Genomic DNA, 288,358 nt, shown 5'->3' with positions numbered 1-288,358 from the left:
AACAAATTAACAATACATATCAATAAAATGTCAACACTTTGAAACTTGCAATGCCAAGTAACTGTTATAGCCCACAAGTACCTTATCAGGTGGGAACAATGAACTTCCCCATGAACCTTGAAGAATAGGAGCTCCCACGTTAAGGGGGAGGTGGGGGGGGGGGGGGGGGGGGGGGGGGGGGGGGGGGGGGGGGGGCGGCGGGGAGTGACCTCTAAACAAGGTATAGTTGTATGGTATATAAATCCGGCGAGTTAGGCCCCGGCAAGGCAGATCCTTCATGTGATGGGAGCACTTCATGGGATCAATCATGTATTGTATATAATAGTTATTGTAAATAAACAAAGTTTCTTTCAACTACTTGGTGTAGACTCCTTCATGGCCTTATAAACGTAACCCACCCGTGAACCTCTGTTCAGTTGATCTGAAATATTTTATTTTATTTCCTCACGTTGGAAGCAAAGGAATTAACAGAGAGCAAATTTATAGTCGAATATTTTAGTGTTGCGACAGCTTGACTTGTCGCTGATTAAATCAGTTCAATGATAATTCAAGCCAAGCCAAACAGGCATTCCAATTCTGAAAGAAGGGGAATCCTGCCAGCAGCAGTAGTTGTGCTGCTAGTGCAACGTTTTCTGGTGCTATCCCGCTCTTTGAGAGATGGAGCCATCAGCTTCAATCATCCTTCCAGAAATGTTACATGGAGTCTGGCTCTGTTATGCTGGTGGCCTCCATGAACAGCAGGCAGCAGATGGCCCCTAATGAATGCCTTAAATCTGGATATTGGCTGGGCAGTTGATCCGCGTGCTAGCCTGTCCTTCGCTGGCGGGAATGTGGCGGGGTATCATCTTGATGTGCCTCAATGCTATTTTCCCCGACCCCAACCTCATCCATTCCTGCCACATCAGGGCTCAGAAAATGCTACCCTCAGTGCCGAATGGAATAGGGGAACAGAGGAATCTGGAGATACAGATACAAACATCAGTAAAATTAATAACAAGGATTAATAAAGCCATTTAAAGGCAAGAAATATATAGGGTTTTTGACAAATGGGATTGAAAAACAGAGAAATTTCATAAAACTTGCATAACAAGTGAGCAAATCACAAGTGATTCCACAGTTCCCATGTATTCATTCCCTCTTCCCATTATAATGGAGTCATCTATGGAACATAATTTTCAGAACTTTTTCTGGAAGCGGTTGCACTTTGGAAATACCCAGGAAAGTACAACTTTGAGATACGGTCCCGATTTCAAATCAAAGGCCTTCTCAATGAGCTCTCAGAAGTCCATTAGGGCTTTTAACTCCAATTTTCTTGGGCTTTTTGACCTCCGTTGCCAGTCTGAAAATCGGTCAGAGCCTAGTCCGGCAGTAACCCTGATAAACCAATGGGCTGGATTGTCCAATTTTGCGGCTATGTCCGCAGGATCCGTCTGGTTTACGACCAAAAAGTCGGCGGTGCCCCCAAACCGATGCTCCGCCTGGAGGGGGCCTAGCAGCCGCCCCACCTAAAGCCCCTGCTTTATCTACCAATAAGGACCCAGAATGGCCGGATCCGTGGCTGCGCATGTGCACGTCGGCAGCCTGCAGCTGCCGCGCCGTACAACATGGCGCCAGCTCCACGCGGACCTGGCCTGCACCCCTCCACCCCCTCTCCCACCCCCCCCCACACCTCCCCCCCACCCCCGACTGTGACACCACTGGACACAGTCTGCAGCCGCCACACGTGGTCCCTGGAAAGTGAGAGGACACGCGGCCCACACCTTTGGGGTCTCGGTCCACCGGAGGTAGGGCATCGGGGGAGGGCCTCAGGCCATGTCCTGTGGCCGTCCCAAAGGCATGTGGCGTACTTCTCAAGTACTCCGTTTCTGAGGGGGTGGAGCATCGGGAAAACAGTGCCGTCCCCGATTCTGGCATGAAAATGGATTCTGTGGCCGATCACCGAACGCGATTCCGGCGTCAGCGATCAGAGAATTCAGCACAATGTGTTTTGGTGGGCAAGAAAAACACATTAAATAGACAAAGTGTTTCAGTGGGGAGAGAAATACAAAACAAACAAAATATTTTACTGGCAAGAAAACAGGATAAATAAATCCTAATAATGAAAGCAGGCTGCATTTTCTTTACACATTCTACAATATTCATTAGATGTTTTATTTTTACTGTATTGCTGCATGGTAAAAATGTACAAAAACTATTGCAATTGCTAATTTCTTCTGGGGGCATTGTAATTTAAATGTCTTTAGATTGAAGTTTAAAAAGTGAGTAACCCGAGATGGAATTTTCCTTTTTTTCTTCTAAGTGCGGGACCAGGCGAGAAAAGCAACGCATAGCTCAGTGACAGCCAGTCGGCTTTTCTCACCATATTGTTCAGCACTTGGAAGAAATAAATCCTGGAGGCTTGTCCCACAATGTCACACTGGCAGGTTTGGCCTGGAAAAGCTGGCAATGTTGTTTGTTTAGACATCAGGTCGCCGTTTTTAAAGGGGGCCCTGATGTCCGGTTAAAATAAAGGAGGAACCCACTCCACGCACACGGAAAACCCCCTGCCCACGCACACGCATGGGCAACCCCACCTGCCCACTCTCCACCTCCCCCCCCCCCCCCCCCCCCCCCCCCCCGATACAGAAACGGACACACATTTATGCATATGGGCTATCCCCATCCCCCAATGGATATAGGGAACCTCCTCCCCCCACAAGGACCCCCACCCCGGCACTGCCCCCTGGCACTGCTGCAATACCGGCAGCGGGAACTGCCAGTGTGCAAGGAACCAGTGCCAAGGTACTGCCTGGGCATGCCCCCCCCCCCCCCCCCCCCCCCCCCCTCCCGGGCCACAATTACCCCGGTGGGTTCTATGCACCTTCCCTGTACATCCTGTTGTACACCTCGCCGAGTGACATCAGCAAGGGGGTAAATCACAATGTGGGGTGAGGATACATCGGGGAAGCCCACTTATAACATTTCAATGAGGTTCCCAATTTCCTGGCCAGAACCATGTAACGCAAATGGCGGGAGCATTTGCCTTGAATGCAAAATCCCCACCCTCCTTTCTATAATGGTGTTAAAACTGCATTCTTTGTGCCACCTTTTCCCAATGATTTAATTTCATTCTTTCTGCTGCAATATCATATACATTGAATGGAAGTTGCTGCAGCTGTCTAATATAATACACAATTAAACTTACATGTAATGAAGGAGAACATTAAAAAAAAGTCTCACCACTAGTAAACCTGAAAATTGGATTCCATTAATTAAAAAAACTATGATGTACAACAAATCAAATACAAAAAGATGAGCATGGAGAAGTGCCTAAATTGCAATTTTAAAGGGATTGGTATAGAACACTCCAGAAAAAATTGATTTTCCACTACTAGTGGTACATTTTGGTTGGAAGAGTAAGAAGGACGCATATTACTTTGGAAAATCTGGCTACAAAATTTGCAAAGCTGGCATCTCTAAATAGATATCGGCTGGAAAGCTTCCAGCCACTTCTGATATCACCTGCACAGCATACCTGGCCTGCTAGCTGAAAGAACACAGAGTGGGCGGATTGTGAAGCTAAACATTATCTAACACTGATTTTTGTGCCTGATTTTCCATTTTGGACCGTGCAGGTTCTGTTAGCACTCCCTTAATCAATCCCACGGTCTGAGGCAGGCCCTTCCATTGCTCTCTGAAGGGGTCACTATTCAATCAAGTGAGGTGCTTCCGATTTTCTTTTGCTGCTGCAAAGTCTGTGGAAATATGTTCAGCATTGTTTGAGAATTCATGGCAGAAAGGTGTGCACACCATTTTAGAACCCAAACTGCACCTTTGGTGCTTTAGCACTGGTTACTATCATGCCCAATTTTGTGTTTTCTCCAGAGTATTAAAAAAAAGTGTATAAGAATTGGATGAGATGCAAAAATGGAATTACTAAAATTATACCTGACGTCATGCCAAACAAGAAACTTTAAACTTGCAGAGGCACTTTTCTCCAGGAAAGTGAAGACTCGAAGGAGACCTGACAGATTTGTTTGAGATTATGTAAGTGTTTGACAGCGTATGTGGAGAGAAATAAGAAATAGGAGCAGGCAAAAGACCTGACAGACCATTGATGCTGCTCCACCATTCAATATGATCCTGGCTGATCTCGAGGGTCAATTCCACTGCCCCACCAGCTCCCCATATCCCTGGATTCCCAAAGGGATCACACATTTGTCTGGCTCAACCTTAAATATATTCAATGATGGAATATCCACAATCTTCTGAAGTAGAGAATGTGTGAATATCTTTAAGGCGGAGATGGATGGATTCTTGGTAAGTTAGGAGATGATAGGATATCAGGGGTAGGCAAGATGCCCATTTGAGGTCACTATCAGATCATCCATGATCTTAGCAAATAGTGCAGCAGGCTCAAGGGGACAAATGGTTTACACATGTTCCTTGTTTGTATGTTGTATGTTGTTTTGTACTCTTGCAATAGAGGCCAATAGGTCATATGCTTTCCTAATTGCTTGGTGTACCTGCATGCCAATTTTTGGTGTTCCTTGTTGTTCTGAACATCAACATTTACGAGCTTTCTTCCTTTAAAAAAATTCAGCTTTTCTATTATTATTAACAAAGTAAATAACCTCGCATTTTCCCACATTATACTCCATCTGCCACCTCTTGTCCACTCACTTAACCTGTCTATATCTCTTTGTGTCTTCCTCACAGCTTGCATTCGCACCGAGCTTTGTATCATCAACAAACTTTGACACATTGCTCTGTTTTGTTATGGTGCTACCGTTGAACACTATGTTGCTTTATGGATTTGTTTGGTGTCTCAAGAAGGAGATCTTGAGACTTTGTATATTTAAAAATGAATTGTTTATTGTTAACCTTTAACCATGTACAGATCTCAGGTAGCGTCATGCATAGTGCTGCTGACTCCATGCAGGCTTCTTCTTTCTGGACTCTTCTCTCAGTCTAATACCGTGTGACACTTGACTTCAGGATGCGGGTGGTGCTATTGTCCAGTCCCACTTTAATCCTTGCTCTGCTGAGCACCTTTACATTACAATGGCATGCAGGCATATACAACATCACGCAACATTCTGTCTCTATATCTGTTATTATTATTGATGGCAAATAGCTGACGCCCAAGCACAGATCCTTGTTCTGCCTCACTAGTCAGAGCCTGTCAACTTTAAAATGCCTCTTTTATCTGACTCTCTACATCCTGTCCATTAACCAATCTTTTACCCGTGCTAATATAACACCACAAATCCCATGAGCCCTTAACTTATGTATTGACCTTTTGAGTGGTGCATTATCAAATGCTTTTTGGAACTTCAGGTATTCTATTTCTACTGGTAAATGTTGCCCGTTATCTATAAAGACAGCAAGGTAGCACAGTGGTTAGCACAGTTGCTTCACAGCTCCAGGGTCCTCGGTTCGATTCCCAGCTTGGGTCACTGTCTGTGTGGAGTCTGCACATTCTCCCTGTGTCTGCGTGGGTTTCCTCCGAGTGCTCTGGTTTCCTCCCACAGCCCAAAGATGTGCGGGTTAGGTGGATTGGCCATGCTAAATTGTCCTTAGTGTCCAAAGAGGTTAATTGGGGTTACTGGGTAACGAGGATAGGGTGGAGGGCTTGTGTGGGGTTCTCTTTCCAGGGACCGGTGCAGATTCGATGGGCCAAATGGCCTCCTTCTGCACTGTAAATTCTATGGTTCTATGATCTATCCTACACATTTCATCCTCAAAAAAGTTTAATAAATTTGTCAAACGGGATTTTACTTTTGTAAAACCAAGTTAACTTTTTCTAATCCTACTGTGCTTTTCCGCATGTATTAAGAGTTCCTGAATAATAGATTCCAACACTTTCCTGGTGACTGATGTCAGATTAACTGACTCTATTTCCTATCTCCCTCCTTTCTTCAATAATAACGTTGCATTTTCTAACTTTCAATCTGCTGGGACTGTTCAAAATCTAGGGAATTTTGTAAAATCATGGCCATCACATCCACTATCTGTACAGCTATCTCTTTTACAGCCGTAGGATGTGGGCCATCAGGTCATGGGAATTTGCCAGGTTTTAATCCTTGGTGTTGCTCGAGTACTTGTTCACTGCTGATGTTAATTATATTAATTGTCTTACTGTTATTAGCATTGAGTGTTAGGATACCAGACAAGACCCCAACATTTGTTAGAATACCAGACAAGGACCCCAAACATTTTTTTAAAATTTGTAAACCTGTGAGGAAAGATACTTCACCCCGGGAGTGATGAAACTGACCAATAGGTATCCTTTATGTCAAAATAACCTTTAATTTAAACACAGAATTAACCACATTAACATCAAGGAGATAGCTTTACAATTATCAGTTAAACAGCTCTTAAACAAAAGGCCACTAATTCCAATTAAGCAACCAAATACGGTTCAAATACCACTTAAAAATAAAGTTAATTTGCTGTCTTCTGTGTAGATACTTTCAGAGACAGCTCTTTCAAGGGCAGTTCTAGACTACTTCAGTCTTGTCTGACTCAAATCCAATGACAAATTGCTCAACCTAGCAGCATTTGGTAAAACTGCTGTTCAACTTAAAAACTTCTAGCAGACTGCCAAACTACAAACAGACCTGACTCCTCCCATTAATTACATCATCTGTACCCCACACGTTTCCATGATCTGCTTGACAAGGACTAGATACAATCCCTCATAAATTATCTACACTCCAGGGAATCTCCAGAAATCAAAACATAATTCAATTAGCTCTTTCTCTGTAACCAAGTTAATGATTAACTCGTATTTCACGACTCTTTAATTACTGTTTTAGCAAACACACAATCTATGTGCTTCAACCTAGGTTCTTTAATAATATTGTTGCAACAAATGTATATCTTAATACAGGCTTTAAAAAATTTTACTACAACAGATATACAATACAATATATACACCAATTTCTTACATTCATCACTCCAGATTACCCTCTATTTCTGGATTACTTGTGCCTTCTTCTGTGAAGATAGATTCAAAATATTTGTTCAATGTCTGTCATTTCCCATGATTTCTCCCCGCTCTGCTTCTGAGGAGTCAATATTTACTTTAGTTACTCACTTCCTTTTTATATACTTGTAAATGCTTTTATAATCGGTCATTATATTCCTGGTTATTTTTTCCATGTTTCTTTTTTTGTCAATATTTGGCGGCCCTTTGCTAGTTTCTAAAACATTGGCAGTCCTTAGATTAATGCTTAGGGTTTGCAACATTAAATTCTCTTTTAATCTAATACTACCCTTAACCCTTCGTAAGCCTTGAATGGATATTTCCTGCTGAATTTTTGTTCTTCAATCCAATGTAGTTTCGTTGAACATTTGATTAAATGTTTTGCTCTGTTTATTGCCATACATGTTTGTCTATTTATCCTATCAACCTTAGCCAGCTTTCCCTCACACCTAGCTAATTAGTTTTGTTTAAGTTTAGTATTTGTGTTTGGGGCTGGAGTATGTTGCTTTCAAACATAGTGTGGATTTCAATTGTATTATAATCACTATTTCTCAGTGTATCTTTTACTTTCACATTAGTAATTAACCCTGCCTCATTACACAATACTAGATCTAAAATAAATTTCTCCCTATTTGGTTCCACAAAATATTTCACCAGTAGTTATAAAAGCATTGTACAAACTTGTCTTCTAGACCACCTTTGCTAATTTGATTGATCCTGTTTATATGAAGATTAAAGTCACCCACATTGCATTGCCTTTTTTCCCAGTTCCGATAAGTTTTGATACAATAAATATTCTTTCCAGTGGTACAACTATTGTTCGGGGGCCTAGAACCCTCACCATTCCAGGTTGTACTCTCTGGTCTTCTGAGCTAAGATCCTTTCTCACGCATGCCCTTATGTTATCATTTAATATCGGAACCAACCCTCCTCCTTTTCCAGTCACTCTGTCTTTTTGAAATGTCATGTACCTGGGAATATTTACTTGCAAATGTTGATGCCTTGTAACCATGTTGGAATTTCTACCTCCTGGCGAACCATTGAAATCTCTGTTTACATCGGTGATAGAAGATGATCCCACCAGCAAGAAAGGTTCGAAAATTCTGGCCACTTCTCTGTGATGGCAGTTTGATCTAAACCATTGATTTCTCTTTGTGCCACTGATCTATTAATCCTGTTGCGGATGCCCCATTCTTTCTGATAACACGATTTCAATATTATTTTTTACTTCTATTCCCTGCATGGAACATACTTCCTTGCATGGGCCTTAACAAAACTGAACTCGGGGCCTTAAATACAAGATAATCACCAAGAATTCCTTTGGGAATTGAGGTGAAATTTCTTTACTCGGAGTGGTTAGCATGTGGAACTTGTTATCATGTGGATCAGTTGAAGCGACTAACATTTAAGGGAAAGCTAGATTAATCCATGAGAGTCAAAGTAGTATGATATGCTGATTGTGTTAGCTCTAAGGTAGAAAGCTCTTGTCAATCCCAAGTTCTGGCATGGACCTATTGGCCTCAGTGAACTGTTTCTGTGCTAGAAATACCATTTTATACCATGGTTTACTTTCCCCCCAAATTCCAGTGAGACCAGCTATTAATTTTTCGAAAGATTAAAGCAGAAATGTAACTTTACAAATCAAACTTAATCAAATTCATTTTATCATTGCCTTCTTTGAAAGCAAGTGGTATGATAGTTGGTGATACCACTGGACGGGATGGTCCCAGAATGGAACCCTGACTCAGAAAACTACAACTTTTGACATTTTTAGAATACATGGAGGAACAGTCACTGGACTGCTAATTAGCTTTTAACAACAAAAATAAACATTTATTAAACATGGAAAGTTTGACTATAATACAATGCTCCTTCACTCACACTTATCTTTACAAATGTACACAGATTTAAGGATAATGCCCATTCTGAAAACCAGTGGCAGATGGCACTCAGAATATTGAACTTGATGATCAGCCATGATCATAATGAATGGTGGAGCAGGTTTGAAGGGCTGAATGGCCTCCTCCTGCTTCTATTTTCTATGTGTGTTTCTATCGATGAATCTAACTAGAGTTTTACCCTTTCATACGTGGAAACACTTAATTAAACACATTTAAATCTACACCGTATTCCTAATATTTAACAATACAATTATAGATTCAAAAGTACATCTGCTTCTTAACCATGTATGTGCTAACTTTTGTGTCAAGTATAGCACAAGTGAAAGTAGCAGAAGAACACAAGAAATAAGAGCACCATAACTCGCAAATCTGTTTCCTCCTGTCTCTGAGGAACTAGAAGAAAGCCTTCTGTATGCCACCAACATGATGTATTCTAACTGATCCTGTTATTGGGATTGGTGGTGTGCAGTCACTCAAATTACTATTCAGTATTCAACTTCCATTTCATAAACACAATGTTTGGAGAGTGAATTCTCACACTGATCTCCCTGAACTTGAGCTGAAACTGTATTGCAGACTTGGAAATAAATACTTGTTAGGGTTTGAATTTATTTTGTTGTGCAATAAGGCACAGTCATTATGCCCGAGGAGGAAGTGCAGGAACACAGCTGCACATCCTTTTCATTGCACATTTGGACCATCCATAAGCTCTACAATATCTTGCCAACTTGGCTCAGCTAAAAATGTGTGTTTACCTCATACTCAAAAAAAATTGAATGTTCAATATCCACTCGAAGATGTGCACACATAACTTAGTTTAATGCTTCAGTACAATAAAGCAATGGTGCCACATTGTTGGAGGTTCCACCTTTTCAAAAAAAATATTAAATCACTACCCTTCATTTTAGACCTGGAAGTTCTCAGGGCAATATTTAAAGACAGGTGGGTTGTTTTATTGCACACACGGCAGCACACCCAGTGAGGGAAGTGCCACCAGACGGTGGCCCTGTAGGGGGGACGGCCGACAGGTGTCAGGACACCGAGGGGGCAGGGGTGGGGCGCGTGTTGGCAACCGGGCTGGCCATGTAGTCCATGTCACCTGGTTGTGGAGGGGGGTATACCAATGCTAAAACCCGGTCTACTCCCACGCCCTACACCCCCTTTAGCCATCTCCCAGCGTTGTTGGCCGCTGTGGCGGGGGCTGCTGCCCTGCAGGAGGCCCAGTGGGAACTGGAGCACAGGCGTGACAGGGAGGTGGCGGAGCCTGCTGTAGAGCAGCGGGCTGCAGTGGAGCACGTGCAAGGCACCCAGGCGGCAGTGCCACACATGCGAGAGGTGCAGGAGGAGCACCACGCCGTACGATAGCCACAGCAAGGGGATAACGAGGAAGGGGAGGAGGAGGGTGTGCCACGGCCACGGAGGCGTCTTGTGCGCCAACATGAGTACCGGCCCCACATGTCCTTCGAGGACCTCCCAGACAGAGCGTGCAGGAGGAGACTCAGGATGAGCCGGGAGACCGTCGCCCACATCTGCCACCTGGTGGCACACCTGGCACCACGTGGGACCGGGGGTGGACATGCCCTCCCGGTGGCCATCAAGGTGACGGTCGCCCTCAACTTCTTCATGACGGGTTCGTTCCAGTCACCGAGTGGGGACCTGTCCGGCATCTCCCAGCCATCGGTGCACAGGTGCATCCGGGCCGTCATCGACGCCCGGTACGACATTGCGGACCAGTACATGCAGTTCCCTGTGGACCGCGCCCACCAGGATGCCCACGCAGCGGGGTTCGCCGCTGTTGCCCGGGTACCCATGGTGCAGGGGGCAGTCGATGGAGTGCACATCGCCATGCGGCCCACCTTGGATGAAAGGGCCATGTGCTTGAACAGGAAGGGTACATATTCAATGAATGTGCAGGTGGTCTGTGACCACAGGATGATGATCCTGCACGTCTGCGCCAGGTACCCTGGCAGTGTGCATGACTCCTTTATACTTTCCCAATCGTTCATCCCCACCATGTTTGAGGGACACCCCCTCTGGCTGTGGGGCTGATTGCTGGGCAAACAAGTTTATCCGTTGTGTTTGTGGCTGATGATGCCTATACGGAGGCCACAGACCGACGCGGAGCGCCGCTACAATGATGCCCATGCAGCGGCCAGGAGTGTGGTTGAGAGGTGCTTTGGGCTGCTGAAGATGCGCTCCAGGTGCCTGGACTGCTCTGGGGGGCCCTCCAGTACCCATTGGAGAGGGTTCGCTGCATCATCATGGTCTGCTGCGACCTGCCCAACATAGCCCAGCAGAGGGGCGATGTGCTAGAGGAGGAGGAGGACGGTCAGGATGCAGCCATGGAGCTCAGGGAGTTCGCCATCCCTCTCTGGCTCTGTACAATGCCTTGCATCACGCGGGCAATGGTGCTGATGCTCTCAGCGATGGCCTGCTGGGACTGGGCCATGGCCGGCTGATACCGCGTCAGGTTGTTGAGCACCTCTGCAATGTTCAGCTGGCCCTGGCTCATGGCTGCCTGTGTGACGGCAGCCCTGTCCTGAGCCGCGGAGTCCACGTGTGCAGATAGCCCTAGGCCTTGCAAACTCAGTCCCATGCCTTACACCGTCACCACCATTGTTCCCACAGCGGATGCCACCCGTGCGGTGTTGGCCTGTGTGGCACTCATGACCGGCACTATTTCCTGCTCCTGGGCGCGGATGCACTGGAAACCGGCCGTCACCTTCTCATGCCACTGGGTCCCTGACTGCATCGGGTCGATGTGTGTGCGGGGTAAACCCAGGACCCATCTGGGCGGCAGGTGTTTGCCCTCCCACTGTCCAGCCCCTCGGCTGTCCCTACCTACCACCTGCTGTACCGGAGCGGCAGTGTGGTGCGCACGAGTTAGTGTCCCAGAAGCCTCACAACTAAAATGGCCAACCAAGGTGAGAGTATCTGCGGTGGCGGAGCGGGCAGGGGACAGCTATGACGCAACCTCAGTGTCTTCATCGGACCTGCGGTCAGGGGTACCCTGGGGTGCCATGTCCTGTCAGTCCGTCCCCTCCATGGTAGTGTCGTGTTGTGTTCTTTCATGTCTGTCTGTCCCCTGTTTGCCAGTGTCCTGTGTCTGTGGTAATATGCATCACTGTAGATACACAAGGGGTTAATGTAAGTACACGTAGACTAGCTAGATACTAGAGGGAGCACTAGAGACATGACACACAGAAACTCAACCAATAGGTCAGTAAGATAGGACACGACCAATGGGCATTCACGATACACACAGAGGTGACACTACCACAGGGGGGCATTACACCAACCCATATATAAAGGGCACAGCACACATGATCTTTCTCTTTCCAGTGGAGACACTCAGTGAGTACAGACACAGGGCTGATTCAATATCACACCCACCGCGTGGATTGTAGCAGACTGGTTCGTCAGTCTGAGTAGCTATAAAAGGATTAACAGTAGTGGCGAATCCGAGTAGGAGAATTGTTAATAGTTTAATAAACGTGTTGAAGTTATCTCCACGTCTGAACCTTCCTTTGTCAGAGTGAACTTCAAGGAAGCAGCTTATGCTACGCCGTGAGCATAATAAGACATGGCGTCGTGTCGTGACTGTCTGTCCCCTGTGTGCTAGTGCCCTGTATCATCCTGCGGTGTAAGCCTAATTCGCCTGGTTGATCTGCGTCGTCTGGCCGTCCAGGAGTTGGATGCGGGTGTGGGTTGCAGTACGGGGTGAAGGGAGAGTGCTGAGGGGAAAGGGCTGAGGCGAGAGTGCCGAGCGGAATGGGCTGAGGGGAGAGTGCTGAGGGGAAAGGGCTGAGGGGAGAGTGCTGAGGGGAGAGGGCTGAGGGGAGAGTGCTGAGGGGAAAGGGGCCAGGCAGGGGGAGGGGGGGTGATATCACTTGGTGGACGCCCCCGATCTCAGCATGGGCAATCTCCCGGTCCTCGGGTGCTCCGGTTATGTCCAGTGCCCTCTGCTCATGCACGGTGAGGTGACGCAGGTCAGGTTCACCCCCTCCGGTTCGGGCACGCTCTCGCTGGTTATGGGCGCTCTTCTCCTGCCGGGGGGTGGGGGGGGGGGGGGGGAATGACAGCATTGTTAGGTGGTCCGATGCATGCTGTTGGACCTATGTTGGCATGGGTGCACAGGGTACACAGCCAACGCGGCTAAGCATGGGTGGCTGCAGCCATGTGGGTCACGGCTGTGGTTGTACCGTCCCCCTGGGGATGACGTGGGTGTCACACATGTGGGTGTAAGGGGGTTGGTGCCATGGGCACATTGCTGGGTACTCACCCTGGCTGCCCTCAGGTCATTGAGATTTTTGCGACACTGCTCGCCAGTCCTGGGTGTCAACACGATGGCACTGACGGCCGCGCCCACCTCCCTCCACAGATGCCGGGCCACATTGGGTGGGACCCTCTGGCCGGGTCCAGGTACAGATGCCCTCTCCTCTCCTCGAGGGCATCCAGGAGCGTCTTCATGTCGTGGTCTGTGAACCGGGGCACTGTTCGGCGTGGCGCCATGTGGCTCCATCGGCGGCCTGTGCGCTCGCGTCGCCTTATGTGCGATGCGGCGGTGCGTCGATTGCATGGCACCGGGTCTCCGACGCTGCTTTGAGGCTGCGCCCCGTGCTTCCCGCCACGCCCCTGCTAGCCCCCTTGTACTTCAGAGAATGGGGTCCCAGAACGGGAGTCGACCGCGGAGTGAAACTCTGACACTCTACCGTCGGAGCAGAGAATCGCAGCCATCATCCTTTTCTCAGTTGTCACGAATCATTTAACTGTTCATTAATTTTGTTCATTGTTTGTGGGATCTTTCTAAGCACAAATTAGCTGCTGATGTTGCGCAGTCATTCCAAACTTCCTCAATTTAAAATAGTTTTTTTTAATTTCCAGAAAGGAATCTTGTAGAAACTAGTTAAGGAAGCACTGTGGGTTGTTCACATGAGTATATGGATCAGGTGAAATTGGAATTACAGCTTACTGCAATGGATCAGATTCTCTGCACTGCTTTCTGACCACGTGCCTGTTTGGATAAATGGGAACTTATATTACCACTTGAGGCAGCCAGTTTTATCCAAGGGCTACATTTTCATTATGGGTCTCTGGCTTAGCCAAAATGGCACTAGATCCCTGATTTGGTAAGTCACCCAGCACCCACAACTGTTACTGGACAGGGGAGGGAATGGGGAAGGAAACAGGAGGACCCAGTCATTCTTTGGACAGCCGCCATTCAGTTCATGAAGGCAACTGGACATTTAAAGCTGCAGCCCAAGGCAATATTTGTCACCTGGAGATCTGAAATATGACTCGTAGGCTTTAAGCATTTCAGAAGAAGGGGCGGAATTCTCCGACCCCCCCGCAGGGTCGGGGAATCGCCCGGGGCCTTCATAAATCCCGCCCCTGCCGTGGCCGGAATTCTCCGCCACCTGGGAATCGGCGGGGGCGGGAATAGCGCCCCGCCGGTCGGCGGGCCACTCCACACCTTTGGGGAATTCTGCACCTTTGGGGAGGCCCGACGCCGGAGTGGTTGGCGCCACTCTGCTACGCCAGGACCCCCCGCCCCGCCGGGTAGGGGAGAATACCGCCCAAGATCTTTACTTGCCTGAATTCTTCGGAAGCTCAGGTCACCTTTGCATATTGCATCAACAACCACAAAAATTTAATCACAGGTGTGTGGCTGAAGCTCAGCAGAGTTGGATATTCTCTTTTCAGGGCAAAAGTGTTTTTGCCCCTAGTGACTTGGGAATCCAGGTGGCAGGATGACGAGTGAGTCAGAGAAAGCAGCAGTGTGCATTATGCCAAGGAAGTGGCAAAATTGGGATGACATGTGAATATGGGCCCCATAGAGGCAAATGAGTATAACCGACGTGAGGGCAGAGAGAGAGCACCTTTCCAACAGGTAGAAGCAGCACAATGTGCATCAGTGAGCAGGAGGAGGACGTTAACAACGTTTTACTCGAAAGGAACTGGCCGCAGAGATCATATATTGATATTACAGAGAACAAATGAAAAAGACGGCTCAGGTTCAAGCTGAAATTTGACACCAACATATATGGCATGGTCCAACAACATCTGGAACCATAGCTTTTTGATCCCCATGCCCTACCAGTGATTCTTAAGGTTATTATTGCTCTGAATGTTTATGGAACTGGTTCTTTCCAGGGCTCAGCAAGCACCTCTACAGAATTTCACAGTCATCCGCCACTGATGCCCTCTATCATTGGAGGCGGGGGAGAACCTCTCTAAGGATGTAGTGCCTCCAACACAAAGAACCACAAGACTTTGTACTATTACAGGCTATTATAGGCTTCACTCAGATGCAGGCTGCATGCACATCACCATAAGGGCACCAATCCACATCAATCTGACATCTTTGTGAACAGGAAATTCTTCCACTCTCTGAATATGTGACTATCATGATTTTACTACATATCTGTGCATGGTACCCTGGAACCTGCCATGACTCATTCACCCTGAATAATTCCCAATGATCTCAGCTGTTTTAAACACCAACACAGGTCTGTGGTAGGCTTCCAGCCCTTAGGAGGTATTCCCCATTAGGCAGCCACAAATGAAGACCAAACGGCAGCCATGTGGTGACTCTGAGTGCAGGCTATAACATTCTCAAAACGCACGTCAGGTGCCTTGACCATTCTGTAGGAGCTCTACTGTATTCACCAGCAAGAGCCTCCTGAAGATTGGTGGTTTGCTGCATGCTGCACAATATGGCTCGGCTGAGAAGCCTACTGGCACAAGGAGGCACCTTGTGCCTACTGGCACCTGAGGAGGAGGATGATGAGGAACAGGACATCCCTTTTCAGTCTCCTGGATCATACAAGGAAGACGAGAAAGAGATGAACAATGGCACACCAGCTGAGTGGCAGGCCCCATGTAGCCATAACTGATACTTTGTAAATCTCTATGACTATGATAATAGTAATTGCTTATTGTCACAAGTAGGCTTCAGTGAAGTTACTGTGAAAAGCCCCTAGTCGCCACATTCCGGCGCCTGTTCGGGGAGGCTGGAACGGGAATTGAACTCGCTCTGCTGCCTTGTTCTGCATTACAAGCCAGCTGTTTAGCCCACTGTGCTAAACCAGCCCCGATTGAGAGATTGTTGATGTGTGAAGGATAGAAGAGATTAATCAGATGACGTTGTCTTGGATGAGTCATTGTAAGAGGTCTGTTAGCTGGAGGGAACTGTTGTCATTCTTGCTTCTGCTCTGTTCCTCTTTTGGGAAAAGTTATTTTTTCTCCTCCAGTTACTTAAATTTTAAGTGTCCTGGTGAAGGTTAGACTGCTCCCTCAGTGCAGCAAAACTAGGCCATAATCAACCTGGAAACACAAGTTGGACCAGGCAGTGAAAGCATTGCTTGAGTATGTTGATGATTTACCCAATTATATTTCTGGCGGCCACAAGGTTTTTGTAGTAGGCCAACTCTGTAGCAGGGCCCTTGTTCTGGACAGTTGTCCTGTGCCTTGTCCAGAAACATAATGGCCGTGATTCTCCCGAAAGCGAACAAAGTCCCCTAGCAAGCGCATTTAACTGCGTGTTTCCCAGCACTAGCAGGGCCGAGTAACACATGGCTATTCAACGTGACTCATGTTGAATAAGGGGTCTGAACGGGGAACATACGGCTGTAGCTGCACATTTTGTACAGAGGGGAGCTCCGCTCGCCTGAACTCCCCATTGTAGCGAGAGATCAGGACGCCATTTTAAATGGTTTCCCGATCTCCGAGGCCCCCAAAACAATCCACAACCTTCCCCCAACCTCGAACGCAATATGGGAGTGTCCCCCTCCCCATGGCAGTGCCAGGCTGGTTTTCCAGGTGGTACTGCCAAGATATCCAGCTGCAAGATATGCAGCTGGGGCCTCCAATCCCCTGGGAGATCCCCACTAGTGCCGTTTTGTCTGTTCCCCTTTTGTGGGGACCAGTACCAAACGGTGCTTGCCCGAGGTCTCTGAGATGAAGGGATTGAATTCCAAAGTCTTGGGTAACACAGGAATCTGCACACTAGAGTAAAGCTTACTGCCTCGCTCTGATATGCAGGTTTGTAAAAAATTTTTGTAAAAACGTTTGTAAAAATTCCCGCCCACTGTGGACAGGAATTCACATCACAAAGTGTCGCAAGATTGCGTTGAATCTCGCAAGGCATTACGAGCCGGGTAGACACTGGGAGTGCGGCCTCCCAGCTGTCAACGCTCACGCTGCGCCGCGGCGAGTTGCTTTTCTGGCGCAGCGTGGCCGTAGGATCGTGCCCAGGATCCCTTGCAACCAAATAGCAAACTTGTGGTCTGATGGCATGGTTGGACTAATGCGACAAAGAGGACGCCCCAGGATAAATGAATCATGGCTTCTACCAGGAAATTCGACACAAATATGCACAATGTCAAGCCTGCAATGACTGCATCCAGGCAGCGGTACCCCTTTCCACTGACAAAGATGTCAGACTGATAATAATGAAAATGCAGGTTACTGTGGGTGTAGTACATATAGTAATGTGGACCAGAAAGAAGCTTGCAATGCTGTTAACACCCAGGGTTATTTTGTCCTGTTTCATATGTGTATAGGGAAGTAATGTAACTTCTCCCTGATATCCAAAAGCTCACCACCATCTCACTGTAGTGGTAAAACCAATCAGGGAGATTTCACTGATGTCACCTCTGTGGTGTTCTGTGATGTAATTGTTGTAATGATGTACACAGAACATATAGTTGTTTAACTGTAAAGATGATTGATGTGTTGGGTATGCTGGGTCTGTGATGACTGCGTTTACCAGAGTAGCAGAAGAGACAGGCTACCAACACTTGTAGAAGTACAACTCTATTTTATTTAACTATAAGCTATTAAACATACTTGCACTGTGGGTCGACACTATGTTAGGTTGACTGAAGACCTATGGCTAACCTGACAAGACTATACTGCTAGCACATGGTAGATGTTTGTGGTACTGACTGCGGGCTCTGTCTGTCTCAGAGGCTGCATCCCAAATGAGCGGGAAAACTAGTGCCCTCTGGCTTTATAGTGACCGTGCCCTGTCTGGTGATTGGCTGCTGTGTTCAGTGTGTCAGTCAGTGTGTGTCTATGCACCATCATATACTTGTGTGTATATTATGACAATGATTTGTTAACAAACACGTGGAAAGATAACTAATGAACGATAACACAGATGATGGCTATTAAATTAATTGAGTGAATTCTCCTGGAGCTTCTCTAAGTGCGACCATCTTCTTGTACGACTTGCTACCAACTGGTGGGTGTCTTGAGTCACATGATAGCTGGTTGGAGGACACTTTGCTAACTATATACAGAACTGTGCACAGGCACTTCACCACAACCTCCACAGCTGGAACCACCTTGTGGTATATAAGGAAAATGTCTCCAAAGGCAGTGGTATCCATTTTCTGTTTTGAAGCTACAGTTTTGGCTGCAGAAGGTGATAATGGTGAAGTGAGAGAATGATGCCATAATGGGCGGGATTTTCCATTTCAGAAACTTTTGTTGACGCCGGGCTTGAATTGGTGGACTTTTTCAACCACTAAATTGCACCAGTCCCAGATCAATTCATAATTTGTTAATGGGCTAGCACAGGCACCATGTGGAACTTGATCGATTCCAATGAAAAACGGTGTCCGATTCGTCGGGGTTGGGATTGCCAGTCAAGAGGCTGACAAGCTGCAGCCGCACAATAGCACTCCAGTCCCCATACACACTTAACACAGCCACCAAGATGACAGCACGTAGAGTGGCACCCCGGTTCATGGACACAGAGCTCAAAACACTGCTGGATGCCGTGGAGGAGAGACGGGCCACCCTGATCCCTGGCGTGGGAAGGCAATTGCCACCCACCATCATACACCAGGCCTGAGCGCAGGTGGCAGAGGCCGTGAGTGTCATGGGCCCCACCGCGAGGACCAGACAGTAGTGCAAGTAGGAGGCACACGGCTTCCTCAGGGTAGAGGGTGACTAGAGAGTACCATGTCCTTGGCACCAACCTCTGTCCAACACCCCTATCCACCCAGAGAGCAACAGAACTCAACCCGCCAGCAGTGTGTGCGCACCCCACCCTGCACGACATGCCCGCACCCATACCGCCCACGATGGCTGGGTGCCCTGTTCACAAAGGCCACCAGCTCTCCATCCACTGTGCTGCACATGTCCGACTGCTGAACACTGTGCGTTTTTTGTTTCCAAGCAGGCCCCCCCGCCTTCCCCTCCCCGGCCAGGAGAAGACGGTGCATAACTGCAGAGAGAGAGAATACCGGAGGGGGACTGCAGACCTGCGGCCCCTCACCATCGTGGAGCAACGGGCATTGGACTTGGTCAATGAGAGAGAGAGAGAGAGCATGGAGAGAGGGCGCTGCAAAGGCGGAAGTTGGCATAGGGCAACCAAGTGATCCCCCGCTGAGTTGCGGTGTCCCTATGGCAAACATGGCACAACCCCCACACCAACCTCAGATCACCCCCCAGACCATCTCCTCACCACTACCTCACCACTCCCACACCACCGACCCACCACTGTATCTCCCCCCGCACCACCTCCACACCACCCATCCACCACCAATCCGATCAATACTGGCAATGCAGACAAGAGCCGGGGAGCTATTTGAGGGGCTGGCAGCAACCATCCAGTGCCTAGAGCTGCAGTTGGAGGAGTCCAGCCGCCTGCAAGGGAAAGAGGCAGTGCCGACCATGGGCAACACTGCATGTGTGGCGTCCGTGGTGGAGGCCTTGGGGGCGGAGGCATCGGCCATGGGTCAGGGTGTCCAAAGCCGGAGGAGGGGGGAGAAGGAGGGGTGTGGGGGGGGGGGAGGAGGGGGAGAGCAGGAGGAGGAGAGGGGAGGGGGGTCATCCACCCCACCCCCATCCCACACCCAACCCACACCCAACCCCAAACCCACATCCAACCCCAAACCCACATCCATCTCCTGGTCCCCCCCCCCAGACCTGGCAGTGCCCACCACACCCCCTCCCCCCATCCAACCAGCGGCAGGACTGGCAGCTCACAGCCATGCCTCTGGGAACATGTCCTTCCTCCTCTCTCCCGAGCAGCCATGACGCTTGTTTTCCAATTTTTAAAACTTGCCGTCGGTAATTCCTCCTGGCAGAGGCGGAGCATCGCAGAAGCCCCAGGGAATACCGGATCAGGCCGTTAATGATATGCCAACGCCATTTACTGTAAGTGCAGAGAATGCACTGACGCTGCTGTCACAGCATCAGAGCATGGCATTCTGTCGGGCACCGGGCACCGACCACGATTATCGGATCACGCTCGATTCTTTGCCGAATCGCATCTCGCGATTCCGGCGTCGCTGGACGGAGAATCAGTCCAATATCCTTCGGTGAATTCAGTGTTGGGGAATTCTTCCCTGAAGATTTACTCACCTGCACATTGCCTTCCACCTCCCTTTTCTCCCAGCTGCTCTTGTCTTCTTTCCTGCAGCCTCTCAAAGGCCAACTGACTCGATTTTGTCCTTTCAAGGTAAAGTGACCATGATCGTCATCTGGGGTCTTTGGTATCAGTCTGGTGGATATATCAGGGACTGGCAAAGCTGATCCACACTCCAGTTCTGCTGCAAATAGGGCAGGATACTGCCGGACATATTTTGGATGGGTTGCTGGTTCGGGGTTTTCTATCTGTACGGTAATTTGGACATTCTGAATTCTCCCTCTGTGTACCGAACATGTGCCAGAATGTGGCAACTAGGGGCTTTTCACAGTAACTTCATTACAGTATTAACGTAAGCCTACTTGTGACAATAATGATTATTACTATTATTATCCTTGTGCTTTCTCTCTGCTTCTGCTAGGCATTCACTTCTGAGGGAAACTGCACAATCTTTTATTTGGTTGTACCAGGCCCACTGATCCTGGGACAAAAGGGACAATGCTGGAAAATCTCAGCAAGTCTGGCAGCATCCGTAGGGAGAGAAAAGAGCTAACGTTTCGAGTCCGATGACTCTTTGTCAAAGCTAACAGACAGAGAGAGTGGGAAATATTTATACTGTGGAGTGAGAATGAAAGATGAGTCATATTCCCCACTGATCCTGGGGAAGCTTCTCCCAGGACTTGACGTTGGTCTCGAAACTCCTAATTGAAGCCTTCCGAGTGCCCTGTCAGGACTGCAATAAACTCGTCCCAAAGCAGACAAAAGCGGCTATTCCCAGAAGTCTGATTTCCTTTTTTAAAAAATAATTTTTATTGGAATTTTTTGAAAAATATATAGCAACAGAACAATAATAATAATAACATTAATAAACACCCCCCCGGCACCTGTAACAACGCATGTAACGAACCCCCCACCCCCCCAAACCCAATAAACAACAAAATAAATTAACAATAAGCAAATTAACTTAAACAATACCCCCCTGAGACCCTCCCCCACTCCCCCCCGGGTTGCTGCTGCTGCTGACCTAGTTCCTTATCGTTGAGCCAGAAAGTCGAGGAAAGGCTGCCACCTCCTAAAGAACCCTTGTACGGACCCCCTCAGGGCAAATTTGACCCTCTCCAGCTTAATGAATCCTGCAATGTCATTGATCCAGGTCTCCATGCTTGGCGGTCTCGCATCCTTCCACTGCAGCTTGATAAGTATGTACCTGTCAGGCAGGGAGGAAGTTGTCGAGCAAGGGAGCCGTGGTTTACTAAGGAAGTTGAAGCACTTGTCAAGAGGAAGAAGAAGGCTTATGTTAGGATGAGACATGAAGGCTCAGTTAGGGCACTTGAGAGTTACAAGTTAGCCAGGAAGGACCTAAAGGGAGAGTTAAGAAGAGCGAGGAGAGGACACGAAAAGTCGTTGGCGGATAGGATCAAGGAAAACCCTAAGGCTTTCTATAGGTATATCAGGAACAAAAGAATGACTCGAGTAAGATTAGGGCCAATCAAGGATAGTAGTGGAAAGTTGTGTGTGGAATCAGAGGAGATAGGGGAAGCATTAAATGGATATTTTTCGTCAGTGTTTACACTGGAGAAAGACAATGTTGTCGAGGAGAACACTCAGGTTCAGTCGACCAGGCTAGATAGAATTGAGGTTCAAAAGGAGGAGGTGTTAGCAATTTTAGAAAATGTCAAAATAGACAAGTCCCCTGGGCCAGATGGGATTTATCCTAGGATTCTCTGGGAAGCCAGGGAGGAGATTGCTGAGCCTTTGTCCTTGATCTTTATGTCGTCTTTGTTGACAGGAATAGTGCCGGAAGACTGGAGGATAGCAAATGTTGTCCCCTTGTTCAAGAAGGGGAGTAGAGACAACCCTGGTAATTATAGACCTGTGAGCCTTACTTCGGTTGTGGGTAAAATGTTGGAAAAGGTTATAAGAGATAGGGTTTATAATCATCTTGAAAAGAACAAGTTGATTAGCGATACTCAACACGGTTTTGTGAAGGGTAGGTCATGTCTCACAAACCTTATTGAGTTTTTTGAGAAGGTGACCAAACAGGTGGATCAGGGTAAAGCTGTTGATGTGGTGTATATGGATTTCAGTAAGGCGTTTGATAAGGTTCCCCACGGTAGGCTATTGCAGAAAATAAGGAAGTATGGAATTGAAGGTGATTTAGTGGTTTGGATCAGTAATTGGCTAGCTGAAAGAAGACAGAGGGTGGTGGTTGATGGCAAATGTTCATCCTGGAGTTCAGTTACTAGTGGTGTACCGCAAGGATCTGTTTTGGGGCCACTGCTGTTTGTCATTTTTATAAATGACCTGGAAGAGGGTGTAGAAGGATGGGTTAGTAAATTTGCAGATGACACGAAGGTCGGTGGAGTTGTGGATAGTGCTGAAGGATGTTATAGGATACAGAGGGACATAGATAAGCTGCAGAGCTGGGCTGAGAGGTGGCAGATGGAGTTTAATGCGGAAAAGTGTGAGGTGGTTCACTTTGGAAGGAGTAACAGGAATGCAGAGTACTGGGCTAATGGCAAGATTCTTGGTAGTGTAGATGAACAGAGAGATCTCGGCATCCAGGTACATAAATCCCTGAAAGTTGGCACCCAGGTTAATAGGGCTGTTAAGAAGGCATATGGTGTGCTAGCCTTTATAAGCAGGGGGATTGAGTTTCGGAACCACAAGGTCATGCTGCAGCTGTACATAACTCTGGTGCGGCCACACCTGGAGTACTGCGTGCAGTTCTGGTCACCATATTATAGGAAGGATGTGGAAGCTTTGGAAAGGGTTCAGAGGAGATTTACTAGGATGTTGCCTGGCATGGAGGGAAGGTCTTACGAGGAAAGGCTCAGGGAATTGAGGTTGTTTTCGTTAGAGAGGAGAAGGCTGAGAGGTGACTTAATAGAGACATATAAGATAGTCAGAGGGTTAGATAGGGTGGACAGTGAGAGTCTTTTTCCTCGGATGGTGATGACCAACACGAGGGGACATAGCTTTAAATTGAGGGGTGAGAGATATAGGACAGATGTCAGAGGCAGTTTCTTTACTCAGAGAGTAGTAGGGGTGTGGAACGCCCTGCCTGCAATAGTAGTAGACTCGCCAACTTTAAGGGTTTTTAAGTGGTCACTGGATAGACATATGGATGAAAATGGAATAGTGTAGGTCAGATAGGCTTCAGATGGTTTCACAGGTCGGCGCAACATCGAGGGCCGAAGGGCCCGTACTGCGCTGTAGTGTTCTATGTTCTATGTTCTATCCTCCGCCGGGCTACTAGGGACGCAAAGGACAAAACATCGGCCTCTTTCGCCTCCTGCACTCCCGGCTCCACCCCAGCCCCAAATATCGCGAGTCCCCAGCCTGGCTTGACCCTGGACCCTACCACCCTTGACACCGTCCTCGCCACCCCCTGCCAGAATTCCCCCAGTGCCGGGCATGGCCAAAACATATGGCCATGGTTCGCTGGGCTCCCCGAACACCTAATGCACCTGTTCTCACTCCCAAAAAACCTGCTCATCCTCGTCCCGGTCATATGAGCCCTGTGCAGTACCTTGAACTGGATGAGGCTAAGTCTCGCACATGAAGAGGAGGAGTTCACCCTCTCCAGGGCGTCCGCCCATGTCACCTCCTCAATCTGCTCCCCCAGCTCCACTTCCCACTTAGCCTTCAGCTCCTCTACCAACGCCTCCTCCACCTCCTGCAGCACCTGGTAGATGTCAGACACCTTCCCATCCCCGACCCACACCCCTGAAAGCACCCTATCCCTTACCCCCCGCGGGGGCAGCGAAGGGAATCCCTCCACCTGCCGCCTAGCAAACGCCTTGACCTGAAGGTACCTGAACATATTCCCCAGGGGGAGCTCAAACTTCTCCTCCAGTTCACCCAAGCTCGCAAACCTCCCGTCAATGAACAGGTCTCTCAATTTCCTAATGCCTGCCCTCTGCCACCCCAGGAACCCGCCATCAATGTTCCCTGGGACAAACCGGTGGTTCCCCCGCAGCGGGGCCCCCACCGAGCCCCCCACTTCCCCCCTGTGTCACCTCCACTGCCCCCAAATCTTGAGGGTAGCCACCACCACCGGGCTCGTAGTGTACCTCATTGGAGGGAGCGGCAATGGCGCCGTTACCAGTGCCTTCAGGCTCATGCCTCCACAGGACGCCATCTCCATCCGTTTCCATGCTACCCCCTCCCTATCCATTACCCACTTGCGTACCATTGAGACATTAGCCGCCCAATAGTACCCAGAGAGGTTGGGCAGCGCCAGTCCCCCTCTATCCCTGCCCCGCTCCAAAAAGAACCTCGAACCTCCTCACCCTCGGAGTCTCGTGCCCCGAAGCAAACCCCAGAATGCTGCTGTTCACCCTCCTAAAAAAGGCCCTCGGAACGAAAATGGGGAGGCACTGAAACAAAAACAAAAACCTCGGGAGCACCATCATTTTAACGGACTGTACTCTACCCGCCAACGACAGCGGCAGCATGTCCCACCTTTTAAACTCCTCCTCCATCTTCTCCACCAACCTAGTAAAATTAAGCTTGTGCAGAGTCCCCCAGCTCCTAGCCACCTGAACCCCCAGGTACCTAAAACTCCTCACTGCCCTCTTTAGCGGGAGCCTACCAATCCCCTCCTCCTGATCTCCCGGGTGTACAACAAACAGATCACTCTTGCCCAGGTTCAATTTATAGCCCGAGAAACTCCCAAACTCAGCAAGAATCTCCATCATCTCCGGCATTCCCCCCACCGGGTCTGCTACATACAGCAGCAAGTCATCTGCATACAGCGACACTCGGTGCTCATCCCCACCCCACACCAGACCCCTCCACCTCCCCGACTCCCTGAGAGCCATGGCAAGAGGCTCAATTGCCAACGCAAAAAGCAAGGGGGACAGGGGGCACCCCTGCCTCGTCCCACGGTGGAGCCTGAAGTCTCGGACCTCCTCCCATTTGTCGCTACACTCGCCATCGGGGCCTCGTACAGCAACCTCACCCATTTAATAAACCCCACCCCAAACCCGAACCTCTCCAGCCCCTCCCACAAGTACCCCCACTCAACCCTATCAAAGGCCTTCTCCGCATCCAATGCCAACACAATCTCCACCTCTCCTTCTGCCGCCAGCATCATTATCACATTTAGCAGACTTCACACGTTAGTGTTCAGCAGCCTCCCCTTCACAAAACCCGTCTGATCTTCATGTATCACCCCCGGCACACAGTCCTCTATTCTAGTGGCCAAGATCTTCGCCAGCAACTTGGCGTCCACATTCAGCAGTGAAATAGGCCTGTATGATCCACACTGCAAGGGGTCTTTATCTCACTTCAGGATCAGGGAAATCAGCGCCCGTGACATCGTCGGGGGCAAAACACCCCCCTCCCATTCCTCGTGAAAGGTCCGAACCAACAGGGGCCCAACAGGTCCGCGTATTTCTTATAAAATTCAACCGGGAACCCATCCGGTCCCGGCGCTTTCCCCGACTGCATGTGGCCAATCCCTCTGACCAGCTCCTCCAACTCAATCGGCGCCCCCATCCCCTCCACCTGCTCCTCCTGCACCCTTGGAAATCGCAGCCTGTCCAAAAAGCTCTCCACTCCCCCTCCCACCACCGGCGGCTCCGACCGGTACAGTTCCCTGTAGAAGTCCCTAAAGACCCCATTGACCTCTGCCCCCTGCTGCACCACATTCCCACCCCTACTCCTCACTCCACCAATCTCCCTAGACGCGTCCCGCTTGCGAAGCTGATGCGCCAGCATCCTGCTCGCCTTCTCTCCATACTCGTAGACCGCTCCCTGCACCTTCCTCCACTGTGTCTCCGCCTTTCTGGTGGTCAATAAATCAAACTTGGCCTGCAGGCTACGCCGCTCCCCCAGCAATCCCTCCTCCGGGGCCTCCTAATACCTCCTATCTACACTCAACAGCTCCCCCACCAGTCTCTCCCTCTCCCTCCTCTCCCCCCTCTCCCTATGGGCTCGGATGGAGATCAGCTCCCCCCTAATCACTGCCTTCAGAGCCTCCCACACCATCCCCACCCGGACCTCCCCAGTATCATTGATCTCGAGGTACCTCTCGATACATCCCCGGACCCTCCTACACACCTCCCCCTCAGCCAACAACCTCACGTCCAGATGCCAAAGCGGGCGCTGGTCCCGCACCTCCCGCATCTCCAGATCCACCCAATGCGGAGCATGGTCCGAAATCGCTATAGCCGAGTATTTGGCCTCCTCCACCCTCGGGACCAGTCCCCTACTCAGGACAAAGAAATCAATACGGGAATAAACCCTGTGCACATGGGAGAAAAAAGAGTACTCACGAGCCCTCGGTCTCCCAAACCTCCAGGGATCCACTCCTCCCATCTGGTCCATAAACCCCCTCAACACCTTGGCCGCCGCCGGCCTCCTGCTTGTCCTTGAACTAGAACGATCCAGTAGGGGATCCAACACCATATTGAAGTCCCCCCCCATGATCAGGCCCCCCACCTCCAGGTCAGGAATGCGGCCCAACATACGCCTCATGAAACCAGCATCATCCAAATTTGGGGCGTACACATTTACCAACACCACCCTCTCCCCCTGCAGCTTACCGCTCACCATCACATATCTGCCGCCACTATCAGCCACCACCTCAGACACCTCAAACGCCACCCTCTTCCCCACCAGGATCGCCACCCCCCGGTTCTTCGCGTCGAGCCCTGAATGGAAAACCTGCCCCACCCACCCCTTCCTCAGATGGACCTGGTCTTCCACCTTCAGGCGAGCCTCCTGGAGCATGGCCCACATCCGCCTTCAGCCCCTTCAGATGCGAAAACACCCGGGCCCGCTTAACCGGCCCATTCAACCCCCTCACGTTAGAAGTCTGATTTCCATTCTGAAATGCAGCACGGACCCTAAAAGAGCTCCAAATATTAATTAGCAGCAGAAGAGGACGAGCCAACATTGGCCTGCATTGAAGGATGAGCCTTTCAAAGTGTGAGTGCCAAGTATTATAGAGTAAATTGGGGCAGACCAATTTGACAAAAGGGTCTGACAACCAACCTGAGGGGGTTTTAGTTCAGTGGGATAACGAGTTTTGTGAGGCATTCTGGCATGCCCTTGGGCACGAGTGAAGCAGCCCAGCTTTTATGTGCCCATTTAATGTCTGTTAAATGAGTACAGCGCAATTAAGTTACTAGGCTAGTGCCCTTTTAAGAATGAAATCTTGTCTGCGAGGATAAAATACCATTACCCAGCTGATTAAGCATTGGTGACAGCTTGATAAAGTGGAGAAAGCGCAATGCCGCAGTTCAACTGACAGCACACCAGCACTGAGAGCGTTTCACAAGGAGCTTGTGATCCTGTGACCATTTTGTGAACTGTAATTGAACTTGCATTTACTTCACTCACTGCTTTTTTTAGTTGTGATACTGACATGAAATTGAGTGCAGGTATTTGACGGAAAGTGTGAGCTTCAGACAGCCAGGTTTCTCAGGTTGGGGTTGAGGGTTAAGTGTAGGGCATGGGGCACGTGGGAATGAAAGTTGGTAAAGCTTTCATTCTACTTTTTATTTGGCTCCGGAATTAAAAACTTCGATTGGAGCCACTGACCTCTGTTGATCTATAAAGTGCATTTTGTTGTGTTATTCCTTATGATCTAGAAATGAAAGTTTAACGCTCAGTTTTACAATCAAAACATTTTTCCAGATTTTTTGTACATTGTGTGAATTGGGACATGGGCAGCAGGAGTATCATTTAAGTTCAAATGCAAGTTCGCTATAAATGGCTTTTATCTCGATCAGTTTATAAAATGTTTCTGAAATATATTTTCTGTAAACTATTCATTGCAAAAATGGTGCCCTCTTCCTCATCCTGCAGAATTAGGAAGACTTCAAGCCAAGAGGAAGGTGATTAAAAAATAATAAGAAAGCAAGGGAGAACTGGGACCGGATTCTCCCATTTTCAGGCTATGTCCTGAAGCCGGCGTGGCAACGATGGCGTTTTACGGCCGAACATTCGGTGCAAAACAGCCACCGATCCTTGGTTTGGTGGGGGGCTAGCAGGCAGGTAGCGTGGAGCACCTGGCTCTTGTTGCCAATATGGCTGGAGAAATGACTAGTCCGTGGCCGCGCATGCGCACGGTGGCAGCTTGCAATGGCCGAGCCATGCAACATGGCGCCGGCCACACGCGGACCCAGCCTGCCAAATAGTGTTCCCACCTTTGGCCGGCTCGCGATGCCTGGACCACCCCCCAATTGTGCCCCCAGTCCCTGCCAAGTCCCCCCTGCCCGCAGATTGGCTCTGCCCGACTGTGGCAGCGCTGGACTGAGTCCACAACTGCCACACCGAATTTCCGACAAATAATAGCATGAGAGACATATGCCGTCAAGAACTCGGCCGGTCGGGGGCGGAGAATTGACGGGAGGGCCTCAAGCAACGTATGCTTGTGGCGTACTCCTAGAGAATGCTGCTTTGGAGGGGGCAGAGCATTGCGAAAGTTCTGTAGGAGTTCTCCCATTGTACCAAAGTAAATCTAATGATCAATACAGAATCTGAAAATGAAAAATGAAATGGAAATCGCTTATTGTCACAAGTAGGCTTCAAATGAAATTACTGTGGAAAATCCCCTAGTCGCCACATTCCGACTCCTCTTCGGGGAGCCTAGTCCGGGAATTTCACCGTGCTGCTGGCCTGCCTTGGTCTGCTTTCAAAACCAGAGATTTAGCCCTGTGCTAAACCAGCCTCCTCACGAGGAGGCCCAGGAGGGGCTATAATGACTTCAGTTAATTGTCCCTTGCAGGTATAACAGGAGGCATAGTTCATGATACAAAACTGCATCAACATGGAGCAACATAATTTTCAAGCACTTAATTTCATAAAAACTCCAGTATGTTTTGTTTGAAAACTTTTAATTTGGAACATTACAAACAAATCAACTGTCTTATAAGGTTTCCCATTGCAAAGTAAATAAACATCGCAGCAAAGAATGTTCCATTTTTATAACCAATTCCGTTCAAGTCTACTGTTTCTGGCTGTTCATTGACTAACATCCTGACAGCTGATATCGGAATCTCACCTATCACGTTTTCCACCAGGGCATCACTTTGGAAGGTTGTTAGAAAGCATTAATTTACAGGCAACACAAAACATTAATCCTCGTTCTCCGTTCCATGTACATATATCTGTCAAGGCAGAGGTCTGGCCATTTTCCAATTTCACTCAAGGAGTGTGAGCTATGATAAGTTGGCAGGAGAAGGCAGCTCCGTGACTGCAATACTTCTTCCCTGACAGCCGAGGCAGATATTGAAGGGGTAGGCAGCCACATAAAAATGCCACACTTGTTTAACATATGTGCAGCTCAAGCATTATCCATGCTTAAATGCATAATGAACACAGTCTACAATCTTGGAACAAATTCACTTATGTTATGGAGTTTGCCTTGCTTTATGTAGCATGATGCTAGTGTAGCCACCGAATTTGGCCACTTCCCGACCCAAATGGTGATTTATAAAGCACGCAGGGAAAATTGGACACTTTAAGAAAGACAAGCAGGTTGCAGAATCTCCCTGAGTATTCTGCCTGCAAAGAAAGCAGACAGCACCGAAACCAGCAGTTTGCATATTAATGAGCGATCCTCGGGAACAATGGATACAACGATTAGCTACATTTGGGATATTCTGTAGCAGGACAGACTTCCCGGCGCCAACGGGAGTCTGAAACAAAGAAGACAAACAAGCCAGGAAGAACCGCCCCGTGATCGAGGGACAGCCTCAGTATTGGGGGGATTCATACCAATCGATTGGTATGAGATCCAATCGATTGACAGTAAGCTCGGGGTCCGCCCGAAAGGGCGCGAAGCCCCTGGGACCTATAAAAGTCAGGTCCCAAGTTCAGTTCACTCTCTTAGCCGGCCCTCCCAGCAGAACACCTTAGCAGCTCTCGAAGAACTTGACCGTAAGGAGGAGAGGCCTGGCCAATTGCTGCACCACCAAGTAAGTGTCATACAACGCATACTACGAGATAGACACTCCTGACCCCTTAGTCCATACCAGCTGGAAGCCTGCATATCCAGTACAGAGCAAGAGGCCATTGTTCCCTGATCCGGCGGGTTCCCTTATCCAGATAAGTATTGGCCTATTAGTGGTAGGAATAGATTAGTCTTTTAGTATTATATGCATGAGTAGCGAATAACTGTGTATTAATAAATGTGTCTTGTTTTGAATCTTACTAATTGTGTATTGAGTCATTGATCCAAACTTGAACTTGAACCTCGTGGTGGTATCATAAAGATACCTGTCGACTCTAGAGCTAAGGAATAAAACAGAGCCAATTTAGTGTAAAGCACACTCATCAGAACGAACAACATTTAGTGGCGACCTCTGATGGGACTCGACTAGAAGTGGCCCCCCCACTCCGAGAGAACCCAGCAATTTGAATCAGAAAGCCAATTGGGAAAAGGAAAAACCACAAGTGTGCAAGTAGTTCACATCAATCCTCATAATTCAGAAGTGTGTTGATGCATTCGTAACTAACAGGGTTATAAGGTAAAACCGAGAGATTTTGTTGCGACAAACTGTCGGGAGTTTATACTTCGGAAATTAGCGAAGGCCGTATCTGTATTTATAGCACCGCCTTTGTACCCCTCGTTCTAAATTTAAGAGAGAGCATTGAGATCGGAGAGGTGGCCATACAGGCAATGGAACGCCTCATGCACCCCCAGGAATTCGTGGTCGCAGCGACCAGCAGCAGAGTAGGACAGTGTCCCGTTTGGGAACTGGAGATCCGAAAATACCCCAAAGGGAAAGGATGGCCCCTTTGGAGCGAATTCTGTTCGAATGAGGAAACAGGTCCCGGGAGTATAGGACATACTTGGTGGGAGAACCTGTGTGAGATACATAAAAAGAGTTTGAGTAAAGCACATAAGCCGATGGCAATCATGTCCTGTTTGGCACAATTGCGAGGCACAGAGGAGGTTGTTCGGACGCTCCGCCCAGATTTAGAAGAGAGAAATAGAATGAGTAAGGTTGACGTCAGTGATGTTGAAAGAGAGAATATAGAGTTGAAACGGAGGCTTGCAGCAAAAGATGTAGAGGTGGATGATGCCAAGAGGGCACACCAGTCTTGTCTGAAGCACTTAAACAGCTCCCAAACACAGTATGAAAAGGCCTATCAGGATAAGAGATGCAGCGACTGAAGGCAGCTTTAAGAGCACTCCATGCTGCCACCACTGAGCAAAGGCAAAGCTCCGTGGACCACGCTAAATGTCGGAAGCAGATTGCGGAACTGCAATCTTTGCTTTCTGTTCAAAATAGGTTCCAAACCACATTTGGGACACAATTAGATGAAGAAAATGGCCCAGATTGGCAGGAATTGAACGAGACAGCACAGCGATATGTTCAGGGAACATGTGCGCTAGAACAGCAGCAGAAGAGGAAAGCACCCCAACCCCCCACAGAGCAGTTAGCACCAGCACCCATGAATCCAGTCACCATCCAACGCAAAGCATCCGCAGATGGCGCACCAGATTTCACTTATACCACCCCCTTAACCGTGACCCAATTACAGGACGCGTGTGCCAAAATCACACCGTTCCTCCCCACCGCAGACCCCCACCAATTCTTCGCGAGAGTAAAGCAACAGGCGAACATGCACGGCCTGGATGAGCGTGAGCAGGTGAAGCTCACTGTTTTATGTCTAGACCCCTCAGTGGTAGCAGCCCTTCCAGACCCACACAACGTTGGAGGAGGCAACCTAGAAGAGATGCACACATCGATCCTCGATGCGATAGGATATAACAGAGGTGACACCGTAGAAGGCCTAAACAAGTGTAAGCAAAAGATGACCGAGCACCCCACAGCGTTTGCAGGAAGGCTGTGGATACATTTCACGGCAGTATTTGGGAACTTAGATCGCGCCCATCTCACCCCAGACAACATGGCTAAATGGACCCACACCCTTATCTCCCATGCCACAGAGGCAGGACAGAAAACGTGCGCGAATTATGACCCATCAGAAGACGTTCATAATGAGAAATGGGCGCTAAAAAGGTTGTCCCGCGCTTGGGAGCAATCTGTCCATAGTAAACCCGCAGTTAGGTAACCCGAAGATCAGCAGGCAGAGGCTGATATTCAGGCAGTCAGAGCGCACCAAAACCCCGCCTGGGTGAATGAAGGCAGGAACAACTCCCCGCAGAAGCCACAGGAATGTTTCAACTGTGGTCAGTTAGGACATTTTGCAAGAGAGTACAACGCCCCGCAGAAATCACAGAGAGGCAAACAGACAGGCACTCTGAACAGAAATAGAGCAAAGCCCATTCATAGTATAGGGACTCATTCAGGACAGACAAATGTGGATGGAACGGACTGACGGTGTTCGGGCTCTCCCACCTGGGTCTGTGACACCCTTTGGGACAGGTCCGGACGACCGGTAGTCACAGCAAAGATCCGGGGGCAGCCCATAGAATTACTTTGGGACACAGGAGGGTCCCGCACGACCATAAATTCCTCCAATATGTATCAAAAGGACATGTGGCCCACTACAGCCACAATCATACTCAGCGGCTTTACAGGCCACTCACAGCAGGGACACATTACAGCCCCTGTACCCATTCAGCTAGGGACCATTACCACCAGACACCCCATTGTTTTAGTAGATTTGCCCCACACAGCAGAACACATACTAGGCATATATTTCATGAATACACACAGCCTGTCGTTCGACCCAGTCAGTGTGTCTGGCGAATGGCAAGATCAGAAAGAGCCCCCGAAATGCTCACAGTAGGTGAGTACGAAAACAGGATTAGCGCAGTCGGAGAGTATTGTTTTGATCCGACCATGCTCAGCACGGACAAACAGGTTAGGGCAGTTTTGCAAAAGAACAGATCAGCATTTGCCAGTCACAGGCACGACTGCGGCAGAATGCCTGGATCGGTTCAAATTACAGGATCTGACCCTAGACCCCAACGGCAATATGGATTTCCCCAGGAGGCAGAGGGTGAAATCACAAAAGTCATAGACAGCTTATTAGAGCAGAGCATACTCCGATCAGTAGCCTCAATTAATAATGCCCCGATTTGGCCAGTGAGAAAGCCCGATGGATCACGGTGACTGACCATCGATTATCGGGAACTCAATAAAATCACCCCCGCAGTAGCCCCCACGTTAGCAACAAGTCCCGAGACCATGCTCAAGCAGGGACTCAATTCACGATTCTTTACGGTTTTGGACATTAGCAACGGCTTCTGGTCCACCCCATTGGCGAAGGCGTGCCAGTACAAATTTGCCTTCACATTTAAAGGACAGCAGTACACGTGGACATGCCTTCCACAAGGATTCCACAACTCCCCCTCCATTTTCCACCGACAGCTGGCAAATGGATTGTTTAAATTCTCTCGCCCCGATTATCTGGTACAGTATGTGGATGACCTATTACTGCAGACAGACACCAAGGCAGAGCACATCACGCTTTCTGTCCAAACTCCTGGAACTACTACAAACAATTGGCTGTAAAGTGAACCCCAAAAAGGCCCAAATATTGGAGAGTAAAGTGATGTATTTGGGTACGATCATCACGCACGGCAAATGCGAGATCGAGTACAAAAGGATTGACTCGATCGTCAAATTGCCCCTTCCCCGAAATGTTTCAGCCCTCCGGGCATTTTTAGGACTGGTTGGCTACTGTCGGAACCATATTGACGGTTTCGCGACAAAGGCAGCCCCCCCTCTCAGACCTCCTAAAGAAAGGAGCCACCTGGGAATGGCTTCCGCAGCATACGGATGCTGTGGACACACTTAAGAAAGCCCTTATCGCAGCCCCCGCACTCCAAGTTCCAGACCCACTTTCCCCCTATGCAATTGAGGTAGCAAGTACAGATCTGACCCTCTCGGCCGTGCTCCTTCAGGAACGGCACGAGCAGCTAAGACCAGTGGCTTATGCCTCGAGAATTTTAGGTCCAGTAGAGCAAGGATTTGCAGCCTGCGAAAGGCACCTGCTCGCAGTATTCTGGGCAGTGCAGTATTTCTCTTACATTACCAGACTGAACCCCATCACGATTCTGACCGAACACACACCCACACAGCTTCTATTAGGCGGACAACTAAAGGACGGAACAATTAGTCAAATCAGAGCAGCTAGATGGACCTTTCTATTGCAAGGACGGGACATCACTGTGAAATGGACAAAGACACACACTTTTTTAGCAGATAACCTCCAGTACCCAGGAACACCCCATGAATGTGAGATAATATCCCCGCTTCACAATACAGGACCCTTTATTGCGAAGACACCCCCCAGGAAGATAGGAAGTTCACCCCAGTGCCCTCAGCACACAGACACGTGCGCACCTTTGAGGATTTATGTGGATGGTTCATCCACCGTTTTAGATGGCAAACATATTACTGGATGAGGTATATACGTGGAGGACGCGCAGAGCCGCGCCCTTGAGGAGATCACTTTGAAATTGCCAGGTCACTTAGGCGCGTAGGCAGCAGAACTAGTTGCAATCGCATACATAGTGGACCACCCAGATTTGTTCCCCAGCCCGGCAGATATATATTCGGATAGTCTATATGTCTGCAACAGTTTAACTGAGTTCCTACCCCTGTGGAAGACAAGAGGTTTTGTTTCCGCAGACGGTAAGCCCCTCCCATCAGCCCCATTACTCCGACATATTTTAGAGAAGGCAAAGGACAGGACTTTCGGTATAATAAAGGTTAGAAGTCACCACCGTTCTTCCCCACCCGAGAACGTGAAAGCAGACGCATTGGCGAAAGCAGGTTCCAGACGTGGTTACTTTTGGAACCCCCCCCGAATGTGCCCCAGAAAGCGCACCAGTTAGTGCAGTACAGATATCACAGACTAATATTGAGGATTTAGTCACAGCCCAAAAACAGGATAGCAACCTCAGGGAGATTGTTAAAGGAAAGTACCCAGCCCCGTTCGAAAGATTTAAAAGATCACTGAGCACCCATGAGGGTGTTGTTTTAAAAGACACTTTGTATGTGGTTCCTGAACAGGACAGGTATCAGCTAATTTGTTTATTCCATGATGGTCATGGATACCAGGGACTAGACCCCACCACAGCCCACCTGAGACAGCTCTGGTGGTGGCCAAATTTAAAAGACGATGTAACACATTACATTGAGAATTGCCTTATCTGTGCACAGAATAACCCAGAGAGATATTCAAGGAAAGCACAGCTTAGTCACACTCACCCCGTTAATGACCCCTGGACTAACCTCCAGATCGATTTTATAGATCCATTGCCCCCGTGCAGGAATGGCTATAAATACGTTTTGGTAGTGATTGACACATTCACTAAATGGGTAGAAACATTCCCATCTCGAACCAATACAGCAAAAACAAAGGCAAAGATTTTGACACACCACACCTTTACAAGATGGGGACTCCCCAGAAGTATTGAATCGGACCAAGGTTCTCATTTCACAGGACAGGTCATGAAGAATGTCCTGACTATATTTGGCATTTCACAAAAATTCCACATCGCATACCACCTCAGTCGAGTGGTATCGTGGAGCGCATGAATCGAACTCTAAAATCAACCCTTAGAAAGATGGTCCAGGAGAATAACACGACTTGGGATTCGGTCCTCCCATTCGCGCTAATGTTTTTGAGAAACACTGTTTCGACTTCAACAGGTTTCACCCCACACACGCTCATGACCGGACGCCCCATGAAAGGCACTGAGTATTTATTGTGAATAGATTTGACCAGCCCAGAAGTGACGACCCTCACCCACGAGACAGCAGTCACACAATTGGTAGAAAATGTAAGATCGGCTCAGCTCGCAGCCGCGGTAAAGTTAGGGACAAGAAAGAAACAGAGCAAGGCCTGTTTCGACAAAATGGTACACGCCACTTAGTTTGCAATAGGGCAGCAGGTCATGCTCTCTGTCTACAACCCCAGTACATTCCTTTCACCCAAATATTCTGGCCCCTATTCCATGGCAGATAAAGTTAGCCCTTCCATTTACAAAATAAAGTACCCCAACGGGAAGACTGCCTGGTTCCAAATCAACCAGTTAAAGGCATATGGATCACAGTCCAACCACTCTCATCATGTTATGCTTGACGCAGCAGACCTCCATGCCATGCCCCCAAGAGACGTTTTTCCGCCCTCCCCCTCACAGACCAGCACCTCCAAGGACTCGACCTCGACTTCGCCCATTGACATTAGACTCCGCCCCAACACGGCCAAAACCCCTTGAAATGTAATAAAGGATTTTTTTCGTTGTTGTTGTACTGTAAATTAAGAAATGTGCTTTTGAATGCTTATGTACCTCTGAGCTCGACTGCCGAGCCAGAGAAACGAACCATGAATGCTGCCATTATTGTTGTACTGATAGGAAGTTAGAATGATTGAATGTAAGTTGAGTATAGTTTATTAAGGATAGTTAGAGGTTCCGTTGTGATTTGGTAATGCATGTCCCTTTATGACATAGAGCCACTTAGGAATTGTTAGGTAAGATTTTTCTGCATAGTTGAGGAAAGTGGCCATGGAACTCACTGAGGTCAGGGGACGGAGACGACATAGTTGAGTGATCCTTCACGCTTTGCATTAGGATCACAAGGAGGGAGTGCAGCCACCGAAGTTGGCCACTTCCCGACCCAAATGGCGATTTATAAAGCACGCAGGGAAAATTGGACACTTTAAGAAAGACAAGCAGGTTGCAGAATCTCCCTGTGTATTCTGTCTGCAAAGAAAGCAGACAGCACCGAAACCAGCAGTTTGCATATTAATGAGCGATCCCCGGGAACAATGGATACAACGTTTAGCTACATTTGGGACATTCTATAGCAGGTCAGACTTCCCGGCGCCAACAGGAGTCTGAAACAAAGGAGACAAACAAGCCAGGAAGAACCACCCTGTGATCGAGGGACAGCCTCAGTATTAGGGCGATTCATACCAATCGATTGGTATGAGATCCAATCGATTGACAGTAAGCTCGGGGTCCGCCCAAAAGGGCGCGAAGCCCCTGGGACCTATAAAAGACAGGTCCCAAGTTCAGTTCACTTTCTTAGCCGGTCCTCCCAGCAGAACACCTCAGCAGCTCTCGAAAAACTTGACCGTAAGGAGGAGAGGCCTGGTCAATTGCTGCACCACCAAGTAAGTGTCATACAACGCACGCTATGAGATAGACACTCCTGACCCCTTAGTCCATACCAGCTGGAAGCCTGCAGATCCAGTACAGAGCAAGAGGCCATTGTTCCCTGATCCGGCGGGTTCCCTTATCCAAATAAGTATTGGCCTATTAGTGGTAGGAATAGTTTAGTCTTTTAGTATTATATGCATGAGTAGCGAATAACTGTGTATTAATAAACAGGTCTTGTTTTGAACCTTACTAATTGGTGTATTGAGTCATTGATCTGAACTTGAACTTGAACCTCGTGGTGGTATCATAAAGATACCTGTCGACTCTAGAGCTAAGGAATAAAACAGAGACAATTGAGTGTAAAGCACACTCATCAGAACGAGCAACACTAGTGGGTCAGTTAGCTCAGTTGGCTGAACGGATGGTTCGTGACACAGAGTGAAGCCAACAGCGCAGAATCAATTCCCATACTGGCTGAGGTTATTCATGAAAACCCCAACTTCTCAACTTTGCCCTTTGCCTGAGGAAACCTGAGGTGACCCTTGGGTTAAATCTCCACCAGTCAGCTCTCTCTCAAAAGGGGAGAGCAGCCTCGGAGACAATGGTCATTTCATTTCATAGTACGGTGCACTGGGGATGATGGAAGACAGATTTACTTGAAGAATACCAAAAATAAGAGTGTAAACCTAACAGGAAAGAATGAACAGGCTTGTGCTCTTTTCTCTGGATAAGATTGGTGGATGACCTGACAGAGGTCTTTAAGATTAAGAAGGAATTTGATAGGTTCAACATAGAGTAGATGTTTCCACTTATAGATGTGATCCAAACTTGGCATCATAAATAGAATATTGTCACCAATAGATCCAATAAGGAATTCAGGATAAACGTCTTTACTTGGGCAGTGTGGACCTTTGGAGATGAAGAGTCTTGACCTAACCATTGCTGCTCTGTGCCTGTATGTAGTTGCCGACTCTTAATAAAACCCCTTTGTTGTTTCTGGAAGTCTCCAGTGTATTGTCTCGAACCACCACATAGTGTTTTGGCAGTACTTTGCTTTTGTGTTAGAGTGTGGAACTTGTTTCGACAAGGAGCAGTTGAAACAAATAGCCCAGAGGCACTCAAGGGGAAACTAGATAAACAGATGAGAAAGAAAGGAATAGCAGGATATGGTATGGAGTAAATGAAGAGGGATGGGAGGAGCATTAACCCCGGTATGAAGCTCTTGGTCATATAGTCTGATACCATGCTCTGAATACCAGGGCATGATCCATGGGCGGCCCGGTAGCACAGTGATTAGCACTGTTGCTTCACAGCACCAGGGACCCGGGTTCAATATCCTGCTTGAATCACTGCCTGTATGGAGTCTGCACATTCTCCCTGTGTCTGCGCGAGTTTCCTCCGTGTGCTCCGGTTTCCTCCCACAAGTCCCGAAAGACGTGCTGTTAGGTAATTTGTACATTCTGAATTCTCCCTCTATGTTAGGTGGATTGGCCATGCTAAATTGCCCGTAGTGTCCTAATAAGTAAGGTTAAGGGGGCTGTTGTTGGGTTACGGGTATAGGGTGGATACGTGGGTTTGAGTAGGGTGATCATTGCTCGGCACAACATCGAGGGCCGAAGGGCCTGTTCTGTGCTGTACTGTTCTATGTTTTATGTATCCGAACAGGTGCCGGAATGTGGCGACTAGGGGTTTTTCACAGTAACTTCATTTCAGTGTTAATGTAAGCCGACTTGTGACAATGAAGATTATTAATTAATGTTAATAGTTGTGCACCAGGTTTAGTCTCAAGTAATTTTAGATTACAATCTTGTTCAATCCTGTTTCTGTGGCTTACGGACTTGTATTCTGGACTACAATTCTTACTGCTGGAGATATTTGGAGGAGGATCTGGTGCTCAGATGTCATCAGCTTATCAGCGTCATTCCTATATAAATGCTTTGTTTCTCTGTTGTGAGACTATTTTTATTGCACAATTTTCTAAGTTTGATGTGTTTGAATCGAGAGGATACCTTGCTGTTTGTCACAATGACACAGTAACCGTCCTTTAGTATAGTGGTGACGCAAATTCCCATTTCAGTTAAAGTTCTATTTTCTGCCTCCAGTCATGTGTCAGGTTTATCTTCTCACTTGGTTGTTGCTCAGCTACTCCTGTGGCAAATAATAGCACAAATAGTGTAGATCACGTTTGAATCCCTGTGTGCCATGTTTCATCTAATCTCTCGGTTGGGACTCTTGTTTATCACAGTGGATTCCTTGCCACCCAATGTCAGTATTAATTACAGACCAGCACTGACAGTTAAATCAAGAAATGGTGATTTTGCAAACCTGTCGCAGAATATCCTTCCAGCAGAGCCTGTGCAAGGGCAAGATAATCTGAAAACAGTGGATTAATTATCTTAAAATTACATTAATATGAGGGGAAAATGGATTATCCTCACATCAACTATATTTTCCTGTAAAAACTATTATGCAAGGATAAGCTAGCAAGGCAAAAATACTGAATTGTCCTTCTGCCAACTATATTTTCCTGTAAACATGTTTCACAGGAACATGCCAAAAATACTGGGAATATTCAGTAGGTCAGGCAGCAAACTGTAGAGAGAAAACCAGCATTAGCAGAAGAATTTTCCCAGTCCGATAGAGATGGGTTCCAATGGATATCAGTTGAGAAAGTCCCAGAAACTGGCATCAACTTGGGATTCTGGCATCATATTGTGGGCCAAAATTGAAGGAACATGGGGTATGTCAGGTAAATTATTGAGAAGTGGAAGGTAGTTAGGAAGGAAATTAAGGCCTGTTTTAACCCTGTTCCCTAGATTTCCCAGTCAGTGGACTTGTTTCCCAATTTGTCAGCCACTTGGGGCATCAACGTGAGTGAGTGGCTTGAAGGGCTTCTTTTGTGCAACTTACAAGCTGTGAACATTTTGACCAGTTACACTGAAGAGCTCCAGCCATGGCCAGGTGAGAGGCTGCTACTCAAAGCATGTCTTCATTCAGAGAATGCATTCACTGTTGACAGGTGATTGGTAACTTCTTGAACGTCACTTAACTTCACACAGTTTCAGTTACACTTTCCCCCTGCCGGCCTTCAGCATGGCCTGGAAGCACTTTATGCAGCCCCACCCCCTGCCCATTCCATTGCTGCAGAGGATTAAGAGCAGAGGCCACATCACCACCAACATCTCCAGCAGCAATAGGAGCAACAGCAGCATCAGCTGCTTTCTCCACTTCACAGGGAAGCTGGCTTGGACCAGAGATACAAATGGAAGGCGGGGAGAACCTTAACAGGCATGGCTGAGTACCAGTGCCTCATGGGGCTCAAGCTCTCCTGTCTGGTCACTGCAGACTTCTGGAACAAGACCTCTTTTTCCAGTGCAGCAGGTGGGCACATGTTGCAAATGGCAACAAGGTGCCAGTGACTGGAAGGCCTGCACCTCCCGACCAGGCCTCTCAATAAGTTGTGTGCACTCTTCTGCAAGGAGAGAAAGCAAAGACGTATTTGTGCTCATAATGGTTTATAGGGAGAGGAAGAAAGGACACAATTCATGGAGAGTGACTGTGAGGAATGGATGTGAGAGGGCAACTGGGTAAGGGGGGTGTTGTTGCTAGGTTAGGGTGAGAGATGTCTGCAGTGAGAGAAATGAGTGGAGCTGCAAGATATGTTGACCTGAGGCATGCCATGCAAGAGAATTATTAGCAAGTAGGACTGTGGGGCTTGGCAGCGTTATGCCATTCACCCGTCAAGCCAAGCTGAGGTCCAAGGCCCTCTTTGGTGCACAATCTCCAGGTTGGAAACTCCTCACTCCTGCTGTTGACTTCCTTGGCCACTTCCATCTAAACCTGCTGGAGATGTTGTCCTCTTCCGTCCTTTTTTGGAAAAGATCACCTCACTGCAGCCCCTCAGATCTTGCAGCAGGACATCCAGTTAAGAGTGAGAGAGGTGGGAACCAGCTTTCTCGGGTCTCTTCTCCATTCCTCTGACTGCTGCTGCTTCAAGGAACCACTGTAAGTGCCGGTGAGGTTTTCTGACGCATGCCATGGTCCCTTGAGTTAGAAATCCTTCCATTGACAGAATGAACATGTTAGCCCATCGGTCTCCTTGTCTACATTTGTTGGGGAGTCACATTCACAATTAGTTAGCTCTGGTAAATAGCGATGGTCCAGGTGCGCAATTTAGTAAATGATGTCCCAAATCCAAAATGGTTCCGCCAGTGAGAGGATTCCTCCCAACATTTCAGGCCAATGTGTTTTTTTTTAATTGGAGTTGGACTGTTAGAGATCTAACAGTTTATAAGTAATTGCAGGAGCAGGAAAAAGAAGGTGTGGATGAGAGAACAAATGAGAGGGCAGAAGTGATGACAGAACAAAATGAATAATAATGGGGTAAGTAATGAAGCAAATGCTAGATCCAGAGGAGGTGAAAATGGTTCCAACAGAATCATTACCAGCATCTGCTGTCCAAGGAAATGGGAACAGTGGTGGTAATGTAAAGTTGTTAACGTGTTGAGGCCAGAAGTTTGCAGAATGCCTGATCTTTTTTTTTTATAAATTGAGTACCCAGTTATTTTCTTTTTCCAATTAAGGGGCAATTTAGCATGGCCAATCCACCTAACCTACACATCTTTGGGTTGTGGGAATGAAACCCACGCAGACACGCGCAGAATGTGCAAACTCCACATGGACAGTGACCCGGGCCGGGATTTGAACCCAGGTCCTCTGCGCCGCAGACCCAGTGCTAACCACTGCAACCCCATGCTGCCCTCAGAATGCCTAATCAATGATGTGCAGTTCCTGGTGTTTTCGCGTTGAGCTTCATTTGAATAAAATGTAGGAGGCTGAAGACAGAGAGAGAATTCAGAGTGGGACAGAGAATTATTTGAATAGTTTTCAGTTTCTCCGAATTATTTTTAACTTACCATTAAATCATTCCTTGCATTTTGAATGACTTATTTCTGCCTCCTTTGACAAAACATATCAGTCAGATGTGCAGCTTATTGAACTTGCTCGTCATTTTATCACTGTCAACACCGCATGATTTGCTGCTTATAATAAAGGTGATCAGAATAAACTGGAAAGGACAGGAAGTTATTTTTTCTCTATAAGCACTTGGCAATAATATAAGAATCATTTTTTTAAAGTACGTACAAAATACAAATGCCAATTATTGCATTTTGTTGACAATCAGTTCTTGGGTATTCAACAAGGGCCTTTTGGTTTGATTATTCACATGATACATTAGCCATTCATTTTGCAATTTGCATTCATTTAGTATATTTAATGTAGAAGAAGGTGCTATAAAATAGACGCTCAGCCAAAGGAGATGTTGGGATATTTTCACACTAACTTTGTGGGCCAGAGATGGGTTCCGCGTATAAGCTAAAGAGGAGAAAAGGATGATGGAGAGACAGGCACAGTTTTAGGGAGGGACTTCCAGATTATGGGGCTTACATAATGGGGGATTATGGGGGTTACATAAACAACTGAAGACATGTCCACTAATGATGGAGTGAAAGGAGAGGGAGAGAACACAAAGGTTTGTTGTGGGGGTTTTGGGTCATAGCTATAAGCCGTCAATTAAATTTAACAACCTATCTGAGAAATGATGTTTCCTTAGAAGAATTATAATTTTAAACCTTAATTTTCAGACAAAACAATAATAAGTGAAAATCAAAAATAAAACGGGAACATGGACTAGCCATTCAGCTTCTCCAAGTTCTCTGATAATTCTAATTCCATATTTTGAACCCCAACCTGGCCATTTCCATCACTTTCCAGCTTTCAGAAGAAGCCTGTATGTCTTTATTCCTTGATGAACTCGTAGTTAGTTTGGCAGGCTTCTTGAATGCTGCGTAAAGCATTACTGACCTTTAAGTATTGACTCATCACAGGGATATGCATATCATGTTGGACAGAAAGAAAACAAACAGTGCTCGTTGTCTTTTCTCACAAAGCAGCATAATTTATGAGCCAGTACAGAAATCTAAGTGTTTATAAAATGCCCGCAGATCATAAGCATTGAGGTGTAAGCCAGTTTAAGGTTGGTGTTTTTGCAAGCAAGAAATGGCAGATGTTTGTTCTGAATTATTCTATGGAGCCCAGTTATGGTAAACTAATGTATAAAGCAGTAAAACAAATAAAAGTGAATCATGTTTATGGTGCAATGATCTCTATATAAAATATGCATCATCACAAGTTGATCATGGCTTAATTAAATAACAGTATACCGATATTGCGGCAATCAACCCAGCAATCTAATGGCACTGTATCTTTTTTTTAATGGCCCAGGGAGGAACGCCCCCCTAAGGCCACACTCAGTTGTATTTCCTGCACTGAGGAATTCTGCTCACGAGAACTCCTCAGTGCAGGAGGAGACCGGGACACCATTTTTAAATGGCATCCCAATCTCTTGACCCCCACAATGCTCCAACTCACCTATAAGGGGGGAGCCCTCCACCATGGGCAGGGCGCACCCAAGCATGATCCAGCAATGCCAGGGTGCCACACTGCCAGTGGTCAACCACCCGGGGGCCTCCGATCATTGTTTGATCATAATTTTGGATTCAATAGCAGTCCAAAGCAAAATCCTCAACCTTTTTACTTCTGGGCACTCATCCTCCCCATGCCCCATGTGGAGGGGGAAACAGTGGTGAGGGAAAAACAGATCAATGGAAGAAATGAAAATAAATAGATGGAAATAAAAATGGGGAGAAGGTGGACGAGAGAGTTGTTGAACTCAATGTTAAGTCCGGCAGGCTGTAACGTGCCTAATCGGAAGATGAGGTGCTGTTCCTCCAGTTTACGCAGGGCTTCACTGGAACATTGCAGCAGGCCAAGGTTGGACATGTGGATGTGAGAGCAGGCTGGTGAGTTGAAATGGCAGCGACAGGAAGGTCTGAGTCCTACTTGTGGACGGACTGGAGGCGTTCTGAAAAGTGGTCACCCAGTCTGCGTTTAGTCCCTCCAATGTAGCGTAGACCGCACTGGGAGCAGCAAACACAATAGACCAGATTGAAGGAGGTGAACGTGAAGTGCTGCCTCACTTGAAAAGAGTGTTTAGGCCCTGGGATGGTGAGCAGGGAGAAGGTAAAGCGGCAGGTGTTATACCGTCCGTGACTCTATGGGGAGGTGCCATGGGAAGAGGGTGAGGGAGAAAGCACAAGTAGGTCATGTTCCCAGAGGTGCAAATGTGGGTTTCTGCTCACCCTCATCTTGCAGCGATTCTACGCTGGGATTTTCAAAGCCTCAGACTGGTCATCCATCGTTGACCCAGTTGAAGCCTGCAAATTACCAATTTTTGACTACTTTCGAGCCATTTTCCACCTGTCCCCCAACTTAAATTCTTAGGCTGGCAGGGGGAGTTTTCTGGCGTAGGCGAAACCCATAAATGGTCAGGTTTGGGTCTCGGGCAGGATGGGGCAGGGGCGGTGCATACATCAGAAGCCCCCTTCTAACTTTCCTTCATGTTTGGTGGCTGGCGGACCTCCCACCCCCACAGGCCTCTCCCCAACACCCAATTACTCACTTTCAACCCACTCTAGCCTTCCCTACCCTCCCCATCATGGGACCCAGCAAACCTACGCTTCCAACCAGTTCCGGTACCTAGGCTCCGTCATCTTCATGCACTCCCTCGCCTGTCCACTGCAGCTCCTGTTGCTGCAGGGACTAGAGAGCTGCTAGCCAATCAGATTGTCCGACAGATCTCTAAAGCAGGATACCCTCCCGTGTGATTGGCCGAAGTCTTGCCTGGAGCCAATTGATGCTCATTCGAAAAGGGAAATCCCGCCATCCAAAATATCCTGGTCCATATACCGAGAGAGTTAACTGATAGATATGGGTGGGATTCTCCATTTCTGAGATTGGGGCACGACCTAGATGTATCATTAGGGCCCGTAAGACCAGGAAGTTAGACACAGTTAGGTTGGCACGGATGCAGGGCACAGTTTAGTTATTGGGCTAGGACACAAACCTTTGAATTTTTTTTCACATTAAACACCTGTTACCGCTGTTACACCCTGTCTCAATGCTCTGTCAGATGGTGTGATGGGTGGGCTGGTATGGGATGGTCAGTGGAGGGGGTGATGGTTGAATGGACGTGTGTGGTCCGCCCCCCCCCCCCCCCCCCACCCCCCACCCCACCCCACCCCCCGACCGTCTCCACTACTTTCACCCAGGGAATCAATGGGATTGTGTGATGGAATGGCCAGCTCGCTTATAGAGATATCCCAGGTGGACGGTGTAAAGTAGTATAGTGCGCAGGAGTCAGACGTTGTCAGATGATGTGGAGCTCTAGAGCTCATCGCAGAGCGGGTTGTCATCATTCTCCATCCCAGGGACCAGACCCGCTGTCACTGCCAACCCAGGGCCCCCAGCCGTAGTGCGGCATGTATGTATCATGGTGGGGGTTGCAGGTGGGGGGAGGGGGGGGGGGAAGTGAGGGGGGTTGGGATGTGGTGTCCATGCCTCTGGCCAGTTCCCCCCTTGTTGGTAAATCTGGGACTGTTATATTACCTTGTGTAATATAGTACATGACTCTTTGACCCAGCCTAGTTGATGAAATGAACAATAGGCTTCTGGTAAAGATGAACTAATTTATTGAGTAATATAAATAATATTTCTGAGTCCTTTGTACTTAATACTCAACTAGTAAAATAAAAAAAATACAGTAAAGATAACTAACTAACTATACAATGAAATAATAAAATAACTTAGAACTTATCTCTCTCTAGCTATTCTATGTCTTGTCTGTTCACTCTCCTGAAGCACACTCTCTCAGAAAGAGCGGGAAAGTCTTTCTTATACCATCTGACATCTGGTGTTGAATTGACTGTACTAGTTTTACATACACTGATCATGTATATTGATATAGAGAGATCACTAGATCCCCCTTTTTTAACATTTTCTTGCAAATATTAAAATAAATTTTTTACCTCTGAAATGCAGTGTATACAATGTACAGCAATCACTAGAATAATGAAAATGTTCACAAATTCAGACAATTGGATCTTCTTCTCCTTGTCGATCTTCTTAATGTCAAAGGTGATGAAGAAATTTTAATATCTTTGTTGATCATCAAATTTGAATGCAATTGCTGTTCAAACTGCTTTGAAATTGTTTGATTCAAGTCAAGATTAGGAAAAATCTGCAGTATCTGTGACTTGAAGTAGATCTCTACGATTTATTTTTACCAGATATGGGCTGGGATTCTCCCAGGGCCCGACGTAGCAGAGTGGCACCAACCACTCCGGCGTCGGGCCTCCCCAAAGGTGCAGAATTCTCCGCACCTTTGGGGGCTAGGCCCGCGCTGGAGTGGTTGGTGCCACGCCGACTGGCGGCAAAACCGGCACCAACGACCTTTGACGTCCGCTGGCCGGCGTTGGGGCTGGCCGATAGGCCTTCGCCGGTTCGCACATGCGCACATGTGAACATGGTGGTGGTACGTCACCACCAGCGCATGCGCGGTAAGGGGTTCTCTTCTGCCTCCGCCATGGTGGAGGCCGTGGCGGCGGCGGAAGAAAAACAGTGCCCCCACGGCACTGGCCCGCCTGCCGATCGGTGGGCCCTGATCACGGGCCTGGCCACCGTGGGGGCACCCCCGAGGTCCGATCACCCTGCGCCCCCCCCCCAGAACCCCGGGAGCCCACTCGCATCACCGATCCCGCCACCACCAGAGGTGGTTGAAACCACAGCGGCGGGAGAAACCTCTCAGTGGCGGGACTTCGGCCCATCGCGGGCCGGAGAATCGCCGCAGTGGGCTCGCCGATTGGCGCGGAGGGCACGCTGATCGGCGGGGCGTGATTCCCGCCCCCACCAATTCCCGGGTGGCGGAGAATTCCGGCCACGGCGGGGGCGTGATTTTTGCCGGTCCCGGGCAATTCTCCGACCCTGCGGGGGTCGGAGAATTTCGCCCATGATCTTGGAGAGAATTGCCTAATTATGCGAGCAATGCCAGACCAACCTCCTTCAGGAAATCTTAATCTAACAGTATCATTCTCAGATCGAGTAAACAGTTCTTTTGAATGTTGATCAAAATATTGCTTTTATTTCATTTTCTATTGTTGAATTTCCTTCACAGTGCAATGTCGTTCAGGATCAGGAAAATGTAACTGAGCTAGAGTCGTTCTTAAATTCCTGTTGTATAACATTTGAGATGGAGATAATCCTGTTGCTAAAGGTGATGTCCAGTAATTGAGTAAAGCTAGATAAAAATCAGATTGTGAATCTTTTGATTTGCTAAGTAACTGTTTCATAATGTGGACATCTGTCTCTGCTTTTCAATTGGACTGTGGAAAATGAGAGCTTGAAGTTACATGTTCAAAATTGTAATTCAATTCGAATTCCTGCCATTCATGACTTGAAAAACATGGACCATTGTCAGACATGACGATACGAGGAATATCATTTCTGGCAAATATTTCCTTGCATGCCTTTACGACAGTACTGGGTGTGATGTAATTCAATTTCACTAGTTCAGGAAAATTGGAAAAACAGTCAATGACAATGAGATAGTCCTTGCCAAACAAGTGAAAGAGATCACCATGAACCTTGATCCATGGTGATGTAACGAGTTCATGTGGTTGCATTGGTTCTTTGCATTGATGGTTTTGATGTGACTAACATGTTGAATATGATGATATCATGTCCGAGATATCATTGTTGATACCTGGCCAATAGGTCGATTGTCTGGCACGACATTTACATTTTTCAATGCCTAAATGACCCTCATGAAGTCTAGAAAGCATTTCAGACCTCATGCTGTGTGGATTCACAATGCGATCTTGTCTCATCAAAATACCATCCACAGTAGTCCATTCTGACTGAATGCTTTGGTATTGCGGACAATTACCTTTAGGCCATGCTTGTTGAAGATGATGTATGACTTTCATCAAAGTAGCATTTTTCATTTTTTCAATGCAAATTTGTTGTAACTTGGAATCAGAGGCTGGAAATAACTCTCTGAATAATTGGAGTTGAGAATCAACATAATTAATCGATTCTTCTTGAAGAATTTCAGTGTTGACTGATCTAGATAAAGTGTCAGCAATTACTAACTCTTTACCTGGTGTGTATTTTAGAGTGAAATCATGGGCGCGATTCTCCGCTCCCCACGCCGGGTGGGAGAATCGCAGGAGGCCCGCTCTGGCACCCCCCGCGATTCTCCCACCCCTCCCAAAATTGCGTGTCGCATTTTGCGACACGCCGCTTGGAGAATCGGCGCTCGCCGTTTTTCCCAGTGACTGGCGATTCTCCAGCCCGGATGGGCCGAGCGGGCTGACGACCCGACGGGTTCACGCCGGCGGCAACCACACCTGGTTGCTGCCGACGTGAACAGCGCGCAACAGGTAAGTGTGGAGCCTGTGGGGGGCGGAGAGGGGATCGAGCACCATGGGCGTGCTCAGGAGGTGACTGGCCCGCGACCGGTGCCCATCGATCGTCGGGCCGGCGTCTGTAAATGACGCACTCTTTCCCCTCCGCCTCCCCGCAAGATCAAGCCGCCACGTCTTGCGGGGCAGCGGAGGGGAAGACGGGAACCACGCATGCACGGGTTGGAGCCGGCCAACCTGCGCATGAGTGGCTGACGTCACTTAGGCGCCGCCGGCCGCGTCATTCTCGGCACGCCGCTTTGACGCAGGCGTCATGGCCCGGCGGCCGAGTTTCCCGCAACGCCGCTCCTAGCCCCCCGGGGGGGGGGGGGGGGGGGGGGGGGGGGGGGGGGGGAATAGGGGGCGAGGAGCGGCCTCCGATGCCAGAGTGAAAGAGTGAAACACTCCGGCGTCGGCTGTTGCGGAGAATTTCGCCCCATATCTTCTCAATTTCATCATCAGACGCTGAAGTCTGGGAATCATATAATTTAGGTTTTGTTCAATGTTGGGTACAAGTGGGCAATGGTCAGTTTCTACTGTGAACTTGAGTAGACCATAAATAAAGTCGTAGAATTTGGATATCCCAGTATCCCAAGACACTCCTTTTCAATTTGGATGTACCTACACTCATGGATTGTGATGCGTAGGCAATAGGAACCCAATTATTGAAATGGTCTTTTTGAAGTAAAACAGCACCTATGTCATTTTTACCAGCATCCGTTGAGATTTTAGTAGGTCTTGTGAGATCAAAAAATGATAAGCACGGAGCTTGTATCATTGTTGTTTTAAATCTGTCCATTCTTCGGTATGTTTTTCAGTCCAGATGAAATCTGTATTCTTTCTCATCAGTTGACGTAGTGCAGTTTTTCTGTTAGATTTGAAATGAACTTTCCAAGAAGGTTCATAAATGCTAGAAAGCGTATGATGGCCTTATTGTCTTTAGAAATTTGCATTGCCGTGATGGCTTGCACTTTATCTTCATCTGGCTTTATTCCTTCAGCTGTGATTTTTGTCACCTAAGAATTTCAAAGAGGCGGCAAACATGCATTTGGCTTTGTTTAGTTTCAAACCATATTCATGTATCCTTTTGAATACTTCCCGAAGATATTTCATATGCTCTTCAGGTGTTGTTGACCAGACGATTATGTCATCAACATAAACACAAACACCTTCTATGTTCTCGGTCATTTGTTCCATTGTGCGATGAAAAATCTCCGAAGCTGATATAATTCCAAAGGGCATTCTGTTGAAACAGTTCCTTCTGAAAGGTGTATTAAAAGTACAGAGGAGTTTACTGGAGTCCTCTACTTGCATCTGCCAAAAACCTTGAGACGCATCAAGTTTGGTAAAAATTCTGGCATTGGCCATTTCTGCAGTAATATCTTCCTTCTTTGGTGTTGGATAATGTTTTCTTCTAATATTGCGATTGAGATCTTTGGGATCCATACATGATTCTTATTTCACCTGTAAGTTTTTTTACGCAGACTATGGAGCTAACCCAGTCATTAGGTTGAATAATTTTTGATATGATGCCTTGAACTTGCAATCTGGATAGTTCAGCCTTTAATCTGACTTTGAGAGGAGCAGGTACACGTCTAATTGGATGGATTACCAATTCGCCATCCTTCTTCAATTGTACCTTGTACTGAAAAGATAATGTACCCATACCTTGAAGTATCATTTGCTATCTCGAATCCTACTTGTTTATGAATGTCCCTGTTTGTGACATTCAGGTAACACGAACCATGTGAGAAAATGGAATTGCCATTATAATCTTTTGATGAGCACTCTGGAGGTATCATCTCACAATGACCTTTTTATCTTGTACAAGTCCTTGGAATTTAGAAGATTTGCCGAGGCACCTGTGTCCAGTTTGAAAGAAATGGAATTGTGTTAATATGCACAGTAGTCATCCATTCGTTGCTAACAACATCGACTCTTTGATCTTTTGTTGCTTGATGATCCTTTCCATTTTCATGATGAGCTGGCGTTGTTGCTTGAAGATTATTCTTGCTTGCTTGTAGATCATTCTTCATGGACAATTCAACCATACCAACGAAGAAAGCATTTTCGAACGAGAAAATATCATCTCCCATGAAATATTTTTGTGTGTTGATTTCTTCTTTATTGTCCACAGCTCTCACTTTGTAATATTTTTTCTGTGCAGGAGGAATGTAACTTGTGGATGATTGACACTGAAAAGCATAATGGTTTAATTTCTGACATCTCAAACAGCGTTTACCAAAAGCAGGGCAGTTTCCCTTCAAGTGGGCGTTGCTACACCTATGACTCATAATCACGTTGTCATCATAACATATAAGTGACGTATGCGCATGCGCAGACTTCTTCTTTAACGTCTCGCATTTCTGTGCGTGGTGCGCATGTGCAGAGCCCGAAAATGCCTGCGAAGGATAGCTTCTATTCCTCACAGTCTTCTGCTTTGCCTGCGACACCATTTTCGTTTTCTCTGCCTTGTGATAGAGATTTGCGCTTTTTTCCCCAGGATAAAATGCTAAATACTGACTTTTGGTCTGTTCCTCGGAGATGCACTTATCTATCGCGATTTGCAACTTTAAATCATTTTGCCGAATTAAAACGTCTCTGACAGTATCATCACGTATGCCATAAACAATTTGGTCTCTCACAAGTGAATCATGGAGATCGGCATAGTTACACGTTTTGGCTAAGTTTGAGATCTGTGATGAAATTATTCACCGGTTCACCAACGTTTTGAACACTTGTGAAATTTCAATCTTTCCAAAATGTCATGGCCGCGATTCTCCACAACCACGATGGGTGGGAAAATAGCGGGAGGTCCGCTCCCGCACCTCCCGCTATTCTCCCACACCCCCCAAAATGGCGTGTCCGGTTCTCCGACACGCTGCTCGGATCGGCCTGCCATTCCCGATCTGTTCACGACGGCGGCAACCACACCTGGTCGATGCCGTCGTGAACATAGCGCGCCAGGTAAGTGTGGGGCCTAGGGGGGCGGATCGGGGATTGAGCACCATGACCGTGCTCGGGAGGGGAGTGGCTCGCGATCGGTGCCCACCGATCATCGGGCCGGTATCTCAAGGGTACGCACTCTTTCCTCTCCGCCGCCCCGCAAGATCAAGCCGCCGCGTCTTGCGGGGCAGCTGAGGAGAAAGACGTCAACAGCGCATGCGCGGGTTTGAGCTGTCCAACCCGCGCATGCGCGGCTGACATCATTAGGCGCAGCCGCAGTGTCATTCTTGGCACGCCGGGCCTTGAAGCCAGGGACAAGGCCCAGCCGCTGAGTTTCCCGGTACGGCCCGCCTATCCCCCCGGGGAGGGGAAAATAGGGGCCAGGAGAGGCTTCCGACGCCGTCGTGAACCTCTCCAGATTTCACGACAGCATCGGGCCTTGCGGAGAATTCCGCCCCATTGGTTGGCATCTTGCAATGTTCATCGAACTTCACTCTAACTTGATCAAACTTTGTTTTATCTTCATCAGTATTAAAATTAAACAAATTGACAAATTGAAGATTTTGATTTCTTGCTGTCTTGCCAGGGACAGAAGTAAAGCAATTCTTCAAGCTTCTGTTGCAGCACTTAAATCATTAGCTTCTAAATAGAGTTGAAACTGTTTGAGCAATTTACAATTCAAATTTAAATTACCAGTGATCTTTAGATGTCTTGGTGCTTGAACTTGGTCCATTGAAAAGTTGTTTTTGTCGAAGATTTCAATCTTGCGATGACTTCTATAGTCGAATAGTTGATTCTAATTTTTTTTTCTTTCTTTTATTCTGAATCTTCACTAGTCTTTCTTAAAAGCTTAAAGCACCCTGGTACCATGTTATAATACCTTGTGTAATATAGTATAATAATTCTTTGAACCAGCCGAGTTGATGAAATGAACAATAGTCTTCTTGTAAAGGTGAACTAATTTATTGAGTAATATAAATAATATTCTGTGAGTCCTTTGTACATAATACTCAACTAGTAAAAGAAATAAAATACAGTAAAGATAACTAACTAACTATACAATGTAAGCATGAAATAACTTGTAACTTCTCTCTCTCTAGCTATTCTATGTCTTGTCTGTTCACTCTCCCATTGCAAATTGTTAATCGGTGCATTCAGTTTGGAAATATTTTAGCAATATGTCAAAAAGCTCTTGAGAAATCATTTTACTCTGACGTGGTGCAAATTTTCCATTACATTGATTAAGAAATTGTTATCTGGAGACTTTCTGCATCTACGGCTTATTTTCCCAATTAATTTTATAATTTTAGCAACTGCATTTGTATAAGTCCATTATGCAAAAATACACAACTTCTCAATAAAAGATTAGTCACATTAATAATCCACATGGAGCTAGATTTACTCACCTGTCAAAAAGTGCGTCACACTGCTCCTTAAGGACCAACAACACGTTTTATGATTAGCATTTGCATCAAACATAGAGAGACGAGTTAGATCAGTTGGCTGGATGGCTGTTTCATGATGCAGAGTAACACCAACAGCGTGGGTTCAATCCTCTAATGCCTTTCACCCCACCACCACTGCCAGAGAGAACAGAGAACTTGGAGCTCAGCCATGTCTTCATTCACTGCAGTGGGACTGGAAATTCCCGGCCCCAGGAGAGCTTGGGGAATTCCGTTGAACCTGAAATTTCGAATCAAAATTGCGAAAGCATGGCAGCCAACTCTCAAAATCGATTGGGAGCTCACATCCACCACTCCTCACAAGAGACTGGCCGCACAAACACTCCTTGTCTAGCCCCTACTTCCCGAATTGATTAGGACAGATGACACACCATGCGGCAAGATTTCCAAAGACTAAAGGCGAGCCCTCACTGGGAAAACTGCTCCATGAAATAACTGGATTCTCTTCTCTGCTTCCACCTTTTTCTCAAGGTTATTTCACAGTTCATCAAACTGAACACTAAAAGCCTGCACCAGGGAGCTGAGATCATCATCCAGAACATCATTCACAGTGACAGCCATTATCCTATTGCCAACAGCACCGCCGAGGTGTCAACCCGTTCACCAGCAAAACCACCACTGCAAGCTGGATCAACACCAGCAGCCTCCAACCAACTCAATCAAACGAGGATTTATGATTTACCTCACCTCCTCATGGCTAAAATCTAGCCAGGATCATTCATGGACATAATGCAAGACATAAAGCCCAAAAACAAGTAATTATGGGATGTGCATTCGGATAAAATAAAGAATTCAAAGACAAGTAGAGCCCGAGCTTGTGAACACACAACAGCTCCTGCGTTTACATCATGTGACCCCAAGAAATAATTTTTAAACACTGCATACAGCTTTTTCAAAGAGTTATAGGGCAGGAGTTTTACATGCCTTGACATTTTGTTTGGAAAATCTTTTTATTGGCTTTTCTCATATTTATAAACAGTTGTTACTTATTTACATTACATTTTTCTTGCCCATGCTAATTTGCTTTATTTTACAGAGAGGGTTCTGGATCGGGCTATGATATCCCCCCTTCCTCCTCCCCCCCCCCCCCCCCATTGGTTTCAGCACCCTTCCTCTTCTCTTGTGCTTTCCCTATTCCCCCCCCCCCCACCCACCCACCCCCCACCCACCCCCGCCCGGGTTGCGCAGTCCTTTGGTTCTTCATCTTTTTTTTCCCCTGGCTTACTCCTCGTTGCTGGCCTCGAACAGGTTTTGGAACAGGCCGATGAACTGTCCCCAAGTATCCAGGAAACCTTCCTCTGACCCTCGGATGGTGTACCTAATCTTCTCCAGGTGGAGAAATTCCGAGACGTCAGCGAGCCAGTCTGCAGCTGTAGGTGGTGCTGCCGATCACCACCCAAGCAGGATTCTCCGGCGTGCAATCTGGGAAGCGAAAGCAAGGCCGTTGGCCCCCTTCCCCATGTGTAACTCTGGCTGCTCCGATACCCCGAAGATTGCCACTATCAGGCATGGCTTCACCCTCACCCCTACAACCTTGGACATTGCCTCGGAGAAGGCTGTCCAGAACCCAGCAAGCTTGGGGCATGCCCAAAACATGTGGGTGTGGTTGGCCGGCCCCTCTGGCATTGTTCACATTTGTCCTCCACCTCCTGTGCATTCGGTATCTGGTCAGGTGCGCTCTGTGCACCACTTGGACTTGCATTAGGCTGAGCCTTGCGCAGGAGGAGGTGGAGCTCACCCTGCTCAGTGCTTCGCTACAGAGTCCCCATTCTACCTCTGTCTCCAGTTCGTCCTCCCATTTCTGTCTGGTCCCGTCCAGTAGTGTCCAGGGTCCGTATATTTTCCCACATAGCCCCCCCTTCTCGCTGCTTGTGCCTATCAGGTCCTTTCGTAGTGTGCTTTCTGGGGACCCGGGGTACCCTACTGTCTCTTTGCAGAGGAAGTGTTTTATTTGGAGGTGTCTCAATTCCACTTTCTCATCAGTTCGTCCAGTGTCGCCAGTATGCACCCTACGTAGAAGTACCCAACCGTCAGTGTGCCCCCTTCCCGCCTCCATCTTTTGAAGGTGGTATCTAGCATGGCTGGGGGGGGGGGGGGGGGAATCTGTGATTGCCACAGATGGGGGCCATAAGGGACATTTTGGTTATCCCAAAGTGCTGTCTCACCTGGGTCCATGTTCTCAGGGTGGCCGCTACCACTGGGCCCGTTGTGTATCTTGTTGAGGAAGATGGGAGTGCTGCTGTGGCCAGGGCCCAGAGAGTTGTTCCTTTACAGGATGCCTCCTCTATATGTACCCAATCTGTGTCGAGTTCTTGTACCCATCCTCTCACTTTTTCTGCCGTTGCTGCCCAATGGTAGTATTGTAGGTTCTGTGGAGCTAGGCCCCCTGACTTTCCCTCTTTGCAGTGTTGGTTTGGGAATTCTCGGGTTCTTGCCCCCGCCACACAAACGCCATGATTAGCCTGTCTATGTTTTGGAAAAGGCCTTGGGGATGAAGATCGGGATGGATCTAAACAGGAAGAGGAACCTTGGCAGTACGTTCATCTTGATCGTCTGCACTCTTCCCGCCAGGGAGAATGGGAGTGAAGGTCTTTTCTTACTTCCTCTACCAGGCTGGTCAGGTTCCACTTGTGGATCTGTGTCCAGTCTCTGGCTATTTGGATCCCCAGGTAATGGAATCTGTTCTGGGCCTTTTTGAACGGGAGCCCCTTCAGCCCTGTCCCTCACCCTTTTGGGTTCACTGGGAATGTCTCGCTTTTTGCCAGGTTACGTTTGTAGCCCGAGAAGGCTCCAAACTCATTCAGTATTTGCAGTATTGCCTGCAGTCCCTCCTGTGGCTTCGAGACATAGAGGAGCAGGTCATCTGCAAAGAGTGAGACTCTGTGCACTCTGTCACCTCTCCGGATTCCCTTCCAGCTTTTTGCGTCCCGCAGGGCTATCACCAGGGGTTCGATCGCTAGTGCAAACAAGAGTGGGGACAGGGGGCAGCCCTGTCTTGTTCCTCTCTGTAGCTGGAAGTATTCAGAGCTGGTGGTGTTAGTTCGGACACTCGCTTTGGTAGCGTTGTAGAGGAGCCTCAGCCAGGCAGTGAATCCCGCCACGCCTTGATAGTTTGACAGTTCCCTCTAACAGTTCACCTTGACACTTTTGACCATTGTTTTTGACAGTTCCAAAGAACTTAACACTCACAATGAGTTTTTGCACTTTTCCCACTCATTCATGCCCAATTTTGGACATTTATCCCCAATTTTAGAAATTCCAAAGGGTACATTACCTCTCCCAAAGTGCGCCTGACCTCCCCCAAGGATCTCTCGGGGATCATTTCCAAAGCCATGATGTGGAGATGCCGGCGTTGGACTGGAGTGGACACATTAATAAGTCTTACAACACCAGGTAAAGTCCAAGAGATTTGTTTCGAATCACTGGCTTCATGAGGAGTTGTGCTCTGAAAGCTAGTGATTTGAAACAAACCTATTGGACTTTAACCTGGTGTTGTAAGACTTCTTACCATTTTCAAAGCGGTAACTTGCCTCTCCAAAAGGGTATCCTGGCTATCTAAACGAACCTACTCAATACACGCCTGCATCGTATCTTATTAATTCATTCATGGAATGTGGGCATCGCTGGCTGGGTCAGCATTTATTGCCCACCCTTATTTGACCTTGAGGTGAGTGAATTGTTAGGTCATTTTACCGTGTTTAATCTGCTCACGGCGGGTTTCAGACACCTCTTAGCCCAAAATCACACAAGTGGAGGCAACTGTTGATTTCTATGGGCAGCTGCCTCTGCAAAATGCACATATGCAAATCTCAACCTGGGCCTGTTCCCACTGTCACAAAATGGTACGATCTTTGGAAGTGGGACTTTGAGATTCGGGCCTCTTCCACCATTTTCATCACAATGCAGAGATTCTCCATCATGCTGAAAATCTAGAACCAACATATTCAGAACACCGATATGTGAGAGACTACCATAATCTGGCAATTTTTAAAAGAACAGGTTACTTTTATACTGGCTGTTTTATATGTTCAAACAGATCAAACTGAAAGAGAAAATACTTTTGGAAAAAATGTGCAACAGTTCTTTATTTTTAAATTACTGATATAAAATATAAACCGGCTCTCTGGACATTCAGTTACTGAGAGTGCAAATGCTGCAACTTCACAATTTTACTGCATAGCAGCTTTAAATGAAATGAAAAATGAAAATCGCTTATTGTCACGAGTAGGCTTCAATGAAGTTACTGTGAAAAGCCCCTAGTCGCCACATTCCGGCGCCTGTCCGGGGAGGCTGGTACGGGAATCGAACCGTGCTGCTGGCCTGTTTGGTCTGCTTTAAAAGCCAGTGATTTAGCCCAGTGAGCTAAACCAGCCCCTAAATGCCAAACATATCGTTTGAGTTCAATGGTATGCGAGCTGTGGAGTCAGCACATTTGTTGCAGTGAAGAAGAGATTTGGAATACTTTAACCCAGGCTCTGATTTAATTACCATTGGCTGACGTCCCATCCATTGCTGACGGGACAGAATAGTAGACGTTTGTGCATTCCTGTGAGACCAGGTATAAGACAGGTTCAGCTGCCGATGCTCCATGAAAATCAGGAGAAGGAAGAAGATAGTTTCATAGAATTTACAATGCAGAAGGAGGCCATTTCGGCACATCGAGTCTGCACCGGCTCCTGGAAAGAGCACCCTACCCAAGCCCACACCTCCACCCTGTCCCCATAACCCAGTAGCGCCATGGAACACAAAGGGCAATTTTGGACACTAAGGGCAATTTAGCATGGCTAATCCATCTAACCTGCACATCTTTGGACTGTGGGAGGAAACCGGAGTACCCGGAGGAAACCCACGCACACACGGGAAGAACGTGCAGACTCCGCACAGACAGTGACCCAAGCCGGGAATCAAACCTGGGACCCTGGAGTGTGAAGCAATTGTGCCAACTACTATGCTACCGTGCTGCCCTAGATGATGCTTATTCTTTTTTTGCAATGCCTCAGTGAGTTTGTTGCTTCTTGACCTGGACCCCAAAACTTCTTTACCCCGTTTTGTGTTTTTTGAGTCATTTCATGGAACCTTTAATGCTACCGAAGTCGAAAGGCATGCAGGGAAGTGGACTGGCCATGCTAAATTGTCCCTTAGTGTCCAAGGATGTGCAGGTTAGGCGGGATTACGAGGTTACAGGAATAGGGTGGGGAAGTCGGCCTAGGTAGGGTGCAGACTCGGTGGGCCGAATGGCCTTCTTCTGCACTGTAAGAATTCTTTGATACCACTTGAATTAGCAATTGGGCCTCAGTTTAATGTCTTGGCTGAACAACATTGAGTACAAGGCTAGATTATGTATGCCAGACCTGATATAAAGTTCAAATCCACAACCTTCTAATTTAGAGGCAAGTATGTCATCAACTGTGTTAGGCTGGCATATTTACCATGAAGTTTCTGATTATACCCAGTTTTTGACAAAAGATTTGAATTGCATTTTGCAGATGTTTCCATGGTCTGCAATAGGAATTTAGGACAATTATTTGGCTAGGTGATAGGATTTTGATCAAGATTACATACAAATTAAAGTATTGTCTCCAATGGCAAGGACGATAAATAAATAATTCAGTGTGACTTGTCACCACTGATTAGATGAGAATTGTTATCTTGTCAACCATTGAGCTGTGTGCAGTAAGTTCTAAAAATACTGCCTGTTGTAGTGATAACAATTAGGGATTTATAAGAATGGTGTGCAGTAAAGTCTATCGATGCTGTAAGTTAATTGATGTTGTGCACCAAACCGCACACCAACACCTGAGGACACAATAGTGCTGCATTGGAAGAGATCTGCATCACCGAACACACTGGCTGGCAAAAATACTAACTTGTCTCTAGTTACCAGTTCTTGCGACTCAGGGAGTCATCAAAAATCAAGGAGAAAAAAAAGTGAGTTCTCCTGGATAGGCTAGGTGTCATTCATCTCAATCAAGATCAGTAAAAACAGACTTGCTTAACCTTTGACTCAAAAGAGAGTGGCAAATGCTCAAAATCTGAAATTACTGCCGGAAGTACTTCTGGATAGCTCAAACAGCACCTGTGGAGAGAGAAACCGTTACGTTTTCAGGTCGATCAATGAAGTTAGAACTCAATGGAGTATTGTTTTGTTTTTAATCAACCATTTATCTCATTACTATGAGCAACAGGACTGCCACATTTATTTATTGCAACAGTGACAGGATTTCAAAAGTACTTTATTTTACATGGGAGGTCCTGCGGTGGCGCTGTACGTAGCATCTTTGCCTCTAATCTGGGTTTGAGTCCCACTCCAAGACCTCCCAGTAGGGGCAGTGTATCTCAATTAACTAATGTATATAAAGTCAGTCAGTAAGGCACTGAAGAGAGGAACCCAGTGGGGATCAATGGGTAGTGCCCGTATCCTTATTAAATTGCAGGATTAGTGTATCAATCTGCAAACTCTTCCAACATACCAAAGGTGGGTGGTAAAGACTCCAAAAATTTCAGGGATGTGCAGGTTAGGTGGGTTGGCCATGATGAATGCATGGAGATGTGGGTCTAGGGGGTAGGAGTAGGCCTAGGTGGGGTGCTCTTTCGGAGGGTCGATGCAGATTTGATGGGCTGAATGGCCTCTTTCTGCACTGTAGGGATTCTATGATTCTATGATCCTGGTCAGCCATACTTGATGTGGAGTGCTGCCCCTGAAGCTATAAGCCTCTGGTGAGACTAGCGACCTGTCACAACAATAACTAGCTGTGGAAACGGACAAAAGTCTGCCAGACTGTACCACTAGGTGCGGGAAGAGAATTGAAATTATTCTACTTGAATGGCTTAGAGATATTTTTTCGACAAAAAACACTTTATACATGGAAGTTAAATCAAAATCAAATTACTGCAGATACTAGAAATCTCAAATAAAAACAGCAATGCTGATCAGGTAGCATCATGTGGAGGAAAAAAGAGAGTTAATGTTTCAAGCTTGTGTGCTTTCTTAGAGGCAGAGGAAGAAAATTCATATAGTGCATGACAAGTTTTGCAAGGCGGTTTCCAATATAAATGTAAGCTTAGGAATTTGGAAATTAAAAAAAAGTGAACTGGTATCAGTGAAATTCACCATGAATCCATCAAATTGTTATAAAAACAAAGTTGGTTCACTGATGTTTTTCAGGGAAGAAAATCTGCTTCTATGCACCATATGGCTTAGATGTGTCTCCAGTCTGACCCAAAATGGTTGAGTTTTCATTGTTATTTAAAGGGGCGTAGCAAGTCACTCGGTTGTATCAAAATACTGCACAAGAATGAATGCAGAGTTTCAAGTAGGCTGCCCACTACCACCTTCAAGATAACTGGGTTGAACAATAAATGCCGCCTTCACTAGCAATGCCCACATCTTGGAATCAGATTTTGTTAACTGAGATTTACATCAGAAATTGTTGCTAGATATTGAAAACAGATATAATATTGTCAATATTTTTATTTAAAACTACCTCAAGTTTACATTACCATAGCTACAGAGGATAAATGTTGTTGCTCCAATCACAGATATGTAGCAGCCCATAATACTACCAGAACAAATCTGTTCCTTTGCGGATTTTGAATGAGTGAGATGTTAATCCAGTTTAATTTACACAGGTCAAAAACCATCACAATGTAGCGGGGACTGCTGTTGAATTGCACTTAAAATATAACGGGTATGATGGGCTGGACTTTCATGGAGTTAGAAAACTCCTTGGAGGGGTGAAAAAGGGCAGCAGAAACCCAATTCTGCAATTGCCGACTCCATTCCCAAGATTTCCAATTTTCAGGAGTGCTTTTTAAGGGTGCAGACTGGTTTGGTCATGGGCCCGTAACCTGCGTTCTCAACCTGGTTGGTACCATTGCAGGAATAGGCAGATTCTAGTCCACCAGAACTTTCACGGAGTTCAGCCAGCTTTTCAAAGAGTCGTGGTTCATGGCACCTCAGAGATGTTGTGAACCATAGTCTGCATGAGGAAACCTTTTGAAAGGTAATGGTCCTCCACATGCACCCATGCCAAGATATGTCTCCCACTCTATTCAGATTTGATGGATTTCTGGGTTTGCAGCCAGGCCTCATTATGTATATTTGGCTGAGAGGCCAGACATCCATTAGAGTACTGGAACAGCTTGGCCCCAGGGAAAATATTTATTTATTTATTTATTGATAGCTCTGGCTCTCTGATCTATGATGTCAGTTGCACAATGCTTATTTACACAAGATAAAGAACTTTAATGTGCTTGCAGTTTCAGCAATTGATAGTTTAAGTGGTCTTAATGATTGACACTTTTATTGGCTTGTAGTAAAAATAAGTTGTTTTTTAAGAACATGAAAAATTATCAATGGATAGCTTTTAAAAATGTTTTCCACTTCCTGTTATAACGTTAGGCTCCTATGACAAACATGATCTGTTGAATGGAAGGTTTTCAACTGCGGGAGCAACTGTGAACCTTGCTGAATAAGTTCAGGATAAACCAAGGGCCCTGTGCAGCCAACTTCCACCACTGGATCCTTTGTAAAAACCTCTTATGCACTTGTAGAAATACACAAATAATACTGCCTATTACTGAGGAGAGTCTCCTCTACAGACTAAATGGTGGACTAATCACTTGAAGGTCAGCAAATGATGAGGTTATCACTTGACTTCAGGGATTTGCATTCACTAAATAAATTAAAAAACAATAGGGTTCACTGGTTTTGTACAGTGGGAAAATGGCCATGCAAATGCCATCGCTTGTAACAGGGAGGCATAAGGGATCATCAGGGGTTTGGTGGGGTGTGGACCTTTGCATAGGTTTATGAGCGGCAATGGTGGATGGGTAAGGGAGCATGAGGTGTCATGCATAGAACATGGGGAGTGCATGAGAGGTGAGAGGGTAGGAGGTGAGAGGGCTACAGGGCCTTACATTTTCACGGTATGGGTGGCATGGTAGCACAGTGATTAGCACAGTTGTTTCACAACTTCAGGGTCCCAGGCTCAATTCCAGTCTTGGGTCACTGTGTGTGGCGTCTGCACTTTCTCCCCGTGTCTGCATGGGTTTCCTCCGGGTGCTCCGGTTTCCTCCCACAGTCCAAAGGTGTGTGTTAGGAGAATTGGCCTTGCTAAATTGCCCTTAATGTCTAAAAAAAAAGGTTAGGTGCGGTTACTGGGTTACAGGGATAGGTTGGAGGTGTGGGCTTAGGTAGGCTGCTCTTTCCAAGGGCCGGTGCAGATTCGATGGGCCGATTCGTCTCCTTCTGCACTGTAAATTCTATGATTATAACCGGGAAGAAATCGCCAAGACATGCCTTTTAAACATCCCACCTCAGCACTCGGCAGACCCTGTGGCTACCCCCAAATACTTTGCCGGGTTGGCTGACCCAGCTGCAGCCTGCTGACCACCCCTCCACACGCCCGGCCCCTTATTTCCTGGCACTTTCCCCAAGTCAGGAATTTTCCCATCTTCTGTTATGCAAGGATGAAAATCCAGCCTGACAAACTTAAAAATAGGCATCAGGAAAGCAAGGCTGGGTTAAGTGGGGTATTTCTCAAATCTAAAAGATAAACTTTGGGCGGGATTTTCCAGTCGGGCCTGCCCCCCAAGGCCGAAAATTCCCGCCTGAGGTCAATGGACCTTTAAATGATCCATCAAATCTTCCATCCTGCCTGCGATGATTCCCATGGACTGAAAAATCTACCCCTTTATTTTTTCATAGCGCAATTTGTACAAGAATCTGCAAAACCATGCTGGGTTTTGAACTTTCTCATCAATTTAAGTAATGAGTTACTTGTCGAAGTAGAACTGAAAATAGATTGCTTCAGGACAAATGCAGCAGTGCCTGAAAATAGTGAACAAACTGTCCAGTTGAAACTGCTGCTGCTGGTGGTCTTGGAGTCCGCAGTATTTAATCAATAGAGCATTTGCTACCGTACTTTTACTTTATGTTTGTCAACTTCTTCACGGTGTTTCCATCAACTCTTGACAGATACATATTTCATTCTATGTTGATTGATTTTGTCAGCAACACTTTTCAGTTTTATCACACTGCTCAGATTCCATTCGAAAAATGAAGGGGATTTGTATATGGTGACCAGTCAATTGATATTAGACCCATTGAATAAAGAACCACCATTCTGGATTTGTACATCCATTCTCCACACTACTGCACAAGGAAAGCAACTTCTATTTTCAAATAATATGATGAAAACATCTGGGGTTGGATTGTACAGGCGGCAGATTGGCAAACTGTAAAACGTCATGGGCACTATTCACCTCCTGCTCGCCCATCCCTTCGCCACCATAATTTTACCAGTAGGCCTGTGTTTAGTTTTTGAAATATAACTAGTCTGGTTAGTACATCTGTCTTTCCTGTAGACATCTGACTATGCCATGAGGTCACCTCTGGAGGCAGACATCTTAAGGCAGTTCAATAAAGACTCTCTCTGAGACCAAACACTAATGTAGCTCTGCAATCCTAATACTTGAAATAGCCTGTCAGTCCATGAACCATTGGAGGCCCTTAAGTGGCCAATTGTTGATCACTTAAAGACCTCATGTCGCCTCCACTCACGGCAGAAAAGGTCCATGCCAAACATCCAGCTCTACATCTTTCACTGCGTTGAATAGTGGGTAGCAAGCTGGGAGCTTTCTGAATGGGTGCCATGAGCCCATTGGAGGCCCTGCCCCAAAGTCTTCTATTCCTCTGTTCCCTCTCCCCATTCGCTATCTCCCCTAACCTTCCATGCCCCTTGCAGGGGCCTGCCAGACTGACCACAGCAAGAAGACACCCCCCACACGTATCTGTAACTCAGGATCCATGGCTCATCGTCCTTGGGGACTGGGTGCAGACCCAGCAGGCGTGACCACTGCTTGGACCACAATGGTGCCAGCAGCACTTTATGGTGGCATTCCTTCTCAAATGCAGGTGAAAACCCTGCCTTAAACCATGTGAGATATCTGTGGGGCAACCTGCGAAAGCCCTCAAGCTGCCAATTGCAGCTTTGTCTCTTTGAAGTGAATACAAGCCTCACAGATCAAAGGGGATTTAAAGCCTTGTGATGTAATTTTGGCTTTATATTAAGTTATAGCTACTGCTTTCTAGACATCGTCCTGAGGTAGCATGTGTGAGGGTTAGGGGAGTGAAAAAGCACTGATTATTTTCCATTGTTTGTGTCTGGACTGCTCTTTAGCTTCCAGGCAGGGGTGACTGAGGGGGAGGGGTTCTTTGGTATGGGGGCTTCTCCATCATGTGGCAGTTCTCCATTATGGGGGGGGGGGGGGGCGATTCTCTGATAGGGGGATTTTCTGATGTGGGGGCCCTTTGGTGGGGTGTCTATTATTGGGGGCATTTGTAATGGGAGGGTCTCAGATATGGGAGTTCTCTGGTTTGGGGAGTTCTCTGGTGGCGGTCTGATGCAGGATCTGGTGGGCCGATCTGGTGGGGGGGTCTGGTGGGGTTCCCTGATGGGGCCCAGAGCGACTCCCCCTAGTGGTCGGATAATGCAACTGCACTTGCAATGGGTAGATAACGAACATAGATCTATGATCTATATATACATGGAGTGTTGGGAACTATATATAGTGTGAATCACATTCACCACACAGGTTTCCTTTTTTGAGAAGAGGGTAACATTTATTGAGCTCAAACTGTTCTCAGTAAAATAATAAAAATGCTCCAACCTTCACGCACTCATGCGCACACACAAACTCAGAATTGCACCTGCATATCAACAAACTACAGAACAGGAGGACAGAGCGAAAAAGATTTTAGGTCTGACAAAAATTAAAAGTATACAGGTCTTGTAGATTGGGATGGTTGCAGGTTGAGTTCGCTGGTTCCCTTGGATATGGTGACAAAGTGATTTAAATATGTTGACTGATGAGTTACCTTTTCTTGCTGAGCTAGAGGCTGCTGGTTGACTTTTGTTTTAATTGGTGCCTGCAGCATAGTTAAACAGCAGTTTACTATGTTAAACAAACATAGTTAAACAACAGTGGATAGTTAAACAGCAGGCAGAGCTTAAAATTGCAAGTTGGATGAGGAGAGAGAGAGGAGGCCCACACAGTATTGCCACTTAGATGTCCTTTCTGCATCTGTCTGTGACCTAGAGAAAGCTGTTTCTTACAACACAAAAGAAGGTTAGCTGGGTTATCATATGATCCTTTCTCTCCAGCTGATCAGTGATCCATATGTGGTTCTATATAGAGAATTCCAGATGTAACGTTAATTCTTCCTCCATCCAGCGTCCTTTGTCTGAAGTGACTATGTCTAATACTTGTTCCTCACCCAGATGAGTTCAAATATCCTGCTTTCCTAGTGTGAATCCCGTATTAAGCTGTTAACGTCACTGCTGCATTTCCGCAAGACACCAGTAGGAGGTGTTTTACTAGGCATTTACATCAAGAGAACAACCAAATGCTCATTTGTGCAGTTTGCCCAAAAACAAGCATATAAGCTAACAAGAAAAAGACCAATGGCTAGAGACTTAGAATTCACAGTCAACAACAGTAGCAGCAGTTAATGCTCGCCTGAAGCTCAAGTCAGAGTCTGAGTTTGCTCGAGAGCAGAATTGGAAACTGAAGGCAATTTATAATCTACCCTCAGAATTGCCATGTTGCGCCACTGTGGAGGGAAGAGGAAGGAAGTGCCGATACAAAATCCTAGAATTTCCAGAATTGAAACCAAGGAGTCAGACAACTGGCGAGTGGAGACCATGATCTCCCCGAAGACATTGCAACTTAATTTAGAAATCCATCTCACAGGACTCTCAACAGGAAAACCAAGTAACCATAAAGCAAATTAATGATGGGAGAGTAATTCATATCAGAATATGTCTTTTATCTCTCTAAAAGCTGTGCTCGCTCTGTAGATCATATAGAATCCTGTGTGCAAAATATAAATATATGTACATATTTCTTGACACCATTTTTGCACATAAATCTTTGGGCACAATTTAACTAAATGGGAACAAATTCCCATAGCCAGTGCATTTAGCCACGTGTTTCCCAGCGTTTGTAGCACTGAGAAATACAACGCTAAAAAACATAATTCAGGTTAGATAGGGGGCCTCAGCGGGGAACACGTGACCAAGACCGTACATAGCCCCGTTTTCTGCACTGAGGAGATCATCTCGCCGAAATTCCGCAGTGTGGCGAGAGATCAGGACACTGTTTTCAAATGGCCCACGACCCGACACCTCCCAAGCCCCAACTCACTATGAGGGGGCCCCAGGCTCCCACTGCATTTCCCCGACACCCACGCAGGGCATCCGCAGCCCGATCGCCACCGTGAAAAATGCTGGCACTGCCATGATGCCCAGATGGTACCAGCAGTGCCAGGGTACCACCCTTCCCAAAGGGCATGCATCTGGGGACCACCAATCCCCTGGGAGACCCCTAAGAGTGTTGTTCCGTCTGGTCCCCATTTGTGGAAACAAGTACAGAATGGCAGTCGCCCAAGTCGAAGGGGATGGATCTCAATGCCTCGGGTGCTTTGGGAAACTGCATATGCGGCTGGTTTAGCACAGTGAGCTAAATAGCTGGCTTGTAATGCAGAACAAGGCAGCAGCGCAGGTTCAATTCCAATATGGCCTCCCCGAACAGGCACCGGAATGTGACAACTAGGGGCTTTTCAGATTAACTTCACTGAAGCCTACTTGTGACAATAAGTGATTATTATTAGGGGCAGCATGGTAGCACAAGTGGATAGCACTGTGGCTTCAGAGCGCCAGGGTCCCAGGTTCAATTCCCCACTGGGTCACTGTCTGTGCGGAGCCTACACGTTCTCCCCATGTCTGCATGGGTTTCTCCAGGTGCTCCGGTTTCCTCCCACAGCCCAAAGACATGCAGGTTAGGTGAATTGGCCAGGTTAAATTGCCCTTATGTACAAAAAGGTTAGGAGGGGTTATTGGGTTATGAGGATAGGGTGGCAGTGAGGCCGAATGGCCTCCTTCTGCACTGTATGTTCAATATTCTATATTAAAGTGAGACTAGCTGTCTCGCTCTAATGTGCAGATTTGCCAAAACATGATCCCGCCCACAATGGGCAGGATTCATATCGCAACGTCTTGTCAGATCGGGTTAGATCTCACAAAGTGTTACAAGTCAAGCAGATCCTGGGAGCGGGGTCTCCCGGATTCTATCAGCCACGTTCTGCCGCGGCACGCTATATTTTGGGCGCAGCCTGGCTATTCAATCGCACCCTTTATCTTTGCAATTTGCTGAGATCCAATTATTTAAAAGTTACTTCTTTGCCTAATATAACTTGGCACCATGATATGGCGCTCCTTGATATAAAACTTTGTCACGAGTATGGAAAGTATAATGTGGGCATTTTTAAAACTTTTTAAATCTCCCCCTCAATTTTGAAGATACCTGCTTTTTACTGCCAGGAAATGCAGATTTGCTAACTGTGGAGTGTTGAATTAATAGAGCTTTTCACAGTAACTTCATTGGAGTATTGATGTGAGCCTACTTGTGACAATAAAAGATTATTATTATTAGAGGGGTACATTGAGCACCATCCTGAACAAGCATTTCAAATAAAGGATTCTGACTTCTGAAATTTGTGAGATAGACTGGAAATTAAAACATTTGTTAATGCAGTGCAGTACAAGAACAAAGGAGGCTGCAATAGTGGAGTTTAGCCCCATGAACTCTCATCAAGTTCAACATCCTTTGTGAAAGTGCTGAGCACACAGCAGATATTTCCACTCTCATAGAGGGAATCTCAGTGGAGGAAGACTTTGTGCATTTCCTTCAGATCAGTATACGTGAAGGCTTGGCACTCGGTCAACGCCCTTCCTTATTAACCCAGGGGAACATGAGCATGTTCCTCACAAAAAGCCTGTTGTAGTTATAGATGGATAACTAAAATATGAGACTCCATACAAGCCTTTTCATTTTCAGCATCATTATCTTTTTCAATTATACAAGGTTCATTTTTATTTAAACTTAATAAATTTGTGAAACTCGATGTTCTGATCCATCTATCCAAGTGTGAAAAATAAGCATATCAAAAAAGCGTTAATAGATCACAACACTTCAGTTACAAATATGCAAAACTTTCACTTTGGAAGTAATCGTAAGTGTACATTACATCAGGCTGTAAGGGTACTTCCTGTTTATTCCCTTATTTCCCTTTTCTTTTATTTTTGCCATTACATTTTGGATTCATGGATGATTAATGGGCATGTGTCTTTAAGGCAAGTGGCCTGTACCTTTAATTCAAGCAGGAGAGTTCAGCAACAGGAGAGGTCACTGTGTTAGTTTAACCTGGAGATGTACAGTGATTGACATTGATAAGAGAGATTGGTTTGGACTCAGTTTGATTGTTTTGGCTGGTGGCCAATTAGTTGGTCAAAAAGGCTGTGCTCTGCCTGGTTAGAGGTGGTGAATGGATCTGATCCCACTGAATGTTTTCAGAATCTCAAAGCTCGATTTGGTTTCAGTTTTGATCCTGGCAGCCCCAGGGAAGGACGCAATATCCTCTCGTCTTCATTTTTCCTAAGAATGGGTGTATTTCTGAGCTGGCAGAGAGCTTGAATGAATCAATGCACAGGAAGAGTCCAGAACCAACCAAATCTCTCTCCTGAAAGGCAAAGGCAGGTATGGCCAGCTGTCTCTCAAGAACAATAGAGGCCTGAATGTGAACTTCGAGCTGAGTCCCAGTTTGATGAGAAATAACAGTCGGGATTCTCCGTAGCCCAACGCCGGAATCGAGATTGGCGAAAGAATGGCTTCTGATGCCAGATTTGGGGCAGACGCCGGTTTGAGGTCTGCTGGTAATGTTCAGCCCCCAATGGGCCAAATTCCCGATGGCATGGGCCGCGTGTGGTCCCAGCGGTCGGGAACTTGGCGTGCCGGCTGTGGACAGTGTCCAGTGGCGCCACACTCAGCCAGAATCCGTGTTGCTGGCCAGAGGGCTTCTGCTAGGGCTGAGGGGAGTGGTGGGTGGTGGCCAGGGCATGGGCTGTGTGGTCAGGGTGGGCGGATACTCGGCCCAGCACAGCCGGAGCCATGTTTCCCGCCACGACCGGTGGGGGCGTAGGCATGCCCTGCGCATGCGCAGTCTGGGACTCGGCAATTTTCAGGCCATTCACTGTGGGATCCACGGGTATTCCACACGGTGAGAGTACTAGCCCCTCACTGGTACCAGAATCGGTGAGGGATCCCCGCCGGTTTTCTCTACAATGGCAGAATTTTCTCTACTTAGCTGCAGAAATGGAGAATCCAGCCCAAGGTGTCTCTCCCGAAAGCCTGCTGCCTGTGAGTACTGCATTTTCTAAACTACAGGGACCCTGAATGAATGACTCTACAAAGAGTACCATTACCCGCTGTAAACCAGAGACTTTAATCAGCAAACATGCCGTGAAGGAAGTGTGCTGAAGAGGCACCATCTGAAGTAAAGACTCTTATCTTTTGATCTTCATCCTTATTATTTCTTACCCCTTTCCACCTCTCTATGATTGTCTGTCCTGTGAGTGTGGATAGAGGGTGGGACAGTTAAAGTGAGTATTAGGTATTAGCTTGTCATTATCCAGTTGTACTGACTGTATTTTCCGTGATAGTCTTGGTTATAAATGAACAGTAATTGTGTTTAAACTTACAAACCTAGGGCGGGATTCTCCCCTACCCGGCGGGACGGGAGGCCCCGGCGTAGGGGAGTGGCACCAACCACTCCGGGGTCGGGCCTCCCCAAAGGTGCGGTATTCTCTGCACTTTTGGGGGCTAGCCCCGCGCCGGAGCGGTTGGCACCACGCCGACTGGCGCAAAAACCCGGCGCCAGCAGCTTTTCAGGCCCGCCGCCCGGCAGCGGGGCTGGCCAAAAGGCTTTCGCCGGTTCGCGCATGCACCGACGGTGCCGTCAGCGGCCAGCTGCCGCTGACGTCACCACCGCCGCATGCGCGCTGTGGGTTTCTCTTCCGCTTCCGCCATGGCGAAGGCCGTGGCGGCAGCGGAGGAGAAAGAGTGCCCCTAGGGCACTGGCTCGTTCCCTGATTGGGGGCCCCCGATCGCAGGCCTGGCCACCGTGAGGGCACCCCCCGGGGTCCGATCGCCCCATGCCCCCCCCCAGGACCCCGGGGGCCCAGTCGTGCCACCGATCCCACCGCCACCAGAGGTGGTTCAAACCTCGGCGGCGGGAGAGGCCTCCCAGTGGTGGGACTTCGGCCCATTCGGGCCGGAGAATCGCCGCAGGGGCTTCGCCGATCGGAGTGGCGTGATTCCCACCCCCACCACTTCCCGGGTGGCGGAGAATCTCTGCCACGGAGGGGGCGGGAGTTTCGGCGGCCCCAGGCGATTCTCCAACCCTGCGTGGGGTCGGAGAATTTCGCCCCAGGTAACTGGAATTATTGGGCAGCCAAGGACCAAAGACTTTGGCTATTTGTAGAAGAAATATTGCTTAATTCACTTGTGTTGTGATTCCTGGGCACCTGGGGCTGGAATTGGCCACGCACGAGTACAGGGCATCATAACAATACCTTAATTTCTACTTGCCATTGTTGTATCATCACTGAATGGTCTCCCCATGTTGCTTTGTGCATAAAAAAAAATAACTGTTGGAGATTTCAGGAGGAATAGTAAAGGATATTAAAATCCAATTGGCTGTGGGCAGAACCTTGGTGAAGTGACGGGACTCTCTGCTGCTGGTCAGAGAACTAGTGAGATGCCTTTGTCAACTATTTTCAAACAGGGTTGTTTCAAATCACTAGCGTTCAGAGCACTACTCCTTCCTCAGGTGAATGAGCTGTGCTCCGAAAGCTAGTTATTCGAAACAAACCCATTGGACTTTAACCTGGTGTTATAAGGCTTCTTACTGTGCCCACCCCAGTCCAACTGTGGCATCTCCACATCTTTTCGAGAAGATCTGGTACACACTGTGCCATTCAAGCACTTAACAGGCAAGTGGCTGGCCTTCTCCGGGATCAAGGACCCAAGCAACATAAGTTCTCCGTGCTCAGAGCTACCAGCCAATTGAGGAGAGACCGAGGAACAGGTGACTGGTGGTGGAAGGAGTCACGAGGAAGGGGGAAGGTAGGGTGTCAGCAGTTAGAGCAGGGCCTTGGCTCACCTGCCTGATGTCAGATCTCTCAATCAGGCACTCAGTGCCTTTGAACAAGGGGCCATCCCTCCTACAGGGGCCCCATAAGCAAGCATGTCAGGTTTTTCTTGTTGTGCTCTCCACATGGAGAGACACCTGCCCACCATTGGATTAATACCAGTGACAAGGAGATGAGGTGGTGGAGTTGGATGGCCATAAGTGAGCCCCACCCGGCCCCGCGCCCCACCAGCCGCTTTTCAGCTGAGGATTGGGGCACTATTGTTAAAGGATGCCCCAGCAGAAACAGAGCAAAGGAGTTTACCCTGGAAATTCCCAGCACCCCCTTGGCACTGCCCAGGCACTGCCCCTTGGCACTACCTTCACACTTTCCCCTGGCAGTGTTCCATCGATGCATGTCACTGACAGGACGGGGAGGGGGAATTATCGCGTCATGCATTTGCACCAACATAAAACACAACTTTGAAGTTCTCATGCTATTTAAGGATCCTGTTGCTGAACATCCCCCCGCTCCATGCAATCAGGACTGAAAAGTCTCGGCACTTATGTTAGTTGGTATTTTCTCCAATTATAGAATCCAAATCCAAACAGTTGTCCTTTGAAGCAGTAACTTGCACTAAAAAATGTTACATGAAACAAAAACAAAAATGCGAATTATTCATGTTTACATTCATTTTCCCCTAAATGGTATGCATTAAAAAAGGATTATATTTAAAAGCAGAACATGAATTCTTTTAACCGGAAACTGTTTGATACCCTGGTCAGGATCATGATCCACTATGCACAGTCAGCAATGAGGTGAGGTAATAGTTCAAAATGTTAGCGCATCAGGAAATTGGCTCAAACCCACCAACATGATGACTGAACAGGAGCACCATAGGCTGCTTCTGTGCAATTCCCTTGGGAGGGGCAATTTGGCCATTAACATATGTTAATTGCTCAATTAGTGTCATGTAAACTCACTTTCAAATTTAACAACGGCTCCACTGGTTCTCTGGGTTTCCTGAAACTTGTCAGGGAAAGCAAAGCAAGTAAACAGTAGCATTTGAATCAAACTCAAGCAAATGCTACAAAAAATAATTTACTTAATTAACTTGCAGCTTTCTCAGCTGAAAGCGAGGAAGGTTTTGTTCACAGGTTCATGTCGGCAGTTAGGAAGGCAAATGCAATGTTAGCATTCATGTCGAGAGGACCAGAGCACAAGATGTACTTCTGAGACTGTTATAAGGCTCTGGTCAGACCCCATTTGGAATATTGTGAGCAGTTTTGGGCCCCGTATCTAAGGAAGGATGTACTGGCCTTGGAGAGGCTCCAGAGGAGGTTCACAAGAATGACCCCTGGAATGAAGAGCTTGTCGTATGAGGAATGGTTGAGGACTCTGGGTCTGTACTCATTGGAGTTCAGAAGGATGAGGGGGGGTCTTATTGAAACTTACAGGCTACTGCGAGGCCTGAATAGAGTGGACGTGAAGAGGATGTTTCCACTTGTAGGGAAAACTAGAAGCAGTGAACACAATTTCAGACTAAAGGGTCGATCCCTTAAAACAGAGATGAGAAGGAATTTCTTCAGCCAGAGGGTGGTGAATCTGTGGAACTCTTTGCCGCAGAAGGCTCTGGAGGCCAAATCACTGAGTGTCTTTAAGACAGAGATGGATAGGTTCTTGATTAATAAGGGGATCGGGGTAATGGGGAGAAGGCAGGAAAATGGGGATGAGAAGAATATCAGCCATGATGAAATGGCGGAGCAGACGCGATGGGCGAGTGGCCTAATTCTGCTCCTATGGTCTTATAGTCGTACAGTACTTTTGTCGAGAGCTAATTTTATGCACTTGGTTATCAGGATAGATGGCACAATGATGACCTTAGGCTGGATCTTCAATGAGGACCAATACAACCAGCAGCAGTATAAGCAACAGCCACTTTTCAAAGACCTGTAACTGGATGGAAGAAGGGAGTGACAGAGAGGGGCAGTTTCCAACCATTGCCCATGAAGCAAGATCGACAGGCAGAGACTGTTTCCCTGATCTGTCTGAAGAGCAAGGTTTCAGGGAGCCCAGGCTGTCACCTCAGGTGCTGGCAGACATCTGTAGCTTCAGAGATGATGACCTAATAATCAATGCTGGAGCTGTTGGAAGGCATTGCCAGCAGCTATTAAAGTCACCATCCATCTCAAATCTTTGTCCATTGGAGGCATATCCAGGGTCTCACAGCTGGTGGTGCTCAAATATGTTGGGTTGTTTACAGAGCCAACAATTTGGTCAACATTGTCTGAGATGAGGAGCGGATGTATGATTGAATATATGCTTCTGCTGACTAGACAGGTCTGGAGGAGCCCTTCAGTGCACAGAGCCATGGGGTTGGATTCACCATTTTTGAGACTAAGTGTCAGAGAATAGGATTAAGCACCTGAAAATGTATTAAGGCACATCTGTGAGGCCTTACCTGGGGGTTCTGGAACCACTTGGTATACTGTCTCTAGTTTGCAGAGAGTATACTTGCGCTGCTGACTTCCTCAGTCACTTCCAACCATGCCTGATTGGTTGGAGAGATTCTACTCTTCCATTTTTCCTTTTGGAGAGCCCACCTTATTGCAGACCACCAGAACTGCAAGTTACATTCACACTACAAAAGTGCCAGGCATAAGCCATCTCCTACAAGAGTGGGTCTAACCACAACCCCTTGACATTCAATGGCATTACCATTGCTGAATCCCTGATAGTAATCGACTATTACCTGATAGATCTGATATGTAAAAGAAGACTATTTAGTGTAAATATTAAGACCGACTATCTACCAGGAAGACGGTGCGCCAACTGAGGCGAGCAAGGGGTGTAGTTTACGAACATTGAGATAAGGAGGGGCATGGAGATAAGTATGTTAGCAGGTCAGCTCCAGAGGGAAGCAGCGGCAAGGGAAATTGTTCAGGTGAGGGATAGGGCAGGGAAGTTGGTGGTGGCTCCGGATTTGATTGACAAGGCTTTAATATCCATTTTAAAATGAGGATTTCAGCACTCATAACCTCAGGTCATGATAAAACACATAGCTTCAACAGGGACACAAAAAGCCTGACACATGCATAAACTAATTGGAGATAAAAATAACATTTTCACTAAGCAAGATGAAAAAGCTATTGTTCTAATAAACATATTTTCAAAGACAGTTTGACATGAAGAAATGCGCTGTACCAATAATCAGATCAAGGACGAAGTAGGCACCATAGCAACATGAAGACACCATTGTTCATAATGTGGATGATGAAGCAAAGTCAGTAGAAAACCAGTAGAAACCGGTCTTGATAATGTTTGAAAAGAGCTGCCTCCCTCTCACGAACCCAGTCTGATCTTCACCTATCACCTTTGGGAGGCTCTCCTCCAGCCTACCCGCCAGTACCTTCGCCAATACTTTTGCGTCCACATTCAGAAGTAATATGGGCCTATACGACCCACGCTCCATCGGATCCTTATCTTTTTTCAGCAACAGTGAAATCGATGCCTGCCCCAAAGTTTCTGGCAACACCCCCTTCCCTATCGCCTCTTCAAACATCCCCACCATCAGGGGTGCCAGCTTATCCTTGAATTTTTTATAATATTCCACCGGAAACCCATCCGGCCCTGCCACCTTCCCCGACTACATCCTCCCAATCGCATCCTTTATCTCTTGCTCCACTATCGCTCCTTCTAATGTAGCCCTGTCCCCCTCCCCTAGCCTCGGGTACGCCAACCCATCTAGAAATTCCTGCAGCTCACGGTCTCCCCTGGGTGGCTCTGACCTGTCCAACCTCTCATAAAACTCCTCAAAAACCTTGTCAATCAGATCCGGAGCCACCAACAACTTCCCTGCCCTATCCCTCACCTGAACAATTTCCCTTGCCGCTGCTTCCTTCCGGAGTTGACCTGCTAACATACTTATCTCCATGCCCCGCCTTATCTCCATGTTCGTAAACTGCACCCCTTGCTAGCCTCAGTTGGCGCACCGCCTTCCTGGTAGATAGTCGGTCAAAGCTCGCCTGTAGTTCCTTCCTCTTTTCCAGCTTTGCTGGGTCCCCATCCTCTGGATCACTCCTATCTACCTCCAACATCTCATCTATTAACCTCTGCCGCTCCAACCTCACCTCTTTGTCCACCCTGGCCTTAAACAAAATCACCTCCCCTCTCACAATTGGCTTTAGAGCCTCCCAGACAACCGCCTTCGACACCTCACCCGTATAGTTGAAACCTACATATTCCTTAATTACCTTTTCAATTTTGTCACAGAACACTTGGTCCCCCAAAAGTCCCACATCTAATTTCCACCTCGGCCTCTGCGCCATCCCCTTCTCCAGCACCATATCCACCCAATGCAGAGCATGATTTGACACTTCAATTGCCGAGTATTGCGACCCCTTAACCCCAGCCAGCAAAGTCTTCCCCACCACGAAAAAGTCGATCCGCGAATATACCTTATGGGCTGCTGAGAAAAACGAGTACTACTGCTCCCTCGGGTGAAGAAACATCCAAGGATCTCTCTCCACCCCCCCCCCCCCCCCCCCCCCCCCATCAGTTTGTGTGTGTCCAAGTTGGGGATGGCCCCAAACACCTTCTTTGCGAATCCCACATCATCCCAATTGGGGACATATACACTTACCAACGCCACTAACCTCCCCTCCAGTGCCCCGGTCACAATCACATATCTACTGCCCTGATCTGCCACCACCGTCTCCATCTGGAAGCTCTTTTGCTAACCAACACCACTACCCCTCGAGCCATTCCATCAAATCCAGAGTAAAACACCTGACTAACCCAGCCCTTTTTAAGTCTCACCTGGTCCTTTACCCTCAAGTGAGTCTCCTGCAGCATTGCCACATCGGCTTTCAAACTTTTAAGATGCGCAAGCACCCTTGACCGGACTCCTCACCCTCTCACGTTCCACGTGACTATCCTAACTTGGGGTCTCTCACCCCCCCCCTTCTTATCCACCATCATCATATCACCGGGCCCTTCCCATGAGCCTGACCCGCCCCTACCCATTATTAACATCGAACCCCTTCTCCCCCTCCCAAAACCCCCCTACATTTCCTCTCGAAAAAACATCTTCCAGCACCAATCTCTTCCACCCCACCCTCGCTCGCCTTGTGGGCTCATCAAAACCTGCTAACCAGGCTCCAGTGTACACAGCCCTCCTCTCACCTCTGTTCACTAGCTGACTTTAGTTAGCTAGCGCGGGTGGCTCCCCCCGCCAAGGTATACCATCTTCTCCCACCCAGTCCCAGAGAAAGAAAAAACAGAAACAATCCAACCCATACAATTCACTAAACTAAGATATAACCGTCACAACACAGAATGCCAATCAACCCAACCAATAACTTGAACTCTGTAACAATGTGGGGCGGCATTCTCCCCTACCCGGCGTGACAGAGGGTCCCGGAGTAGGGGAGTGGTGCCAACCACTCAGGGGTCGCGCCTCCCCAAAGGGGGCCAGCCCCGCGCCGGAGCGGTTGCCACCAGAAGAACGGCGCAAAAAACCGGCGCCCCCGGCAGCGGGGCTGGCCGAAAGGCTTTCGCCGGTCCGCGCATGCGCCGGCAGTGATGCCAGCGGCAGCTGGCCGCTGACGTTACTGCCAGCGCATGCGCGATGTGGGGTTCTTCCGCTTCCGCCATGGTGGAGGCCGTGGCGGACGCGGAAGAACATAGTGCAGCCAGGGCACTGGCCCGGAGTCTGAGCGGGGGGCCCCGATCACGGGCCAGGCCACCGTGAAGGCACCCCCCAGGGGTTCGATCGCCCCCCCGCCCCCCCAGGACCCCGGGGACCTGCTTGCGCCGCTGAGCCCGCCGTTCCAGAGGTGGTTTAAACCTCGGTGGCGGGAGAGGCCTCCCAGCGGCAGGACTTTGGCCCACCCAGGCTGGACAAACGCCGCAGGGGCCTCTCCGATCGGAGTGGCGTGATTCCTGCCCCCGCCACTTCCCGGGTGGCGGAGAATCTCTGCCACGGCGGGGGCAGGATTTTAGGCAGCCCCAGGCGATTCTCCGACCCTGCTGGGGGTCGGAGAATTTCACCCGTGAAGTGAAGTAAATTACAACACACGTCAGTAAATTGAAAGTTATAGCATTTATGCATTTCCCAGATCCTCAATCACCGTTCACAGTCTCTCTTCCAGCTCTGCTCCTCAAGTCTGTCCCAAGCCTTCTGCCCTCACGAACGCCTCACCCGCTTCCGCTATCTCGAAATAAAAGTCTTTGGCACGATACGTCACCCTCAGCTTCACCGGGTATACCATACCAAATCGCACCCTCTCTTGTACAGTGCCGCCTTCACTCACCCGAACGTCGCTCGTATTTTTGCCAACACCACTGTCAAGTCATACTGACATTGCTTCCTTTCATTGTTTTCAACTTCTCACTCCTCTAAATCCCATCTTTAGATTGGCTCTTTAAATATTGGAGCCAATATTACACCATGTGGTTCTCATCATGCTTGTGGTGATCACAAGTTAACCAGATGCAACACAACTGAGCAACCACTAGAGGGAGCACGGGAGAGCCATATAAATAGATCAGGACAGGAAATGAGGACACACTTCACAGCAGGCGGGCTGGTAAGCAGGACACACACAGCAAGCAAAGCTGGTAGTTAGCACTGGAAGGTCGTTCTAGGTCGAGCTCTGGAAACTGAACGAACTCACAATAAAGCATCTTCTCCACACTTGAGACTACGAGCTTTATTAAGACACGAGTAGCAACACATGGTACCAGGGGTGATTTCAGACGCTTATGACAGGACAACTCAGCTGCAGATACAGAAAACAAAAAAATGGCATGGAAATCTCAACCAAGAATGGCATGGAAATCTCCTACTGGACATTCGACTTGGGAAGACATTGCTGATGAGAGGATGTGCCTTGGATACCCACTTCACCTGGACACGACTGGAAAAGTAAGAAGTGTCTGGAAAAGGTTTCAACAATGGTTCGATTTCGGTATCATAGCATATGATGCAGCAGCAGCCTCAGACGAAATTAAAATAGCAATTCTCATCGAAGGAAATGAAGCTACGAAAGTTTATAATGGATTTAAATACTCAAAAGGTGAAGACAGAAACAGCTTACAAACGGTACTAAACAAATTTGAAGAGTACTGTGAGAAATTTGAACAGCAAGACATACTCAGAGTCCAAACTGCACAGAGACTGAGTGATGCAAAACTTAAAAAATCACGTAAAGAGCAAGAAATCGCGAATGAAAAGTACAGATCAAAAAGAAGAAATAAAAAGAATTTCTCACAAAGCCAAAACGCTGAAACCCTGTCCAAATCGGGAAGAGAAGATAACTTACGAATTTTGGAAGACCGGTCCTGGTGGGACAGAAAAATTGCTGAAATCCGCGAAAAACGGCAAAAAATGGCGTTGGAGCACATTTTGCAGTCTCCGGTAAGCAAAGAACTACAAATTGTATCTGCGCATGCGCCGGAACCGGAAACCGCGCATGCGCAGTTTAAAAAAGATCGCGGTGCCGATCGTGATGCGCATGCGCAGGCCGCGCATGCGCAGTCAAAAGAAGTTTTGGTCGCGGATTGTAATGCGCATGCGCACGCCGCGCATGCGCAATGGAAACAAAACCGCACAGTGAAGGAGGAAGGCCGATTTGCGCATGCGCAATGCATTCCTGCGCGTGACGTCATGACGTCTGAGCATCCCGACCACGCCCACTTAAAAGGGAAATGCCCGAAAATTGAAAATAAGACACTTAAAGTGGTAAACACAAACTTTCTTGCCTCAGAACACAGAAAAACGCCTGAACTTACACCAACAGTAAAAAACAACTTGCACAACACCCTGAAAAAAGCAGTCTGCACCACCCAAAGTGAAGAGAACAAAAAGAATTCCGAAACAACAAAGGATGATTTGTTTTTCGAAGAATACTACTCAGACACAGCTGAGTCAGTCGGATATGCTTCTCACAGCATCAGCGACACGGTCGCAAACTTCAACACGAATCAACTCGTGGTAGAAGAAGCCAACGAAGATGAAATGGGTATCAAGGAATACTACTCAGACATGGAGGAGTTATTTGGACATGCTGATCACAGCATCAGCGACACCGTTGCAAAGCTCAACACGACTCTACTCATGGTAGATGAATCCAACACCATGAGGCCATGGCAGCTCGTCGATACATTGGATGACAGCAATACCCAAGACGAAGACGACGCCACACAGAGGGCACAGGAAGACTCCACAGAGCGAGCGATGACAGGCTCCACAGTGCGAGTAATGAAAGACTCCAAAAGGGATGCAAGCAAACACTCCCTGGCGAACACCATGCATGAACAAGACCATGCAGGTAAACCCGCAGTATCTGAGCAACCGCAAGCAGACTATGACAGTCTACCAAGCTCACAGGAACAAGAAGAAGACAACGTACATCTCACCACTGACACCATGCATGCACAAGACCATGAAGGTCAACCCGCAGTATCTGAGCAACCACAAGCAGACTATGAAAGTCTAACAAGCTCACATGAACAAGAAGAAGACAATGCACCTCTACCCACTGCATGCGAAGACAGTGACAAGATGATCACACTCGACGTACAGGATCACAGCGAGACTGACAGTTCTCAGCTTGTCTGTACCGACGCACAGAGCGAGAACAGTAACAAGGTGATCGCACTCGACGTACAGGATCACAGCGAGACTGACAGTTCTCAGCTTGTCTGTACAGAAGCACAGAGTCGGGCCACCCAACAGTCCAGAGAGACGATGCCGAAAGAAAACATGCAGATTTTGACCCCAGAGGAGGAGCACCTGGAGTCCAGAGAGACCAAGCCAAAAGAAACCATGCAGATTCTGACTCCAGACGAGGAGCACCTGGAGTCCAGAGAGACCAAGCCAGAAGAAACCATGCAGATTTTGACTCCAGAAGAGGAGCACCTGGAGTCCAGTGAGATAACATCAACGGAAATCATGAAGATTTCAACTCCAGAAGCGGAGCACCAAGAGTCCGGAGACACCACGTCAACTGAAATCATGCAGATTTGGACTCCAGAAGAGGAGCGCCAGAAGTCCACAGACATCACGTCAATTGTAATCATGGAGGTTTTGATTCCAGAAGAGGAGCGCCAAGAATCCAGAGACACCACGTCAAACGAAATCGAGAAGAATTTGACTCCGGAAGAGGAGCACAACAAAAGCAAAGATGAGGAATCCAATTCTCCACAAATGATTGAGGTCACCTGCACCGATGCAACATCAGATCATTCGCACCACTCTCGAGACGAAATGCTCAATGACTCAAATTATCCACTCGGGACACGAATAGAGTATAACAAGAACAACAATAGCAAGAAGCACAGCAGAAACGAGAACGACAACAGCAAGAACAAAAGCAACATGAAGCGCGACAAGACAAACACCAAAGTCAGGCACCAAGACAGCGACAATGACAGAAACAAAAACAGCAACAAGTACGGCAACGAAAACAACAAAAACAGGAACGACAGAAACAACAGCAATGAAACAACGACTTGTACGCAATGGTACTACTCGGCACATGAAGGACAATGCCACAGCACACTGCAAAACGATGACAAGACTACAAACATGTCATGGGATGACAACGAATCGCACAAACTCACGTCTGCTCCAGAACGAGCAAGCACACCAGCATCCAAGGCGGATGAGACAATAAATCAATACCACAAGCACAGAAAAAAGGCCATGCCAGTCAACATCAGTGAGGTGACCATGCAAACACCTCGGGATGATGCATTGGGTACTTAAAATAACAAGGAACACCAACAACATTCACAGCGGACTTGCAATATCAATATCACCACGTCATCAACAACAAAAAAAGAAAAAAAGCTCTGAACAAATTCATCAAGTTTGGACTCATAAATGTTTTTATTAAGATTGGACATATAACTACATTGGCTTTGTAAAATATGCAATAGCACCATCACCTGTATAGATACGCATATCATAAGTAACTGTTTTCTATAATTTTTCTTTAATGATGTACAGAAACTATGTAAAGAGAAAAAGGGGGATGTGGTGATCGTAGATTGACTAGATACAGAACAACAGAGCAAACACGAGCAGGAGAGCTACAAATACACCGGGACAGGATGTACAATTTTCTTTAACGATGTACAGAAAATATGTTAAGAGAAAAAGGGGGATGTGGTGATCACAAGTTAACCAGATGTAACACAACTGAGCAACCACTAGAGGGAGCACGGGAGAGCCATATAAATAGATCAGGACAGGAAGTGAGGACACACTTCACAGCAGGCGGGCTGGTAAGCAGGACACACACAGCAAGCAAAGCTGGTAGTTAGCACTGGAAGGTCGTTCTAGGTCGAGCTCTGGAAACTGAACGAACTCACAATAAAGCATCTTCTCCACACTTGAGACTACGAGCTTTATTAAGACACGAGTAGCAACACAATGCTTGTTGTCATTGATTGGACAACAGCCCTAGAATTCTAATGATAATGAGGTGGCTGCATTAAAATGCCCTGAGCGGATGCACTTAAGTTACTTGCAAGTTTCCCGAGCAATATTTGATCCCTATACTTCCAATACATCTGAGTAAATACCAGGGCTGATATCTATTTTTAAGATATGAAACAAATAAAGTACAAATTTAATCATATCCATGAAATATGGTGTTACTTTAATTTAAGATTTATATAATCTTGTTCAATCTCTGAGTAATGTGAGATTAAGGATATTAAATATTTTCATTTGCTAATTTGAAAAATACTGGGAAGAGGGAGTAATGCCACTTTAAATACAGTAGACTCTTGTGGGGGTCATCTAACAGCGTCACTGCATACAGCAGGGAGACAAGATGAAACCAAAACAGGAAAGGTATCTGGCTGGAACAGGAAGGGGCATCCTTTTTTTAAAGTGAGATCAGGGTCATTGGAAGTGCAGAGTGATAAAATTTGTGAAATAAGTACAGAGTGTAAAAGGTATGCTGAATATGCAACATGGAAAAGAGAGAGAGAGAGATACCGTGAACCATCTGGTAAATGTAGGTACACAAGTCGTGTCTTATAAGTGAAGTCGCACATGTGACCCAAATTCTAAAAGCTCACTAGATGGACAGTGAGGCATGCGTTTAACTGGGTTACTATGGTGACTAAAGGATAGTTGATCTAATGAAGATAAAGTGAAGTTCCTTGTGCGTTATTTCTGAGCCATACTTGTTATAAGCCACTGAAGCTGAGAGTGTACATATTTCAATGTCAGGAAAAACAGTGCTGAAAATCATGTCCCTCAGAAATTAATCTGCAGTTAGAACATAGAACAGTACAGCACAGAACAGGCCCTTCGGCCCTCAATGTTGTGCCGAGCCATGATCACCCTACTCAAACCCACGTATCCACCCTATACCCGTAATCCAACAACCCCCCCCCCTTAACCTTACTTTTTTTATTAGGACACTACGGGCAATTTAGCATGGCCAATCCACCTAACCCGCACATCTTTGGACTGTGGGAGGAAACCGGAGCACCCGGAGGAAACCCACGCACACAGGGGGAGGACGTGCAGACTCCACACAGACAGTGACCCAGCCGGGAATCGAACCTGGGACCCTGGAGCTGTGAAGCATTTATGCTAACCACCATGCTACCCTGCTGCCCCAATGACGGTTGTCATCTCATTTGGTTGCTGCCATCGGCAAGGTACTTTTCATGATTACTTAGTGGGCATTAAGATCTGAACAACAACATACCTACTGTTAAATAGGAACTTAATTTAACAAAACAATCTTTTGCTTATGTGGCAATGTAAGCTGTTCAATCCACGTTCTTTCAATGTCCAGGCACAAATTTTACATTTGCGTATTATACCCTGTACAAGATTCCCCGTGAACCATGATATTGTCTGATGTATACTACAAAAAACAAAAATCAAGATATAAGAATTAGTTCATCGGCTGAATCCAATAAGAATTTGCCTCTGATTGTTTTTCTATAGTTTAGAGAAGTATGAGAACATGTTTGCTTGAATCTTCTGATGTCCAGAGCCTTGACATCGCAATTTAAGTCTGTGTTGTGCTTCGGGACCCTGCGGAGGTCCTGGTGCATACCTGTATGCTGTGCTTTAAACTTCCGATGGGCTGATTTGTGTTGCCTGGGACATTAAAGCAAATGTCATTTTAGATACAGAGGGAGGGATTTTCCAGTCCTGCCTGCCCCGGGAACAGAAATTCCTGCCCGAAGTCAACGGACCTTGAAATAGTCTTTCCCACCTGCGACAATACCTGCTGAGAATGGGACCGTAAAATTTACACCAGAATGTTAGATTCGAGCCAGATACGTGGGGCAAACTTGAATACTTACCCCGAATATCTGACATCGTTTAATCTTTGGTATAACTTCAGTGATTAACCAGTGGAACTGAAATGACCAACACAAATTATGCCCCCCCCCCTTCCCCGTCACCGAACACAAAACCCTCTCTCCATTATCACCTGCCTTGCCCCGACCAATTCCTTAACACGGCTACCCACTCACCCACCCATCGAGGCCTTTTAAATACTTGCCTGAATATGGCAGCTATTGTCGTACAATGGGAGAGGGCCCTCTCTTCTTCCACTATCTTCAATGCTCTCCAGTCTTGCCCTGGAGAAACTTTAGTAGTCTATACCTGCTGCAGCCAGAGTCAGAAGTCTTAGCTGAAAATTCACAGTAGAGTCAGGGTGAAAAAAACCTCACAGGCAGCACTGATGCATCCAGCATTGAACTAACTGGAAGATTTAGGCCATTATATCTTTTTAAGATTTTTAGTTCAGGATTAAGATATTTATTTGCAACAAAATAATCCAATTCTGCTTATTGACTGCTGTTCTTATCACTCCAGTGTTGCAAAATAATGGCCCGATTCTTTAATAACAATAATAATCTTTATTAGTGTCACAAGGAGGCTTACATGAACACTGCAATGAAGTTACTGTGAAACTTTCCTAGTTGCTACACTCCGGCGCCTGTTCAGGTACTCTGAGGGAAAATTCAGAATGTTCAATTCACCTAACAAGCACGTCTTTGGGGACTAGTGGGAGGAAACGGGAGCACCCAGAAGAAACCCACGCAGACACTGGGAGGATGTTCTGACTCTGCACAGACAGTGACCCAAGTCAGGAATAGAACCCGGGTCCCTGGTGCTGCGAAGCAACAGTGTTAACTGTCTTGTTATGCTCTTGGCGCAGCATAAGCGGCTTCCTTGATGTGCACTCTGACAAAGGAAGTTTCAAACGTGGAGATAACTTCAACACGTTTATTGAACTATTTACAATTCTCCTACTCGGGTTCGCCACTACTGTTAATCCTTCTATAGCTACTCAGACTGACGAACCAGTCTGCTACAATCCACGTGGTGGGTGTGATATTAAATCAACCCTGTGTCTGAACTCACTGAGTGTCTCCACTGAAAAGTGGAAGATCATGTGTGCTGTGTCCTTTATATATGGGTTGGTGTAATGCCCCCCTATGGTAGTGTTACCTCTTGTGTGTATCGTGAATGCCCATTGATCGTGTCCTATCTTACTGACCTATTGGTTGAGTGTCTGTGTGTCATGTCTCTGGTGCTCCCTCTAGTGTCTAGCTAGTCTACGTGTATTTACATTAACCCCTTGTGTATCTACAGTGATGCACATCACCACACTAACCACTGTGCTACCGTACCGCCCATCTGGGTGAAAATCTCTGATATTGTATTTCAGTATAAGCGATTTGGGGCAGATACCTAGGACTTTACTGGATACAGACCCTGGGAATGTTCTGGTGGTTAATATCTATAACTCAATGATTAGCCAGTGTAATTAAACTGAGTACCACAAAGGATTTGCCCCCAGCCCAAATTAACCCCCTAACCTGACTCCCCCCTCATTCACTCACACACACCCACCCCTCCACTCACTCATTAAAAGACAGGAGACATTTAAATACTTACTTGAATATGGCAGCTACTGTCATAAGACGGGGATGTCCTCCCTTCACCCATCTTCTTCTGTGCTCACTAGTTCTGGAGAGTTGTGCTGACCCATGATCCATTTCTGCCCCAGCCCTGGTTGAAAGTTCCAGCTGAAAATGCGCAATATAATCAGGACTTCATGGGCTGACTGGAATATCTGGGCCTTTTGAGTTTAATGAGCAAAGTTAGCACGAACCTGGATTAAATGCCAAATTGGATTTGTAGCTTCAGCAAGAAGCTTTCTGGTTTTATTTCTTTCCAGCGGAACAAAAATGCACACACTGTTACATTTGTATAATAATTTAATAGATACAGATTACTCCAGCTTGCATCTTTCTTCCATACAAGAAGTAAGTTACTCCAAACTTATAAAAGATTTGCATTTAGACGAGATATCTTCTTGATGATTCCATGCCTTCGCTTATCTTCAGTATCCTCATAGAATCATAGAATTTACAGTGCAGAAGGAGGCCATTCTGCCCATCGTTTCTGCACCAGCCCTTGGAAAGATTGCCCTACTTAATCCCACACCCCACCCTATCCCGTAACCCAGTAACCCCACCTAACCTTTTGGACACTAAAGGACAATTTATCACGGCCAATCCACCTAACCTGCACATCTTTGGACTGGGAGGAAACCGGAGCACTCAGAGGAAACCCACGCAGACACAGGGAAAAAGTGGAAACTCCACACATTCACCCGAGGCATGAATTGAACCAGGGTCCCTGGAGCTATGAAGCAGCAGTACTAGCCACTGGACCGCCCCTAATGAAACATGTATTGCCAAATCTTTGTTTGTGCTCGGAAGAAACTTGTGCAACTTCATTGACGCAATGAGTTACACACCAGGTGGGATAGTGTTGCGCTTTCAAGTCAGTAAGATTTTCTATCAGTTTTCGCATAAAGATGTCCAGTTACTTTAGATCACTGCAGCAGTTTGCTACTTCTAACTGAACAGTTGTACTGAGTACATCCCCACCAATCCATATTTTATTTGGAAATGATAATTTAGATTGGAAGCAACCTTTCATACTTTTAAACACAGCCATCTTACCTGATTAGTTGACATTTATTTGCAGCGACGTTTGTTGAAAAAGTGCTTTAAATTTATTGTAACAATGGCCAACAGCACCATATATAGAACAATAACTTATTGCTGCCATTTTCAAGAATTGGTGGAGAGACCTCATACATTACAACCGTAACCAGATTTCAAAACATGCTTCATTTGGCTGTAAAGGATTTTGGGGAATCCTGAAGTCATGAAAGGTGCACCATAAATGTAAGTCTTGTTTTTTCCTTGAATGAAAACCTCGGCACTGGAGCAGGTATTTATTGCAAGATGGTGGGAGTTGTGCATGCAAAAAAAGCGGAAATCCAGCCACTGCACTTTCTCTAGCAGGAACCTATGCTCCACATGGTGGAAAAAAAGCAATTTCTAGTGATAAATTTAAAAATATAAAAAAGATAGTTATTTAAGGCACAGATGAAAACAAAATCAATCTGCTTTGCAGCCACTTTTTCACTTCCCAAATTTCACATCAGATTTGAGTACTGAAACTAGTCAGTTCCTTCACCCAACTGAAATAACTACTTAAATAGGAAGTAAATAAGCAAATAAATGTGAACCAAATAATAAGGAGCTTGCTTTGACTAAGTGTACTGATTTAAAGTTCTATTTATGCATTTGAAACAATGAAGGTCAATGACTGCTTTTTGTTGAATTCAAGTGCGTATGCTGGTAAAAGGGCTCTAAGATTCCTTTCTAGGTTTGGAAACAACAGTGTTCAGTGACTCTTGCATCACTTATTCTATCTGGAAAAGTTACTCCCTTCTTTGAACCATGAAATGCATCTGTGGCAATATTAACTAATCTGGGTAACCTTCATGTGGAGTACCGAAAGGAGACTATTCCATACACCTATACCTTATTCTGGACTCAATCAAATGTGATTGAGTTGGATTGCCAAAGGTTTTCTGTTCTCCAGTTATCTGTCACTCTATTTGAGTATCAGATTCATATAGTTCAATGATTTAAAGCTCAAGTGGATATCTTTATCAGCCTATGTGTGCTCCTGGAACTCCTATGTGTGCCAATTATATTTATATCATTTATTTGAACAGCCAAAAATTCTTCCAAATTAAAATCAAAGTTAGGAAGCTTCCAAATTCCATTGGACACTCAGCATTTTATTTGATAGTGTGCTATTCCGGTCAGGTATACAGTCCTCTTGCTGGTGGAGAAAAGAATAAATTCCACATCTTCAATGGCATCCCAAGATCTGCCTTTTCCTCATTTAGGGAATGGCTGGAGATATAGTAATCACTGACATATGTACCTTTAATGGTAATGGTAGGGTCAACAATACAGGCCAAATGAGGGGGGTAGCTCCCAGGCTATCTGTTTGAGTAACTTGTTTGTTGAACTTCAGCATCAGTTCAAATGTTTCCTGGAGAGGTCCCTTCACAGTTCTCACGCAGTCCATATAAAAATAGTAATTTCATTGAGATAAGTCATGAGGAAAATGCAAAAAAGTGGAAATAAATAACATTGATAGAGTGCGCTTCTGATACGAGAGTTAAGGCAGATGTCAGGGTTATGTAGAAGTGGTATGACGCCTGGGCAATGCAATGCACAATTGTGGAGGGCCACAAGACTCAAGTCTGTATGTGATAAAATATTGTCCTGTTGTCTGTATGGATGCAGCCAAAACACGACACAAGAAACTCTATTCTATCTGGGCAGGTCACTTTGCTTTCACAACAGCCCTGCCAATGGATCTAATATACATTACCTTTAGTGTGTTATTGCTGCAGACTGTAGTATCTACTGGGTACATTGCAGCAAATCACTAAGCTTACTTTGACAGCACCTTCCAGCCCATATTTTATCAGCCATGATCGAGTGGCGGAGCAGACCTGAAGGGCTGAATGGCTTAATTCTGCTCCAATATCTTATGGTCTTATATTACTGCTGTGAAGAAGCAACACAGTAGTATCATCGAAACACAGTCATCTTGCAAAACCAAAACAAAACAGTCAAGGTCTCAAAGAGGAAACCTCCCTACCAGTAGCAGGGAATCAACCAAGAATGCAGCAGCATCATGAAGATATGAAAATCAACCACTGTTGACTGTAACAGATATTGGGTGGGATTCTCCATTCCCCTGCCATGGGCATTCACTACAATGAGGCTCATACTTCAACTCAAGTGCAGGTTGAGTAGGCAATTAGATACCTGAAGATGCGATTCGGGTGCCTGGACCAATCAGGGATGTACTACAATACAGCCTCCAGAGGGTTGCCTGGTGCACTCTTGGCATTGCAGAGGGGAGACCATCTGCAGTAGGAGGAGATGGACGAGTACCACATCTCCTTGGATGAGGAGGAGGTTGAAGAGGACAGCAAGGGACAACCTGTGGAGGAGGAGGAAAGACCTCAGGCCATGGGCAGGGCTCACATGGGCCGTCGGGCTAGGGACACCCTCATGGCCTTTAGGTTTGAGAACGAGCAGGACTAGGGGTTGAGGAGATCTCCGACCATGCGGACTGTGATCTCACCATTAGTGGTGTCAGTAATGCAATAAAATGTCAGTGATGAAGGCAGAAAATACAGTAAATGAATAAAATGATAAATTATGAAAGGAAGTTAGGAGCTTTGCACATTGGATTTTAGATTAGTTACTGCACCAATGGTGTTGAACTTCCTTCTCTCACACCATATTAGCATATTGCAGGATTTAAATGCCAAGAACTTGGCGAGTGCATGTCACATCCAAAGGCCCAAATGACTTTGAAGTAAAGCAGAGTGAGACTTTTGCAAGCTGTCTCATTCCACTTTGTTCTGGTGTTTGGGTATCCCAAATTCAGAATGCACTCACACTACGTCTTCACCGTTATTGTAAAGCAAAGCAAAACTGCTCTGCGCCAAAACTGCATTAGGGTTGGGGTTAGGGTTGTGCAAATGGTCACTTAAAAGTAAATATAAAAACTGCATTAAATAGTACGAGGCATGAGAACCAGAGTTCACTGCTTCTGCACTCACAGCTCCTATGATTTTTCTGCCCATGTCGAAGTGGTAGCAATTCCGCCTGTTCAGACAGAAGGTTGTAGGTTCAAGATCCTACAAGATCCACTGGAGCACAGCACCCAGACTGACACTTCAGCACATTACTGAAGGAGAAATGTCCTGTCAGAGATCTAGGCTTTTGGCTGAGGCACTAACCCTCTCAGGTGGATGTTAAAGATCCCATGGCACTATTTGGAGAAGAGCAGATTAATTTTCCCAGTGCACTGGACTAGATTTATCCCTTAACTAACATCAGTAAAATAGAATTTATGGTCAATATCGCATTCACATTTGTAGAAATTTACTGTGTTAGAACTGACTGTTTCATTTCTCTCCATTACAGCAGTGACGACAATTCACGAGTACTGCGTTGGCTATTGCACTTTGGGGTGTGAAAGGCACCATCTTTCTTTTCTTCTTCAATTTACTATAATGGGAAGAACAACCTTGAAAATGAAAATCACTTATTGTAACAAGTAAACTTCAATGAAGTTACTGTGAAAAGTCCCTAGTCGCCACATTCCGGCGCCTGTTCGGGGAGGCTTTTACGGGAATCGAACCACGCTGCTGGCCTGCTTGGTCTGCTTTCAAAGCCAGCGATTTAGCCCAGTGTGCTAAACAGCCCCTTCAAAAAGGTTGGATCCTAGTATTGTTTACACAATGTTTTGAGAGATCTTGAGGGTCAGATAAGATGCAATGTGAAGTCCTTTGGAATACCCAGAGGCCACGATAGGTATTGCATAACTATGTTAAGGGCACAGCAATATCTCCTTAAATACGCTCTTTCCCATTGATTTCTCTATTGTCCTTTGATGAAGGAACATAGAAATGGGTTCCGATGAACAGGTTATCAACCTGAAATGGTCTAGTTTGGTTAGGAGTCAGGTCCACCAGTCTGAAGTCAGCAGTGGAGCCTCGTCAGTTCTGTGAGGAAAAGTTCTACAGAACCAAGTGCCCTTAAATCATTATTGTGGTCACAGTTGGGACTTCCTAGATATTAAGAGGAAATCTTGCCTGTTAAAAGCTGTCAGCCAATCAGAAGCCAGCGGGAGCATTGTCGGCAATGCATCCACCAGAGATTTAGGTCACTGAGGGCCCCCCAAGACAAAGGTGCCTCCCCCGCCTCCCATTTCATTATAGACGAACCCACCAGGATTTTCTCGGTGGCCTTCCAGGAGAGCAGGATGTGTGCCCAATTAAATGCCTGAGCCATATTGAATTGCAGTGGGCTCATAGATAATGGATATCAATTGGCTGATCAATCAGTCTAACAGACATTCCACTACCAGCGACCAGGAATCCTGCGTCAGTCCCTTCCACCCTCTAACTTAATTGGGGGATGTGAGCCGGAGGATTTTACCTGCTTCTGCTGGGGTGTTTTCAGTGAAGGGGTGCCTAAAATAGGGCAGGCACCAACCCCACTACCCCACTGCCAACCCCTGAGCGCATCCCCATAATACGGGAGGGTGGAGCGCTGTTGAATGAACACAAATTTGTAGATGTCCGCCATATTTAAATGAATAGTCAAGAGTCAATTAAACTGGTTAACAAGTCAATTGACCCTGATAATAGGTTGCTCAGACCATAGATTTGTTGGTGTGGGCAGTCGAGCAGGAGTGTGTAGGCTGTATTTTTAAAAAACTTAAAAAAAACTTTTTTAAAAGGTGGGAAGGAAGAGAGGCCTAGTAATACCCCCTTTCTTCCTACCTGCCTGCTTTATAATATACTCACGCCCCTCCCAAAATTGCACAAAACCTCAAACAGGCTTAGAATCCCAACCATACAGAAGGAGGCTATTCAGCACTGTAAGTCAACAATGCTAAACACTGTGCTACCATGCAGCCCAAAGCTCCAGGCCTATCTGACTCCGGGATCATGGGCCTTCTTCTTGGGTCTGCTTGCAGTCCCAAGAGCACCCACTAATGCGCTCCTGGTGGTGCCGGGTCAGCTAGAACTACTGGCCAATCTGATTGACCGTCAACTCCCAACAGCTAGATTTCCTCAGCAGTGAGGAGCAGGGATTCCACAGGTTTCCTGTTTAGCTGTCCTGCAGTGCATTATGGCTGTGGGCGGGTTATCATCCAGACAGTTAGCTCTGATGTGTTTTCTGTGCTGGTCTAACATTGACTGCAACTGGATGCAGTAAAAAAAAACAGGCTTCCGACACAGGAGATGGTCCAACACTGTTTTATTGAACCTGTTGATCGCTGTACATAATCTGCTGTGGGTTGACACTCTAGTAACCTAACTGATAACCTCCTCCTGGCTTGACCAGACCAGACCAGCTCTCTACCACATGGTGATGATATTCATTGGCCTTTGCACTGTGACTATCTTCCTAGTCCTGTGAGAGAGAGAGAGCCTTAATGCCCTGTGGGCTTTATAGTGGTGGTGTCCTGTCTGGTGATTGGTTGTTCTGTGTCGTGTGTGTTCATTGGTTATCATGTGTGTCAATCACTGCCTGCCTGCATCTCATGATATACATGAGTGGATATTATGACATCTCCCCCTTTTAAAATAAATTTTGGAACGTGCATAACTATGTACAAGTGGGGAATGAATGAACATATGTACATGGGAAGGTGTCTATCGTGCAGATACAGAGCAAACTGAACAAAATTTACAAGGTTTAAGTCTAAAGATTCAGTCTTTGTGGTGGGCGGCGAATTCTTGTCGATCGCCGCAGAGGTGGGGGGGGGGGGGGGGGGGGACGCCGGCACCTGGACAGGCGGGATGGCTGCCATTTCTGTGGCCTTGTGGACAGATGGGATCACTGCCAGATCGGTGGCCTCGTGGTGCAAGACGTCCGGAGGAGGCATGATGGCATGCGGAGAGGTGCGGCTGGTGATGGGCAGGGAACTTTACGTAGCGCCCTCTAGTTGCGCCGTAGAATGGAGCCATCAGCCATTTGGATAACGAAAGACCTGGGAGCAGCCTGTCTGACGCCAACAGCTGGGGCTGACCAACCTCCCTCAGACAGCTGAACACAAACATCGTTTGGAGCCAGCGCAGGCATATCCACGGCATGAGCATCATGCGTGATCTTTTGCTGGTCCCTGGATCGCTGCACCTTCTGCAGCACCCTTGAGGTGGTCAAGGTCGGGAACATGGATGGCTGGAACAGTCGTCCTCAGGTTGTGGTCCATGAGCAATTACGCCGGAGACAAACCAGTCGACAGAGGGGTTGCCCTGTATGCCAATAGCGCCAGGTTGAAATCTGAGGCTGAGTCTGCAGCCTTGCACAGCAGCCGCTTGACAATATGAACCCCTTTCTCGGCCTTCCCGTTTGATTGCGGGTAATGGGGACTGGATGTGATATGACTAAAGTGGTAGGATCATGCAAAGTCAGACCACTTTTGGCTGTAGAAATATGGACAGTTGTCACTCATTACCGTGAGTGGTATCCCATGCCTGGCAAACGTCTCTTTGCAGGCTTTGATGACGGGCTTGGACGTGAGGTACGACAGTTTCACCACTTCCGGGTAGCTGGAGAAGTAGTCGACCAGGAGCACGTAATCACGCCTATTGGTGTGAAAGAGGTCTATCCCCACCTTGGACGACGGAGTGGTCATGATCTCGTGCTGTTGCAGCGTTTCCTTGGGCTGAGCTGGTTGAAACTTCTGGCATGTTGTGCAGTTGAGGACCATGTTGGCAATGTCCTGGCTGATGCCAGGCCAGTAAACTGCCTGCCGAGGTCTGCGTCGACATTTCTCGACCCCCAGGTGACCCTCATGGATCTGCCTGAGCACCATATTTTGCATGCTTCGGGGAATGACGATTCTATCTAGTTTAATAAGGATCCCCTCAACAACCGTCAGCTCGTCCTTGACGTTGAAGAACTGGGGGCACTGCCCCTTTTGCCAGCCATGGGCGAGGTGCTTCATCACGCAGTAGGGGATCTTTGGCAGTTTCTTCGCGTATTTGTATAACTCGGTCATCAGTGGCTGGGACGTTGCTGGCACACAGCTGCACCTGTGCTTCAATGTGGCGAATGAAGTCACCCTGTTCACACGGCGTGGTGATGGATCGGGATAGGGCATCCACGAAGATCAGCTCCTTACCCGGTGTGTAGACAAGTTCGAAGTCATATCGGCGGAGACGAAGAAGAATTCGCTGCAGCCGAGGTGTCATGTCATTTAAATCCTTTTAGATTATGTGGACTAAAGGCCTGTAGTCTTTTTCCACAGTGAACTTTGGCAGGCCATATATATAGTCATGAAAGTTGACTATTCCTGTCAGGAGACCGAAGCAGTCCTTTTCGATCTGGGCATACCGTTGTTCGGTCGGAGTCATGGCCGTGGAGGCGTATGCCACTGGAGCCCAGGATGAGGAGTCGTCTTGCTGGAGGAGCACCGCCCTAATGTCATCCTGACTTGTGTCTGTGGATATCTTGGTATCCTTGGTTGGGTCAAAGAATGCCAGTACTGGGGCTGTGGTGAGCCTCGCCTTCAGCTCAAGCCGCTCCGCTTGATGTGCGGGAAGCCACTGGAACACTGTCGACTTTTGTACAAGATGCTGGAGGGCTGTGGTGTGGGATGCCATGTTGGGAATGAATTTCCCGAGAAAATTCCCCATCCTGAGGAAAAGGAGGACCACCTTTTTGTCCTCTAGGGTCTTCATGGCATTGATTGCCAGCACCTTATCGCCGTCAGGTTGCACACCCTGCTGTGAAATGTGGTCACCCAGAAACTTGATAGCGGACCAACCAAATGAGCATTTGGCCCTGTTGAGCTGGAGGCCGTTTTCATGTATGCTCTGGAAAACTTGTTTGAGGCGAGCGATGTGATCCTTGGGCGTCGTGGACCAAATGATCACGTCGTCCACATAGACCACGGAGTGTTAAACATGCACATCTTCCGATTGGACTCATCCAGCTGTATCTGCCAGAACCCACGGGAGGCGTCCAGCTTGGTAAAGAATTTGGCATGAGCCATCTCACAGGTTAACTCTTCACGCTTTGGGATCGGGTAGTGCTCGCGCATGATGTTGATATTCAGGTCTTTGGGATCAATGCAAATGCTGAGTTCACCAGAGGGCTTCTTAATGCAGACCATAGAGCTGACCCAGTCTGTTGGTTCCGTGACCTTTGAGATGATACCCTGGTCTTGGAGCTCTCGTAGCTGTGTTTTCAGAAGATCCTGGAGAGGAGCCGGCACCCGGCGTGGTACATGGATGACTGGGATGGCATTCGGTTTGAGCAATACCTTGTAACGATATGGGAGCGTGCCCATTCCATCAAACATGTTGTGGCGTTGTGTGAGAATGTCGTCTATCTCAGCCTGGAGATTTACATTGGGCGAGGCAGTCGCCGGTGTCGAGGACATGGCATGGACGCGCTGGACCAGATTTAGGAGTTTGCATGTGCGAGCACTGAGCAGGGATGCCTTGTCAGGCCGGACGATCTCGAATTGTAACGTCGCTTTGATTGCCTTGTGAGATGCACCGAGCTGACACGATCCACTGGCAGCTATGGCATTGCCGTTGTAGTCAAGGAGCTGACAGGCTGGTGGAAGAATGCTAGGTTGGTCTTGGATGCTGTCAAGGTCCGACTGTGATATGAGGTTTGCAGATGCACCAGTGTCTAATTTAAATCGGATGCGAGACTGGTTAACCGTGATGACGGCACACCACTCGTCATCAGGATCCACAGTGAGGATTGAAAGGCAGTTTGCAGGCATGGGGGAGACCAGCTCGCGCGTGGTGATTATGCCCACCCGGTATGGAGACTCAAGGCAGTCAGCATCGGGGTCCGTTGGGCTGTCGGGATCCGAATCCTGCATGCCTTGTTGTACGCAGCGGACACGTCTGTGCTGCAGCTGGGATCGCTGGCTGTTGGTCGGTGGAGCGAACCGGCATAATGCCGCATAATGCCCAGGCTTTCCACACTGTAGACATCGCCTTCCTTTGGCTGGACATTGCCGCTTTAAATGGGTGGAACCACAATTTGGACACGTCATGACACTGACGTCAGCGCGTTCTGTGCGCCATCGGGCATGCGCAGTGCGGTCGATCGATGTTTGCACATGCGCATCGAGGTCTTCAGCCTCGTTGTCCACCCGGTCGTGGCGCGCATGCGTAGGGACCCTGGAAAAGTGCGCAAAACGGCGACTCTCCTTGATGCCCAGGCCTTGCATTTTTATGATGGCCTGCACCCTTTCTGCCTCGTGGGAGGCTAGTTTTGCATTTTCTGCCGCCCTGATGCGGGAGTAACGATTCCTGGCATGCCCATGGACAACACACATTTCTAAGGCGAAGGAGAGGGTCAACTGTTTGATTTTGAGGAGCTGCTCCCGCAGGGAGTCGGACTGGACCCCGAAAACGATCTGATCCCGGATCATGGAATCAGCTGTCGAGTCATAAATACATGACTGCGCTAGGATGCGGAGATGGATCAAGAAGGACTGAAAAGGTTCATCCTTATCCTGAAGCCTCTGTTGGAAGATGTACCATTCAAAGCTCTCATTCACCTCAATGTCACAGTGGTTGTTGAATTTCAGCAGAACCGTCCTGAACTTCGTCTTGTCTTCGCCGTCGGCAAACGTGAGCGAGTTATAGATGTGGATGACGTGATCCGCCGCAGTCATTAGGAACAGCGCAATCTTTCAAGCATCCGACGCTGCCTCGAGGTAGGCAGCCTCGATATACAGGAGGAACTTCTGTTTGAAGACTTTCCAGTTGGCGTTGAGGTTGCCGGAGATCCGGAGTTGCGGAGGAGGTTGGATCTTTTCCATGCCGCTGGATGGCTGCGTGCTGGTCTTTGCAGATTCACTCGAGGTATGTTTGTTAGAGTTAATAGCTCCCTGGTACCATGATGTGTTATCTATGCTGGTCTAACATCGACTGCAACTGGATGCGGTAAAACGAGAAACAGGCTTCCGACACAGGAAATGGTCCAACACTGTTTAATTGAACCTGTTGATTGCTGTACATAATCTGCTGTGGGTTGACACTCTGTTAATCTAACTGATAACCTCCCACTGGCTTGACCAGACTAGCTCTCTACCACATGGTGATGATGTTCATTGGCCTGTGCACTGCGACTATCTCCCTCGCCGTGTCCTGTGAGAGAGGGAGAGCCTTAATGCCCTGTGGGCTTTATAGTGGTGGTGTCCTGTCTGGTCATTGGTTGTTCTGTGTCATGTGTGTTCATTGGTTATCCTGTGTGTCAATCACTGCCTGTCTGCATCTCATGATATACATGAGTGGATATTATGACAAGCTCTACACTGACTTTGATTCCGGGGGTAGGGGTGAGAAATAGCTGAGCCAATTAGCCCTCCTGTAAATGCTGCCCCTGTGTGTGTTGCCACCGTCTGCGCAGTTCAAACAAAAATTGAACCCGACTGAATAGGGTCTAAGGTTTTTTTAAATTCCAGACAGGAAAATAAAAATTGGAAATTGTATTACTAAAAATTGATCCATGTTTTCTGCAGCTCCAGTAGACCATTTCCATCCAGAATGTAGAACTTCGATTGGGGAAACTCTGCCCCAAGTATGGTAGTCAGCCATTTGAGATTTCTTTATCTGACTTGGAGGCAGAACGTTGCAAGCAGCTTCCGATCTGCAAACATCCTTCAAAAAAAGCAATTAAATTCTGATTGACCTCCATTTGCTTGGCTTTATGGATTTAAAATGGAGCAGTAAGTTTCAACACAGACACACCTTTAGCAGCAGTTAATGCATTGTGCATTCATAATGTTTGTGACATGGCCACCTGACTTAGTTAGGAAAGAGCTACCAGTAATAGTATAATTGATCAACAGAAGCAACCTGCAAGACACTGACATCTGGGAAATATTATTCCCCATTAACTTGTTAAAATTCTTAACAAATATTAATTTGCTTTCAGATATTCAAATTAGATTCATTAGATCACAAACAACACTTCAGGAATATTTTCATTTACTTCCTTCCATTCTTCATGCAGTTTATTATTTTGCAAGGATTAATTGTCTAACAAACCAGAGGATTGTTAATTAACCTTTAATTTTTGCAGGCTCGAACATTGTGTTGAGAGAACATTTGAACTGTGCTTCGGGGAATGTGTTAAATGAGTCATAATATTAGCATTTTTCGTACATCACATTTGCAAAACCTACAATACTAAAATGACATGCCACATGCATTTGTATTACTTTATTGAACAATTGGAGAGAAAGGCATTCTGCACAGGGAGAATGAAATGTTATGCAGGGGTTATATACAAGTAGCCAGCCTGTGGTTTGGCATTACATTTCTACAATGTATGATATTCCAGTTATCATTAGATTAAATTATCCTAATGAACCAATTTAATAACTAACAATTATGCACTAGATCTAATGAGCTTAGTTTATTTCTGCCGCAAGTTACTTACTGAAAATCACATATTTATGGAACGGTTAAAATAATTTATGCAAATATTCCCGCAGGTCTGTGAGGAAGTACTTCTAATATGACTTAATTAGCAAAAAGTACTGTCTTATGAGACCCATGATGTAGTCAGATGTCCTAAATGATGATTGAGTCATTCAGAGCAACTCAATTAATATGTCTAATATTACATGACCTTTACAGATTTGCAATAATTACTTTTGTAGCTCACCCCCAGGGTACCATTCAGCAGTAAACATGCAATAATGTTACCTCACAAAGGAAGACTGCATCGGAGCCTTTGAGCCTCTTTCAAACAAATAAAGTTGTGACTATTACATAGTACAGAGAGAACTTTGTAAAACATATTTCTTTTAAAAGGCATTGTCATCTTCTACGGTGTTGTTATCCGTGATGGTTCAGAGATTAAGCAAAGAAATGGGCAAAGGATGCCCTGTGCATGATTCCATTATGATAGCATTATGGTGCATTATAAAAATTGTTCTCCTTCATACTTAAAAATCTATTGTGCTCATCAATTTTCAGTCCTCCTTTCTTTGTTGTTCAAGTCAGGTTCTATCATTGTCAATTATCCTCCAATATCCCATTGAACAGTTATTATTCCTGAGTGAATGTCAGCAAATTAATTACATTTGCTGACATTAATTAGTCAAACCCAATCCTACGCAGTTGACAGCAGGTGTAGAAACCAACAGGTGTGCATGTGTGTATGTGTGTGCATTGGGGCGGGGGCGGTGGTATGGGAATGCAGGCTCACTGGACTGTAGCCTTGATTAGAAGTTCTGCTTTATTGAGTTAGAGATAAACTAACTCAAGAGGACAGGGATAACTTTCCACCAAACAAAAATCTTAACTCTCCAAATCTGAAAGCAAAATACACAATGCTGGGAATACTCAAAGTTCAGTCAACATTCATGGAGAGAACAGATGAGTTGACATTTCAAATACAGTTCCCACTGCGTCTAGGTGTTTCAAGCGAATATTGGCAGGGGTTGATATAGCTAATAACAGAGAGGCAGGAGAAAACCATGCCGTAAACTAAAGCTGACATCCTGACCACAATATGGTAGCATAGTGGTTAGCACTGCTGCCTCACAGCACCACGGGTTCAATTCCGGTCTTGGTGGAGTTTGCACTTTCTCCCCGTGTCTGCGTGGGTTTCCTCTGGATGCTATGGTTTCCTCCCACAGTCCAGAGATGTGCAGGTTACGTGGGATTATGGGGATGTGGTGCTCTTTCAGAGGGTCGGTGAAAATGCGATGGGCCAAATAGCCTCCTTCAGCACTGTAGGAATCCTATGATAACTCTGTGTGATACAAGTCTAGATGTGCAATGCATATTCTTTCTTTTTTATATTGAAGAGACACATTTCTAAACAATCACTTGTTTATAGGGACCGGACAGGTAATTTACAATTTTCCTGCTCTTGACTCCAATTGCACAAATGGACGGTCGAGAGTATCATGAAATTCTACTTTAATGGAGCTAGTTCACTGCATGGAGTCCACCTGTTCTTCAATCAAATGGGAAAGCATCAAAGCGGCAGAGAAAGGAAGGGAAACAACCGCAAAGCCTGAAATTGTGGCGCACTTGATGACCCGGAACTCCCTGCTCAGTAGCAAAGTCACCTCACCAGTGACCTTGAAGAAAGCTGCCTATAAGGAAGCACTCTCTCTGTGCCATGGATTTCACTCATCCTCACTTTGAGGGTAAGCTGACAAACACACTGAAGAATTCACACAGATAACAAATGAGCAAGTCAAATTATTCTCGACATTGTTTAACTTTTACAGAGAGCAAAATAAAACAATATGGAATATATACATTTGAAGCTGAAATATTGTAAACTTTTTTATAAAATTACTACCATGGAATTATCTTCATGGAAAAATTTGATATTGCCCAAATATAAACTTAATTTTCCTAAGAGGTTGTTCAGCAGATGTTTGATCCATGTGGAGGAATGGGGCTTAACTGCTTGCAAATTCCAGATTTTTCCAATTAACAGTGCACGTGGAAGATTCCAGAAGTCAATGTCATTTTCACAGAGCAATGATTGCAAACACCGACTGCCCATTACAACAATTAGATTTGGGCCAGCATTTCCAGTGATCCCTTTGTAATTGACGTCAGTTGAATTATCAAATGAACATCATTTGCCCGATAAAGGTACAGCTACAAGTGTTAAATCAGAGAAGGATTACAGTTTAATTAGTGAGAGGTAATGGTGGGAAGATAATGTAAGAAAAGCTGAAGACTGATCTTCACTACCGATCTCAGTTTGCTATGAAAATGAGAGGAATCTCTGTAAAAAAAAATAGGAGGGTGACCAAAGTGATGATGTAACATGACCATTGGCTGCACTGAAACAACAGACTTTTCTGCTCGGTTCTGCTGGACTGCGTCTTGGAGTATTGGACTAAATTTTACCAGGCTTTGTAAAATGGAGGGATCGAGCCCAACATCCTCCTGCTGCCACAGAATATTTTCAATGGCAGAAATATGAGCAGTGTGACTGCCTACGGACTGGAAGCAAGCAGGCAGTTAAACTAATTAATTGGCCAATTAACAGCAACCTCCCACCTTTGCCTGTATTTTACCAGCATTGGGACAGGCTCAGCCATATGGGGAGTGTAATGTTCTCCGTATGCACGGTTGGCGAGGTCTTTGTAGCTGAAGTGATCACACACATATGGCTTTGTAATTGTAATGCATCTTAATTAGGGGCAGCACGGTAGCACAATGGTTAGCACTGTTGCTTTGCAGCTCCAGGGCCCCAGGTCGATTCCCTGCTGGGTCACTGTCTGTGTGGATTCTGCACATTCTGCTTGTGTCTGCGGGTGCTCCGGTTTCCTTCCGCAGTCCAAAGATGTGCAGAGAAGGTGGATTGGCCATGTTAAATTGCCCTTAGTGTCCAAAAAGTTGAGGTGGGGTTACTGGGTTGTGGGGATAGGGTGGAGGCGTGGGCTTAAGTAGGGTGCTCTTTCCAAGAGCCAGTCCAGACTCAATGGGCCAAATGGCATCCTTCTGCACTGTAAATTGTATGATTCTATGAATTAACTAAAACACTAATGGGTTTCCATTATGTCTACTAAGATTACAGTTTGATATGACAGCTAAATACAAACAGGAATGATTAACTATTATTAATTACTGTTGACTTAGGAGCTGCGCAATCTGTGCCTGCTGCCCAGGTTGTATCTCTGTGCTGTCCAGGTTGTGTCTCTGCGATCTCCAGGTTGTGTCTCTGTGCTCTCCAGGTTGTGTCTCTGTGTTGTCCAGGTTGTGGCTCTGTGTTGTCCAGGTTGTGTCTCTGTGCTGCCCAGGTTGTGTCTCTGCGCTCTCCAGGTTGTGTCTCTGCGCTCTCCAGGTTGTGTCTCTGTGCTCTCCAGGTTGTGTCATGTGTTGTCCAGGTTGTGTCTCTGTGCTGCCCAGGTTGTGTCTCTGTGCTGTCCAGGTTGTGTCTCTGTGCTGCCCAGGTTGTGTCTCTGTGCTCTCCAGGTTGTGTCTCTGTGCTGTCCAGGTTGTGTCTCTGTGCTCTCCAGGTTGTGTCTCTGTGCTGCCCAGGTTGTGTCTCTGTGCTGCCCAGGTTGTGTCTCTGTGCTCTCCAGGTTGTGTCATGTGTTGTCCAGGTTGTGTCTCTGTGCTGCCCAGGTTGTGTCTCTGTGCTGTCCAGGTTGTGTCTCTGTGCTGCCCAGGTTGTGTCTCTGTGCTCTCCAGGTTGTGTCTCTGTGCTGTCCAGGTTGTGTCTCTGTGCTGCCCAGGTTGTGATATGAGGTTTGCAGATGCACCAGTGTCCAATTTAAATCGGATGCGAGACTGGTTAACCGTGATGACAGCACACCACTCGTCGTCAGGATCCACAGTGAGGATTGAAAGGCAGTTTGCAGGCATGGGGGAGACCAGCTCGCGCGTGGTGATTATGCCCATCCCAAATGGAGACTCGAGGCAGTCAGCATCGGGGTCCATTGGGCTATCGGGATCCGAATCCTGCATGCCTTGCTGTACGCAGCGGACACGTCTGTGCTGCAGCTGGGATCGCTGGCTGTTGGTCGGTGGAGCGAACCGGCATAAGGCCGCATAATGCCCAGGCTTTCCACACTGTAGACATCGCCTTCCTTTGGCTGGACATTGCCGCTTTAAATGGGTGGAACCACAATTTGGACACGTCATGACACTGACGTCAGCGCGTTCTGTGCGCCATCGCGCATGCGCAGTGCGGTCGATCGATGTTCGCACATGCGCATCGAGGTCTTCAGCCTCGTCGTCCACCCGGTCGTGGCGCGCATGCGTAGGGACCCTGGAAAAGTGCGCAAAACGGCGACTCTCCTTGATGCTCAGGCCTTGCATTTTTACGATGGCCTGCACCCTTTCTGCCTCGTGGGAGGCTAGTTTTGCATTTTCTGCCGCCCTGATGCGGGTGTAACGATTCCTGGCATGCCCATGGACAACACACATTTCTAAGGCGAAGGTGAGGGTCAACTGTTTGATTTTGAGGAGCTGCTCCCGCAGGGAGTCGGACTGGACCCCGAAAATGATCTGATCCCGGATCATGGAATCAGCCGTCGAGTCATACATGACTGCACTAGGATGCGGAGATGGATCAAGAAGGACTGAAAAGGTTCATCCTTACCCTGAAGCCTCTGTTGGAAGATGTACTGTTCAAAGCTCTCATTCACCTCAATGTCGCAGTGGTTGTCGAATTTCAGCAGAACCGTCCTGAACTTCGTCTTGTCTTCGCCGTCGGCAAACATGAGCGAGTTATAGATGTGGATGACGTGATCCGCCGCAGTCGTTAGGAATAGCGAGATCTTTCAAGCATCCGATGCTGCCTCGAGGTAGGCAGCCTCGATATACAGGAGGAACTTCTGTTTGAAGACTTTCCAGTTGGCGCCGAGGTTGCCGGAGGAAGTTGGATCTTTTCCATGCCGCTGGATGGCTGCGTGCTGGTCTTTGCAGATTCACTCGAGGTAGGTTCGTTAGAATTAATAGTTCTCTGGTACCATGATGTGTTATCTATGCTGGTCTAACATTGACTGCAACTGGATGCGGTAAAACGAGAAACAGGCTTCCGACACAGGAAATGGTCGAACACTGTTTTATTGAACCTGTTGATTGCTGTATATAATCTGCTGTGGGTTGACACTCTGTTAATCTAACTGATAACCTCCCACTGGCTTGACCAGACTAGCTCTCTACCACATGGTGATGATGTTCATTGGCCTGGGCACTGTGACTATCTCCCTCGCCGTGTCCTGTGAGAGAGAGAGAGCCTTAATGCCCTGTGGGCTTTATAGTGGTGGTGTCCTGTCTGGTCATTGGTTGTTCTGAGTCATGTGTGTTCATTGGTTATCCTGTGTGTCAATCACTGCCTGTCTGCATCTCATGATATACATGAGTGGATATTATGACAAGCTCGACACTGATTTCTTTATCTGACTTGGAGGCAGAACGTTGCAAGCAGCTTCCGATCTGCAAACATCCTTCAAAAAAAGCAATTAAATTCTGATTGACCTCCATTTGCTTGGCTTTATGGATTTAAAATGGAGCAGTAAGTTTCAACACAGACACACCTTTAGCAGCAGTTAATGCATTGTGCATTCATAATGTTTGTGACATGGCCACCTGACTTAGTTAGGAAAGAGCTACCAGTAATAGTATAATTGATCAACAGAAGCAACCTGCAAGACACTGACATCTGGGAAATATTATTCCCCATTAACTTGTTAAAATTCTTAACAAATATTAATTTGCTTTCAGATATTCAAATTAGATTCATTAGATCACAAACAACACTTCAGGAATATTTTCATTTACTTCCTTCCATTCTTCATGCAGTTTATTATTTTGCAAGGATTAATTGTCTAACAAACCAGAGGATTGTTAATTAACCTTTAATTTTTGCAGGCTCGAACATTGTGTTGAGAGAACATTTGAACTGTGCTTCGGGGAATGTGTTAAATGAGTCATAATATTAGCATTTTTCGTACATCACATTTGCAAAACCTACAATACTAAAATGACATGCCACATGCATTTGTATTACTTTATTGAACAATTGGAGAGAAAGGCATTCTGCACAGGGAGAATGAAATGTTATGCAGGGGTTATATACAAGTAGCCAGCCTGTGGTTTGGCATTACATTTCTACAATGTATGATATTCCAGTTATCATTAGATTAAATTATCCTAATGAACTAATTTAATAACTAACAATTATGCACTAGATCTAATGAGCTTAGTTTATTTCTGCCGCAAGTTACTTACTGAAAATCACATATTTATGGAACGGTTAAAATAATTTATGCAAATATTCCCGCAGGTCTGTGAGGAAGTACTTCTAATATGACTTAATTAGCAAAAAGTACTGTCTTATGAGACCCATGATGTAGTCAGATGTCCTAAATGATGATTGAGTCATTCAGAGCAACTCAATTAATATGTCTAATATTACATGACCTTTACAGATTTGCAATAATTACTTTTGTAGCTCACCCCCAGGGTACCATTCAGCAGTAAACATGCAATAATGTTACCTCACAAAGGAAGACTGCATCGGAGCCTTTGAGCCTCTTTCAAACAAATAAAGTTGTGACTATTACATAGTACAGAGAGAACTTTGTAAAACATATTTCTTTTAAAAGGCATTGTCATCTTCTACGGTGTTGTTATCCGTGATGGTTCAGAGATTAAGCAAAGAAATGGGCAAAGGATGCCCTGTGCATGATTCCATTATGATAGCATTATGGTGCATTATAAAAATTGTTCTCCTTCATACTTAAAAATCTATTGTGCTCATCAATTTTCAGTCCTCCTTTCTTTGTTGTTCAAGTCAGGTTCTATCATTGTCAATTATCCTCCAATATCCCATTGAACAGTTATTATTCCTGAGTGAATGTCAGCAAATTAATTACATTTGCTGACATTAATTAGTCAAACCCAATCCTACGCAGTTGACAGCAGGTGTAGAAACCAACAGGTGTGCATGTGTGTATGTGTGTGCATTGGGGCGGGGGCGGTGGTATGGGAATGCAGGCTCACTGGACTGTAGCCTTGATTAGAAGTTCTGCTTTATTGAGTTAGAGATAAACTAACTCAAGAGGACAGGGATAACTTTCCACCAAACAAAAATCTTAACTCTCCAAATCTGAAAGCAAAATACACAATGCTGGGAATACTCAAAGTTCAGTCAACATTCATGGAGAGAACAGATGAGTTGACATTTCAAATACAGTTCCCACTGCGTCTAGGTGTTTCAAGCGAATATTGGCAGGGGTTGATATAGCTAATAACAGAGAGGCAGGAGAAAACCATGCCGTAAACTAAAGCTGACATCCTGACCACAATATGGTAGCATAGTGGTTAGCACTGCTGCCTCACAGCACCACGGGTTCAATTCCGGTCTTGGTGGAGTTTGCACTTTCTCCCCGTGTCTGCGTGGGTTTCCTCTGGATGCTATGGTTTCCTCCCACAGTCCAGAGATGTGCAGGTTACGTGGGATTATGGGGATGTGGTGCTCTTTCAGAGGGTCGGTGAAAATGCGATGGGCCAAATAGCCTCCTTCAGCACTGTAGGAATCCTATGATAACTCTGTGTGATACAAGTCTAGATGTGCAATGCATATTCTTTCTTTTTTATATTGAAGAGACACATTTCTAAACAATCACTTGTTTATAGGGACCGGACAGGTAATTTACAATTTTCCTGCTCTTGACTCCAATTGCACAAATGGACGGTCGAGAGTATCATGAAATTCTACTTTAATGGAGCTAGTTCACTGCATGGAGTCCACCTGTTCTTCAATCAAATGGGAAAGCATCAAAGCGGCAGAGAAAGGAAGGGAAACAACCGCAAAGCCTGAAATTGTGGCGCACTTGATGACCCGGAACTCCCTGCTCAGTAGCAAAGTCACCTCACCAGTGACCTTGAAGAAAGCTGCCTATAAGGAAGCACTCTCTCTGTGCCATGGATTTCACTCATCCTCACTTTGAGGGTAAGCTGACAAACACACTGAAGAATTCACACAGATAACAAATGAGCAAGTCAAATTATTCTCGACATTGTTTAACTTTTACAGAGAGCAAAATAAAACAATATGGAATATATACATTTGAAGCTGAAATATTGTAAACTTTTTTATAAAATTACTACCATGGAATTATCTTCATGGAAAAATTTGATATTGCCCAAATATAAACTTAATTTTCCTAAGAGGTTGTTCAGCAGATGTTTGATCCATGTGGAGGAATGGGGCTTAACTGCTTGCAAATTCCAGATTTTTCCAATTAACAGTGCACGTGGAAGATTCCAGAAGTCAATGTCATTTTCACAGAGCAATGATTGCAAACACCGACTGCCCATTACAACAATTAGATTTGGGCCAGCATTTCCAGTGATCCCTTTGTAATTGACGTCAGTTGAATTATCAAATGAACATCATTTGCCCGATAAAGGTACAGCTACAAGTGTTAAATCAGAGAAGGATTACAGTTTAATTAGTGAGAGGTAATGGTGGGAAGATAATGTAAGAAAAGCTGAAGACTGATCTTCACTACCGATCTCAGTTTGCTATGAAAATGAGAGGAATCTCTGTAAAAAAAAATAGGAGGGTGACCAAAGTGATGATGTAACATGACCATTGGCTGCACTGAAACAACAGACTTTTCTGCTCGGTTCTGCTGGACTGCGTCTTGGAGTATTGGACTAAATTTTACCAGGCTTTGTAAAATGGAGGGATCGAGCCCAACATCCTCCTGCTGCCACAGAATATTTTCAATGGCAGAAATATGAGCAGTGTGACTGCCTACGGACTGGAAGCAAGCAGGCAGTTAAACTAATTAATTGGCCAATTAACAGCAACCTCCCACCTTTGCCTGTATTTTACCAGCATTGGGACAGGCTCAGCCATATGGGGAGTGTAATGTTCTCCGTATGCACGGTTGGCGAGGTCTTTGTAGCTGAAGTGATCACACACATATGGCTTTGTAATTGTAATGCATCTTAATTAGGGGCAGCACGGTAGCACAATGGTTAGCACTGTTGCTTTGCAGCTCCAGGGCCCCAGGTCGATTCCCTGCTGGGTCACTGTCTGTGTGGATTCTGCACATTCTGCTTGTGTCTGCGGGTGCTCCGGTTTCCTTCCGCAGTCCAAAGATGTGCAGAGAAGGTGGATTGGCCATGTTAAATTGCCCTTAGTGTCCAAAAAGTTGAGGTGGGGTTACTGGGTTGTGGGGATAGGGTGGAGGCGTGGGCTTAAGTAGGGTGCTCTTTCCAAGAGCCAGTCCAGACTCAATGGGCCAAATGGCATCCTTCTGCACTGTAAATTGTATGATTCTATGAATTAACTAAAACACTAATGGGTTTCCATTATGTCTACTAAGATTACAGTTTGATATGACAGCTAAATACAAACAGGAATGATTAACTATTATTAATTACTGTTGACTTAGGAGCTGCGCAATCTGTGCCTGCTGCCCAGGTTGTATCTCTGTGCTGTCCAGGTTGTGTCTCTGCGATCTCCAGGTTGTGTCTCTGTGCTCTCCAGGTTGTGTCTCTGTGTTGTCCAGGTTGTGTCTCTGCGCTCTCCAGGTTGTGTCTCTGCGCTCTCCAGGTTGTGTCTCTGTGCTCTCCAGGTTGTGTCATGTGTTGTCCAGGTTGTGTCTCTGTGCTGCCCAGGTTGTGTCTCTGTGCTGTCCAGGTTGTGTCTCTGTGCTGCCCAGGTTGTGTCTCTGTGCTCTCCAGGTTGTGTCTCTGTGCTGTCCAGGTTGTGTCTCTGTGCTCTCCAGGTTGTGTCTCTGTGCTGCCCAGGTTGTGTCTCTGTGCTGCCCAGGTTGTGTCTCTGTGTTGTCCAGGTTGTGTCTCTGTGCTGTCCAGGTTGTGTCTCTGTGCTGCCCAGGTTGTGTCTCTGTGCTCTCCAGGTTGTGTCTCTGTGCTGTCCAGGTTGTGTCTCTGTGTTGTCCAGGTTGTGTCTCTGCGCTCTCCAGGTTGTGTCTCTGCGCTCTCCAGGTTGTGTCTCTGTGCTGCCCAGGTTGTGTCTCTGTGCTGTCCAGGTTGTGTCTCTGTGCTGCCCAGGTTGTGTCTCTGTGCTCTCCAGGTTGTGTCTCTGTGCTGTCCAGGTTGTGTCTCTGTGCTGCCCAGGTTGTGTCTCTGTGCTGCCCAGGTTGTGTCTCTGTGCTGCCCAGGTTGTGTCTCTGTGCTGCTCAGGTTGTGTCTCTGCGGTCTCCAGGTTGTGTCTCTGTGCTCTCCAGGTTGTGTCATGTGTTGTCCAGGTTGTGTCTCTGTGCTGCCCAGGTTGTGTCTCTGTGTTGTCCAGGTTGTGTCTCTGTGCTGCCCAGGTTGTGTCTCTGTGTTGTCCAGGTTGTGTCTCTGTGCTGCCCAGGTTGTGTCTCTGTGCTGTCCAGGTTGTGTCTCTGTGCTGCCCAGGTTGTGTCTCTGTGTTGTCCAGGTTGTGTCTCTGTGCTGCCCAGGTTGTGTCTCTGTGCTGTCCAGGTTGTGTCTCTGTGTTGTCCAGGTTGTGTCTCTGTGCTGCCCAGGTTGTGTCTCTGTGCTGCCCAGGTTGTGTCTCTGTGCTGCCCAGGTTGTGTCTCTGTGTTGTCCAGGTTGTGTCTCTGTGCTGCCCAGGTTGTATCTCGGTGCTCTCCAGGTTGTGTCTCTGTGTTGTCCAGGTTGTGGCTCTGTGTTGTCCAGGTTGTGTCTCTGTGTTGTTCAGGTTGTGTCTCTGCGCTCTCCAGGTTATGTCTCTGCGCTCTCCAGGTTGTGTCTCTGTGCTCTCCAGGTTGTGTCATGTGTTGTCCAGGTTGTGTCTCTGTGCTGCCCAGGTTGTGTCTCTGTGCTGTCCAGGTTGTGTCTCTGTGCTGCCCAGGTTGTGTCTCTGTGCTCTCCAGGTTGTGTCTCTGTGCTGTCCAGGTTGTGTCTCTGTGCTCTCCAGGTTGTGTCTCTGTGCTGCCCAGGTTGTGTCTCTGTGTTGTCCAGGTTGTGTCTCTGTGCTGTCCAAATTTTGTCTCTGTGCTGCCCAGGTTGTGTCTCTGTGCTGCCCAGGTTGTGTCTCTGTGCTCTCCAGGTTGTGTCTCTGTGCTCTCCAGGTTGTGTCTCTGTGCTGTCCAGGTTGTGTCTCTGTGCTCTCCAGGTTGTGTCTCTGTGCTGCCCAGGTTGTGTCTCTGTGCTGCCCAGGTTGTGTCTCTGTGCTGTCCAGGTTGTGTCTCTGTGCTGTCCAGGTTGTGTCTCTGTGCTGCCCAGGTTGTGTCTCTGTGCTCTCCAGGTTGTGTCTCTGTGCTGTCCAGGTTGTGTCTCTGTGTTGTCCAGGTTGTGTCTCTGCGCTCTCCAGGTTGTGTCTCTGCGCTCTACAGGTTGTGTCTCTGTGCTCTCCAGGTTGTGTCATGTGTTGTCCAGGTTGTGTCTCTGTGCTGCCCAGGTTGTGTCTCTGTGTTGTCCAGGTTGTGTCTCTGTGCTGCCCAGGTTGTATCTCTGTGCTCTCCAGGTTGTGTCTCTGTGTTGTCCAGGTTGTGTCTCTGTGCTGCCCAGGTTGTGTCTCTGTGTTGTCCAGGTTGTGTCTCTGTGCTGTCCAGGTTGTGTCAATGTGCTGTCCAGGTTGTGTCTCTGTGTTGTCCAGGTTGTGTCTCTGTGCTGTCCAGGTTGTGTCTCTGTGCTGTCCAGGTTGTGTCTCTGTGCTGCCCAGGTTGTGTCTCTGTGCTGCCCAGGTTGTGTCTCTGTGTTGTCCAGGTTGTGTCTCTGTGCTGCCCAGGTTGTGTCTCTGTGCTGTCCAGGTTGTGTCTCTGTGCTGCCTAGGTTGTATCTCTGTGCTCTCCAGGTTGTGTCTCTGTGTTGTCCAGGTTGTGTCTCTGTGCTGCCCAGGTTGTGTCTCTGTGCTGCCCAGGTTGTGTCTCTGTGTTGTCCAGGTTGTGTCTCTGTGCTGCCCAGGTTGTGTCTCTGTGCTGCCCAGGTTGTGTCTCTGTGCTGCCCAGGTTGTGTCTCTGTGCTGCCCAGGTTGTATCTCTGTGCTCTCCAGGTTGTGTCTCTGTGTTGTCCAGGTTGTGGCTCTGTGTTGTCCAGGTTGTGTCTCTGTGCTGTCCAGGTTGTGTCTCTGTGCTCTCCAGGTTGTGTCTCTGTGCTGCCCAGGTTGTGTCTCTGTGCTGCCCAGGTTGTGTCTCTGTGTTGTCCAGGTTGTGTCTCTGTGCTGCCCAGGTTGTGTCTCTGTGCTGTCCAGGTTGTGTCTCTGTGCTGCCCAGGTTGTATCTCTGTGTTCTCCAGGTTGTGTCTCTGTGTTGTCCAGGTTGTGGCGCTGTGTTGTCCAGGTTGTGTCTCTGTGCTCTCCAGGTTGTGTCTCTGTGCTGTCCAGGTTGTGTCTCTGTGCTACCCAGGTTGTGTCTCTGTGCTGCCCAGGTTGTGTCTCTGTGCTCTCCAGGTTGTGGCTCTGTGTTGTCCAGGTTGTATCTCTGTGCTCTCCAGGTTGTGTCTCTGTGTTGTCCAGGTTGTGTCTCTGTGCTGCCCAGGTTGTGTCTCTGTGTTGTCCAGGTTGTGTCTCTGTGCTCTCCAGGTTGTGGCTCTGTGTTGTCCAGGTTGTGTCTCTGTGCTGTCCAGGTTGTGTCTCTGTGCTCTCCAGGTTGTGTCTCTGTGCTGCCCAGGTTGTGTCTCTGTGCTGTCCAGGTTGTGTCTCTGTGCTGTCCAGGTTGTGTCTCTGTGCTGCCCAGGTTGTATCTCTGTGCTCTCCAGGTTGTGTCTCTGTGTTGTCCAGGTTGTGGCTCTGTGTTGTCCAGGTTGTGTCTCTGTGTTGTCCAGGTTGTGTCTCTGCGCTCTCCAGGTTGTGTCTCTGCGCTCTCCAGGTTGTGTCTCTGTGCTGCCCAGATTGTGTCTCTGTGCTGTCCAGGTTGTGTCTCTGTGTTGTCCAGGTTGTGTCTCTGTGCTGTCCAGGTTGTGTCTCTGTGCTGTCCAGGTTGTGTCTCTGTGCTCTCCAGGTTGTGTCTCTGTGCTGCCCAGGTTGTGTCTCTGTGCTGCCCAGGTTGTGTCTCTGTGTTGTCCAGGTTGTGTCTCTGTGCTGTCCAGGTTGTGTCTCCGTGCTGCCCAGGTTGTGTCTCTGTGCTCTCCAGGTTGTGTCTCTGTGCTGTCCAGGTTGTGTCTCTGTGTTGTCCAGGTTGTGTCTCTGTGTTGTCCAGGTTGTGTCTCTGTGCTGTCCAGGTTGTGTCTCTGCGCTCTCCAGGTTGTGTCTCTGCGCTCTCCAGGTTGTGTCTCTGTGCTGCCCAGGTTGTGTCTCTGCGCTCTCCAGGTTGTGTCTCTCCTCTCCAGGTTGTGTCATGTGTTGTCCAGGTTGTGTCTCTGTGCTGCCCAGGTTGTGTCTCTGTGTTGTCCAGGTTGTGTCTCTGTACTGCCCAGGTTGTATCTCTGTTCTCTCCAGGTTGTGTCTCTGTGTTGTCCAGGTTGTGTCTCTGTGCTGCCCAGGTTGTGTCTCTGTGTTGTCCAGGTTGTGTCTCTGTGCTGTCCAGGTTGTGTCTCTGTGCTGCCCAGGTTGTGTCTCTGCGATCTCCAGGTTGTGTCTCTGTGCTGTCCAGGTTGTGTCTCTGTGCTGCCCAGGTTGTGTCTCTGCGCTCTCCAGGTTGTGTCTCTGTGCTCTCCAGGTTGTGTCTCTGTGTTGTCCAGGTTGTGTCTCTGTGCTCTCCAGGTTGTGTCTCTGTGCTGCCCAGGTTGTGTCTCTGTGCTGCCCAGGTTGTGTCTCTGTGTTGTCCAGGTTGTGTCTCTGTGCTGTCCAGGTTGTGTCTCTGTGCTGTCCAGGTTGTGTCTCTGTGCTCTCCAGGTTGTGTCTCTGTGCTGCCCAGGTTGTGTCTCTGTGCTGCCCAGGTTGTGTCTCTGTGTTATCCAGGTTGTGGCTCTGTGTTGTCCAGGTTGTGTCTCTGTGCTGTCCAGGTTGTGTCTCTGTGCTACCCAGGTTGTGTCTCTGTGCTGTCCAGGTTGTGTCTCTGTGCTGCCCAGGTTGTGTCTCTGTGCTCTCCAAGTTGTGTCTCTGTGCTGCCCAGGTTGTGTCTCTGTGCTGTCCAGGTTGTGTCTCTGTGCTGTCCAGGTTGTGTCTCTGCGATCTCCAGGTTGTGTCTCTGTGCTCTCCAGGTTGTGTCTCTGTGTTGTCCAGGTTGTGTCTCTGCGCTCTCCAGGTTGTGTCTCTGCGCTCTCCAGGTTGTGTCTCTGTGCTCTCCAGGTTGTGTCATGTGTTGTCCAGGTTGTGTCTCTGTGCTGCCCAGGTTGTGTCTCTGTGCTGTCCAGGTTGTGTCTCTGTGCTGCCCAGGTTGTGTCTCTGTGCTCTCCAGGTTGTGTCTCTGTGCTGTCCAGGTTGTGTCTCTGTGCTCTCCAGGTTGTGTCTCTGTGCTGCCCTGGTTGTGTCTCTGTGCTGCCCAGGTTGTGTCTCTGTGTTGTCCAGGTTGTGTCTCTGTGCTGTCCAGGTTGTGTCTCTGTGCTGCCCAGGTTGTGTCTCTGTGCTCTCCAGGTTGTGTCTCTGTGCTGTCCAGGTTGTGTCTCTGTGTTGTCCAGGTTGTGTCTCTGCGCTCTCCAGGTTGTGTCTCTGCGCTCTCCAGGTTGTGTCTCTGTGCTGCCCAGGTTGTGTCTCTGTGCTGTCCAGGTTGTGTCTCTGTGCTGCCCAGGTTGTGTCTCTGTGCTCTCCAGGTTGTGTCTCTGTGCTGTCCAGGTTGTGTCTCTGTGCTGCCCAGGTTGTGTCTCTGTGCTGCCCAGGTTGTGTCTCTGTGCTGCCCAGGTTGTGTCTCTGTGCTGCCCAGGTTGTGTCTCTGCGGTCTCCAGGTTGTGTCTCTGTGCTCTCCAGGTTGTGTCATGTGTTGTCCAGGTTGTGTCTCTGTGCTGCCCAGGTTGTGTCTCTGTGTTGTCCAGGTTGTGTCTCTGTGCTGCCCAGGTTGTGTCTCTGTGTTGTCCAGGTTGTGTCTCTGTGCTGCCCAGGTTGTGTCTCTGTGCTGTCCAGGTTGTGTCTCTGTGCTGCCCAGGTTGTGTCTCTGTGTTGTCCAGGTTGTGTCTCTGTGCTGTCCAGGTTGTGTCTCTGTGTTGTCCAGGTTGTGTCTCTGTGCTGCCCAGGTTGTGTCTCTGTGTTGTCCAGGTTGTGTCTCTGTGCTGCCCAGGTTGTGTCTCTGTGCTGCCCAGGTTGTGTCTCTGTGCTGTCCAGGTTGTGTCTCTCTGTTGTCCAGGTTGTGTCTCTGTGCTGCCCAGGTTGTGTCTCTGTGCTGCCCAGGTTGTGTCTCTGTGCTGCCCAGGTTGTGTCTCTGTGTTGTCCAGGTTGTGTCTCTGTGCTGCCCAGGTTGTATCTCGGTGCTCTCCAGGTTGTGTCTCTGTGTTGTCCAGGTTGTGGCTCTGTGTTGTCCAGGTTGTGTCTCTGTGTTGTTCAGGTTGTGTCTCTGCGCTCTCCAGGTTATGTCTCTGCGCTCTCCAGGTTGTGTCTCTGTGCTCTCCAGGTTGTGTCATGTGTTGTCCAGGTTGTGTCTCTGTGCTGCCCAGGTTGTGTCTCTGTGCTGTCCAGGTTGTGTCTCTGTGCTGCCCAGGTTGTGTCTCTGTGCTCTCCAGGTTGTGTCTCTGTGCTGTCCAGGTTGTGTCTCTGTGCTCTCCAGGTTGTGTCTCTGTGCTGCCCAGGTTGTGTCTCTGTGCTGCCCAGGTTGTGTCTCTGTGTTGTCCAGGTTGTGTCTCTGTGCTGTCCAGGTTGTGTCTCTGTGCTGCCCAGGTTGTGTCTCTGTGCTGCCCAGGTTGTGTCTCTGTGCTGTCCAGGTTGTGTCTCTGTGTTGTCCAGGTTGTGTCTCTGCGCTCTCCAGGTTGTGTCTCTGTGCTCTCCAGGTTGTGTCATGTGTTGTCCAGGTTGTGTCTCTGTGCTGCCCAGGTTGTGTCTCTGTGCTGTCCAGGTTGTGTCTCTGTGCTGCCCAGGTTGTGTCTCTGTGCTCTCCAGGTTGTGTCTCTGTGCTGTCCAGGTTGTGTCTCTGTGCTGCCCTGGTTGTGTCTCTGTGCTGCCCAGGTTGTGTCTCTGTGCTGCCCAGGTTGTGTCTCTGTGCTGCCCAGGTTGTGTCTCTGTGCTCTCCAGGTTGTGTCTCTGTGCTGCCCAGGTTGTGTCTCTGCGCTCTCCAGGTTGTGTCTCTGTGCTCTCCAGGTTGTGTCATGTGTTGTCCAGGTTGTGTCTCTGTGCTGCCCAGGTTGTGTCTCTGTGTTGTCCAGGTTGTGTCTCTGTGCTGCCCAGGTTGTATCTCTGTGCTCTCCAGGTTGTGTCTCTGTGTTGTCCAGGTTGTGTCTCTGTGCTGCCCAGGTTGTGTCTCTGTGTTGTCCAGGTTGTGTCTCTGTGCTGTCCAGGTTGTGTCTCTGTGTTGTCCAGGTTGTGTCTCTGTGCTGTCCAGGTTGTGTCTCTGTGCTGTCCAGGTTGTGTCTCTGTGCTGCCCAGGTTGTGTCTCTGTGCTGCCCAGGTTGTGTCTCTGTGCTGCCCAGGTTGTGTCTCTGTGTTGTCCAGGTTGTGTCTCTGTGCTGCCCAGGTTGTGTCTCTGTGCTGCCCAGGTTGTGTCTCTGTGCTGCCCAGGTTGTGTCTCTGTGCTGCCCAGGTTGTATCTCTGTGCTCTCCAGGTTGTGTCTCTGTGTTGTCCAGGTTGTGGCTCTGTGTTGTCCAGGTTGTGTCTCTGTGCTGTCCAGGTTGTGTCTCTGTGCTCTCCAGGTTGTGTCTCTGTGCTGCCCAGGTTGTGTCTCTGTGCTGCCCAGGTTGTGTCTCTGTGTTGTCCAGTTTGTGTCTCTGTGCTGCCCAGGTTGTGTCTCTGTGCTGTCCAGGTTGTGTCTCTGTGCTGCCCAGGTTGTATCTCTGTGCTCTCCAGGTTGTGTCTCTGTGTTGTCCAGGTTGTGGCGCTGTGTTGTCCAGGTTGTGTCTCTGTGCTCTCCAGGTTGTGTCTCTGTGCTGTCCAGGTTGTGTCTCTGTGCTACCCAGGTTGTGTCTCTGTGCTGCCCAGGTTGTGTCTCTGTGCTCTCCAGGTTGTGGCTCTGTGTTGTCCAGGTTGTATCTCTGTGCTCTCCAGGTTGTGTCTCTGTGTTGTCCAGGTTGTGTCTCTGTGCTGCCCAGGTTGTGTCTCTGTGTTGTCCAGGTTGTGTCTCTGTGCTGTCCAGGTTGTGTCTCTGTGCTGTCCAGGTTGTGTCTCTGTGCTCTCCAGGTTGTGTCTCTGTGCTGCCCAGGTTGTGTCTCTGTGCTGTCCAGGTTGTGTCTCTGTGCTGTCCAGGTTGTGTCTCTGTGCTGCCCAGGTTGTATCTCTGTGCTCTCCAGGTTGTGTCTCTGTGTTGTCCAGGTTGTGGCTCTGTGTTGTCCAGGTTGTGTCTCTGTGTTGTCCAGGTTGTGTCTCTGCGCTCTCCAGGTTGTGTCTCTGCGCTCTCCAGGTTGTGTCTCTGTGCTCTCCAGGTTGTGTCATGTGTTGTCCAGGTTGTGTCTCTGTGCTGCCCAGATTGTGTCTCTGTGCTGTCCAGGTTGTGTCTCTGTGTTGTCCAGGTTGTGTCTCTGTGCTGTCCAGGTTGTGTCTCTGTGCTGCCCTGGTTGTGTCTCTGTGCTCTCCAGGTGGTGTCTCTGTGCTGCCCAGGTTGTGTCTCTGTGCTGCCCAGGTTGTGTCTCTGTGTTGTCCAGGTTGTGTCTCTGTGCTGTCCAGGTTGTGTCTCCGTGCTGCCCAGGTTGTGTCTCTGTGCTCTCCAGGTTGTGTCTCTGTGCTGTCCAGGTTGTGTCTCTGTGTTGTCCAGGTTGTGTCTCTGTGTTGTCCAGGTTGTGTCTCTGTGCTGTCCAGGTTGTGTCTCTGCGCTCTCCAGGTTGTGTCTCTGCGCTCTCCAGGTTGTGTCTCTGTGCTGCCCAGGTTGTGTCTCTGCGCTCTCCAGGTTGTGTCTCTGCTCTCCAGGTTGTGTCATGTGTTGTCCAGGTTGTGTCTCTGTGCTGCCCAGGTTGTGTCTCTGTGTTGTCCAGGTTGTGTCTCTGTACTGCCCAGGTTGTATCTCTGTTCTCTCCAGGTTGTGTCTCTGTGTTGTCCAGGTTGTGTCTCTGTGCTGCCCAGGTTGTGTCTCTGTGTTGTCCAGGTTGTATCTCTGTGCTGTCCAGGTTGTGTCTCTGTGCTGCCCAGGTTGTGTCTCTGCGATCTCCAGGTTGTGTCTCTGTGCTGTCCAGGTTGTGTCTCTGTGCTGCCCAGGTTGTGTCTCTGCGCTCTCCAGGTTGTGTCTCTGTGCTCTCCAGGTTGTGTCTCTGTGTTGTCCAGGTTGTGTCTCTGTGCTCTCCAGGTTGTGTCTCTGTGCTGCCCAGGTTGTGTCTCTGTGCTGCCCAGGTTGTGTCTCTGTGTTGTCCAGGTTGTGTCTCTGTGCTGTCCAGGTTGTGTCTCTGTGCTGTCCAGTTTGTGTCTCTGTGCTCTCCAGGTTGTGTCTCTGTGCTGCCCAGGTTGTGTCTCTGTGCTGCCCAGGTTGTGTCTCTGTGTTGTCCAGGTTGTGTCTCTGTGCTGCCCAGGTTGTATCTCTGTGCTCTCCAGGTTGTGTCTCTGTGTTATCCAGGTTGTGGCTCTGTGTTGTCCAGGTTGTGTCTCTGTGCTGTCCAGGTTGTGTCTCTGTGCTACCCAGGTTGTGTCTCTGTGCTGTCCAGGTTGTGTCTCTGTGCTGCCCAGGTTGTGTCTCTGTGCTCTCCAAGTTGTGTCTCTGTGCTGCCCAGGTTGTGTCTCTGTGCTGTCCAGGTTGTGTCTCTGTGCTGTCCAGGTTGTGTCTCTGTGCTGTCCATGTTGTGTCTCTGTGCTGTCCAGGTTGTGTCTCTGTGCTCTCCAGGTTGTGTCTCTGCTGTCCAGGTTGTGTCTCTGTGCTGCCCAGGTTGTGTCTCTGTGCTGCCCTGGTTGTGTCTCTGTGCTGCCCAGGTTGTGTCTCTGTGCTGTCCAGGTTGTGTCTCTGTGCTGCCCAGGTTGTGTCTCTGTGCTGTCCAGGTTGTGTCTCTGTGTTGTCCAGGTTGTGTCTCTGTGCTGCCCAGGTTGTGTCTCTGTGCTGTCCAGGTTGTGTCTCTGTGTTGTCCAGGTTGTGTCTCTGTGCTGCCCAGGTTGTGTCTCTGTGCTGTCCAGGTTGTGTCTCTGTGTTGTCCAGGTTGTGTCTCTGTGCTGCCCAGGTTGTGTCTCTGTGTTGTCCATGTTGTGTCTCTGTGCTGCCCAGGTTGTGTCTCTGTGTTGTCCAGGTTGTGTCTCTGTGCTCTCCAGGTTGTGTCTCTGTGCTGTCCAGGTTGTGTCTCTGTGCTGTCCAGGTTGTGTCTCTGTGCTGTCCAGGTTGTGTCTCTGTGCTGCCCAGGTTGTGTCTCTGTGCTGTCCAGGTTGTGTCTCTGTGCTGTCCAGGTTGTGTCTCTGTGCTGTCCAGGTTGTGTCTCTGTGCTGCCCAGGTTGTGTCTCTGTGCTGCCCAGGTTGTGTCTCTGTGCTGCCCAGGTTGTGTCTCTGTGCTGCCCAGGTTGTGTCTCTGTGCTGTCCAGGTTGTGTCTCTGTGCTGCCCAGGTTGTGTCTCTGTGTTGTCCAGGTTGTGTCTCTGTGCTGCCCAGGTTGTGTCTCTGCGCTCTCCAGGTTGTGTCTCTGTGCTGCCCAGGTTGTGTCTCTGTGCTGCCCAGGTTGTGTCTCTGTGCTGTCCAGGTTGTGTCTCTGTGCTGCCCAGGTTGTGTCTCTGTGGTCTCCAGGTTGTGTCTCTGTGTTGACCAGGTTGTATCTCTGTGTTGTCCGGGTTTTGTTTGAGTCCACAGCCACCATGCCGAGTTTCCAACGGGTGGATTGATGAGAGAACCCGTTGGGAACTCGGCCAGCTGCACTCGGTGAATCGCCATGGGGGCCTCTTTCAATGGCCCCCGACTGGCGCAGTGTCGACAGCGTGCGCGCGATTGACGGCGAGTCTCCGGGGACCGGAGAATTGCGGAAGCAGCGTTGGACCCGATCTTGGGTTTGACGCCCATTCTCCGCTTTTGCGCCGATCGCAATTTCGGCGCAGAGGCTCGGAGAATCCTTCCCCCTGTCTCACATGTAGGTGTCTTCCAGTGACCTTCTCCTGGCAGCACGGCTCCTGTTGTCGGATGCCAGAATTGTAATCTATGCATGCAGGCCCTAATGTTTATATACAGTTTGGTTATTATGTTTTATACAACAAAATATATTCCACCTATCATGACAGGCAGAGTGCCAAATAAACCATAGCAGCCTCCCAGTGGGTACCTGGGCTGGGGTAGGGCTTCCTTGATGACTGATCCATGGTTGATGAAGGACCCAATGGCAGCAACAGCCATCCCCATGGCTCCAACTCTGCCAAGGGACCATTCAACCCTTTGATGTCAGGGCCTGCTTCCTTTGCTCCAACACAGTACAAAAAAAAGCTTACCCACCCTCCAAGGACACCCAACATGGAGCAAGCCTCTCCCTCTTCCTCTCCCTGCAGCTTCTGCAGCAGCCACATCTATCAGTATTATTGTGAAGGCTGTTGAGCTGTCCACCCTCTGATTGAGCTCTGAAAGGCTGACCACAATGCTCAATTGGACATCCACACAAGCTTAGGGTCCACTTTTGGTGGGAGCGGCAGGACTACCTTCCTTTTCGATAAATGCAGCCCATATTTCCAACAGCTCTACACTTCCTCAGTGGGAAGGGCATTTATACCTATTCAGTGCATCTGGATATTAAATTTTCATAACTCATCTTTTAAAGTTTGATACTTCAGTAGTCAATGAGATCTCAAATATTTAATATGCAGATATCTAATAAAAAAAAGTGGAAGGTTTTTAAACAAGTTAAATTCCTTTGGACAAACGGGTTATTATATTTTGCTCTTTCAGTTAAGGAATTAATTTTCTAATAACTGAAGTAATTGTGCAAACGTAAAACTTATAAAAGAATAGAGATTTTAGTGCGGTTAAAATTAGATTGCACAATACTGAGAATAAAATCAAAATGATTGAAGTGACTGGCCAATGCAATATTATTATTCCCGCTGTTCTCATCCGGAATATGCCTTTAGACAGTTTCATTATGAGCTGTGCTTGGACCAGCTGTGAAGGACAGACAATGAATCATTGCCTGAGGGTGGACAAGGTCTGTTTTGAAAATTATTCAAAAAACATGTTGTGAGGAGATGCCAATGATAAATTTGAATATTATCCGAACATTGTGCAACCAACAACATTTTAATGATACTGATAGCAGCATTAATACTTGGCTTGAGTAAAATCTTATCACAGACCATATGGCAACTTTTCTACGTACTTTTGCAAATGTTTGTGGTTGTGAGTATGATGTCCTAGTACAGTGTCTTTCTCATAATAGAAAATGATTAAGGGAGCATAGCTTCATGGTAGACAGGTACATTAATGACCATACAGGTAGATACAAGGCCAACATTGTCAATCAAAAGGCTCACCTATTCTTGGGGGTGTTGGGCGCAATATTCTGTTGATCTTCTGGCCTGCGTTAAAACTCCAGCTTGCCAAACCAAAAGGTGTCACATTGTAGCTCAAAGCCCTTCAATCATTATTTTACTTCAGCCCATCATTACATTCCATCAATGCTTAGAGCCAACAGAGTCAACAACCACAATGAACTGCTTCAAGTGAAATTCCAATATATTCTTGTTGTCAGCCGTACATTTTTGTCTCCACCACCAGGGCCGGGATTCTCCGAGCACCTATGCCACAATTGCACTCAGAGCGGGAGCGGAGAATTAGCTCCCGCAATGCTGCCAATCGCAAGCGGTCGATGCGGCGCCAGTCGGGGCCATTGAAAGAGGTCCGCGCAGCGATTCTCTAGCGGCAACTGGCCGGGTTCCCGGCGGGTGGTTCACTCATGGTTCCACCCGCAGAGCACCCGGAGTGGCAGCTGTGGACTCAGTCTGTGGCAGCCCTGGTGGGGGGGCAGGGGGATCCGTCACCGGGAGGAGGCCTCCAGGACGGCCAGGCTAGCAATCGGGGACAGCTGATCGGCGGGCATGCGGGATCTTAGAGGGGCCTATATTCTCTGGGCCAATCCGCTGTGTGGGTCCGCCATGTTGCGCAGGGCCACCTATGCAGGCCACCGTCACGCGCATGCCCGAACCTCCAACCGGAGCTGCAAGGGCCGTATCAGCCACCGGAGCTGCGAGGAGCACCCCGGGGCCCTGCTACCCCCCTGCAAAACGGAGAATCACTCTGGACTTTCTCCAGGTACGTCCAGAGTGATTCGAGCCCAACAGGAAAACTGGTGCTGAAACTGGATAGATTCTGCAATTGTGGAGGGGCTAGCACCAGCGCCATGTGGAACACAATCGATTCCAATGAAAAACGGTGGGGGATTCGCCGGATCCGTGATTGACATTCGAGAGGCTGACAAGCTGCAGCCGCACATACACATTACAATCCCCGCACACATACACATCCCAGCCAACAAGATAGCATTGGATGTTCTGGTGCCCCTAGAGCTGATGGGTCAGCTGGGGCCAGAGGGCACCTAAGGCAGTGGCCTGGGGGGACACCCATATGACCCATGGCCCTACGTTTACAGTAGGTATCAGCGGCGTGCGCAGCTGTATGAATGCCTTGCCGGCTGCAGAAATAGTGTTCTGGTCCATTCACCCCGACCCCACAGCCCACCTCCTGGTCACCCACCGCTATTCCCCCCCGGCCCGGCCAGTGGCACAGCTGTCAGCAAACTATGGTGCTGTTGGTCACTTTCCCTACCCCCAGTCTCTCCCTCGGCAGCCACGACGCCTGTTTCATGATTTTTAAAGTCACAAGTGAACTGCGCCATCGGGAACTCGGAGGCGGAGCATCGCGGAGGCCCCGAGGAATACCAGGTCAGGCACGCTAATGATATGCAAACGGTGCCCACTCTATGTGCATTGCAAACCGCATTGACGCTGTTGTCAAGGTGACGGAGAATAGAAATTTGGCATCAAATTGGCAGACACCGCAATTTTAGTGTTGGAACGTATTCTCCGCCCAATCGCATTTCTCAATTTCAGCGTCAGCCAACGGAGAATCCTGCCCCACATTTTCAGCAACCCTACATTGCTCACTGCATCATATACAGCCAAATGAACTGAGCATTGGTTATCACAGTACAGGTATTGAGGGGCTCAACATGTTCTAGTATTTCTTCGCTCGTTGCTGTGTGCTTCCACCTCATATATAGAATGGTGCAAATATGTCTGAAGTAAAAAATTTAAAGCTGTTAAATGTGCCTCCAAAAGTATCCTTGTGTCTCCTTCATGCAGGAGATTGGCAAGGATAACCATCTTACAAATTTCAGTTCAGTAGCAACCTGGATTCTGCTCTGATTCCAAGTGCACATGGACAATCTACTGAAGGCCACAGTTGATCTTCCTGCATAAACCATCAATTCCTCATCAATCCATGGACTGTCGGAAAATAGACTTAAGATGGGTGAACTCCTTGATCACATTCATTTCAGTTCCACAATAGTGGCTGATGGCCTAACACATTTGCCCTGTGTATGCATGGGTTTCCTCCGGGTCCAACGATGTGCAGGTTAGGTAGATTGGCTGCGCTAAATTACCCTTAGTGTCCAAAAAGAAGGTGGGGTTACTGGATTACGGGGATGGGGTGGAAGTGTGGGCTTCGGTGGGGTGCTCTTTCCAAGTGCCGGTGCAGACTCGATGGGCTGAATGGCCATCTGCACTGTAAAAAAAAAAATTCTATGAAACCCTTTTTGATTGTTGTAAAAACCTATCTGGTTCACTGATGTCCTTCACAGAAGGAAATCTGCTGTCCATACCTGGTCTGGCCTAAATGTGACTCCAGAAATTAAATGCCCTCTGAAATGGCCTAGCAAATCATTCAGTTGTATTCAAATGCAACAAAGAAAGCAAAAAGGCATTGACACATGGAAGCGACAACAGTAAACCCAGCCCTGTCAACCCTGCAAGGTCCTCCTGACTAAAATCTGGGGGGCCAAACTTAGGAGAGCTGTTTCACAGACTAACCAAGCAACCGCCTGCCATAGTTATACTCACAGAATCATTACCTTACAGATAACGTCCCAGGCACCACTATCATCATCCCTGGGTATGCCCTGTCCCAGGCAGGACAGACCTAGCAGAGGTAGCACGGAACAGTGGTATGCGGTCAAGAGTGGGTAGCCCTGGGCAGCACGGTGGCCTAGTGGTTAGCACAACCGCCTCACGGCGCTGAGGTCCCAGGTTCGATCCCGGCTCTGGGTCACTGTCTGTGTGGAGTTTGTACATTCTCCCCGTGTCTGCGTGGGTTTCGCCCCCACAACCCAAAAATGTGCAGAGTAGGTGGATTGGCCACGCTAAATTGCCCCTTAATTGGAAAAAATAATTGGGTAATCTAAATTTTTTTTTTTTTTTTTTTAAAGAGTGGGTAGCCCTGGGAGTCCTCAGCATTGACTCTGGACCCTATGAAGTCTCATAGCACTGCGGCTGGCACACAATGTACTCTCAGTGGAGGATTCAAAATCCATCACCAAGAGTGGCTTGGCAGCACCACTACTGACCATGCTATCCTTCTTTTTTCTTATAAATTTAGAGTACACAATTATGTTTCTCCATTTAAGGGGCAATTTAGTGTGGCCAATTCACCGAACCTGCACATCTTTGGGTTGTGGGGATGAAACTCACGCAGACACGGGGAGAATGTGCAAACCCACATGGACAGTGACCCACGGCCGGGATCGAACCTCGGTCCTTAGCGCCATAGGCAGCACTGCTAACCACTGTGCCACTGTGCCACCTTATGACCATGCTATCCTAAAGGACTAGCTGCTAGATTGAGACTGCAGCAGGCGGTGAGGGAACCAACAAGGGGGGAAAACATATTAGACCTCATCTTCACCTATCTACCTGCCACAGATGCATCTGTCCAGACAGTATTGGGAGGGGTACCCACTGCACAGTCCTTGAGGAGACATGGTCTCATCTTCAAATTGTCCATCCAGGAAAAAGCAGCCCATTTGAATTATGACCCATTTCACAAACATTCAATCCCTCCACCACCGAGAAGGGAAAAAACACTAAAATGGGGAAATAAAATACTGGTCTGATCTGTTCTTGCATACTTTAAAATAGAACACCAGTAAAACGGGAAAATAGGAATACTGGTCTGAACTGATTTTTCCTTCTGGGCTCCAATGAGCAGTTGAAGCCTTGTACACCATCTACAAGATGCACTCACCAAGATTCGTTAGCCAGCATCTTCCAAACCCATGACCATTACCATCTAGAAGGACAAGGGCAGCAGATACCTGGGACTTACCATACTGACTCAGAAATATATCGCCGTTCCTTCATTATTACTGGGTTAAAATCCTGGAATTCCCTCCCGAACAAGATTGTGGATGTATGCACACTGTGCTTCAAGATGGCAGCTCACCATCACCTTATCAAGGGCAACTAGGGATAGGCAATAAATGCTGATCTAGCTGGCGATGCTCACAACCCATAATTGAATTATTTGAAAAATATTTTCAAGGCGATGTCTACAGTGTGGAAAGCCTGGGCATTACGCGGCCTTATGCAGGTCCGCTCCACCGATCTGGCAGCAATCCCACGTGTCTACAAGGCCAACGAGATGGCAGCCACCCCACCTGTACAGGTGCCGGTTTCCCCCCCTCCACCTCTGCGGCGATCGAGAAGAATTAATCGCCCACCGCAAAGACTGAATGTATAGACTTAAATCTTGTTAATTTTGTTCAGTTTGCTGTGTATCTGCGTGATAGACACCTTCCTATGTAAATATGTTCATTCGGGCAGCACGGTGGCCTAGTGGTTAGCATAACCGCCTCACGGCGCTGAGGTCCCAGGTTCGATCCCGGCTCTGGGTCACTGTCCGTGTGGAGTTTGCACATTCTCCCCGTGTCTGCGTGGGTTTCGCCCCCACAACCCAAAAATGTGCAGAGTAGGTGGATTGGCCACGCTAAATTGCCCCTTAATAGAAAAAATAATTGGGTAATCTAAATTTAAAAAAAAAAAAAAAAAAGTAAATATGTTCATTCATTCCCTACTTGTACATAGTTATGCATGCATGTACAGCCACGTTCCAAAATTTATTTTAAATGGGGGAGATGTCATAATATCCACTCATGTATATCATGAGATGCAGACAGGCAGTGATTGACACACAGGATAACTAATGAACAAACACGACACAGAACAACCAATCACCAGACAGGACACCACCACTATAAAGCCCACAGGGCATTAAGACTCACCCTCTCTCACAGGACACGGCGAGGGAGATTGTGACAGTGCACAGGCCAATGAACATCATCACCATGTGGTAGAGAGCTAGTCTGGTCAAGCCAGTAGGAGGTTATCAGTTAGGTTAATAGAGTTTCAACCCACAGCAGATTATGTACAGCAATCAGCAGGTTCAATAAAACAGTGTTGGACCATCTCCTGTGTCGGAAGCCTGTTTCTCGTTTTACTGCATCCAGTTGCAGTTGATGTTGGACCAACACAGATAACACATCACACAGCACCATAGATCATAGAACATAGAACAGTACAGCACAGAACAGGCCCTTCGGCCCTCGATGTTGTGCCGAGCAATGATCACCCTACACAAACCCACGCATCCACCCTAACCCAACAACCCCCCCCCCCCCCCCCCCCACCTTACTTTTTAGGACACTACGGGCAATTTAGCATGGCCAATCCACCTAACCTGCACATCTTTGGACTGTGGGAGGAAACCGGAGCACCCGGAGGAAACCCACACACACACACGGGGAGGACGTGCAGACTCCGCACAGACAGTGACCCAGCCGGGAATCGAACCTGGGACCCTGGAGCTGTGAAGCATTTATACTAACCACCATGCTACCGTGCAGGAGGTGGTCCTTTCAAATGCTAATGAGACCCGGGAGTTAAAATGGGGATATGATGGATAATTTGTTAGGCAGGCAGAGGAGGAATTGCTACCACCGCCTATTCTGCCCAACCTGCACCCTGCCCAACTCGTTTCCAAGTTAAATCGAATCCCATTTTGTTTGTAACCTCCACAGATGCCACCTGACCTGTTTAGTGTTGGCCCCATTTTCTTTTTTTTTCAGATTTCCATCAAGTGTAATATTTAGCATTTTTTATACTACCCATCTAGCATAACCCGCAGCTTGGACATCATGAATAAAATAGCAATATATTCAGTCATAGAAATCATAGAATTTACAGTGCAGAAGGAGGCCATTTGACCCATCGAGTCTGCACCAGCCCTTACAAAGAGCACCCTACTCAAGCCCATCTATCTACCCTATCCCCGTTACCCAGTAACCCCACACTTAACCTTTTTTGGACACTCAGGGCAATTTAGAATAGCCAATCCACCTAACCCGCACATCCTTGGACTGTGGGAGGAAACCGGTGGCACCCGGAGGAAACCCACGCAGATAGGGGGCGAACGTGCAGACTCCACACAGGCAGTGACCCAGCCGGGAATCGAACCTGGGACGCTCGAGCTGTGAAGCAACTGTGCTAACCACTATGTTACCGTGCTGCCCACTGTAACCACTGGTCAATAACACAAACGTAATATTTTATTCAACTCAGAAAACAATTTTAAAAGTGCTGCGTCACCTACCTATCCAGCCTAATGTCAGAGACACCGATAATCAGTAGGATCCTCGAGAGGATGCTGAAGGTTTTTGCAGCAGGGACTATCTGAATCTACAGTAGCCAAAGTCAGGAGCTGGCAGAGGTGTGCCAATTAGGCACTGACTGGTGCTGGCCATACAGATGTTAAAGAAGACAGAATCAGTAACTGCATCCCCAGTGGGACAGCAGAAAGTTTCTAAACGGGAGAAGCCATGGCTAGAATGATGAGTCAGCCAGCGAAATGCTCCTTGGATGGCAGCATGAGAGTGCGATCATTCAATTCCCATCACCGCCTTCAATCGCTTCTGAAAATCTCACCTCCTCATTCATTCAACAAAATAATTTTTATTTAAACAAGCAACAATCAGGACAAACCCTAATATAGTGGGCATATAGTTTCGGAGGAAAGCACTGTTTGTTACTTTATTAATCCTATATGGTTTCATTCACAATTAAAACAAACAGGGCACAGTCACCCCTGCTACAGAATCCTCCCGCATTGAGCATATGGAGGTGAAACAATTTTCCATGGTAGCCCTAAGGCTGGTGCTCGGACAAGTGCCTGTTTCGAGGCTGTGCAGGCTAGCTCTTGCCCCTCGCCTCATAGAACAGTACAGCACAGAACAGGCCCTTCGGCCCTCGATGTTGTGCCGAGCAATGATCACCCTACTTAAACCCACGTAACCCGTATACCCGTAACCCAACAATCCCCCCATTAACCTTACACTACGGGCAATTTAGCATGGCCAATCCACCTAACCCGCACATCTTTGGACTGTGGGAGGAAACCGGAGCACCCGGAGGAAACCCACGCACACACGGGGAGGACGTGCAGACTCCACACAGTCATTCTATATGATACTGTGATTCCTACACCCTTTAATTCACTCCTGTTTGGGCATGGCCAGTTTAGCAAAGCCTTCTATGAAGGTTCAGCAATAATTAAACAATCCCAAAACTTGTTCAACCCCCTCGTACGTCTGTGGGTCTCGGCATTCATTCTGTCGCCTATTTTCGACTGCGGTGAAGTTTTCAGTTACCCTGTGATATTGTATCGCCTAAAGACAGTTTTTCCTGTTTTCTGGCTGAGCTTTCTTTGGACTGGCATTGAGCCTGGCTGCCTCCAATACATAAAGAAGTCTTACAACACCAGGTTAAAGTCCAACAGGTTTGTTTCAAACACGAGCTTTCGGAGCGCAGCTCCTTCCAGTCCAACGCCGGCATCTCCACATCCAATACATAAGGATATGCAACAGCGCCCCCATGTGTTACTTAGCGGTTTCTGAGGCAATCAGCAGATGGTCCATGTATTGGATCACCATCCTACCCCAATCCACGTCTGCTTGTGTGTGTCACACATTACCTAGTGGAATAACTATTAGAAAACTCTTACAGTAATCGTGTCCATGTGCACTACCGAATCCTACCATGAAAGCAGGTTGATTCTGTGATTCCTAATGTAACGGAATCACCCAAAACACATTTGCTATGCCGATTACTGAAATGATCGTATGGTTTGACTTGAAACTGTTAAATATAGTAGCTGAGCCAGCTACTGTCCTGTGTTCCCTCAATGTTACTTCACTTCAGCTTGTATAGTCAATCGTCATCCGGTAAATTCCATCCAGCTTGTCACCAGGCCAGATAGGCGAGTTGGTCGTGAATTGGGTCTGATAATTTTCCCATCCAACTTCAGAATTTGTATTATGTCCCACCCCACCTATGTGCCTCTGATTGGGTGTATAGTCTCCTCGGAGGATGTTGCGGTCCTGGGATGTGTACTGGTGTCATATTAACAGCCCCGCAATCTCGCTTCTGCTGTCCCCAAACCCTAGTTACTTGCTGGCACAAGGTACCTTACTGCCTGTGGTTCTTCCATGAATCTGGGTCTACTCTGTGTACCCTAGCTACCTTCCATAAGAGGATCTGGTTCATCACCTGATGAAGGAGCTGTGCTCCGAAAGCCATTGATTCCAAATAAACCTGTTGGACTTTAACTTGGTGTTGTAAGACTTCTTACTGTGCCCACCCTAGTCCAAAGTCGGCATCTCTGCATCACTGTTCTTTTTGAGTGGCCCTCGCACAGTGATCTTGCCATCCTGTGGACCAATTAAGGGCCCTAATTTATTCAGAATGTTCAGCTCCATAATATTTCCTTAATTAGTCTGACGTACCCAAATCTGTATGGGAATAACAAAGCCCGCTACATCTAATCGTCTCGCTTTGTTTTGCCCGCATATGCATCCCGCTTAGTCCTGACAGCATTGTTGTAGCATGGGTTGTGGGCAAATCCAGGTCCATAATTGTAAAGGATAACTAACTAAGGCTACTAACATACTGTACTGCCCACCCTATCAGTGCTCAATAAATAGATTGGGATCTCGAGCCCTTTGTGCTACCTGTTTTTTTATTGGCTAAATCCTGGAAAGGTTTCATGGCTTCATCCCTTGTAAGGGTTGTTTTCCCTAGGTCTACTTCCATGGATTGTCTGGGATTCTTTCCTTCCCATCCCTCTCCTTGCGCCCAGCAATCATTCCAGTGATGTCCGAGATTCCTGCAATTTGTACAGTACATCCTCGTCCATAGAGCTCTGCAGTCTCTAGACATGTGACTCCTTTCCATGGTTGAAACATCCCCTCCTTGGGGTCAGCGCCACTGCTGCTGCTGTCGTATTTCCCTGAGATTCTAATTTCATTGCCCATCACGTAATGTCCAACAAATTTCCACCGACAGAGACCCCCAACCTGGTGGTGCTCTGGATCTAACCTCTCCTTGAACAATTTCCAGAACATGTATTTGTCATGGTTCAGAGTCCATGGTCCCTAAAAACTACAGGTTGTCTCCCACTCGCTTCACGTAATCCATTAGTAATTCCCCCTTCCTTTGGGCAACTGATGGTATACATCCCAAATTTGTTTCGCCTATCCCCAGGACCACTTTGACCGTCCTCACAAATCTCTTATGCAGTTCACGTGCCATTTCTCAGCTGAGAGCCTTTGTATCAGCCCATTCCCCGTCCTTCGTCTCCCGGGTCAATCATCCCAAAACATCCTCTGGCCATTTTGCTTTAATGGTACATCTATAGGGTGCATTGCATTGAAGTCCTGCATTTCCTGTAACTTAGTCCAGAATTCTGGTTTTCTATGTCAGGGTTGAAGTCTCAGCAACTCGTTCAGCAACATTTGTTTTTCTCTGGGGCTAAAGGGCATATGAGTATCCTTTTAGGTTGCAGTTTCCTCCTTGTCATCTAGTGGTTCTCCATCTCCCCTCTTGATGTCCTCTCAGTCTTAGCTTTACACGTTTTCTAGATTTGAAGCAGCCTTAATAGTACTTGTGCTCTGTCCAGGATCCCGGAGGTAACTCCTGCTCTCCTACCGCGTGATCTTTTATGTAACCAAGTCACCACGGTCTCATGTGACCACTATATGAACAACTTTACATTTTCCTACAAGAGATTCCAACTGCCAGATTTTTGCCGGCTTGCTCAACCTAGCTATCTGCAACCTCCTTAAGTCTTCTTCACAACATACTTTCCTACCTAGGTTTTTGCCATCTGCAACTTTAGCTATTATTTCATTCACCTCATCTAAGTCATTGCAAAAGGTTGAGGCCACAGCAAAGATCCCTGCGGAAGAGTGAATAGAATAATGTGAATAAAATAGGGGCAGCACGGTAGCATGGTGGTTAGCTACCGGAGCATTGTTGGGTTACGGGTATAGGGTGGATACGTGGGTTTGAGTAGGGTGATCATGGCTCGGCACAACATCGAGGGCCGAAGGGCCTGTTCTGTGCTGTACTGTTCTATGTTCCATGTTCTAGAAGAGTGCTCAGTACTCATGCATTTGAAACAGCGAGTAAGGAAACAAGAGCCCAAATCTTCCACAAAGTGGAAAATTCCATCTTCTCTCCTTACATATGCTGCCAGTTTTGCTAAGTTTTCCAGCATTCTCTGTTCTTGTTTCAAATTCCAACACCCACAGTATTTTGCTTATTTTAAGTAATGAAGGAATTACTTTCATGTTAGATTTGTTTTATTTCTAGTACATAAATGGTCATAGAACTCTGGGAGTCAACAGTTTTCATGTCCCTTAAGAACTTATGTTTAGCAAAACTTTGCTGAACAAAGAGGATGAGTGGATTGAGCCATTCTTGTTTAGAAAATTATGTCTGGAGATGAATAACAGAATGTGCAGCTGCAGGATTCTTAAAATGTTATTATGTTTTTCCTCACAGCACAAAGTGACAAACAGAAAGATCATTTTCAAATATGCTTTAAAAAGAGAGTTTTTCAGCTACTTTAGATCAGAGCTGTCAAAATAAATCTGGTTTCCCTAAGCATGTAACAGAGGCAGAGTGTACTCTTAACATTAAGCTGGTCCTTTCAAGAAACTGGTTTGGAAAAAAAGAGGGAATGAAGTAAGTACAAGTGATTAAGTATTGAAGTATTTCTTCAGTTTCTAAATTTGACAATAGACTGCTTTCAGTACCAGTATAAACTTCACTTATTACTCATTGTTAACACCTTTCAGGTATCATCTTTGGATAGTGTTTTATGGACGTAACTTTCTGCAAGGAACAGTGCAATGTCAATTTATTCTTTAATTGTTTAGAATTATATCCCAAATCTGATTCCATCAAGGCACCTTCCTTCCCTATAATAAAAATTGTATCTTCAAAAACTAGGCTCATCGAAAGTCCTTTTCAATCAAACCATTGGCAACAATGCCTTGATTTGGGCCATGTGCTAATCTGTCCAATTATGCAAGAGTAATCTTATTTTAGATGCCTTTGTCCTTGGAATGATCTTGGAAAAGGAGAACAGGAGGAGAGCCAAATCTTTTGTATCGTGCAGATCAGGGAAAAAGGGCAAAAGATGGTCAAATGTACCTTAAAGTTGCAGATTATCCACAAGGTGCAACAGTTGGTTTTAAAGACACATTATATAGAAAAATAAATACGCATCTAACTATATATAATCACTTGTAAAAAAAATCACTTGGCTCCCGCTCTGTAAATGCAGAGCATATAAAGGCAGAAAGAAGCAAATAAAAACTTTCCCCAAAACTATTTCAAGAAGAGCAAAGTGAAGACACATGAATGTCAAACATGACTGTCCGAGTGGAGTTTGCACACTCACCCTGTGTCTGCATGGTTTCCTCTGGTTCTCCGGTTTCCCCCATAGCCCAAATATGTGCAGGTTAGGTCAATTTGCCATGCTAAATTGCCCCTTTGTGTCCAAAGGTGTGTAGGTTAGGTTACGGAATAGCGGGGATAGGGCATGGGGAGATGGCCTGGGTAGGCTGCTCTTTTGGAGGGTTGATGCAGACTCATTGAGCCGAATAGCCTCCTTCTGCACTGTCGGGATTCTATTCTATTTTTAAAAAAAATTAAAAATGGGGCACCGTGATGACACAGTGGTTAGCACTGCTGCCTCACAGTGCCTGGGACTCGGGTTCAATTCCGGCCTCGGGTGACTGTATGGAATTTGCACTTTCCCCCTTGTCTGTCTGTATTTCCTCCGGCTGCTCCGGTTTCTTCCCATACTCCAAAGATGTGCAGAATAAGTGGATTGGCTGTGCTAAATTGCCCTATAGTGTTCAAAGATGTGCAGGTTGGGTGGGGTTGTGGGGATAGGATGCTCTTTCAGATGGTCGATACAGGCTCAATTGTCCAAATGGCCTCCTCCTGCATTATAAGGATTCTATGGTTCGATGTTACAGAATTGTGTTGGTTCAATGTAAAACAAATGGTGTTACATTAACACCCTCTAGTGGTCATAACAGGGACATATCTACACAACAATGTATAAGAATTTATGCTGGAGCCCTAATCTATATAGTACAGATTGCAGTTGAGCGATAAATAAATTTGAGTTGTTTCGCATGTTCACAAATAATGTGACAATTGACCAAAATTCTAGATGCACAACAAATTCTCAGCTGCTAGCCTGGAAATAGCTTCTTTTGAGAACAACGAATTATTACATTGACAGCAAAAAACAGTTTCATTCTCTGGTGCAATAGATTCTAGCTAAATAGAAGAGGTAATGAATTGCAGATGATCAATCTTTGAGGTACGGTCCTCATCTAAGTTTTTAATGACTTTTTTGAACTAAGTACGCCAATTGATAATTGACATAGTAATGTGGTCGGTCTTCACTCAAAGCTCCTTAGAGCCTCTACAACGGTCCCACATTGCAGGCTACTTGTTCAGCAACCCAAAGCGAATGGGAGGCCCAATGACATTCAACAGGATTGGAACCCATGAATTTTATTGTAACAAAACACTGGAACTTTCAGAAGTTCAGTCACCACTGTAAACACTTAAGTCACAAATCTGAAACGTTAACTTCACTGTTCTCTTCACTTTTGCCTCCTGACCTGCAGAATGTTTCCAACATTTTCTGTCCCTAAATCAGCTATGTTTTGCTTTGGAATGTGTTCTATGCAGCAACTAAATCAGGAAAATTCTTCTCTCTTCCAAAGACAATCCAAATGATCCAACGTACAAATAATATTTCTTACGCATTGAATTGACAGCCCAGATTATTTGTTCAAGACCCAGGGGTGGAGATTCAACCTGTGAGTTTCTGACTCAACAGCTGAGACAGCTGTCATAGAACCGAAAGTGAGACTTAAATCTCATTTTTATTTATTTATTTTGCCTTGATTTAAAGTCTAAAAAGGTACAGCACCAAGAGTAGGTATTCATTGGGGCGATTTACCGAGCCCCAACGACGCCCCAACGCCGGCACGCGATTCTCCAAGGTGTGGAGAATTGGCGCCATTTGCGCCGGCACGTTTGACGCGGATACGACAGAGTCCCGCTGGCATCGTTCACCCCTGGTCGCTGCCGGCGGGAACACTGCGCAAAGGATCGGGGGGTGGTCTGTGGGATGGGGAAAAGCGATCCTTCACCGAGGGATGGGGGGGAGGGGCCACCAATCGGCAGGCCGGCCTCTCGCCCCCAGGCCTACTTTGTTGCACGGCCGACCCCTAAACACCGATGCCATGTTGAGTCAGAGCCGGCGTGCTGAAGAAGTCCCCCGCGCATGCGCAGTTTGGCGCGGCCCAACTGCGCATGCGTGGGTTAGCGCGGCGCCCATTTGGTGCCAGGAAGGGAGGCTGGAGCGACGTGAACCGCTCCAGCGCCGTGAACCGCTCCAGCGCCGTGCTGGCCCCCTGTGGGGGACAGAATCGGTCGTACCCGGGCCCGTTTCGCGCCGTGTGATTATGGAACACTTGGTCTCCATTTTGGAGAATCGCCCCCATTGTGTTTTGAAGAAATTTTTTTTAAATTCTGCTAATTTTAATACCAATTTTTAGACAATAAAACATTTCCATTAATACTCATACTAGATTCATAGGTGTTTACAGCACAGAAGGAGGCCATTCAGCCCTTTCATGTCTATGTTGGTCAACAAAGATCTGACAACACTAACCCCATATCCCAGCACGTGGCCCATAGCCCTGGAGGTTACTGCAAGTGAAAATCTAAATGTTACGAAAGTTTCCAACTCAGCCACCCTTTGAGGCAGTGAGTTCCAGACTCCCACCACCCTCTGAGTGAAAAAGTTTCCTCTCAACTCCCTTCTTTTCCTTCCACCTCTTAACTTAAATGTATGCCTGGTAGAGACCCCTCTACTAATGGAAAAAGTGCCTCCCTGTCCAATCCATCAATGCCCCTCATAATCCTATGCACATCTAAAATGTCCCCTCTCATCCATCACTGATTGGAGCATTACAGCTCTTGTATTCTGTGCTTCAGCAAATAAATGTAAGTATTCCATGTGCCTTCTTAAACACCGTGGGGCAGATTTTCTGACACCCCCCACCCCCCCCCCCCCCCCCGCCGGATCGGAAAATCGCCGGGGGACGGCGTGAATCCCACCCCTGCCAGCCCCCGAATTCTCCGGCGCTGGAGATTCGGCATGGGCAGGAATCGCGCTGCGCTGGTCGGCGGCAGCTCGCAGCGGCCCCCCCCGGCAATGGGCCGAAGTCCCGCTAGTAATATGCAGGTCCTGCCGGCGTAACTTGGACTAGATCCCTTACCGGCGGGACCTGGCGGCGCGGGCCGACTCCGGGGTCCTGGGGGCACGGGGGGATCTGGCCCCGGGGGGTTCCCCATGGTGGCCTGGCCCACAATCGGGGCCCACCGATCCGCAGGCGGGCTGCCATGGGGGCACTCTTTTCCTATGTACCGGCCGTGTCAGCCTTCGCGATGGCTGACGCATAAGTGAACCCCCCCCGCCCTGCGCATGCACGGTGATGACATCAGCAGCCGCTGACGCTCCCGCGCATGTGCGGATCCGCGCCAGTCGGCGGAGTGCATTCGGCCCCGGCTGGCACGGCACCAAAGGCCTTACACGCCGGCCAGCGGGACGCAAACCACTCCGGTGCAGGCCTAGCCCCTGAAGTTGCGGAGGATTCCACACCTTTGGGACGGCCCGACGCCGGAGTGGTTCATGCCACCCCGTCCCGCTGGGACCCCCCGTCCCGCCGGGTAAGGGAGAATCCCGCCCTTATCTACATGACTTGTCACCTTCAGGGATCTTTGGATATGTACTCCAAGGTCCCACTAATCTATAGTACTTTGCAAGATTCCACCATTCATAGTGTAATCCTTGTTTTCCCCTCCTCAAGTGCATCACCGGCGTGGGGGGTGGCCAGAGGAGAAGAGACGGCGTGGCCGCAGTCTGTGGGTGGGGTAGAGGGGGCAGGGAGGTGGGGGGGGGTTGGGTGGGGTGGTGAGAGTGAGAGTGAGAGTGAGTGCCGGGGGGTTGGGGGGGGTGGCGAGAGCGAGAGCCGGGGGGTTGGGGGGGTGGCGAGTGCGAGTGCCGGGGGGCTGGGGGGGTGGCGAGAGCGCGAGCCAGGGGGTTGGGTGGGGTGGTGAGAGTGAGAGTGAGAGTGAGAGTGAGTGCCGGGGGGTTGGGGGGGTGGCGAGAGCGAGAGCCAGGGGGTTGGGGGGGGTGGCGAGAGCGAGTGCCGGGGGGCTGGGGGGGGGGGTGGAGAGCACTAATGCCAGGGGATTGGGGGTGTGTGGCGTGAGCGAGTGCCGGGGGGTTGAGAGAGAGTGCCGGGGAGGGGGGGGGGGGGGGAGTGCGAATGCCGGGGAGGGAGGGAGGGAGTGCGAGTCCGGGGAGGGGGGAGAGAGTGCGAGTGTGCCGGGGAGGGGGGGGGGGGGGGGGGAGTGCGAATGCCGGGGAGGGGGGAGGGAGTGCGAGTCCGGGGAGGGGGGAGAGAGTGCGAGTGCTGGGGAGCGGGGGGGGGGGGGGCGAGTGCGAGGGAGGGGGGGGCAGAGAGTGCCGAAGATGGGGGGGGGGGGGGGGGGAAGAGTGCGAGTGCCAGGGAGGGAGGGGGGGTGCGGGGGCGGGGGGGGGGGGGCAGAGAGTGCGAGTGCCGGGGGTAAAGAGTGCCAAAGGGGAAAATGAAGGTAGTCCGCCTGGCCAGATGTCATCCTCCCACAGTCGCGCCCATGAAGCCCATGGCACCTGGCTGCCGGGGGCGGGGGGGGGGGGGGGGGCTGTACGGGCAATGATGACATGTTGTCGTTTCCCCCCCCCCCCCTGCAGGCAGTCATGTTTTCTGATCAGCCAGCGATGTTGGCCACTGTGGCGGCAGCCGCTATTCTACATGTTGCCCGGGAGGAGGAGCAGCGTGGCAGAGAGGCAGCGCATGCTGTCTCAGAGGAACATACCGCAGAGGGGCAGGCGCCCAGGCTGGAGGGCCACCCGCCTGACAGGATGAGGAGGAGGGGGAGCACGAAGAGGAGGAGCACGGGGAGAGGGTGGAGGACGTCGTGGTGCCACGGCGACGGAGACACCTGAGGAGGCCCCGTGTGTACCGGCCCCGTTCGTCGTACCAGGACCTCACGGATGGGAATGCAGGAGGCGGCTCCGAATGAGCCGTGAAACCGTGGCACACATCTGCCACCTGCTGGCACACCTGGCACCGCGTGGCACTGGGGGAGGACACCCTCTCCCCGAGTCATTCAAGGTTACAGTGGCCCTGAACTTTTATGCCACGGGGTAATTCCAGGCGCTGAGTGGGGATCTGTCCGGCATCTCGCAGGTATTGGTGCATCGGTGCATCCGGGCAGTGACAGATGCCCTTTATGCCATTGCAGACCACTACATCCGGTTCCCTGTGGACCAGGCCAGCCAGGATGCCCGGGCCGTGGGCTTCGCTGCCGTGGCCGGTTTTCCCGTGGTCCACCGTTCGATCGATGGGATGCACGTCGCCGTGCGGCCACCTGCGGACAACAGGGCCGTGTTCACCAATAGGAAGGGGATCTATTCCATGAATATCCAGGTGGTCTGCGACCACCGCATGATGATCCTGCACATCTGCGCCCAGTACCCGGGCAGTGTTCACGACTCACACGTGTTATCGCAGTCATACACCCCTGGCATGTTCGAGGGACGCCACCCCCGGCTGAGGGGCTGTTTGCTGGGCGACAGGGGTTACCCGTTGCGTTCGTGGCTGATGACGCGGAGGCCACAGAGTGACGCGGATAATCGCTACAACGATGCCCATGCAGCGACAAGGGGTGTGATAGAGAGGTGCTCTGGGCTGCTGAAGATGCATTTCAGGTGCCTGGACATCTCTGGGGGGGACCCTCCAGTACCCGCCAGTTACGGTCGGCCACATCGTTGTGGTCTGCTGCGTCCTGCACAACATCGCCCAGCAGAGGAGCGATGTGCCGCAGGCAGAGGAGGGGGGGAGTGGAGGAGCAGGAGGAAGAGGCGCAGACCTCCCCAGATGAGGGAGATGGGGGCAATGGTCAGGGCAGACAGGCTGGACATGGGCCGGTGGCTGCCCACCGTTACCGGCTGGGCCAGCAGGCGCGGGTCAGGCTGATAGCCACCCAGGTCACTGACTTGGGGGCGTACGAATCGGCGAGTATGGCCACATACCGCACACCATTGCAACATCCGACCACCCTCACCCCCCCCCCCCCCCCCCACCCACCCAGCACCAACACCCTCATCCCCCTCACCCACCCAGGAGAGGGCGGCCCAGGTGGAGGGGGGCACACTCACCTTGGGCCGACGTCAGACTCCCCCCACACACACAGCTTATTACAATCCAGAAACAATTCTGTCCCCATGAAAAATCTGTATTTTCTGTCAATAAGCATGGATAGATTCTAATGCCCTCACAAAAGAGCAAATATTAACTTGCCAATGTATGTAGTTCAAACGCACATGAAGAATAAAATACTAAGGAGTTGCTGTTATCTGCAGAAATACATCGCTTTAAGCAAAGTTGGTTGCCAAGTAAAAATATTTTCTCAGCTCTTTTGCCACAAATTCTTACTTGTGAAAACAACGTTGCTAATTCAAAGATCTTACTAATTCCTGTAATCTAATATCTCATTTTTAAAATTGATTCTTTCACTTAAGTCTTGGTTTTAACAAAGCAAACAAAAAAATGATGTGATCAATGCTTAGAACTAATCTTTTGAATTGCTGTGCAGCATTTTAGATAGACAAATAGCACTTTTAACATCAAGTCTTCAAAGATATTGAGTACTTAATTTTTAAAATGTAAATACATTGTGAAATCTGGGTTGGTTTCACTCTCACCTTTGTCCTATTTCATTTCCCAACTTCTGATTCTTGTTTATCTTCCCACCAGACCGTTTCCACTTCCCTTTTATCAATCTCCTCTCTCAGTCCATGAAGGGACTGAGGGCAAGACACAGAAGCCAACAAGAGAAAAAGGCTTAAAAATGGAGCATAGATTGGAAGCAATGATTATTGTGAGATGAGCAGTTCAGACAGTTGACACTACCTCAATTGGCAGTCTCAAAGCCAGTTCAGAGGAGGACCTCTCCGTGAAACTGCTCCAAACAGGTCCAAGTAGTGGGCAACTAAGGGGATTGTCTGGCCAGACTGTCTGGACCTCATCTGCGGCTATGTTCACAGTTGGGTGTTCCTGGAGAGGGAGCATGTCGTGTCCACGGGCATCATCGCGACTTTCCATGCTGAGTGGGCACCACAGGGGCAGGATTGCTTTACCGACCCTCTTAATCGCAATTTTATTTGATGGTCATCAAGTTTCCGTTGATCTTTGTTTCGCTTGGGTAGTGCCCCTATCAGAAGCGACCCTTTTTGATTTGTCCCTCAGTTTGTTCCTTTTAGTATAATTGTTTATTTGACCTCAGAAGAGTTCAACGCCAGTTCGGATTTACACTAATAACTATCCAGCGCCAGTTGTCAAACTATTTTGATATTTTATTGAATGTTAAACACGAACAGATTTTTCCATAATCTCTTTCCTCACATTACATACCTTACGGGCACCAAGAGGTGGAGAGCAGAACTCTGCCATGCTTGGTTATTTTGGGGATTATAGGTGAACAATATAACCTGGCAAAACCTTGCTGCACTGCTCAAATGATGCAAACATGTGACAATATCCTTTGAAAAGCAGGAGTTCTATAATGATCAACTCAACTGCTGTGATATCTATACAACTTGCATTTATATTTCAAGGCAATTTCCATAATGAATTAAGAGATACCAAGCCATAGTTGGAGAATTAATAATTGATCAAGAATCAGATTCAAGAGGAATTTTAAAATCCCGAGAACTTCCTGGGTTTAGGTGGGGAGCGTCCAACATTTGGACCGAGGTAGCATTGATGGTGGGGTTGAGGGACCCAGAGTTTTAAAAAGTGTAAGAGTGGTCAGGATTCTGGAGAAGATTGCAGAGTTAGAGTTACATGAAACATAGCTGTCGCTGATCAAGAAAATAATAGCGCTCATAGCCAGATAAGACAGCAGCTCATCTACATTTCCAGAAACAATGTCACAGGAGATTTGCAGTATATATTTTACCTGTCACACTTCACATATTACATATTACATATTGATGCTGATTTGGAAGTCTAAATGGATTCCTGATTGGGAGAGTAAGGACAGAGTGAGTAAAAATGCATTCACTGTTATATATTGAAACCTGAGCTTGTTCAAATCCAACCAGCCAAAACAAGGGGAAACAGGCAGCTAACTGGTTGTTTGGTTTAATTGATGCAGCCTGGAAATGACCTATTATGTGGAAGGAAGTGGTAAAGAGAGGAATTAAGTGGGAAAATTGGGGTAGAGCCCAGGGTGTAGCCCCGGACAATAAAGGCCAAGATTTTCATCCTGCAACCTGGAGGAGTAAATTAGCTCATCCTGGCTCCATGAAGGAAAATTTTACACCCTACCTCTAGTGGTCACTTCAATCTTGTGAGCTTTGACTGAGTAAGGCTGCTCGTATTGTTGCTACAAAGTCCATTCTATTGATGGAATGGGACTTCCACTTGCACATATATAGCAATCTCCCAGCTCATTTGGATGGGTAATATATGTATTTCCAAAAACAGCAGCAATCTATAATTAACTAATTTGACTTTAACTCCCTGCCCTGGATGATATTGGGTGGCAGGTGTTAATAATAATAATCCCTTATTGTCACAAGTCGACTTCAATGAAGTTACTGGGAAAAGTCCCGTGTTGCCACATTCCGGCACCTGTTCGGGGAGGTCAGTACGGGAATTGAACCCGCGCTGCTGGCCTTGTTCTGCCTTACAAGCCAACTGTTTAGCCCACTGTGCTAAACCAGCCAATGTTCCTCTTTGTGCAACAGATACTATAATAATTTCAGGAGGCATGGACTGAAAGGCCAAACTAATTTATTTAATGATTTGGAGATGCCGGCGTTGGACTGGGATGGGCACAGTAAGAAGTCTTGCAACACCAGATTAAAGTCCAACAGGTTTGTTTTGAATCACTAGATTTCGGAGCACTGCTCCTTCCTCAGGTGATTCACCTGACGAAGGAGCTGCATTCCAAAAGCTAGTGATTTGAAACAAACATGTTCAACTTTAACCAGGTAATTTATTTTAAACTGAAAATAAAGTCGCTATCACGGCACAAACAACACGCGTCCCAGCCCAGAACGATCGGGAACTGCTGGTCCAGGACTGGGAGCTACATTTAAAGGTCCTGCTCGCGAATCCCAGCTGGACATGGGAACTCATTTGAAGCCCACGGGGTGATCCATCACCGATTTCCCCAAGTCCTCATGAGGTTTATCGCATCCTTCCCCTCTCAAGTCCAAATCATCCATCTCACTCCCGCAGTGAAGAGGCCTCTTCTGCTACTTGGCACAGGGCCTCGAGTCAGCGGCTGGTGCAGGCGGATGGGGAATGTGGAGCGGGCTGGGGATCGTTGCTTACTGGTTGAGCCCTGAAGGGCCACAGATGGAAACTCATCTTCGGTGCTGACCTCTGGCGGAGGATCAATCTCCTCAGTCTCCATTTCGGATTCCGAATCTTCATCATTGGGGGACTATCTCTCGGGACCCGCATTGGCTGAGTCCTCTTGCCAGAGGCAGTCACAATGAGCGCCAAGGATGCCGTCTCTGCTGAAATTGTCTCTGCTGGAATAGGTTCCCTGCTTCTCAGGTGGTCCAGGTGTTTTATCACAGCCTCCCTCGGACTTTGGCTTTGTAAGAAACTGGACCAGTCTTTTTCAGCACAACCCCTGGGATCCATTGGGAGTCATCTCCAAAGTTCCACACATAGATGACATCTCCTGTTCTTAAGGTCCTTTCAGATCTTCTGGTGTCATAGTTCTTTTTTGGGTCCCTGTTTTGACTCTATCTTTCCAACCCCAAGTTGGAAACCAGCAGGCTGAGCCTCGTGCGCAATGATCCCATTAGCAATTCCACTGGGGCGACTTCCGTCATCATGTACAGTGTGGTTCTATAATCAAAGAGGAACTGGGCCAATTTAATATCCAGGGAACCAGCAGGCTGTTTCTTCATTCAGTATTAAACGTTTGAACCGACTGTTCAGCCAGGCCATTGGATGATTGATAATATGATGCCATTCAGATGAGTTTAATGTCGACTTCATGTATGCCTGAAATCCTCCACTGGTAAAGGGGATACCATTATTGGATACAAGAACCTCTGGCGTGTCATGGGTACAGAAATGTTGTTGAAGTTTTTCGATTATTGCATGAGAAGTCATGGAGGACATACAATGTACTTCTAACCATTTTGAATGGTCGTCAACCCTAATAAGGAGCAATAATCCCAGGAATGGGCCAGCAAAGTCCACATGCACCTGTACCAATGGCCTTCTTGGTCATTCTCGTGACTGTAAAGAGGCCAAAGGTGAGTCTCCTGATTCTCCTGGCACAAGGAGCACTGTTTCACCAGATTCTCAATGTCCCAGTCAACCCAGTGAGGATTTTCATCTTGGATACCCAGAGTGTCCATTATTAATTCCTTCAGGGTTGGGCATCAATCTGGGCAGAGGATGACTACTTGGGTTCCCCACAGAATTGTGCCACCTTTTATACTCAGCTCTCGTAGCTTAGTGTGGAAGGGCATCATGTCATAGAATCATAGAATTTACAGTGCAGAAGGAGGCCATTTGGTCCATCGAGTCTGCACCGGCTCCTGGAAAGAGCACCCTACCCAAGGTCAACACCTCCACCTTATCCCCATAACCCAGTAATCCCACCCAACACTAAGGACAATTTTGGACACTAAGGGCAATTTATCATGGCCAATCCACCTAACCTGCACATCTTTGGACCGTGAGAGGAAACCGGAGCACCCGGAGGAAACCCACGCACACATGGGGAGGATGTGCAGACTCCGCACAGACAGTGACCCAAGCCAGAATCGAACCTGGGACCCTGGAGCTGTGAAGTAATTGTGCTATCCACAATGCTACCGTGCTGCCCTGTGGGGCATCTGTGGGGCGTCCTCGGATTCCGCTGCTAAGGATCATATGGCGCAATTTATCCAGTGTTGTGTCCATCTGGGTCCATGCTTGAATTTGCTTTGTGTATACTGACAAAGTATCCAGGAAATTAAAGGTCATGATGACTTCTTACAATGCCAGCAGAGGGGTGAAGCATGTGGGCAGCGGGAGGCGACTCAGGGCAATCACATTGGCATTGGCAATGTGTGTTCCTGGGCTCTGCCCGAGAGAGTATTTGTCAGCCGCAAAAAATAATATCCAATGTTGGGTCTGAGCTGAGGCTATGGGGAAATCAATTCATCCTCTTTGAAAAGGCCCAGCAAGAGTTTATGGTCCGTTGTGGTTGTGAAATGTCAGCTGTAGACATATGGCTAGAATTTCTTCATCCCAAAAATAATAGCCAATCATTCCTTTTCGATCTGAGAGTAGCATATTTCTGCGTCTGCCAAGGTTCTGGATGCATACGCCATAGGTCTCTCTGTGCCATTGTCCCATCGATGGGAAAGGACTGCCCCTACTCTATATGGAGAGGCATCACGTTATTACCAGTTCTCTCTTGGGTTGTAATGAGTCAGCATGTTCGATGATAGTAACCGGTCCTTCACCTTTGCGAAGGCTTCATCCTGCGCCGCCTGTCACAACGACTTCTGGTGTCCAGGGGTGATAATAAAATGGACAAATTTGGGATAAATTTCCCATAGTAGTTCACAAGGCCCAGAAAAGATCTTAATTTTGTCGTTTTTCACTGTGTGAAAGGCCTCTTTGATGGCCGTAACTTTACCCTCATCCGCGATACAGCAGACTCAAGTTAAAGTTAAATGAGCATAATGGTTCATTTCAATATGCGCACCTGGATCTAGTGAGATACAGATCGGGAGTCACAATTCCGTTGAATCTCGCAAGAAATTTTGAGCATCACCAATCTCGATGCAAGCTTCTTGCGAGATTCAGCGGCCTTTCCCTAACATCAAGTTGGGTGCGATGAGGACGCTGAATCACCTTCAGGGGTAGAACGTTTTGATTAACGCAGTATCCTCGGTAGGTCACTTTGCCTGCCTGAAACACACGCTTTTCTCTTTTGAGACGGACATCTGCATCAGAAAAGCGTCTCAAAATCGCCTCCAGGTTTGCTACGTGTTCTTTTTCCATGGCTCCTGTGATTAGTACATCGTCTAGGTATTCTGCCACCTTAGGTAACCCTTGGAGAATGTTTTCCATCATGCGTAGAACAGTGTTGCATGCCGACGAGACTCCAAAGGACAGGCATGTATATTTGTATAAAGTAAACCCTTCTGAGTGTTAATTGTATGGATGACTCGCCTAGCTCTAGCTAAAGATGGGCATGACTCATATCTAGTTTGGTCAGGCAAACCCCTCAGAAATTGTGTTTCTCTTAATATTTTAAAAACGATTGATGATGAATAGCAGTTTCATTTCTGTTCTAGTCACAGCTCTAATGAAGTGAAAAACAGTACACAGCTACAACTAGACAAATGTTCACAGAACTCCCTGATAGGAATGAAGAACTCTTCACAACAATATTGCGATGAAGTTATTCACAACTTATCTATTGACACAAGATTGGTTTATATGTGTGTCAATGTGAAATAGACAGTAGTGCTCAGGACTGATTTGGCCTCCTACTTCATTACAGCAGCAGATAGGATACCAGCTCCATTAGATAGTTCTTTCACAGCTTTCTAATCTATCTGGGTAGATGCCGATTCCAATCTTGTATGAAGTGATGTATTACAAATACACATGGATTTACAAAGCCTTTAACCTCCTTATTGTTAGCAGAAAGTTCTCTTTGAATTTTTAGACCAGCCACATTGTGAACAAAGTTCTGTCTGCAAATTGTTTCTTTCTTGCTGATCTCAACACAGCCACAGATTTACCCTGGCGAGTGCTGGACAGTTATTGGTGTGAGATAGTATTTGTTGTGTAACTGAAATAAAACATTTCATGAAAATTAGAGACAAAAAATAGGTCTAAGGTATGTTAGAACATTGTTCAACTTTATTGGTTAACATTGAAAGAAGTACTTCATATTTGGCATTATGGAAATGACATGATATTACTGTGTTCTGCCATAATAGGGTTATCCATTAAAAATAATATTCCAATATTTAGCCCATTTAATAATATAAAAATATAAAAGAAAGTTTCAAATTTGTTAGATAAAATATTTTCATATAAAAATACTGTGTTCACATTCCTGTTAGGCAATGATAAATTCAACATATTGCAATTCAAACACTATAAAATGCTACACTGTTCATTGCTTGCATCATCTTAATTTGTTTGTAAAGTGTACTTTCATCGTTAACGTTCAGACGCGTACAGGTCGCTTGATGTTGACAATAACAAACAAGGAAAAGTACCTGCTTGTGGTTTCTATTGGTACCAATGTTGGTTGATGAGACAAATTAAGTACCATAACAAGAATTTGGTTAAAATGTTAACTTACGTTAAATCTTCACTCTTCAATAATCTTTACTGTAGAAAACATTGCGAGTGCTACATCTTTAAAAGTTCTGCTTATAGTTCCATTTATAACACAAGTGCAAGACTTTGATTTTTTGCCTGTTCCAGATGGTGCACACAGCACTTGGGAAACAACAATCATTTTCGAATCATGTTACATTTTAAGAACGTAATTACAGATAATATTCCTAGCCCAATATTTATCCCATATGTTTTGTAGTGTAAGGGAAGTCTGGATTCCATGGTATTTCTAAATTTTAAGAAATTATCGAATACTTTTCTTGCCTGCAGTGCATTCTTAGTGAGACACTGATTCTCCGGTTCCCTGGCTAGTGTGTTTCTCGTTGGTGGCCGTTCGCTCATGGAGCGATTCTATCTTAATAATAATAATAATAATCGCTTATTGTCACCAGCAGGCTTGAATGAAGTTACTGTGAAAAGCCCCTTCCCGCCGCTTGTCAATGAAATTTCTCAATGAAGCCACCCCATGCTGCCGGGAAACCTGTGAGCGGGAGTGTGCTGCTGGCAGGAACAGAGAATTCCAATGGCCGGAGAATTCCAGCCATTATCATTGCGCCACCTTATGCTATTCTATTAACTGGTATATATGGAGTGAGGTCATTAAAGGTCTACACCATTTTGGGGGAACACTTCAATGTACTTGACACAGAAGAAGTTCAAGAAAAGCGCAAACTTATAAAAGTTCCTTCCACAACTGTCCAAAAGCATTCACATGGTGATCTCCTCGGTCAGAAAATCTGAATGGGTGAGCAAATGAGAAAGGCAGATTAGATAGAGCACCTTGTCAAGAGGGAGGTATGGGCACCATATTATTTAAAAACTGCCTTTTGAAGACGAATTTGTGATTTAACAGTAGACTATATGAACTTTAGCTTATTTTTATACAAAGCTGTTAAATTTCACATGCGTTTTCACGTGCATTGTAAAAATATTGTGGCACCAACAATTTTTGTTGATGCAACTGTCGAGCAATATGATTTACTATTATTGGCATCGGGAACTTAGCAATTGTGCAGGCTCACTATGTAATCTAAATCTTTGTCTCTTAAATACCTTAACATTCAGAATAATTTACAAAGGTAAAATTAGCTGAGCTAAACGCATTGGGATGTGCAGCAATACTAGAATTTTTTTCTACTGCTGATGTAAAATACTGTGGGCAATTAATCCTGCTGTCTAATCCCCTGACTATCGTAAGCATTAGCAATTTTAAATCATTTTTACTATGGCAGAGCACTTTGAAGACATTAATCCTGTTGCTACTAAATTATCCTATTGTATTCATTTTTGTTATCAGAATAGAGTGAAAGAACCTGTCAATCAATCAGCGTGGGTCTAAGTATTCGCCAGAAACTCAAAACTGTTAATTCTTTACTTTTTACAATGTATCATTTCCGTTCCTTAGTATCCAAGGTTAGCATTCCCAGATACCACTTACTGACTATTTTTATTGACCATCCTTTTGATTTCAACACTGATAATAGCTCTTTGGCCTTCACCACGGTTCTCGAATGTAAAAGAAAGGTAAATATATCTGGATAGAACATTGACATCAGCAATTACACCCAAACAACAAATAGCTGTGGTAATGGAGATGTTTCAGGAGTTCATTTCATGTTTTAAATAAGTTCAACTTAGCTTGCTCATGGGCTCTTTTCACATTCATGTAGCTCAGTGCTAAGAGCCTTTGCTTGCTGAACAAATTGCAAACACAGATCTTCGTTTACGATGTAGTTCTTGTAAATGTTGGCAAGCCGAGTGCAAACATTAAACAAATCTTGCTTGTTTCCTAGTTCGGTAGCTGCAGCAAAGGCCAAATGCAAGTAGCCAGCAGCATCGTATGCATCCTGAAACCAAGGGAAAGGGAAATACATTTTTAAGAGTAGAGAAGCCATTTAAACAAAGATGTAAAGTGCTCTAATTCATAATCAGTACTTCAAAGACCAGTTCAGATTTACAACTTTTAAAAAATGCTATAAAATAATGAATTACTGTAACATTGTGGTAGTCACCACTGTTGTATTATATATTGCATACGAGGGTATTACAATAAGGTCCCTGTACTACAGGTACGGGGGTAGATCCTTGCCTGCTGCCTCCGCCGAGTAGGCGGAGTATACATGTGTGGGCTCTCCGAGCTGCAGCCATTTCGGCAGCAGCTGCGGGAGGCTCCACATCTCTGCGTAATAAAGCCTCGATTACACTCTACTCTCGTCTCGTCGGAATTGATAGTGTATCAAACATATCAGACTATCATCTACAGAACATCTTAAAAAATATACTAGGTAGGGAATTTGTTTTCAGTAAGTTCAAAAGACCATTTTATTATCAAGTCTATTTTCTTCCACAAACCCTTCACAATTAGCTCAGTGGTGCCCTCCATCCAACTTTACTCTACAGGCCCCTCACTCTAAAAGCCCTTTCCACCCCCTCCCCTCCCCGTGATGTTGAAGCTCTGGGACTCCCTCTCTCCCCCTGGTCGACCCTCCTACACCAGCATCACTCCTCCCCCCCCTTCTCCCAAGTGTCACCTCCCCTCCAGCCCCTGGAACCTCCAATCTGTTTGGCTGACAGCTCTCATTGGAGGGAATTCTTTCCACTCATTTAAGTGAGTGTTAAATGCCAGTAGAAGTTTGAGAGTCGGCATCTGCACATTCAGCCCCAACTCTTGGGATGGCGAGCGCTGATCACTCTCCATCCTTAAAATGGAGGCACGGTGGCACAGTGGTTAGCATTTCTGCCTCACAGCTCCAGGGTCCCAGATTCAATTCTGGCCTGGGGTGACTGTGTGGAGTTTGCATTTTCTCCCCTGCCTTTGTGGATTTCCTCTGGGTGCTCTGGTTTCCTCCCACGGTTCAAAGATGTTCAGATTAGGTGGATTGGCCATGCTAAATTGCCCCTTTGTGAACAAAGAACAAAGTATATTCCAGCACAGGAACAGGCCCTTCGGCCCTTCAAGCCTACACTGACCATGCTGCCCGCCTGAACTAAAAACCCCTACCCTTCTGGGGACCATATCCCCCTATTCCCATCCTATTCATGTATTTTTCAAGACTATCATATCTGCTTCCACTACCTCCCCCAGCAGTGTGTTCCAGGCTCTCGCCACCCTCTGTTCAAAATGCTTGCCTCGTACATCTCCTTTAAACCTTGGGTTACTGGGTTACAGGGATAGGGTGGAGGCATGGGCTTAAGTAGGGTGCGCTTTCCAAGGGCCGGTGCAGAACTCGATGGGCCAAATAGCCTCCTCCTGCACTGTAAATTCTACCCCAGATCTGGGCAATAACAGAGGGTGGACTTTTCCAGTCCTGCCTGAAGTCAATGGACCTATTGCTGGTTCATCAAAGTTCCTGTACCACCAGCTATGCTTCCAGCAGCAGGTGGAGCCGGAAGATCCCACACAGGGTTTTTGTGTGAATTGAGAGAGAATTGTTTTGCCAGTATTGCAAGAGTCCCAGTATTTAACCTGCAGATTATAAAGAATTAGTCAGACAATTTTTCTTCGGTCAACACAAGAACGAACAAAGTATGTTTATTGAAACTATTTCCCGAGTTTAAAAAACAAACTCGGCAAATCGAAACCACCACTCTTACATCACACACATTCCCTGGGCCCACACATACGCCAGTACAGATGGTAGAATATAAAGATAGTTTAAGGATTTTTTTACAAGATGATGATAAACAAAGGAGTATACAGTTAGCTATCCTCTGGCTGGTCTCGCTGTGTGATTCTACATTGCGGCCATATTGTTCAGTTGTCTTCCTGGGTGTAGTTGTACGGAGCAGATTTCCACGTGTTATTCCCAAAGGATCTCAGTTTGCAGTAGATTTATCTTCTTAGGGCGTTTTCTTTGCAAATCTGGCCACAATACTTTTGAAAGAGAGAGAAGCGGAGAGAGCAGACTGCCTTTTGCAATCTTCTTTCAGTTAGGCGTTCTGATCTCTGACCTCTCTTGCTAACCAAGTCCCTAAAAATACCCTGCAGGCTGCATAGTCCAAGGAAATTGTACGAATCCATCTCTGCTGCTGTCTTTTTTTTAAAAGAGCAGTAATTGCATGTTGATGTCTCATCCTAGAACCATTTGAATGTTTCAGGTTAGTGTAAAGCCAGCAGGAGGATGGGGTGTTCAGATAGTTTTGTTTCATCCCACTTGGTGGAATGCAAGTTTGCATTCTGTAGCCATCTGACAGTTCTCCATTGTTTTAAGATAATTTCACTTTTTTTAATCCAGCCAGAAAGAAAATGATATTGTATACTTTAAAAGGGTGCATCCTCATAAGACTATATAAAGTGATGGAATAGCATAGAAGACTATTTAATCTAATCCCTTGTCAGATCACTGAAGTTTCTAGTTGCCCTGTCTTTTCGCTCTGCATTCTTTCCCTTTCAAGTATTTATCTGATTCTTACAGGCAGTGCTTTCCAGATCACAACAACACACTGCATTAAAAAAACATTCCCTTAGGTCCTCTGATTCTTTTGTCAATGACCTTAGCCTATGTCCTCTGGCGACTAAATCTTCAGCTGCTGGAAGCAGTTTCCTCTTATTTCTCAAAACTGTTCAGGATTTTGAACAGTTTCATCAGACCTCCCTTTAACCTTCTGTCTCTGGGAGAGTAACCCTATTTTCTCCAGATTCTCCAAGCAAATCGAAGCTTTCGTATCTAGCGTCAGATGAGCAAACGATTGCATTCTTTCTAGGGATTGATGATTTTCCATAAGTGTGCCCAAAACACTCCAGTTAGTGCTGAATCAGTGTTTTAAAAAGGTTAGCAAAAGTTCCTTATTTTTATACTCTATTGCTCTCTTTTTTTCAAAATAAATTTAGAGTACCCAATTCATTCATTCTTTTTTAATTAAGGGGCAATTTAGCGTGGCCAATCCACCTACCCTGCACATCTTTGGATCGTTGGGGCGAAACCCACGCAAACACAGGGAGAATGTGCGAACTCCACACGGACAGTGACCCAGAGCTGGGATCGAACCTGGGACCATGGCACCATGAGGCAGCAATGCTAACCACTGCGCCACCGTGCTGCCCTTATTGCTCTCTTTTTAAAGCCAAGGGTCCCATATGCCTTTTAACAATCTTCTAAACTCATCCTGACACCTACAACAACTTGGGTACATGCACTGCCAAGTTTCTCCATTCCTACAACCCCTTTAAGATTCTACCATTTAGTTCATAATAGGTGAGATGCTCTGGTCCCCCCGCGGTTTGTTTCTCAGCACTGGGAGGCAGGATCTTCTGGTCCTGCTGCTGTCAATGGAATTTCCCATTGAATCCACGCACTGGAAACCCGTCGCTGGGGGTGCGCCATTGCGGGGGGGGGGGGGGGGGGGGGGGACAGGAAAATCCCACCAACGTGAACAGCTGTAAGATCTCACTTATTAATATCTGTCCTAACTCTTTCAACCAAAATAATTTGGCTTTCATTTCTGAATTAAATTTTGTCTGCCATGCATCAGCTCATTTCATCAATCTCTCGGTGTTCATTTGAAGGCTGTTACTATTCTCCCTACTGTTTATTAGATTTGCAAGTTTCACATCATCTGAAAACGTTGAAATTTTGGTCTGCATACTCAAGTCTAAGTTATTAATAGGAATCAAGAAAAAAATACTCAACTCCCAGGGGCACCACCACACATTTATTCCAGTCTGAAAAATCAATTCCTCGCCACTATAGTTTGCTTTCAGTTCCTTATTTTGTATCCGTACAGGTACCAGCCTTTATAATAAATTTTAGGCGCGATTTAACAACCGCGTTGTCCCCGGCATGGATCTGGGCGCGCTGCATAAATGCCAGGAAAGGCCAAAATCAAGATCCGCGCACTACCTAACTGGCCTGCTCCCGATGGCAAGTTCTGGCTCTCATCCAAAAATGGAAAGCATATTTAACTCCCAGTTGCATTCGTTTCAATCTCAGTGACGACCCAAGGTGTACATGCGTTGATGGTCTTACGATGAGATGATGGACAGCAGGTGCCGCAGGGGATTCTTCCTCAACCAAAGGACAATGCGGCACTGTGCTATGTTCTTGTGGACTTGCCACCCCCTGGAGATGGAGGACATCCGTTCCCGGTGGTCGTGAAGGTCACCGCAGCCCTCAAAGTCCATGCAACCGGCCCATTCCAGGGTTCGAGCGGGCACCTGTGTGACATTTCACAAGCTACAGCCCACAGGTGCATCTGGGTGCCCAGGCACCTAACTACATCACCTTCAACCTGCGGCAGGCCCACCAAGATGCCCTAGAGCAGGATTGTCAATGATCGCCAGGATGCCCCAGGTCCAGGGGGCAACAGATGTCACGTATGTCACCCTGCAGGCACTGGGGTATCAGGCAATGTCCTTAATAGGAAGCGATTCCACTCTCTGAAGGTTCATATTGTGTGCGACCACTGCCTCCGTATTATGCATGTGTGTGCACAATACACAGAGAGTGTGCATGACAGCTACATCCTTGGGCACTCGGAGATCCCTGGCATCTTCGAGGACGACCCCAGGATGATGGGTGAGCTCTTGAGGGACATGGGGTACCTGCTGAGGTGCTGGCTGATGACACTGGTGTGGAGGCCTGAGACAGAGGTGGAGACCAGGGCCGGTATTCTTTGAAATGCCACCAAGTGTTGATGCCAGCGTAAACACCGGAGTGGTGCATGCTGGTGTCGATGGGCCTCCTGGCCCAGCGATTCAGCGGCCTTCAGGGGGGCAGCACGGCGACAGAGTGCTGTGCGCTGCTCCGGTGCCGAAAGGCGGCCCTACACTGCCAGCGCGGGTCCACACATGTGCGCGACAGCCATCTCCATGCTGGCGTATGCGCATGGTGGCCGTTTCCATTCTGGCGAAGCCCTACGGCGGACCCGCGTGGATGGAGGTAGCCCTCGTCCAGATCACGGGTGCCCACCAATCGGTAGCCCCCGATCGCCTGGACGGCGTGGGGGCTGCCCCCAAAGTCTGATCCCCCACCACCACCCACCAGGACGGACACCACAGCTGTGGGTTAAAGTTCCCGCCGGGTGGTACCACGTTGGAACCACGCCGACGGGACTCGGCGGAACTTGGTAGTAATTCAGCCGGCCGAACGCGGAGAATCGCCGCAGGGGCCTCTTTCAGCGGTCACCAACCAGCGCCGCGATTCTCTGGTCGCCAGAGAATCGTGTCCCGGCATCGGAGCAGCATGGCGGGAATTTCCCGCGTCACCGCCAATTCTCCGACCCGGCACGGGCTGAGAGAATCCCGGCGCTGATATAATGAGGCCGATGCTGCCATCTGTGCTGTCACTGAGCAGCGTACTACTCAAACTGCGGTTCCGATGCCTGGACCACCCTGGTGGTGCACTACAGTACAGTCTCCAGAGAGTCTCACGCTTTGTGGTGGTCTGCGGTGATCTCAACAACCTGGCACAGCAGTGGACGATGTGCTGGAGGAGAGGACGAGGGACAAGCAGCCTCACCTGAGGAGGAGGAGGTGGACCAGGAGAGGATGGAGGACGAGCCTGGGGAGGACCTGCAGGAGGAGCCACAGGATGAGGGTGTGTCCGTCGGCTCACCCTTCCCCCCCCCAACTTCCCGCTTCCCTCCCATCCCCTTCCTACCCCCATATTTCCCTCGTTCTACCTACCAGCAGCTGCGTGGGGGGGTGGATGATCCCCTCGACTAAGTCACAGCGCTGTTGGAAACTTGGAAACCTCGCTGATGTGATGTCACGTTGGTGGGTTTCGGATATTCAGTAAGGGGGGAACCCTGTGGTGGTTGGGGGGGAAGCGTTGGCTGGGTAATTACATTCAAATATAATTATAAATATTAAAATGAGGTTCTTGCCCTTTGAGTTTACCATATTGTAATCAGGGAAGGCAATTTCCCTTGGTAAAATAAGAGATACCTTTGGTTATATCTATACGAAACCACAGGCTTTGTAGCTAATCCCGATATCTACTCTTTTTCATATTGAACATTTTAATGGTTAATCTTTAATACTAGAGCACAGGAATGCTTACTTGGTATTCGGCTACTAATGTCAAAACTGAATTTTCACTTGCTTATGGGTGCCTTGCAAAAACTGATGGTACACCGCCACCAGAGCAGTCTACCCATGGTTGATGAGCCACAAGGTTTTGTTATTTGGCTTCAGATCACGCCAAATCATTGAACCTAATTACGACTATTTATGGAGAACAATAACAAAGTTTGGTGGTTTTAAAAATGCTGATGCAACTTCAGTGCATGTTACTCATTGTGGATCAGTTTAGAAAATGAGAGCAGAAAAGTCAGTTAAACTTTCCCCACCTTGAGTTTGTGAAGTGTAATGTCACCTAGTCTGAAGTAAATCTTCATGTAGTACATGGCTTCTTTGGCAGACTGCAAAGGATGGGAACTGAGTGATAGTGCCTTCAGGTAATAGTTCTCAGCCATCTCATATTGTTGGTATAAGTAGTATACGGTGGCTAGTCGATAAAAAGCAACCTGTTCCTTCAGCTGGTTTCCTGATGATTGAAAAGAAAACCTTTGAATTAATAACATCATAAAATGATTATTTTTCTGTGTTATTAGTGAAAGAAAAAGGTTAAATGCTTTGGTATTAAGGGTATTAACCTGAATAATGGGACACAAGTAAGAGTCCTGGTGATCAAATATTGAAATGGAGGGTGCAATGAACCAGCCTCGCCGTGCCCGACTTGGTGATGTGGCGAGGCCGTTGAATGGGCAGCACGGTAGCATGGTGGTTAGCATAAATGCTTCACAGCTCCAGGGTCCCAGGTTCGATTCCCGGCTGGGTCACTGCCTGTGCGGAGTCTGCACATCCTCCCCGTGTGTGCGTGGGTTTCCTCCGGGTGCTCCGGTTTCCTCCCACAGTCCAAAGATGTGCGGGTTAGGTAGATTGGCCATGCTAAATTGCCCATAGTGTCCTTAAAAGTAAGGTTAAGGGGGGGTTGTTGGGTTACGGGTATAGGGTGGATACGTGGGTTTGAGTAGGGTGATCATTGCTCGGCACAACATCGAGGGCCGAAGGGCCTGTTCTGTGCTGTACTGTTCTATGTTCTATGTTCTAATGGCATAAGAGAACTCCCACAAGATTCAAAACGTCTCACGATAGTCAACGGAATCTCACGAGACGTCATGATCTGGATCTCGCCCTCAGCGGGTGATATCCAGATTAGCATATTTAAGTGAGCCATTATGCCTTTATAAGTATGTCTGCGCTGGATTCTCCAGGTACCTAGAAAGTAACAGCTGTGCCTGCACCAGGGCGCTGTTTGGCACTGGCCCACACAAATGTGGACCAGGCATAATGGCCCGGGAGGGGGCGGGGAGGGTCTCCCAGGCCATTAGAGACCCCTGGGTGTACAGGCTCTGGGCAGGGTGGTACCCTAGCACTCGCTAGCACCCGGGCACCTTGGCACTAGGTCCTGAATTTTTAAATATATACATAATGTTTGTACATATGTTTGCCATCTTTATATAAATCTGATATTTTGAATAATCACAATCTCACTTCTTGGTATGGTGAATTCATTTTGTTGCGAGTCATGTTGGAGAGTGCGTTGAAGATAAGGTGACAAAAGTCTTGACACTTCAACTCATGCTCCTTTCAAGAGCACCCACCTCCAATCTCTTCTGAATTTATCCTATGGTATGGTTACATCAGGGGTTCTAGCTTTCCCCAGCACTTGGTGACATAGGAGTTGGCTTTCTATGAGGGTCAGATCAGACCTGAAGGCTGGAATTAAGGCCTGGATACCCCAGAAAGGTACGTAACTTAAAAATATGTATAACTAAATGCAGCCCACTCCCTTCAAAACAACTGTTGGGGAATCACCGGCAGCAATTTCCTCTTATTCCAGACTAGAGCCAAGATGACCCCGAACCCATCTGGTAACTCAGGTACACTTTTGTACCTCTTCATTATTTTGAGCTTTTCAGCTGTATATTTCGTGATGCTGCCACCCATTATGTACTGTGAAGCAGGGAACTTTTCCTTGACCCAAGAGTCTATTAGAGCACAGTTCGAATAGTCCTCTGGCATTTCGTCCAGGCCACAATCTCAAAAGTATTTCTGTCACTAGAGTATAGAAATTATCAAAGTAAAAGTAGCAGAAATTTCCATTTTTAAATGTAAATTAACCTTTTAAAAAATAAGTAGATTGAAATTAACATATACTATTTTCCAGTCATACTTAAACTTAATAAATAAATGAGAAATTACTCACCAGTGATTACACTGAGTCTCACAGCTGCAATCGCATATTCTAGAGCTTGTTCTAAATGGTTCAGTGACGTATTAAGCTCAGTCAATTTATTAAAAAGTCTAAGCTCTACATCAGTATCTCCTGTCATCCTAGCCAGAGGCACTGCCCCGTCCTGAGGAATAATCCATAAAGTTTCACGTTAGACATAATCAGACCGCTAAGTAGACACCAATGTGAATTATTAAGCAATAATAATGCTTGATTTTGAATAAAGATATGATTCTTTATCAAATTTTACTAAAACAGGAACCCCAAGAACAGCAAAACTGAACTGGATGAATGAAAAATTAGCAATTATATGACATTGTGTCATGTTTTTGGAAACTTCACAACGGGTTGGATTTTATGAACCCTGGGTTTGCAGGTATTAGGCGGGGTGTAAAAATGGGAATCATGGGTGCTGTTCCTGGTACCTACCCATCCCACTCTCCCAATACACTGACTACAGAGGAGGCGTATTCGACGGCGCTTTGTCAGCTTTTTTGGCCTCGGGGAGTTTCTCCCCACTGAGGCTACACACAGAGAGATTTCTTGCTGGCAAGCTGATTTCACCAGCAGGAACGGCTGCTCGCAGATCGGGGCACTATTTTGAACGTCAGCTCCGATCTCCCCCTCCACATTTTCAGAAACCCCCTTCCTTTATTGATCAACTTTCACTCTGCAAAACTTGAAAAGCACCTGGGAACACTCACCCCCCTCCCACCCTTCACCTCGCTCCAATGGGCAAGGCCCCTACCAGGCCCGAACATATATGCACCTGACCCCAGGTCTCTTTGGACATCCACTGAACTTTGCTTCATATCATCTAGAAATTACCCTGATCTGTCCTTTTTTGGTCCAAAATTGATAACCTCACACTTGCTGACATTGGAATCCATCTGCCACAGTTTTGCCCATTCACTTTGTCTGTCAATATCCCTTTGTGATTTGATGCTGCCATCTACAGTGTCTACAATGCCACCCAATGCGAACTGCTGAGGAAAAGCATTATTGTGAGAGACGATTTTAAAGAGCGTTTTTGTGAGTGGAGTTTGGAAACTCTCATGTGACAATCATCTGGGGGGACTCGGAGGAGAAAACTACGGACACTAACTTGGGTTCAGAGTGGAGTATGTGTATTTGACCACAGCTACTCTGCACTTGGTGTTAATGACACCATTGTAGTTTAAGATGTACTTTGTAATCCGTGTTAATCTTAAAATCTGTGTGTAATTGCTGAAGAAGGAGTAAAGAAGTACTGTGTTATAATGCAAATTTTTCATGTTCAATAAATGCTTTTTTCCCTTGTTGGTAGAACTAATTAGGGGTTGTGCTACTCTGTCCCTCCATATATTATGGATAATAATAAAATCTATGCGGCTGGATTCTCCATGTCAGAGACTAAGTGCTGGCGCTAGGACTTAATCGGTGGTGTTCTATGACCACTGAGTCGGCGCTGGTCCTGTGCATCTCCGTTAATAGGTCCGTTGATAGGTTAGCACCGGCGCCATGTGGAATTAGAGCAATATTCACTGAAAAACAGTGTCCTATTTGCCAGGGTTGGGATTGGCACATGATAGGCTGACAAGCTACAGCCGCACCGCAGCGTACCTGCCTCGGCCCCATGCTCACCCCACACGCACTCATTCCAGTCAAGAAGATGGCATCCGGAGGGGGGGCACCACAGTTTGCAGATGTGGAGCTTGACACCCTGCTGGACTCCGTGGAGGATAGGCGGGCCGTCCTGTTCCCTGGGATGGGAAGGAGGCAGCCACTCATACACCACACTGGGCACAGGTGGCAGAGGGCATGGGAGCCGTGGGTCCCACCACCAGAACCAGCCAGCAGTGCCTCAAGAAGCTGCGCGGCCTCCTCTGGGCGGCCAGTGTGAGTAGCCAGCAACGTGCCCCTGGCAGCAATCCCCGTCCCACACACCCATTATCCCCCCATCCCCCCGCAACCTGGAGAGCAACCAAACCCCACCTGCTATAGTCTGCTCGCACACCACCTTGCACCACATGTCAGCACCCATACCATCTGCCATGGGTGTCAGACTGCCTAACACTGTATTTTCTGTTTCATTGCCCCCCCCCCCCCCCCACATTGGAGGGCGACATGGGCCATGGCCCCCAGGTCAGCCACCGCTCATCATCCTGGTAACTGGTTACACCCCTATCCTTCTCTATCTCAAATACCCCCCCCCCCTCCGACCCCCATCCCCACCTGTGCCACCCCAAGGGTTTGGTGGGACCGTGTGATGGAATGGCCAGCTTGCATGAATGACTCACCCAGGTGGATGGTGGACAATGCTGCTGTGGGCAGGAGACAGACATTGTCAAATGATGCGGGGCACCAGAGCTCATCACTGAGCGGATTGTCATCATCCTCCATCCCATGGACCAGACTGTTATTGCCAACCCAGGGCCTGCACCCCATGGTGAGGCAGGTATGTACAACAAAGGGAGTTGCAGATGCTGCGGGAGGGGGAGGGCAGGTCCCCAGATGATAGTGCTGCCGTCGGCAAACCTCATCGTGATTAGGGCTTCCCATGCGCATGGCCCTGGTGCACACCATTTGTGGCCTCCTGTGCCTGCCCCGGCCCCATGCCCTGCCCATCCTCGCTCTTCCCCACGTGGGATGAGGCCTGGCATAACAACTGTACAACAAGGCCTAGCGTAATATCTTGTTTCTGCCCTTGTGCGCCTGCCTGGCAACAACTGTTGATTCTAAATATTTCCACCAAAATGAGTTAAAACATCCTTTTCTTGGCCATTTATGCAATGCAACCCAATTTTCATACTAAGTTTGATTTATCAAAGGGGTATCCTTCTCACCAACAGGAACTGGTTTTGCACCTCTCACTGAAGGATGGCACCTGTAACAATGCAGCACTCACTTAGTGCTGAAGTGGAGCAACAGCCTAGATTACAGACTGAATTCCTGAAAATGTGTGACAAAAGGCATTGCTTCTTATTCTTCACTCGTTTACTCACATCTAGATGCTAAAATTCCCCATTAAGTACCATTTGTCACACTGGAAACACAGTGGGCAGGATTTTCCGACAGACTCGCAGCATATTTTCTGGCAGCGAAGGAGGTCGCTGTTGGCTGGAGCTGGGAACCTCCAATCCCACCGATAACTATGGGGATTTGCGTGTTCCCCACCCTCTGCCACCTGGGAACGTGCCGCAGGAGTTGACATCGGTGGGACCAGAAGATCCTGCCGGCGGGAAGGGCCGGAAAACAATAATGGATAAAATGTGCTTTGCAATAGCGGATGGAAATATAACACCCTGCCGGTAGATTCTGCCTTCCAGATGGTTGATTGGCAGAGGCAAGCCCAGAGGGCCAGCAGCTCTGGAGCCTTGGCAGCATCATAGGGAGAGGTAAGGTGGGCTCTCGAGGGAAGTCAGCGACCGCTAAGGCACCTCAAAATGCCCTCAAAGACATTCGGGCAATTAAAAGTTGAGGAGGTCCAAAGCCGGTACGTCCCATCGGAGTGAAGAGGAAACACTTATAGATTAGTTGGGACACAATTGTAAATTTACACACACCCAGCCCTCTCAGAGGGGTATGAAGTGCTCAGCTCCGAAGGCCCCCAGTTTGCCACAGAGAGGCTGCCTTTGAGCAGGCATCCTCTGCCCAAGGCAGGGTAGGGGACCTTTTACCGGCGGCAGCACTCAATACCATCCCTAATTGGGGCCTCAATCATCCTAATTACAGGCAGCCAATATAGTTCCTCACTCACCGCTGGGGAATATCCCCAGCTGTGGGAATATGTCAGGGAGTCATCCTGACATGGCATCTCTCTTTTCTTCATCAAATCCCACCACATCTAAGGGGTCACAAGTATCCTGCCCTTTAGCTATCATTAATTTCTGACTTGTGTGTAACAGCAGAATAATGTTATTTCAATTATAACAGCAGAGCTAGAGGCATCTATGTGGTCTGCTCTAATTAACAGTAATAAGAATAGAATCAATAGCTTTATCTCGGTATTGAGAAGATCTATTGATTTCCTTCCAAACTGAGTACATTATAAATTATAATGAACACTTACCTGAGCAATTGGAATGCAGGCCTTTAATATGTAACACATGGATTATCTGCAAGAGCAAATCTAAGCTGAAGCGATGGGATTCAAGGCAAGAAAATGGTATGATCACCAGAAAAATTCTAAATATTTTATTAAACTAATTGCGCTGATCATCCTCCTTGCTCGGGGACTGGCAGGATGATTGCCGGGAGTTGTGGGTAGGGGCCATCCTCTCCCAAGACAGAATGCAGTCATTGCTTCCTTAGGCAAGAGAGGTACTCAATATGGTCCTTACAAGGGCAGCATGGCGGCACAGTGGTTAGCACCGCCGCCTCACGGCGCTGAGGTCCCAGGTTTGATCCAGGTTCTGGGTCACTGTCCGTGTGGAGTTTGCACATTCTCCCCGTGTTTGCGTGGGTTTCACCCCTCAACCCAAAGGTGTGCAGGGTAGGTGGATTGGCCAGACTAAATTGCCCCTTAATTGGAAAAATTAATTGGGTACTCTAAATATATTTTAAAAATATGGCACTTGCATCCAGCAGTCCTGTGCTTATGAGGTGCCATCCTGCTGCCTCCCTCCAATCTCCATCAGGGATTGCAACCGATGGGCAACATCGTGTGCACTCATGACAAAATGCAAGGATTTTCAATACTTGCTATTACGATAAACTTACTCTATAAAACGATGTTGCTTTCTCTCGCTCCCTCCGTCCATTGTAAAACACATCCCCTGCTGCTTCATTAATTTTCATGGTAAAGTGTAAATCCTCCATTCTCTGAGCTGTTTGTATAGCTGCCTGAGTGATTCATGAGAATAACCAAAAAACACAACTCATTAAAACACTGCCATCTCTAAACAATTTCTGTTTTAAAACCGACGGAATCATAACTAATATTTTTCAATTGAGCAAACCAAAAGCCTGTGTATTGTTTTTCAATGGAATGTCAGTTTTTATACATCTGGGCAAACAAACAAAAATTGAAGACACCTTAGTCTTCTACCTTAATCCACCCCACATATATCAATCTAATCCCACCACAGACCTAAGACCTCTTCCTATTACCATCTCTCTAGTCCTTGTTTACTACATGGATATTTTTATCCAAATAATTCTTACATCACCAAGCTTTTCTAACTTGAGTTTGAGTTGAATTCCTAAGAGTCATATGAAACATGAAACATCAACTCTGTTTCTCGCTCCACAGATGCTGACAGACTTTTACCAGCACTTTGTTTTTATTTCAGATCTCCAGCATCCACAGTATTTTGCTTTAACTTGAGTTTTATTTGTATCCGTTTGTGTCTGTATTTTGACTGCCATGCCAGACCTGTGTCTATCACCTTATTTCCACTGATCCTTCTACCCCTCTTTTATTTTTATCTCCCCCCCCCCCCCCCCCCTAAATATGGGCAGCACAGTCGCACAGTGGGTAGCACTGTTGTTTCACAGCTCCAGGGTCCCAGGTTCGATTCCCGGCTTGAGTCACTGTCTGTGCGGAGTCTGCACGTTCTCCCTGTGGCTGCGTGGGTTTCCTCCGGGTGCTCCTGTTTCCTCCCACAAGTCCCGAAAGTCATGCTGTTAGGCAATTCTGAATTCTCCCTCTGTGTACCCAAACGGGCGCCGGAATGTGGCGAGTAGGGGCTTTTCACAGCAACTTCATTGCAGTGTTAATGTAAGCCTACTTGTGACAATAAAGATTATTATTATACCTCTCTCCTGTCATGTTTCTTTTTATTTCTCTCCTTTCGGGGAGTCTGCCCTCACGAATCCTTACCTTAACTCCAATGGTCTGTGACCTTCCTGCTCTCCTGCTGTTGTCTTAGATTTGACCCCCTCTTAGATACACCTACCACTTCCCTGTGCCACTCTTGGCTTCCTCTGAAAGACCCATTGAGGCAGTCATCGCAGCCACCTTCTGAGCAGCAACCTTAACTGCCCCATCTTATTCTCTTGCCAACCTTCCTCTCCAGCATCCCCGCTTTGGGGGGGGGGGGGGTAATTTTTATGTCCGACCTAGCCCTCACTCACCGTACTGATCCTGTGGGCTCTTATGAGTGAATTAGCTATCATTGCTCCCCTGTGTATTTCTCTCCAGCTCTCCTAAAGTCTTCGTCACCCATGAGCTATTGATGTTTCGATTGCATAAGTATTGACAGAAATCCTTTCCACTAACATTTCAAAAACAGTGCTTTGGTCTCACCTTGAGCTGACCTTGTTAGCTGGTCATTAAAAAGGGCAGTTAATAGTCAAACACATTGCTGTGGGTCTAGACTTACATACAGGCCAGATCAGGTACGGGTTGAAGATTTCCTTCCCTGAAGGAAATCAGAAATTGGGATATCTCGAGGATTCAATTCAGCGAGGTTCAACAGGAAAGCTGCTTGGTGAGGGTGGTGATGGTGGGGGGGAAGGATCTAACCAGCACACTCATCCAGTTTACGCACCCAGAAATCAGAATTGACATGGAGTAGTAACATTCTGATATTTGTAATGAATTAGTACCTGAAAGTACAACTCAACAAGTTCATCTTTTTCCATCATGTAATAGATTTTTCCAGCCAGCAGCCAAGCCTCAGCCTCCTTGGTTTGCATTCCTAGGTCAATGAAATTCTTCAGGCTCTGTTTGGTGTAGTCTAATGACAATCTGTAGGAACTGACATTTGAATTTCAGTCACTTTTAATATTTCAACAACTTCTGTGTGATGGATGGATGAAACACAAGAAAGATCTAGACATTTTCTTGTGAACTAAAGTGTGTAAAATGATATTTAATATTGCCAAAGTTAGGTGAAATATTTTCATCCCAAATGAACAGAATATTTAAATATGAAGAAAATAGTATCAACGGAAAGACTTAAAAAAAAAAATAGACATGCCACCTACCTCTCTGTGTTAAACGACAGGTGCAGATGGCTTAAAATGTTCAGCATTTCCATCTCTTGTTCTTTGTCCTTTAACTTTTGAGAAAGCATCAGCCAGTGCTCATAATATATACTACATTGCCATTTATCATGTATAATCTTCTCATAGAAACTGCAGAGTCGTTCAATGGCCTGGACTTGGTCTAAATAAAACATATAACTGAATGAGAACAAAGGATAAAACCTGAAGAGGAATTATAGACTTTAATCTAGAGAACAAACCATTGACTTCATGGCCCAGATTTCTATCTTCGCAATGTGAATTGCGATGCCGCAATCTCGCCTCCTAACCAACAGTATCTTCCCACATTATTTTCATTGTGGGGTGGCAGGAATAGGCTTGATTTGGAGCATCGCCTAAAGCAGGTTCCATGGGCACCTCCATTAAATGGGTTATCTGCCTGATTCCGCAAGAGTGTTAGGCACCCTAGCCCACGCATTTTTATCCCTGTCATATCCTCCCTTCACTCCTCTGTACTCTTTATGCCTCTTTCAAACCCCCATGCCTCCTACAATCCCCTCATGCGCTTGTAGTAGCTCATATGTTCCCTCCATATCACGTATTCATAATAGACAGAACTCATGGGCTCTATAGTTGTATCGGTAAGTCTTTGATATGTTCGTGGAACCATCAAAATAAACAAACAGCTGTTCAAAAATCTCCTTAAGAGCATTATTCCTCTTTGAAGCTCATAAAACTGTTAATAAAATAAAGCCATTCAAACTCTACTTGAAAAAATAATTCTCTTAACTGCTCATGAAATTGTCAAAATAAACCGCCCTTCAAACACCTCTTTAGAAAAAATATCAGCACTAGTTCACAAAACAGCCTTGCTGAGCTGTATCCATTAGTGGGATTTGGAGCTGAGCAAATCATTCATAATAGTTTCCATTGCACAGAACTGAACTCATTAAAACCATTTTAATAGTGGAACAGATGTCCATCTTTTGTGGTGCATCAATGGCTGAACAGATGGATGCCCCGTCAATAAAACATTTCTGTCCCTGACCTGTCCACAATTTTATGGGAGGCAGGCAAGGCCTATGGAAGCCCAATGACCCTCACTACAATTGATTACCTTAAGAGACCAATTGTTAGTTATTTGAAGCCTATTTCCCACACGGCCTTATTTTTACAGCCAGTGGGAGAAGTTATTAGTTGGGGTAATGTCCAACAAATCACACTGCTTATGCCTCAGGTGGGAAGATGGGGCAACTCCATCACTGGCCCCCTTTCCATATGAGGCACCTCCGCCAAAGTCTGCCACCCACCCCCCTTCCCCCCCACCCCACCACCCTCTGGTGTTCATAAAATCCATGGCTTGCCATCATGATTCCTCAATTCCTTTTTCCACCCCCACCATGAGACCCTGTACTCACCAGGTGAAGGGGCTTCTGACACTCTGGAAGCTCTGAAGTCCCAGCATGACCACCTTGAGCTGTGACTACAAAGCTTCCAGCCAAACAAATTGTTCAGCAGCTCTCTGGAGGTGGGACGTATACCCATGTGCATTTCGTCTTTATTAATGTAATTCCTTCATTATAACTGTGATTATACTTCAAAAATGCCTAATTTGCTGAAAAGAGCTTTTGGGCATCCAGAGCTCGTTAAAATGCTAAAAAAAATGCAAATTTGTTCTACTGTGACTTTCCAAACCTCCCAAAACTCCTCTACAGTCCTTTGACCAATTCGTCCACCTCCATACCTTAGCTAGCTCATTCCTCAACTTTTTGACCACCTGCCATAGCCCAATCTGATGTTGAAGATCTGATGTTGTTTAACCACCTGCTAGTATAGATATCATCTGAAGCCTGTAAATATTACAAACCTAACTGCATATTTCAGGGCATTTATTATTCTTGCGTGGAATACATTTGACTCCATGCATGTGATGCACTACTTACAATGGATACTATTGGCTCTCATGGCAGTAAGAAGTGCTAGCTCATAAGTCAGCCTCCCGTCTTCTCTCAATCCTCTGTCCACGTAATATTGTCCTAAACAGAGGAGGACTTGCACACAACCCAATTCTGAGCTGCAGTCCTGCAGTTCTAAATATAGATTCAGCGATTTCCTGAGGTAACGTTCGGGCAGCGTCAGAATTTTACAACACATTGTCAAAGACCCAAAGTTAGCATGAGCAATAGCTTGGTTTTGTTTAATACCAGTCTCTTCTGCAGTCTTTATTGCGCATACACAGTTTCCCAGAGCTTCCTTCAGTCTGATTTTCTTTCTCAGAGATATTGCCAGCATGTTATGAACAACTCCCCGCTGCACAGGACTGTGTGATGATTCCAGAAGGAAATTCAATATTTCAGATGCCGCCATGGACTGATTATTTAAAATGTACAGCCAAGCAAGGAAAAGAGAGATTCTGAAAGCTTCCCCATCGCTGATATGTTTTGCTCTTTTTGCAGACTTTGTCATGTAATGAATTGCCCTTTCATATGATTTATATTGCTGGTACAAATTGGCCAAGGCAAAATACAAGTCCCTCTGGATGTTTACATTGGCTGTGCTGTTTGAGAGATCTGAAGCCTCTTGAAGGTAAACGGCAGCTTGTGTAGGAATTGCACCATTACAACTTCCTTGGGTGTTCAACTTTGAGAATATTTCAATGACAAAATTAGCTTTCTGCAAAGAACCAAACCATGTGCCGCTTGAGGCAAATCGAGCAAATCTTAATGCTGCCAGTGTCAGCTCTGGTAAGCATTTTTTATTGTATACTGAGCTTAAAATCAAATGCAAATCCACAGGAGCTATTGTACTTTGTGAACTGAATTTATTTGAAAGCAACTGCAGGTGTTCAACAAATGGCAAGGCTTCTTCAGACTTTCCAATTTGTAGAAAAAGTTTTGATATCAGAAAACAGACACGTGCCTCCAGGAGGTAATCATCAGCGATCATAGCTTTCTTAAGGAAAATGTTAAGTATCTCCAACTCATTCTCCGAACTGAAGACATGACATGGGATGCACAGGAGAAGAGTTGCAGCCTTTTCCACGAGGGTTTGTGATTTCTCTTTCATTTTTAGCTTCAAGTACACAGAAGCCAGATTTACATACAAAGAGGTCAACAGGTACAAGTCAGAGAATGTCCCTTGTGCCACTGTCATTGCTTCTTCAAAGTAAACTCTGGCCTGCGAGAACCTAAGCCTTTTGGCACAAAGTCGTCCTAAAAGGAAACAGATTCTGGAATAAGCCCAATGTTTGTTACATCTTTTGGCCACTTCCCTTGCCATTTCCAAATATTGTAACACCTCTTTTTCTTCAGTTGCCCCATATAAAATAGACCCTATGAAGGAAAAGGACAAATCATAGAAAGGTTTGAAGTGTGCTACATATTCCTCTTGGTTTAGGAATATTAGTACAGGGTTAAAGACTTCAGCATTATCCAGGTCTCCAAGATTAAGGTCGATATAGAACTTCTGTTCGCCAGATTGATCCGGTTCAGGGGCAAATTCCTTAGATTTACAAGAGTTAGTCTCAGGAATGTTCTCAGATGCCAGTCCAGCTGGGCCACAAGGGAGGTGATTTTCAAATGTTGAACAAAGGAACTCTCCTGTGGAGATATTATAGAATAGAAAAATATAAATGTCTCAGAAATATTCACCAATTAATAAAAACCAATGAGCCCTGAAATTACTGTTGGTGATATTATTGAACACATGCATCATGAAAATAAATGGTTTCATACCTTCATTAAAATATTCGACAAGAGGAATGTTTTGCAAATATGGTGTTCATCCACTATTAATGCTGATAGTAATCTTTAGGTTAGAATGTTTAAATCCAGCTTGTCACATTTTAGGTATTATTAGAATGTGATTAGTTTAAGAAATAATGGGTGTGATTTAACAGAAAAATTTCTAAGTGTGATTTTGGTCCTGATTGGCAGGAGTTGTCGAGATCATGGCCCGTATTTAAAAGCACGTAGTCACAAATGAACCCCCACAAGCTTTCCACCATTATTGGCTGTCTCGCTGTCTGATTCACAAGACACCCGCTTTAATGTCTCTCTGTTAACAAGAGGGAGCTGCTTTTAAACGCTCCCACGCTATTCACTCCCAGTCAACATGCAAACATGGCTAGCGCGCAGACCTGCTCCTCGCTTTGGGGATGCCGAGCTGGGCAGGCTCCTGGACGCAGTGCATGTGAGACAGGGCATCCTGTTCCCATGGAGGTGGTGGGGGCGGAGGTCAGAGAGCCAGCAGCAAGGCCACCAATACCGCTTCGGAGGCAGTGGCAGCAGCTGTCAGTGCGGGCAGCATGACAAGAAGGACCTCCATACAATGCCAGAAGAAGGCCAATGACCTCCACAGAGCTTCAAGGGTACGTTATGACCTATCGCCTGGCATCAGTTCCGCCTGCCACCCCTTAAATTCCCAACACCTTCCCCCCCTCCAAATCACTGGTTCACACCTCGTACCCTCCCCACATCAGGTCTTCGTGCTTGTTACACATCACCCCTGGCACCCACCAGCACAATCCCTTCATGTCCAATTGCGATGCCCACATATGCCATGCCACCTGCCATAGACCCCCCCACCAATCCATCAAGCGTGTGGCTCACAGTGCCCTCTCTTGTCCCACAGGATAGATTGACCGATAATCGCTGTGAAAGTGCCAAGACGGGCAGCGGAGCATCAGAGATCAGAGTCCTCACCACCCAATGTGGAACGGACCCTGGACATCCCGGGGTTGACCAGGGAGAAAGCAGTCACCCACAGCGTGGTTGGTTTGCACCGTAGGGGTGAGGATCCACCAGCCCTCCACCTGGATAACCTGTCTCAAGTGAGTTGCTCATGTCAGACAAATTGATCCATCCCTCTCACTGACCACATGCCCATTCTCCCGCAGGATCTCCATCTGATGGTGCCGGCTAATCCAGAATTGTCCCTCCATTGTCACCCAAGAAACTATCTTGGAGGAGAGCTCAAAGGAGACCACTGGCAAGGCGTTACAGCTGTCACCCCACCTTCCATCAGCACAGAGACACACACCTCAGTGGGCGACATAAGTGGACAGGTTTCTGGGGCACAATCTGGTGGGAACAACACAGTTACTGAAGCACATCAAGTGGAGGCAGGGACATCCAAAGGAGTTCACAATCAGAGGTCTGCTGGATTCCAGGACTCAGCTAAGTCCCAGTCAGATGCCGAACCTCTGGACAAGGTTATCCCGGAGATGGTGCAGATGTTAGAACATGACCAGGTGATTCAGGAGGGGAGTCAGTGACACTCACGCAGATGCATTGCTGATTGGAAGAGTCCCAAAGGCTACAGGCGCAGGAGATGATGTTAGGTCGATGGTGGGTATGCCCCAGATGCAGGTGGACATTGTTGAGGCACTCAAAAGCATAGCTAAGTCACAGAGGAGCATTGCTGAGGGCGTCGACACCATGCTGCAGGCAATGGGGAGGTGCCAGGACCAATGGAGCCGGACAATGCAGAGGCCAATGGAGCTCACTCCAGCTGCCTTTTTTTCCCATGGTGGAGATCCCCAGGGCTGTACAGGCACTGTCAGGGAGGAGGAAGCACTGGTGGTCAACTTGTGGCCTGCCACCAGGGAGACGACGGTGGTCTCCAGTTCCTCCGATCCCGATCCCCCACAACTAACACCGGCACAACTCAAGGGCAGAACAGGGTGGCAATCCAATGCCAGTGACATCAGTAAGTTGGTCGGGGCCCTCCGGCTCCAGGCCCTCCAGAGGACGTCCACAGAGGGCATCAATGGCCACAGGGCACGATAAGCAGCAGACTGCCTCTACCTCTGAAGTGCATCCTGGGGTCAAGCATGGACATGGCAGAGGACCATGTAAGATCAAGAAAATTGAGAATCCCCGAGTGTGCACCGGTGGGAGGGGGGGGGGGGGGGGGGGGGGGGGGGTGGTTGTGGTGGGGGGGGGGGGGGGGGGGGGGGGGGGGTCCAGTATATGTAGCTAGGGGCAATGGAAATGTCCAATGTGTACTATTAAATCATATTGCTCTTGATACAAGTAAAGCCTTTGTCAGGTTAATCTTCACAGCAGGCCTGCCTGCACACTAGCCCCCCCCCCCCCCCCCTCCCATTGCCCTCCACTCCCCCCACCCCTGAGCAAAATGCTCCAAGATCAAATGCTCCTGATGCAGACCCCATTCAGAGGATGGGTGTGAACGCACTGTCAGCAGAAAGACAGGAGTCAGGCTTTGGCATTAATTGAGGAGCCCGAGAGCTTACCTCATAGCACCACTCTCCTTGTATATAATAATTATAATAAAAATATTTATTGTCACATGTATGTTTACATTAACATTGCAATTAAGTTACCATGAAAAGACCCTAGTCGCCACATTCCGGCGCCTGTTCGGACACAGTGGGAGAATTGAGAATGTCCAAATTACCTAACAACACGTCTTACGGGACTTGTGGGAGGAAACCAGAGCATCTGAGGAAATCCACGCAGACACAGGGAGAATGTGCAAACTCCGCACAGGCAGTGACCCAAGCTGGAAATCAAACCTGGCGCTGTGAAACAACAGTGCTACCCACTATGCCACCGTGCCGCTCCGCACCCTAGCGATCCGCTGACTGTGCCGACACAGGCCCATCACGAAGTAACACAGACCCCCGGAGGGTGGAACATAGTAGTTGGTGGGGGGAGCGGGGGGGCATGGTGGTGGGAGGGTCAGGGAATTGGTGGGAAGGAGGGAAATGGGGGAGAAGGAAGGGAATGGTGCAGAAGGAGGAGAAAGGGAGAAAGGGAAAGGGGAGAGCTGACAGGCAAAGCCTCATCCTATGAGAAGTGGGTGAGGATGAGGGCATCCTCAGTCTCCTGGGGATGCCGGGCCCTCGCCACTTCCTGTCCTCCATTGTCCGGCTCCTCCTACAGCTCCTCACAGGCCTCTTCCACCATTCCCTCCTCATCCGCCTCCTCACCCTCCTCAGATAAGGCCGCATATTCCTCCCTCTCCTCCTCTAGCATGTCACCCCACTGCTGTACCAGAGTGTGGAGGGAACAGCAGACCACCATAAAGCAGGAGACATCTGGGGGTGTACTGCAGTGCACCACCAGTGCGATCCAGGCATTGGAACCGCACTTTCAATAATCCAATGCACCGCTCAATGACAGCACGCTGGCAAAATAAATCTCGTTATCTCAGGTCTCCACCTCGGTCTTTGACCTCCACACTGGCATCATCAACCAGGACCTCAGCGGGCACCCCTTATCCCCCAAGAGCCAAGCTTTCATTCTAGGGCCATTGTATCTCTGGGATCTCTGTATGCCTCAGTATGTAGCTGCCATGTATGTTCCTTGGGAAGTGTGCACACATGTGAATGATCAGAGGTGGTGGTCACCCACAAGTTGAACATTCAGGAAGTGGAACCCCTTCCTGTTTATGAAAGGCACAGGAAAAGGCACAGATGCCCCAGTGCGTGCAAGCCAACTTGCGTGCCATCAATTACACCCTGGACCTGGGGCATCCCGGTGATGGGAGAGAATCCTGCTGCCTGGGCATCTTTTTGGGCTTAGTCCAGCTCAAAGTTTATATAGTCAGCTGCCCAGGCATACAGGGCATCCTTGACCTCATGGATGCACTTGTGGGCTGTAGCTTGTGATATGATACACAAGTTCTCGCTCAAGCCCTGGAATGAACCGGTGGCATAAATGTTCAGCGCTGCGGTGACCTTTGCACTCACCGAGAGCAGGTGTCCTTTTCCCAGTGTCTTGTTATGCTATTTAGGTGTAGCATTAGCGGCTTCCTTGTGGTGCACTCGACAAAGGAAGGATCAGACGTAAAGATAACTCCAACACGTTTATTAAACTATGTACACTATTATAACTTGGGTTCGACACTACTGTAAATCCTCCTATAGCTCCTCAGACTGACTAACCAGATTGCTACACTCCACGTGGTGGGAATTATATCGAATCAACCTTGTCTCTGTACTCTCTGACTGTCTCCACTGGAAAGAGGCAGATCATGTGTGTGGTGTCCTTTATATATGAGTTGGTGTAATGCCCTACTCTGGTCGTGTCACCTGTGTGTGTATCGTGAGTGCCCATTGCTCGTGTCCTATCTAACTGATGTATTGGTTGAGTGTGTGTGTATGATGTCTCTAGTGCTCCCTCCAGTGTCTAACTATTCTACATGTATGTACATTAACCCCTTGTGTATTTACAGTAATGAACATCACCACACACAACATGCCAATTCCTTGAGGACATGGCACAGGTGTCATACAGCCTCTTTTTTGAGATGGAGTCTCCTGCGGCATCTGCTGCCTGTCATCTCCTGTACACCTTGGGCCATTGTAGGCGCCCTCCTCTGGGTTCCTCCTCAGTCTGATGGGCAGCCGGGTCTTCAGGGTGTGAGGCAGCCCCCTGCACTTGGGGTGCTGCCACCAGCCTGCGCCAATGCTGCTGCCTTCTTCGGCGCCTGGCCGCCTGGGCTGTCACCAGCACCATGATGGCATCCTCTGCAGGATCAACTGCACCATCTATTCTAATTTCTTTAAGGAAATGGAGGAGAGAGACTGACAATCAGTTAGGGCTTCCACCCTGGGACCCTTAATTCCCCCAAGCCTGCCCTTATGTGTCTCACCTTCTCTCAAGAGTGTCAACCACTGAACCAGTTGTGCTGGAAAAGCTTTCTCTGCACACTCACCCTGGCCGCAACGGGAACCCCTAGACCCCATACCCCAGTCGGAATCATTAGGGAGTCTGTACTCAGGTGCCCTCCCCTGATCGACACACTCACCCTATGGTTGCGAGGATATTCCCAGTGCTGATGCCCACCTCTTGAGTGTTTGATTGTTGGCTGCTGCCTTTGTGGTGTTGCCACTGCTGGAGTTCAGGCAGTGTTCAGGCTTGAAGGTTGATTGAAATGCGATGCAATAATCGTCGTCTGAGACATGGCACATGTGGCCACGAGAATCCACTTGAGAACTGTGAAATGCTCACATAACTAACAAGGTCAATTCCTTATTAGATACAACCTTTAGTTGTGAAGCTAGAGGCTACTCGCAGTCAGAGGAAGTTAAAGTGACCATCAGCATATAACCAAGAACACGGCTCTGTCCTGGAAGTGTTTGGTAGGACAGACAGGCAGCAGCTATGGTTGCCCATTACGGGTATCCACAATATTGAAAGAAGACTTGAAAGCCTCAAGGACAAGCGGTCCCTCACCCCACTGGCCCGGGGCAACTCCCGACTTGGACCTCTTCAGCCCCGCGAGCAAGCTCAACCCCCTCTGAGGTGTCCCCCATTCCCCACGCCCCTCCCCTCCCGAGCACTGGGAGGACGTTACATTAGACTTCAATCTTGCTAATGAGATGGAAATTGGTACTAATTGAGTCAATGAAATGTACGCCATACTTGGGTGAGATCCGGAACTCCCCTTCGGGAGCGGGCCGGTTAGATGGCAAACTGATTCATGCCCGGTTTCGCGCCCGGTGCGTATCTCGAATTTGGCCTTTCCCACTATTTAACCGGCGCAGATCCACGCCAGGTGCAACGTGGTGGTTAAATCGTGTCCAATATAAATCAAAAGAATATCAACAAATCATTACCAATTACTCTGGAGTAAACTCATAAAAACTTCAATTTTTTGCTACTAGCATTCATAATTCTTTAAATTAGCCATGCACACCTGTTATGAGCAAAAATCTCAATGATTCAAAGAATTAATAACAAATGAAATGAATATTTCAGTGCAAGTCTATTTTTTTATTAAATGAATACTTTGAATTAATTGCTGACCTTGTTCACTTTCTGATAAAACCTCTTGCCATGTGCATTTATCTGCAATAGAAACAACATACATACATTCTCTTAGAAAGAGATCATTGGCTTATCTTTTTTACAAATAACCTTCCTGCAGCTCCGTAGTTGTTTAAAGCTAAACACACAATTTAGATCAAATATTCTGATAGGTTTAAGTGTAGTATGGTTCTCATCAAAAGCATAAGTCAAAAAAGCCCACAGACTAATATGCAGAAAATGGATTTGTTCAGACTGGTGTCATTTAGTTGGTATTTAGATACGTGTGGATTATAAATTGATATAATTAATTGTGAGCATTTTATATGTCAAGCATAATTTGCCATTTTAGTTTCAATGTGTTAGTTTCACTCTGCTGGGCGATTTCAGCTAACCTGGGCCTCCATAATATCATAATTATCTCATCATAGAATAAAATCCATATCTAGAAAAACAAGTGTTTTAATAATTCATTACCTGGAGTGGAACGTGTTACATCATTTAGAAATAAAAACATTGACAAGGGAACACAAACTTCAGCAATAGTAATGTAATGATGTAAAAAGTATATTAGATGTTTAGCTTTGTGCTCCAAGGCTGTGGCATCATCATTGGATGGCACGAGGGATGGAAAAACCTCAAGATTTTTGATCAACATTGGTAAAATCATTCAGTTCTTTTTAAATGTTTATATTGTTGCCAATTATCCTTCTTTGTAATCTATAACTAATTAACAAAATGCTGAGGTGAGGTACTGTCATTTTCCATTATATGTAGAGTCAAAATATTTTGTGTCCCCTTCATGCAATTAAAAAAATAATTCTTCAAGCAAAACATTGTGGTAAAACTCCGGAGCAAGCAGTGCCGCACAGCAAGATACGGATTACTTTTACAGACATTCAGCTATTCATTTCCTGACTTCAGAGCATAAATGATATCCGTCAAAACTTATTTGCAATGTGAGGACAGACAAATTAATAACAATAATTATAATTTATCATTGGGTTATTAAATCCAGCTGGCAGTCTTTAAAGCCATTGTAACAAGATTTTGTTGTAGCATTCGTATGGTCATTTGAGTGAGTTCTGAGCTTTGCTATCAGCAAGAGGCACAGAGTAGAGGTCAGGTTCCTGGAACTGAATTTGGGAACATTGCCAGTGGCCTGAAACAGGATATCTGGCCTCTCTCAGAGCTGAGAGGTTACGTGGTGTTGAAAGAAGTAAACAGAGTGTAGAATGTAACTCAAATTCCAACTGGGCTGCAATGTTGGATGTGTAACAGGCTCCAAGTCCATTGATGCAAGAAGACACAAACTAAGTACCATACCATGGGGATGGGATCATATACAGATGGAAAAACTTTACACCATTGGTAGCTGAATATTCCATTCATAACAGGAAATCAAGCTTTATAAGAAATGTACTTGCTCCTTTTTATACCTTTGTGAGATTAGAGGTTTGAAGCAACGAGGCTGATGTTCAGAGTATACACTGTTGCTTCGGGACCTGGTTGTGCATTGAGAAACACAAACAATACACCCTGAATTACACAATGTGCTAGGCCAGCAGGAAAGACCCACCACTGCACAGTTAGAAAATCAGCCATAAAATGTTAACTAATTGATTAGGTTCCTCGGCATGCCGGTTACTGCCACCAGTCCTTCAACAGCTAGTTTCAAACTTTCTGGCGAATGCATGAGTTTAGATATTACATGTATTACGACACTGCCTGTATATGAGAGGTACAAGGGGAATCCCTGCCTGCTGGCTGCCCAGTAGGCGGCGTATACATGTGTGTACTCTCCCATGCTACAGCCATTCTGGTTCCAGCTACAGGAGGCACCACATCTTGCTCAATAAAGCCTCGATTATTCCACTACTCTCGTTTTGTGGTAATTGATAGTGCATCAGAAACACACCCCTAAAATATTGCATTGGGTTTAGCTGTTATGCCTTCCCAGATAGAGAACCTGCTAACATTGACTGTCTCAGCTCATGCATGAAAAACAATCAATAGAGTTTCATAAGACAGGCAAAACCTGTGAGAACATATCTCAACGACAATCGGCACTTTCAGCAGAGAAGAAAAGATTGAAGGAATAAGCAATGGCTAATTAATCATATGAAAAATTAATGTCAATGAAAACACACCTAAACGATAAACAGTGCTGATGTCAGTTTGGCAGAGTTTGTTCAGGATGTTAACGCAATGCTGTTCATCAGCTTTTTTCAACATAATCAGTGATGATTTTTCTTCCTCACTTAAGAACAGGAGATGGGTTTCCCTGTAAATTAAATTTTAGATAGTAACTCCACTGGATAACCAACAGCAATTCAACAATGTTGCAATCTCAATGAAACAATAAGTGCCAAAGTACCCAAACAAACTAAAACAAGATTTTTAAAAAAATAGTTATAATTTATACTCTGAATAATTATCATACCTAGATGGAAAATCATGACATGCAGCTCAATTCCCCATATGTCCTTTCAACATTGCACCAGGAATGATAAAGATGTTAGTCAACCCCACCTTATCGTATCATTCAGACACGCCCTAAAGTGCATCACCTACCATTACTTTGGAATGCAAAGAAATGTTTTAAGTGCCTCCCAGGAAATGTGTCAATAATGAAGTTAAAACTGAGGTGGACCCCATTCCTACTCCTCCACTGCCATTTTAACCGGTGCCTTCCACTGGATGATCCAGCACCTATCTAAATATGGAGGGAGTTCCATTAATCCAAAAAGATTGAGATGGCACACATTTGATCCCAACTCTATTTCAATAGCCTACTGGGAGGCATCAAAGCCACATACTCCTAGCTCAGCACAGCCTAATGAACAAGAGGAAGAGACCTCAACAAATAACTGTTAATATTACTTTTGTGATGCCTGATAATGGAATATTTCTCCAGGCTCAACAATAATAAAGTTGGCTGCTGCTACCTCCTCCACTCCAATGGCAATGACTTCCTCTCTACCTTACTGCTGGTCAGGGCATTACACCAACTTGTAAATAGGTGTCTGCAGCGTGACACCCATTTGGAGGTTTAGTGGACTAAACCTAGGCACTCAGGCTCAAGGGTTCAAGTGACCAACCTGCCCTCACTGCAGCCAGCAATCCAATTGTTATACTCCACTCTAAGATATGTGTTGTTATGGAGCTGGAAGATATCTGCCACGCAGTGTGTTATTGAACATGTGGCATGGCTTTATTGTATGTATCCTTCTTAAGAAGAGGGAGAATCCATTCAAAAAAGGCTCGTGTTTAATCAATCTACAAAGCCCAATCCTTCCACAGGCTAAGTAGCTCTTACTCATGTGAATTTTCTAAAAATCCATTTGATTGCCTAAAGAAATGTTTGGGAAAGTGTTTTGATATCGCAACCTCTCCCAAATATAAATCAAGCAAAACTCTAGGTTATGTACCCTCACATCTTAGGCTTTTCATCTTTAGCTGGTCGCATTCCTTACCACTCTCCAAGACCCTGGAGCACAAGGTGCATAAAACTATGAGGGACATAGATAGAAAGGAACTTTTCCCCTTAGCGAGAGGGGTCAATAACCAGGGGCATGGATTTCAGATAACGGGCAGGAGGTTTAGAGGGGATGTGAGGAAAAACATTTTCACTCAGAGGGTGGATGGAATCTGAAACTCACTGCAAGAACCCTCACAACATTTAAGAAGTATTTCGATGAACACTTGAAATGCCAGAGCATACAAGGCTATGGACTGAAAAATGGGATTAGAATAAATGGGTGAATGATGGCTGGCGTGGACACGACAGGCCGAAGGGTCTCTTTCCGTGCTGTAAAACTCTATGGCTCTCTAGTGTATGACGCTAAAACCAACATTTGTTTCACAAAATTCAATTAAGTTGATCTGCATTTCTCAACATAACCCTCTGCTCTTACTCTCAGTTGCTAAGAAACATCATTCATTTCATTAGTTTGGAGTGTGCCCCACATTTTGGAAACGATGGCCAATTTTAAATGTAGAATAACCTGGATAAGTAACATTGTCAGGGTTTTAAGAATTTGCCTGCAAGCATTTAGATTGAGAAATTACGTTAAGCACTTCTGTTTTGATTGACACGGCCCAACAGCAGCTAATGCCATAGAGTTCAGTGAAACTAGCTGTATTACATGTTGCTGCATGCAGAGGGCAGCAGAACAAATGGTGATCACAGTTTGCACATCAACATGAGCAGCCAAGCAGAAATGGTGGCCCAGATTTTTACCACGCCTTTCCATCATGGCAAAATAGGGGAACTATCTGAAAATCACAAGTCCAACTCCCAAACACAGCACTTCCCATTTTCCCAGTGGTGGGAATGGGAGTGGGGCACATTTTACACGTGCATGTTTTATGGAGGCAGCAGACCTTTTAAATCAGCAGCTGCCTCTGCTGAAGTGGGATTTTGGTAGCCTTGAAAAGTGAAGCCTGACATGTGCAGATTGGAGCTGGGTAGTGCAAGTCTGAACTTTGTGGATTTGTTTGGAAAGCCAGGGTACCCCATTGAATTTGGGCTTGGGACACCTTTGCGGGGGAACGTAAGATATCCTTTGGTGAAGTTCAAGGTGCCCTTTGGGATAGTTAAAGGTAGGTAGCAAAGTACATAAAAAGTACAGGAGCTCATTACTGTCAAGCTCATTGTAACTGTCAACAGACCTGTCAAAATCAACTGTCAAAACTGTCAGAGGCACCGGTCTAGAGGACCTGCCAAAGCGACTTGTCAAAAGTGTGAAGAGGACCTGTTAAAAGTACCTGCGAAAAGGAGCTACCAAGCTGTCACGGTATTTTAAAGTCTTGCCCTTTAAATCTTTGAATAAAATGTTTGGAGTGTGAAAAACAAAATAAGTTGTCTCAGTCTGTCTGTTGACATAGCCTGAAGGTTTTCATTTCCTGATTAGTGCTGCATGATTGATTTCACAACCACCATTGTCATAGTTGGGTGCATACCGTTTCATAGTTTGATTGACAGCTATGAGTAGTTATGGACAGGACTGGCAGTTAAATATTCCAGGATATAGGTGTTTTAGGCGAGACGGGGTAGAAGGCAAAAGAAGTGGGGTATTTGCAACGAAACATAATACAGCTGTACAGAGGGAGGACACCATGGAAGAATCAAGTAACGAGGCACTGTGGGTAGAACTCAGAAACAGGAAAGAGCCAGTCATTATGATGGGGGTGTACTACAGGCCACCCAACAGCCCACGGATAGGAACAGATATGTAAGCAGATTCTGGATAGATGTAGAAAGAATAGGGTTGTTGTAGTGGGAGACTTTCCTCAAATTGACTGGAAATCCCTTAGGGCTAGGGATCTGCATGGTGAGGAATTTGTTAAGTGTCCCCAAGGTTTTTTGGAACAATATGTGGATAATCTGACTAGAGAGGGGGCTATACTGGACCTAATACTTTAATCTTTAGAACAGATCATATTAAAAGGGAGGAAGTGTTAGGTGTGTTAAAAAGCATTAAGGTAGACAAACCCCCAGGGCCAGATAGCATCTATCCCAGATTAATTTAGGGAGACAAGAGATGAAATCGCTGGGCTTCTAACAGAAATCTTTGTGTCCTCGACCGCCACAGGTGAGATCCCAGAGGATTGGAGGATAGCCAGTGTTGTACCGTTATTTAAGAAGGGTTGCAAGGATAACCCAGGTAATTATAGGCCAGTGAGCTTGACGTCAGTAATAGTGAAATTGTTGGAAAAGATTCTCAGAGATAGGATCTATGCACATTTGGAAGTGAATGGTCTTATTAGCGACAGACAGCATGTTTTTTTTATGAGGGAGGTCATGTCTCGCTAATTTAATTTAGTTTTTTGAGGAGGCGGCAAAAATGATTGACGAGAGAAAGGCTATGGATGTTGCTTACATGGACCTTAGTACAGCATTTGATAAGATCCCCCATGGCAGGCTGGTGCAAAATATTAGATCACATGGGGACAGGGGTGAACTAGCTGGATGGATTCAGAACTGGCTTGGCCATTGAAGACAGACAGAGGATAGCATTGGAAAGGTGTTTTTCCGAATGGAGGTCTGTAACTGCAGGGATCAGTACTGGGACCTTTGTTGTTTGTTGTATCTATAAAAATTACTTGGAAGAAAACGTAGCGGGTCTGATTAGCAAGTTTATTGATGATACTAAGATTGCAGGAGTTGCGGATAGTGATGAAGATTGTCAGAGAATACAACAGGCTATAGATAGGCTGCAAAATTGGGCGGAGAAATGGCAGGTAGAATTTAATCCGGACAAATGCGAGGTGATGCATTTTGGTAGAACCAATTCAGTTGGGAGCTATAAAATAAATGGCAGAACAATCAGGAGCATAGAGACACAGAGAGATCTGGGCGTGCTGGTCCACAGATCCTTAAAAGTGGCAGCAGGAGTTGAAATGGTAGTAAAGAAAACATATGGCATGTTTGCCTTCGTAGGACGGGATATACAGTATAAAAGCTTGAAAATTATGTTACAGTTATATAGAACATTGGTTCGGCCACATTTGGAATACTGTGTCCAATTCTTGTCACCACACTACCAGAAGGATATGGAGGCTTTGGAGAGAGTACATAAAAGGTTTACCAAGATGTTGCCAGGTATGGAGGGTATTAGCTATGAGGAGAGATTGAATAAACTGGGATTGTTCTCCCTCGAGAGACAGAGGCTGAGGGACGACCTGATAAAAGTTTATAAAATTATTAGGGTATAGATAGGTGAACAGTTGGAGGCTTTTTCCCAAGGCGGAATTGAAAATTACAAGGCGGCACAAGTTCAAGGTGAGGGAGGATAGGTTCAGTGGAGATGTGTGGGGGAAGGTTTTTACACAGAGGGTGGTGGTGGCCTGGAGTGCACTGCCAAGTGAGGTAGTTTAGGCACATTAATGACCTTTTAAGATTTATCTGGATAGGCACATGAACAGACGGGGGAAGAGAAGGATACAGGCAGTTGGTCTAGATAGGACATGTGATCGGCGCAGACTTGGAGGGCCGAAGGGCCTGTTCCTGTGCTGTATTGTTCTTTGACTCTTTGATGTGTGACTATGAATTCCAATACTTGTTATTATAAGGGATTGTGCACGAAATTCAAAGTTTATTGTTAAAAACCTTTATTTAGCTGAAGGAATGCAAATATAGTAAATGTTTTTTATAGTAAGAAGCCCGTTTTTTTACAGGCCTCACGGTAGCATGGTGGTTAGCATCAATGCTTCACAGCTCCAGGGTCCCAGGTTCGATTCCCGGTTGGGTCACTGTCTGTGTGGAGTCTGCACGTCCTCCCTGTGTGTGCGTGGGTTTCCTCCGGGTGCTCCGGTTTCCTCCCACAGTCCAAAGATGTGCGGGTTAGGTGGATTGGCAATGCTAAATTGCCCGTAGTGTAAGGTTAATGGGGGGATTGTTGGGATACGGGTTACGTGGGTTTAAGTAGGGTGATCATTGCTCGGCACAACATCGAGGGCCGAAGGGCCTGTTCTGTGCTGTACTGTTCTAAAAAAAGTCTTACAACACCAGGTTAAAGTCCAACAGGTTTGTTTCAAACACTAGCTTTCGGAGCACTGCTCCTTCCTCAGGTGAATGGAGAGGTATGTTCCAGAAACATATATATAGACAAATTCAAAGGTGCCAGACTATTGTGTCTCTATATATGTTTCTGGAATATACCTCTCCATCCACCCGAGGAAGGAGCAGTGCTCCGAAAGCTTGTTTGAAACAAACCTGCTGGACTTTGACCTGGTGTTGTGAGACTTCTTACTGTGCTCACCCCAGTCCAACGGCGGCATCTCCACATCATGGTTTTTTTATGGCCAGACCTTTCCAGTACTTCATGCCGGCGGAATATTCTGATCCTGATGAAGTGAATGGAGATTTCAGTGGCTCGCCAGCGTCACCGCGACCCCGTAGTGGGCCAATGAGCCATTTAAATGTCCATTCAAACTGTCGGGTACAAAAGATCCTGCCAGCATAAGGGATGGAAAATTCTAGCCTGTAAAAGTGTTTCTTTCAATATAGCAAAGTCTGCAATAGACACTGATAACATTAATTTTGTAGAATCTTATTTTATCTTATCTCTGCATGGGTCCTGAGGTCTGGCATGGTGGCTACTGGATAAGTTGGCATAGTAGATATAACGGCGGAGGGTGGTGGTCCGTAGTCATCGGTTGCATGGGTTGGCGCTAAGTTATTTGAAGGGCTATAAAATGCCATCAGGCTGGGTGAAGGGACATAGATTGTCATGGAGGTCATAAGGGACCATGGGGGTGGGTGGAGGAGCAGACCTTGGCAAGGAGGGTATGGGTGGGGGCCATAGTTTGGATTGGGTGGAATCAGGGGCCATTAATTGGTATGGGTGGGACGGAGTGGATGGAGGATGAAGGCTATTTTATTTTTAAGGTTTGAATACTGTGCCGGATTCCCGAGGCAAGCCTGCTGTCCAGCCCACCCCTGCATCCGGCACCCTCCTCTATCAATGCAAATTACTGCAGATGCTGGAATCTGAAACCAAAAGTGAAAATTCTGGAACATCTCAGCAGGTCTGGCAGCATCTGTAGAGAGAGAAAAGGGCTAACCTTTCAAGTTCAGACGACCCTTTGTCAAAGCTTTTTTGTCAGAGTTAACTCCGCCCATGGATGACTCACTCAACAATACAGCAGAGTCTAAGAACCGAGCAACTTGCCTGGAGTCTCAAATAAAGAGTTGTGTGGTGTGGAGCAAAAAATAAAAACATTTAGAAATAACAATGAAAGCTGAGAAAAAATACGAACAAAAATTTTAAATTTCTTACATACAGAAGGGAAATAGAAAACAGTTGGGTAGCTTTACCCACATGGATTGGGAAATCGCGAGCATGGTTATCACGATCTTCTGACCTGGGCATTCAGCAGACATGCGATATGTATTCACAAAATGTCCCCATAAACACAATATTACTCACGAATAATAAATCTCAGTTGAGTAATTGACATTCCAATGCAGACTAAATCAGAATTTCTTTACTCACAGTGTTTTGAATTGGTCAGGCTGCACATGCCTTATTTGGACAAATCCAATTTCTCCAGTACATAAAGACTTTCCCAAAGCCCACTGCAGGCTAGAAAGAAGGAAGCCAATTATCTGAATCTTTTCTCCTTCGTTGAAACTCAATTCATCCATCTCAACCTCCTTGTAATCCACTGTTGCTACGCAGGTACCAGTACCTAAAGGCAGAAGATACACTTAAGTGACAATTTGCTTGAAATTTGGTGGAACCTCTCCAATTCACCTCAGTTCAAATATCATGTCTTAAAGCTGTATGGTCTCCAGAAACATACACCCTCCCTGTCACAGAAACATATAATGGAAGCCAAGTTAAAATACATAATTGTTTCTGACAATTTACTCATGAAGGCAATGTTTATTTAAAAAAACAGCCTTTATTTAAAAAAATAAAAATAAACATGGGTGGGATTCTCCGTGGCATGCCGCTGCCGGCAGCAGGATTGACCGTTCCCGCAGCTGGCCAATGGGGTTTACCATCGTGGCCACCCGATGCCGTTGGGAAATACACAGGCATGGGTGTGCTGCCGGTGAAGTGGAGGATCCCGCCGACGGAGAATCCCGCAGCATGAGTTTCGCAACCAGCTTCTAATTGAATATGCAAGGGCGACGTTCCATGGAATTCTCTCATCCATTCACAATACCTTTAATGGAGAGTCATGTAGACCCCGGCACAACATGAATGAAAAATGGCAATGATAATTGTGAAATAATGAACTTTAGTAAGTGACTGTTTACAAACAATTTATAATAGAGCTTAGTTAAAATCCATACAACACATTTCATTATGTTCTAATGTTTAAACAGTTAGTCAATGTTATATACACCTAACAATGGAAGCAGAAATTGGAATCAGTAGGGCAATACAATGTCCTTTTGCAGCAAATACTTGCTTCAGATTTTCACTACAAAAGAGACTCTCTGCCCTGGCAACACAGCAAAAATCCTAAGTCCCACCCTAAACATGCAATTTTCCATTTTCACAGAGGTAGGAATGGGGGTGGGGCACATTTCATGTATGTGCATTGTACAGAGGCAGCTGGTCATTTAAACCATTGACTGCCCCTAGTCCAGTCGAATTTTTAGTAGCCCAGGAGAGTAGAGCCCACAATGTGTAAGGTAGAGATGGTAAGAGAGGATCTGAACTTGGTGTACTTATTTGGATAGCCAGGCCAATTATTTTTGCATCTACTGAGTCATGCATGCTCGTGTCAGGAAGAACTCTGACTGGAGAAGGGTAAATAGAACTTTGTGCAAATGAACATAGAAGATGGGTATTGCATCCTCGTATATGGAGGCCTTAGGAGCTAGAAGACAGTGGGGAGGCAGGTCAGGACTGTGTAACAGGAAGGAGGAGAAGGAGAGGCAGGGCAACCAGGTACAACCCTGTGGGAATAGTGTGCAGACCATTGATATCATACCTGAATATAATGGGGATCCAGTGACGAAGGCAGCTGAAGTTAAGCTGTGAGATTGTGACAGACAAATGTCGCATGGTCCAACAGCAACTTGAGACACAATCCATCAACACCTGTGAAGGTAACTACCGCTCTTAACTTTTATTCCTCAGGCGACTTCTGGTGGCGGCCATGGCTGCACATAAGGTAACTCCTGCCTGAGGACTTGTTTTTTGGCCTGTTTTGCGGGGCAGGTGCAGGTGGAAAAGTGATGAAGTAGAGGAACTAAGATTTCTTCTCTGGCGAATGATGTCGATGAGTTACCAGAAGAGGAGTGTGTCGAACAAGGGGCATTCTTCAGACCCAGAGGACACACGTTACGCAGAAGGGGATAGGATGGTGGTGGGTCCTTTGGAATTATTGCCTGCTCAGTAGTTGACAGACAAGTTTGGTGGAGTTCCTATCGGCCAAATTTAAAAAGCAAAGGCAGACAGTCACTCAAGACTCAGCAAGAGTGGCAGAACCAATTTAGGTAGCCCTGGTAAGGGTGGGAACAGCAGCTGGAGTCACAGAATGCGTCGATCCAGAAAGTGGATGAGATGGTTGCTGACCATGAAGTTGGATTGCCTCTTTGGAGGCAGAGATGTTGATGATGTCGGAAAATTAAACTGAAGGCCAAGATTGATGACCTGGAAAACTGCTTCAGGCGGCAGAATTTGAGGATTGAAGGGCTGCCTGAAGACATTGGAGGATGTGAGAAGCACGGAATACGTGGCAAAGATTTTCAAGCAGCCGATGGGGGAGGGTGTCTTTGACCACTCTCCTGAAGTGTATCGGGACCTTGGTTCGTTGAGGAAGAAGTCTAGAGCTGGTAAGGCACCACGAGCGATCATTATATGGCTCCATAGATATCTGGACAAGAAAAAGATCCTGAGGTGGGCAAAGGAAACACGGCAATGCAGCTGGGAAGGCCATATTGTCCGAATCTACCAGGACTTATCATCGAATCATAGAATTTACAGTGCAGAAGGAGGCCATTCAGCCCATTGAGTCTGCAGTGGCCCTTACAAAGAGCACCCTACTCAAGCCCACATCTCTACCCTATCCCCGTAACCCAGTAACCCCACTTAAACGTTTTGGACACTAAAGGCAATTTAGCATGGCCAATCCACCTAATCCGCACATCTTTGGACTGTGGGAGGAAACCGGAGCACCCGGAGGAAATCCACGCAGACTCGGGGAGAACGTGCAGACTTGGCACAGACAGCGACCCAAGCCAGGAATCGAACCTGGGACCCGAGAGCTGTGAAGCAACTGTGCGAACCACTACGCTGCCGTGCTGACTTGGGGATGGAGCTGACAAATAAGGCTGGATTCAACAAGGCCCAGGCTGTTCTTTTCAGGAGCAAGGTGCAATTTGGCATGGTGTATTGGCTCGCTTGTCGGTCTCACATGGGAAAAAAAAACATTATTTTGATTTGCCAGAGGAGGCAATTATCTTTATGACGGAAATATCCCCCATGGACTGGGGTATATTTGAAGATTCTGGGTGGGTTCACCTGCATGGTCGAGTTATGACAGTGTGCTCAGGGATGTTAGTACTTTTTTATTTTTTGCTGTTGTCTTTGATTTACTCTGTTCTCTGAGTGTATAATTTGATATCTGCCACCCTGCATGTGAGGTACAAGCTTTGGGTGTATTAAAGCAATTGTTGGGACTGGTGAGAATCGCAGGGTGGGTGAGGGATTAGGTGTGGGGATGAAGTGCCTTGGGATATACATGATTAAAAGTGGTTTGGGTAGGGGGATAGTGGGGGGGGGGGGGTGACTGGAAGGTTGGAGGGGGTTCCTGAGCTGTTACTGAATGTAAACATTCCTAATTGTCATGATGTCAAGTTCATTCAAAAGGTGTTAGCGGGGGAACCGGATTTAGATACATATCGGTTGATTTGGGGGGGGGGGGGGGGGACTTTAATCATAGCATTTACAGTGCAGAAGTAGACCATTTGGCCCATCGAGTCTGCACCGGCTCTTGGAATGAGCACCCTATTGAAGCCCACACCTCCACCCTACCCCGTAACCCAGTAAACCCACCTCACCTTTTTATACACTAAGAGCAATTTATCATGGCCAATCCACCTAAGCTGAACATCTTTGGACTGTGGGAGGAAACCAGAGCACCCGGAGGAAACCCATGCAGACACGAGAAGAACGTGCAGACTTCGCACAGACAGTGACCCAAACCGGGAATCGAACCTGGGACTCTGGAGCTGGGAAGCAACAGTGCTAACCACTGTGCTGCCCCAATTCCCTGAAAGTGTGTGCTTGATCCCAGGCCGGATTGGTCATGTCCCCAATCCCTGAAAGTATCGGGGGTAACGAAGAATTGCTTGGGTTCATGGAATGGATGGGTTTGGGTGCCCAAAAGCGAAGGAATTTTTATTTTTCTCACATGTACACCGGGTATACACCCGTGTTGACATTTTTTATTATGGGTAAGGCACTGCTTCCAGGGGTGGTAGGCTCAGAATACTCAGTGGTTGTCATATTGAACCATGCACTGCACTTTGTGCATCTGTGTGAGGCGAAGGGGGGCATCCAGTGACCGCCGTGGATGTTAGATGTGGCAACGTTGGCGTATAAAGGGGCATGTGAGAGGATCGGAGTGACTATAGGCATATGTGTTGAATTCAACAAGAACAAGGAGGCTTCTCCCTCCACATTCTAGGAGGAGTTAAAGGTGGTAATTTATGGGGAGCTAACTTCGATAAAGGCACAAAGGAGAAGGTGGGGGGGATAGAAAGATAGAGATTGGTCGAGTCGAGGCCATTCTGGCACTGGAGCGTCAGTGTTCGGCCACCCCAGAGGAGGAGTTGTTGAAGCAGTGGAAGAAGCTCCAGATGGAGTTTGAACTGTGGTCAATGGAAAAAACGGCTGGCTAATTGCGTCAGGTATGGGGGGCACTTTGTAAACGAACAACTTGTTATATGTGACAGACCCGATATCCAGTATGAATAGGATTATGGAGATGCTGAGTAAGTTTGGCTCTTTCTCAGGGTACAGACTAAACATGAGGAAGAGTGAGGTGTTCCCGGTGAGCTCCCAGGGACAAGGAAGGGGCCTGGAGAAGTTGCCGTTTTGGCAGTCAGGTTGAGAATATCTGGGAATAGGGATGGCTCATAGGTGTGCTCTACTGCACCAGTGAATGTGGCCAACCTGACAGAAGGGGTGAAGGAGAATTTAAAGAGGTGGGATATTTTCCCGTTATCGCTGGCAAGGCAGGTTCAAACTGTGAAAATAATGATCCTTCCGAAGTTTTTATTTATTTTCCAGAATCTCCTGATTTTCCTACCCAGGACTTTTTTGGGGGAGAATTAATAGCATGATTTGGGCCTTTTTGTGGGCAGGCAAGGTGCCTTGGATGCAGGGAGCCTTTTGCAGAGGGACGGGTGGTCAGGGGGGTTAGTGTTTCCGATTTTGATGAATTATTATTGGGTGGAAAATGTCGAGAAGGTTTGGAAATGGGTCGTGGAGGGGGAGGGGTAGTTTTGGCGCAGATGGAGGAAGCTTTGTGTATAGGCTCGAGTCTGAGGGCAGTGGTAATGGCTTCACTTCAGTTCTTGCTGGCCTACTTTACGAGTCCAGCAGTTGTAGCCTCGCTAAGAGTTTGGAACCAGTTTAGGCAAGATATTAAGCTGGAGGGAAAGTCGCCGAGGGAATCTGCTCGGCCCAAGATCGCAAGAAACTGCAGAGTGTAGTGAACTCAGCCCAACGCATCACACAAGCTTGCCATCTTCCCATTGATTCTGTCTACACCTCCCGCTGCCTCAGGAAGACAGACAGTGTTGTCTGTGGATTCACTCCTAAACCTCTGCCCTGTAGAGCAAATCAGAGAAGCAAAAATCTATTGCAGCAATAATCTGAAATTATTTTACTTACCGACCGAATGGGGAAATTGGTGCATTTTTGTTTCCTTGTTTCCGCTAAAGTTTCCTGTTCTGATCTTAAGGAACCACCTGTGAATGAATCCCTCTGGACTGTAATTAATTAGCAACTTATGAGTAACAACATATTAGTTACAAAATAAAAATAAGATTATCATACCAGATGTTTAAGAAATGTTTCAGGCTTTTCAATACATAACTATGAACACTATAATGTTATTTCAATTTTGAGGCCAATTTCACAAAATTGCCAAGATATATCTTTTCAAATTACAACAAACCATTTGACAAACTGCATCATGCACCATTCCAAGTGAGATGAGTCTTGAGAGGTGAAAAAGAAAGATGCACATAGCAGTTTTATTCCCCACTTGCATACTACAGTCATTTTGTGGCCTCAATACAAAAATAACTTGAGATGGTGATTTTCCCTGGTTGTTTCCGACTTAACTGGCATAATTTGGAGTTAAGGTAGACAAGTGGGAGGGCCCCATGGAATGTCACATAAGTGTCTTATTCATTCTGCACACATTGCGAGTCAGCCATAGATCTTTGTATATTTTTTTTTGCTACACCAAATCTATTCCATATCATCAGATTCATACGGCTTTGCTACATATGAAACTGACAAGAATTATCAAACATAGCGAAGCGAATTTTAAGAGCAGTTCCATAATTTTCAACCAAATAACAAAAAACAACAGAAATGGGAGAGAGATTATATTCCCTACTGGTAAAATGGGTAGAGAACAGCCTGTGGAGCAGATACTGGAAGAAGGCCCTTTTCATTCGTCGAAAGTGAAACTGCTTCCCATTTTAAATTGTTCCCGATATCCTTGATCATGATGAGGTCATCTTTACAGATGCTCACGTCTTCCTCTTCATTTTTCTGAATGTTGGACAATGTTCTGGTGAAGAAGGGCCCTTGATGCAGAAATATGCAACAGTTTTAGAATGTTTTTGACAAAATAAATGTGCAATTAAAATCACAAAGGGGGCATAAAAGTTTCTTTAAAATGTGTTAATTAAAACCGATTGAAATAATGAACACAATCTTTAATTTAAAGGATTGTGAAATTTACTGCAAGGTGCAATTTTTCCCAAATTGCAGAGTGCTGGGTCAGGTGAGGAAAGCTGTGTATAACTCACTGCCTTTGCAGACGCCTTTTCTCACCTGGAGCTGGATTCTCCCCTACCCGGTGGGGCGGGGTGTCCCGTCGGGATGGAGTGACGTGAACCACTCCGGCGTCGGGCCGCCCCAAAGGTGCGGATTTCTCTGCACCTTTAGGGGCCAAGCCCTCACCTTGAGGGGCTAGGCCCGCGCCGGAGTGGTTCCCGTCCCACCAGCTGGCGTGGAAGGCCTTTGGCGGCACGCCAGCCAGGGCCGAAAGGACGGCCGGCGGAAGTCCGCGCATGCGCCGGAGCGTCAGCGGCAGCTGACGTCTTCCCCACACATGCGCAGGGGAGGGGGTCGCTTCCTCATTGGCCATCATGGAGGCTATGGCCGATGCGGAAGGAAAAGAGTGCCCCCACGGTACAGGCCCGCCCGCGGATCGGTGGGCCCCGATCGCGGGCCAGGCCACCATGGGGCACCCCCCGGGGCCAGATCGCCCCACCCCCCAGGACTCTGGAGCCCGCCCGCGCCGCCAGTAAGGGAGGTAGTTTGATTCACACTGGCGGGAGAGGCATTACAGCAGCGGGACTTCGGCCCATCGAGGGCCGGAGAGTCGCCGGGGGGGCCCGCCGACCGGTGCGATTCCTGCTCCCGCCGAATATCCGGTGCCGGAGAATTCGGCGGCCAGCGGGGGCGGGATTCACGCCGCCTCCCAGCGATTCTCCGACCCGGCAAGGGGTCGGAGAATCCAGCCCCTGATTAAACAGCATTCTGTCTGATTTCAGAGCGCTGGTGAGGATCACACAGCTATTTTATGGGGGGGGGGGGGGGGGGGGGGGGCTGAACACCCCAGCAAAACTGGGAGCCTGAAATCTGGGCAAAAGTTAAATTAAGGCCCCTGATCCTTCACAAATATTCCTGCCCCCTTGATGGAGATCGGGACCCCACCACGGAGATTGGGACCCCCAAAGGGGAACACCCACCAACTCCCACACACAGAAGGGGAATGGAAGAAGTAATCCTCTATGTCAGAGCCCCCTTTGTCATTGCCCCTTCGTGTGCCCTTTGGCACTGTCTCTTCATGTGCCCCCTTGGCACTGCCCCTTGGCATTGCCAGGGGCAATTGCCCAGCCCTGTCCCACAACTGGCTTCCGCTTTTGAAAAACCGCTTTTTGATTTGCACCAGCATATCACACCGCCGGGAGGGAGGATGCGTCGTGGGCTGACATTACGGTGTCAAGCCCTTTACTGATATGCAAGTTATTTTAATAAAGGAAATTGGGTTCATGCCCTTTGAACATGAACCTATCACATCACCAGTCGGAAGCGCGTAGATCTCAAAATCTCACTAGCACAAATCCCGTTTTCAACCACTCGTAATAGTTAGTGGCTAAATATGGGATTTATGCCCGCGGCTAATGAGGATGCTAGATTGCGGCCAGAACAATTGAATTAAGCTCAAAGTAACATAATTTAAAATTATTCAGATGGAATAAACCCAAAACCTATTAAACACTAATCTAAAAATTGGTTTCAACATTTAATAGAAACATAGAATGGTTACAGCACCGGAGTAGGCCAATTGGCCTATCTATCCCTGCTGGCTCGCTGCAAGGACAGCTCAGTTTGCCCCCCTGTCCTTTCCAGAAAGCCCCCTTAAAATCTTCCTCTTCAGATTATTATCCAATTCTCTTTTGAAAGGCCACAACTGAATCTGCCTCCATCACAATCTCATTTCAGATCCTATAACTACTCGCTGTATAAAAAGTATTTTGGCTTTTCCCCACCAACTCTGTCCAGAACCCTCATGATTTTGAACACCTCTATCAAATCTCCTCTCGAACTTTCGTTTTCAGAGAAGAATAACTTCAGCTTCTCCAGTGGTCGGCATGATGGCACAGTGGCTAGCACTGCTGCCTCACAGCACTCGGGACCGGGTTTGATTCCAACCTTGGGTTTACTGCCTCTGAGGAATTTTCACATTCTCTCAGTGGCTGTGTGGGTTTCCTCCGGGTGCTCTGGTTTCCTCCCGCATTCCAAAGATGTGCAGGTTAGGTGGATTGGCCAGGCTAAATTGCCCCCAAATGTCCAAAGGTTGGGTGGAATTACAGAGATGGGGTAAGGGACTGGGCCTAGGCAGGGTGGTCTTTCGAAGGGTCGGTGTATACTCAATGGGCCAAATCGTCTCTTTCTACACTGTAGGGATTCTATGATCCAATCTACCATGTAACTGATGTTCCTCACTGCTGGAACCATTCCCTTAAGTCTTTTCTGAATCCTCTCCAATATCTTTAGACTTTTCATGAAGTGGTGCCCAGAGCTGGACAGAGTATTTGGCTTGAGACCGAACAAGTGCTTTACACAGGTTGGACCGTAACATTTTTGCTTTGTAATTTATGCATCTGATTATAAAGCCCAGGATCCAATAAACTCTCTTAACTGCTTTCTCAACCCGCTCTGCCACCTTTAATGATTTATGCACATTTACCCTCCAGGTGATTCTGTTTGCCTGCAAACCCTTGAGAACTGTATCCTTTATTTTAGCCTCCCCTTGTTCTCCCTACCAACAAATTTCACTTCATACTTCTTGGCATTAAATTTCATCAACCATGCATCTGCTCATTCCACCAGTATCCATTCTTGCTTCAGGTTCCACACTGAGTAAATTTAAGGAAGAGATAGACAGATTTTTAATTGGTAACGGGTTGAAGGTTATAGAGAACGGGCAGGAAAACAGAGGTGAGGCCGAGAGGAGATCAGCCATGATTGTATTGAATGGCAGAGCAGGCTCGAGGGGCAGAATTCCCTATTCCTGTCTCTCGTGGTTATGTTCTTATGTAAGTTCTGTCCTCCATACAGTTCACAATACTTCCAAATTGTGTGTCATCTGCAATTCTGAAATTGTGCCCTGCACAAGCAAGTCTAGTTCATTTCTCGAGATCAAGAAAAACATTGGTGTCAGTAATGATGATTCAGGCACCTCGCTGTAAACTTCCTCCACCCATTCACAAATACTATCTGTTTCCTGCCATGCAGCCAATTTTGTATCCATGCAGGCATTCTGCCTTCTATACCATGGGGTTCAAACTTTGCTAACAATCTGTTAAGTGGCACTTTATGCATGCCTTTAGGAAACCACCATATCAACAACATTGTTCTTGTCAGTCCTCTGTCGCCTCATCAAAAACCTCAGTCAAGTTAGTTAATGCAAGATTATACGAACATGATAAATAAGAACAAGAGGAGGCCATTTGGCACCTCGAGCCTGCTCCACCATTCAATAAGATCATGGTTGATCTGATCATGTCTTGATTACAAATTTCAAACTTAAGTTTGATATCAAATAACCTTACTTATTTTAATTTTAATTTTCTCCTTCTCAAACTTGTTGGAATCATGATTATTCACTCTTCACTCAAACTGAATTGATAGCACACCGACCTTTTTTTATTCATATACGGAATGTGGGTATTGCTGGTTAGGCCAGCATTTATGCCCATTCCTAGTTCCCCTTCAGAAGGTGGTGGTGAGCTGCCTTCTTAAACCGCAGCAGATCCTAAGGTGTAGGTACACTCACCAGTGCTGTTAGAGAGGAAATTCCAGCGACAGTGAAGGAACAGCAATATATATCCAAGTCAGGGTGATGAGTGACTTGGAGGGTTCCCAGGATTCTGCTGCTTGTCCCTCTAGATAGTAGCGGTCATCGGTTTGGAAGGTGCTGTCTAAGGAACATTGGCAAGTTACTGCAGGGCATCTTGTAGATGGTACACATGGTTGCCACTGTTCATGGTGGCGAAAGGTTTGAATGTTTGTGGAAGGGGTAGCAATCAAGCAGACTGCTTTGTCCTGGATGGTGCCGAGCTTAGAACATAGAATATAGAACAGTACAGCACAGAACAGGCCTTCAGCCCTCGATGTTGTGCCGAGCAATGATCACCCTACTCAAACCCACGTATCCATCCTATACCCGTAACCCAACAAACCCCCCCCCCCAACCTTACTTTTTTAGGACACTACGGGCAATTTAGCATGGCCAATCCACCTAACCCGCACATCTTTGGACTGTGGGAGGAAACCGGAGCACCCGGAGGAAAACCCACGCACACACGGGGAGGACGTGCAGACTCCGCACAGACAGTGACCAGCCGGGAACCGAACCTGGGACCCTGGAGCTGTGAAGCATTTATGCTAACCACCATGCTACCGTGCTGCCAGTAACTTGAGTGTTGAGTGTTGAGCTTCTTGAGTGTTGTTGGAGCTGCACTCATCCAGACAAGTGGAGAGTATTCCATTACACTCCTGGGGCGGGATTCTCCCCTACCCGGCGTAACGGGGGTTCCCGGCGTAGGGGAGTGGCGCCAACCACTCCGGGGCCGGGCCTCCCCAAAGGTGGGGAATTCTCCCCACCTTTGGGGGCTAGCCCTGCGCCGGAGTGGTTGGCACCAGAAGACTGGCGCAAAACCCCGGCGCTCTCGGCAGCAGGGCTGGCCGAAAGGCTTTCGCCGGTCAGCGCATGCGCCGGCGGTGACGTCAGCGGCCAGCTGCCGCTGAAGTCACCACCAGCACATGCGCGATGTGGGTTTCTCTTCCCCTTCCGCCATGGCGGAGGCCGTGGCGGCCGCGGAAGAGAAAGAGTGCACCCAGGGCACTGGCCCGGAGTCTGAGCGGGGGGCCCCGATCGCGGGCCAGGCCACCGTGGGGGCACCCCACGGGGCCCGCTCGCGCCGCCGATCCCGCCACAACCAGAGGTGGTTTCAAACCTCCGCGGCGGGAGAGGCCTCCCAGCGGCGGGACTTCGGCCCATAGCGGGCCGGAGAATCGCCGAGGGGCCTCGCCGATCGGAGTGGAGTGATTCCCCGCTGCCGCCACTTCCGGGTGGCGGAGAATCTCTGCCAAGGCGGGGGCCGGATTTTCTGGCTAGCCCCAGGCGATTCTCCGACCCTGCTGGGGGTCGGAGAATTTCGCCCCTGATTTGTGCCTTGTAGATGGTGGACAGGCTTTTGGGGGTCAGGAGATGAATTACTCACCGCAGGATCCTAAGTATGACCTGCCTGGCAGCCACCGTATTAATATGGTTAGTCAGTTCAGTTTCTGTTCAATGGTAACCCCCAGAATGTTGATTGGGGGGATTCAGTGATGGTAATGCCATTGAATGCATGGGGCAATGGTTATACCTCCTTGTAGGAGATGTTCATTGCCTGGCACTTGGGTGGCACAAATAACTTGCCACTTGTCAGCCCAACCTGGATATTGTCAATGTCACTCGGCTAGGGAGGTGGATAAAATGAGCTTGACTGCCCACTTGGATTGGATTGGATTGGATTGGATTGGATTGTTCATTGTCACGTGTACCGAGGTACAGTGAAAAGTATTTTCTGCAAGCAGCTCAACAGATCATTCAGTACATGGAAGAAAAGGGAATTAAACAAATTCAAGAAAATAAAAGAAAATAAATGAGAATACATAATAGGGCAACACAAGATATACAATGTAACTACATAAGCATTGGCATCGGTTTGAGCATACAGGGTGTAGTGTTAATGAGGTCAGTCAATAAGAGGGTCATTAGGAGTCTGGTGACAGTGGGAAGAAGCTGTTTTTGAGTCTGTTCGTGCGTGTTCTCAGACTCTGTATCTCTTTCCCGATGGAAGAAGTTGAAAAGTGAGTAAGTGGGTGGGAGGGATCCTTGATTATTCTGCCCGCTTTCCCCCGGCAGCGGGAGGTGTAGATGGAGTCCATGGATGGGAGGCAGGTTCGTGTGATGGACCTGGGCGGTATTCACAACCTCTCTGAAGTTCCTTTGCGGTCCTGGGCCCGAGCAGTTTGCAATACCAGGCTGTGATGCAGCCGGATAGGATGCTTTCTATAGTGCATCTGTAAAAGTGGTAAGGGTTAATGTGGACATTGCCGAATTTCCTTAGTTTCCTGAGGAAGTATAGGCGCTGTTGTGCTTTCTTGGTGATAGCGTCGACTGTGAGTGGACCAAGACAGATTTTTAGTGATGTGCACCCCTAGGAATTTGAAACTGCTAACCAATCTCACCTCGGCCCCATTGATGCTGACAGGGGTGTGTACAGTACTTTGCTTCCTGAAGTCGTTGACCAGCTCTTTAGTTTTGCTGGCATTGAGGGAATGATTGTTGTCGTTACACCACTCCACTAGGTTCTCTATCTCCCTCCTGTATTCGGACTCGTCGTTATTCGAGATCCGGCCCAACTATGGTCGTTATGTCAGCAAACTTGTAGATAGAGTTGGAACCAAGTTTTGCCACGCAGTCGTGTGTGTACAGGGAGTAGAGTAAGGGGCTAAGCACGCAGCCTTGCGGTGGCACCGTATTGAGGACAATTGTGGAGGAGGTGTTGGTGTTCATTCTTACTGATTGTGGTCCGTTGGTCAGAAAGTCAAGAATCCAGCTGCAGAGTGGAGAGCCAAGTCCTAGTTTTGGAGCTTTGATAGGAGCTTGGCTGGGATTATGGTGTTGAAGGGAGCTGTAGTCAATAAATAGGAGTCTGATGTAGGAGTCCTTGTTTTCGAGATGCTTCAGGGATCGTGTGTAGGGCCAGGGAAATGGCGTCTGAGATGGACCGGTTGCAATGGTATGCGAATTGAAATGGGTCAAGGCGTTCTGGGAGTATGGAGGTGATGCGCTTCATGATCAGCCTCTCGAAGCACTTCATTACAACTAACGTCAGGGCCACCGGGCGGTAGTCATTGAGGCATGTTGCCTGGTTCTTCTTTGGTACCGGTATGATGGTGGTCTTCTGAAGCAGGTGGGGGACCTCGGAGTGGAGTAGGGATAGGTAAAGCTGTCTGTGAATACCTCTGCCAGCTGGTATGCGCAGGCTCTGAGTGCATGACCAGGGATCCCGTCTGGGCCCACCGCCTTCCGTGGATTTCACTTTCAGGAAGGCCGATCTGACTTCGGAAACTGTGATGGTGGGTATGGGTGAATTATGGGCTGCTGGGGCACTCGACAGCGGATTATTGGTCACCTGCTCAAACGAGCATCGAATGCATTAAGTTCATCGGGGAGGGTGTGCGCTGCTGCCAGAGATAATGCTCGGCTTCGCTTTGTAGCCCGTTATGTTGTTTAGTCCTTGCCACAACCGCCGAGAGTCTGTCTTCTGAAGACATCCAGTTATACTACAGCAACGGTTGTATATATGTATTTATATTTTGATAGGATAAGAGTGAACTCCACTTTCCCCTTACCTGTCTCAGTGTTCTGGTATTGGGTGAAGAATTAGGAGGTGTTGGCAGGTGCTTGTGGACTCTATCGAAGCATGACTCATGGCCTTCAGGAGAGACTGGGTTCCTAACTGGAACCAGAAAATCTGCCCTTCAGCCAACAGAAGACTAGTTTTGCAGTTAACAGATGGGCTGGGCTACTGCCAGCACAAAATAGTTATCACCACTGTTCATTGCTGACCAGTAAGCCCATTGTTCAATTGCAAAAAATTTCTGGTGGTACTTAGGATGTTTAGGTATTAAATGGGCAATACAACTGTGGCAGACATGAGAGGGGATATATTGCCTTAGTTTGCAACGATAATCTGTGTAGAAGAGACAGAGAATATCAGTACCTTAATTAATCAATGCGCACAAGAGCAGCTGGGAAGAGTTCTGAATACAGAGTCCATCATTGTAAACCCTGCTCTTGATAGAGGGTAAAAGCTCCTGCTGGCAAAAGACGAAGACGAGGAAAAGGATAACTTGGCTGCCAGCCTGTGTGGGGAGGACTGCGATCCATATGCCAACCCTCCACAGCAGTGGGATGCATCAGGGAGCCGCCCTGACGTGCTCCCAGCTATTCTCCCATTTTGTCCTGCCACCCAGCACGGTTCTCCAGGGTCAGGAAAATCCAGCCCGCAGTCTTTGGTTGCAGCAATTGAAATGCAGTGATCAATCAGTGGACCCAGAAGTGTTGAAAATAATTTTCCATCAATGTGTAAGAGGCAATAAAGGTTGTCATCCAGTTAAAGGACAGCATTCGAATCCCATCCATTATGAACCAGAGATTTTTCAGCAGGCAAGGTATTGGACATGAAGCATTTGCAATGACTGAAAGATATTTTTGTAACAGTGTTTAATTTTTTTTGATAATTAGGTTTATTACTTCCTTCAACGAAGATGAGGTTGTGAGATTTATGAGGTACTGCACTTGCGAGCAGAGTTCATGGAAGAATGGACCTTATAGAATGGATTGAGTTTGAAACATTTTGATTTTAAACACATTTCGGGCAGCACGGTAGCATAGTGGTTAGCACAGTTTCTTTACAGCTCCAGGGTCCCAGGTTCGATTCCCGGCTTGGGTCACTGTCTGTGTAGAGTCTGCATGTTCTCCCCGTGTGTGCGTGGGTTTCCTCCGGGTGCTCTGGTTTCCTCCCACAGTCCAAAGATGTGCAGGTTAGGTGATTGGCCATGATAAATTGCCCTTAGTGTCTAAAAAGGTGAGGTGGGATTACTGGATTATGGGGATAGGGTGGATGCGTGGCTAAGTAGGGTGCTCTTTCAAGATAAAAGCAAATTACTGCTGATGATGGAAATCTGAAACAAAAGAGAAAATGCTGGAAAATCTCAGGTCTGCAGCATCTGTAGTGAGAAAATGAGCTAACGTTTCGAGTCCGATGACCGCTTTGACAAAAAGTCATCGGACTCGAACGTTAGCACTTTTCTCTCCCTACAGATGCTGCCAGACCTCCTGAGATTTTCCAGCATTTTCTCTTTCATGCTCTTTCCAAGAACCGATGCAGACTCGATGGGCAGAATGGTCTCCTTCTGTACTGTAAATGCTATGTAAGTTAAAACTTTATTGGCTGTTTATATCACATTAATTGTTGGTTGCCCCCAGTGTACCAAGTACACCATCATACGTATATCACTTGTGGTGTTGTTGGAAGCAGAGGAACACTCCTGCAGCTTTACTGGAGTGTCTCCAATTTACTGGGTACTACCTAAAATATATACAGCTGCTGCGAGTGACAAACGATCAAGTCGAACAATCTGGACAAGACCCTGGGTAGAGTACAGTCCTTCAATGCTATCAGGAAAGTATGGTGACAAGAAAATAACTGGGAAATCTAAGAAATTGGATATTTTCTGCTGGTTATATATTTTTTTAAAACTGTGGAAAAAGAAAGTACTTCAGGCAGGGGCAAGTTTGGCTATGTGAATGGAACTACCGCCTTTGAGGTGTTGATAAGGCTACAACATCTGCCTCCGGGCCCGTTTCCAACCCCGACTTCTCCGACACCCTGAATATGGCCTCCCGAGGGCCCGGGTCCAGTTTCACGCGCACCACTTTAGAGATTACCCTAGAAACCTCCTTCCAGTAATCCTCCAGCTTTGGACAGGATCAAAACATATGAACTTGGTTTGCGGGCAGCCCCCCACAATGCTCCACACACATCTTCTACCCCCTCAAAGAGCTGGTTCATCGTCGCCCTTGTTGGATGGTTGTTTTTAAGCAGACCTTCCTTCAAAGTAGCTTTCAGATCCAGGGGCGGAATTCTCCAACCCCCGGGGGGTCAGAGAATCACCCGGGGGCGGCATAAATCACGGCCCCCACCGTGGCTGGAAATCTCCGCCACCAGGGAATCGCGGGACGGGAATCGCGCCGCGCCGGTCGGCGGGCCCCCCCCCGCGGCGATTCTCTGGCCCGCGATGGGCCGAATTCCTGTTGCTGTCAGGCCTCTCCGCCGCGGGGAATCAGAGCACCCTCTGGTGCCGGGCGGCAGTCGAGTCGTGAGGGCCCGGGGCTCTGGGGGGGGGCGCGGGGTGATCTGACCCTGGGGGGTGCCCCCACGGTGGCCTGGCCCGCGACTCGGTGCCCACCGATCGGCGGCGGGCCTGGTACCATAGGGGCACTCTTTTTCTTCCGCCACCGCCACGGCCTCCACCATGGCGGAGGCGGGAAGAGACTCCCTCCACCGCGCATCACGCGGGTGAAGTCAGCGGCGCGGACTCACGGCGGCCGGCGAAGGCCTTTCGGCCAACCCACTCCGGCGCTGGGCCTAGTCCCCTAAAGGTACGGAGAATTCGCACCTTTGGGGAGGCCCGACGCCGGAATGGTTCTCGCCACTCTGGAACGCCGGGCCCCCAGCCCCTGCCGGGTAGGGGAGAATCCGGCCCAGGTCTTTGTTTATGCCTGTAATGGCTTCAACTGTAGATTCATTCATTCAGGTCTCTGCAATGCAACAGCTCACAACATTTTTGGAGAAAACACGAGGGAGAGAGAGTGAGAATGTGAAGCAAGGTTAATAGCTAGAACATCCAGACTTAATGGGACACATTAGTGGAAATTACTAAGGAGGGAGGTTATTATTGAATTTCGTGAGCCGATTCATGACTGCTAAGCCAAATAGCCTTGAGAAACAAGGAAGATGGCTGGATGACGGAATATGAAATGTAAGAGCCATTGATAAATCATGGCTGGACACTGGTGTTTTGCTAATATTGCTATACGCTCCTGTGCCAATAGATAACCTCAATATCTGTAAATTATGTATTGAAAATATGACAATAACAAATTAATCATGTACTAAACATTTGGTAAAAACAAGCTGTAATCTGTACTGGAGGCAAGCTCAAGTGAATGTAAGGGACAGCCCTTAAAAAACCATATAAAGATAGGATGCTTTGGCAAAACTTTGGGCACACTCAGAGGTGTTTTCTTTGGAATACCTAGAGGGCTGCCCAATAAAGAATATTCTAAAGTACGAACGTGTTCGAGACCGTTTCTTCCGGACTGAGAGACAAGTGAATTAGAGACACATTCACATTTTGGTGGCAGCGGTGGGATTTCAAAGAGTCTCCGCTGGGCTTGGCGGCAATAAGCGACTGATCGAGTCTGGGAGCGAAGAGGCATTGGGCCACCATTTGAGTAAACTTTTGCCACTTTGGTTATTCCCCTCAGCTGTACCGTCCAGAATCAGCCCCGCTGTCAGCGCTCAGGGACGCTCCTACGAAATCCAGGTCAGTCGGCGAACCCGTTTAAGGGAGGGCGTGTAGCCCTACAGTAATAGCTACAGAAGAGGTTTCGGCATTATCATGATCCTTGCTTTGTTTAAAAGTGCCCCCGCGTAAGAGGCTTAGAAGGGTGCGTGATAAAAATCTAACAAGGCGTTATACACCTTGTAGTTAGATAGCCTGCCTGAATTGGGCAACGGAGCAGGATAACTCCGTTTAAAATTAGATGAATAAAGTGGTCCAGGACCATTTCGCTAAATAAACAATAATCGCAAGGATCATTAACTGCCAATAGTGTTAAAGATGGGTAACACGTTAGATACAACCTCTGATAGTGGAAGCGCGCTTCCGGAATATTCCAAGCAACTGAGCAATTGTCAGGAGAATTGCATAAAAGTTTAGAAGAAAAATGGCCACTGGGGGAAAACTAATGCATTAAAATTGGGTATAAAATTGACAGAGAAAGAAATGTTAAAACAGCCAAGGTCTTAAAAAAAGGAAGGCACATATGGGAAAGAACCAAGTCATTAGGCTATCCGCCTTGAATCTGTATATTAATCCTATGTGAGTTTAAGCTTTAAGTGGGATAAGGTGCTGTCAGGGACTGCGGAAGTTCCCAAATCTTATCTCCCAGAATTCTGACATAGTAACTGCTTTGTTACTGATATTCAGGCCTTCGTGTGAATATTTTCACCCCTAACATTAGTGCAAGTCTGGAAGGATTTGCTGAGCTGGACGCTGCTCGAGCCAGTGGACAAGGCGAGTAGTCAAACCTTTGACCGCCTTAAAATTAGAATCACTTGGCAAGGCGGACAGACGGTGATGGTAACATCCAATAAATCTAGTATCAAGCCAAATGAGTAAAAAAGTCAGTTTAAAACATTTTTTTGGTTTTTGAAGAGCAAATACTCCGGTAAAAAAACAATGATCAAAGATGGGTGTGATTTCTGTGGAACAGAGAAAAATGGTGAGATACAAGAAGTAAAGATAAGACAAACTAAAGTTAGAAGCACCAAATGATAAATTCAACCTTCACACCATTTGGAAGACAGGTGGTTTGAAGGAATTGAGCTCTAACTCCTTTAAGCAAGCAATCAAGTGGGTAAAGATAGGTAAAGACCTCACAAAACTGCCAACAATTACGGCTAACGACTGTCCCGGAATGTCTCAAGGATGAGAAAAAATAATCAAATTAAGTGAAGTCCAAAAGATCAGAAGGGGCTAAAACACTCAATTAGTTTTTGTTCAGGATATCTGAGGATGACTAACCCCCCCTCCCAAAACGGGAAAAATGGGGAGGAAAATCAATACAAGGTTATGGTTAGAAACTTAAGAATGGATACATGTCGAGAATAACTTCAGTTCGTTTCAAACCGTCCAGCTAAATTCAGCAGTAATTCAACTCATTTGAAATAAAAGAAAATAAACATCCAGTAATGTCTCTTTCCAAAAACCGGTTAAATAACGAACATTGAAAATTGAAAGAAAGGATGGGTAATGTCTAAGGTCGCATAGCGACGGAGATGGCATCATGTCAAGTTCTCCACCACTTTTGATCTGTACAAAAATTTAACCATTTCAGCAAGCAGGTCATTTGCACAAAGAAATATACATCTCTAAGAAAGCTAATGCCTCTAAAATTAATCAGTGGAAATTGACTTAAATGGAATGACACAGATAAAGTTTTCGAAGGAGAATGAAACATTTTGTTCAGTATTTTAATTTTGTTCCATTTTAGAGAAAGAGAGACAGGACAGAGTTACGTTAGAGAGAGAGACTGATAGAGACAGCGAAAGTTGAGAGAGCGGAAAGAGAGCGAGTCAGGGAGAGACAGAGAAGGGGAGGGGTAGTTAGATAAAGAGAAAGAGCGACGAGAGTTCCAGAGACAGACAGAAGAGAGAGAGAGAGAGAGGAGTTTTAGGCATTTAAACTTTGTTCTGAACTATTCACTGTCTCTGTATTCAGACTTTGACTTCAAACCTTGACTTTTTACGAGCTGTGATTATTTGAAAGCTTCAAATTGTCTACGCATTGTCTTTAAAGATTATAGTTTGAGTACAGTAACAATTTTTTCTTTTCAAAGGCTATAATTTTAATCAGGGTGCAAAATCACGTATGTAAGACAAATATGATCAAGCGGTGTTTCATTAGTTCAGGGTTAAAACTTCCCTGACACAATAATCTTCAGTAGGGGTGAACGAAACTGTCTCACACGCAGATGTTTTAATTATGAGATTGCAGAATTACTTATAAACAACAGATGGGTAAATGAAATCTGTCCATGAGTTTCAATAACATATTGTGTTCCTGAAAGACTTGATAACGGGAATTTGGCAGCACTCCAACTTTTACTCCCAGCCATTTGAGTGAAAAATATAAAAACAAGTTTAGAGACGCGAATGGCATCATTCCAATTTATCCACCCACTATACGCCCCTTTTGTTTCTGCAAGACAATTAACCCTTATTAACCCTTTCAACAAGCTTTTGTGTATAATCCAGAAGATGTCTTGACACTCCCATGCTGGTTTGCCTGTGAGCTCTGGCTTTTTAAATTCTGATAAAGTAATGAACAGTCCACACAGCTGAAGATGCATTTTAATTGGAACTTACAAATCTTAAGTTTTGAATTTTTCACCCTCTTAACGACCCAGACCTGACCATGTTCACAGATGGAAGTGCTTCCATCGGTGAAAGGGGGGAGCAGTTATCAGGATATGCTATAATCAACCAGGGTGGGGAGACAGTAGGAATCAGCAGCATTTGAAACTCCATTCTCGGCCCAGCAAGCAGAATTGTTCGCACTAATACGCGCATGCGACTAGGAGCAGACAAAAAAAGTAAATATTTATACAGACTCCAGATATGCCTTTGGAGTCGTACATGATTTTGGACAATTATGGAAGAACCAGAGGATTCTTCACATCTGCTGGCACCCCAATTTCCCATCAGCAGCTAGTAACCCAATTACTCCAAGCTCTTATGCTCCCAGAAAAGGTAGCAGTGATAAAGTGTACTGCCCATATGAAGGAAAACTCCAGTAGATGAAGGAAATAGGCAGGCAAACCACCAAGCAAAAGAAGCCTCTAATTCAAAAGCCATGGTAGTGCCTAAAATGATGAGCCAGACTAAAAGCTCAAAAGACAAGTCTCCCTCTATAAAAACCTATGCCGACCATTACTGATGTAATCAGCTACAGGAGGACGCCTCTGCTAGCGATAAAAGTTATGGAAGAATTGGGATGTACATATGATAAAAAAGTAAGCTGTGGGTCACCCAGAGGGCAGACATGTATGCCCGATTGCTTTGGCAGCCTGGGTGGACCGAATGTGTACACTTTGCAACTCACTGTGGTGCTCGCGCTACAGGTGATATATTGTTAAAAACCTGGTGGCATCCCAGACTGCAGGAGATAGCCCAACGAATTAGCAGTCACTGCTTGATATGCCAGCAGTATAACCCTGGTAAGGCAGTGCCCTGTGAGCAGGGGAAAACACCATTGCCCGAGGGTCCCTTTGAGACCCTGCAACTGGACTACATTGAGTTGGAAAGATGCCAGTGTTATAAGCATGTATTAGTGATTGTTGATGTGTTTAGTAAATGGATAGAGCCTATCCTACTGTAGATAATAAGGCGTCAACTGTAGTAAATGTTCTTATGCTGAAATTGTACCAAGATTTGGAATTCCCTATCGTTTAAGCTCTGATAATGGACTCACTTTGTGGGACAGATTAATAAAGAATTCTGCACTCAACTAGGAATTAACCAGCAGTTACACTGTGCCTACCGCCCCAAGCAGCTGGGATAGTGGAAAGAGCTAACCAGACTTTAAAGACTAAGCTTTTTAAATTACAAGCAGAGACTGGAGCCACTTGGCTGAAACTATTACCTATTGCACTCTTTCAAATAAGAGCCACCCCAGCAGAAAAGACTTGATTGTGCCCCGCTGAATCTTGTACGGAAGACCCCTTCGCACCCCCTGGGACTGTCATACATCCCGAGACATTCAGTTCCACCACATGACTACAGAAATGGCTAATTACATACTAGCCTTGACTAAATTATTAAGAGTCTCCACTTACGAGTACATGCCACACAAGAGGAAGTGCCACCTTTAACTAGCTCTGATATTGTACAACCAGGAGATCATGCGATGATCCCAATTGGACACGGAAGGGGTTGGAACCACGTTGGGAAGGACCGTTCCAAGTTCTCCTACCACCCCCACGGCAGTCAAGTTGAAGGACGCAATGCGTGGATTCACACCCACCACTGTAAGCTAGTGACGTTTCGTGATTATTAACTCTCGTTAAGTTTTAGGTACATACGACCTTACTCGGAATAGGAGCAGGACCCCACGATGAAGCTGCTCTTTTACTAGTGATCCTTGCCAGCTCCATCCAGTTTACATTACTAGCGACCGGCGATGTAGACCCGGGAGACGAATTCTGCACCTTTGTCGTGAGGACACCTTTAGCTGTGCCAACAGCTCCACAGATGAGATCTTATGGACGGCAACTCCGGTGGATACTTGTACCACCATCATTCATCAAGACGAGCAGAAGCCTCGGTTCCTGACTACCTGCGGATCCCTGACCTGCGATCGCTACGCTTGCCGGTGGGATTATCGGTGTACGAGGGAAAGGCAAGCCACGAGTTCCTGAGTATAAGACTATTCATACTCACCCGCCTACCAGGAGGAAGCGGGCAACGCACCATGTGACAGTGAATTCATTCCTTTTTATGTCTTATACTTATGCAAAGAAATTGAATGTCTCCTCTTGTTGGGTATGTGCGCATGTTCCTAGCCATGCCCATGGGGGTATTCCTTTGGTCCCTCTTTCCTATTTGATCGAGGAGGTCGCAGAATGGGCTCTGCGACATAATCGTACCGACCCTGATAATGATACACAAGATATGATAGATTGGCGATCGGCCAGGTTCAATATGAGCAGATTTAAAGGATGATGGTGGCCAAAATTTACTGTAACCCGTCAGCCGCCCTACCTGATCCTCCCCAAGTATGCTAAATTTCCAAAAGGTAGTATATGTTTTAAAAAGGATCATGCCAATGGGACCCACCCGGTAGGTACCAGCCAATGTAACCAGACCTTGATTTGGCAACCACCCATAACTAATCTTACACAAAAAGGCTTATTCACCTTTAATTGGTCAGCAATAGAAACCCATACAAGTGGCGGCCCCTGGAGGGGGGAGCCGACTAGAATCATGATGACGGATGCCAAGGGGAACTTGACCTCATACAATGATACCTCTTTTATATGCGGACATAAAGCATATCCCTGGTTGCAGGAAAATTGGTTGGGTTCTTGCTATATGGGCTTCGTAGTCCCTGGTATCACCCATTATACAGATCTATCCAAACATCCCCATGCCCGAACCACTAGGTCCCTTGTACCTTGGGAGGTGATAGCTACTGTCCTTTGGCCGCAGTTCGGCAGTATTAGAGCTCCAGGATATATTGGAGCAGGTGGCTAATGATACCGCGGAAGGACGGACTCAGTGAGCTCAACACAGAGTTAGTAGCTGTTCGGACGGTTGCCTTACAGAACCGCATGGCTCTAGACTACCTCCTTGCCAGAGAGGGAGGTACATGTGCTGTAGTGGGTTCTGAGTGCTGTACTTATATCCCTGATAGCTCAGAGAACATTACTCACCTAGTGGACCACATTAGGGGTGGGGTAAAGAGACTCCGCCAGTTCTCCTCGGACGACTGGTGGGGAGGACTGTGGTCTAGTTCCTGCACCACCTATCTGTTTCATGGATTTATTATCTTCATCGCTATTTGCCTTTTGCTATGTATCATTATAACCTGTGTTAAATGCTTTCGTAATCGTTTAGGCACCTCTGTGATGCCACAGATGCTTCAGCGGCTTTCCCAGTTAGACAAGCAGGACTTAGTAGATGCCGGAAATGTGTATGAGGACATTGGACCAAAGGATGATTTCCCGGAGGAATTCCTCAGACTCTCAAGGATAAGTCCCTGAGGGCTGTGTGATCATGGAATGATCACAGGGGGGAATGAGAATGTGAAGCAAGGGTTAATAGCTAGAACCATTCAGAATTAATGGGACACGTTAGTGGAAATTTACTAAGGAGGGAGTTATTATTGAATTTGTGAGCCGATTCATGACTGTAAGCCAAATAGCCTTGAGAAACAAGGAAGATGGCTGGATGATGGAATATGAAATGTAAGAGCCATTGATAAATCATGGCTGGACACCTGGTGTTTTGCTAAAATTGCTATACGCTCCTGTGCCAATAGATAACCTCAATGTCTGTAAAATTATGTATTGAAAATATGACAATAACAATTAATCATGTACTAAACATTTGGTAAAAACAAGCTGTAATCTGTACTGGAAGCAAGCTCAAGTGAATGTAAGGGACAGCCCCTTAAAAAACATATAAAGATAGGATGCTTTGGGCAAACCTTTGGCACACTCAGAGGTGTTTCTTTGGAATACCTAGAGGGCTGCCCAATAAAGATATTCTAAAGTACGAACGTGTTCGAGACCGTTTCTTCCGGACTGAGAGACAAGTGAATTAGAGACACATTCACAAGAGCAGGTCCTTTTCAGCGTGTGTCCAGGCCTCAACTCTGCTTTCCTCAGCAGGATCTAACCACTACCTGTTACCGGGTAGAATTCTGTCTTCTGGCCAATTCATTGGCCACTCAGCAGCCAATCGAACAGTCTCACCCTATCTCTTGGGTACTGAAAAGACTGAGTTTTCTGTCCAAAGCTAGCAGAATGCTCTCTCTTATAACTTCTGAATTCCCCATTCTTACTTGACTTAAATATACATATCCAGTAAGCATCCATGGACCAAAATGATAACAGCAAAAATAAAGAAACATGAAATAAGGGAATCAACAGGAGGGACCTTTACAGGAGGGACCTGTTTGTTGAGACGCAATAGTCGCTTATCTCCCAGCACGCAACGTCTTGTGACGCAAGCCTGTTTTGAAAAGTCGCTGTTTGCCTGACCTCAGAAAAAATCCTAAAGAATTATAACTGTCCGATGTGGCAAATGTTACTGAATTTTTGTAGCTTTTAAAATCTGTGAGATATTTGGGACATTTGAGGAGAATTAGCTCTGAAGGTGGTGACATAAAGAGGATTTGGGCCGTGTGGAGTTTGCACATTCTCCCCGTGTGTGTGTGGGTTTCACTCCCACAACTCAAAGATGTGCAGGATAGGTGGATTGGCCACATTAAATTTCCCCTTAACTGGGAAAAATAATGAGGTACTCTAAATGTTTTTAAAAATAAAGATTATTTCGAATTGTTTAAAATTAATGGAATAATGATATTAATAGGGCTGGTCTAGCTCAATGGGCTAGACAGCTGGTTTGTGATGCAGAGCAAGGCCAGCAGCGTGGGTTCAAATCCCGTACCAGCTTACCCAAACAGATGCCGGAATGTGGGAACTAGGGGCTTTTCACAGTAACTTCATACTTGTGACAATAAAAGGTTATTATTATTATTGTGGATAGCCAATGTCTTAGTTAAGTGTATTTCTAGTTTACTTTATTGTTGTTTATTTTACTGCTGAATAAGCATTTATTTTATTTGAAATCATCACAAAATGGCTGGGAAAACATTCTTAGAATTTCAAACCTTTCCTCATATTATACCAAATTGAAAAAATACAGTTGAGGGCAGTGGTTTCAAGTTTCCCTTCTGGGATTTGGAATAACTTTGGGCGTTTACCCCCAGCCATGTCCTTAACAATGTATATTTGCCATGCTGGCCTGAAGACACCTTCTCCTTAACATTAGGAAAAATCATGGCTAGATTGCAACTTCACACTAACCGTATAAGTGTGTAAGAGTTGCCATGTTGCTTAAAACTGCATTGGCATCTTTTAAACAACAGCTCATGTGCGTATGCTTCATCAGTATGAAGTTGTCAATTGTTGAACCTGCCTCCCTACTTAAATAGGGAAGATTTATCAGCAAAGCAAAAGGATACCTGACAACATTAAGTGAGCATTGAGTAAGCTCCAAGGGCTTTTATTTCTAATATTCAGAATCGGCTTTGGACTGTACTTTCAACTCAGAACAAAACAGAAGTGAACTGTGGAAGGAAGTGTAGTTATGTGTTGACAAGCAATATAGCATATTCCAGAAGGATGTAAATTGGCTTTTCTGATTTAGACACAATAAATTTAGAATCTTATCTTTGCTCAACAGAGAGTGGAAAGCCAAAGCTAATTGATTCAGTACAAGGTTAAGAAGGGAAAGAAATAATTCAAATAAAGTGAGGTCAGGCACCCTGGCAAGGAACAGCACTCACAAGAGTGTTAGTCAGGAAATCACAGGCTAGCAACTTGTGATTTTCCATCCTACCTCGCCAGTGAGTATCCACAATGGCAAAGGAGCCTTGCAGTGTCAACCCAGGATGCTCTCACACACCATCAAGCTGTCATCAAAATACCTTCAAAAACAATATTCAGAAAGCCTTAAAAGGAATATCAACTGTCTCAACTGAAATATTAAATCCCCATGACAGATGGGAGGGGGTTGGGGTGAGGGGCTAAAAATTTAAACTGTGGAGCATGTCCCTCAGCAAACACATCACACATTTGGTAGCAGACTAGTAATGTGTCTGGACTAGCAACCCAGAGGCCCAGGCTAATGTTCCATGGACCATAGGTATAAAGACCACCATGGCAGCTGGTGGAATTTAAATTCTACTAATAAAATCTGGAATTGAAAACTAGTCTCAGAATAGTGAACATGGAAATCACCATCACTGTCGATCAGAGAAGGAAATCTACCATATTTTCTCAGTCTGGCCTACTTGTGACTCTAGAATGATCCACAGCAATGTGGTTGGCTCCTAACAGTGCTCTGAAATGGCCGAGTAGGTCACTCAGTTGAAGGGAAATGAGGGATGGGCAAAAAATGCTGGCTGGGCTGCTTTCTGGCCTACGTAAGATCGGTAATAGCTACTGACCAAATAAATTTCCAATGAGGACCTATACAAGAAGACTGGTTGCTATACCATTGTCCTTGAAATCAAGAAATGCTGGATAAGATGGCTCAAGCATGTGCGGAGGATGTCCCAAGAGCAAATACCAAAGGTTGTTCTATGATGGACAACAGCCAGGAAATGTAAACAGGGCAGACCAAAACCAATATGGCTTAGGCCTGTGGTAACTGGAAGAGATGGGGCTTACATTTAGAGTGGCTGCAGCACAAGACAGGGCCTGATGGAGAACCATTGTGACTTTATGTCCCATTCGGGACAAGGTAACTAACTAACTAACAAATGCTGGCCTTGCCAACAGTGCCCACATCCCATGAATTAATAAAGAAAAACCTTTACCATTTTCTGTGTTGACTGGTAGTATGCTAACCAGACTTTATTAATGTATTTAAATCAGGCTCTCACAGTGCACCTGGAACTGGGTGGAAAACACAACAAAGAAATAACAGGACAAGGTGGTCCTGCCATTACTTTTGGCAGGACCTTTACAACCCAAGGCTTTCCAGATTCCCTCCACATGACCACGTCCTTTCTCACCCTCCCCATAAATATCAGGCCCAAGAGGACTACCATTGGGCAACAGTAAGAAAGAAAGCTTCTTTCAAAAAATCAATTCATATCAATCAGGTGATTTGAATTTCTGGCTTTGAACATTACATAAATGTTTAATAATTTAAGTGGCAGTTGCAACTACTATTCAAATTAATATTTAATTACAAATATGAATAAAATAATCTATGCAAAACAGGCAAGACTATTATTACAAGATTTGCGGTGTCAAGTACACTGATGAAGATTTTTATTTCAGCCAACATGCATTCACAAATCTAGCTTAACTCAACTGTGTCTGTGACCTTTCAGGCACAAATCTCTTTGAACCTGAAAATAGTCAATCCGTGAGAACCAGATAATAAGAAGAGGGTGTAACACCTACCCTGATGCTGATTTAAGTGCAATTATGTTTCTACTGGGTGGGGGAAAGCGTGGTCAGGTTACGGAGTTGGATGGTAAGCCATGATCATAATGAATGACGAGCAGGTTCGAGGTGCCGAATGGCCTCCTTCTGCTCCTATTTTTTGTGCTTCTATGTCTCAAAGGTAGATTCCTCCCCATCAGCATTCCAGAGTAAGGTGAAGCATTCCCTGATCATGGGTCAGAAAAGGCTTCACAAGATCATTACATCCTTTCACCTGGAAACAAACCTCAGCAACACACCATGCCTGAAGTAAAAGCCATGATAGACGCCCTCTCCATAAAGAAAGGCAAGGTCAAAAAACCTGTATAATCTATCCAATAACCCTGCCTCATAATAATGTCTGAAAAATACTTTCTTTAGTAATCAATTAGCTTGGAAGGAAAAAAAAATGTTTGTATGAAGGATTTTAATTTGGCTCCTACAAACAGTCAATTTGATAATTAAATCTACCCTGGTGTTAGGCTGCCCTTGTTATCATTTTAGAGTCTAACACAAAAATAACATTGCAGAATGAAGGTCATTAATGAACCTTACGACAGCACAACATTCTGATCAGCGCTTAGTGAGAGCTATGGATATTACAAAATGCAAGTAATATTGCAACTCTACTCTTTCAGGCCCTCTAATTGGATTGTACCTGGCAAAATATCAATTTGCTGAGTTCTGAATCAACAGTCGTGCCAACTGAGATGTGAGATATTCCCGTACCAGCCTCCCCGGACAGGCGCCGTAACTTGGCAACTAGGGGCTTTTCACAGTAACTTCATTGAAGCCTACTCATGAGCAAAAATGCTGTTGTTTTAACGGAAAATATTGTTAAAAGCTCCAAGTAGGCCTATTTCATAAGTCTGAATCTCAAATAAAACTGACACCTCAAAATACCAAAATGCCATTCTCAGCTGCAATTCACTAACAGGAGCATACATTGGGAAATTAGGTGTAATCATTTCCATATCTGGATTCACTGGTTTTCAGCAAGGCTTCATTGGTCCTAGTTATTTTGAGATTATATGTTTGGGAAGGGTTGTGCAGTCTTTCTGTAAGGGAGGAGATAATTGTCTGGCAGTGAAACACCCATAGTCACCATCACATGTTTCTGAATGCTGGTTATACAATGGTACGAAGATGCGATACTAACATGTCACAGGATAGGATTTTTCCTGGAGTGATGGGACAAGTATCGTACAGACCCTTGTCTGCATCAATGGTGCTGAGATGGAGATGGTTGACAGCTTCAAATTCCTAGGTGTACACATCGGCAACAATCTGTCCTGATCCACCTACGTCAACGGTACAACCAAGAAAAACAACAGGGCCTATACTTCCTCAGGAAACTAAGAAAATTCGGCTTGTCCACATTGACTCTTACCAACTTTTACAGATGCATCATAGAAAGCATCCTATCTGGCTGCATCACAGCCTGGTATGGCAAACTTCTCAGGCCCAAGACCAGAAGAAACTACAGAGTCGTGAAGTTAACCCAGTCCATCAGGCGAACCCGCCTCCCATCCATTGACTCTATATACACCTCCTGTTGCCTTGGGAAAGCGGACAGCATAATCAACAACCGTTCCCACCCGGCCTACTCACTCTTCCAACTTCTTCCATCGGGCAGGAGATGCAAAAGTCTGAGAGCACGAATGAACAGATTCAAAAGAGATTCTTCCCACTCGTAAATGACCCTTTTATGGACTGATCTGAACACTTCACACATCTTCTCGATTGAATAGTACTACACTCCTATATGCTTCAACCAATGCCTGTGTCTATGTATTTACATTGTGTATTTATGTTTGCCCTATTTTTTTTTCATGTATGGCATGATTTGTCTGGACTTTATGCAGAACAATACTTTTCACTGTGCCTCGGTGCACGTGACAATAAATAAATCCAATCCAATCCAATGCAAGTAGGTTACGGTCTTTTTGCAGTTTTCAAAAGATGAGCCAGCTTCCAAACCCCATTTCCCTCACATTTTTGTCTCTCAGAGTCTTCAGCCCAGAGAGGTCAGCTTTTGTGAGCTGCATGTGAGAAGTGGAAGAAGAATGTGGGTGCAGACATGGCTGGCTCATAGGCCCACCCCAGTTCTTGGAAACAGCAACCCATCTCCCAAAATTGTTCTTATACCCTTAAACCTCACCACTCAGCCCAAGGCCCCCTAGTCCCTTCATACTCCCCATGCCTCCCCCTCTATGCCTCCTCATACCCCCATCCCTTTACAAACCCGTTCATGCTTCCATGCCCTCTCCACATCCCCAGGTATCCTCCATAGCCACTCACATACTATCCAACACAAAGTATCTCAGGATGTTAGTGAAATAGGCATTTTTAAAATCTTCTAACAATTTAATGGAGCTGCCATTCAAACACACTTCTTACTGAAAAAAAAATGAAAAAAGCCAAAAATCATTCATAAAACATTCACTTACAATTGAAAAAAGATAGCCCCTGTGGCTAAGCTAAACCAGATCTCCTGTCAATCAAAGTAGTCCATAAGCAGGTAGCTACTATTTCTCCCCTAAGTGAAGATTTTCATTTCAATGTAATCTCGGTATTTAAATATATTATATTTATGTTATTACATTGGAGATCTCAAATAATGTCTTGTACAGTTTTGAAAGCAGAAGAGCACTTTCCCTATCTGCAATGTACTTTAATGCATCACAATACTTAAACAATGCTGGCCAATGTAATGGCCAACATATCTTTTTCAGAACAGAGCTAATGACATACCATAGCAGTTAAAACACATCTTATAGAGTACATCTAATAGTGACATTTGAGGTTTTTGACCTGTCAAATATTCCTGATGCCTCAACAGGTTTTCCCCAGCGGCTATAAAGTCCCCAATGAGGCAGAGATTGTCAGGACTTCCAAAACACCTATGAGCACACAAAAATAGCAGAGAAGGATGAAATTCAAATTTCCCAGAGGGTTCACTTTGGCGAATCCAACCTCAGATGAGGTGTGTGCAGGGTCACTTCCCAAGGCCCTCCCGATCTGCCAAAAGGTGATTTGTGAGGAGAGAGGAAATCCATTTTGAAACAAAAACTTTAGGATTTCAGGTGTTTTGAGCCAAATCCCATTTTCACCATGAGACAAAATTCTGACTTGTCTTTTTATGCTATAAATATTATACCACCCAGTCATGCCTGCAATTGTGGAACTATTTAACTACATGGAACTCCACTAGGCTGCAAATTCCACAGCTATACTTGTAGGAAAGCAAAGATAATTTTAAGGGATTTATATGTGTATTGCTAAACATTAGGCTGTGATTCTCCAGCCTTGTTGCGGCCTCGCTCGAGCGAAACGAGGCTGGTGAATAGCAGGAGAGGCCAAAAATTAGAACCGTGCCAGGAGCCAAACAGTTTGCAATGCAACTGGCCCACTCCCGTAGGCGAAATCGGGATCCTGCCTTGGCGTGGCGAGAAATCAATTATCACCACTTAAGCCCCATTTCCATGCAATTAATGGGAGCCACCCCATATCCAACCGCCCCCTGAAAGTGGTCACGCTGGCGTCAATTAGTATTCCTTTTGAAAAATGTGAACCTGGTGGAAGGGCGTCTGCAGGGAGCCGAGGTGGTGAATAGCCACCTTAGCTCACAGGAAAAAGCTCGGGGGCTTGCCACCCCAGTGCTCGACGGGGGATGGAGGAGGCCCTCGGCTGGGTGTGGGGGGGATACCCTCCAGAGGGGTGGGCTGCCATGGGAAGGGGTGTGTGCTGGAGGGCAACCGTTCACGGCACCAGCAACTATAGACCATGCCCGCCTGCCCCATTGAACCCCCACAACCCCCACCGACTGTCAAGGCCTCTGGCCGTGCAGCTGAAGGTTATTGCTAATGGGCCTGTGTTCAGTGTCCCTACCTAATGGTTAAGTGAGCACTTCACACAACCCAAGTGGATTCCCGTGGATGGGCGTGCCATGTAGCATGTGCGTCTCATTGTCTAGCATCCCAATCACAATTTGATGCATGGACACTGTGCTTGAACACTGCGGGAGGCAACACCACACATGCAGCAGCCAACATCCGAACATCCAGGAGATGGGACAGAGCTCCGGGGACATGGCCATGGCTGGAGAGTGAGTGACTGCTAAGGGAGAGGGAGATGCCTGGAGAGATGGGCCAAGGATTCGGCGATGGGCTACATTATGGTAGAAAGTGACAGAGGCATCCTACGGTTGTGGTCAATGGTGTTTATGGTGTTTTACAATTCCCCACTCCCCCGATGGTGTCACCTCTCCCCAACACCCCCTACTTACCCTCCCCCACCCTCTCCCTCCGTCCCGGTGCTCTCAGTGATCCTTCATGTGCTTTGCCATCCTAGCTCTATTGTTAAGTCTAGGTAAGTCCCCAGGATGCACACCTGAGGTGGAGGCAGCCAGCTGCTTATCTCGTCCCATGGCCTTCGATGCCCATGGCAGGCGTCCTGTGGGGGCTCTGGGGATGGAGGACACGGCACACTTGTCGGCGGCACATGCGCAGCAGTACTACCCTCTCCCGTGTGCTGGCTGCGAGATGCGGTCTCATCAGAGGGGTGAAACTCAGGGGAGCTGGTTGCCACCATTGCCACTCCATTGGACAGGTCTGGTTCTGGCCCCCATAGGGCCCTGGAATTCACCTTGGGACGGAGGAGCAGCTGGTTCGATCCCTGGCTGCTCCCCATGGTCTGCACCACCGTGTTGACGCCCTCAGTGATGCTCCTCAGAGACTGGGACATGCTCTGCAGCGCCTTGCTTGGACTGGGACAAGCTCCCCAGAACCTCGGCCATACCCATCTGAGAACGGGACATGTCCCATAGAACCTCATCAAGGTCAGCCTGGCTCTAGGTAACATCCCCTTAGCAAGTCAGGCATTCTGTCGAGACCTTCAACTATGGCCGTCACCGACTGCGCAACACCTTGGACACCTTCATTATTGGTGCCAACGTCGTAAACCAGGCTCTCCACTGCGGTTGCTGCCCCAGTAGTGTTGGCCTCTGTGCCACGGATTGCCGCTGAATCTCCTGCGCCCATAGCCTCTGGGACTCATCCAATTAGCTATGGATCTGCTGCAGTGTTGCTGACATCTCTCTCTGAATGTCTTGACCACTCCCTATCATCTCCATCAACTCCGGGAAACCTCTTCCATATGCTCAGCACCAGGCTGGGACTCGGCTGGGTCCTGGGATCCAGAAGCCCTCCAACTGCTGTCTCACCTGGAAATTCCTGCCTCCACCTGATGTTCATCAGCATCAGTGTGGTGCTCACCAGGTTATGCCCCAGAAGCCTGACCACCAACATTTCCTCCCGAGGTGCGTGTATATGCATTGGTGGAGGGTGGGGATGAAGTTGTGACAGCTGTGATGCCTCTATTGTGTCTTCCTCGGAGCTCCCCTCCGAGGTGGTCTCCTGGAAGGCTGGAGAGGGGCCACCCAAGAAGGGCTGGAGGAACTGCGGGAAAATTGGCATGTGATCAATGGGAGGGATGGGTTAGTAAGTAAGCCAATAACAACTAACTTTTGACAGGTCCTCCGGGTGGAGCCCCGTGGTTCCTCACCTCTGCAGCATCCGCTAACCTCCGCGTGGGTGAGGTTGGCGGATGCCCCAGTCACCTCCAGGGCATGCTCCTCAAAGGAGGTGAGGATTCTTAAGTCTGGCACCTCCCTGCCAATTTGGGCCCTCTCGTGGCGATTGTGCGAGAGCCTTTCCTGAGGCAACGCAGAGAGGATATGGTGGGAAAGGGGCAGGGGACGTTGTGAAGGAAGGGCTGTGGGGGTTGAAGGGAGAGTTGGGGGTCACATGAAGACTTAAGGAGTGGATGCCCACATGGGGGCAGAAAGGTCTCAGGCCGAGGGGCATTGGTATCTTCTCACTCGTGCTGCTGGGTGTAGGACATTGACCATTTTTCAGCACTGGAGGCCTGTTCTCCTGGTTACACTCGCAGAGCTTACAGCCACCCTACCTCATCCCAGGCAGCACTGGCTGCCCTGTGACTGACCCTCCGGGCCCTCGGGGAAACAGGACTTCGGGCGCGATTCTCCGCAAATGCGGAGAGTCGTAAAGGCTGCCGTGAAACTGGCCATGTTTCACGGCAGCCTCCGTGCCCCCTCCCGGGACCCGATTCTCCCCCCGGGCGGGGCTAGCAGCGCGGCCCCGCGAAGCACGGCATCGCGGGCTTAGCGACGGTTACCCTAGTCGCTACATTCCGGCTTCTGCTTTGTGATAAATGCGGAAAAACACAGCTAACTGAACACTTGACATTTAACATTCAACATAGCAAAAGTATGCTAATGTGTTAAAAGCAGTTATTAAAGCTTTGTCTATCATTGGTGTACACGTTGGCATGTTTCATTGATGCATTGTCATGAGCTTCATGTTGACTCTGGGAGTGCCACATTACTGAATGTTTCCTTGAACAAGCTGCAATAATAAATATAACTCTTATTAACTCTGAATCACCTCTACCAACGCCAGGGTTATCTAACTCAGTATTCATTGTGTGCTTATTACTTACACAGGCAACTGTGACTTATACAAAATAAGTATAAAATGGAACAAAACTGCTGCTTACATGAGTGCTGCAAATCGACTTCACAGGCGTGGAGGGTGTTTTTTCTGATGACTTGCTTCAATCTTGGAGTAACTCAATAAACATCAGATCAGATAAATGTGTGCTTTCATGCTCACTAAAGTGCGTTGTGGTTTTAAAATGTAGCATCACATTTTGAACATATGATTCAGCTTAAAACCCCAATTGGTAGGCTACAGGAATCCAAAAACTTTATAATTGCGAGTCTGAATTCTAATTGATCAGACTCCATGCATATCTAGTTTCAATATTCAGTGTGCATTCTTGATCCAACATATTCACCTTTCGTTATCTTACCTTCCTGCAATAGAAGATCCAAATACATCATCGACAAATCTGCTTCATTCACTTCAATTTGAATCTTCACATCTTCCACAAGAGGAACATTCAACCAGAAGCTTTGATCTAACAACAGGTTCTCCAAACATCGGCCAACAAATCCTGTTGGAATAAGAGTATTAACAACAAAGGGGTTAAAAGCCCAGGTTTTTTGTCACTTTTTGCATGCATTCGCGTTAAGAAAACAGTATAATGAAAGCAGAAAATATTGCTCAGAAAATGCTCAAAACACCTGGCAGCATCTGTTGAGAGAGAAACAGGGTTGTGTTTCAGGACTATGACCTTTCAACAGATTTCCAGCATCCAAGGATTTTGGATTTGTAAGAAAATTGTATACTGCATGGGCAAAGTGCTTGAGTTCAGCTAGGCATGTTCTTCTTTTCTCCTGAAGGCACTGGCTCATTCTGAGGTAAGGTTCCATGGGTGTCCAACAATGCCAATTAATTCAACCAACTGGCCATTTTCCCCTTGTGATCTTAAACTATATATTTTGGAAGACTATTCTGCCTTGGAATACATCACAGTTAAATAGGGGCCAGTCTACAACATAAGTCTACATATATGCACTTTCCAGTAGGGGTCACCTGGGTGATGAATAGGGGCATTGATCTGATTTTCCACCTTATTTTTTTTCTGTGCAGCCATGTTCAAGTTTTCTGTATATCAGGGCTTGCATTGTTGTGTTAACATACAGCCAGCTCAGCGATTTTCATACGAGTTTCTGACCTGCATTTGCAAAACATTGGACATCCTGTGTTAAAGAATGCCACAATAAAAGTTAGCTGTGCCTCTCTTTTGAGCCAGCTAATCACATATTTTGAATTAACTGGAATATAACTAATTAATTGTAGTCTGAACACACTACCCTATCCAGGGAGTGGGGCATCCAAACCTGCCGTAAGTTCATAAGTTCATAAGATATAGGAACAGAATCAGGCCTTTGACCCATCGAGTCTGCTCCGCCAATCGATCATGGCTGATCTCATCCTGGCCTTAACTCCACCCTGCCCATTCTCCATAACCCTTCAATTAAAAATATGTCGAACTCCTCCTTAAATTTACTCACTGTCCCAGCATTCATCACAGTCTGGGGTAGCGAATTCCACAGATTCACAACCTTTTGTGAAAAGTAGTTTTCCTCAACCCTGTTTTAAAGTTGCCACATCGTATCCTAAGGCTATGACCTCTCATTCTAGAATGCCCCACAAGAGGAAGCATCCACTCCACATCTACTTTATCCATATCTTTTATCATCTTGTATACCTCAATTTGATCTCCCCTCATTCTTCTACACTCTAGAGAGTATAGGCTGAAACTGTTCAATTTTTCTTCATACGACAAACCCTTCATCTCTGGAATCAAACTACTGAACCTCCTCGGAACTGCCTCTAATGCCATTATATCTTTCCCAAAATAAGGGGACCAAAACTGTGCACAATACTCCAGGTGCGGTCTCACTAATTCACAGATGACTCTGAAAGAAACTAGTCTGCAGCCCAACAAAAAGGACAAATGGAGAGAGAAACAGAACTACCATTGTCATAATGCTCAAGGCTATCAGCATCAACTTTGAAAGGAAGCCAGTTTGATGTTAACTGGAGTAGGATCCACATGAGTTTATAAGATAAAGCAGTCAATGTATGAGAGAGAGTAAGCAAACAATAGTGAGTGAGAGGGAAAGGCAAGGAGAGTGTAAAAGAAAAAAGACAGATGGAATGAGGGGAGAGCAGCAGAGGAGGTGAAGTGAGAGAAACAGGTAAAAAAAAATGAGCAACCTAGACAGGTAGCTGGGGAGAGAATCAGGGCATGGAAAAAAGTGAAAAGAATTAACATAGCCCTCGCTGATTAAAATCAACTAACTTCCTGCAAACTCGAAAGCAGATGTGGGAACTTCCTGGTTTGAATGATGTGGAGATGCCGGCGTTGGACTGGGGTGAGCACAGTAAGAAGTCTTACAACACCAGGTTAAAGTCCACCATGTTTGTTTCAAACACTAGCTTTTGGAGCACTGCTCCTTCCTCATTCACCTGAGGAAGGAGCAGTGCTCCGAAAGCTAGTGTTTGAAACAAACATGTTGGACTTTAACCTGGTGTTGTTAGACTTCTTACTGTGGTTCGAATGATTTAGCTATTATCCTGATTAACTAGTTGAATCATCAAGAAGGAAATTCTAAACGAAAAGCAAAATATAAACATAGATCCTGGAAGTCTGAAACAAATAAAAACACAATCTGTAAACTCTCAATAGGCCAGGCAGCAACTGTGTGGATGCCAGACAGACTAAGTTTCAGGAACGACCCTCATCAAAACGGTTTTAACTAGTTCACTCTCTCCACAGATGATGCCTGGCTTACTGAAAGAACATTTCTGTTAGCTATTCATCCTTGTAGACAGCAGAATTATTGTATGAGGATGAATTGAAAATACTGTCATCCGAAAACCTTCTTCAGCTGGCTAACAATTACATCACCTTCCAGAATTCTTAGGTCGACACTTGGCGTTCAAACAAAAAGAATTCCAATTTTTCTGAGCACTGAAATCTTCTGAGTGGAAAGCAGCTTTTAATTGTCAAGAAGCAAAATATTACAGATGCTAGAAATTTGAAATGAAAACAGAAAATGGTGGAAGCACTCAACAGAACGGAGTACCCACAGAAACGGAAACATTGTTGGGCTAATGTTTGAGGCCTTTCAACCTTTCAACAGACCATACTTTTTTATCTAACCTCTTTCCTTACTCCACAGATTTGCTGGCCTTCCTTTCATTGTCAAATACATGACTGAATATGTCAAACAATGACAGTGTTACAATTTTGGTGCAAGGCTGTGTTAGTTTGATGGCAGTCATGAGCAGCATAAACAGCCCAGTGATTAGTAAACAAAGAATAATACGTATCTGGGTGTAAATCCCAAACAGGGCATTTGATACATCGCTTCAAAATACAAAACATAGGAGTGATTATCCAAGTTTATGCTACAAGCAGGTTAGCTAACCCTCTGGATATATTCAAAGGCAGACTATCTGCTATTTTTCTAACTACTAAATTGAAGATATAGCCAATGGGTAAGACCACACAGAAAACAGACTATTCAAATTGCCACAAATTTATAGAAACATTAAGGATAAAGATGACTTTGTAACCCAATACTCAGAGAGCGGTTTAACATCATTTTAACTGTAAGATTTGCACTTCTGTTGGGGGCACGATTTTGGAAAGTGTATCAGGACAGGTAAATTGGCCAGCTTCCTGGTCCAGCAGGCGTTCTTACCCCTGGGGCCAGAGGTAGCGCTAAAGAGCCCGACAGCTGGAGCTGTTTTTCAACGCTCCACTTGCCACACACACTGCAGCCATGAAGATGGCTCAGAGAAGACCTGCTCTCCCGAGGTCCGAAGTCAGAGTTGAACCCACATCCTTTTCCCCAAGGTGGGCCATAGGCTCAAGCCTTCCCTCCCGAAAACTGCCTGGGGGGTGGTGGCAGAGGCAGTCAGCACCACTAGCCTCACCGGGAGGAGAGAGTTGGTGATCCGGGGTCACTGGTGAGGCCTCTGCCCTGAGAGGTGGCTCCCAGTTGACCAGAGGCCTTCTGAGCAATCATAGAACACAGTCAGCACTCAGCAGAGTGAACAGCCAGGTGCTTGTAACTGTCACCAAAGGTGTGCATTTAAAAGACAGACTGCATCAATGGCCCTCTGAGCCAGGCCATCCTGATCCCAAGGGGGACACCTCGAGTCTACGAATTGGCACCAAGTCACTCCCCGCAACTGCACCCAGCCCAGGCAGCACCCCCACCTCCCTTCCCTCCACCAGCCCATTAATATTTGAGGGTTTTTCAGTGATTATTTAGTATCTTGCTCCCCCTTCGTAACCATGGTGCCCAGGCCCCGCTTGCACCAATTCATGCCCGCAAGACGTCCATCTAAGATGTGCGGAGCGTTGCGGAAGGGTCGAGCATGAAGTGTCCAAGCCGCTAATGATATTGAAATCCATGCAAATGATCGTTTTGCAACCTCGCTTTAAAAAAATAATATTCTATTAAGGTATATGAAAATGTTTATAATAGTATCATAAACAATGACATCACCATGGTAAAATAAACATTTTGCCCCCCCGAGCCCAATCTTCACGCACCTCAACCATGCAACAACAATCAACCTCCCCCCTCCCCTTTGGAATACTGCATCTGCTGACATTTTCATTTTCCCCGAGAAAGTCGACGAACGGCTGCCACCTCCGGGTGACCCCTAACATTGACCCTCTTAAGGCAAACTTTATATTCTCGAGACTGAGAAACCCAGCCATGTCACTAACCCAGGTCTCTACACTCGGGGGCTTCAAGTCCCTCCACATTAACAAGATCCATCTCTGGGCTACCAGGGAGGCAAAGGCCAAGACGCAGCCTCTTTTGCCCCTGAACTCCTGGATCTTCCGACACTCCAAAAGATTGTTACCTCCGGACTCAGCACCACCCGTGCTTTTAGCACCGTGGAAATTGCCTTAGCCAAATCCTGCCAAAACCCTCTAAGCTTCGGGCATGCCCAAAACATGTGGACATGATTTGCTGGACTTCCCGCACACCTATCCTCAACCCTGAAGAACTTACTCATCCTAGCCGCTGTCAGGTGTGCCCGGTGGACTACCTTAAATTGTATCAGGCTAAGCCTGGCGCATGATGAGGAGGTATTAACCCTGCTTAGGGCATCCGCCCATAGCCCCGCCTCTATCTCTCCGCACAGCTCGTCCTCCCACTTGCCCTTAAGCTCCTCCACCGGAGTTTCCTCCGCCTTTATACCCCGAAAAATTGCCAAAGTCCCCCCAAGATTCGCATTACATCCCCCATCCCCTCCAACGGGTTCAAAATGTACAAGAGCAGGTCACTGGCGTAGAGCGAGACCCGTTGCTCCACCCCCCCCCCCCCCTCCCGAACCAGCCCTTTCCAGTTCCGAGAGTCTCTTAGTGCCGTGGCCAATGGCTCTATGGCCAGATCAAACAGTAACGGAGAGAGGGAGCACCCTTGCCTCGTCCCTCAGTGTGGTTCAGAATACCCCAACCTCAGCCAGTTTCGTACGCACACTCGTTACTGGTGCCTGATAGAGCAACCGCACCCAGTCAATAAAGCCCTCACCAAACCCAAACCTTCCCAACACCTCGCACAGCTAATTCCACTCCACCTGATCAAAAGCTTTCTCCGCATCCGTTGCTACCACCTTCTTTGCCTCCTCTCCTTCTGAGGGCATCATAATAACATTTCGAAGCCTTCGAACATTGGCCTTGAGTTGCCTGCCCGTAACAAATCCCGTCTGCTCTTCCCCTATCACCCCCAGGACACAGTCCTCTATCCTTGTGGCCAGTATCTTAGTCAGCAGTTTGCCGTCCACATTCAGTAGAGGAATCGGCCTATATGACCCACATTGCTCCGGATCCTTCTCCCATTTCAGGATCAATGAAATTGAGGCCTGCGACATTGTTGGGGCAAGGACTCCCTTCTCTCTTGCTTCGTTAAATGTCCTCACAAGCAGTGGGCTCAATATATCTGAAACATTCTGATAGAATTCCACCGGGTAGCCATCAGGCCCCGGGGCTTTGCCTGACTGCATGCCCTCCAGCCCCTTGATTATTTCCTCAATCAAGGCTCCCTGCCCCTCCACCAGGTCCTCCTCCACCCTCAGGAACCTCAACTGATCCAGAAATTGCCTCACCGTCTCCACCCCAGCCGGGGGTTCCGACTCATATAATTTACTGTAAAAGTTCTTAAACACCTCGTTCACCCCCGCTGGGTCCAGGACCGTATTCCCACCTGTACTCTTTACTTTACCTATCTCCCTGGCTGCCTTTCTTTTCCTGAGCTGGTGCGCCAACATTCTGCTTGCCTTTTCCCCGTACTCATAGATCGCCCCCCTTGCCTTCCTCAACTGTTCCACTGCTTTCCCTGTGTCAACAGCCCAAACTCCACCTGTAACCTCAGCCGCTCCCTCAGTAGCCCTAAGTCCAGGGCCTCCGAGTATCTCCTGTCGACCTGGAGTATCTCCTCCACTAATCTATCCCTCTCAGCCCATTCCACCTTTTCTCTGTTGGCCCGTATCGAGATTAATTCCCCTCTGACTACTGCCTTCAAAGCTTCCCAGACCATTCTGGATGGACTTGTTAACCCGCCCACAGATCATTTTTTCTGCGGGCAACTCCACATCCAGTCTCCACAGCGGGTGTTGCCCTCTCTCCACACCAACCCGTAGACAGTGGCGTGCAGGGGGGGGGGGGGGGGGGGGGGGGGCGACGGTGCGTTGGCCCCGGGCAGCCATTGGATGGGGGCATTCAATGCGCCTGGGCTCAGAAACATCCCTGGGTGAAGTTTGCGCGGCCTGCCCGCACTGTCACAGGAGTTGTGGGGTTGATATGTTGGGAAATGTGCCGTTAACTGGAACCCGATTACAGGGCTGCTCAGAGCCCACACAGCCTCGTCACAATTCTACCCAGTAATCAGCTATATAAATATTTGTGTTGATTTACACAAAATTCCTTCAGCATCATAAATGTGATGCTTCCTTCAAGTGCAGGAAGTAAGTTTGTCATTCTGCTGCCGCCCGGGGTCTAACTTGGTGAGAGTCTGTGGGCGCGGGCCTGCTTTGTGTCAACAGAGGCAGTGGCTGGAGTAAGAGCCTGAGTCTCCTCGCTATGACCCTGCGCTGAACCTTCTGAGGGTTGCTTAGCATAAAGACAGTGATTTGAGTATATGAACTCAATGATCTAATTGAGTGTTCATGTCACAACATATCAAATATTGTCTGTTCTCCCTTAATGAACTGGCCTAGCCAATGGCACATCACCAAAAAAACTCAACAGAACTTCCGTTCCCCTGGAAGTGGTTATTAATTTACTAGTCACCACCCTCCGCAATCGCTACTCTGCTGGGCATTAATTGGAGAATGTGAATACCGCCGCTCTCTCGCACTCTTGAACTTAGCTGAGTCAGACTGCAGCTGGGTTTAGACTCCTAAAGAGCGGCAGCATCTGAACATTGATTCAGAATAATTCCGGTCAATGGGAAGTGACTCTTTCAGGTCAGTTCCAAACTGTCAGAAAATCAACAACGGTCCCCTATTTTGTCAGAAAATGTTCAGTAGTGACAGTCTTAAATCTGAATGAAATATTATTTGCATTGATATTAATGTGTTAACACTTGCCAACACGATCAGGTAACTTCCGTTGTTACACTAACAATAGATTTCAACAAATTCAGCATTCCACATCTAAACAGAGAAACACTTCAACAAAACCCATCCATCTTATCTTTGTTACCGTCCAATGCGCGGGAAATCTCCACCAAACCAACAAAACATCCCGCGTCAGCTGGCTATGCGGAAGTGAAGGGTGAAAACGCGTCAACATGGATTACTTTTTGAAAGTCAGCTGGCTGTGTGCAAGGGGAGGAGCTGAGTGTGGAGACCGAGAAGCGGCTCCTGTCCAGGGAGGAAACCCGTTCCCTCAAACACGAGCTGCTAACTCAGCCTGACTGTCACAGAGACAAACTGATCCAACTTCCCACATGTGCCAATGCAAATAAGGTGCAAAGCCCATGTGTGTTATATGTAGGGAAGCACTGGCAAATGAGAGGAGAAGTTTCAGATTTTGCAAAAGAAGTGGTGAGTAAAAAATTCCTTTTGAGGTTGAGACCCCAGAGTCATTTATTAACTGACAGCTGCCTCCAAATGAAGTGACTATGCTGCTGTACCTGACCTGTGATAGCACAGAGCCCATGTGGCTGTCAGCATTAGAATCTCCCAGGAGTATCCAGTACTGAGTAAAATAAACCTTTAGTTTTTATTGCCCTTCACGACAACCTACATGTGAGAGATTGGATTTTCTGTCCTCACAAAGATGAAGACGGCAGAAAGGAACTGGCTGAAGACTGCCTGATTTGTGCATTGCCCTCTTCTCCTGTGAACCTGAAGGGAATGTGATTGTGAGGACCAAGCAGGCTCACCTTTTTCATTAAAGGTAAGCGAATGTGGCGTGTGCTGTAAAGGTCGGCCGGCATTGGTCCTGAAGGTGGGTTGGTTGGCAAGAAAAAAATGTTTGAAAAACATTGTTGTAGAAGACAGTGAAATGATATACATTACAGTGTTATGTGAAGTTCCAGAAATAAGGCAGAACTCAAGGAAATATTACTCAAACTGAAGGGAATAATTTCTTTGAGCTTTCTTCCCACCAATTGGATTTTATGGCATGCAATTATTGGCCGGATAGTCTGATAATTAATAAATGCAGTTAAAGTTACATATTTTTTACTGAACTAATATAATTTATCTCCATACCTAGTGAAAGATAAGTTGTAAATTTCCAGATTTCCTCAACAGTTTTAAAGGTGAGAACAAAGAGATCCTTTTCTGCGTGCGTGGACACCAGTCTTGCTGACAATTCCTGAAAAGATCAAAGATCAAAAATTATATAATTTATAAGACAACTGCAATTAGGGGACATTTGCTCAGTGTAAGCTCCGCAATTCCACAGTCAGTAGTTGCATAATAAAACGCAGGTCAGATTTTTGTCAAGGAGGTGGGAACGCAGAAGTCAGGAAATTTACATCCTTGAAAAGCTCGCTAAATTAAGTTGTGTGTCAGGGAGGCAGGCATGAGCTGGAGATGGACCCATTGGCTCCAGTGGCAGGCCAGAGGTAGCAACGGAGGCAAGTGGACAATCGGGCCAGCAGGTTAGAAGGCACTGATTACTGCAACATCAGCCTACTCTATTCAGGTCTCTGAGACCCTCTAACCCTCATCGCTCAACCTGCTGCCCCCCCACCCGCACTGCTGCCCCCCACCCCCGCTGCTCCACCAAACCCCATGCCTTCTCCATGCGTCCCTCATCTCCCATGCCCCCTCGATGACCCCATACCCACTCATAGTTCCTATGCCCCCTACATGCCCCCATGCCCTCTCCATTCCCCCTCATGTTCCCCACCCATTTCCACTCACCCAGCATTTACTAGGTACACAAACAAGGAGCCATGAAATAACCTGGCAAGTCTTTGTAATGTTCATGAAATAAGAACAAAACAATCGTTCAAAAATCCCTTTGAAACATGTTGTCCATCTTACCTTCTGATAAATCAATCAAAAACAACCAGTGAAATTCCAATCGAGGAAACCTTTAATATTTGCAAAATAAATACACAGGCATTGAATAACCACTTACAAGAAAATCAATTTACTTCAGAGTAATAAAGCTGTCAATCAAACAAAGCACGCAGTCCCATTTCCAACAGTGTAAACAAACCCCTATCAGGTCAAGTACATTAATCATTTGTGCAGCTCAGCCAAGCATTCATAGTGAGGTAATCTGGAAACTGTATCAACAGAAGCAGGTCAAACAGATGGCAAAACCTTTGTTTTGCTCGATGGTCTTTGCTGAGCTCTAAAAATGGCGAATGCATTCAGCTCAGTAGGAATTGGTTACTCAGTTGCAAAGGGGAGTGCTAGATCTGTATTATTGGCATCATCATTACGTTGTGATAATCTGATTGTTCTTTTCAGTGCCTCTGCGTTTAGTTGGGACTGATTACGATACATGATGTGGATTGCACGTTTCCTCAATGGCACTTTCATGACCTCTGACAGGCAGTTTTATGAGATGGCAAGAGGGGCAACATTTTTCAAAGGGAATGTTGAATGCCTAAATTCTTTTCCTGGTTTTTGACTCGAGATTATGCTTTCCTTGTGGTTCCTCATTGGGCCAAATGAGCTGACAATCCAAACACATGTCCATGATATCGCTAAGACCTTCTATTTCCGCCTCAATAACATTACCCTCTCCTCTCTCATCCATGCGACTGTTACATCTGAACTGGACGGTTCCAATGTGCTATTGGCTGGCCTCCAACATTCTGTAATCCAGAGACTAATGCTCTCAGTACATGGGTTCAAATCCCACTTTGGCAGCTGGTGGAGTTTCAATTCAAATAATAAAATCTGGAATATATAGTGAGTCTCAGTAATGGTGACAGTGACACATACCAACAATTATTGTAGAAACCCATTTGGTTCACCAACGTCCTTTCGGGAAGGTAATCTGCTATCCTTACCTGACCCGGCGTACGTGTGACTCCAGACGCACAGCACCGTGGTTGACTCTTAACTGCCCTCTGAAATGGCCTAGCGAGCCACTCAGTTCCGGGGCAATTAGGGACGGGCAACAAATTGCAACAATCAATATGTTGTGATGCATGTTTCTTTTGACAACAGCAACTGCTTACGTTTACATATTGCCCATAATGTTGAATAGTGTCCTGAAGCACTTTACAGAAATGTGAATAAAGGAAATACCAAAGCAGAGGAAATATAAGTCGAGGTGGCCAATTACTTTATCAAGGGTTTGGGTTTTGAGGAAAGCCTTAATAAAGTAGAATAAGGGAGAGAGGTAGAGGGATTCAGGAGGTTAAATTTCTATGCGTGGGTCTGTAGCTGCTGAAGGCACAACACCTGCCCCCCCACCCCCCTCAACTCTCCTCTGTGGGGGTGGTAAGGATGGAGGAGAGATTGTTTAAGAGATTTACAGCTGGATGGAGAATTAAGGTGCTGCTGACTAACGCTACATCAATAAGGAGGCATTAGGCAATGGAGCGATTTAAACACAAGGACCAGAAATGTAAAACACTGAGAACCAGGAGCCAACGAAACTCAAGCTTGGCACCATCTAGGACACTTGATCGGAACCTTATCCACTACCTTCACAATTTATTTCCTCCAGTGCTAGCACAGTGGCAGCAGTGGGTACCATCTACAAGATGCACTGCTGCAACTCACCAATGCACCTTCTGATGCGTTAGGCAGGTTGGTTCAATGTGGACTGCACTTGATGCAGTGAGGCTGGAAACAGACCTCTAACACTGGAGAAGATCCAATACAATTTTATTCAACGATAGAACTGATATACATGCTCAACTGTGGGTCGGCACTATATTGAACTGACTGGCGACCTAACACTAGCCTGACCAGACTTACTAGCTACCGCATGGTGTTTGCACTGGCTAGCTCGTGGACTCTGACTGTCTCAGTGGCTGGGTCCAGAGAGAGAGAGCGGGAAACCTATTGCCCTCTGGCTTTATAGGGGTAGTGTCCTGTCTGGTGATTGGCTGCACTGTGCTGTGTGCTTACTGGTCATCCTGTGTGTCAATCACTGCCTGTCTGCACTTCATTACATACATGAGTGGATATTATGACATCTCCCCCCCTTTTTTTCTAGATAAATAAATATTAAGGTGTGCGTGTGTATATATATGTGCCTGACTATATGCAAAAGGTGTTAAAATTAACATATATACATGGGAAGGTGTCGATAGTGCAGATACATGGCAAACAAAACGATATTTACAGAGGTCAAATCGATGAAGTCACAAAATGTACAAAAGTTCAGTCTATAGATTTAGTCTTTGTGGTGGGCGACGAATTCTTGTTGATTGCCGCAGAGGTGGATCAGGAGCCACCTCCACTTGGATAGGCGGGATCGCTGCTATCGCGGTGGTCGCGGGGGCCGGCAGGATTGCTGGTAGATCAGTGGCCTCATGGTAGGGTACGTCCGGAGGAAGCATCATGGGCAGCGGGGCACTTCGGTCAGGTAGCGGCCATGGAACTCTTCGCAGTGCCCGTCTGTTGCTCCGTAACAGGGACCCATCAGCCGTGCGGACAAGGAACGATCTTGGGGCCACTTGTTTGATCACCACGCCATTACTGGCTGTAAAAGCAAGGACCGTTGTCACTCATTACCGTGAGCGGTATGCCATGCCTAGAGAACATTTCTTTGCAGGTTTTGATCACCGCCTTCGATACGAGGTCGGACAGTTTCACCACTTCTGGGTAACTGGAGAAGTAGTCGTCCAGGAGTACGTAGTCACGCCCCTTGGCGTGGAAAAGGTCGACACCAACTTTGGACCACGGAGAGATCACGATTTTGTGTTGCTGCAATGTTTCTTGGGATTGAGCTGGCTGAAACGTCTGACAGGTAGGGCAGCTGAGGCAGTCAAATGGGAAGGCTGAGAAAGGGGTCCAAATTGTAAAGCAATGTCCTGGCTGATGCCCGGCCAATAGACCGCCTCCCGAGCTCTGCGTCGGCATTTCTCTCATGGAGTTGGCCGAGCCCCATAACTCGCATGCTCTGCGGAATTACGATCCTGTCGAGTTTCAGAAGGATGCCTTCCACCACCAACAGGTCGTCCTTTACGTTGTAGAACTGGGGACATTGTCCCTTCTGCCAGCCATTGGTAAGGTGCTGCATCACACACTGTAGCAGAGGATCCTTGGCCGTTTCCTCACGAATTTGGACTACCCGTTCATCAGAGGCCAGAAGGTTGGTGGCACACAATTGCACTTGCGCTTCTATGTGGCAGATGAAGTCAGTTTGTTCACACGGTGTTCTAATGGACCTGGATAGGGCATCTGCAACGATGAGCTCTTTGCCTGGCGTGGAGACAAGTTCAAAGTCGTAGCGGCTTAGCTTAAGAAGAATTCGCTGTAACCGAGGTGTCATGTCATTTAAATCCTTCTGGATTATGTGGACTAGAGGCCTGTGGTCCGTTTCTACCGTGAATTTTGGCATGCCGTAAACATAGTCGTGAAACTCCTCAAGAACACATCGATCGCCTCAAGCGGGTATTCCACAGAATCTACGAGCATGGCCTCCAACTCAACAGGGCCAAGTGCTCGTTCAGTCAATCAGAAATCAAATTCCTTGGTGGCCACATCTCGCAACAAGGCGTGTGGCCAGATGCTGACAAGATTTTAGCTATCAACGCCATGAAGACCCCAGAGGACAAGAAGGCGGTCCTCTGCTTTCTAGGGATGGTCAACTTCCTCGGGAAGTTCATTCCAAACATCGCTTCCCACACCACAGCACTCCGCCATCTCGTCAGAAAGTCGACGGAATTCCAATGGCTGCCCACTCATGATTAAAAATGGCGTGAGCTGAGGGCAAAACTCACCACAGCCCTGGTTCTGGCATTTTTCAATCCTACCAAGGAGACCAAAATATCCACAGATGCGAGCCAGGACGGTATTGGGGCGATGCTCCTCCAACAGGATGACTCCTCTTCCTGGGCCCCAGTTGCGTATGCCTCCAGAGCCATGACGCCCACTGAGCAACGGTACGCTCAAATTGAGAAGGAATGCCTGGGCCTCCTAACGGGAATCGACAAGTTTCACGACTATGTGTATGGCCTCCCAAAATTCACGGTTGAGACGGACCACAGGCCATTAGTCCACATCATCCAGAAGGACTCAAACGACATGACACCCCGGTTACAATGAATCCTTCTCAAGCTAAGCCGCTACGATTTTGAACTTGTCTACACGCCAGGCAAAGGAGTAATTGTTGCAGATGACCTCTCCCGGTCTATCACCACACCGTGTGAGCAAACTGACTTAGTCTGCCAAATCGATGCACGGGTGCAACTGTGTGCCTCCAAACTTCCGGCCCCTGATGAGAGGGTCGTTCAAATTTGTGAGGAGACGGCCAAGGATCCTCTGCTACAGCGTGTGATGCAGCACCTCACGAATGGATGGCAGAAGGGACAGTGTCCCCAGTTTTACAACGTCAAGGACAATCTGACGGTGGTGGACGGCATCCTTATGAAGCTTGATAGAATCGTGATTCTGCAGAGCATGCGAGCTATGGTGCTCGGCCAAATCCATGAGGGTCACCTGGGGGTCGAGAAATGACGCCGCAGAGCTCGGGAGGCAGTATACTGGCCGGCATCAGCCAGGACCTTGCCAACACAGTCCTCAACTGCCCTACATGTCAAATGTTTCAGCCAGCTCAACCTAAAGAAACTCTGCAGCAACATGAGATAGTGACCTCCCCAAGGTCCAAAGTCAATGTCGACCTGTTCCACGCCAAGGGGCGTGACTATGTCCTCCTGGTCGACTACTTCTCCAATTACCCCGAAGTAGTGAAACTGTCCGACCTCACATCGAAGGCGGTGATTAAAGCATCCAAAGAAACGTTCGCCAGGCATGGGATACCGTTCACAGTGATGAGTGTCAACGGTCCCTGTTTTTACAGCCAGGAGTGGTCTGAGTTTGCCCGGCTATACAACTTTTGTCACGTCACCTCCAGCCCCCACTACCTGAAGTCAAACGGGAAGGCTGAGAAAGGGGTCCATATCGTCAAGAGATTACTATTCAAGGCTGCAGACTCAGGCTCCGACTTCAACCTGGCGCTGCTGGCATACAGAGCAACCCTGCTGTCCCACTGGGTTGTCTCCTGCGCAGATGCTCATGAATCGCACTCTGCGAACCATGGTTCCAGCCATCCATGTTCCAGACCTTGACCACTTCATGGTCATACAGAAGATGCAGCAATCTCGGGCCCAACAGAAATCAGCATACAACGCTAATGCCACGGATCTCCCCGAGCTGGTCCCAAATGATCGTGTTCATGTGCAGCTTCCTGACGGTGGCTGGTACGCCACAGCTGTGGTGGTCAAGCAAGTGGCCCCGAGATCATACCTCATCCGCATGGATGATGGCTCCTTCCTACGATGCAACAGATGGGCGCTGCGCAGAGTTCCACGCCCGCCACCCAACCGTGATGTCCCACCTCCCACAATGCTTCCTCCGGATGTGTCCTACCATGAAGCCACCGATCTACCAACAATCCTGCCGACCTCTGCAACCACCGCATTGGCGGCAGTCCCGCCTATCCAAGTGCAGGCGGCCCCTGATCCACCCTTGAGGCGGTCAACCAGAATTCATCGCCCTCCACAAAGACTAAACTTATAGACTGAACTTTTACACTATTTTGTTACCTCATCGTTTTGACCTCTGTAAATATTTTTTCTACCGTTTCATCTGCCCTATATCTGCACTAGCGACACCTACCTATGTATATAAGATCATTTTAACACATTCTGTATATAGTCACGCACATATACACGTACACACGCACCTTACTATTTATTATCTGAACACAAACACTTAAAAAAAGGGGGGGGGGGGAGATGTCATAATATACATCTATGTATATAATGGAGTGCAGACAGGCAGTGATTGACACACAGGATGACCAGTAAGCACACAGAACAGAGCAGCCAATCACCAGACAGGACACGACCACTATAAAGTCAGAGGGTACCAGTTTTCCCCCTCTCTCTCGGGACCAAGCGTCTGAGACAGTCAGAGCTCGTGAGCTAGCCAGTGCGAACACCATGCAGTAGCTCGTAAGTCTGGTCAGGCTAGTGAGAGGTCTCCATTCATTCAGCATAGTGTCAACCCACAGTTGAGTATGTATTTATAGTTTAGATGTTAAATAAAATCGTCTTGCATCTCATCAAGTGTTTGAAGTCTGTCTCTCGCTACACTGCATCAAGTGCAGTCCACATCGACCCAGCCAGCCCAACACATCAACCAGTGACACCCAAATAGTGTTAAAGAATAAAATAAAATATTGGGCAGCGAGGCCAGTGGTGATGGGCAAAGAGGATTGATATGGAATATGTTAGGGGCAGAGTTTTCCTTGAGCTGAAATTTAGGAAGGTTGAAGGGTGTGAAATTAACTGGGAGCACAATACAGCAATTAGGTCTAGAGGTGAAGAAGGTTTGGATGCATGTCTCAACACAAATGAGCTGAAGTTAGGGTTGACGTGGATGATGTTACAAACCTGGAATTGGGTGCTCTTTATAATACTGAGGATTGTGGAGTTGGAAGATCAGTACATGTTCATGTGGAATGACAAGGCTTTGAATAACCTGGGTCAAACTGAGGCAGTGGTTTGAAAGGAGATAGAGTTGGCAACATGCCACAGAAACTAGGAAGGAGACTACTGTTGATGGCTTCAATCTTGCCAATAATTTGCTGAAGGGACTTATGACTCAACCAACACTGGTGTGCAGCAACACAAACAGAAGGGAGAGGTTGCATAATGTGATATTTCAGTATGTATTGGGAGGTGTTAAAATCCATTTGGTCCATTAACCCTCTGAAAGAGCATCCTATCTAGGCTCACTCCCCCACCCTATCACTATAATTCCACCTAACCTGCAAATCTTTGGACAAGTGGGGTCAATTTTAGCATGGCCATCCACCTAACCTGCACGTCTTTGGACTTTGGGAGGAAAGCAGAGAACCCGGAGAAAACCCACGCAGACACAGGGAGCTCGTACAAAATCCACAGTCACCCAAGGTCGTAATCAAACCCGTGTCCCTGGCTCTGTGAGGCAGCACTGCTAACCACTATGTCACCGTGCCACCCCATGTCTGTGACTGAGTTCACCAAGGGGCATTATGTAGATGAAGTATGGGGGAGGGCCAAATACGGAAGCTTCAGGAATTCAAGATGGTGTACTATGTCAAGATAAGTCATCGCTGAAGACACTCGAGCTACGATTAAATAGTAAGAGCAATGCCTCAGAGCAGGCTAACAGAGAAGGAACACTGGAGGAGGTTCTGGGATTGACCATGCTGAAAACTGGAGAAAGATTAAGGAGGGATCATCTGGCATGGTCACAGTCAGAGATAAGGGTATCCTTGTATTTTGTTAGTGCCATTTTGTTGGTGTAAGAGAGGCAAAAGCTTGGTGAGAAAAATTCAAATAAGTTACACATACAGGATAGTGGCTTACATTAAACAGCGCTACAATGTCTTTGTTTTCACCCTCTAGAATGCAGAACTTCTTTCTTGCAATCTCCTGAAGACTATGATCAAGAATTCCAGACTTTTGTCTGGTAACACAATATGATAATGTCACACCTGAAAATGAAGAAACGCAGATCAATCAGTGTATTATGTTTTTCCCCATACTGCTCTACAAGTTACACTGCTGAAGTATATCAATTTTAACAAAACAAACATGAATATTTTAAATATTTTGGATCTATGCAACTAATTTTTGCTCTTTCATTTAAATAATTCACTTTAATTGGACTGCAGTAATGCAAGAAGCCAGCTCAGCATTACCTTCTCAAGGGCAATTCAGGTACAGACAATCACATCGCAAAATGATTTTTTCAAATGTTTATTTTAGTCTGTAATTTTCTTTTCCAGTTTGGGCAGCCGAGCAAGCAGCTTACACCAAATGGAAGTGAAAGTGGCACTAAATTGCTCATGATTCACTGGTGCTGATTGGAGACCCCTGAACATGCAGGTTGCAGAGAAATTAACTTATTGAATTATTACAAAGAAAGAAGCTGCTCAACATTTAGGGAGGAAATTAACAGAAAGTATTAAACGCTGATCAAATTCCCACCAACCAATTAAAATCACACTGAGCTGAATCAAACTATACTTAACACGGAGATTAGCCTTATTATGTATTCATAATTGAGCCGGTTGGCCTGAGCGAAAGAGAAAAAGGCTGGAATGCAATTGCTTAAAGAAATTGCTTGAGTATTGCTGTACAGACTATGGCTGATGAATGACATACTGTACTGCATGTGTATTATTTCTATAAAGCTCCTCTTATTCTTTACTCTCTTTGTCTATGTATGATGATGTTGGCGATACTGCTTGTAATGAAATTGTGGGTGGGATTTAACTAAATGAGAACAAAGTCCCATAGGGAGCATGTTTAGCCATGTGTTTCCCAGCACTCGCAGCGTCGAGAAACACACTATATAATGGTAATCGCAATAGGGGCCTCAATGGAGAATGTGCCACCAGGACCACATATAGCCCCGTTTTGTGCACAAAGGAGCTCTGCTCACTGAAACTCCTCAGTGTAGCGTGAGATCAAGCTGCTATTTCAAATTGGTGTCCCAAACTCCGAGGCCCACAAAGTGACCCCTGACCCCACCCATAAGCACCAACGCACTATGGGAAAGACCCCGGTCCCCCCCCCCCCCCCCCCCCCCCCCCCCTCCCTACAGCCCCAACATCCATGCAGGGCACTCCTGGCATGATCATCACCGTGCAAAAAAATGCCAGCTTGGCACCTTGGCAGTGCCAGGATGGCACACAGGTGGCACTGCCAGGGTGCCCAGGTGGCACCAGTGCCAGAGCATCATCCTGCCCAAAGTCCATGCACCTGGGGCCTCTGCTCCCACGGGAGAACCCCACAAGTACCGTTCTGTCTGGTCCCCATTTGTGGAGACCAGAACCAAAAGATCATTGCCCGAGATCTCCGAGGTGAAGGGATTGATCCCAAAGCCTCGGACACCTCGGGAAGAGCTTAATATGCAGATTTGATTTTTAAAATTATCCCACCCACATTGGGCGGGATTTACATCGCAACATCCGGGTGGATCCCGGGAGTGTGGTCTCCTGACTTCTATCACGCATGCTGCACCACGGCAAGATGCTTTTCGGGAGCAGCATGGCTGTAAAAAAGCGCCCTCTATTTATTTTTAGGCCTGTCTGCAACTGGGTAGCTTGAACAATATAGGTTTAATTGATTTTCAGATATTGGTCGTGAGTTCACGGAAAGATTTCCAAGTGTCATTTCAGGCAGGTGTTTTCCGCCGGCTCTTTCGGTGAGATCCACACCGGTGTTCAAGGATCACAAGGATCTGTTCTGGGGCCGTTGCTGTTTGTCATTTTTATAAATGACCTAGAGGAGGGCGCAGAAGGATGGGTGAGTAAATTTGCAGACGACACTAAAGTCGGTGGAGTTGTAGACAGTGCGGAAGGATGTTGCAGGTTACAGAGGGACATAGATAAGCTGCAGAGCTGGGCTGAGAGGTGGCAAATGGAGTTTAATGTGGAGAAGTGTGAGGTGATTCACTTTGGAAAGAATAACAGAAATGCGGAATATTTGGCTAATGGTAAAATTCTTGGTAGTGTGGATGAGCAGAGGGATCTCGGTGTCCATGTACATAGATCCCTGAAAGTTGCCACCCAGGTTGATAGGGTTGTGAAGAAGGCCTATGGTGTGTTGGCCTTTATTGGTAGAGGGATTGAGTTCCGGAGCCATGAGGTCATGTTGCAGTTGTACAAAACTCTAGTACGGCCGCATTTGGAGTATTGCGTACAGTTCTGGTCGCCTCATTATAGGAAGGACGTGGAAGCTTTGGAACGGGTGCAGAGGAGATTTACCAGGATGTTGCCTGGTATGGAGGGAAAATCTTATGAGGAAAGGCTGATGGACTTGAGGTTGTTTTCGTTAGAGAGAAGAAGGTTAAGAGGCGACTTAATAGAGGCATACAAAATGATCAGAGGGTTAGATAGGGTGGACAGCGACAGCCTTCTCCCGCGGATGGAGATGGCTAGCACGAGGGGACATAGCCTTAAATTGAGGGGTAATAGATATAGGACAGAGGTCAGAGGTGGGTTTTTTACGCAAAGAGTGGTGAGGCCGTGGAATGCCCTACCTGCAACAGTAGTGAACATGCCAACATTGAGGGCATTTAAAAATTTATTGGATAAGCATATGGATGATAAGGGCATAGTGTAGGTTAGATGGCCTTTAGATTTTTTCCATGTCGGTGCAACATCGAGGGCCGAAGGGCCTGTACTGCGCTGTATCGTTCTATGTTCTATGTTCTATGTTCTATGTTCATCCTCACTTACTCAATTTTCTGGGCCTTGGGGAGATCCTCCGCTGTCCAGCCTACACTTAGGGCGGGAGCTAACCAAATTGCAACAGAGTCACATGTCGAGCTCATTTAGTTGGGTGTTCTCGCAGAGCCAAGAAAGACCACGCTATTTAACGGGCCTCAGCAGGGAACGTTCTACCAAGGCTGCACTTTGTCCCGTTTCCTGCACTGAGGAGCTCCACTTGCCAGGACTCCTCAGTGCAGGAGGAGATCAGGATGCCATGTTTAAATGGCGCTCCGATCTATCAACCTCCCTGACACAACCCTCAGACCTCCAAAACCCCTACTCGCCTATAGGTGGGTCCCCGACAACCTCGCACTACTATGTTACCACTGTCAGGTTGATACTGCCAAGCTGCCGGGGCAATGCCAGAGATGGGTCCTGAAGGGGGAGGGGTGTGAAAGGCGGCCTATTGATAAGGCCCAGATGCAGGCGATCGATATTCAGGGATGAAGCATGCCATCAATGGGGGAGGGTGCAGGGGTTCCTAATGTCTATGGGGGAAGGGAGTAGGAGAAGAGGGTCTTTAATTTCATTTTGAGATCTCTGTGAAACCAGGCTTGCTGGCGTGATTGGGCCCCTTCCTTCCCAATAATGGCGCAAAACATGTCCTCTTCATAAACATGGCAAAGTGTGGTAAGATATTGTCTGGAAACCTACCTTTTTGGGGGGGGGGGGGAGAAACACACCAGTTTTCTGATTGAACCTGATGCTTTTCCATCTATTTGGAAAATTCTGCCCATAAAAGTGGCCATTTGGCTTTCACAAACAATTTGCTCTTTAAACTTCCAACATTTGAACAGTACTCTCTGCTGTCATATTTTGGTATTTTGAGTATTTTCTTTACATGGAAATATTTGACGATTGAGTTATTTTTAAATGCTGTGTTTTAACACAACATGAATTCGCACAATGAACAGTGGATGCTGGGCCAATTAACATTTTCTTAAGTGCGATTGGCAGATATATGTTAGGTGAAAGCAAGAAAGGACGGTCAAGGTGGTGAAATACATTTCCTGTACAGATTAGCTTTGATTCAATTAATCAGTGGAACATGCACGAGTGGCTAAGAACTCATGCAGAAGCACTTAACTGTAATGAAACATGTGGAAACTTTTAGGGGCAGCCATAAGTGCTGCCCAGCATAATCAATGTCAGTTATGAATACCAAGAGTGCTGCAACGTAGTAACTGGCTTACACTTACTCGATGGTCAGATGGAATGAGTCATTCCCCCAATTTCTACTGCTTTCGTAACTGCCTGAAGGTCTTCTCTATTGAAACCTGCTTTATGACTTTTGCTGTCTGTAATGGTGTTTCCAGAAGGATATTGTGTGTAATTAAGTGTTTTGCTCAGCTGCACTGAGCCTCCTTTGCTTTATTGCCAAGTCTCTCTGGGTGGTAACATTCTACAATAATATTGGAGACACTGTCAGTGAAACACATTGAGCTGTGTTGTATGAGCGTCTGTTTAGTGTAGCTTATAGTACCTTTGGGAAATTCTAGTTCCACAGTTGATCCCAGAGAATGTTCTTCACAGTCTGTGTTCAGGTCCAATGACTGCGATTCAGTCTGATGCTCCCATTTACCTAAAATAGTTCTCAGCATTAACATATATTGCTTTATCGTTCATTGCATATCCTAAATATATAGATACATTCTGAGCCTGAGGTTTTAATGCAATGTTTAACTGTTACATTTTTCATTGACCTTTCCATCCATAAAATATTTTGTGGGCTGAATAAAATGTCTCCTGGAGGAAATAAAAAGGCTTGCATTTGTATAGCACTTGTCACAATCACCAGTATTAGACAGGGTAGATGCGGGAAGGATGTTCCCGATGACGGTGGAGTCTACAACCAAGGGTTACAATCTGTGCATACGGGATAAACCATTTAGGACTGAGATGAGAAGAAATTTCTTCACCCAGCAAGTGGTGAGCCTATGAAATTTTCTACCACAGAAAGCAGTAGAGGCAAAAGCATTGTATGTTTTCAAGAAAGAGTTAGATACCGCACTTGTGGTGAAAGGGATCAAACGATATGGGGGGAGGCGGGATCAGCCTATGGAGTTGGATGCTCAGCCATGATCATAATGAATGGCATAACAGGCTCTAAGTGCCGAATAGCCTCCTCCTACTCGTTTCTGTGTTTTCATGTCTTGAGGCGCTTTACAAGAAATTAGGTACTTTTGAAATGTTAGGAAACAAGGGGCGCGATTCTCCGCTCCCCACGTCGGGTGAGAGAATCGCGGGAGGGCCAGGCGACTCATTTCACACCCCCCTGGTGCCCCCCGCGATTCTCTCACCCCCCGCTCGGAAGAATCGCCGCTTGCCGTTTTCACGGCGAGCGGCGATTCTCCGACCCGGATGGGCCGAGCGGCCTGCCGTTCGCGACCGTTTCACGACGGCGGAAACCACACCTGGTCGCTGCCGTCATGAACATGGACGCCAAAGGCCCGTTTGAAGCTTGTGGGGAGCAGAGAGGGGAGTGAGCACCACGGCCGTGCTCGGGACGGGACTGGCCCGTGATCGGTGCCCACCGATCGTCGGGCCGGTGTCTCAAAGCGACGCACTCTTCCCCTCCGACGCCCCGCAAGATGAAGCCGCCACGTCTTGCGGGGCAGCGGAGGAGAAGACGGCCACCGCGCATGCGCGGGTTTGAGCCGTCAGCCATTGTGACGTCAGCCGCGCATGCGCGGGTTGGAGCCGGGCCAACCTGCGCATGCGCGGCTGACGTCACTTAGGCGCGCCGGCCGCGTCATTCTCGGCACGCCGGCTTGACGAAGGCCCGGCCGCCGAGAATAACGGAGCGCCGCTCCTAGCCCCCCTGGGTGGGGGTGAATACGGTGAGAGGAGCGGCCTCCGAGGCCGTCGTGAAACTCAACCGAGTTCACGACGGCCTTCCCAATTTTTCCTGGGAGTGGAGAATTCTGCCCAAGGTAAGCAATTTGTGCAAACCAAGCTCCAACAAACACCAATCTGATAATAACCAGATAATCTGTTTTTTTGTGATGTTGATTGAGGGATAAATACAGGCCAGTACACTGGTGATATTTCCCCTGCTCTTCTTCCAAATAGTGCCATGGGATTATTTACCATCCACCCAAGCAGGAAAATGGAGCCTTTGTTTAACACCTTCTCTGACGGACACTCCATCAGAACTGCACTGGGAAAACTGGTCATCACAATCTTCTGGACTGCATATTAACAAAATAAAGCATTATATATCACAAATGTGGCAAAACATGTAACTTTGGGTGGGATTTTCCCATCCCTTCCTTAATGATACCTGCTGCTGGTGGGACCAAAAAGTCCTGACAATCAGTGACAGCTAGCACAATTGGATAGCGCCAGGGTCCCAGGTTCGATTCCCGGCTTTGGTCACTGTCTATGCGGAGTCTGCACATTCTCCCCATGTCTGCGTGGGTTTCCTCCGGGTGCTCCGGTTTTGTCCCACAGTCCAAAGACGTGCAGGTTAGGTGGATTAGCCATGATAAATTGCCCTTAGTGACTAAAGAGGTTAGGAGGGGTTATTGGGTTGCGGGAATAGGGTGGAGGTGAGGGCTTGAGTGGGTCGGTGCAGACTCGATGGGCCGGGTGGCCTCGTTCTGCACTGTATGTTCTATATTCTAATGGCTTAAAAAGGAGGGGCGAAATTCTCCGACCCCCAGCAGGGTCGGAGAATCACCTGGGGCCACCGAAAATCCTGCCCCCGCCGTGGCAGAGATTCTCCGTCACCCGGGAAGTGGCGGTGGCAGGAATCACGCCACTCCGATCGGCGAGGCCCCTGCGGCGATTCTCTGGCCCGGATGGGCCGAAATCCCACCGCTGGGAGGCCTCTCCCGCCACCGAGGTTTGAACCACCTCTGGTGGCGGCGGGATCGGCGGCGCGACCAGTCCCCCGGGGCCCTGGGGGGGGGGCGCGGGGCGATCGGACCCCGGGGGGGTGCCCCCACGGTGGCCAGGCCCGCGATCGGGGCCCCCCGCTCAGACTCCGGGCCAGTGCCCTGGGTGCACTCTTTCTTCCCCGAAGCGGAAGAGAAACCCACATCGCGCATGCGCCGGTGTTGACGTCGGTGGCAGCTGGCCGCTGGCGTCACCGCCGGCGCATGCGCCGACCGGCGAAAGCATTTCAGCCAGCCCCGCTGCCGGGCGGCGGGCCTGAAAGGCCGCTGGCGCCAGTTTTTTGCGCCAGTCTTCTGGTGCCAACCGCTCCGGCGCGGGGCTGGCCCCCAAAGATGCGGAGAATTCCCCACCTTTGGGGAGGCCCGACCCCGGAGTGGTTGGCGCCACTCCCCTACGCCGGGACCCCCCGTAACGCCGTGTAGGGGAGAATCCCGCCCATGATCTCCATTCAGATTTGAATGGTAAGTATCTTCATTTATTCTAATATCATATTACTTACTATCTCCAGCCATACACTGACGGCGGGATTCTCTGGTCCCGCTGGCAGCGGACCTCCACCCATGGGTTTCCAAGCGATGTAGAGTGGCTTCAATGGAAATTTCTATTGATAGTGGTGGGAGCAGAGAATCCCGCAGCCAGGGGCGGGATTCTCCGCCGGCGGGATTCTCCGATTTGCCGGCGCCCAGGAGTTTCCCGATAGCATGGGGCTGCCCCACAATGGGAAACTCCATTGACCGGCTGGCGTAACGGAGAATGCCGCCAGCGGGTCAAGGCAGAAACGCGATGCGGCAGGGCGGAGAATCCAGCCCCAGGTACATGGGAGGCCAGAGAATCCCACCCATAAGGGTTGAGTTTTCCATTCCAGCCTGCCTGAGAAATGCTTAGGTCCCATTTATGAAGCAAGGGAAAACGCGACCTAAAAGTCAGATGGACATATTTCTTGACTTCTGTGATGCCGTGGACTCGCTTGTTACGAATGGCATATTTGTTTGGATTGCTTACACCTGCAAGTGGTGTATGCAATGAGGTAGCAGGGTGTATAAACAGACTTTCCACCTCATTTTCCTGCCCCAATACCAGAGGAGCAAGAAGAAGAGTTGAGTTCTAGGCCCTGGAGTTTTCCCAAGGGCATACTAACAAAGTAATCCCCAGTCAGATGATATATGAGTGGAGAAGACAGCAAATATTGAAGAACCAAAGAAATTAAGGCCGGGATTTTGTGGTAGTTCCCACCTGTAGCGCACCCCTGCCGGGGGTTTCCTGGAGGCATGAGGTAGCTTCAATGGGAAACCCGATTGACAAGTGGCAGGGGTATAGAATTCCACCACAAGGCAACAGCGCACCACCAAGAAACACACGGCGAGGGGGCTAGAAATTTTAGCAGATGCTGGAAACCTAAAAGAACAAACAAAAACCTGGACAAACTCAGCAGGTCAGGCAGCACCTGTGGAGGGAAATGGAATGAACGTTTCAGGTCGATGCCCTTCCGTCAGAACAGAAGAAAGACAGAAATATGATGTTTTTAAGCCAGTGGAAGTGGGGATGGAGCAGAAGGAACACAAGACGTCTGCGATAGAGTGGGAGCCAGGGACGATTAAATAACAAAAGATTTTGAGATGTAACAGCCAAAGGGAATGGCAATAAAGAAACAAAGGTTGTGTCCAAACAAGGTATGAATTTACCTCTCTTTATCCCTTCAAGTTGCCTTCACAAAAAGGTAAAATCGAGAGGCCACCCAGCTGACAAACCAGACAGCCATGATGCATCACTGCTCAAGTTTTCTTACAGTGGCTGCACATCCCCACCAGCTTTTCGGTGCAAAGTACTATCAAAGGGTAGGCCTGTGCTTGGATGCATTTGGCCTCGACTAATAACCTGAAGCTGTAATCGGGAGCAAATTCACATTGCGTCCAGTGGAGTGAACTTTGCATCCATTCCACTAGACCCATGTGTGGTTTTTGAAAGGAAGAAAAAGGCAGTGGAATTAGGCCATCATTATTCAAAGATTTTAAATCTTGAGAATAATATTTAGTGAGCTTGTTCATAATTTGCAAGTCCTAGATATTAGGACTTAATAGCAAAGCAAGCAGTGGTCAGAATGCAAAACTATGTAATTAGATCAGGAATTTAGTTTAACTATGTTTTAAACTCAAATGATGTGAGCAGTTTCATTTTATACTATTGCATTTCCAAGGCTACTCTGTGTGGTGCACTGACTTCTGCCTTTGCAAATAAACACAATCTCCTTTGGTGAAAAGAATTTTCAAGGATGTTCAAAAGATATTGGGTTACCAATGAAAACTGCTGTAACCAATGTTTCAAAATTAATTTATATATTTATTATGATATTTAGAAGGGTAGAAATGCATCCAGGAAATTGAATTTTTACACAGGTTTTCCAATTTATAATTACCTATTGCCATTTTATCTCCATGTGTAGATTCTGCATCTGATTCAATAGACCGTCGCTGCAGATCGGACCAGTAACCCGAAGAGTTAAGAGATACAAAAGGGGATTGTTTCCCTGTAAGGAGATAAAATGAGTCAGAATTAAAGAGTATTTATAATGAGACTAAATACTGCAGTCCATTGAAGAGTTGAACACAAATCATGTGTGTGACTTTTGTGTCTGTGATTCCACATTAGTAAGTTCCCAATTCCAATGTAGGAATAGAACCAATTGTGTTGTCATGCATTCTCTAATGTCTGGTGAAAAAGGCATTATCAGAACCTTGAAGGTAGAATATAAACTCAGCATTTTGAAATAAGAATTTCCCCTTCAGCTTTCTTCCATTCTTTTGACTTGTTGGGATTTGTTCTAAAGTCACAGGCAGCTCTCCAGCAATTCTTCATTTGCAAGCCTAAACATAACTATTTTGGATGTTTTTCTACTGTAAAAAAAATACACTCTACTGTGGGGCAAGAACAGACAAAGTATGGGTTGTATTTGCCTGGAGATGACTAGCTCCACAAGTCATCAACACAACAGAGCATTCACTATTCCTGTGTAATGTCTGAGACTCAGATCATAAGGTGGGACATGTGGTGCGCGATTCTCCCAAAACGGGAGAAATCGCACGGGTTTGACGCCAGCGCGCCCCTTCCCGACCGGGAACCGATTCTGGTCCCCGGTCGGGGCTAGCAGCCCGACGCCGCAAGCTCCGGCATCACGGGCTTAACGAATTTCGTTAAGCCCGCTTGCCGGAGTTAGCGCCGGCTGACGCGTCATATGACGTCAGCCGCGCATGCGCGGATTGGAAGACTCCAACCCGCGCATGCGCGGATGACGTCATCGCGTATTTGCGCGAAACCCGCGCATGCGCGGGCCGGGATGCCCCTCAGCCGCCCCGCGAATGGATACTGCGGGGCGGCGGAAGGACAAATAGTGCGCGGGCATCGGGCCCGCTGCCCACGATCGGTGCCCACCGATCGCGGGCCCATGGCACCCTTGGCACGGCCGTGGTACTGCCGTGCCAATCGGTGCCATGGTTATAAAAAGCGAGTTGTTCCCGCCGTTTTTACGAACGGCCAGACCAGGTCTGTTTGCCGTTCGTAAAAACAGCGTAAAGGGCTGGGACTTCGGCCCATCGAACAGCTGTGAATAGCTGCCGGCCGTAAAAAAACGGCGGCAGCGATTCGTGTCGGGAGTTGGGCAGGAAAGGGGGGGGGGGGGGAGAGAATAGCGGGAGGGCGGGAAAAATGTCAGGAAGGCCCTCCCGCTATTCTCCGACCCGTCGTGGGGGTCGGAGAATTTCGCCCGTGAATTTTACAACTCTGGTAACCTCGCATTTAACTAAAAGGAGGTGGCCTGTTTGGGTAAAAGGCCTTTTCCCTTTTCATGAGTACAAATTTCTCACAGTGAATCTCAGCTTTCAGTTCCTGCATGAAAGGCAGCACTTTATGGAACTTCCCAACACCTTCAAACATTGCAACACGTCTATTTTTCGGTCACATGAACTGTGCCGACAATCACACTAATCGATCTGTAACTATAAACTGGATGCCATATCAAATGTCTATCTTTCCTGGTAAGTGTTTGTCTATTTAAATAATGTAGAAGAGAGGGTCTTCAGATTCCTGGGGCATTGTAATCAGTTCTGGAGCAAGACGATATGCTCCTGACTAGGGCCAGAGCAATGTCCTTACTGACAAATTAACTAGTGCAGAGAGAGAGAGCTTACATTAAAATGGTGAGGAAGGGGCACAAGGATGTGGCAGTAGAGAAGAGAGGCAAGACAACGTGCATAGAAAACTAGGAGGGACAATTAGCAACAGAACAAAGAACAGTGTAAAAGGGCAGGAATTAGATGGAGAAATAAAACAAAGGATTGGATTTGTTTATTGACACGTGTAGCGAGGTACAGTGAAAAGAAAAGTAACATGGCATGTGTATTCATTTAAGAAATGTTACAAATACGGTTGATAAGTTGTAAGCATAAGCATAAGTACAAGGGATCATTTTTTTATCAATTTGTTTCTAGCACAAATAAGGAAGCAGAGTTGGATAAAGTGCTGGAGAAAAAAGTGAGAATATCCAGGTAATAGTGATCATTATATCATTAGGTACAATAGGTGTGGAAAGAAACCAAAAAAATCCATGGTGACAATTTTCCTGCAATAGTACTGAAGACTTATGTTCCAAAAATGAATGTGCCCCTAACTAAGCTATTCCAGTACAATTACAAACATTGGCATCTACCCAGGAATGTGCCCAGGTATGTCATGTATCCCAAAAGCAGGACAAATTCAACCTGACTAATTATGTGCCGCGAGTCCAGTCTCGATCATCAGTGAAGTAATTGGTAGGGTAATCAACAGTGCTATCGAGCAACACTTGCTTCACAATAACCTGTTCAACTGATATTTAGTTTGGATTCTGTCAGGACCATTCAGCTCCTGACCTCATTATAGCCTTCGTTCAAACATGGACAAAAGAGCTGAACTCCAGAGGTGAAACGAGAGTGACTGCCCATGACATCAAGGCAGCAATTTAACTGAGTATGGCATCAAAGACAGCAAAACTGGACTCAATGGGAATCTGGAAGATGGTCATGGTTGTTGGAGTTCAATAGTCTCAGTCTCATGATATCACTACAAGAGTTCCTCAGTGTAGTGTCCCAGGCCAAACCATCTTCAGCTGCTTTATCAATAAGCTTTCTCCCACCTCAAGGTCGGAATGGGGATGTTCACTGATGTTTGCACAATGCTCAGTGCCATTCATTATTCCTCATATATGAATGCTGCCCATGTTCAAATGCAGCAAGACCTGGACAAAAAAAACAGAAAATGCTGGAAAATCTCAGCAGGTCTGACAGCATATGTGAAGAGAGATCAGAGCTAATATTTTGAGTCTGGGTGACTCTTCGTCAAAGCTGGACAATATCCAGGCTTGGGCTGACAAGTGGCAAGTAACATTTGCACTACACAAGTGCCAGGCAATGACATCTCCAAGAACAGAGAATCTATTGCCTCTTGACATTCAATAGCAATACCATTTCTGAATCCCCCGACTATCAACATCCTGGGAGTTACCATTGACCAGAAACACACCTGAACAAGACATATAAACACTGTGGCTAACAGAGTAGGTCAAAGGCTAGGAATCCTGTGGTGAGTAACTCGTCTCCTGACTCCCCAAAGACTGTCCACAATCTAGACACACGTCACGAGTATGGTAACAGAGGCAGCTGGCTAATTAAATCATCAGCTCCCTTCGCTGAAGTAGGATTTGTGTAGGCCAGAAATGTGAAACCCAGCACATGCAGCACAATGGCATAGTGGTTAGCACTATGGCTTCACAGCACCAGGGTCCAAGGTTCGATTCCCGGCTTGGGTCACTGTCTGTGCAGAGTCTGTACGTTCTCCTTGTGTCTGCATGGGTTTCCTCCGGGTGCTCTGGTTTCCTCCCACAAGTTCCGAAGGACGTGCTGTTAGGTAATTTGGACATTCTGAATTCTCCCTCTGTATATCCGAACAGGTGCCGAAATGTGGCGACTAGGGGCTTTTCATAGTAACTTCATTGCAGTGTTAATGTAAGCCTACTTGTGACAATAAAGACTATCATTATTATTATATGCATATTACATCAGCATTAGATTTGTTTGGGGACCCAGGGCACGTCTTTGGAGAAGTAAAGTACCCTCTTGGATATGGTCCCAGAATATCTTTGGAAGAGTTACGGCAATTGTTAAAGATAGGCATGATTGTGCGTAACTGTCAAAGCCTTCATAGAACTGTCAAGCTGTTGAGGAATTGTCAAAGAGCTGTTAAAACACATTGGAACTGTCAAAACGATCAATGGGTTTAACTCTGCTGGGCCTTAAATTTAAAATGTCTGGTGTTCAAAAAAGAAATCATTGCCTGACATTTCATCCTGTCTCTTGACAGAAGCCGAAGGCTCCCATGATAGGATTTGTTCTGCAATGACTAACTTTAAAAACTAGCATTGTCACATTGGACGCCTGCTAAGTGAGCAGTTTGATTGAAAGCTCTAAGCTGTTATAGAATAGAAATATTTGTTTTCATAAGTGATTAGTTGAAGGAATTTCCATGTATTTTTTTTTTTTTAAATTTTAGATTACCCAATTATTTTTTCCAATTAAGGGGCAATTTAGTGTGGCCAATCCACCTACTCTGCACATTTTTGGGTTGTGGGGGCGAAACCCACACAGACACGGGGAGAATGTGCAAACTCCACACGGACAGTGACCCAGAGCCGGGATCGAACCTGGGACCTCAACGCCGTGAAGCGGTTGTGCTAACCACTAGGCCACCGTGCTGCCCTGGAATTTCCATGTATTGGATGTTTTTTAAATCAATGATAAATAGTCATGTCATCAATAGGCAACATTATTTTATGTTAGTCTCGCGAGGGGAGGGGGGCGGTTGTCCTTGTAGGATACTAGAGGTGCTGGTAAGATGGGGATAAGAGTAAAGGGTGATGCTGGCAGCATGCAAACATTAATTGGCACTGAGTTGGTACAGCGACTAACAAAGGCCATCGGGATGTGTGGGCATAGGGGGTAGCAGTGGCAGCCATGAATGGCTTTGAGTGGCAATGGGGCATGGAAGGTGGATGGGGAGTATATGTTAGAATAGTCTGGCAATAGGTTGGCAAGGATAGGGCACCGGGTGTGTGTGTGTGTATTGGGAGGGGTGGTGAGGGCTGGAGAATTATTTTTGTTTTAATCAGTTTTACTATTGCATTCAACAAAGTACTGAAGCACACAGATAGGCCTCCTCCCAGCCCACCTTTGCACCCAGCATATCTGCAGTCATCCAGGCACTGAGCCCAATTTTTAATCCAGCCTGCCCTCACCGGATCAGAATTTGTAAATACAGGCTGTCAATTTTAAAGGTCAGTTTCGCAATTCTGTCATCTCTGCATACCCAACCCAGGAGCAAAAATCTGGACCTATGTCTGACTAACCCTTCAATGAAGTAGCAGAAAGGGATGATGAAGGTAGTTCCATGGACATAGTACGTGGGGACTTTACAAAAGGTTGTAATAAGTACCTTATAATAAAGGTATTTTGCTTTTAAGGTTGAACAACGAATCATAACTTGGGTATCTAATTGACCAAGGTATGGGAGGTAGAGAGTTCACTGGGGTGAACTATGCAGTGAGGTTCACCAGAGGTCCAAATGAGGGCAATTTCTTTTCTCGTTATATACAAGTTGGATGCATAGGCAATATAATTTTGGAGCTTGTGAAAGGTTGACAATGCAGTCAGGAGTGAGAGGAGTAATATTTGGCCATGTTGCCAACTTCATGAGCATATGGGGAGGTGGTGGCATTGTTGTATTGTCACTGGACTAATAAACCAGAGACCCCGAGTAATGCTCTGGGATCCAGGTTCAAATTCCACCTCGCAAATGGTGAAATTGGAATTCAATAAAAATCTAGAATTACAAGTCTAATGGTGACCATGAAACAATTGTCCTAAAAAACAATTTGGTTCACTTATGTCCTGTAGGGAACAAAATCTGTCGCTCTTACCCAGTCTGGCCTCCATGTGACTCCAGACCCACACAGCGATACAGTTGACTCTTGACTGCCATGGCGGGATTCAAACCCGGGACCCCAGAGCATTACCCTGGGTCTCTGGATTACTAGTCCAGTGATGACAATACCACTGGGCCACTGCCTCCCCTAATTGATGTATGTCTGCAGAGTTTCCTGCGGTTTGGATTTTTCACCTAATCACTCCGGTCTAATCCACCTAATATAGAAAACTGGAATTGAACATCAGGTAAGAAGTAAAGATTAATAGGTCTAAAATTTTGAAGCAGAAAGATACAAGAAGTACATCACAGGCAGAATAGCACCAGAAAATGGAAAATCTGCTTTGCATATGAACTTGTCGTAATCCAGGAGACAAGAGGGGGATTTAACAGATTTATTCTGAACCCAAAAGTATAGCCACACCCCAGCGTACAACACAAGTGTCCCAGCCCAGGACTAACAGTACTCATGGTACGGGTCTGGGATGGTATTTAAAGGGCTTGGTAACAAATCCTAGCTGGGCAGGCCTCTGCCTGTTACAATGGGAACGCGTACTTCCACAAGCTCCATGGGAAGATCGATAAGTGACTCCACGTGGTCCTTGTGAATGTTATCACATTCCCCCACTCCCAAAGGCCTGATCCTCCCCGTCACTCCCCTTACGATCGTCCCCCTCAGTACCACTATGATAAAGCCTCCTTTGTCTCTTTGCACATGGCCTTGAGCCCACCGTAAGCAGAGTCGGATCTGGGGCCGTAAAGTGGATGAGAGATTGTCGTTTCCTAGCCAAGCGTCAAGGACCTATGGGTTAGTCATCTCAGTCTCCATTTCTGAGCCTAAGTCTTCGTCCTCTTGGTGATGACTCTTTGGTTTAACATGGATTGAGTCTCCTGCCTGGAGGTAGGTTCAAAGGATGTTGAGGGTGTCGCCCCGCCTGAAGTAGTTTCCACAGTAGAGGGTTTCCTGCTCCCGAGATGGTCCATATGTTTTTTTACGGTCCTTTCCCTGGGATTAACCTTGTACAATACGGGGCTAGTCTTTTCCACTATAACTTCCAGGATCCAAGGGGCTCCATCTCTAAAATTGCAAACATAGACGGTATCTCCCGGTCTGAAGGTCCTGTTGGGTCATCGGGTGTCGCAATTCTTTTATTGGGCCTCTTGGATCGACTCCACTTTCCCGCCTAGGTTGGGAAACAACAGGCTGAATCTGGCCCAGAGGCGCCGACCCATTATAAATTCTCCTGGCACAACCTCCATGTGTGGCATCATCCTGTAATTGAACAGGAGCTGAGCCAATTCGGTGTAGAGCGAGCCAGCGAGCCAACGCCTTTAAACGTTTGGACCACCCATTCGGCCAGGCCATTGAAAGGCACGTAGTATGGCTCCTTTCGGATATGCTTCATCCCGTTGGACTTCACAAATGCCTGGAATTCTCCATTGGTTAATGGGTCCCGTTGTCGGAAACAAGGACCTCTGGTATCCTATGGGTACAAAATGATTGCCGGAGTTCCTCTATGATGGCGCTGGAAGTTGTGCATGCCCATCCATTTAACATGTGTGTCGACCAAGATTGAAAACATTAACCCAATGAACGACCAGGCAAAGTCAATTTGTAACCCATATTCAGGCACCCCCTGGCTATTCCCATGGGTTACACAAGGCCGATGGTTGGAGTTTCTGATTTTCCTGACAAGACGGGCATTGTTTTACCAAATTTTTAATGTTGGAGTCACCTGGGCCACCAGACGTAACTCCTTGTGAGCATCTTCATTTTGGAGACTCCTGTGTGACCACTATGTAGCTCCTTTAAGATTGCCATGATGTGGAGATGCCGGCGTTGGACTGGGGTGAGCACAGTAAGAAGTCTTACAACACCAGGTTAAGGTCCAACAGGTTTGTTTCAAACACGAGCTTTCGGAGCACGGCTCCTTCACCTGAAGAAGGAGCCGTGCTCCGAAAGCTCGTGTTTGAAACAAACCTGTTGGACCTTAACCTGGTGTTGTAAGACTTCTTGCTGTGCTCACCCTTTAAGATTGGGCAAGGGACGACCACTTAGGGTCCCCACAGGATGATGCCGTCTTCCATGCTGAACTTGTGCCAGTTAGCTAGGAAGGGCTTTAGGTCCTCTATCAAGTGTCCTTGAATTCCACTGCTTAGGATCGCGTGGCACAGTTTTGCCAGCATGGATTATTTCTAAGTCTATGTCTGGATTTGCTTGGCAGATATGGGCAGGGCATCCATAAAGTTTAAAGTCATGATACCTTTGCCCATTACTGGCGGCAAGGATGGGGGGAGGGGTGGGGAGAAGCATGTGGGTAGCAGTGGTGGCTCAGGGCACCAGCATCAGCTATGCATGTTCCTGCCTCTGCCAGGGTTTGTGATGCAAATGCAATTGGTCGCTAGGTGCCATTGTCCCATCGACTGGAGAGGACTAACCCTGCTCAGTGCAGAGAGGCATCACATGTTAGTGCCAGCGGCCTTGTGGGATCGTAGTGTGCCAGCAGCTGTTACTTCACTTTCCTGAATGCTCTGTCCAGTGGAGCTTGCTACGATCACTTCTGGTTATTCTTCAATAATGCGTGCAGGAGTGCCATAAGTAAATTTCCCATGGTAGTTGATTAAACCTAGGAATGACTTCAATTCCATTGTGCTTCGCAGGGTTAATGAAAATCATAGCTAACTAAGGGCCGAAACCAATCTCTTAAAAGTTTTTGTTTAAAAGTTGTCACTACAGTCTGTAACCTCTGGCATATTCCTTACTCATTGAGCACCATAATATCTTGAGACAAATTCTGGAGCTGGATTTTACACCTCCCTTCCAGTGGGTTTGAAGGTGAGGGTGACACAGTTGGTACAATCTTGAGCCCGCGGGATTGGCGGCGTAAGCATAAAATCTTGCGAGAATCCAGAAACACAATTCTCGACAGAGGATCGTGGGCGCAATTCTCCGATCACGGGACAGAGTGTCCGCGCTGTCGTGAATGCCGTCGCGTTTCACGACGGCACGAAATGGGCACGGACAGTAGCGATTCTGGCCCGCACAGGGGGCCAGCACGGCGCTGGAGCGGTTCATGCTGCTCCAGCCTTACTTCCTGGCGCGCACTAGGGGCAGCGCCAACCCGCGCCTGCGCAGTGGCCTTACTGAACACTCCGGCCCCGACGCAACATTGCGCGGGGGTTCAGGGCCCCGACGCACAACAAAGTAGACCCGGGGGGGGGGGGGGAAGATGCCGGCCCGCCAACCGGTGGGCCCCAATCACGGGTCAGACCCCATCGGAGGCCCCCCAGGACGGAGCCCCCATTCCACCCCCAACAGGCCGCTCCCCCGACCCTTCGCACAGAGTTCCCGCCGGCAGCGACCAGGTGTGGACGCCGCCGGCGTGACTCTGGTTTTTCCGCGCAGCCGCTTGGCCCATCCAGGCCAGAAAATCGGCGGCCCCGCTGCGTACAGCGGCCCGCGACCTTGGAGAATCGCGCACCGGCGTCGCAAAATTCATACCAATACAGGGCGTGACCCTGATTTTAATAAATTTGAATGGATTTCAATGTTATTAGCGGCCTGCCGCCAAATGACCCTCCTCCCCCCCGCCAAATTATCTCCCCTTACAGTTTCCAACAGGTTTGGCCAGGTGTGAGTCAGTCGAGGAGAGCACAGCGATAAATATAGAGGGATTCTAAACATCACCTCTTGACATTCAACAGCATTTTCACTTTCAAATGCCTCACCATCCTGGGGATCACCAGTAACCAGAAACTGAATTGGCATGTAAATACAGCTACAAGAACAAGCCAGAGACTGGAAATTCTACAGAGAGTAACTCACCTCCTGACTCCGCAAAGCCTGCCCATCATCTACATGGCACAAGTCAAGAGTGTAATGGAATACTTTTCACTTGCCTAGATGAGTCTGGCCCCAACAATGCCCATGAAGCCCAACAGCCCATCCAGGACAAATCAGCCTGCTTGATCGCCACCCCTTCAAACATTCACTGCCACTATCACTGGTGCACTATGGCTGCAATGTGTACCATCTTACACTGCAGCATCTCAGCAAGCCTCCTTCAACAGCATGTTCAAATTCATGACTTCTACCACCTAGAAGAAGAAAGGCAGTAGACGCATGGGAAGTACCACCTGCAAGTTCCCCACCAAGTCGCAGACCAAGCTGGATTGTCGATATATTGCCATTCATTTGGGCAGCAAGGTAGCATAAATGGATAGCACTGTGGCTTCACAGCACCAGGGTCTCAGGTTTGATTCTCCGCTGTGCGGAGTCTGCACGTTCTCCCCATGTCTACGTGGGTTCCCTCCCACATTCCAAAGACGAGCAGGTTAGGTGGATTGGCCATGATAAATTGCCCTTCGTGACCAAAAAGGTTAGGAGGGGTTATTGGATTACAGGGATAGGGTGGAAGTGAGGGCTTATGTGGGTCAGTGCAGACTTGATGGGCCAAATGGCCTCCTTCTGCACTGTATGTTCTATGTTCATTCACTGTTGCTTGGTCATAATCTTGGGAATCCTTCCCTCACAACACTGTGGGCATACCTACATCACACAAACTGGAGCAGTTCAAGAAGACAGATGAGCACTACTTTCTCAAGGCCAATGGCAATAGGCAATAAATGCTGTGCTTACCAGCAATGCTCACATCCCATGAACAAACAGAAAAAAGCATAGCACTACCTCTGTGCTGAATACTGCAAGTAGAAATTAAAGTTAGAGGTAAGTGGTCCCACAACTAATGGATATAAGACAATCTCAGAAAATAATGATGGAGGATTGAGTAGCTAACAGGAGAAAGAGAACCCATGAGCATATCTCAACACACGATTACAAGGGACAAGAGTGAATTGTTTGTAAATGTCTTCAACCGACGTTTCTGCGTCGGTGGTTCTACCCACCCTTCCCATGGATTCTGGTCTCCAGCCAACTTGATGCATTCCATGTGATACACAAAAGAGCCTGAATGCACTTGACACAACAAAGGTTCTTGGTCCTGATAATTTCCCAGTTGCTGTATTGAAGACCTGTGTATCAGCTAACCACACCTTGTTCCAGAACGGCATCAAACTGATATCAAATCTATTTTATATATCCAGTTTACAAAATTACAAGATAAATTTCACAAATTACTGCCTTATCAACTTATGTTCCTGCTCCCAAGATAATGAAGCAACTCATGCCAGTTTACAGCAAGACTTGAACAACATCTCAGCTTGGGAAGACAATTGGCAGGTAACACATGTGCCACATAAGTGACAGCTGATGACCATCTCAAACAAAGGTTCAGCAATCTTCCTTTGACACTCAGAATTCTCTAAACTCCATTGTAACTCACAGATACCTTGACTTGCACATTTATCACTGCCTTTATTATTTTTCGATTAATACCCTCGATTTTCCTACCTAACCGCATCATAAGGTAGGCAGTAATTGATGGAGAATGTCTGCTACCACCTTCTCAGGGTTGGCTAGAAATGGGAAAGGAATACAGCTTGGCCCTTTTTCTGACATTCAGGGAAAAAACATTTTAATCAAGTTATTTTTATAAGAGACAGTGCCTTCATAACTACATTTTCAGTATTTTTTTTCATTTATGTTCCAATATATAGCAGCATGATTTAAATTGGGTCAGAATATGCCACCATGACAAAAATAATACTGGGCTCTCCATCATTTCTAGTCCAGTAAAACGTTGCCAAATATTTATTGATGGGACAGACTGATCTGGCCACGGTTGGGGTTTGAGATCAGTTCACTCTGAGCTGGCTCCAACTTATGCAACACTAAATGCAAACCATAAGAATTACTGAGATAAGGTAAAAATAATCAAAACAAAGCCTTCAATTGGTCAAGGTTCAAATATCTGGAACAAAACAGTCTGACTACTAATTCAGAAAAAGAAATGAAGGCTAAGGAATTTCGTGTGGCTTCGTAACAGTAACAAATTATCTCTTTGTCCACATAGATTTACTTCAACTGGCTATAGTTCTATTTCTCCCTGATAAGATACTAACCTTAACTTCGCCAACACTTAGAAGGACAGTCTCCTGATTATCCCAGCTCATTGAAATGATATTTCAAACATTAAATCAGTGAAAGATGCCTTCATGCCACTCCCATTCTCTTGTCTTTTAAACACACCTACTGTAGACATTGCTTCACATGTTATGGGCTTATCAAAGGCATGGCTGCTCCCTCATTTTACAAGATGAATTTTCAAGACAATGTCAATTCACTCACTGGTTTCTGAGCAATGCAGGGTTGAAGCCAAATTGTAACTAGTGGAGACTACACAAACACCAGCTTATTACACAACACTGGGGATTGCAGCTACACAGCAAGTGCATTGATCTCACCAGGGATTGGCAGGGTTGCCAAATCTTTTTTTTGTTGTCTTATATATACTTTAATTGAAACTTCTTTGAAATTAAGCAGTCAAATGGAAAGAATAGAGCATGTTTTTTTTTCAAATGATGGCATCTTGTCAATAATGTCTTACGTTTTTATATTCTTATGCGATGTTTCAACCCATGAAGCGGGAACTGTCTTGTCACAAGCAATATATGTAATGGGTAGGAGGAAGGAGACAACCGAAAACATTCTACAGCAATGCACTCTGTCACCAGGTGATAACACAGGATTTAGTTTGGAAATTTTCAGATAATGTTTCAATTAATAAGCTGTTTTGCCAGATTTTCTTCATCCATAGTTGGCAGGAAAGTCTTTGTACAACTTGATTCTTGGAAAAGAAAACACCTGAGTAGATTAAAGAAGGCACAACATCTTGTTGGGATAAGGTCATAATTTAAATTATTTAGCGCTTCAGATAGTACCAGTAAATCAGGGTTTTTCAAACTCAGGGTCACGACCCACGGGTGGGTCGCGGGCACTTGTCAGGAGGGTTGCAGAGCGATCGGTTGTGGTGTTCCCAATCGCGGGAGAAGTGCCCATAGGCCCCAACCGGCTTTTAGGTTGAGAATGTCGGCCTCGACTGCCTGCAGCCACAGCATTTTGCTTTGCTCCATACTAACTCAGCAGGGGCATGGGAACCTGGATTGTAGTTTTGGGGTACGGGAGATTGAGAGTATAGAGGTCAGGAGCACAGATTTGACTTCGCAGGAGGGTGCCAGTGTTCAGGTAGGTTGTTTGAAGTGTGTCTACTTCAATGCCAGGAGTATACGAAATAAGGTAGGGGAACTGGCAGCATGGGTTGGTACCTGGGACTTCGATGTTGTGGCCATTTCAGAGACATGGATAGAGCAGGGACAGGAATGGTTGTTGCAGGTTCCGGGGTTTAGGTGTTTAGGTGTTTTAGTAAGCTCAGAGAAGGGGGCAAAAGAGGGGGAGGTGTGGCGCTGCTAGTCAAGGACAGTATTACGGTGGCGGAAAGGATGCTAGATGGGGACTCTTCTTCCGAGGTAGTATGGGCTGAGGTTAGAAACAGGAAAGGAGAGGTCACCCTGTTGGGAGTTTTCTATAGGCCACCTAATAGTTCTAGGGATGTAGAGAAAAGGATGGCGAAGATGATTCTGGAAAAGAGCGAAAGTAACAGGGTAGTTGTTATGGGAGACTTTAACTTTCCAAATATTGACTGGAAAAGATATAGTTTGAGTACATTAGATGGGTCGTTCTTTGTACAATGTGTGCAGGAGGGTTTCCTGACACAATATGTTGACAGGCCAACAAGAGGCGAGGCCACATTGGATTTGGTTTTGGGTAATGAACCAGGCCAGGTGTTAGATCTGGAGGTAGGTGAGCACTTTGGAGACAGTGACCACAATTCAGTGACCTTTACGTTAGTGATGGAAAGGGATAAGTATACCCCGCAGGGCAAGAGTTATAGCTGGGGGAAGGGCAATTATGATGCCATTAGACATGACTTAGGATGTGTAGGTTGGAGAAGTAGGCTGCAAGGGTTGGGCACACTGGATATGTGGAGCTTGTTCAAGGAACAGCTATCGCGTGTTCTTAATAAGTACGTACCAGTCAGGCAGGAGGAAGGGGTAGAGCGAGAGAACCGTGGTTTACCAAAGAAGTGGAATCTCTTGTTAAGAGGAAGAAGGAGGCCTATGTGAAGATGAGGCGTGAAGTTTCAGTTGGAGCGCTTGATAGTTACAAGGAAGCGAGGAAGGATCTAAAGAGAGAGCTAAGAAGAGCAAGGAGGGGACATGAGAAGTCTTTGGCAGGTACGATGAAGGAAAACCCAAAAGCTTTCTATAGGTATGTCAGGAATAAAAGAATGACTAGGGTAAGAGTAGGGCCAGTCAAGGACAGTGGTGGGAAGTTGTGTGTGGAGGCTGAGGAGATAAGCGAGATACTAAATGAATACTTTTCGTCAGTATTCACTCAGGAAAAAGATAATGTTGTGGAGGAGAATGCTGAGACCCAGGCTATTAGAATAGATGGCATTGAGGTGCGTAGGGAAGAAGTGTTAGCAATTCTGGACAAGGTGAAAATAGATAAGTCCCCGGGGCCTGATGGGATTTATCCTAGGATTCTCTGGGAAGCCAGGGAAGAGATTGCTGAGCCTTTGGTTTTGATTTTTATGTCATCATTGGCTACAGGAATAGTGCCAGAGGACTGGAGGATAGCAAATGTGGTCCCTTTGTTTAAGAAGGGGAGTACAGGTAACCCCGGTAACTATAGGCCGGTGAGCCTCACGTCTGTTGTGGGTAAAGTCTTGGAGAGGATTATAAGAGATACGATTTATAATCATCCAGATCGGAATAATATGATTAAGGATAGTCAGCATGGTTTTGTGAAGGGTAGGTCATGCCTCACAAACCTTATCGAGTTCTTTGAGAAGGTGACTGAACAGGTAGACGAGGGTAGAGCAGTTGATGTGGTGTATATGGATTTCAGTAAAGCGTTTGATAAGGTTCCCCACGGTCGGCTATTGCAGAAAATACGGAGGCTGGGGATTGAGGGTGATTTAGAGATGTGGATCAGAAATTGGCTAGTTGAAAGAAGACAATTGGCTAGTTGAAAGATGTGGTTGATGGCAAATGTTCAGAATGGAGTTCAGTTACGAGTGGCATACCACAAGGATCTGTTCTGGGGCCGTTGCTGTTTTTTATTTTTATAAATGACCTAGAGGAGGGCACAGAAGGTTGGGTGAGTAAATTTGCAGACGACACTAAAGTCGGTGGAGTTGTAGACAGTGTGGAAGGATGTTGCAGGTTACTGAGGGACATAGATAAGCTGCAGAGCTGGGCTGAGAGGTGGCAAATGGAGTTTAATGTAGAGAAGTGTGAGGTGATTCACTTTGGAAAGAATAACAGGAATGCAGAATATTTGGCTAATGGTAAAATACTTGGTAATGTGGATGAACAGAGGGATCTCGGTGTCCATGTACATAGATCCCTGAAAGTTGCCACCCAGGTTGATAGGGTTGTGAAGAAGGCCTATGGTGTGTTGGCCTTTATTGGTAGAGGGATTGAGTTCCGGAGCCATGAGGTCATGTTGCAGCTGTACAAAACTCTGGTACGGCCGCATTTGGAGTATTGCGTACAGTTCTGGTCGCCTCATTAATGAAATGAAATGAAAATCGCTTATTGTCACGAGTAGGCTTCAATGAAGTTACTGTGAAAAGCCCCTAGTCGCCACACTCCGGCGCCTGTCCGGGGAGGCTGGTACGGGAATCGAACCGTGCTGCTGGCCTGCTTGGTCTGCTTTAAAAGCCAGCGATTTAGCTGAGTGAGCTAAACCAGCCCCTGGAAGGATGTGGAAGCTTTGGAACGGGTGCAGAGGAGATTTACCAGGATGTTGCCTGGTATGGAGGGAAAATCTTATGAGGAAAGGCTGATGGACTTGAGGTTGTTTTCGTTAGAGAGAAGAAGGTTAAGAGGTGACTTAATAGAGGCATACAAAATGATCAGAGGTTTAGATAGGGTGGACAGTGAGAGCCTTCTCCCGCGGATGGAGGTGACTAGCACGAGGGGACATAGCCTTAAATTGAGGGGTAATAGATATAGGACAGAGGTCAGAGGTAGGTTTTTTACACAAAGAGTGGTGAGGCCGTGGAATGCCCTACCTGCAATAGTAGTGCACTCGCCAACATTGAGGGCATTTAAAAGTTTATTGGATAAGCATATGGATGATAATGGCATAGTGTAGGTTAGATGGCCTTTAGTTTTTGACTTCCCATGTCGGTGCAACATCGTGGGCCGAAGGGCCTGTACTGCGCTGTATCGTTCTATGTTCTATTGGCACCAAGATTATCCAATGGGTGATTAGCTTTCCTCACAAAACTTCCATGTCTCATTGTTCTGCTGACCAATGGGAGGAGGAAGTGGGGGTGGTACTTCCGCCGATGGGAATTTTGGAGCTCGGGGCCCGTTAAGGACACGGAGAGCGGCTGAGTGAAGAGTGAGAATGGCGGGTCACGATGCTGGCAGTAAGCATCAGTTGACTGGCTCCCACAAATACTTCAAAGCCTCCACCATCACAGGGAGGGGGACATTTGTGATAGCTACATATACGGCAATTTTTTTGTTCTTCAAACTGAGATCCAAGAAGACGACACAAATAGCAATCACAGAAAATAAATGACCTGTTTTTCTCCTCTGGGGCAGGGCTCGTGGAATTTAAGAACCAGCATGTGAAATCTGTATGAGTGTTTGAAATCGTGTGACGAGGATGGTGTATTATAAATGATCAGTCTTCACAAAAAAAACTCATGGGGCTCCATGAGCTGTTTTAAAAAAAAAGAGAATGCCTCCCGCATGCATGCACCATCAGGTGGATTCGGCAGTGCGCAGGCCCGGTGCCCAGTGGGGCAGACTGCCACATCCTTAGGTCAAGCCGCTGCCCCAGTACTATCTTCTCCTGACCTCAACGCGCTGCCCTAGGACCAAATTTCTTTTTTAAAACGGCAAAAGTGGCGGCAGAGAACAGGTCATTTGCCCAGCACGTATACCGACGTCATGCCATCCGTGCTTCGGCTTCAAAATCATGGAGGAGAGATTCCTCCATTCTGTAGATGCCATCCAGCAAGCAAGAGGAGTGTGTGAAGAACTTAAGATGGATCATTTGTAATAAGAAAGAGAGGGTCAGAGATACAGACAAATCAGGATCTCACAACTGAATCTGCTGGAGAGAGCTTCACAGGAGTGTACATGGTAGGGCAAAGCAGTGCTGGTATAAACTTCAGGGCCTCTGATGAACAACCCATTAAGAAGAAGCTGAAATCAGGAACAAAACCATATAAAGGTGATTTCTTGAGTTCTGGCTTTATTAATTGTGCCAATGCATATCAGGATGCAAAGCCCATGTGTGTTATATGCAGAGAGGTACTGACAAATGAAAGATTAAAACCCTCCAAACTTTGTTGTCACTTGAAGAATAAGCATGGCGAGTTCTAGGACAAACCTCTTGAATTCTTTCAAAAGATGCAGCATAAAATTAAATCATCACCTGAAGTCCTAAGCAGAAATGTAACGCTGAATGACAAAGCAATTATGATCATGAGGATCAAGCAGGCTCACCTGTCGCATTTAGGGGCAGCACGGTAGCACAAGTGGATACCACTGTTGCTTCACAGCGCCGGGTCCCAGGTTCGATTCCCAGCTTGGGTATCTGTCTGTGCGGAGTCTGCATGTTCTCCCCGTGTCTACGTGGGTTTCCTCCGGGTGCTCCGGTTTCCTCCCATAGTCCAAAGACGTGCAGGTTAGGTGGATTGGCCATGCTAAATTGCCCATGGTGTCCAAAACGGTTAGGAGTCAGCTTACGGGGACAGGGTGGAAGTGAGGGCTTAAGTGGATTGGTGCAGACTCGATGGGTCGAATGGACTCCTTCTGCACTGTATGTTCTATAAATAAGCAAAAATGGTGGGTCATGGAATTCGGGTGGTGTCTGTCTCAAAGTTCAGGGGTCATGGGTTGTGAAGGTCGGCTGGCCAGCGTGGGTTCTGAAGGATGCCCGGTTGGTACAAATGAGTCCCAGGCAAAAATGTTTGAAAAACACCCAGTGTGTTTATTGGAGAGTTTATGAAAAAACAATTACCTGCAGCTAAGCAATCCTTGAGATCATGAACCAAAACCAAATTGGCCAATTAAATGGATGTGAATATATTCGAAATTCCTCATGATTTCTCACTGTCAAAGTGTTCAGGAATGTAGATTGTAAATTAATTTTACCGATACGCAGTTTATCAATTACGGTGTTGCTTTAAATATTTATTTTATTCAAAGGTTAAAGTGAAAGTTTAAATGGTATCCTTTCACCTTTTACTACCACTGTGCTCACTGCCTTTCAGTTCCTATCACTGACAGATTAAGCTTCCGAGAACAATCTTTCATCACCTTTTATAATGTGCTTAACCTTGGAAGACAGGTAACGCCTGCCATTGCAATTTAAGAATGAATGAGGGGGCTGGTGATTTTCAAATAGATATAATTATCTGTCTGCAGCACTGTATAATTAAAACAGTACAATCTAGCCTGAAATCCCACCACTCCTGCAGCTAATGTTTTTATTATTTCCTGTTTTGTACACTTTGCTGGTTAGTTTGCTGCTTGTTCCCTATAACTTCCAAGTGTATATTGGGGAGATATCCCCAAGATGGGTGGGGGAGCCCAACACCTGTGGTTTCAGATTCCTGGAGCATTGAGACCAGTCCTGGGGATGTGGGACCAGTACAAACTGGACGGTTTGTTCCTGGGGAGGACCAGGACTGATGTCCTGGGAGGAGTCTTTGCTCGAGTGATTGGGGGTGGTTTAAACTAAAATGACTGGGGGTTGGGAACCTATGCAAGGAGTCAGAATAGGGGGAATCAAGGACAAAAACAAAAGGCAGGAAGGGGAATAAGAAAAGTGATAAGCAGAGAACCAAGGGCCTGATTCAAACAGAGCCACAGTGAACAATACTGGGAACGGGACAAGTAATATTAAAAACACAAGTCTCAAGACTTTGTGCCTTAATATGCGGAGCATTCGCAATAAAGTGAATGAATTAATCGCATAGATGTAAATTGGCATGATATAATCAAGATTACGGAGACATGGCTGCAGGGTGATCAGGGATAGGAACTGAACATTCATTTTTATTCAGTATTTAGGAAGGACAGATAAAAATGGAAAAGGTGGTGGAGTCGCACTGCTGGTTGAAGGAGAAATTAACGTAATAGAGAGGAAAGATATTGGGCTGGATTTTCTGCTCCCTGACGCCAAAATCACATTCGGCAACGGGGCGGAGAATCAGTTTTGGGAGCGAAATCGGGAGCGGTGGCGATATCTTAATTCTCCGCCCCCTGAAAAGCGGTGTACTCCCGCACCGAGCATCCACCGCCTCAGGACATTGCCTGAGGTCCGCCCCACGATGCTCCGTTGCCCACCGGCCGAATTCCCGAGGTCGTGGTTTAAGTGTGCTCACGCTGTCCGGGATCCTCATGTGGCGGCTGCGAACTCAGTCCGGCGGCGCCACAGTCGGGGGAGGGTCCGCGTGAGCAGTCGAAGGGGGCACTACTTTGACGGTCCAGGTCCGCAGGCTGAGTCCGCCATGGAGCACTGCGTGGCCGCTGAACCGGAAATGCTGGGGGCTGTATTGGCATCTAGAGCTACAAGTTCTACACCAGCTCCCTGCTAGCCCCCAGTAAAACGAGGAATCGGTGGCCTTTTGACACCAGTTTTCCTGGTGTAAAGGACCACAGTTTTCACGCCTGCATGGTGACTTTGTCTCCAAAACAGAGAATCCAGCCCCTTAGCTCCAATAATGTGGAATTTGTTTGGGTAGAGCTGAGAATCACAAAGGGGCAAAAAGATCTTAGTGGGGGTTGTATATAGACCAAAAACTGTAGTAATGTTGAGAATGGCATTAAACAGGAAATTAGAGATACTTTTGATGAAGGTACATCTGTAATTATGGGTGACTTTAATCTGGGTATAGATTGCGCAAATTAAATTAGACAATACCACAGAGGAGGAATTCCTGCAGTGTGTATGGGATGGTTTTCTGGATCAATACGGTGAGGAACCAACTGGAAATCAGGCCATCCTCGATTGTGCATTGTGCAATGAGAAATGAATCATTGGCAATCTAGTTTGCAAGGCCACTTGGCAATCAACGACCATATATTCTTCATCAAGGTGGAGAGTGACGCAAGTTGATTCGGAGTCTAGGGTCCTGAATCCAAATAAAGGAAATTACAAAGATATGAGGTGCGAGTTGGCTATGGTGGAGTAGGAAACATTACTTAAAGGTATGACAGTGGATAGGCAATGGCAAATATTTAAGGAGTGCCTGAGTGAACTGTGATCCAAAGATGTGCGGGTTAGGTGGATTGGCCATTCTAAATTGCCCGTAGTGTAAGGTTAATGGGGGGATTGTTGGGGATATGGGTTACGTGGGTTTAAGTAGGGTGATCATTGCTCGGCACAACATCGAGGGCCGAAGGGCCTGTTCTGTGCTGTACTGTTCTATGTTCTATGTTCTAATTGTTTATTCCTGTCCGGCACAACAGGAAATTTTAGATAATATTAGATCCAAGGAAGAAGCCAAGGAAGAAGGGTAGTGTACTGAGAAATTTACCAAGAAAATGGTCAGATCTGAGGATTGGGAGCAGTTTAGAATTCAGCAAAGAAGGACCAAGGGATTGATTAAGAAGGAGAAACTAAAGTTAGAGAGTAAGCTTGTGGGGAACATAAACCGACTGTAAACATTTCTATAGATATGTGAAAAGAAAAAGATAGGCAAGGATAAATGGAGGTCCCTCACAGTATTAGTAGAAAAATCCTATTTGGGAATTTGATGGGGCGACTGAGGGCCGATAATTCCCCAGAGCCTGATAATCTAGATCCCAGAGTACATAAGGAAGTGGCTCAAAAATGGTGGATGCATTGGTGGTCATCTTCCAAGAGTTAATGAACTCTGGAACAGTTCCTACAGATTGAAGGGTGGGTAATTTAACTCTACTGTTTAAAAAGGGAGGTAGAGAAAACAGGGAATTAAAGACCAGTAAGCCTGACATCAGTAGTAGGGAAAATTCTAGACTCCATTATCAAGGATTTTGTCACGCAGCACTTGGAAAACAGTTGCAGGATTGGACAGAGTCAGCCTGGATACATGAAAGGAAAATGACGCGTGAAAAATCTACTGGATGTTTTGAGGGTGCAACTAGTTTGGTTGATGAAGGGGAACCAGTGGTTATGATTTATTTGGACTTTCAAAAGGCTTTCAATAAGAGGTCAGCATGTAAAATTAAAGCACATGGGATTAAGGGTAGTGTACTGAGATGTACAGAAAACTAGTTAGTAGACAGGAAACAAACAGTAGGAATTAACAGGTCTTTTTTCCAAATTGCGGGCAGTGACTAGTGGTACCGCAGGGATCGGTGCTGGGACCCCAGTTTGTCACATACATATTAATGATTTAGAAGAGGGAACTAAATACAAAATCTCCAAATTTGGCAGATGACACAAAGCTGGGTAGAGGGCAAGTTGTGATTTGGACAAGTTGAGTGAGTGGGCAAATAAATGGCAGATCCAGCATAATTTGGATAAATGTGAGACTATCCACTTTGGTAGCAAAAATGGGAAGGCAGATTATCCAAATGGCTATAAATTCGGAGAGGGGCATGTGCAATGAGACCTCGGTATCCTCGTACACCAGTCGCTGAAGGTAAGCATGCAGGTGGAACAAGCGGTAAAGAATGTAAATGGTATGTTGGCCTTCCTAGCGAATGGATTTGAGTACAAGAGCAGGGATGTCTTGCTGCAATTATACAGGGCCTTGGTGAGGCCACACCTGGAGTATTGTGTGCAGTTTTGATCTCCTTATCTGAGGAAGGATGTTCTTGCCATAGAGGAATGCAGGGAAGTTTTACCAGACTGAGTCCTGGGGTGACAGGACTGATGTACAAGGAGAGGTTAAGTTGGTTAGGATTTTCTGTATTTGCTGAAGTTCAGAAGAATGAGGGGGAATCTCATTGAAACCTATAAAATGCTTGCAGGACTAGACAGAGTAGATGCAGGAAGGTTCCCGATGGTGGGGATGTCCATAAACAGGGGCCACAGTCTGAGGATACCAGGTACACCTTTAGGACTGAGATGAGGAGAAATTTCTTCACCTAGAGAGTGGTTGGCCTGTGGAATTTGCTACCACAGAAAGCAGTTGAGGTCACAAACTGTATGTTTTCAAGAAGCAGCTAGATGTAGCTCTTAGGCGAAAGGGATCAAATGATATGGGAGGGAAAGACAGGATCAGGATATGGAGTTTGATGATCAGCCTGGGCCATAATGAATGGCAGAGCAGGCTCAAAGGGTCGAATAGCCTCCTCCTGCTCCTATTTTCCGTGTTTCTAGGAACGATGACAGCAATTGATTGTAGGTCAGACAGAGAGCTCCCATATTTTTGCAAGTGGCTATGGCAGGTCAGAATTGGGGATTGAAAGGGGAAGTGAAATATGTCCTTTGGTCAATTCATACTTTTGAAAATGTATTGGTCTCTACAAGGAGATTACTTCTCTTCCCCAAGTATAGCTTCCACATGTAACACAAATACTGGACAATCTCAGCACGTCTGACAGCATATGTGGAGGGAAAAGGGAGCTAACATTTTGAGTCTGGATGACTTTGTCAAAGCTAGAGGGAACTGGAAAAGAGGTCAGATTTATACTGTAGTGAGGGGGGAGGGGGGGGGGGCATGCAGCAGTGGAGCTTGATAAGGGACCAGTGATAGGTGGAGATTGACAAAGATGTCAAGGACAAAAGACAAAAGGAATGTAAAGGGAGGCGATTAGGCCAGGAAGGGTGCTAATAGTGGCACATAAAGAGATTAGAATGTGTGATGGGCAGAACAAAGTTAAGTATGTCAAGGGACAACTAGGAACAGTTGGCCCAAGTGGAGTGGGGGGGGGGGGGGAATTATGGAAGAAATGAAAATAAATTGATAGAAATAAAAATGGGATGAAAGTGGAGGAGTGAGTTCACAGTCTGAAGTTATTGAACTCAATATTAAGTGCGGAAGACTGTAATGCACCTAATCGGAAGATAAGGTGCTGTTCCTCCAGCTTGCACAGTGCTTCACTGGAACATTGCAGCAAGTCAAGAACGGACATGTGGATGTGAGACCAGGATAGTGAGTTGAAATGGCAAGTGACAGGATGGTCTGGATTTTGCTTGCGGACGGATTGGAGGTGTTCTGCTAAGCGGTCACCCAGTCTGCGTTTAGTCTCTCCAATGTAGAGAAGACCGCATTTAGAGCAGCAAAAGCAGTGATAGTGAGCAGGGAGGAGGTAAAGGGGCAGGTATTGCACCTTCTGTGATTGCATGGGAAGGTGCTGTGGGAAGAGGGTGCGATGTTGGGGGGGGGGGGGGGGGGTGATGGAGGAGTGGAGCAGGATATCCTGGAGGGAACAGTCCTTATGAAATGCTGCCTGGAGGAGTGAGAGGAAGATGTGTTGTGGCATCAAGCTGGAGTTGACAGAAATGGCAGACAATTCTTTGAATGCGGAGGCTGGTGGGGTGAAAAGTGAGGGCAAGGGGGAACCTATCCTCAAGCTGGGATGGAGGAAAGAGGTGACAACAGAAGTGCAGAAGATGGGTTGGACACGTTGAGAGCCCTGTCAACTACTATGGGTGGGAAACTATGATTAAGGAAGAACATAGACAGGTCAGTAGCACTATCTTGGAAAGTAGCATCATCAGAATGGAATAGAGACGAAGGAACTGGGCAAATGGGGTGGAGTCCTTACAGGATGTGGGGTGTGAAGAGCTGTAGCTGTGGGATTCAGTGAATTTGTAACAGACAGTCCATCCCCAGAAATTGAAATAGAAAGATCATGGAAGGGAAGGGAAGTATTGGAGATACAAATATTTTCCAGAGCCAAATATTTTAATTTACAGCTAAATAAATTATACAATGACCTAAATGTAGTCCTGTAAGTTTCAGGAATCAGGTTGCAATCATTAATGACTGTACTTTTCACAGTGATGCATTCCCCTACAGGATTCAGGTTCAAAATGAAAGTATGAGTAATGACACAAATTCCTCCACCAAGGTTTCACAGTTCCTGTCTTGCTAACAATTCAAATGCTCATTAAAAATTATCTGTGTCACCCTGATGATTACATTTAGGAATGAGCTTAATATTACAGATGGACTGGTTCTTGTACCTTCACAAATCTGGGCGATATTTGTTGCAAATTCTCCAGTCATCCAGATGTCATGCAGTCACTGTCTCTGTTTTTCCTCTGCCATGTGCGTGCACAGTTGCAACGTGACATTATTTTCCTCATCATACATAGCATCTATCCAGCTGATCTAAAATGGCACTGGTGCTCATTTTCTTTAGCCTCCAGTTAAAGCAGATTTAATTGGTGTGCCCAGTTTTCACCCTTTCCTTCTGCTCCTTGTCAGGCTAACACCAGCCTATGCCCTTCAGCTTTCATGTTCATTCAAAACAAAGCTGAGAGAATGGAAGCCACAGCCCACTTTTCGAACTCTGAAGAATAACTATTGTGAGAATGCAGCTCTACGTATGTGCACATACCCCAGAGCTTTCTACTGACGTGCAGAATGCAAGTCATAGCCTAAAGCATGATTCAGATCTTGCCAACTGCGGTGCATATTTCACACAAACAGACTCAGACCAGTCATGCAGTATAATGTTGCCTTTTGCTTGCCTAATTGACAGTGATGTTTGACTTTCCTGCTTTATACATGCACAAATCTATTTGCCTCCAACAGGTATCAAAATTACACAGATATCATTTATATAGGACCTTTCGTTAGCTGTGCATACCTCAAAGCGCTTAACAACAAACAACAACGTATTTATATTGCACCTTTAATGTAATAAAATGTTGCAAAGTGCTTCACAGGTAAGCTACCAGAGTGGTTCACCGCCACCTTCTCAAGAACAATTAGGGATGGATCTTGTTGATGACTCCCACATTCCATGAATTTTTTTTAAAATCACAAAGCCAACTGGTGATTTAGCACCTATTCCCTTTAATGGACAGAAAATCTTAGGCATCAACTGGATAATTTCACAGTATTCAAAACCAAAAAAAATTACCTCGAATCTTTCTCATTGCTGTTATAGTCCTAAATAAGAAACTTCAGTGATTATCAAGCTAATTCCCAATGGGCATGAATCCGTAGCACAAAATGATCAATAATTGACATTAAGATCTAAATTTTCCAGAGATCCTCAGTGTGCAGATCGGAAAATTGTAGACACTTCCCATGATTTTCTGACATGCATGTCAATAGATGAGATTTTCCATTGGTTACACGTCAGTTTTCTTCACAAAGACCGTGCAAGTCAGAAAAATTCTTTGAAGCGGAAACTAAAATAGGAGACGTGTGCTGCCTGAAGGAGTTCAACAGGTTCTGCATAACAAGTTATTAGAGAAGAATAAGCCTCACAAAATAAACAAATTAGCTCTGGATTGATGGGCAATTAATCAATGGGAAGCATAAACTGGCAACAAATTGAGTACCTTTATCTGGAAAACAATGATTATTGATATTCCGCTCAGAGACCCCTGTATCATATGAACCATCTAAGCGATATCGAGCAGGTTACTTCTAGTCATATGATTTTTCTTTCTAATGATACTAGAATCAGTGTTTTAATGATCTGTATTGAGAAGGGATTTGGATTTGTTTATTGTCACGTGTACCGAGGTACAGTGAAAAATATTGTTCTTCTTACAGACCAGACAGATCATTCCATACATGAAAAAACATAGGTCAAGCAGATGTAAATACATAGACACGGGCATAGGATTAGGCATACAGGAGCGTAGTACTACTCAGTCGAGAAGATGTGTGAAGAGATCAGATCAGTCATTTAGGAGTCTGGTAACATCGGGGAATAAGCTGTTTTTGAATCGGTTAGAGCGTGCTCTCAGAATTTGTATCTCCTGCCCGATGGAAGAAGTTGGAAGAGTGAAGAAGCCGGGTGGGAGGGGTCATTGATTATGCTGCCCGCTTTCTCAAGGCAGCGGGCGGTACAGTCAGAGTCAATGAATGGGAAGCGGGTTTGCATGATGGACTGGACTGTGTTCATGACTCTCTTTAGTTTCTTATGGTCGTGGGCCGAGCAGTTGCCATACCAGACTGTGATGCAGCCAGATAGGATGCTTTCTATGGTGTATCTGTAAAAGTTGGTAAGAATCAATGTGGACATGTTGAATTTCATTAATTTCCTGAGAAAGAATAGGTGCTATTGTGGGTAATAACATTCAAAGTGATCTGGATCACCCAAGTGGATTGCCAATTAAATAGCAAATTGATGTTAATATAGATAAACGTGCTATTTGGTTAGGTAATGAACATTGGAACAAGAAACATGGTGACAATCACTGAGAACTAATTTTTGTCACCTCATTGGACACTAAGCAGACTCAATGTACCAAAGGTACACTGCAGCCTTACCGAGCGAGAAGGGTAGCAAAATTATATAGCCCAAAATGAGTACACACCCAGCAAAAGCAAGCACGCTGGAGGAGACTTAACCACTGGATAAAAGCAAATTACTGCGGATGCTGGAATCTGAAACGAAAGAGAAAATGCTGGAAAATCTCAGCAAGTCTGGCGGTATCTGTAGGGAGACAAAAGAGCTAACGTTTCGAGTCCGATGACCAACTTTGACAAAGAGTCATCGAACTCGAAACGTTAGCTCTTTTCTCTCCCTACAGATGCTGCCAGACTTGCTGAGATTTTCCAGCATTTTCTCTTTCGTTGGAGGAGACTTAAGTTGACCACAGCAGTATGGGGAAGGGGCAGAAACATGCTCACCGCCAGTTAAAGATATTTTTGGTGAGTAAATTGTGAGTAATTTATAGTTTTATCAACCTGTTTTAAATGGGGAGGGGGGGAAGGGGGCTGGCAAAGAAATAAAGAAACTGCAACATTCAGTGAAAGAGCTTTAGAAAGGGAGAGGAGGTAGGGCTCAGAGAGGAGCTACTTTGGGCTGCCGGGCCGGACACGGGCCAGGCTGCCTGAGGTGGGAGTGCCCTGCCAGGATCGGCAGAGGGGGGGGGGGGGGGGGGTGATGGGGCACAGGCCGAGTGACCAGGGTGACCCACCCATGCGACTGGGGCGGTGCCCAGGACAGACCATTATTACCGCAGCCACCTTGCTGCGCACCCACTGAGCACCCACCTCGGTCTTTGGTTCTGCAGAGACCGGTCGTATGGGTACCCTCCACACCCCCCATCCCCATACCTCTGTCACACAAACCCCTCACCCGGCCGCCACTGCCGTCGGCCCACCAGGGCAACACCCATTGGAGCCCCTATGGGGTGCCGGGGTGCATACCCCTGGCAAGGGCAGCGCCAGCTGACAGTATCCCTGGAATCAGGGAGGGCGCTAGGGCCAGAGGCCCCCACAGTGCCGGCCACTGACAGGGCCAGGGGTACGGGGAAAGAGGGACATGCAGGAGCAGAGCCCACAGTGCCAACTGCGGCCACCATGTAACCTGTGGACCTGGTTGGGCATGGGGGTATGCACCACGCTAACACGTCGGCCTTTCATCCCCTGCAGACAATGGATATTGGAATTCAACCAGCAATGGGAGCCTTTCTGCTGATTGCTTCAGCCCTGGAGGCTGCCCTATGGCTGCAGAGTGGGCACTACTCAAGGAGGAGGAAGCTGCAACAGCTGTGCATGCAGCATCGGAGCATGCCCCAGAGGGACAGGAGGCAGCCACCCAAGATGAAGAGAGAGCCGCCCAATACGCCGAGGGGGAGGAGGTGTCAAGGAGGCATCGCAGGTGGCCTTGTATGTACCGGAATCACCTCTCATTGGAGGAGCTGCTGGACCGGGCATGCCGAAGACTCCGGCTGAGCAGGGAGACAGTGCGACATATCTGCCAGATCATGGCACACCTGGCACCACGGGGAATGGGAGAGGACAACCGCTCCCGGTGGCTGTCAAAGTAATGGACGCCTTGAACTTCTACGCCACGGGGTCCTTCCAGGTGCCGAGAAACCCATGCAGACACGGGGAGGACATGCAAACTCCACACAGACAATCACCCAAGATCGGATTCAAACCTGGGCCCCTGGCACTGTGAGGCAGTAGTTCTAACCATTGTGCTATGCCGTACCTCTTTGTAATTTTATACTTCACCTAAATGCCACTTATCTTTGTGTCTCGCATCAAAGCCAGAGAAAAGAATGGAATATTAATTTGGTGCTTATCTGTTGCAACAAATCAATTATTGATTCATTATATTTTGAGCAGTCATTCTTTTACTTTTGCATAGGTTACAGTTTTTCTTTCAATCTATTGTTTTGCTTTACTCATCGATCTGTTCCAGAACCATGTCAATATTGCTCTGCAAACACCCATTAGAACATGTATGAAAACAGTAAAACTGTAAACATGTTGGGCTGAATTATCTGGCTCATGCCACTGGTAGTGAAGTTACCAATGAGGCGGAGAATCTAGTGTTGGGGAGAAAATGATATTGCCGCCAGGGGCGAGGAGGTGGAGGTGGAGGTGGGGGTGGGGGTGGGTTGCAATCGCTTTTGATGGTCTGTCGGGGGGTGCAATCGCTTTTGATGCTCTGCCCCCCCATTGGCGTCGGGATCGAGGTTTGCGCCCCACACCAGCAGACAGTTGTAAATGGGTCATTAATGCATCCACTTCATGGGCCGGGCACCATATTCTCTTTGCCTGCGTGGAGTAACCCTTTTATGGAGGTGCACGCAAAGTCCATTGGAGTGCCACCCTCACCCCCCACAATGCTAGACCTGCCCACCCTAGGCCAACCATACCTACCCACCAGAGGCCCCCCCAACAGAAGCCCCCAAAATAAAGAGACATCCACAGAGACCCCAGAAGAGAGACATCTGTCAGGAAGCTGTCAGAAGACAGACTCATGTCTTGAGGCTAGAGGGCAGTCCACACAGAGGCAGTGAAAAAAACATCACTGCTTTAACACTCACCTGTGCCATACAACTGCTGGCTCAGGCACAGGAAACAGCATCTGTCAATTCCTAGAAAGAGAAAAACAGTCAGCTGGATTTAAACCCCCTCAGACCTTTGATCTGCAAGCCCTGCATTCATTTCTCTTTGATATTGATTTTACTAGGCTGTGATTGACAGCTCCCCCCCCCCCCCCCCCCCCCCCCAGCCAGCCAGCTGTCAGCATTGTTCCATTCATCTTCCTTCCCGGTTGAGTAACTTTGAAGCGGTGTAGCCTCAATGTTTATAAATATCAAGTTTTAATTGACAGCTTCTGGACCAGAATTAAGTGCTTTCCAATCACCTCCCTTCATTGTTGAGTGACTTTGAAGCGGTCAGCTACAAACTGACAGCACTTAACTCTGGAGGTGTGGAAGCTGTCAATCGCAGCCTAGTAAAATCAGTATCGATGAGAAATGAATGAATGAAATGAAAAGAAATGAAAATGAAATGAAATGAAAATTGCTTATTGTCACAAGTAGGCTTCTAATGAAGTTACTGTGAAAAGTCCCTAGTCGCCACATTCCGGCGCCTGTTCGGGAAGGCTGTTACGGGAATCGAACCGTGCTGCTGGCCTGCCTGGTCTGCTTTCAAAGCCAGCGATTTAGCCCTGTGCTAAACAGCCCCACAACCCCTTGCAGATCAAAGATCGGATAGGGTTTAAACCCAGCTGACTGGTTTTCTTTTTCCAAGAATTGAAGGTGCCAATTCCTGTATCTGAGCCAGCCGGTCAAATCCCCCAGGCGAGTGTTAAAGCTGTGGTTTTGTTTTCCCTTGCCTCTGTCTGGACTGCTCCCTAGCTCCCAGACAGAGGCCTCTCTTCTGGGGCTTGCTGACAGGGGTCTCTCGCCTTAAGGGGTCTCTGTGGGGAGTCTCTTTATTTACATGGGGCAGCTGTGAGAGGTGGGTTCTTTATTTAGGGGGTTTATGTTGGGGGGCAGTTCGGGTCACCCCCCTATGGGGGGGGGGGGGAGAAGAGAGGAGGACCATAAATCTGGGGGTGGTCTGCTCAAAATGGCAGACCAATGGCAGGATTTCCTCAGGATTCCCCAGGGTCATCAAGATGGCAATGTTTAGCACTGCTGCCTCACAGCACCAGGGACCTGGATTCAATTCCGGCCTGGGGTCACTGTCTGTGTGGAGTTTGTACGTTCCCCCATGTCTGCGTGAATTTCCTCCGGTTGCTCTGGTTTCCTCCCACAGTCCAAAGACGTGCAGGTTAGGTGGATTGGCCATGGTAAATTGCTCCTTAGGGACCAGGAAGGTGGAGTATAGGTTACTGGGATATGACAGGCTGGATGGCGGAATAGACACGGGCAAAATATTCATTCAAAGGGCCGGTGCAGACTTGATGGGCTGAATGGCTTCCTTCTGCACTGTAGGGATTCTATGATTCTATGAATGTATGCAACCCTTGCCCTGCATAAATCTGCACAGCTAAGGATTGGGAATCACTTCCTGACTTGAGCTCCCAATCATATGCAATTCAGCTACAGTGCGAGTACATAGAATGGATTTCTCCGTCCCACTGATGTGGCACGCCATCAGGATTCTCCGTTTTGCCGGCTGGTCAATGGGGTTTCCCACTGTGGGGCAGCCCCATGTCATCGGGAAAACCCCGGGCTGCCACCAAAATGGAGAATCCTGATGGCGGAAAATTCAGCCCATTGTCTCCCAAATGGAGGATCTTGTCCGTTGATTCCCTAAGTATTTATGATATTTTTGTACAAAGCCATCAAAACAATCTTTCTCCCACACAAATATGACACAGTCCTTAGGATTCCTCGCAAACATTAACAATTTCCTGGGGACTTGCTGAAATTGTTGATAGATCCTTGGTGCTACAAAACTGGAAGAGATCCTTGGTGCTACATGACTGGAAGAGCATTGATGCAATTGGAAAACAGTAAAATAAGGAATGGAGAAACAGGTGCAGAAAATGTGATAAAAAATATTTTTATTGCATAAAGACCAGTAGTTTGTTGGAAGCATTGATGTCGGTAGAGTGGAAAACTGTTGAAAGGAAAATATTTTTTCTATCAAGGGAGATGGCAAGTTCTAAGGGACACAATTGAGGTAGCTTCAGCAGCATAGGCAGCACAAATAATGTGTGGGTTTTGTGCCATTCATAGTTTATGTCAATGGGCAAAGAGAGTAAATGAGATGAAGTCACTGTCAGAGAGAAATTTGGGCTGTGGTTGTTCTGACAACGTTGTAAGCTTCGTGGTTAGAGGCTGGGAATTCTGTGGCAAGTAAATTATCTCATGACTCACTACAGAATGTCCACCATCTACAAGGCACACGTCAAGAGTGTGATGAAGACTCTCCACTTGACTGGGCAAGTGCAGCTCCAACAACATTCAAGACGTCTGAACCATCCAGGACAAAGTACCCCAACTGATTGGCACCCCATCCATCACCTCCAACATTCAGTCCCTCCACAATGTGCACCATCCACATGATGCACTTCAGCAAATCACCAAGGATCCTTCGACAGCACCAAAACCAGCAACCTCTACCACCTTGAATGACATGGGCAGAAAATGGATGACAATACCACCACCTGCAAGTTTCTTTCCAAACCACACACAATCTGACTTGGAACTATCATTCACTGTGGCCTAGTCAAAATCCTGGAACTCCCTCCCTAATAGCATGGTTGGTGTACCCACGCCACAGGGACTGCAGCAGTTTAAGAAGGTGGCTCACCACCACCTTCTCAGGGATAAGCACTAAATGCTGTTCTAGCCAGCAATGCCCATGCCCCTGAAAATAATTTTAAAACATCCTGTTGCTGGAGCACTTTCCAAATTCAAAACTATTGAAGCTGCAATGGTGCTACTAAACATCCACAATGGATTTTACTACTGTAACCTCTCTGTTCTGTCAGCAGATTAGTCACACCTGCACAGATGCCCTCTGAGCTGCTTTTTCAAGCCAATGCACCGAGTCAAAAAGGAGCCGGTAAAATATAAATGGCATTACTCCAAACACTGTGGCAGCCATCGCCAGGCAAACAGGATTTTCTTTTCATCCCTAGTTTCTTGCAGCACCACCCAGAAGATCAATCTTCAATACGAAAAAGCCCCTGGACAATCCAGGAAGTTTGACAATTCACCATGTATTACTTGCACCAGCCTTGATTTGAAGGCCTTGCTAACTTAGAAACTACATCAAGACAAAGCTATTTGAAGCAGGCAAAAATAGATAAGAGATTTTGATTAAGGAATTATTTCTCTGCCTTCGCTGATCAATAATTAAGCATAAGCTGTGTTAATTCCTGTTTTCTAGTCAATTAGTTCTCAACAAGGTGATCGAAGTCAACAAATCAAGCATAAAACACTTCTCAGACGATTGAACGTGTGTTGTTGCTTATCCCGAATTGTGAACGTACGTGGTGAAATTAAAAAATGGATACGGAAAACAATTGGGCATTGCAGAATATCCTGTCCCTAATTGTATCTTTAATGAATGCCATTAAGAAACACAGAGCTGCCTATTATTAACTCTGCCAATATTAGTCATAATTTCAGCAATGATTCTCTGGCCTTCATTCTGGCTCTCCATTGGAAGGACAGGATCACTGAATTTACCCGACTGTGAGATTTACTCATAGACATGGTCACATCATTATTTTAGGTTACCCCAGTTACTTTGAGAAAGGATATTCAAATAAATTACCAATTTTGTCTGATACATTAGCTCATTTCTGAAATTAAATTAGCACATTTGTGTCCCGTTAAGTACATAAAAATGAAAGTAATTATTTTTCAAAATAAGATATGAGTGTAGGTTATTTACAGCACTTCTAAAATATTGTTTATATTTATAAGCAAAAAATGCTGCTAATTTATTAAATATAGCAGCAAAAACAAATAACCAATCAATTTGAGTCCATTTTGTATGCCCATCAACAATCATGTTACAATTACTTTACATTTTGATTATGTTAGCTGTTCAATTCTTTATACCTAATGTATAAACTTGTTTATGAGAATCAGCATCCAAGTTGTATACTTTCTGAACCCAATGCATCTCATCACCACTCTGAATCAACAATGGAGGTTGATTAACACAATGAAAATAAATGTTACTTTTTCCAGATCAGTACCTTTCCTTTCAAGGCAACATTATTATTTCTCCCCTCCTGACATTTTCCATGTGACTAGCTGTCTGGAAGGGCATTGGAAGTGACAAGTAGAAATGCAAAGCTCAGCTGGCCAAGAAGCAGACCCCGAGAAAACAGAGGCCAGCAAATAATGCAACTTCTCAGCCCACTGTGCCCCTCTGCTGTAAATGCAGCAGAGACTGTCATGGCAGAGTGGAGCTCCTGAGCCATGAAGCAATTTTTAACAAAGAGTTGACAACCACAGCGCAAACCATCATCTTATGAGATTGAAGGCTGCCGCACACATTATTTTACTAGGATTTCACAAAGTTAAGCTTGGTCACATTACCTGGAGCTACTGCAGCGGCTCTGCTTACACTACTTTCCTCATTCCCACCAAGTTTGGTTATAGCAGCTTCAGATTCAATCTTCTCCTCTGACTCACTACAATTTGGTTGTATGTTACTGTTCAGCATTCTGTCACTGAGCGGATCTGTGTATCTTGCAGTTCCTGATAGCAGTTCCAAGCTATTGTTCTGGCCCTTTGTCCTCCTTTCCTCTTTAGCTGATTCTGCACCATCTGATTTGCACTGGTTTTTAATTGCAATACAAACAGTTTTGAGCCCACGAGATGGTTGGCTTTCTATTTTCTGCATTTATGGTATTTATATTTAGTCATTAGCAATAGAAAACATGCAGGTGTTGAAGCAGCTTACTCCCTTGATAGTACTTGTGTGGCTATTTTAATATAAATGATTACCAGGATTTGATTTATAAATCACCTCTTCATTGAGTGAATCTTCGAGAATTCTAAATTTTGTCTTTAAGCTATGAGTGAGCAACTAAATTTCTGATACATTTAAACGATACACAGATAGTTTTTCGATACACAGATAGTTTTTCATGTCTTATTTTCCAATATTTTAATCACTTAACCTGTCATGTTATTCTTTAAGTCTTCCTTCCTCATAGCGATTTGTCCATCATTCAGTGGAGCATATCCAAATATTTAATTTCTTCTTCACTCTTTAGGTCTAAATTATGTTTATCCTTCACCTTGCATCAGAATCCATTGCATTAATCAGTGCACCGTGGAATTTGCTCCTGCAAGAAAAATGATTGTTCAGAAAAGTAACAAAAGGGATATTTATGTTTGCTGTTTGTAACGCATGCAGGCAAATTGCTTGGAATATCAGGTGCACGCACTCATTTGTTTAGTCTCAGAGCAGATTTGGCTGCATTCTTTTCTTAAAATGCTTTTTTTCATAGTTCTGGAATTCAAAGGATGAAATGTTTAATGTCTAGTCACAAAGCCATGGATTCAAATAATCTGTATTGCTGGGGGAGGAAGAAATAAACAGATTTTGCTACACTGCAATGGTATTACTAACCACCCTACCATAAATCTGTGTTGAAAGTAAATATGAAGGAATTAAGCCAGTATCCCGCCTTCTAAATTCCTTATTAAAAGGGCGTGTAAAGAGAAACCAGTGAAGATATTTTCTTGAAGGCATATTCAGAAACAGTTCCTTCGTCCACAAAATATTTCACTAATGAAATATCATCAAAAAGTCTGCATAACCTCCTTGCTGCAACGTACGTACTGTTTTTTTTACAACTTCTTCCTTGAGGTTCTCAGTTTTTCCAGAAATAGAACCAATAGTTAAATAAAACCATGGGTTTGTTTTTCTTTAAATATTTCAGAATGGATATTGGCACTGAATCACTGGATTACCTATAAGAAGCCTTGTGCTCATATGTTTATTCAATATGGTTGAAAGTTTCCCTTCTACCTTTGCACATAACTGCTGTTTATACATTGGCAAATAGCATTAGCAGCTGGCACAATATCAGCTTTGGTAATATCAATCCAGAGCAGCTAGTGGAATTTAAATTCAATTAATAAAAAAACTGGAATAGAAAGCTAGTCTCAGCAATGGCGACCATTAACTATCATAAGGGATCCATCTAGTTCTCTAACCACCCTTAAGGAAGGGAGATCTCCCAACCTTATTCAGTCTTGCCTATGTGTGACTTTGGACCCACAGCACCGTGGTTGCATATTAACAGCAGCTCAGTTAAAGGGCAATTGGGATGGGCAACCAATACTAGCTCTACCACTGACCCATATCCCATGAGTGAACAAAGAAAAATAAAACCGTGGCCCTCAATGCTGCCTTCCCCCAAGGAATTGATGCAAGTCTGCTTGGTACCACAAAAATAAATTGCACCACCCTCACCACTGATTGCAACGCGGTACAAATGCATTAGTTGCTGCAAAAGTATGGTCACAATAACGACCATACCCCTCAAATAATATTTTGGCCGTAAAATCCTCTCAAATACTGCATTCTGTGCATCCACTTCCATGTGTGTCTAATGAGAATGTTGATGATATGCTGAGTCAAATGAAGATGAATGACAGACAAAAGTTGGCTCCACCGCATTGAGCATGTTACCAAAGGGGTTAGATTTGCATCTGAAGATATATATAACCTCAGCGTTCAGTACTGACTGTTCTAGAAAGAAGAAGTTACATGCAGAAAGCGACTTTCACATCCTCGAGACCTTCCGAAGCATTTAACAGTCAATATTTTGTTTTAAAGCGCAGTAACTGGCGTCATGTAGACAAATGCAGCTGCAAATTTGCGCCTGCAAACAGCAAGGAGGCAAATGACCATTTCTGTTTTAGTAATGGTGGTTGAGGTTAGCAAAGGAAGCAGGAGAGAACCCCCCCCCCCCCCCAACCCCCAACCCAACCCAAACAGTTCTCTTGAATCATTGAGTTTATTTGCAGGAGCACACTGGGCCTCAGTATAATTTCAATATAATCAGCGGCAGCCCCGCCAGCAACCTCCCCCAGTAATAAATTGATACCTCGACCTAGATAATTTGCCCAAGTTATGGAGTGGGGTTTGTACCCAAGACTTAGAAGCATGACCCCCTTAGTTGACACTTAGGCGGAACACAAAAAAAAAACAGGTTCTCACTTGTCAGTCAGAATAGAAAGCGGCCATTCGGCCCTTCATGGCCCCACATGACAACTGACCACCGAGACAGGGGCAGCAGCACCCCAGGCGCTCTACTTCCAGAATGAGTAGGGAAATTAGAAGGATATTTTATTAAGTGTTCAATCAAACCGCCTACACTTAAACTTATAGTTGTTTTAACACATACACACACATATATATATATATTAATTAAATCGTAACTGACCTTTACGGGCTCGACGTCCAAATTCTGTCTCATCTTTGAACCTGTCCAGTCTGTGAAAAGATTTTACAATTTGGCTGGTTTTACATCATAGCCGTTCGTCAATGTGGGGAATTGTCCAACTTACCGAAATCGGTTATCTTGTGGGGAGGAAAATGCGACTGAGGTGCAGTTTGCAGCCTGTCACTGGGTGTGCTGGGGCTGGACAGTGGATAAGTGCCTCTGAGCAATGAATGGGACTCACTCACCGAGGAGCCCGCTGCCTAGGCTGATCTCAAGGCGGCAACCAGAACGATGCACCCAGCCACACAGCCGTTTACTAAAGTCGTCTCAGGCTCGGGTAGAAAAAGCCGCACATCTTCCCTGAACTGCGCCCGAGGCTGGAGCTGTTCCAGGCGGCAGGTAAATGAGTAACCCTCTCCTGTTCAGTGACAGATCCGACTTCCTGTTTATCAGCTCCGCAAACCTTGAAGTAAACCGCGCGGCTTTTTTTGTGTGAAGAAAAGCACCCGGAACGACGGAGATTGGAAAGGTCGATGTGGGGAAGAACTGCAGCCCTGGTAAGGGAGCGATTGGCAAATCACTGAGAAGCACCTGCGATTTTTTTTTTATATATATGGAACTTCACAATTTTTTTTAAAATGACAGTAAGAAACCTGATACTCCTCATTTGCATGCGAAACCAGAGATATAAAGAAAAGTATCTGGGGCTGTGGTTATCTGTTGGGGATATGGAGCAAGGACTGACCGTGTTGCTGACTCTCTGCAGCAGCAGCAGCAGTCAATGGTGAGCTATGTGCTGTCAGGGGTTTTACAATATCTGCACAGCTTGCGCAAAGACACAAACGTGCCATCTCCGAAATAAACTCTGGTTCAAATGTTTAGTGCGTTTTGAATTTACCCCGCTCCCAGTGACCTGATGAGAAAGTCGATAATGCGGTGTTAACGATTGCGGAATTTGGGGCACCCCTGCATCGACCCCTCTGTCCATTGCTTCCCCGTCGGAAGCAGCTCCGCCCACTTAAAAAAAAACCCTGGCCGCGCCCCCTGTTTACAGGAATCTCGTTTGCTCCGGGGCTTCCTTTACATTCCCTCGAAACTAAGATGACAGATAAGAACAGACACGGCACAGAGGGGTAGGCAGCACACGGGAAACCACCGTGTCGAAGTCTCCGCTGTTTTTCGTGATACTTGCAACCCGCTATTCCTTTTGCTGTTCCTTTCACTTCGATTGTGAGTGAGGGGCTATCTAAAGATGAAAAGGGAACTGGTAACTAATGTAAAAGTAAACGAGAGGCGAAGTGGATAATACAGGAATCGTGCAGTAATGGAATGCACACCTGTGGTAATTGAGTACATACGGTAACTACTGTTGTAATAGAGGGCACACAATAACTGTACCTGTAATAATAGAAGGCATAGGGTAACTATACCTGTATAGAGTAACTACACCTGTAGTAATAGAGGGCATAGGGTAACAACACATGTAGTAATAGAGGGCATAGAGTAACTATACCTGTAGTAATAGAGGGCACACAATAACTGTACCTGTAATAATAGAAGGCATAGGGTAACTATACCTGTATAGAGTAACTACACCTGTAGTAATAGAGGGCATAGGGTAACAACACATGTAGTAATAGAGGGCATAGAGTAACTATACCTGTAGTAATAGAGGGCACACAATAACTGTACCTGTAATAATAGAAGGCAGAGGGTAACTATACCTGTAAAGAGTAACTATACCTGTAGTAATAGAAGGCATTGGGTAACTATACGTAGTAGTAGAGGGTGTAGGGTAACTATACCTGTAGGAATAGAGGATATAGGGTTACTATTCACGTAGTAACAGAGGGCATAGGGTTACTATACCTGGTAGTAAAGAATGCACAGGGAAGCTGTACCTGTAGTAGTAGAGGACATAGGGTAACTATACCTGTCGTAATAGAGGGCATAGGGTAATTATACCTGTAGTAATAGAGGGCATAGGGTATCTGCAGCCATAATAATGGCCCCAGGAATGGTTATCAGTCATGACGGAAGGGGACATAATCCTCCCCTTTCCATCAGAATTTTTCCCAGTGGGTAGAATGGTTGAGGATAATAAAACCACATTACTGCAGATGCTGGAAATCTGAAATGCAAACAGCAAATACTGGAAAGACTCAGCAGGTCTGGAGGCATCTGTGGAAAGCAGAATTAACATTTCAAGTCCTTATGACGTCTTCAGAGGTCAAGAGGGTCACAAATGTGATGGATTATATACCTTATAGGGGAGTGGAGAAGGTGGAGTATAGTAGATCATCAGCGATAGGTGGCGGCTCAGGAGAGATTGACAAAGATGAAACAGACGCAAGTCAAAGGGGATGCTCTGACGAAGAGTCATCCCGACTTGATATGTTAGCTCTGTTCTCTCTTCACAGTAGATGCTGTCATTCCTGCTAAGATCTTACATAATTTTCTCTTCATGCCTCAAGTTCCAGCATCTAATAATAATAATATTTATTAGTGTCATAAAAAGGTTTACATTAACACTACAATGAAGTTACTGTGAAAATCTCCTAGTCGCCACACCCTGATGCCTGTTCAGGTACACTGGGGGAGAATTCAGAATGTCCAATTCACCTAACAAGTCTTTTGCGACTGCAGCAAATTGCTTTTATCAAAGTATGCATGGTAGTGTCAAAGACTAAAAAAGGTGCTGATAATGCCATAGAGGTACGGTAGCAGAATGTATTATTAATAGGAGAACAAGGGTCAGCAGTCTGTGAAAGCAAAACCCGTTACAGATGGCCCTGTGGGGAGGGAGTTGGGAAAAATTGAAATGAAGGAGAGAGTTCATGGTCTGAAGTTGTTGAACTCAATACTGGGTCCAGAAAGCTATAACGTGCCTAATCAGAAGATGAGGTGTTGTTCCCCCAGTTTGCAATAACATTTTATTTCAGTATTTCTAGTTTTTATTCCAGGAAATACCAGTTGGGCCAAATGACCACTTGGTGTTCTGTAAATTTCTTGTAATTTTATGTAATAGCATCCATTGGCCTGTAACTTCCTCAGATTGGCGATCAGTCACACCTCTCCAGCCAGGTGAGATTAAAGGAGTGAAGTGTGTCTCCGCCTCCAGTGGGAAAGTGCAAAAGAAGTAGAGTGAAGGAGGAGACGCCATCTATTTATGGAACTTGCTCGGGACGGTGATCTGGACATGCAGAGGATTTGGACATGGAATGGATCCAGAAATGAGGGGGAAACTGAACATCAGGGTGGTGGGTGGGGGGTTTGGACATCAGGGGTTGGTAGGTTCAGACATTGGGGGGGGGATCTGGTCAGGCGGGGGGAGTGATTGGATTTGTGGAGTGGTTGGGTGGGGAGAGGGCATTTGAATTGACGGGTCAGGTCGGGGATGGGTTGGAGGGGTATAATTTGGTTGGGGGTAGTCAGGCCAGTGTGGAGCCAGGTCTTGGGGGAGGGGGGGTGTGGGCTACTTTTTTGGGTGGGAATGTGGGGTAGGGGTGCGTCGGGGGGAGGGGGGGGGTGGTGATGGTGGTGATGTACTGAGCAGGGCTCGGACTGGGTGTTTAAAATAATTACTCTGAAGTTAGACGTGTTTTCTTTCCTTCTCAGTCTTTCAGAGTAACCCTGCCAGATCTGACGCTGGGGTGCCAGGAAGTTATGGCCAATTATTTTGCATAGTATTGATGCAAGGCAGCACACTCGCACAATGGTTAGCTCTGTTGCTTCACAGCTTCAGGGTCCCAGGTTCGATTCCCAGCGTGGGTCACTGTCTGTGCGCAGTCTGCACATTCTCCCTGTGTCCGCGTGGGTTTTCTCCGGGTGCTCCGGTTTCCTCTCACAACCCAAAGATGTGCAGGTTAGGTGGATTTGCCATGCTAAATTGCTCTTCGTGTCCAAAAGGTTAGGTGGGGTTACTGGGTTACGGGGATAGGATGGAGGTGTGGGCTTAAGTAGGGAGCTCTTTCCAAGGGTCGATGCAGACCAAATGGGCTGAATGGCCTCCTTCTGCACTGTAAATTCTATGATTCTAAGTCTGTTCTGTCTCTAGTTGCTTGGATCCAGTCTGTTGTTAATTTTAAAACTGAGCAACAGTTTAAGCTGTGTCCACTCCAGCAGGATTTTCCAATGTCTTTATAATGGCCACGCCATGTCCCATTTATTAATGTCAGAAGCATGCCATCTGTCATAGGGATTTAATTATTTTGAGTCAATGTAGCCTGACTGGAACCTAAACCTCTCAATTAAACCAAGAGGCATGCTTTATAATTAATCACAAAAAACCCCAACTGTGAACCTGGCAAGAATCACTGTTCCCGGACTACTTTCAATTGCTGAAGTGAAAGCTTTCTGCCACTGGGTCAATTTACAAAAGTCTGTTATCCCTGTTACAGAGTCATGGATTTCTGTCATAGTTAGCTCTGATAGCAGCAGCCATTTTCCTCAGTTCCATCACATGGCTATTTAAGATCACTGCAGCAATATTTGCTCATCTAGTATCTCTCCACAGAGATTCCCTCTTCACCACACTAAGGCTCAACAGGGCTTCAGCCTAGACATTGCAAAGTGAAATAAGTTTGCAGACCCTCCAATCCTCAGCTCTGCCATCAGTGACAAAGCCTTCCACCATCTGCAACCCCGTTCCTAAAACCTTCCATCTGGTACATTATTGCTCACTTTCAAGATGCCTCGCAAGAGCTGTATCTTCACCTGATTACCTCTTCTAATAATCAACATAAATTGAGAAATGAGAAATCCACAGGTGGTCAAGGCAAAGAAGATACAATCGGAGATAATGTGGTGCGGCCGTGCCAATCGGTGCCATGGTTGTCCGAGACGGCACTTTGCGGCCGTTTTCACGAACGGTGAGAGCAGGTGTGTTTGCGTTCGTGTAAACGGCCGTAAAGGCCTGGGAACTCGGCCCATCGGCCAGGGGAGAATAGCTGTTCGCCATAAAAACGGCGAGCAGCGATTCGTGTCGTGGGGCGGCCGTGGGGGGGGGAGAATAGCGGGAGGTCGGGAAAAATGTCGGGAAGGCCCTCCCGCTATTCTCCGACCCGTCGTGGGAAGCGGAGAATCGCGCCCAAGGTTTCAGACATAAAGCAGTTGTATCAGAAAGAATACAAATTAATAAAATCTGAGTGTTATTAGATTAGAAATTATGTATTAATGATGAGGTGGAGATTTTAGGCAGATGAAAAATTATGTTACCGGTGGGTTAGAGAAAGGAGGTTTCGTGGGTAGCTCAAGAGGTTCCAGTAGAAGATTATTTAAGAGGAAGGAAGACTCAATCAAAAATACAAAAACATTTTTACTGTCCTGCACTGCATGAGGACGAGTTGAATTTTGTTGCACACGTCACACATGTCAGGTAGCAGGAAAATCTCAGGTGGGAATCAAACCTGCACCCGTAAAATCTATTCCGGTATTTGAGGGACTTGGGCCTAATTGATTGCATAGGTTGCCTCAAATGAAATGTGAGATTCTGTATTTGTTCACCATAATGGATGTATCTACCAGACTTCCGGAGGCCATTCCATTGCAAAATATTACAGCTAAAAGGATTGTAGAAAAGCTCACTGAATTTTTTTTTAACCATATTCAGACTACCAAAATAAATTTAATCAGATCAGGGATTCAACTTTATGTCAAAGTTGTTCAGGGAATGTAGGAATGGCTTAGGAGTAATGCAATTTAAATTCACTACATACCATCCAGAATCACGAAGAGTTAGAAAGGTGACATCAATCTTTAAAGACCATGTTGAGGGCCTGTACTCAGGATTATTCAGAGGATTGGAATAAAGGAATTCCATTTGTACTATTTTCAATTAGGGTTGCACCTAATGAATCAACTAAATTCAGATCATTTGAATTGATTTGTGGTCATGAAGTAAGAGGACCACTTAAATTAATTAAAGAGAAATTGGTAGGTCAGCGTTCGGAATCTAAATTGTTGGGCTATGTGTCAAACTTTAGGGAGAGACTAACAAGGGCTGGTGAGTTGGCTAGAAAGTACATAAAATTGTCACAGCATGTGATGAAAAAACAGGTGGATAAGAAATCAAATATTTGTAGTTTTGATAGTGTGGAGAAAGTATTAGTATTATTACCAGTGGTAGGGGAACCATTAAAAGCAAAATTTAGCAGGCCTTATCAAATCAAACAGAAATTGAGTGAGGTGAATTACTTACTGTGAATACCAGATAGCAGGAAACCTCAGAGTGTGTCGTGTGGCATTTTGATAGGGAAGCAATGAAGGAGGAGTATGTGTTAGTTGTTATAACTCAGGGAGAAGAGATAAATTTGACATTTCTCAAATTAAATTGGACAATTACGAAGTAATAAGGGGTGGAACTCTCCGACCCCCCGCAGTGTCGGGGAGTCGCCCGGGGCCGGCGTAAATCCCACCCCCGCCGTGGCCGGAATTCTCTGCCACCCGGGAATCGTCAGGAGCGGGAATCACGCCCCACCGATCGGCATTCCCCCCGTGCCGATCGGCGTGCCCCCGCGGCAATTCTCTTGCCTGCAATGGGCCGAAGTCCCGCCGCTAACAGGCCAATCCCGCCGACGTAGTTTAAACCACCTCTGTGCCGGTGGGATTGGCGGCATGAGCGGGCCCCCGGGGTCCTGGGGGCGGCACGGGGCGATCGGACCCCGGGAGTGCCGCCACGGTGGCCTGGCCCGCGATCGGGGCCCACCGATCGGCGGACGGGCCAGTGCCGTGGGGGCACTCTTTTTCTTCCGCCACCGCCACGGCCTCCACCATGGCGGAGGCGGAAGAGACCCCCTCAACCGCGCATGTGGCAGTGGTGACGTCGGCGGCTCTGATGCTCCAGCGCATGCGCGGACCGGCGAAGGCCTTTCGGCCAGCCTCGATGTGGGCGGCATAGCGCTAAAGGCCATTGGTGCCAGTTTTGGCACCATCGCCGGAGCGGGAGTCACTGTGGTTTGGGCCTAGCCCCTAAAGGTGCCGGGAACCCCCGCCCCGCCGGGTAGGGGAGAATTTTGCCCAAGAAATCAGGGTAAATTAATGAGTTAACTTCCAGAGAAAAATTAAAGTAAATTAAAAGACTTGTTACAGTCACATAGAGCTAGATGTGGAAACAAACTAGCAAATACAAAAGTAATTATACATGATGGAGATAAAGGAAATTCTATTCTAATTAAGCAACACCCATATAGACTCAATGCACAAAAGGTTGCACCGATACAAAAGGAGATTGAAAGCATGCTTAAGGATGAAATCATTGAAGTGAGTTGCAGTGATTAGAGCTCACCTATTGTGATGGTACCAAAACCAGATGGAATGCAACAATTGTGTGTGGACTATAGGAAAGTCAATGCAGTTGCGAAGTCAGATGTGTATGCTATTCCTTATTTTGATGACTGTATTGAAAGGTGGGGTCAAAATTATTACCAAAATTCACTTGCGAAAAGAACAATGAACAATACAGCACAGGAACTGGCCCTTCGGCCCTCCAAGCCTGCGCCGATCACATGTCCTGTTTAGACCAACCGCCTGTATCCTTCTACACCCAATCCGTTCATGTGCCTATCCAGATAAGTCTTAAAGGTCGCTAACGTATCTGCCTCAACCACCTCACTTGGCAGTGCATTCCAGGCCACCACCACCCTCTGTGTAAAAAGCTTCCCCGCACATCTCCAATGAAACTATCCCCCCTCACCTTGAACATGTGCCCCCTTGTAATTTTCAATTCCACCCTGGGAAAAAGCCTCCAACTGTTCATGTGCTACTCGCAACACCTCCTTTCAATACCCTACAGGCAATGCCGCTTGATGAACTTCTGCCCACTTTTCATCTGCCTGCATATGTAAAGGTCTCCATTTTCTCATTAAGACATCATTTTTAAGGTAATAACATTCTGGTATACAGTTCCTCTTCCATGTATGCTTTCTGATACACCTGTTTTCTATCTATATCTTTCTGTTGTAACTCTGCCAACTTTCCTGAACTAAAAATATCCACCTCATCCTCCACCTGTTCTTGTTCTTTTCCAACCTTCTGATCAAAAATCGTTTCTGATAATTGAACTTCAAATTTAGTTTCACTCTTTGATTTCTCCTCGTGTCTTAACCTGTGACTTTGCAACCTTGTTACTACGCAATCAGGAAAAATCCCAGGATATTCATCCTTCAACAACCTGGTTGTTTGATTTTCCATTGGCTTGTCACTGGCCTGTTACTCCCACCTGCAATCCAACTATATAATTACCCAAGATAAACTGTATTCCTGGACAAGATAATTTCTTTGTTACTCCTACTACCACAAACTACCACTTCACCACTCTTTACTGGACTCTCCAACCTCATCTTACATAACGGAACACTACTCTTCTCACCCTGAATTCCACATATTACCACCTTTTCTGGCAATATTCCACCCAAACTACATAATTCCCCACCTCTTACCATCAAAGATTGAACTGCTCCCATATCTCTTAAAATGTTGATTTCTTTACCTACTCCTCCTGGTACACATGAGTAAACTTTACCCACACAAGTAAATTCTTTAAAGAGATCTGACACTTTCTTATCAATCACCTCTTGATCAGGCTGTACATGCTTTTGCACCTCCTTCGCTTCAATTGGGCTTTTCTTTAACACTTCATCAAACACTATTGGCTTATTCTGTTTTACCACATCAGTCTTCCCAGTCTTCCCCCAACGCTGTGACTTTATATGGCCTAGTTTATTACAGTAAAATCATCTGAAACTTTTAATTTCTCTTCCACTCTCCTGGATTTCTTTTTTAATCTGAGGTACACTATCCTTATTATCTCCCATCAGATCTCCTTTACCTTTACCACCTGAGTATTTCTCTTTTCCCCAGTTTCTATCCCTCACAGGCTGAAACTGATATCGGAAAGCAACTTTGATTTATGAACTATTTCATAATTATCTGCCATTCTGCTGTTAATCTCTGCTCTTCCATATGAGTTCTCACTATATCAGGAATTGAATTTTTGAACTCCTCGAAAATTATAATTTCTCCAAGAGTTTCATACTATCTCCACCTATCAAATTTACTCTGTTTGATCCTTTCAAACTCTATGTATGTTTGACCAGGTTCGTTCCTTAAATTTCTAAACCTTTGTCTGCAGGCGTCAGGCACTAGTTCATACGCATCTAAGATGGATTTGTTCACCTCCTCATACGTCACAGATACCTCCTCTGATAGTGATTCAAACACATCACTAGCTCTACCTACCAATTTTGTTTGAATCAGTAATACCCATATGTCCTGTGGCCATTTAATTTGTTTAGCCACCTTCTCAAATTAAATGAAAAAGGCTTCTACATCCTTCTCATCAAACCTTGGCAATGCGTGGGCATATTTAAATAGATCCCCACCAAGCCTCCGACTATGAAGCTCTTGCTCTTTCTCACTATCCTCACCACTATCCTCAGACTGTACTTTTGTCTTTACCTCTGCCAATTTTAACGGTCGCTCCCAGGTGACATTTCTGTCCCTGCTGCTGGTTCTCCGACCCTCTCTCATTCACAGTGTTGAGAAGCCTGGCCAGGTCGGCATTTCCAAAGTGAGGAACAGGTCTGTCTGCTGCCATGCTGTGTGTTGACTGAGAGTGAGTGATGAGGGAGCATTTAAAAGCAGGTCCCCCTTAGCGGTGAGCTGCTGGGCACGAGTCGGGCAAATCAGGCGGCGTGGGAGCCAGTCATGTTGAGAATCTTGTGAAGGCTCATTTTTGGCACTAAGTGCCCTTGAATAAGAGCTACAAACTCACCAATGCGGCCGTCGTGTAACACCCCGCCAAATGTGCCCAAAATCGGACTTTGAAATTTTTCCGTTAAATCGCGCCCGATATATGTTAAATCTTTTCTGCACAGTTTTACCACCTGCTGGTTTCCAGATATTACACATAACATTAATATTTTTAAGATATGTTTAATTCCATTTGTTCAGATTACAAATATGGTCGTAAGAATACAAAAGCAGGATCATTTTTAAAAAGATAGTGTTGATGTCCAAAGAGACGTACATGGAATGCAGATTCTTTATTCTTTCGTGGGATCTGGGCGTTGTCTGCAAGGCCAGCATTTGTTGCCCATCTCTAATTGACCTGGAAATGAGTGGCAGTTAACACTCACGATATTGTCGTAGATCTCGAGTCACATGTAGACCAGACCAGGTAAAGGATAGCAAATTTCCTTCCCTCAAGGAAGTTAGTGAACCAGATGAGCTTTTACGACAATCATAGTCATCATTCGACTCTTAATTCCGGACTTTGATTGAATTCAAATTTCAACATCTGCCATGATGGGATTCAAACCTAGGACCCTAAAGCAGTCACCTTCGACACTGTTCCTTACATTCTTTCCGTCTTTTCTACCCTCTTGGTGGAAACCTCTGGTACAATTATAGCTCAAGTGCTCTAAAAATCTTTAAAATGTTTTCAGAAAGATTCTGAATAATGCATCCTTTTTCTTCTCTTTATTGCAGCAAACTAATTCTTATTAAAATAAAGATCAATATAATAAAGTTAATTTCAAACAAACAAACAAAACCAATAAGATCGAAAGAATGGCAATTGCTTACTTGACAATGACTGACCATTTGCATTACTGCGTTAAGGTTTCCCAGCGATATTTCCAGAAATATTCCAAGTTCAATCTGTTCAGCAGTACAATTGTTCTAATAATGAAAAAACAAAATCACTCAAATTACACCTTGCATGCAAAAAAGTTAAATGTTTATGTTTAATGGCGATGAAATTATGTTTGAAAAATATGTCTAATTGGGCAATAAGGACAAAATGTCAAAGAAAGAACTTGCATTCATATAGAACCATACACATCCTCAGCATGTTCCGAATGCTTCACAGCCAATTTCAATATTATATATATATAATATATATAAATAATGTATATATAATATATTTTGTAATATTTAGTATATAGTATATATTATATTATTATTATTATACTTTGAAATTCTCAAGTGGGTTTTGAGCTCATGACCTTCTAACAGCCAGCTAAAAATAATAACTCCGAGCTAAGCTGATACTTACAATTTCAAATTTACGTTCATACCGCAAATGCTAAAATACACTCTGATCCCTATAAACCTAAATAAATGGATATCACAGAATCTGTTATTTCCATTTACTCAAGCTCTGAGTTTTTCTTCTCCATTTAATTTCTTTTGTCACTGTAATAACTGGAGTTCTTCCCTTTAAAACGGAGATTGTTAAGAAGAGTTCAGATGAAAAGGATATTTTGATAAAATAAATTTGGAAATAAATATTTCCACAGTGCGTCATATAGATTTAGGGCATCATATTCAGAGTAACTTCAAAAGGAGCGATTAGGAGAATTTTCTCTTGACACAGCCCATCGAAGGCATACCAGAAAATATCTGGCAGTGGGCGGCACGGTGCCTCACAGTGCCAGAGACCCGTGTTTGATTACGATCTTGGGTGACTGTGTGGAGTGTTCACGCTCTCCCCGTGTCTGTGTGGGTTTCCTCCCACAGTCCAAAGATGAGCAGGTTAGGTGGATTGGCCGTGCTCCTTAGTGTTTGAAGATTAGATGGGGTTACAGGGTTATGGGCCTAGCTGGGGTGCTCTTTTGGGGGGTTGGTGCAGACTCGATGGGCTGAGTGGCCTCCTCCTGCACTGAGGGGATTCTGTCATTCTGTGATGGAAGCAGAATCAAATATAGCTCTTGAGAAATTGATAAATTGTTGACAAAGAATGGGATAAAGGGCAAGGAAAAGGGAAAAAGTAGAATGTGCTTTCAAAGAGCCATCAATGGACAAATGGACCAAACAGTCTCTAGCTGTGGTGTCACATTCTATCATTCTACCCTCCTGCCTTTAGAGTGCAAACTTTAAAACAGAGTCTGTAAAGCTCAATACCACAAGTAAGACAAGAATGTATTTACAAGGGAGTCAGGTAATGTGCTGATGAAAGGCCTCGGGCCTTTTCCCCTATTGACAGATCATTATTTTAAAATTCAAATGTGAAATGGGAATATTTTTTATCTTGCTGCACAGCCAAAAAATTATTCGTTCTCTCTCAGCATGGTGCACAAGAAGAAAAACCTTCCGGCTTCACCCTCTATTAACCTTGGAAGTTGCAGCTGCTCTGTTCCAGTTTCAACATTGAACTGACAGGTTTGACGGGGAGTTCGAAAACAGAAATTCATGCATTAATAAAATAATAGGTGTGATTACAGAAGACCAGAGCGGAATCGCTGAGGAGACGGTGGCATAGTGGTAACAACACTGGTCTAGTAATCCAGCGGACATTGGTTTGAATCCTGTCAAGGCAGTTGGTGGAATATAAATTCAAATAATAAATCTGGAACTATGAAAAAACTAAATTGTCTCTCTGAAATATGAAACTATCATTGATTGTCGCCAAGATAGATCCAATTCACTGATATTCTTCAGAGAAGGAAATCTGCTGCCTTTATCTGGTCTGCCCTACAGGCAGCACGGTAGCATAGTGGTTAGCACAGTTGTTTCACAGTTCCAGAGTCCCAGGTTCGATTCACAGCTGGGTCACTGTCTGTGCGGAGTCTGCACGTTCTCCCCGTGTCTGCGTGAGTTTCCTCCAGGTCCTCCAGGTACTCCGGTTTCCTCCCACAGTCCAAAGATGTGCGGGTTAGGTGGATTGGCCATGCTAAATTGCCCTTGGTGTCCAATTTCAAGTGGGGGTTACTGGGTTATGGGGATAGGGTAGATACGAGGGTTTCAGTAAGTTGCTCTTTGTAAGGGCCTGCGCAGACTCGATGGGCCGAATGGCCTCCTTCTGCACTGTAAATTCTATGATTCTATAACTGCAGCCAGCAATGTGGTTGGCTTCTAACTACCCTCTGAGATGATCGAGCAAGCCACTCAGTTCAAGGGCAATTGGGGATGGGCAATAAGTGCTGGTCTTGTCAGTGATGCCAACATCCCATGAAATAATATATATAAAAAAGAATCCAGCAAGAAATGACTTGCAAGCTGTTAGAAATTGAAAAGTGACAGGCAAAGACGTA

At 46.6% G+C, this 288,358-nt stretch overlaps 1 protein-coding gene across 6 annotated transcripts; it reads right to left on the bottom strand.

The window, feature by feature from the left end:
* Positions 1 to 142,840: 142,840 nt before the first annotated feature.
* On the bottom strand, positions 142,841 to 276,216 carry sh3tc2 (SH3 domain and tetratricopeptide repeats 2). Of its 6 annotated transcripts, XM_038795526.1 has the most exons (21): positions 275,449 to 276,216; positions 275,325 to 275,374; positions 273,045 to 273,212; positions 272,458 to 272,698; positions 239,482 to 239,592; positions 234,652 to 234,750; positions 230,254 to 230,381; positions 221,960 to 222,065; positions 213,609 to 213,752; positions 185,394 to 185,586; positions 184,658 to 184,734; positions 179,288 to 179,483; positions 172,436 to 172,569; positions 170,286 to 170,327; positions 162,450 to 164,105; positions 160,507 to 160,687; positions 160,126 to 160,276; positions 158,296 to 158,418; positions 153,568 to 153,718; positions 151,646 to 151,842; positions 142,841 to 145,203 (listed from the first exon to the last, which is right to left on the bottom strand). In XM_038795526.1, the coding sequence occupies exons 4-21, from the start codon at positions 272,582 to 272,584 to the stop codon at positions 145,000 to 145,002; spliced, it is 4,020 nt and encodes a 1,339-aa protein (XP_038651454.1). In that variant the 5' UTR covers positions 272,585 to 272,698; positions 273,045 to 273,212; positions 275,325 to 275,374; positions 275,449 to 276,216; the 3' UTR covers positions 142,841 to 144,999. The 6 variants fall into 6 exon arrangements, with proteins under 6 accessions (XP_038651454.1, XP_038651455.1, XP_038651457.1 ...); XM_038795527.1 differs by lacking the exon at positions 275,325 to 275,374; XM_038795529.1 differs by lacking the exon at positions 272,458 to 272,698 and having other exon boundaries at positions 275,570 to 276,216.
* Between the last annotated feature and the right edge of the window lie 12,142 nt (positions 276,217 to 288,358).

Source organism: Scyliorhinus canicula, chromosome 4 (genome assembly GCF_902713615.1).
Source record: "Scyliorhinus canicula chromosome 4, sScyCan1.1, whole genome shotgun sequence".
NCBI classification, from domain to species: Eukaryota; Metazoa; Chordata; class Chondrichthyes; order Carcharhiniformes; family Scyliorhinidae; genus Scyliorhinus; species Scyliorhinus canicula.
This window is presented reverse-complemented; position numbering and strand designations above follow the sequence as displayed.

Excerpts from the sequence above, each read along its gene's own strand:
- sh3tc2 (XM_038795526.1), bottom strand. The coding sequence starts at position 272,584 with ATGCTGAACAGTAACATACAACCAAATTGTAGTGAGTCAGAGGAGAAG. Across the intron at positions 230,382-234,651 it reads GGAACTAGAATTTCCCAAAG|GTGTGACATTATCATATTGT; the intron begins GTACTATAAGCT and ends CTTCATTTTCAG. Across the intron at positions 184,735-185,393 it reads GTTCTCTACCCATTTTACCA|GTGGTTCCTTAAGATCAGAA; the intron begins GTAGGGAATATA and ends ATTCATTCACAG.